Below are 288,358 nucleotides of genomic sequence, written 5' to 3' on the forward strand. Positions count from 1 at the left end.
TCAACCTAACTGTAACCCCATCCCTTATTGATGGAAGTTCTCTATGCTTAATGAGGTATGAGAACTCTGGTACAAGCCACATGCTTTCTTAACCAGGCAAAAGATATAGGAATTAAATACCAGTGGGCATTTTCCCTCATGCCACAAGAACAAACATCCTTCATTCTACCCTGAATTACATATATTAACTCTGAATGTGGTGAGCCTCTGCTGTAAAATCTGGGAACACAGTGCTCCTGAATACCTGGTAAGACATCTTCCATTTCTGTACTGGTGAGAAAAGGACCCCACAGGATGAGATGCATTTCACAGCTTTGCCTGTTGTATCTTCAGACTTAATTTATCACTCAAGGTATACATGAATGTGAAAGGAGAGCAAAATTGTAGAAGAAAGCTCTTGCATGCATAACTAATGCTTTTTAACAGATTTGATTGTGAAAGAGAAATGCAAATGACCTGTAGAGTATTATTTGGCAAATAAGATACCAAGAAGCAAAAGTAATGATTAGCTTTCAGTCTTCTAAGAAAGGTGAATGTTCCTTACTTTATTCTTGCTTTTCTTTGGCAAGCTATATGGGAAATTCAGATCAACAGTCATGAACTTGTACTAATAGCACATCACAGATGACTACTAACTTTCACTTTGATGACCACAAAATCAAAGCTCAGCATCCTGTGAAAGCCAAGCTGGGTGATTACAAAATCAGGCCCAAACCATTTTCAGTATTATATCCTTTAAAATGCTAATGCTTTAATCCATAGACACTGATCAAACAGCTCAAAAAACTCCACATTAAAGACCAAGGCTCTGGACTTTCAAGGGAACTTTCTCACTCAGAAAGTTTCAGAGGTGAGAAGCATAATTACATGCATATTTCAAAGGGAGGGAAAAGTTTGAAGGTATCTTTGAAAATTAGAAGTTTGCCTTGCCTCCTCCCACTTGGTAAGATTAGGTCTTTTATTTGTTTCTGGTAAGTTCCAGCAAACTGTGATACAAGAATTATAGACTAATTCTTTGTACTGTGTTATTTACACAAAAGTTAAATATGATTTCATTAAAAAATATTTATTTCTCTTCTGCCTTTTTTTTTTTCCACTTTATCCTATACATTCTTTCAGCTGAAATCCTTAAGAGCCAGCCATTGAATACTCTGAGATTACAGTATAGAATGTTAGAGCAAATAATCAAATTAGATAAGAAGAGTAAAGTACCATGAATCCCTACTATTCTCTACTATATATTTTTTTTTTTCTTGTAAACCCCCACTGCTTTCTGGTGCTTTTACATGATTTTGTTGGTGCTGCACATCTTTATTCTCACTTGAGCAATGGTTGTGCAGATGCTTACCATCCTGCAGCAGTGCCCTGTCACCAGCTGTAGTTACCTGTCTCACTCTGGATGTCTGCAGTGCAGGTATGCACATCTGAACTAGTCATCACAGGTCTTTTATTGTCAACAAACATCTGGTTAATGTTGCCAGTGGAGTGTTGATGAGATTCACATCTGCTGAGGCAGGCAGTAAAGTTTTCTTGAGTAGAACTTCGCTGTTAAAGGAAAGCAAGATGGTTTTCACTGTGTACAAACACAGTGGGCTAAGTTTAGGTGTCTGGTGTCATTTTAGGTGCTTTTATCTATCCCTTGGAGCCTCCTACATACAGTTTCTAGAGGAGCAGAACTCTGATAAGTCCTGTATTGCCAGCATTATGGAAGTGGTCATGACTGTACACAACACCTCCAAACAAACACAGATGCAACTGACCATATAACTGTATCTAGACCCTAAAGTCAGGTGAGATGAGTCCCACCTGTGGGAACAAGAGAAAAAATGAGGAAACACAACATTTCAGCTTATTCAGATTATTCAGCCATGCATGAGTGCTCACATCTCACACAATGTTGGTCAGATCTGGGCCAATGCCATGCTTCCTATTTCTGGGAATATCCATAAAAACAAAGGAAAAACATTTTTAATACGTTTCTATTCTTTCATGTGAGTTTTATTAGCAAAATACATACTGCTGGACCGCTGGAAAGACACTGTCATGACTGGATGTTTTTATCTTTGGTGGTGTGCGAACAGGAGCAGTACACAAGGGACTGCCACTGATTTCAGTGCTGTCTAATCAGGCAGGGTAGAATCACAGAATCTTAGAATAACCCAAGCTGTGAGGGACCCATAAACATCATCAAGTTCAATTCCTGAAACCACACAGGACAACCCGAAATCCAGACTTGATGTCTGAATGAACTGTCTCCTCAGCTCCATCACTCAGGCCATGCCCATTGCCCTGGGCAGGCTGTTCCATGCCCACCACCCTCTGGTGCAGACTCTTTCCCTCACACCCATGTGCCTCTTCTCTGACACAGCTCCATGCATTCCCTTGGGCCCTGTCGCTGTCCCTGTGTGGAGCTGCAGCTTCCACAAGGGAGCTATGGACAACCATGGGGTAGGCAAGAGAAAAAGAGAAACAGACTCACCCAGACCAGATAGATCCAGAAGTCAAGCGGCATGTCAGCAGTCAACACAAAGTCAGTGGCATGCCAGCAGTCAACACAAAGTCAGAATTTGGCTTTCCTGAAATTAAGCAGAAGACCAGGCTTTGGGCCACACAAGTCTGTTCCTACCTCTTTTCCACCAATTTCCTACCTTACCTTTTTTTGTCCACCTCCCCAGTGAAACAGCAACAAAATTTAAGCCCATTCTTTCCATTTTCCTAACTTTTTCTTGAGATGCTAACTAAGCACATGCACCCACTTCTTGTTTCCTAACTGGGACGCAATTCTTATGAAGCCATTCAGCTCTCTCTCAGGGCTGAGCCCATCCTGGCCTCCTGCTGCTGTGTTGTCTGTTAATCACACTCTTTCCCACTGAGAGTCCCAGCAGGATCACTGCTGGCACAGATTTTCACATATCCTATAATAGATAACTACATGGAAGGCCTCCACACAACCAAGATTGCCTTTCTGTGAAGCTGCTGTTTTTTATGAGGTGCTACATCTCATCACCCAGCACTTTGATATGGCACCCTCAGACACAGCCTGATACCTTCCTCCATGGAGCACTCTAAAAAACAGGGTTCTACTCCTAGATTTACCACATCTAATCTACACAAATCTACACAGGCACTTTTGTAGAAATGTTCATGGAAAAAAATCAAAATGTTAAGGTAGAGCTATTCTGCAGAACTGAGATACTAATGACCACAGTATGAAGAAGAACAAAAATGACTAGGATAGAGAGCTTTGTATGAACTATGCCTCTGCAAAGGCACAGAGCATCCAAAGGAAAGATGGACTATCCTTTTTATTTTCAGAATTAACCTCAGTTGCCACGTGCACTTTGGAAGTGCAAGGAGCAACAGAGGACGGTACAGAGAGCTCTATCTGAAAGCAGAAGGGGAATAAAAGCTTAAAAGATGTTGAAATATTTTGTGGCCACCTCAGCTTCACGTCTCACCCGAAACGTGACCTCTGGATGTACACAGCTTCCACTGTAATGCACTAAGTGGATCTGAGCCAGAAACATTCAGTTCCAGAGCCAGAAAACTAACTATCCGGTCACAGTGACACTAACACTTTTCATTTGAACCCAGAATTTTAAAGGCAGGCTCTGTTCTCCTCCAAAGTATGGTGCACTCCATTCTTAAATGCTCCCCATTATCCCAGTGCAGCATTTCCTAATCTTTATTGCCATTTTTAAAGTCTTCTCAGTTTTGATATTTGCAAGCATTTTAGTGTATTTCCAATAAAGAGTCTTGTCTAGCACAACAGAATACACAAACACACAACATAAGTTGTGGTCAGTGTTGTGTAAGGAAGGTCAGTAGGTCACTTGACTGATAGGTTTTAAATAAACTGTTGTTAAATAACCCTCTTTGGTGTTTTAATTAAGAGCACAGATTGAGACTTCAAATGTAAGATACAGAAACGATACTGAAAAGACAGGAATGTATGAGGAATACTCTAATATTTTGTAAAACTAAAAAAACATTTCTTGCTCTCCTCTTGAGATATCTCAGATATCTACCTTCAATGTGTCAACTGCTTAAAGCAATATGTATGGCCTGGGATTATTATCCAAGCATCCTGAGGTTTTCTTTCACTCTTCTCCCCTTCTATTTTCAGCAGTGAGCTTGTCCTGCCCATCATCAGATCAGTGAGCAGTGTGAGTACTGTGGCCATGACTGAGGGCATCAAAGCCGGAGCTCTTGTCTGGGGCTCCAGTATGTCAGTATTTCTTATTGTACACATTATGTAAACATCACACACACACACACACACACCAAAAAAAAAAAAAAAAAAAAAAAAAAAAAAAAAAAAAAAAAAAAGCACTAGGTTTGACAGCAGTAATGTCTGATATAATCTAAGATTAGGTACATTCAGAATCATGATCTGGTGTCTGTTTTCTCTGTATTACTCACTGTTCATTGTCTGGACCACCCTGCTCAATGACAACTGTAACACAAACAAGGTGCTCATCACCAGCATCTCAGTCTTGTGACAGTTGCATTTTCACTTTTTTAGATTTAGTGTCTGTGTATTTGTTAGTTCATTTATATGTTTTTTGCTGGTGTCTCAAGTGAGCTGTATTGATTAAGCTAAGCTGTTTTATTTCAATTTGAACAATTTATGAAAAATCCACTTTTTCCTCTTTGCTCCTGGGGAGGTTGGCAGTATTTGGTTCAGCCCATACTGCTTCCCATCCTCCTTCCATTTGTTTCTGATTTGCTGCGCAAAACCAGATATCCAGAAAAACAGACAAGTGGGCTTTTTTGCACAAATCCTGTCCTTAGTGAATTAAGCATATGAATTAACAAGCTTAAAATGCAACAGGGAGACTTCAGATGTGGGCAGAAATGAACCCAAAAGAATAGACAGTAAAGCTAAGGGAAACAGTACAAAATGCCAGTAAGATGCAAACTTATTTATGTTTGTAGCTGCATCTCCCCCAGCTATGCTTTTTTTTCATTCACCTGGACTTAATTACTACTCGCAGTTTATGTTCATGGCAAAACAAATTTCAATTTCATGCACCTAAAATTGCTTCTGTAACTATTTATTTGATAAGTGCTTACATACTTATCCAATCAGAGAACAAATAAAGCCTTTTATCATTTCCTTTTGGTCTATAAAATTGAAAGGCACAGCCTAAATATGATGAATGAATTTCAGATCCCTAGTCTTGATATATTTTGAGTTAGGTTCATAAAAGTGATGAATACAGTGAAATAAGATGTCCAGAGAAGTTGTAAGGAAAAGAGAATAAAAATTGAAGTTGGTTAATATATAAATTGAGAGCAAATAATTACTTGTTCCTTTTCCATAAAATCTACAGCTCAGCTATTTTCAGTCACCACACAAGCACTGTGATATCATACAGTCAAGGCTGAACTATCCAACAATCAATTCAGGATGTTTCAGCAACTATAGATAATAGTACAGTTGTCCTAAAATATTGTCTTCTTTATATAAGCTCATTTATGAATAAAGAACATGTATGAGGCTCATACCAACATGAGAAAAATAATTTAAAGGATTGGAATAATGTCATACTTTCATATCTTATAGATTTAACTATATGAAAATGTGGCTAACTACAGATAAAACAATGAAGTTTTTAATTATGCAACTGAAATCACAACCTTTTCTGAAAAGGCTGAAAACACAACGCACACACACAGACCGAAAAGAGATACAGAAAGGCATCCCTGAAGGATTATAATTTTCTTAGACAACAAACAAGGAATATTAGATGATCACAATTAAAACTATTGATTTTGAGAGTAGTAAAGGTGCTACTAATGACTAAGGATTTTCAGGGGAATTGATTAGATTTTTTCAAGATGTACCTATGCTTTGAAAGACCAAGCATTCTTCTGACTGCTTTATTCTTAGAAGAAGGTTTATCCAATGCTTTGGATTTTACAAAAGCCTGTATAGAGTATCCAGTTCTGTTACAGATTTCTTGAGTATCTGTGGATCCAAATGTACTAGGTACACCGAACACTTTAACGTAGAGGAGACCAAAATGCAAAAGAGACACTGAAATTTCATAGAAGAGGGGAAAACCAGATACAAGGTGACAGGAAAGGAAGTGCACCAAGAGACCTTGTCTATAAAGCAAGATTTTTCCATGTGGGATGCAACAATACCTACCCTGCTTGCAGAAAAAAACATATAAAGATGGAAGAGGGAAATTAAAGTTGGGGAATGTTTTACATTATATGAATCTATGATTCTATGAAGCGGGCATCATGATCCCCACAGTACATTATGCTTTGATTGATTTTTATACACAAACATTTTTTCTTGTGGTCTTCTTTCAATAAAAGGGATTGTAATCATTGATTCAGGGGGAGAACAAACAAACAAACAAAAACATTGTAGTGTATGAAATATTTAAGCCACTACCTGAGGTCCACATAAACACTTATTGTATATTGCTAAGGAAACTTTCTATAAGGAAAACATAGTTGTCATTAGTTCTTTTCCAGTTTCAGAGGCAACTTGGTTCTACATGAGCATAAAGTAAAAAACAGTGTAATAAAAAGACTGGAAACTTCCAACAAAGGTGTCAGAGAAAGAACCTAGAACATTACGTGTTCTCTGAACAAAGGTAAGGGCTAGAAAGGTAATATCTTTAATTAGACTAATAAATATACTCATGAAAAAGTGAAGGTATTTCATTTGGGGCACCTAAGTTGTTCTTCAAACCTAAAAAAACAACATGAAACATCAAAGCTACAGTGTAGCTGAGAACACCTGATCTGAATCAAAGCGAGTGTATCAGTCAATCAAGTGCTGAAATCAGCCAGATGCTGAAAAAAAACTTTAGGAAAGGAAAGCTGATACCTGCTCAACAAACAACAGACAGGGTGAGGAAAGCAGGAGGTCATTATGGTCACACCCATAAATGGATAAAGTTAAAAGCACTATATACACTATGAAGGACTGCTTAAGTATGAGAAAACAGGGTTCTTTTCTATGTAAGAGTGATTTTTAAAGGTAATAGCAAAGCAGGCTTTTCTATATCATCCAACAATGTTTGAAGCCTAGAAGAATTCAAATATTGTTGTCTTTCTTTTGTTCATGGACACTACCCATAAATTTTTGCACAAAAGCACTAGGTATGAAGTATCATCTGGAAGCCAAGCTGTGATTGAAGAGATTGGGACTGAACATCAAACATGCCTTTCTCTGTAATTTGCCAAGTGTAATCATACTGGAAATGAGAAAAATGCATCTTCCTTTAGATGTCCAATTGCATCTATATTAATTATGAGAACAATTAACTCAAGAATCTGCATTACAACAGTAGGCAAATTTCTCCTGGAAAAAGCATGCAAACTTAAAATTACTTTTTAAAATGTTGCACAAAATATTTTGTTTTAACTTGCCTGAGAAAGTGGTATATTTTATTTTCTTTCTGGCTTGCTCACAGTTGGAAATCAACTATTTTGTAAACATCAGTTTCCATAAACTATTATAACTATCACTATCACTATTGTCACCATCTCATAGCACAAGATCTTGTAGCTTCAAATGTACCTACAGAGTTTTTCCCCACTAGTACAATTCAACAATAAAAGTTACTAAGTCAGAGGAAATCACCCAAGTATATGACTGTAATGTTATGAGTCAGGTAACCAATTCTAAATGCTATAACAAAATATGAGTATGAGTACAAAGTATGAGTACATTTATATATCAAGGAATAAGACCTGAAGAAGGCAGAGCAATATTGTATGTGAATAGCTTTATATGTCTCAGGACTCTAAAGAAAATGTTATGAGGCAATGCCTATTGTGGAAAAGCATTACCAAGCATAGAGAATTCTATAAATTTACTAGATTATACACTTCTACATTCAAAAGCAACTTAAGTGAACAAAGGAAATTCAATATCTTTTAAGTATTTTTCCATGAGTTTTCTTAATACACCTAACTTTGTCCTGGCTGGTATGCTTTGACTGTACAAAAAGACTCAGAATTTGGGTTATAAACACTGGATGTTGATACTACCCAATACCTGCTAGTGTTCTGTATCACAGAATCACAGAATCACAGAATTATCAAAGTTGGAAAAGACCTAGAAGATCATCTAGTCCAACCATTACCAATACTTCCCAGCTAACTCATATTCCTCAGTGCAACATCCAAATGTTTCTTGAACACTCCCATGGTTGGTGGCTCTACCACCTCCCTGGGCAGTGCATTCCAATGCCTGACTACCCTTTCTGAGAAGTAATACTTCCTAATGTCCAGCCTGAACATCCCCTGTCGGAGCTTGAAACCATTACCTCTAGTTCTATCACTAATGACACAAGAGAAGAGGCCGAACCCCAGCTCACCACAACCTCCCTTCAGGAAGTTATAGAGAGCTATAAGGTCTCCCCTGAGCCTCCTCTTCTCCAGGCTGAACAATCCCAATTAATTCCCTCAGCTGCTCCTCATAAGGCCTGTGCTCCAGACCCCTCACCAGCTTTGTAGCCCTCCTCTGAACACGTTCCAGGGCCTCAATGTCTTTCTTGCAGTGAGGGACCCAAAACTGAGCACAGTACTCGAGGTGCGGCTGCACCAATGCTGACAATGCCAACAATGCTGTATGGTCTATGCTGGTTCACGACAAGGAAAATGAGAACTGTTCATCCTGAGAGAAAAGATTATTTACAGTCATCTTGTCTCCATTTTCCTTCACGTTTCCATGGGCTAGGTGAGATGTAACTAAATGGTGCTATCAAGTCAAACAGACTAAATAAGACTGTTCATGAACCAGACAATTGTTCTGTGAAAACTTCAATGATGTCTACGCTTAGCAGCTTTTAGTTTCCTTTTTATTTACCTATTCTCTGAGTAAAAGGAAATGCTGTACAGTGAAAGAAAGACTCATTAGAGTACTGTGACACAACACTTTTTTTCATGCAAAGATCATTGGAAGATAAAAGGCAACATGCAGTTTTACTGTAAGCCTTACATACTTAAGTCATCACCTCCATGAAGTCAGCAGATTACAAGTCAGGATGCAGTGCAACCCGGATGGGAAGAACTGAGGTTGAAATGCCCACAGGTCTGGCAGCTACTATGGCAGGATGAAAACTGGAAGAGAAGAAAACAGAAGCACCCTAAGCTTCACCATAAACCCATGCCTAGTCTAACGTCTGTGAAGAATGGGAGGGAGTAGGTCTATAAGAGAAGGAAGACACCACTCATCTCCATCCTGGTTTCTCCCATTCTCAGATATGGAAATGTCACTTGCCCATGCAAAGTCACAGTTCTTGGTATACCCAACTCCCACCCCCCACTCCCCTCCCCAAGTTCTGACTTCACTGATTGCTTTAGTCTGAAATGGTTACACTGTTCATCATCCCCCCATCACCATGCTATTTTATGTCTTCCTTAACTTCTTAAATCAAAACTGCTTTTAAGAAGTAGCAGCAAGGCATAAGGTACTTTACAAGATTTAGGTTCTTCTGTTCACTCTGACACAATGTAAGCAGAAGGAAACACATGGACATCTATGAGCAGATCATCTGTCCATTATATGACAATACATTCTACTCTGTGACCAAATCACCAAACCACTTTTTTTATTTTTATTTTTATTATTTTTTTAATTCACTATCTTAAATAGTTTTCCTTTTCTCAGGAATTCTACATTTTAAAAGTGAGCTATCATTCCCTAAGGACAGAAGAAGGAAGCTTTGGTAGCAGAGACAGCTGCAACATAGCTGATATACTACAGTCATTATGAGTTTGTTTTGGCCATGCATTAAAATTCTGTTGATTTAAGTATTCATGTGTGTCTAATTCTGCTGCATGAGAAGGAGAGCTTTCAGGCATGTGTGCAATATCAGTATAACTTTCTATTTATTTGCCATGTGAAAATGAGTGAACACTTTGTCAGTCTTGATACTTCTTTTTCCCTGCACCGTTCCGCTTTGCTTTTTGTCATGTGCTTATCAATCCTTCCCATTTTTCAATGTCACTACATTTTGGCATGGAGATTGCCTCAACTGTCATCCGTGGAAGCTAAGAAGACCATAGGCTCAGAACATTTTCAATTCACATCACGCAGGTCTCCAAGAAGCTTAATGATTTCAATTTAATTTGAATCACAATTCCTGAAGAGTGAGTAAAATTACATGTTAATTAAGAGGGGTTCCCAGGTCCTGCTAAGTCCATACAATTCAAAGTAGCTGCCTTAAATTCAAATCAGCTGAACTCTTGGCCTTTTCTTTTTTCCTTTTACAGAGCTAAGAAATGGGATACGACATGTAAGAGCAGATTTCTTGCAAAAACAGGTGGAATTCTTAACCTTTAAACTATCCAGACAAGGAGTAAATCCTCCTTAACTCTTACAATGTGCTTATTTCATTATGAGCAGTAACTGAAAGTAGCAGCACCAGTACAGCGATGTAAATTGGAGGATTCACCACATCATCCAGTTGTATCTTGAACAACTGCCCACTGAGAAAAAAAATGCACATTTCCAAGTATCTAAGATTTCATACTCGATTTCACTGTGTTCCCCATGAAATTAGCATAAATATTTGCATTGATGACAGCATACTTGGTTTTTATATGGGCCGTAATTGCAACTCTGCAGTATGCAGCACAGACATATGTACGTCACACACCTGTTGGCTCAGTGATGGCTGCTGGTATCCATATAATTACAATCTATTTAAACATATCCTACACAACAATAAGCCACTGATCCATAGGAAAGCCCTGAAAATTGGACTATGAGTTAAAGCAAAACATTAACATAGTAATGCTATATTTTCTGATAATGAAAATAACTATGAAAATGTGAAAAGAAAGATGTAGGTGATCACTAGTTTACTTAGGATTCCTTTGCATATCAGGAACTGAACAGGAAAAAAATCACACATGATATGAGAAGCCAATGGAGGAAGCACCCAAAGTGGTTATCAGACCAACACAGTGAACTGACATGGAACTGAATGGACAGAAAAAGTGCACGTGGCATTTGGTGCTTCCATCAACACACTGCAGTTGAGCTCTCCAAAGCCTAAATAGCATCATACCGTGGATGTTTGGTAACATTTTCAACTGACTTTGACTTTATATTGTCTAATACTTCTATTTTTCAAGTGATTATTTCTGAAAATGGGTGAGCAAAAAACAGCAGGTTGTGAGATTATGGCCTGTCCAGAATATTTATCACATAAAATGAACAGTGCATTTTTGGAAGATAGAGTCCCTCCAACAAGTACTTGGTTTTCATTTCTATTTTCCTAATTTCTAGAACAAAGGAGGTGATAAATCACCACTACCACACATACAGAATGTGAGAATTGGCTGCTTTAACAGTGTGAAATGGTGTATGACTTAAGCCAGGAGACATCTCCAATGCTCTGCTAAAGTAATGGGTTAGTACAGGGGTTGCGTTCATACAACACAACTATCTGTACAGTTTCTTGTTGTGCCATAATTGCCATAAAATTATTAATACCACGGTCAATGGGCATGCTTGGTGTATAAATTTTAATAATTCAAGAAAAAAATATAAATTGGAAGCTATATCTTAAGCAAAAACAAGAAGTAAAAAAAAAAAAAAAAAAAGTTATATGTATGAATTATATAAGCTATATTTATGTATTATAGATTGTGTATATATAATAATTATGTAAACTATATATATATAAATATAAAAATATGTAATGTATAGAAATGAACGTTAAACCCTGAACAAATAAAGGTAAATCTCTTTTAAAAGTACTGTAGGAATTTCCCTTATTAAAGACTAAGTGACACAAGCAGAGCATGAGTGAATGGTAGCTCAGTTCTGTCAGCACAGTCACATAAAAAGGATTGTTTTCCACATGCCATTTGAAAAGGGAATTACAGCTTCTGCCTTCATATTCTCTCAAGAACTACTGCGCTGGAAGATAAAGCCTCAGAACACATCTCCTTCCTTTAAATGAAGGCCCCTACTGAATCTAGCTCTTAAGCTGAGATTTCAAAAAACTTGAGGCTTCAATTCATTTCTTAAAAACATTGGCCATTTTCTGTCTGCTTGATTTTATGAATGCGAGACTGTACAGATATATATATAAGCAATCCAGTAACGTGTTATACTGAATTTACCTTTTATATTGTTCTTTCACAACTTCTCACTCTATGGGCTATTTCCAAAATGTATAACATTAATGCTTAAAACTTGGGCAAACCGTATTAATATATATATATATATATATTTTTTAGGGAAGTAAGTTGAAGGGTTTAAAGATAAGATGTATTTTAGTATGTAGATCTATTTGGTGGGTCCAGCAGAAATTTTATGCATCCATCCACAGAAGTTGGAAACTGATTTTCTACTTGAACTCCCAAGGTTGCTCAGTAATAGTAAACTACTGTAGAAAGATAATTTCCATTATATTTCCAAGGATCTCAGTAAAGAAGAAAATTGATTTTGACATCTTCTTGCTCCCACTCTCCCACTTTCTCAAAGAATGCTGTGAATATTCTCCCGTGTTTTAAAAAATGTGCATAATATGCACTCTAATTGGTATTTTTTGAGTGTTGACATATATGCATATGCAGCTATATGTTTAAGACCAAAAGATTTGGTTTACCTATGAAATTATTCACATGTGAATCATATACCTGGTTCCAACCTTTAGTCTAAAATTGTGGTCCCAGTACTCAGCTGACATTATTAACAACATGTCAATGCACATCTTCTTTTTCCAGTTCTCTTTCCTTTTCATAAATCTGCTGCATTTGAAATTAGATGAACTTTTTGAACAATCAATTTGTTTCTTTAGATGACGAAGCAGCAGAGACTGTTTTTCCAAACCTACTGCTAAAGGCTTTCAAAGGAACACGGAGAGTATGAGAAGTGATGCCAAGTCATTGTCTTTTAGGACAGAGAGGCTGCACAGATGCCAATACCAAACATGAAGGAAGGTCAGTAATCAAACAAGTTCCAGCATCACTGTCCTCTACATAATGCTTTTCACTTGCATTAGTCCATCTGGATGTAACCTTGGGCCATGGCTTTATTGATTTCAACTATCCAGACCAGGTACCATACATACAGACTATAACTGTGGTCTTATTCTCTAACTTTTCAAGGGAAAAGTTACACCTGGAGAAATCTGAAATTGCTTCTGTGTTGAAATTATGAACCTATTTCTAGGAAAAAAAAAAAAAAAAAAACCAAAAAAAAAAAACATAATTAGTCAACAGACTATTCCTTTTAATGATCATTTTGTCATTTAGATAACTCTAAGTTCATATCTAAATGTTTTCCCTCCCTGCTCTCATTTTTATATAATTATTCTGTCAAGACAATTTCCCTTAAAGTCTGGAATCCAACCTCATTTTTCGTTTGGAAGAATAAAGCAAATTAATTTCCACTCTGAGGAAAATTGTCCTCATAACATAGATTCTCAGCTAATGAAAGTCTCTATTTAAAACTGTTTTTTATGTTTATCATTATTTCCTTTTTTCTATACTGTTTTCTAATATAATTTTGTTCTTTATTCTAACTGGTTTAAAATACTGTTCTTTGTGCAGGCTTCTACATCTGTTATTTGAAGTCATCACTCTGCAAGTGACAGAATATCAATCACACATATACTCCCAAAGTCCTGGCCAGTTTGTCCACAATGTCAACCCATATAATAACTTGCAAAATTCTACTCTGGGAAAAGCTATTCAGCAATCTGTCTGTCTGTCCTCTCTATCTACCTACCTACTTACCTATCTGTCTTATCTATCTAATCTATCTATCTATCTATCTGTCTATCTATCTACCTACCTACCTACGTAACTACATATCTCTCCTAATTAATTTCAGGTTACAGCAGTACTCGGTAGGATTGCAATAGTTAAGTGTGTATCGTAGCTTCCTTTTTTAAATTCCAATCTTAATGGGATGAGATCTCAGATACAAAAATTCCCTCCAGGCTGGTCTGACATATGGTTTCTGACAATATTGCAAGTGCAGCATGGTGGAAGAAAGAACAGTTAAAATAACTTTCAGGCTGAATCTTGTACACACCTAATGCCACCTAGGAATCCAAATCCCTGTTGGTAATGACTAAAGTAATTAGTCTTGTTTAAGTACTGTTTTCTTTGCAGCGGATGTTCCTGCAGGACTCTCAGACCTAGGCCAGGATTTCACAGTGGGAAAATAGAAAAATGGTGCCAACCTGGGAAGAAGGAGAAGACCTCCTGCCCACTGGGCTTTGCAACTCAGTCCCTTGGGTTTTTCACTATAAAGAACTGATGACTTCATAAATACTTCCAAATCCCATTTGAGAGGGTTGGAGCGGGGAGGGAAAGACAGATATCATAGAATGGCTTAGATTGGAAGGGACCTTATGTCATAGGTTACCCTAAAATCTACCGGCACCCATGACAGGGGTATAGACGGCCTGCAGGGCCGCTATCCCAAAAGGAAAAGAAAACAGAGAAAGAGAAAATAAATACAGCGGCAACGATCTAAGGAGGCACACTCATTTACTAAATACTATATCGGAATACAGAATAACACAATATAATGCAATATAATTGGAATTAAAGCTAACGAATCAAGTAAAATAAGAGAGAGTGAGTCCCGAAACCGAGAGGCCTACTGTAACTCTAGGCGAAACGGCTGGAACGCTTCCACACACTCCCCCATGGCTGGCAGGATCCGAGAGCGCGAGTCCAGCACTGAAGTGAGATTATATAGTCCTGGTCATATGACTGACCGTGGTGCTCCCTGGGACATGTAGTCTTCTTTCTGTGAGCAGCAGATTCGTCAAAATTATCTATGCTTAACATGATGTTATGATGTGGAATACTGATAGCAAAATTACAAAATTGCAAAACCATGACACCTTAAAAATGACCTAGTTCCAACCCCCTTACAACAGGCGGGACTGCCACCCACTGGATCAGGCTGCCTAGGGACCCATCCAACATAGCCTTGAATTTTTTCAGTGACTGGGCACTCACGGCTTCTCTGGGCAGCCTGTTTCAGTGCCTCACTGCCGTCTGAGTAAAGAATTTCCACCTAACTGTGGAAACAGTGCTACTCTGACCCATAACCTAAAAGTACAGGAATGTGAGAGGTGTGAGAACCCTGACTGCTGGTGAAGACTGAGTCAAAGATCTTGTTGAGCACCTCAGCCACCTCCATGTCTGTTGAAACCAGTTCTCCCTTCTCTTTTAGCAGTGACACACTCCCTCGTACTTGTCTGTTCTCACCACTGTACCTATAGAATCCCTCCTTGTTATTTTTCACATCCCTTGCCAAGTTCAATTCCGTCTGTGCCTTGGCTTTTCTGATTCCACCCAGAGACATTCAAGGCAAGTGTCAGAAAGCAATCACCAACTGCAGCAGGACAGAGGAAACAAACAAAAGTGAGGAGCAGCTCTCTTAAAAATGATGTATTTTATGAAGTTGACAGAGGTGCATAGAATATGAACAGAATGGGGAAAAAAAAAAAAAAAAAAAAAAAAAGAAAGAAAAGAAAAAAAAAAAGAAAAGTATGATTTGACATTTTTCACCAAAACTTTTTTTTTTTTTTTTTTTTTTTGACATTAAGGGAAATAATTTCCCTTCTTCTCTAAAATATCTCTTACTTGACAGCCAGTGGATGAACTAGATAAAATTATAATACAACTTTTTTTTCCCATATTTAGTCATGCAAAAATTAATGCTGTTGTAGCTATAAGAAGTAATTCCACACAGCATAATTCGACTAAGATGCTCTCCACACATCAAAAACCAGTTTGAAACCACATGGGTCTGATTGCCATTTGCACAAACGTCACTAATCGCCACTTTGGAAGTATAAAGGAGCTTTGAAGTGGGTATAAGTTCTTGTTCTGCATTCTTATGAAGGCCCTTTCATCAGAAAGTCCAAAAAAAGACAATGACAATGCCTTACAAACTTTCTGTGCTGCTGTGAAGCACACTCAAACTCATATTGCAGAGCAATTCAGACTACTTACAACTCAAGAAACTGCACCAAAGTAACTGTGCCTTGTCATATTCAAGATTTAACACCAAAGTAGTTGTATATAAAAAACTGAAAATCTATTAACAGTGAAAATCTTGTTTTCATGTATGGACACAAAATCTTGAATCCTATTAATTTTATTGAATTTCAGTAGGGTTCCAAGTTGTTATCACTACGTCTAGCAGTAATGATTGCTTTACTACACAATGGCAGGCTTTTTAACAGTAAAGAACTCTTGGAATTCATGCTCGTTTTAATTCTGCAGGCCCCCTTCACAAAAACAGTTACATATCTTAAAGAGAAATGTGACTAAATCTTTCTGAAGCAGTCCTAGCTCAGAAACTTGAGTGAAAGGTATCTGTTTTATACCATGTGGAGGAAAGGAAGGAAGGAAGGAAGGAAGGAAGGAAGGAAGGAAGGAAGGAAGGAAGGAAGGAAGGAAGGAAGGAAGGAAGGAAGGAAGGAAGGAAGGAAGGAAGGAAGGAAGGAAGGAAGGAAGGAAGGAAGGAAGGAAGGAAGGAAGGAAGGAAGGAAGGAAGGAAGGAAGGAAGGAAGGAAGGAAGGAAGGAAGGAAGGAAGGAAGGAAGGAAGGAAGGAAGGAAGGAAGGAAGGAAGGAAGGAAGGAAGGAAGGAAGGAAGGAAGGAAGGAAGGAAGGAAGGAAGGAAGGAAGGAAGGAAGGAAGGAAGGAAGGAAGGAAGGAAGGAAGGAAGGAAGGAAGGAAGGAAGGAAGGAAGGAAGGAAGGAAGGAAGGAAGGAAGGAAGGAAGGAAGGAAGGAAGGAAGTTGTCATATTTCAATGAATGCTGATGGATATTTCTGGTGGATAACTCAGTTCATGACTGCTGTGCTTGAAAGAGAGCTCAGTCTTTATACAACTGCATGATGAATGGTTTGAAACAATCCTGTTTCAAACAGTGGAGTAGTGTTGGGGCAATATCATAGGCCAACAGAATCCAGAGAGAGCAATTCAGAATTTCTGCCTCCTACACTGATCTGTCTTCCTCCTCTCTTTGGCTAGAAATTGAGCTTCCTTAGGATTATATCAGCACTTGCTGATGACCCTTCTTAAGTGTTCATTGATTACTACTTTGGGAGTGACCTACTCATAGCTGGCTCCTTGGTACCTTTGTCTAGACACTTGCTGTTACCTCTGTCTCTGCAGTGGATGGTTTTGAAACCAAAGGCATTTAAGCAGATTTTTATCTGCTGCAAATGTATAGAGAGTATCTAGGCATGCAAATGTACTTTCTGTTTATAGGAAAATCTGATGTGAATATTTGATGAGCTTGCTTGTCAAGGAAATTGGTTTTGCATGAATCTTAATTTTAAGTGACTTAAAGGGATCTCAAATATCATCTCACTGATTGGTTTTGTATCACTCTTGCAGCTTTATTTCTAGTTATAGGTCTCCGGATAACAGCAAACAATTCATCTCCATCCCTGGAACATATGCTTCTCAAATAATACTCGTAGATTGTTATTAAAGGCAGAGTAATTGTAATTTAACCAAGCAATACATATAGAGTTATTTTAGTCTTTTCTCATAAATCATTTATTTTCACCATTTGATCAATTAGATAGCAGCTCACTGAAGACCTGCTAATTTGAGAAAAACTTGCTGGTAAAGGGACGCTGTGTTTCAAAGTGACCTCCAGATGTCTTCTGAGCAGCAGCAGATTGGAAATAAAAGCACTTCCCCAAAGGAAGTATGCTTCTCCCAACTACTTTTAAGAAAATATTGGCTGAAAAGCTCACAGCTACATTACAGGGGGGAAAAAAAAAAAAAAAAAAAAAAAAAAAAAAGTGAGGAGGAACTGTAGAAACACTGACAAACTTGCCATCTACCAACATTAGCCATTAACACAGACATTGTATCCCAACAGTAGCTCACCAGAGGTAAGCACTGTGAATTTTAATTCTTGATCTCAGTTGAGTTGAATGAACAAGACTGTGCTTACATTTCCTTCTGCTGATTAGCAAAAATGTAATCTTACTTTTGGAAAATATTTTCTCAAGATATACTGAAGAAAATTAAATGACTATTTATTCACTCATCTTTTCTGGGTTTGGACGGGCTGTTCTTTATTCAGAGATCTCTTTAATGCAACATGACATCTTTCATCATGGTGAGGGCAGCTTTCTTTTAACAGCAGTGCTGAGCTTCTCAGCAGAGAAAACTTTGGTTCATAATTAGGCGAAATAGAATTCTTCACTGTCATAGCTGTTCCAGAATGTTTCACACTTCAGTTTAAATGAATACATGCCATTTGTGTCATAGGGAATTTATCTTTCAGTATGATCCCTCTGGATGTTTGCCAGCACAGAACTTGAGGGCTTAAAAAGTGAATCTTTTAGTGGTACATAATCCTGGCACCTGGTACCTTTAAAACCATTGCCTGTCACACCAACACAAACAGATGTTCCTGTCTGTTTGGCAGTGCTGTTATAGCAGGTTAAACTGTCTGTATCTGTCTTTATAGAAAAGAAAAATCTTAATCTATTTTCTGATCATTATTTTTCCAAGAATCATTAATCTGCTTGGCAGTTTATGTAATGTAGACCAATATGTGATCTCTTCTCCCTGGCCACCCATGTCTTATAATGTAGATAAATGTGCAGAACATCACTTATCTTAATTACCCTTGCTTCTAATAAGGAGAACAGACTTCACTCTCCCCAATTTTCTCTTTTATTTTTATATATATTTTATGGGGTGGGGTTGGGTTTTCTACAGCTTGTTGTGTCAGCCTGGGTTCTCAGTCAAGATTCTTCCAAATTCCAACTCAAACAATCATTCTGGCAAAATCCATTAATTTCCACCTCTGATTTATTCAAAGCAGCTTTTCTAACAACATTATTAACTACAGCCTTGGTAACCCAAGCAGGCAAACCTATGCACTGTCTTATAACTGTCTTAATTATTACAGTTATCTACAGTGCCAACAGTAACCTTGTCCTCTTTCTGCCTCTATTAAGTTAAGTCCACCATTCCTCTGATTACACCAGTATCACTTTTGTGCACTTGCTGATCACAAATGAAGGGAAGTGAATAGGTAGCTTTGAGAGCACCCTCACTGGGATCATGGTTTAAACACCTTACTGTATTTTCAATAAGCAAGAGAACCAAACCTCTTCTACTTAGTTCTAGATGCACAACTGTATTTTTGTAGCATAATTGCTTAGAGATACACACTTGTCTTCAAAGATTCAGTGCACCTAACATCACTCAGCTTCTCTAAAATTATGTTTTAAATCCAGATTCATTGGATGTGATAAAATAGTTGTAATAAAATAGTACAGCTAAATAAATGGCTGAATCAGAGTTGTTGTTGACTATGACCTGTGGAGGGGAAAGGGGCAAATTGAAATGAGTTGAAGTGAAGATTGAAAGAAAGATTGAAAATGGCGCTGATTTTGAAATAAGGAAATAGTAAGAGACAAGGAAGTATACTAAGATCACTTTATCTAAAATTCCCTGGAAATTATATAACAAGTCATTAATCCAGATACCTGCAAATACCTAGAAAATAAGACAAAAATGGGCTATTTTCTATTTGTCAAGACCAGTTTGTTCTGAATGAATCTAATTTACTTCTACAAGCAAAAATACACAAATTTCAGATATTCAAGACATCTCTGGACATGCACTGCCTGTTGTTTATGAATTTTGACTCAAAGTAGCTCAAATGATATTTTCATATTCAAGTTATGTATGTATCATCCAGACTAAACTATCATAGGCTGTTTCTTGAACCATGTCTTGAAAATAGTTGCTAGTAATCAAATGTAAGGCTGTCTAGCATGAAATTTCACCTTTTTTCTGGGTCTGTTTTGTATTTTTCCTAGTGACTTACATTATGGAATAGAGCCTATACTTATTAAATTTTCAATAAATGTGAAAGCGGAGTTACTGCAAGCACGCTGGAGGACAGGATAAGGACTGAAAGCGGTTCTGACAAACTGAACAGACAATGTGGAAATAACAGATGAAATTCAAAGTTGGGCAAGAGCCAAGTATTACACTTGTACAGGAATAATCCACTTAAATACAGGACAGAGAACAACTGGTTAGGAAAAGCAACTTCAGAGAAGGGTCTGAGTTTATAGCAGATGGCAGCTGGACATGAGACAACAGTGCCACACTTGTGAAAAAAAGCAGCATACCCCTGGGTCATACAGAGAAGACAACAGACTACAAAAAGTGGAAAAATTCCTTTCAAACTGAGGCAGCTGCAAAACTGAACATGGTTTTGAGAAAAACATTTCAACTGAAGAAAATCCAAAGGAGGATGTCAGGAATGATGAGAGGACTATGAAACTCCACTAAGACAGAAAGACTGAAAAAATTAAATTGTTTGGTCTAAAGAGAAGACAGGAGGTATCTGATAGCAAAGGACTGCTGCAAAACAGAGAAGGAAATAACCTGTCTTTCATGATAATGACAGCCAGTACAAAAGATATGGGCTGAAATTGTACCAAGGAAAATTTAAAGAGGATTTAGAAGAAATTTTTGCCCTCGGTAAAGGCAGTGAAGCACTGAGATAGTCCACAAGAAGAAAAAGAAAATGTTTAATAATGAACTGAATAAGCCTATGTCAAGATCCATCTTTCTTAGAGGACACAGTGGAATACATCTTCTCCATACCTCCCAAAAAATACTTTTTAGTCCTATTTTTCTATATTTCTATTATTCTATAAGCCTCACTATCTTGTTGCATTGTTATATTTCTTTCCATTAGTCAAATCTTACACACATACACACAAAAACTGACGCATTCTTTTCCATTATGTTATTACTGTTCCGTTTTGAAGTGACCATGATTCCAATTATGTGATGAGTAGAAATTATCTCAATTTATTGGTACCAAGGCTGTGTACAGCACAATCAAGGTTTTATAGGATCAAGTTGTAAGACCAAGAACTCTCTATCAGACAGAGCCTATGAGTATAACAGAACTGTGAGTAGAACTGAAAGAATAAAACTCTGATGCTGTATGAACTGCTACAGGGATGCAGGTAGAGTCATTCAAGGTGCCATAAGGAAACACAGCCATTTGCATGGGGGTTGCAGATAAGCCACCAAAGCAAGAGGAGACCTGCACTACGATCAGCAGCTAAGTCTGCTTGCTGCGCTAGAGCATCTGAAAAATGATGAGGTGGCTGTATACGAGCTGAAAGGCTACTGGTAAAATCTCTGGTGAGTGAAGGGAATGAGAGAGGGTAAAGAACCTTCTAAGTATCAATTCATTCTCTGAAACACTGGCTGTAGTATAAGCTGTGTTCTTGAGGCATCACTCTGCTGCTCAGAAAAACATCATTGTGAAGCAGGTTAGGCAGAAACAACTGGTTTTCCAGTACCTAAAGATAAAAAAAGATTGTAAGGTAAGAAGTATTTATATGGTAGAGCTGGCCAGTGTTTTGAAAATGAAAATGGCAGGTTTTAACTTGATTAAAAAAAAAAAAAAAAAAAGTCAAAAAAGGATTTAAATCTCCATCCTTTGTGCTCAAGGGTTTTGAACTGAACAAGTTTTACTACCTCTGAATTTGTACCACTGAAATTCATCCTACGTCGGTGTAAAATGAAGCCTAACACCACTGCATGTGAATATTACAGAGGAGGAAACCATAAAAGAAGAAAGCTGATATAAAAAACAAAATGCTTCTGATTTTTAGTGCTTTCCTTCTCCTCAACCTTTCTTTCTTTTCTTCCTTTCTTTTTTTTTTTTTTTTTTTTTTTTTTCCTAGATATTGATTAGACTACTTTTTTTCATGTCCTGCAGAAAAGTTTGATGATATTAGCTTAATTCCATTAAATCATCCCTTAGGATGGGTTATTAATAATAGCATCAAATTCTGTAAAGTTAATAAAATGTCCATTTTCTTGCACTCCAACTTTGCACTTAACTGTCCTTCTGAGCAGTGGTAAGATATTTAACATTAAGCTTTCAGGATTTGCTAGTTTTTTATCAGACAGAAGCTGATTTATTTTTTCAGTGTCACTGGTATTCACTCAGACCTAATAATACTACAGATGTGAATTAAAATATCAATGCCTTACACAGCTGCGTGGATGCACTAATATTTTTTAGTGAAACAAATTCTAGATGTAAATAGAATAAATTAATAATATCAGTTCCAGGTTTCCTAATCATTTAAATACATATTCTGTTTTGTGGTTTATGGGGTGCAACTCCTGGAAGATTTCAATATCCTATAAGCATTATAAGTAAAAAAAAAAAAATAATAATAAAAAAAAAAAAAAAAAATGAACTACTAAATGTATTTGACTTTGCTTGAAATACCAAGATGGAAAAAAACCCACATTAAGCAAGACTTTTAAAAGCACTTCTCCCATTTATGCATGAGTTTGTGACCTGGAATAATTGCAGGTGCAGTTTTACTCGTAGTGCATATCACTGCTTTCAATATCAGTTTTCTATTCAACTGGTACAGTTGAGGCAGCAAGACAATGCCATCAGTTAATTACGCCCATAAACATATGGCTGCAATGGCTTTATAAAGGGCTAAGTATTGGTCTCCAAGGCAAACAGCGGGGCATGTAGTTCAGCATGTGGAATGCAGGCATGAGTAACATTTAGATATCTCCTTTCAAGAAAAACGAAACCCCAAAGCCTCCATGTTAGTGGAGGCATCACTTATCACACACGTTAAATTCCCTTCTGAAGGCTCTCTTAGAGTGAAAAGATCATTCTTAATTGTTTGGCAGACAAAGTTAAACTTAAAAAGGTGCCTGCATACTCCCTGAGGAAGGATAAGTTCTTAAACTCATCACATTTCACAGCCCAGATATTACACACAAATTCACAACACATATGTGCACCAACAAAAAAAGCTTTTAACTTTTAGATGGGTATATGTAACAGGGATTAATGCAGCCTATTGATGCAACCAGTCTCTATAAAAATTGGGTAGCTCAACAGAGGCACTGATCAAGATGCTACTGGTGATCAGTGTCAGGGATATAAGCTGCACCCAGACTGAACTTCTGAGTGGTCCAGTAGCTTACTGCCTGAGCATGATTCTCACATCATATGGCCAGAGAAAATGGGAAGACTTCCAGTGTGCAACCACAGCCCCAGGAACTCACCCATCTGGGTGAGCAGAAACCTGAGATGCTGAAACAACTGTCTCCTGAATGTCCTCTGTCTACATTAACTACTGAAAATTAGAAAATTCTAACCACACAGGTTTTAAATGACCACATCAGATTAAATTTATCAAAGTTTAAGCAAAGAAAGAAAGATATCACCACCCTAAGATCATGTTCCCCCTATTATCGCTATACAAACCTTGTCTGACATTCTTGACAAATACGCTACAGACTCAAAGGAATATGAAAAACAGAGAGTGAATCTGTTCTTCTCAATCACTGTGAAACATTAATGCCATGGTTCCAATTTTCCTCTGGAAAAGCTCTGATTTTGCTCAGTTGCTTTCAGCAGAGTTATACCTGATTTATTGCAGTGCTTAAGAGATGAAGCCCCATTTCTGAGCACAACCTAGTACATGTTCAGTACTACAACCCCTATATTTTGCAATCTAGTCTTGTCTCTCATACTGTTGAACATCACTTTTCATCACTCAACTACTAATGTTGCACAGAGTCCCCTACTATTAATTTGTTTTCAAAATGGAAATAAATGAGTTTTAAATTGTCCTTTATTTGTAAGCTTCCATTTTAGTCAAAGCTCATACGCAAATGGTATTAAAGCTTACTATGCTATCTTTCCAGATTGCACTACCTGTATTTACAAAGGAAAAGTACTTCAATGGGAAAAAATGAATGTGATACACGGTAAGAATGATCTCAGAATCTCAATTAATTCATCTTCTCAAGGACTACTTAGCAAAAATTGAATTTTATTTCCTATTTATTGCCTGAGGTTAGCAGGTGCTATTCCAAGATGCCCTGGAACTGCTGTCAGTAAGAAATGAAAAATCTATTTGTGTGTCCATAGGGCTTACATAAGCAAAAGTGTACATGTTGAGGCAGAATTTTTTTGCAAACAACATAGTCACAGGGTAAATCTATCTGTTAGTCTTCTTTGTGGTCTGATATCCCAGTCAACAGAAAAAAATACAGCACTGAAAAACTGAATATATCTATTTGCATTCTCTCCATCCCTGACACTGCTATAATCCCAGTTCCCACCTCAGACAGACTGTTAATCAGGGTGACTCATGATCACATTTGCAGAAATCACACAATTACTTAGGTGTAGATTTATTCAAGGAGTGAACCCCTTATTAAAAATGCATAAGGCTCTAAAAATACAACACATAACACTGGTAAAAATTTTACGCATGATGTCAATTTGCTATGGCACAAAACAGCCTTGTAAAGAAGATTCACTGATGAGTGACTTTAGATGCCTTTTTACCACCAGGTTTGCAAGTAGGCCTGGGTGGAGTACCAACACACTTGACGAAGTGCCAGAAGCTTTTCACTGTCATTCCTTGCTTGATGATGTTTAAAGATGACAGCAATAACTCTGAAATTCAGAGGGTGAGCAGTTATGTGAAAGCAATCTAAATTGTACGTGCAATATTTTTAGGAGGTCTGAATCTATTTTTTGGAAATTTTTGAAATACTGCTCAGAGTGAGAAGACTACATGATAGACAGTTGTTGCCTGGCTGATCCATTCCAGTTCTCAGTGTTAAGGCTTTTGACCCTTCAGCTGTCTTTCTGAATGCTTGTATTACTTCTTGTGAAGTTGAAGGTAAGAATTTTTCAGGCTCAATTTATCATGCAGTAGAGTATGAGAAATCAGATCTTTCCTACAAATTTACAACTTAGTGACTAACAGATTTTTGCTTTTCAATGATCAGCTTTAACTCAGGCAGTATAGGAACATCATCAGTAAACTATGACTTGAAAGATGGACACAACGTTTCAAAAATGAGTTGATGGTTTCAGCTCAATTCTTTGTAGACTGTTGTTCTCAGCAAACTCCACCAAAACAGGCACTAATAACTCAAAGATTAGACTGGACTTGAAACACATTTTCATGCATAAACCAAACAGCACGCTAGTTCTACCGATTTGACAGAATAAATTACTCAGGTTTCGTGGTAGTCCTCTGAAGATGTGGTCTTTGTTCGTCATACAAACACCAGGGTTATTCTTGAAGGCTATGAATCTAAAATAAGTGTTTTCTTAATGTTTTTAATGCTGATGCTAGTTTTCTGACTTTTTGAAGGGGGGATTATCAGGAGATTCTCATGGAGATGCCCGTGGTCAGCAATTTCCATGACCAACAAAGCCTGCAATACTCTGAATGAGTATACTGTGTGATATGTATAGTACTGCCTGTATTCTGAGGAGTAACTTTACATTTTTGTGCAGTATATGGTGCTTGTACAGTGCAATAAGTGCCAAAAATACATTACATTAACTACCTCTTGTTTAACTAGAACTGCTAACTGTGTTGTAATTAAGCATACGTTAACAATGGTGGGACATTTATTTTTTTACTTATTTTATGGGGAAAAAATAAATGGTCATACGCAACATACTGAAATTTGCCTCACACTATTTTAGTAAATGGTACTTAGGTCCAGGAAACTTCAGTTGTACACCTGACTTCCCTTACAATTCTGTGATTTTAGAGAATATTTATTAATGTCATATTTTCATGACTGAGCTATGATCACAGATAACCAGTTTTATATGATGAACTTAATTGTAAGTGCCAGTGGGTTCAACTGGCTGCAAGATCTTCCAGTTGTAGATGATCAGCACACTGCAAAATAAGGTCTAAGTTCTCCTGCACTGAAAATGTGCATGCATTCCCCCCACTGATAAGGCTGAGGTACTTAATGCCTTCTTTGCCTCAGTCTTTAATAGTAAGACTTGTTTCTCCCTGGGAACACAGCCCCCTGTGCTGGTAGATATGGATGGGGAACAGAATAGGCCCTGCATGATCCACAGTGAGATGGCTTTGGACCTCCTCCAAAAGCTGGAGGTAGCTGGAGGATGCAGTTGCCAAGCCACCCTCCATCATTCTTTGGCAGTCCTGGCTAACTGGAAATGACCCTGTGGACTGGAAACTGGCAAATGGGACAACCATCCTCAAAAAGGGCCATAAATATGATCCTGGTAGCTACAGGCCAATCAGTCTTACCTTGGTGCTGGAGAAGGTTATGGAACGGATAATCTGAGGAGACATCATGGACCAATTAAAGGTCAACCATGGGACCAGGCCCACTCAGCATGGGTTTATAAATGGCAGATCCTGTTTGACAAACTTAATATCATTCTATGACAAGGTGACCTGCTTAATGGATGAAGATAAGGCTGTTGATAGCATGAGTTGGAAATAAGAAACCTAAATTACCACATAGCAAACTGCAGGAAATTATTTTCAGGCACCTTGAGTCAAGACAGGTTTGGTTACTATATCCAGGGGGTGCAAGTTCCATTTGGCTCCTGTTTGTGAATTGTTCTATTCATCAGCAGAGAAGATTGCTCTTATTTTCACATGGAGCATCTTGTAAAGGTATCTTTTTGTAGTCTTTTATTAGTGCTGTAGTATTCTGAATTTCCATCTACACAGACTATGTTGTCTATGTGATGTGTGTTCAGAAACAGAAATAGAAGGTTTAGAACAGCAAACTTCAGTACTGATCTGGAGTTTGACAAATCTTCATGCACCAAAACAGATCCACAAATATTATATCACTGCCCCTTTTTAATGGAGCACTATTGCCACGTAAACTCTCACTGTATACCACTAGAAGTAAAATAGGAAAATGAAATGGGTAAAGGGGAATGAGAAACACACAAGACCTCACTGTTTACTGAGAAATCCAATCCAGGGGCTTTAGAAGTGATGCTTGCCCATATCTAATAACACAAAGAAGCTTATTTTGTCTCTGCATAAATCAGACGAAGATATAAAATTCTGGATGATTCTGAGAAATTGGAAACATCCAATTACTTCTGATGAGTGCTTGCAATGAGTTGCACTCCTGTAGCTGGGGGACTGGTGCAGCAGGTTTGCTCACCATCCACTCAAACTGTTTCATTGGAACACTCTTTGCTGGTCAGAGTAAATTACCAGGTGTGATTCAACACTAAACATGAAATAATTACTGCGCCACCGCAAAAACCACAATCTGCTCAAGGATAATGATTTAGCTGAAAGTTTATCAGAGATTGCTATATAGAACATATTGAAGCAATTTCCATAACTGCCCGAGTCCATTTTGCTAATGATGTGTGTTTTTTTACTCTGCCACAGTAATTCAGCCAGGCTAGGACAGCAAGAGCAGAAAACAAACAAGGCAGCTCTGTTCAGTGTGGGTCTGCATAAAGCACAGAACTTAATGTTACCTGTGGGCAGTGGGAAATCACTCTATCATTTTCAGTGTTTCCCCAGATGTTTCAGAAAAAAGGTTGTTAATGCTTTCCAGTCCCATTAGAGGATCAATCTCTGTGGTTCAGGTAGCTTCCCTTATACCTCAATAGGAATGCTGTTCTGTTGGGTCGCAGCATTGCACGGAGCAGACAGCATTGTGTTATCTCCTGCTGCTGTTTGCTGCAGAGAAGCAGTGCTGACAGGAGAGCAGAGTAGCTAGAAAACCCACTTGACATTCACTTTTCTTATACAGGGTGTGCCATGGCTGGGTATCCTGAATCCTTTTCCAAACTGTATATTGTTCAAGTGTCTATCACAAATGGACCAAAATGTGAAGGTCCAATCTCTGAGGCCAAAATGTAGCCAAAGCAGCAATAACCGTGACTGAGAAAGGTTCAGTGTGTGTGACTTGATGTGGGATCCTGTGACCTGGAGGTTGATTTGTCACTGGCTGTTGAAAAAATACTCCTGCAGAGGTCACCAAGGGCACAAACAAGTTTTCAAAGAGAAGGTAGTAAACCAAAACTCCTTTCCTCTGATGAAAGTAAGGGCGCAATCCACCTTTATCTCTGGAGAGGATTCAGTTTTCTCTCTGCACTCTTCAAGTGTAATTGCTGAGTGCACATGCATTTCCTCCACGGTACCACATGGCCTCTCTGAGTGCAGTAGCAAGATTTCCTCCCTGGTAGCTCAGACTGACATTACAGTACCTGAGCACAAGCCTCACCACATAAGAGTCCCAGGCATCACATATGACTCTGTCTTTCCTGATTCTTCCAGTGTGGGCCATGCTCCATGCAGGCCCATCACCTGCTGACACACAGCAGATGCCTCTTACAAGGTGCTGTGTGATGGGTCACAGCTATTAACGTTTGCTTCACTGACCCATCTTTGGACTTATGATGCTGTGCATTTTTTTAACCTGTAATCATGCCAAAAGCCTGATGCCATTTCAGGGCAAAACACTGGAAAAAATGGGGTCAGAGAGAAAGCTTTTATTCTAGTATAAATATCTGAAATAACAGCAGGCTCTCCCAAGACTTGACAAAGCACTTCTCTTTGCAAGCATGTTTCCTTTCCATTTTATTAAAACGTGCTCTGTTCCCAAATTCCCCCTTCTGTCATGGAAGTGTTAGAATTGGATGAGATACATATTAACCTCTTGAAAGATTAGTGATCCTCTAACACAGGTTTTAATAGCTCGTTAGTGTAAAAGGAAGGATTGCTGCACTGATGGGACATAAACGTGATTCATTTTCAAAAATAATATAACGCTTTGCATTCACTTACTAAATCCCTCTGGCTAAAAGGGCAAAGTGCAGCCATTAAAAAGAGGAAACCAGGAAAATACAGACAAGTGAGTCTGACCTGAGTGATGTGCAGGAAAACACACATCACCAAAGGAGGTCAGATTGCTTTACAGGTGTAAATGGGTACCCTTCCACGGTTTTTGCTACAGCTATTCAGTTTGAATAGTTTGTTGCAGAGTTGTGAGAATAAACACCGGCTGTTCATCATTTCATTGCACTGAGCTTTTGACATACCCATGTTTTTTGTTATCTCTAGCTCACATTGTGACCCCAAAGAAGAAAACTTGCAAGTAATCAAAACAACCAGATCTAGTCTAAAAATGAAATGTTGGCAGTACGTTTTAAATTGAGCTGCTTGCTCTGGCTGTTTCTACTGTGACCAGATCACCCCCTGAGTACATATGACTCAAAACTGCTTTTGGCAGCCTTACAGACATAGCTGCTTTGAACACTATGCCACAAATAACCACTGATAAGCCACCACTCACCATCCAGCAAGAGATGGTTGGTTTGGTATTGCTCTTTGGCTGAGTAAGCTAACTTGTCTTGCATTCTGTCTTTCTGATGTAATCCGCTGCTCACTCCAGAATGTGCCTAGTAACATTTGCTCTGGCACTTTGGAGGAGGTGTTCATACATATGGCACCACCCTGGCTGTTTTGAAGCAGATGGGGAAACAGGCTAAGCTCTAAGCGCCTCTGTCATGCAAATAGACTCGTTATCACTGTGGCATCAAGAGGCACTTGAGAATATTCCTGTCTTGTAGGTATTCAGCAGGATCCTTGAGAGGAGTAATTCATTTCGTTTTTGGCTAAGGGATAGAAATGGCTGATTTAGGTTTTTACTTGCATTTGCGCCAGTGGTCTCAGTTAAAGGCATGAGATTCTCTTTCTATACTTTTCAAAGCGAAGCTATATCTGTACTTTTGGTAGCTAAGGGAATATTTCTTTGTCTTGTCTATTCTATGTTAAAAAGAACATTCTTTAAAAAGTGATTTCTAATTGAACATACTGCCCTATTAGGTACTTCAGTTGTCTGTTTCTCTATCCTTTCCACTATTATCTCACTGCAAACTTAAAGTATCCTCTCTGTAGTTCTGTTTTATGTTTATAAACATATAGATATAAACAATCAGTTGGTGATGGATAAAGAATTTTAAATAATCTTTTGTCAATTCACTGGAAGCAGTTTTGAAAAACAAAATTAGTTTATCTGATTCTTCCTGAATTCCCAGCCAGCCTGAAATAACATTTCGGTGTCCTGTTTGTTTCAAGAGGCATTAATGAGAAGTTCTGGCAGAAGTGACAGTTATTTAACTGCCCCATTAATACAAAGAAATGGACATCAGTGGTCCTTAAAATATGGCATACATGTCTGTAGGACGTGAGATCTGACCCAGTGCTTTATGGAGAGGCCATCATATGACCCATGATGGTACTGGAACCATGGTGGTACTCCTCAGTCACATCTCAGGTAGCTGCCTGAAATTGACTGGAGTAAGCCCAAGTGCATGGTGGTATGCATGTCTGTTTCCCTCCTCAGATTTCATAAGAAATACTGAGAAGTCTTGCTCTTGTGCTCCGATATGAGCAAAAGAGTATTTGAGCGAGTCCTGTGAGCAACATGTGGGGAGAACTGGTTCCACAGGCAATCACAGAATCACAGAATGGCCTGGGTTGGAAGGGATCTCAAGGATCATGAAGTTCCAACTCCCCTGCCTGGCAGGGCTACCAAACTTCCACATTTACTAGATCAGGTTGCCCAGGGCCCCATCCAACCTGGCCTTGAAATGATATTAATCATAGGCAATTCCACTAGCCACTGAATGCATGTTTTGTTCCACACCTGTCAAGCATTCTTTCCTTTAAAGACTTTAATTTACCTAATTACTTTTTCTCTCTCCTTTTTGCTATTCTCCCCTTTGCTATTCCTTACATGTTTTTTCTTTGTTTAACTCCAAATGCATTTGTTTTAAAGTCTACAGATTGGTGTCTGACAACAAGATGATGCTGATGGAATTTTCATGAGCATTAACATAACAACAGTATTGTGCCTACATTTATTTCCCTAACAGTTTTGTTCCCTCCAGAAGGCAAATTACGTAGATAAACAGAGCTTATAGTAGGTAGATGAAATTAATTATTTCTCCAAGAAGTTCAGATAGAAAAACATAGTTCTAAGCAGAATGCTGGAGACACCGATGTTGTGCAGTTAGCATGGGAGATGCTGACTGACATAAGTAATTATAAATTGCAGTGAAAGCACCGGTTGTTGTCACTTGCTAGGAGGATCTTGTGTTAACCATCATTAAAAATACTACACGTGTTTTTCAATTTTAGAATGTGGTTAACTGATCTGACATTAAATTCCCCTTTACTTTTGCTCTGTACTGCAGAGATTAATTGTTCTTTGGACAGAGATCAACAGAATATTGATCTACAAGTCAAATCTGTCTACCCAACTTTTACATGCCTTTTTGCTTACTACACAGCAGAGTAAATTAAATCTGCTACTGTATGCTTCTATTTCAGTATAAATTTCCCTTTTTATCTTAAACTCTTTATCTATGTTTTTTCAACAAATTCTGCTCAACCAGTTACTTCATTCTATTCAGATTCACCAGTTCTAAGATTCCTTATGCCAGACAGTATCTGCTTCAGCAGGATCAGAATTATTTAGCAGCTTTGAAAATGCTTCTGTCATTTATTTTAGGAGTCAGCTGTCTTAGAAGAGCCAGGAAAGGCCAAAGTAGTTTGAATTTATTGGCAAACTATCATTTGTGTTAGTACTGACTTTTAATTTCACTGCAAATATGAGGAGGAAAACATTATTTTGGAAAGTTTAGTCAATAGTTGTTGTTCATAAAAGTTTTTCCTTATTTAGAAGAAATCAAGTATTAAAAGTACAATCCATATGTACATACACACAAAACAAACAAACAAACAAAAAAACCTCACACAAAAACAGCTAATACTTTATTTTAAGGGACTGGAATACATAAGTTGAAACAATGAAAGACTAAGTATCTCCAAAAATGCTTGGGATAAAAGATTCATAACTGTCTTCACGTATTTACATAATTAAAGTACTTGAAATAGATTGCTTCTCTAGATCAGGAAAAAGGTGATGGCATACAATCCATACAATCCAATAGTAAAAATCTCAGGAAAAATGCAAGATTTCTCTGTAAGACAGAGAGTAAAAGACTCAAGTATGAATCCAGACAGATTCAGCTTGTGTGGCTTGTGTTTTGCCATGGAAGCTTGGGAAAGTGGCCCTGCCTCTGCTTACACAACAATTTGTGATTGTCTCCATTGCAGGCTTTTGCTAATGACTAACAACATCAGGCCTAATCAATATCAATATGACTTTCAGATCTGTGCACTCATCTTCCTTTGCAATTACTGCAAGAATTGGGAAATAAAAGGGAGTGTGCTGATCTGATATTTAAGTCTAACAATTCAAATGAGAGGAAGTCCAGGTTTGGTGACTAAATGAACACACCTTTTGTATAGGAAGAGAAGAAGAAGTGAAGTGAAAACATTTTCTGCTGCACAGTGAACATACTAGTGAATGAAACACCAGTATTCATTATTTTTAATCTGACTGGCACTTCCATAAATAAGGATTTTCAGCCTTCACTTGTTCATAAAATGTAAAATAACTGCTACAAAGAGAATTTGCCTATTCAGACGTATTATATCAGTTGGAAATTTAAGAAGTTTTTAAACTTCAGTTTAAAAGTCTATGTTTCAGAGTTTAAAATGATCAGGTTGAGCTGTGATATGGTGGATAACCCACACTACTATTTCTGCTTTTTGATGGACATTATCTTAGGCAATAAACTGGTACACAGCAGTTTTTATGCAGAAGTTTAGTAGAGGGATATTTCTGTTATTGCTTTTTCTGTTTTGCTTATGAATGCTCAGGATGGGTATAAATCACCTCCAGTCTTTGTATATGATACCTTAATGAATATGCACTACAATGGTACACAGTAATTTTACATATGCATTTGGCTGCTGGGTTGATTATTAAATTTTAAATGGTTTTAGAAGTACAGATTGTAGGTGAAAATGCTGGATTCTGTAATTGCTTGGGCGATCATCATTGCTGCAATCCTTCATTAACGTTGAAAAGTGATTTTATTTATATGATTTCAGGCAAATTGGCCAAAACACTCAAAAATTCCATTGGTACAGATGAACTCCAGAATTAATAGAGAGGAAAATAGGGAAAAAAGACTTGACCAATGTTATAAATCAGTAACACGTTGATCAAAAGTTTCTGAATCTTGACCCGTGATTATTTTATTTTCTTTTTAGCAGTGACTGCTCCTTCAGGAGAAGGGAATAGAAAAATTGCTCTGCCTCATTTAAATTTCTCAAGCATCAGTAGCAATCTTTTCCCCCACCCTGTACCAAGGTTGTCTTGTGGGTGGAAGAGAGAGGTTTTTTTTTTTTTATCAAGAGAAGAAAAGCTGTTAAGTTTTTTAGTGCACACCTCTACTGGGAAAAATAAATAAATAAATAAAAGCAGCATTGATTTATTGCATCACATGATTTAATATTCTCTTTGGAGCCTGAGTTCTAGGAGTTAGAGATTTGTGTGAAAATCCTAGCTTGTATGAAGGGAGGTTTGGGGGATAGTTTCTCACAATATGATCTTTAACAGCTCCAAGGAGCTCTGAAAGCAAACTGAAGTAATTTCTAGTAAGTGTTGTTTCATAGAATCATAGAATTACTCAGGCTGGAAAAGACCTTGAAGATCATCAAGTCCAACTGCAGCCTAACCATAGTACCCTAACTCTAACAACCCTCTGCTAAATTATATCCCTGAGCACCACATCCAAACGGCTCTTAAACACATCCGGGATGGTGATTCAATCACCTCCCTGGGAAACCTATTCCAGTACTTAACTACCCTTTCTGTAAAGAAGTTCTTCCTAATATCCAACCTAAACTTGCCCTGGTGCAACTTGAGGACATTTCCCCTCGTCCTGTCACTGTCACCAGTGAAAAGAGACCTGCCCCACTCTTGCTATAAGCACCTTTCAGGTACTGGAAGAGCGTGATAAGGTCTCCCCTCAGCCTCCTTTTCCCCAGACTAAACAGCCCCAGCTTCCTTAGCCTCTCCTCGTAGGGCTGATTCTCCAAGCCCTTCATGAGCCTTGTTGCCTTTCTCTAGACCTGCTCCAGTATCTCCATGTCTTTCCTGTGCTTAGGTGCCCAAAACTGAACACAGTACTCGAGGTGAGGCCTCACCAATGCCAAGTTCAGGGGCAGGATGACTTCTTAGTCCTGCTCACCACACCATTCCTGATACAAGCCAGGATGCCATTGGCCCTCTTGGCCACCCGGGCACACTGCTAAGTTTCACTGAACTATAGAATTGTTAGAGTTGGAAGGAACTTTTAAAGATCATCTAGTCCAATCTCCTGCATTGAAGCAGGTCCAGACTGGCTGTGAATGCTTCTAAGGACAGGGGAACTTGTCCATCACATCTCTGGGCAACCTGTTCCAGTGCCTCATCACCCTTACTGTAAAATTATATCCAATCCCCCACTTTTAGTTTGAAACAATTTTCCCTTGTCCTGTAATAACATACCCTGCTAAAGTGTCTGTCCCCTTTTTACTTATAGCCCCTTTAGATACCCAAAGGCTACTCTCAGGTCTCTCCAGGGCCTTCATTTCTCCAGGCTGATCAGCCCCAGCTCTATCAGCCTGTTCTTACAGGGTGTTCTCCAACAGTTCCATGTCTCTCATCTCCACATCTGGATGCAGTAGTCCAGGTGAGGTCTTACCATCTCAGAGTAAAGGGAAAGGATTATAGTCCTCAGCCTGCTGGCCATGATGTCTCATGATATTCTATCACGAGAAAGGAGGAATGGAGAACAAAGCCAAAGTTGATCATTTAAGAATAATTTCTGACTTCCAACATGCTCATTTAGAAAACAGCGAACTTCTTTCCACTGTCTCAGCTTTCACTGTGGGAACTGGCTGGTGGACAACCAGTGTGGACAACAATGTGTGCCCCCAGTGGCGCAGTGGTTTAAGCTGCTGCCTGCGGCACTGGAGGGCCCGGGTTCGAATCCCCCCCCTGTGGCGCAGGGGTAGAAGTGCCGCTTCGCTACACAGGGGGCTCGAAACCCGGGAGTTGGACTCGATGATCTCTAAGGTCCCTTCCAACTCGCATGATACTATGATACTATGATACTATGATGACAACAAAGATGTCTTCACAAAGGAAGTGAAAATAACCCCACAAGAAAAGTTTAGTCTTGAGGTCTGAGAGTCTCACACATATAAGAGAAGCACACACTGGAAGAAAACTGGTAATGAGATCCTCCAACACCAGAGAGGCCATCCAACTTTCTGGCGTATGAGGAAAGAGGGCATTGACTAGAATAGGTCAATCTATGCAGACGATGGCCAGTAGCATTTAGAATAGCTTCTTCACTAAGTCAATTTATGGATGCAAAACTGTTTCAGAAATACAGTACTTCACCAGGATGAACAAGTGCTACTTGTAGTTACTTTGTTTTTCTGCAAATCTGTAGAAAGAAGAAAGGGGCATTATGTCATCTCAGTGACATTTTTATAATCATTAACGTTTCAACTTGAAATTCTCAATAGCTGCAGAGAGAGGTTCAGTCTCTGAGATAAATGTATCCACAATACTGATTAGAAACCTAAAAGATTAGCTTGATGTCTCTGATGTTATTGCATGACAAAATGAAAAGGAAAAAAAATGTTTTAAGTCCCAGACATAATGTACCTGAGTTCCCCAGACCTATCAAGAGGGTTAGCATCAATAACCAAGTAATGGCTGCTTTATAGTTTGAATTTTCTGACCTGATGTTTTCAAAGGGCTAATAAAAAGCCACACTGCTGAGAGGAAATTTAGGCTTGGAATGACTGTAAAAATAAAACAGTAATGATAAAGCAATTTGTGTCAGCCTGAGAGTGGAAGTTAAGCCTGTAACTATGCCACCGTTGAACAGCAAGAGAAGGGAAAAGAAACACCTAAATGTTTGTGTGAGCATAGCAAAGCGTGCTGTGAGGTGAGGTTTCTGTAGGAATGGAATTTTAAGAATGTATTGTAAAACAGCTGCTCTCTGTGGAAATTATTCCCTCTCCTGAAAAGGGCCTATCCAAGACTATGCTGCTAGAAACAGACATTTTACAAGTGTTGATCTGCAGCGTCATTTTAGGGTGCACATACCAACATTATGTTAAACTTATTCCAAGCTATATCTTAGGCATTATTCCTGCAAAATAAATTGATCACTGGTTTGACTATTTGTTTTTAATAAGACATCAGCCTTTATGGAGCTAGAATTTCTAACACACTCTTTGTGCAAAGGTGAGTGTTTGGGCCTGTACCAGTGTGATCTTTCACTCACTGGAATGACAGAAATCACTGGAGTTGCATCCCTTACACACCAGCCTTAAACCCTCATGAAAACAGGTGGTTACAACACACACTTTTCTCTGAAATGAAACTGCTGCATCTCTGTCAAGTAATACCATCAGCACTTCTGGAGCTGATATTCTTAATTTAGGCTTTCATACTATAAGAAACCCTACTGGGACTGCATTGCACCTCCCATGGCTGAGGAAAGCCATACCAAAAGATGAATGATTAGAACTAATTTCTTCAGCTGTAGCAATATGAGTTGAGCTGTAAGAATGTGGTGTTTCTGGGCTATCATCCCCTACTCTACACTCAGAAAACAGGTCACAAAATGTCATAACATTTCTCCCTTTTTATCTGGGATCACTATATCTGAAAGTCTGCTTTTCCCTTCACAAATGTAGTCCATGGGATATTAAAATGTTTCAAGTTGTTCAGATAATTGTTTTACAGAACAAATTATCTGCGGAAGAGTAATAGGAAGATAAATGCTTTAACCTTTGTACAAAGTACAGTATTTCCTTCCTTGTTGAATAATTTTCTTATACATACATGTTCTCTTGTGCTTATTAGGGTGGAGGTGAGAAGTGTAATCTGCCAGCAGTGCCAGTTGTGGCAGTGAAGCCAACTGCCTTCTGCTAGCCCAAGTTCTGTACCCTTGTAGATGATTTCTCTCATATATTGCCAAGTTACACTCTTCATTTTCCTAGTAGGCCTACATTTTAGTTTTCCATTATGTTGGTTGTCTGTTTTCTCCTTTTCTTCTGCCTTCTAAAATCTGTGCTTTAGGGAAATTTCATTTAGTTTTATGCACTTAAAAGAGACAGAAGTTTTATATCTTGGTTTTCCTGACCCCAGAGAAGAAATATACACCATCAGACACAATGAAAGATTAGAGTCCACAAGCGTTCATTCTTAAAGTTATGTTGTGTGTGGTTTAGTCATTGTTAATGTGTATTGTACACACCACAGTGTCTTTTGTTAGCTCTGTTAAGTAGACAAGGTCCCCTGTTACCCTGTAACCAAGGTCAGCCTGTGCTGAGTAACAAACCTCTGAAAACAACAGATAATTCAAGGTGAGAATTACAAGATTTGTTACAATATATTACAATCCTGGTTTGGTTTTCACTGAATTCAGTGTGGCACAGCTTACAAAATAACGGGTTAGATGGTCACTGTGTTAAGAAATATATCCTCCTGTCATTTACTATTCAGCCTAGAACTCTCTGAATAAAATCTCTTACTTTCACCCCCTCCTCTCTCTGGTGTCTAACTCAAAGCTTCAACATCCGCACACTACTCCATGAAGAGAATCTGAAAACAGATGTTAGGTGAGCTATGGACTTCTGACATTAAAAATTCAGGTCTGATATGTAAGTACAAACTAGCAACTACAGTTGAGCCAAAGGGCCAGTGGTATTTTCCAGTCACTCTGTGACACCCACAAGGAGATAATTCCTCTGTGAGTTCAGCTGAGCTCAGCTGATTCTCCCCTCCACAACTGTGTGCAGCCATCTTATTTGGAAATATGTGCCTTTCCAAGAAAAGATGAAAAAAATCATATTCAGCTGAGAAGCTGCCTTTTGCTCTCTGAGCAGTCTGTCAGCTTGGTTACTGTCAGCTCTTGACTGTCTTCAGTAGTTAAAGCATCTTCACAAAGCTCAGATTCCTGATAAGTCAAATACAAAGTAAGTGGTGTATGTAGGAGACATGGGAAAAGTTGTCAGGCTCTTTCGAACACAGACACTTTAAGTCTGCACTTTGAAGAACTCAGTGTTTTGTGAGATTTCATGCTAGCTTTCTGCAAAACATTTCACTTAGTGAATGAGAATGAAGGCAGAAAAACTATCCTTGCTCTCTTTGAAGACAAAAATTCTATCAGGCATATTTTCAGATGTCAGAAAAAGAAATGAATCTTTAATTCATCTACAAAAATGAACAGATTCTGACAGAAACATATTAGTTCTGGTTTGGATTTGTGGTGTTTTTTCTGGTCTTTTTTTTTTTTTTTTTTTTTTTTTTAATTTTACAATATTATAAAATGCACTAAAACAATTAAACTCACCAAAATTAGTCATATTTTAAGGGCACAAATGCTGATAAATCTCTGTAAGCCTGTAACTGGATCTGTGAATAAGGGAAAGCAAAACCGCAACAGAAAATGATTCCAAAGCCTCAGAAACTCATAAAGAAGAAAGGATGAAAAAGCTTCTCTCAGAAAGAGAGAAACAAGCTGGGTTTACAATAACATCTATTAAAAGTTGAGTCAAGGAGGGTGTATTGTGCCTTCTGGTCAGGAGAAAAGTGTCATCAAATCTATGGAGAGCACATATTTCTTATCATAGAGCCAAGATATCTCCAAGAGAAGACTTCAGCTGCAGAGGCCCCTTTCAGTGCATGTCCAGGGCATGGCAACAGCACACTGCTCTTCGCTTCCACCTCCAAGTCAAACCACAAGTCATTGCTCTTCAGATGTCCCAGCAAAGAGACAGTGAATGAATACACTTTAATATCAGGAACAAGTCCTTTCCAGTATCTGCCTAGTCGCTGTGGCTACATTCTATTGCTCTTAACAGCTCAAGTGAATCTTTGCCAAGTGCTTGAAACAATGAAAAGAATTCAGAAAAAGAGAACCACCAACAAAACAAAATAAATCCTCAACACATAGCAGGTGCCAAAGCATTTTTTTTCTCTTTTACAAGAGACAAACAGGGCTATTTTGCAAGCAGAACCACCTTCTGCTTCTCGGATTGTGCTGAAATTTTCCACAAAGCAAGCAGGAATTTCAGCCATTTCTTATCAGTAACTGGAGCTGGCTGAATCACTGGAATAACATCTGTTTTAAAGGGATCCTATATCATACTGTAGATTTCAGTGGAAGAAGTATTAAGAAATCAGTTACAGGAGGATGTCTAAAACATTATACAGCTAAGCAGAAGTGGAAACAACTGCTGCCTAACACTGTGGGTAGTTTAATCTAACCAGCTGGACATGATTTGATACACTGTCTGTAACATACTCTTGCAAGGCCTCACCACTATTCAAAAGCTGAATATAATTCTAATAAGTAACAAAGAATTGTTAAGTGTATTTCACTCCCATATGAATTGCTGTTGGAAGACTTTACATTCAGTGTGACAAGCAAACTAGACAAAGAGCTATTACACAAGTTAAAGGCAGAACAAATTACACTGACCACCTAAACCAGCCTTTTCTATAACACTTCCTGCAGTTTATCTCCCAGTTATTTACTTGAAAGTAATGCATGAAGCAGAAAAGATCCAGATTGTGCCTGAATATTCGAAAAGATGAAGATCTTGCCACCCCAACAGCTTATCTCAGGTGACTTCCTGGTCAGAAACAAAAAACTTAAAATGAATCTGGCTTTCTCTCCTATTCTCTGATTGTTGCCCTTCTCTGCACTACTAATACTGATCCTCCTCTGTGTTTCCTTCTCATTTTTTGTTCTTAAACAGTAAATAACATCTTGAATTACCTGCGTAACTACTGCAATATGTTTGAAATTGGAATTTAGCAGTGAGCACAAATGTTCAGTTTTACTCAAAAGCAAGCAGATGAAGCTAAATACAGAGACAGATTTCCAGAGCTATGGCCATGTGGGCTGTCAGGGCTCCCTGAGGGAAGGAGCTCAAATCCCCTCACACTGCAATCACTATCAATACCAGCAACCAAAAAAAAAAAAAGTGCTTTTCATCCTGGATTTTCCCTCCTGCAGGCACCTCTGGATTTTGTTGCTGTACAGGCACACAAGTTTCAAAGAGATATCACACAGCTGCTTGTTATTAGAGTCAGGATGTATGAGACAAATGTGGCTTTAGGCATGACTGCTAATTGAAAGTTTCTCATTTTGTCAAATTTTCCTGCTTCTTGTGGAACACTGACACAGACCTGTGCCGAACTACAGAAGAAACAACAACTAAAAGGGAGTCTAAAACAATCTGTCTTCAGATTCATTCTGTTTATAACTTCTTCACTGATACTCTTCTAATAGCTCTGCAATCCCCTGTCAAAACATAGAATCATCATAGGGTTGCACTTGTGTTTTATATTCCATTTTATATTCCATCACAGAATCATAGGATGGCCTGGGTTGGGGAAACAAGGCTGTTTCCCAGTGTTTGATTTTGTTTCTTTTCAATGTAAATATCTAGATCATATACTAATTTTATCTACTGGGTAATATTATGCACTAATGTGTGTCTAATTAGAGACATCTATCATCCAAAAATACTTGAAGACATTAATTTATAAATTTGAATGGACACAAAGAGAAGTGAAATTTTTAAAGATATATTTGATCTTCTAATGGTAACATAAAATAGTCCCTATGACTTGACTAAAAAATCTGCCAGCAACAAAGAAATGAAAACATGGATTATTGGTGCTAATGGCATCAAACACTCTGTCTTGAATTCATTTATTTTTTTCTGATGAATTATGAGTCTTTGTTTCACAGCAGGAGGGGAACAAGGGTGCAGTATCAACAAAGGCATATTATCAATCTTTCTCTGAATCATTTCAGCATTAAATGAAACTGTATTAAATGAGTGTATAGAAAAACAGAAAACACATGCATTGGTATGTTAACTCATGAAATAGGTGGCATAAAAATCTGAGCCTATTATTCAATGTAATTGTAGGATAAAACTCCATCAATGAGATCTTACTAAAAACACCTTAAATGGTTGTTAGACAGCTGAAACTTAACTTTCCACACGGCCTTTAAAAAATCAGAGCACCATGTTTAGACATATCTGAGTACAAAGGGCTGGATCAGAGAGTCTCTGTTATTTTGGGAAGTTTGTATTCTCTTAGTGAAAACTGACAGATTCCTACTCCAGATGGTTTTCAGTTTCATTATCAAAAATCCCCCAGCATGATAATGCTGTAACTTCTTTGTTTAAAATGTACCTTCTTGTCACCTTGCATTTTTGCATATCTATTAACCAAATGCCTTGTTTCACTTGAAAGAAGAAAATGGTAAATGCATAGATCACTCTGAAAGTAATGCCTCCTACTAATTTCCATGGAAACTACAACGTATACAAAGAGCACAATAACACCATTTGATTGAGCAAATCTGCTGCCATCTGTCCGACTGGAATGAAATGTGATGGAATTTTGGCAGGAAGGTTCCACCTCTATTGCCATACCACCAAGTTCCACTTCTGATGTCATGGGCCAACTTCATGAAATAGGAGGCATCACTTTTGGAGCAGCCTCAGGAAATCTTGGTTGAAAGTGTAAGAATGCAACACGCCTATATCTGCATGTGTATGGGAAAAGATTGAACATGGGTTTTGTTACTCTAAGACCTTTCCACTAGTGGGAAAAGGAAGGCTGTTAACCTGCTTCCTACTATGATAAATCCCTGTTTATATTTGAGATCCACCTGTGGACCAAAGGCTATTTGGTTCCTTCTCCCCTCATCTATTTCTGTACAGTGCTTCTCAGTCATCTTACCTTTTTTCTTTACTGGGTTAAAATACATACTGGTGTAGTCATTTGAGTATTTTTCTTTCTCTGCCAACATAGTTCTCCCAGTGACTCCTACTGCCATTTTACTCTTATTCATACCCTCTCTTGTGATCAGTTTACACCTGCTGGTTGTGTCACTACCTGCTGCCTCAGGAACCTGTGTGTGTAGGTATGCAAGACAAGTACATGATGCACCAACAAAAAACTCACTCCTTCTCTGCTTTTATGATTTGTGTCTTTGTCTCCCCACTAAAAGACCTTAGTCCTTAGGCTAAGAAAGCCCAAGGGATTTCTTACAATCTGCTGCCAGTCTTCATCAACTGCAGACTGAAAACATGCCCCGGATACCCTTTAAAGTTGAAGACACAGGACAGGGTTACCTGGAAACAACACACACTCAACACTTCTCAAACTCCACTTTTCTGACTAGAAATAAACAAAGAACCTCCCAGCAGAGTTGTAGCATACTGTGACTAAGGAAAATTTGTTTGCTTCAAATGGAAGAAATGATTTCCTGGGGTGGACACCAAGCACTCTCATTTGTGCTGTCCTCTGGACCAAAACAATGACTGTGCCTAGATTTGAACATTTTTGTAGGAATAACTGAGTTTCAGAACAACTCCTTCATTAAAATTGATCAGATCCTGAGAATAAGTTATTTTAAACTCTTTGGCTGGAGAAGCAAGACCATTTGAGACTAGATCATGCTTTTGAGAAATAGATGCCTGCTGCAACTGATTAAAGCTCCTTTATTTCTTCAGTTGGAGCCAGTTCAAAGCGAGCTAACACCTCCGTGCCACAAATGAAGAGAGGAAGGAAAGCACAGACTCATGCTTAGCTGAAGCCATCCTGCTATCTCAGCCTGGGACAAAACCAATCATTACACCTACCTTCTCCTGGTTGCAGACCATTACTGAGTGCCCAGCACCACACAGAGTAGTACATCCTCCTCAGCTCAAGAACTTCAGCTGTGTCACGTTAAAGGAAGGGATATTTGACAACAGCAGTAATTATCTAGAGCAATAAATGGTAAAATTAGTCATATACTTTCAGGCACACGGAGTGACTGGTACCTAATTCCCATTGAGACACCGAATTTTTGCTTTCTCTTGAAAAGTTAAATTAGTTTAGGAGAGATGCTTTAAACATAGCAAAGAACTCCCTAATTACCATCTGGGCTTTTCCGAGCTCAGCAGCTTCCAATTTGTGAGAACCAACAAAGTTGGGCATCTTCCAGACCCACAGAGAGCATATATTTCCTCCTGCCTCTTCTAAGGTCTGGCCTCACTTCAAGCTTTCAGCCATTGAATATTGCAACCCTCAGACGATAGAGAAGGAAAAGAGGAATGACAAGGAGGATGAGGACAGAAGGAGGTGCTCCAGGTGCCACGACAAATATTCTCCATAAGCCTGTGGAGAGCCCATGTTGGCATCAAGTCTTGAGAACTGCCTGTGTAGGAAGATCATAGCAAAATCTGAGCAGCCACCTCTTTTAATGGAGTTCAGTGTTTTGCATTAGTTTATGGCATTCATTGAGACCAGCTCTAGCTCAACATAAAACAATCAGAGTGTTAATCTGAATAATAACAGAAACATGGAAGAAATAAGAATGGCTAAAATGTGTGAGACAGAACTTCCTGCTTATTGCTCATAATCTACTAGCGTGGAATTTGTTTCACTGAACTACAGCATTCCATGACTATATCCAAATTACACCCAAAACTCCCTCTGTTATTGCTGACAAAAAACGTGTTGTATTCTAAGTTATTATTTATTCCATCCTGAATCAATGTCTGGAGCAGGTTAAATGAATGATCCCTAAAAGCACCTGTAACTCTCCACTGACTTAAAAGGAAGCCTACTTCAGAAGGTGTGGAATTTGCACAATGCATTTCCAAATGAGAAGAGATTGGTCTCATCTCTGATGACTATTGTCATGGTTTTGTAATGTTGCTGCCAATATTCCACATCATAACATGCAGTATGGATCATTAAAAGGTTCATACTCGTGGTCTAGTGGCTAGGATTCCTGGTTTTCCTGATCTCGCAGTGGTAAGTGTTATATGCTTACCATGGTGGAAGCAAACACTGAGTGGCTTGAAACATATGCAGTATCCCATGCTACCGCACAAAATCCAATGGGGTTTCCCCACACAGGTTCTTTTAATGATCCATACTGCACATGATGTTATGGTGTGGAATATTGACAGCAACATTACAAAACCATGACAACTATGCATGACAGTGGGCATTTATCTGTTAATAAATGAACACTCTCTGTACAGAATAGTTCACTTGCTTAAGTTTGAGTGTCCGGTGCACTTCAGGTATGCTGAAGTATCTGGTCTGCCAAACATACTGGCTTCTATATAGGTAGTTATTGCTCTGGAGAAATGCCATTCGGTCAACAAGCAAGGTCAGTTTTGTTGACATCAGTATGCAGCCCTACCAGATGTTTTTTGGACAGTGCTACCTTCTTGATCCCAACGTAGTATACAATTTTTCCTCTCTGGTATTTCTATGATAATTGTTATTATATAGTATTTATCATTCATCTGGTACTGACTTCTTAGCACCAAGAATCAACAAAGTCCTTAAGTATGTTAATTGTCTCCTTTCACCGCTGCTGATACATCTATAAAGATGTTTGTAGGAAACTGAGTGAGTGGAGAGTGATCAGTAGTTCTGCAGTGGAATATCCCTTCTATAAAGATGTATAGCACCATTAAATGTTCCTGTTTCTCTCCACCGACTGTAACAGAGTTTTAATGTAATCTACTCTAAAAGAGAAGGGATGCCTCTTTAGCATCACAGTCCAGAAGTTGGAGCAGCTTCTCAGAATGCTGATGGACTGAAATCAGTTTTGTTATTTCACTGAATGCAAATAGTAGTCTCAACACTCTATTTCTGTTGTTCTGGTTTTAGTTCAACATTTTCTATTCTACCCTACTCTAAACAGTAAAAACACATCATTATCATCTTTATAGCTTCCCTGAGTTCTTGTATCATGATGTAACAGTATTTTTCAAGACAAAATCAGAGCAGGAAGGGAACATGTCAGGACTTTAATATGAACAGATTTCCTCTTTGCTTCATTCTGAAATTCTTTGCTTTCTATGCCTTTACACGGCAGCAAGGTGAATCCAAAGGTCATGAAAAATAAGCAATGGACTGCTTCTCAGGCTTGCCAAATCTACTGTTCTTCCCTTATCAAGCCCTTGCTGTAAGAGAACTTTCCAAGAACCTGTTCCAGGTTTTTGATGCCAGATTCCACAAGCACAGATTTAACAGCAAATGTGAGATGTGTGTCAGTGCTAGCTATCTGGAATCTTTGATTGCATACAATTTCAGACATTTTTTTGTGTGATCATTTTTCAGACATCATTATCCAAATCCGAGTTTATTAGATTCTCTTATATGTCAAGCAAAGATTGTTTCCCCCCTGGAATTTACATTATGTTACTCACCAGGCACCAAGTACATTCAAGACTCTCTCTTCCATTTAGGTACACAAAGCATGTCATTGTACATGGTACAGATCTTACACGTTGTGACCTTTCCCACTCATGTTGGCAGAGTAGTCACTGCAGAGACTACTTCCCTGCTGTGTGGCATCTGTTCCCTTGCACACGAACATCAGGATTGTAGATATGGTGTGTAGCCTCTAGCAAAACATAGTCTTATCCCAAACAGATTTTAAACTAAATTCAAAAGACATTAAGGATAATGCATGGGAAACAATATCACTCCCAGTTTACTGAAATCTACATCTTACTTCAGCCTTTTTGGGTTTGCATGGTCACAAAAATGTCTTGCCTTCCCCTAGACACACAATTTGGGCACAAACTTTTTCTGCACATACTACGCTGGGACAAGTACCAAGCTCTTTTTCTTCTGTAGAAGCACCATTATGATAGGAGGTTGAAAAGGTTTGTGAAATCTAGATGGTACCTAATAGCCAGAGAGCCAACTGTATCATGGGCTGCATCAAAAGAAGTGTGGCCAGCAAGGCAAGGGAGATGATCCTGCTCTCCGCTCTGCACTGGTGAGCTCATTTGGAGTACTGGGTCCAGATGTGGTGTCTTCAGTACAGGAGAGAAATGGAGCTGTTAGAGTGCATCCCAAATGCCCACAAAATGACCCAAGGGATGGAACACCTTCCTACAAGGACAGGCTGAGAGAGTTGGGGCTCATTAGCCTGAGGGAGAGAAGACTGAGAGCAGCCTTTCAGTATCTAAAAGGAAGGAGTCACAGGTTTGGCCTGATTCCTGTGACAAGGAAGTGAAGGGACCCATAGATCCGTGCCCTGGGAGGAGGTTGGGAAGGGAAAAGGTAGGGAGGTGGGCCTAGATGAAGAAAACAGTGGCAGCTAGCTAAAGGAAAAAGATTTAGTTTACTAAATATAGTAGAGAGAATGAGAGAATGCAGTAAAATACAATATGATTGAAATTGAAGCTAATAAGTCAAATAAAACGTGAGTTTCCAAAACTGAAAGCCTCTTTCTAGTGCTATAGGAAAAGCTGCCAGCAAGCAAAAAGATTGAAGTCTTGTGATTCCCAGTCAGTTTTGCCTTTCCCTTCAAACAGAAAATGGAAATGAAAAAATTAATTCTTCTGGGAGCTGTAGTTCATTCTTTTCTTTTGAGACCAAGAGGGCAGAAATGTCAACAATCCACAAAAGGACAGCATTAGCTCCTTAACTACCAGTGCACTGCATTACATTGTGGTGTTGAATACCAATGAAAAACCAGAAGACCATGACAGGAGGTATAAGAAGGGAAGAGACAGATTCTTTAGGAAGGTCTGTTCTAATAGGATGAGGAGAAATGGTATCAAACTAAAAGAAGGGAGACTTGGATTGGATATAAGGAAAAGTTTTTTTTAAAATAAGGGTGGTGAGGCACTGCCACAGGTTGCCCAGAGAGGTGGTGGATGTTGCATTCCTGGAGACACTCAAGGTCAGACTGGAAAGGGCTCTGAGCACCAGATCTATCTGCAGATATCCCTGTTCATTGCAGAGAAGTTGTTCCAGATGACCTTTAAAGGTCCCTTCCAGCTATTCTATGATATTCTATGATTCCTTTCCAGGTTAAGCCATTTACCAACATTCTCAATTAAGATCTTATCATTTAATTACAATACAATACAACATTGGTAGCACAAAATAGCTAGCACAAAATAGCTCTTCACCTTGTGAAGACATGCAACTCATCTCATGCAGACTTATGAGAGGATGCTGGCAGATACATTTGCTAGTAGACCTTGAAATAGATGCTGAAGACACAAGAAATGACAGAGAGAAACAGATGAAAAGGAAACAGAGAAGTAAGCATCAAGAAATAAAGTGATGAAGATAGTAATGTGTAAACCAAAGGAAATTTTTCATACCCTTGCCTCCTCAAGATGCATTTCCTTCTTTGTAGGATAATATAAGACATTTCATGCTTCTAGCAGTAGATGTAATTAATAATTTCTATTTCCCTATTATCTAGCTCCCCATTATTCACTGTTCCACACAGTTCCCTAGTGTGCTGGCACAACTCTGCAGGCCAGAATTACATAGGCAATCAAAAAGACTTCATTCTCCCTCTATTCATTAAACTCTTTTGGGATACTTAAATTCTGTTTCATTTAGTTTCCTATTCATTCCTGACAAATTCTGAATTTTTAAGGGAAAACATAAACACAAGTGAGCACAATGTTAATTCATTGGATTAATAAGTGTCATCAAAATATCATTTATATTCTTCTAGCAATTAATGTGTTCCACTGAAGTCCTCATCCTGCAAGTTCTTCTCCTGGCTTTAATCTAATGCCCTTTTGGGAATCTTCCACATACCAAAAGAAATATCGGACTGACATCAACTGGTGTATTCCAGTTTCAAGTTTCCAGCGAGGAACAAATCCTCACATTGCCATTAGTTCTGTGTTCCCTGACACAGTGGATAACTCTGCTTCTGTGAAGTGACTGTAGTGTTCTGACAATCAGAATTCTGCAATCAACATTTCTTTGCTAAAATAAATCTGACCTCTCTCTTTTTTTTAATATATACTTAATGATTACAGCAGTTTGTCCATATTCATATGTCCTGTAGAAATCACCTTAACATTTACAAAGGCTAAAGGAGGAACAAAGACTCTCCTGTGATGCACATTTCTAGCTCTCCATAGCAAACTGTTTACTTAGTGGTACTGTAAAGAATGTAAGTGATGAAAGTCAGGTGGGAGGAAGGGCTGAGAAGGTCACCAAGTAGTTCTGCCATCAAATCTTCCAATGGAAAACTTAAAAAAAATTCAATTTTACTGTGGAGATTAGATGGTTTTGCCTTTTGATCTATATTATTGCCTAAGCATGCATGAGTGACCAAAGAGAATATGTATTTTATCTTGCTCTTTAATTTTTCATTTCTGAATGGATACAGTTCCATAAATCCTTGGGGAATGGTGTAGTATAAAACAAGTTTTCTTCATGGAATACCACATTCTGGTCAGTTTTCTGATAATAGATTTTGAAGATCCATTTATTTTCCAGTAGTCATATCTGAGTACTGATCTTTGATGGAGATATACGAAATACATAGGGGATAGCAACCTGGGTGCTATTCATAAGTACTGGAGATGCAGACTGAATAGACACTGGTTCACAGCCATTGACAGGTCTCCTCAGTCACTGTTCCTCTCTGCTCCATGGGTAACACACAACCTTTTCTTTCACACAGTTTGCTGTTTCTTTCACTAATGCAGAAATTTCATCCATATCAGTGGCTACAGGTCAGTGTTTACTGAACTATTTGCTGTTTCTCTCCTGGAGAAAGGCTTGTCCTTCTGAAAAGTTATCTGACTTGCACACATGTGTGCATGTGTGTGTATACAAGCTAGGCAAATAAAAACATTGAGCATTCCCACATATCTCTGTATTTATGGTAATGGGAGTACCATTAATTACCGCTGGGGAGTACCATTAATTACAGGCCTCCAAACAGACTCACAACCCTAATAAGCCCCATGATTTGATCTGATGGATGTTTTTTGTCTGCTTATTTGCTTGTTTTGCCAATGGCTATGCATAATCACTACTTTTTTTTCAAGGATCTGTCCTGAGTTGTGCATTGTAACTTCAGGTCTCATTCCTATAACAATAATGGTCACCTCAGAGCCTATCATTTTACACTAAATGTTGAGAGACTTTCTTCTCAAATGTATCACTTGTCATTTATCCACACTGAATTTTATCTTTCATTTTATTGCCCAGTCACTCAGTCTCATAAGATCTCTGCGTAGTTCTTCATGGTAAGCCTGTCTCTTTCACTTTGAATAACTTTGTATCATCAGAAGTCCTTTATCACCTCAGAGCTCACTCTCTACTCCAGTTCATTTATGAACATGCTGTTCAGAGAAGTGATGTGCACTGTCTAGAGAAGAGCTATTTTAGTGAAAGGCATTGTGTGCCCTCTGACACTTTGTCTTTAGTAGAAAAACATCCACCTGAGGCCTTTTTGGTAGAAGTGCCTGTTAAGTGCTACTATATGGAAGACTTTGCAAGCCTTCATTTGGGCGTTCCCTGTGCAGACAGCGGCAACAGGCTGCAGTGAGCTGGCAAAAGAAAGGATCTCCACACAGACACTTCCCAGAATGTAAAGAATCAGTAATTCCCAGATTAAGTGGAAAGGATTGCAGACAGATGTCTGCATATAGATTTCTTTAAATTCAGTGCCCATAGTTAATTTGGGGTAGGAAGAAGATCTGGCTGCTGCTGTAGAGGACAGAGTTATGTGCATTGACATCTTGTACCAGGTACTTGAAAATATATTTTTTCACTCTTTGAATGATATTCATTGGAGATTAGCTTAGATTTAGTTATCCTGCTATTGCATTGCTACAAATCAAATAATACAAATTAAGGAGCAAAGAGCATTTATTACACTAAAATGGAGTTGTTATTGGATGTAATTACTTTAAAAGGTCATCTTCCTTTTCATTAAAGTGATGAAATTACTCTGAAAAAAAAATAATAATCACTCATTAAAGTGATAAAGCAACTAAAAGTGTAATATCAACACAGTGCTGCAGCGGCAAACTGGGCAAATGGAAACTGTATTTGTGTTCTTGCTACTGCTCTGGCAGTAACAATTAGGGAGTGATCTTCCTACTGTCTGGAGATGATGGAACTACTTGTGAAAGACCATGAATATCCTCATTTAAAAACATAATACTGGTAAATTTGAAAGATATTAGAAGAAGGTTGTGAAAACCTGTGTTACTTTTACAGTCTAATCTTATGTAAAGAAGAAAAAAAGCAAGAAGTTATTTGAAAGTTTCAGTGTACAGAATCTGAGAGGAAGAAAATAAAAAACATTACAGAAACCCAAAGACTAGAAACTCATGGAAGACAAAAGTAAATGAAAACTAGACCTGATGCTTGAATTGAAGGAATTAACTATTGAACAAACATATTCATTTATCATTCAAAAACATTCTGGTTTTATCCAACAACACACCCAAGTCCTTCAGTGCATGTCTGAGCTCAGTCCATTCTCCACTCAGTCTATGTCCATGCTTGGGATTGCCCCAGCCCAAGTGCAAGACATTGCAGTTGGCCTTGTTAACTTCATGAGGTTCACACAGGCCCAGCTCTTCAGCCTGCTCAGGTCCCTCACAGGGGCATCTCTTCCTTCCAGCGTGCTGACTGCACCACTCAGCTTAGTGTCAACCGCAGACCTGCTGAGGGTGAACCTGAACCCACTGTCCATGTCACCAATACAGATGTTAAATGATATCTGTCCCAATACCAGCTCTTGAAGGACATCAGTCTTCTCTGATCTCCAGCTGGACATCAAGCTATGTACAGCAACTCTTTGAAAGTGACCATCCATTCCTTATCCACTGACAGGTTCATCAACTAATCCATGTATCTTTATTTTAAAGACGAGTATTTTGTGGAGGTAGTATCATCAAAATTTCATACACATCAGTTAGGAGTAGGTATTTTTCTAAAAGGATGATCAAACAAAGCAATAACTGCAACCCTTTTATGTGAGTTGGTATGTAGCTGACATTGCCTTTGTTGTGCTTAGGGCTTCAAAATATACAAATGTGAAAACTCAGCTTCAGGCATGGGAGTATCTGTGTCTGACTAATGTTTTTGGGAAGCAGTTCAATTGGTCAGAAAATATCCTGCATAAAATTAATGGTAGAAGCAAAAAGTTAATTATACTGCACTTAGAGGCACTCTGAAGTGGCAAGGTATTCACAGTCATTTAATTCTATGTCTCTGTGCTCAGCTGTAAAGTTTTCTTCTCACAGTAGCATAAAGATCTTTACTCATTTCAATCACCTGTTTGAGAAATGGTTTCACATTAGTATGGTCTTCATGCCATGAAGTTAATATCTAAGAATAATTTCCTGCACAGTGTTAACTGTCAGCTATACTCCGACTTAGAAAAGCCTTGGGCATAACAGGGAAGCAATCATTTTCATCTTCTGATCTGATGGTGAGATAAAGTAATTTCTGAAGTACTGGATTTGAAAGGCTGTAATTACTCTTTAGTGTAATGACTTCTCTAAACAGCAAATGAGATATTCATCTCCTATCTTCTGTATTTTTAAAGCTGGTCTAGATTGTATCCAGCAGCCCCAGAACTAACACTGCGCAATATCTTTCCCATCTAATCTGATGTGAAAGTCTTGACCCACATAGACATTTTACCACTGTAGTTCTAACTGTCTTTGGTACAATTTCACATTGTTGATTAGGCCATTACCTCTTGTACTGTATGATGCATATCACCTGAGTAAACTTCTGTCCTGAGGGATTTCAATACTTGTCTTAATAGAAGTATAATTTTGAGCACACATTTTTCTTTGATCTTTAGAATGCCACTGGAAAGTGTCATTAGAGAAAGCACTGACTGGTTTTAATCACAAGTACAGATAAACTAGTACTTAAGGCTTTGCAGATTTTATAGTAAAACAGATCCCATACAAGAATACATTCTCTAAGAGTTACCAAAACTGCAAGAAAAAGAACATTGGTAGACTTCAGCTGTTCAAAAAAACATTTTGTTACCATTTGACTATGTGTAATTTCCAAGTTTCATACATGTGCCTAATTCATTTTCTTCAGTGTTTGTAATAATCCAAAAGGAAATCCATTCAACCAGTTCCACACTAAATTTGAAGATGATGCAGCTTTCCTGGGAATATTTTACCATAAATAAAATATATATAAAATATATATATAAAATATATAAATATTTTACCATTACGTGATATTTTACCATTATTGTAGTTTAAGAATATTTTCCTGTGTTCAGTTTTTCATTTTCTAACTCTAAAGTGATACTGTGAACTTTTTACCTTTGGTTCTTCCCTGCACATCTTTTCTCTGTTTCTTTTGTTCACAAAGCCAAAGGTAGTAAAGAAGACCACTGCACTGTTAATTATACCTTGGTGTAGGCTGTCCACTCTTGGAGGCAATGATCAAATGCTTACATTTCAAATATTCTTTTTTCCACCTGCAGTATGTATTACAGTCTAGCCAGGATATGATTCAGTAATGGGTGTTGTTACAGTCACACAAAAACTTTTTTTCTTTCTTCTTTTGACTGCTTCTCAATTTTAAGTCTCTTTTCAGTGAATCCAACAGTTCAAATACATGTTCTTAAGGGTAGCTAAAACTATGACATCCTTCTCTTTACTCAGTTTGATTTTTGACTAAAGGAAAAGAAAGAGCATTTTTTCTATGAAATACATATCAAACTAACTAAAGGAGGCAGTTAGTTCAATGGATATAAAAAGTCTGGTTTACTTATCTCTTGTTTTTAAAAGACAGTGTACCCAAAGGACCCTAAAATCTCAGTTATTCCTAATTAAAGTAATAATGAAAACAAGATCCATAATAATGACAGTCCATGGAAAAAATACCGATATTTTAAAACAATCATCAAATTCAGCATGCATATACAAACAGAATATAAATCCCACATGATTGAGAGTCTCTGGGATTTGACAAGATGATGCTTAGTATTCAGTTCATGCTTTGTCTTTTTCCCTTTCTGTAGAAGTGACAATGGAGAAATGGTTCTATAAAACACTTTCCACTGTTCATAAAACCTTTTTGTGCCACCAGTTTGCACTTTACATGCTAACTTTTCCTTTCTCATGAAATCTTTACTCTCTTCCTTGTTAAGTACGATAATGCAAAAAGATTCAAGTAATTACAAAAAATGACTATTTTCTATGGTTTTTGTTTTTGTTTTGTTTTGTATTTTTGAGGGAATGGGTTTCTGATGGATTTTTAGTCTCTTGTACACTTAAGTTGCAATTTAAATACAAATAAGTAAATAGACAAAATTCTCTGTACCTACACTATGACCCACAAACTGTACATTCAAAGGGTTATTCCATATCATGGGTTGTACTCAGTGATAAATGTGAGTAAAAGGAGGGAGGGTTAAGAGTTATAGCATTTGTCCTCATAGCATTTGTGTGCCCCGGTGGCGCAGCGGTAGAATTCCCGTTTGCAACACCAGGGGGCCCGGGTTCGAATCCCCCCTGTGGAGCAGGGGGTAGAAGTGCCGCTCTGCTACACAGACGGCTCGAATCCCGGGAGTTGGACTCGATGATCTCTAAGGTCCCTTCCAACTCGCACAATACTATGATACTATGATAAGCATTATACATTATAAACCCTTTCCTGGAAATGGGTGAACATCTGCCAGCTGATAGGAAAAAATGAGTGAATTCCTGATCATAATTTGCTTGTGTGCAGCTTTTTTCTTCACCTATTAAACTCACTTTATCTCCAGCTTTCTCACTTTTACCTTTCCAGTTCTTTCTTACTTTCCTCAAAGATAGCAGTGAGTGAGTGGCTGTGTAGAGTTAAGCACAAGTTCAGGGAGAGGTCCTCCGAGGCCTGGAGGGAAAGATGGACCAAGGGCTGGTGACTGCACAACTCAAGGAGACAGGAGAGCTGGAATGGAGTATTGGTAAAGTGGTTGGAAAAGAGATTCTCACCCTACAGCTTCAAATCACTTCTAGTCTCTCCCGTTCTCTTGACTGTTGTACCTACATCTTATGGACATAGGAAAGAATGAAAAAATAAGTCCCAGTGTAGAGTCCAGATCCAGGCTTTTACTACCCTGTTGAATGCCCAAGCAATTTCAGCAGTGAATTAGGTTTCTACTTATTCCCTCAGAAGAGTCGTATCAAGCAGTAATTCACGTCCCTTCTCTAGATCAGACAATCTCCTGTTAGATCAGAGATGTGAGCTTGAGCTGTGTAGAACCCAAAACTCTCAGATACGCTCTGAAACATCTTACTGAACTCACTGTACTCACACTGCAGTTTGCAATGTGATCTACCAATGCCCAGTATCTAGTTTAGGTTGCAGAAGCAACCTAGACACAACCATACTAAACTCTGCACATGCTTTCCTGTCTCTGCTCTTCTGCAATCTTTACTACCCACATGCTCACAAGTTGAGATGTGTAGCTCAGTTTCCAAATTGTAAAGGAAGATGAAAGACAGCAGGGAGGAGTGCTGAGTTTCTGCTTTTGGCATAAATGATCCCTAAAGCACAGGTACATTTTCATGTATATGTTTCCCACTTTGTCTCCTTAATGATGCTGGCGAATGCTTTAACCACTATGCTGTTGCTTAAAAGGAAAAAATTGTGTTTCCTGTTCTCAAGTCTTCTTGCATGGGAACAATGATCAAGATGTTTGATGCTATGAATTCTGGATTTGCTCTTGAGATCTTGAGAAACCACTACAGAGCTGGGTTTAAAAGCCACTTAATAGCATGCATTGTGGCATCAATATTCCCATATATCAAGGTCTGAAAAATAAAGTAATCAAGGTTGTCTTCTCCTTCAGAACCTCAATAATCCATAAGAATTCCTCAAAACCAATGACCAAAAATTGTACAGGACATACAATGCTGACTTGATATGATTTGTAATCATAGGAGATGGATTTCTGACAGCAGCAAGACAGTCCAAAAGCTTGGATCTCTGCAATGGCACCAACCGTACTCTAAAAAAATGGGAGCAATCTACATTACAACAAATTTTATGAGAAATCTATAGAAATAGCAAAAGGTAAAAGAAAAGATACATTTAGAAAAGTTCTTGGTATGTACTGGAGAAATTGGGAGTTGGCTTAACTGCAAATAATCCAGTCTTAGTCACTGCAACAATTTTTAATATAACACTCTATATTTTCAAAATATTACTATTTCATCAGACAACCATATTACTTTTAAAATTTACTATTTTCTGTTCTTAAACAATTGCAGATAGCAAATCGCTAGTAAACCTATTGCCTGCCATTTCAGTTCAAGTTAGTGCTATTCGTTGATGCTCAGACAAGACTGGTAAAAAATATTCAGCCACCACCAGTCATGACTTTTAATGGTTCCCTTTTAATACTTGGCCTCTGAAACACAATGGGTAAGAAGCTGAATAAACTAAGGAAAGGACAAATCACCTGGTCCAATCTATAAGAATAAACAGTGACAAAATTTGAAAAATAAGATGAAAGTCCTCAGAAATATGGCTTTTTATATGCTATTGTGTAAATGGTTTTGCATTTTTATGGTAATACAGAATACTAATAGCTGGCAAAGTACCATAGAAAATGCTTGATGGCATTAGAGGTTGTGCCAGTGAATGGTAAAATTCATAGTATCTTTTCACATAACAGTAACATACATCTTAAGAAGAGCAGGTAACTATTCTATATATATATATATATTTTTTTTAATTTATTTATTTTTACAAGTTTTTTACTACTATAGGTTGCTCAAGAATCTTTATTCTTCGTTTATTTTTCACCTTTTAACCTTTACATTCAAACATTTTTCTACCTTAATTGTTTTCTTTAGTCTTTTTTTTAAAAAATGTTTGTTTACTCCACAGGTGTCCTTGTAGTACATTGAGAAGGTGGGACATAAGCAAAGCACTATTAAAATCTCTTAGCAAGTTTTCCCTCTCTTCTGCCACTGTGTTTCATTAACATTCCCACTCAGCAAAATAATTAACTTTGTGCCTAAATTTAGGCTTGAGAGGGGGCTCCATTTGAGGATGAATGCTTTAGGGTTTAAAATAAAGCTGAAGACACCTTCTAGATTCAGGGCTTCATTAGCTTTACCACATTCTATGTACGATGTATCAAAGTGCCAGAGAAGAGCTTCCAGCAGTAATGTAATCATGACTGCCTAAGAACGTAGGCTTGGCAAAGTCTGTAAGTAATGGCAATGCTTTTTATTAACCCAGATAGATAGTACAGCTGAAAAAGTAGGAAAGATGAACAAGGGTCTTTACATACAAACCTCAAAAACTGTATGGCTTGGTACTGTTACAGAATTTCTGCTTCCCTTGAATGGATATATAATGAAAAAAACTAAGGTGTGTTGGCTATCACTAATGAAATGCAAATCACTACTGCCCATGAGTTAATGTTTGCTCAGCAATATGTATTTTTACATATTCTTTTTACAAACTAAGTTTGGACTTTCTCTGCCTACCCAGCAAGTTATTTTCTTATGGAACTTGTAGAATTTATACTACTATAAATGCAGTTTAGTATTCAAAGATAGGCTACTTTTCAACTGAGGTAATCTGTCATATCTGTTATAAAGCTACACATAGAAACAGATTTTAGTATCTTTCTCATTACTATTTTTCTGCAAATAAAATGAATTTGGCCATTTTTAACTTTTATGATGTCTTCTTGCTGCCATCCATAAAGCAGAGCTAGCAACACAAGACACCTCTAAAATAGAAAAGGATAGAACAGTTCATTTGGAAAGAATCTTCAGAGATCACCCATTCACTAAATGAAAGCAATGAGAGGAAAACTGCAGTGTGCTGGTCATACCACTTCTCTGACAGCCCAGATGAGGAAAAAGATGCTGTTCTCTCTAAAAATAAAGATTATCAAATAACTGAGTGAAAAATAATCCTGAACAATTAGTAAGTTGCAATAAACTTTAATGTCAAAATAAAAACTGGAAAAAATCCCACTTGTGCTTTAGGAACTGGGTTTGTAACTCTACATCATTTTTCTTAACTTTTAGGAGACCATCATGGATTGAATCTCAGGGAAAGCACAAGAAGCATAGAAGCACAGAATCATAGAATCACCAAGGCTGGAAAAGACATACAAGATCATCCAGTCCGACCATCCACTTATCACCAATATTTCCCACTAAACCATGTTCCTCAATACAACATCTAAATGTTTCTTGAACACCTCCAGGATAAGTGACTCCACCACCTCCCTTGGCAGCCTGTGCCCCTGCCTGACCACTTGCTCAGAGAAGAAGTGTTTCCTAACATCCAACCTGAATCGTCCTGGTGCAACTTGAGGACATTCCCTCTTATCCTATTGCTTGTCACATGGGAGAAGAGGCCGACCCCCATTTCACGAGTCTTCACATTGTTGTAGAAAGCAACAAGACATCCCCCGAGCCTTCTTTTCTTGAGACTGAACAATTACAATTCCCTCAGCTGCTCCTCGTAAGACTTGTGCTCCAGACACTTCATAGCTTCATTGCCCTTCTCTGGACATACTCCAGGGCTTCAATGTCTTTACTGTAGTAAGGGGCCCAAAACTGAACACAGTACTTGAGGTGCAGCCTCACCAGAACTGAGTATATGGGAATGATCTCCTCCCTGCTCCTGCTGTCAGCACTACTTCTGATACAAGCCAGGATGCCATTGTCCTTCTTAGCCACCTGGGTACACTGCTGGCTCATGTTCAGCTGAGCATTGACCAAGAGCCCCCAGGCCTGTTTCCTCTACACAGTCTTCCAGCCTCACTGCCCCAGGCCTGTAGCATTGTCTGGGGTTGCTGTGGCCAAAGTGCAGGACCTGGCACTTGATCTTGTTGAACTTCATCCCACTGGCCTCAGCCCAGCTGTCCTGCCTGCCCAGATTCCTCTGTAGGGTCTTCCCACCCCATTCTATAGGAAAAGACTGAGATGACACTGTACATTAAACTTCGAAGAGTTCCTGGTGGATCATGCTGCTGCTCTATGAATTCATCAGTGAAGAACACAACAAGTGAAAATTTTGAAGAGATTATCGTGATGGGAAATGTTTCCACTTTGGTGATTATTGCAGGACTCTATTCTGAACATGGAAACGTATCTGCACATTAATATTCTTTGCTCCAATTAAGCTGTTTCAGTCTTTATTGAATTCAGAAATGAATAACAGCGGATGTAAATGTAATTCCAGAGTCTCTGAAATAAAGCATCAATTCACTGTAACTAAAACTGAAACACAGCAAAGAACTCATAACTTCCATTCTAATTCTTAGACTATTAGGCATCAGTTCCCACCTTGCTTCATTTTTCCCAGTCATTAAAAAGAGAATAAAAAATAATTTGACAAAGAGTATTTCACACTTACGCATACCAGAAATTACCACAGGAAAGAATCACACTAAGATTAGAATTAGTTTTTGTCTAACACTCCAGGCATAGCAGATAAAAGGTTGCAACTGTAATACATGCAGCTATGGAAGTATGAAAGTTTTATTTTACACTGCAGAAGTCTTTACCTCTCATTTACACAATGAGCTCCATCCTCAGCAAACTGCCTCCCCCATCTCCTAAGAGAAAATATAAGTAGGAAATAATTTAACACAGATATATTCCCTTGTTCCTATCATCATGTGGAAATATACTGAGTATTTCCAATTACTTCTTTTGGATTGGGTTTAGTTTCAATTCTGACTGTTTCAACACTGGGTACCCAAATACTCTTAAATCATCTAGAGCTCTCTGTTTGATCCTGAATTCTTAGCCTCATTAGATTTTGTGGCAATGATTTACAGAGGTAGCTCATTTTCCTATCTACTCGTTTTAGTATCATATTAATTATTTGCCTGTGTGCAGCTATGCTTACTCTGGCATCTTTGGAAGTTGAGAGAATCTGGAAACAAACTGAAAACTCTCCCTAGAGCATGAAAATAGGCATCTACAGATTGGGGACAGAATAATTTACACACAAGAGCGTTATACTCTTCTCTCATACATAATAATGCTACATGCCTGAAAGATTAAGTAGTTTATTAATGCCATCTGAGGTCTAAAGAGGTTCAAGAGATAGCCCAACCTGGTATCATATTCTGTTCCTCTTTTATGCTGAACAGACTGTCTTCTCTACGCAATGCTACTAATCTGCCCTTTCCATTTTCACTTATGCCCAGACTAATTTTTATGTATCCCATGCCCTCTGGGACTAAATCTGCTTAGTAGTACTGAGAGGCCGAGTTTTCAGGTACCTTTGAAATGCTACAGAAGAAAAAAACAGACAGATTGTCCAGATTCCTTGTATCCGTTTTAGAAGAACAATAAAGCCAAGATTTAAAAATCCCTGCTACTTACCACTTTCTGTTGCTAATTATAGGACAAGATGGTAAAGCAGCTTACTGAGTCATCTGGATAGACCTTGTGAAGATTTGATCTTCTATGATGCTACGTCCTGAATTCCAAGTTGAACAGAAGACTCAGACCTATAATCCGTATTACTTAAATGCTGCAGCCTTTGGGTTCAGGGTTAAGACCTGAATATTGAGAATAATCATCTCCTCCCTTTTAAGAACAGTGTGAACACTCACTAGTTAATCTTTATATTACTTTTTAAATATAGATAGTGCTATGTGACTGGCAAGTATAACTACTCCATAGCACAAAGGCATGAGATCTATGATACTATTCCAGGGCACAGAAATAGAGAATTCAATTTCCTATTTTATTTCACACTCTCTGTGTAATACAGAGGAAGTTACTGAGTCCCAGTGATGGTGTCCATCACTAAACCTAAGCTGCATGGTCAGCAGTGTTCTGACACACTCATAATTTTTGGGGACTTGCTTCCAGGTAAATACCTTATCCTTACAAGCAGCCACCTTCACATGCAAATGGTAAATTCATCCCTCCTAGGAAGAACTGTAGGTTCTCTTGCACACACTATGTTGGACCCATTATGTCACTGCAAATACAGGCAAGAAATATGAAGATGTCCTGGCACATGCTGCAGGGGTGGATCTGCTGTCATTGCAGATAAGGGAACCTTTGGGTGCACTTCATGGTGCAGCAGGTACTAGAAATTTTCCCACCATGTGCAGCAGCTGGCTTACCCAAAATCTGGCCCTAATGTCACTCCCTGTATTGAATTGCATGGTCAGATGGTGAATCTGGTTTCAAATCAGCACTTCTTTCAAATAAATGTGGTAAAAAGAACCTATAGTTTCCAATTCTGTAAAATGATGGCAAGTTATAATTAACAATGTCTAACAAGGTGTTATGGATTTGAACATACTTTGAAAATGATGAGCTACTCAGATACTACTTTAAATGTGGACTAAAAGTCTCTATTACTGATTGTAATTATATCAGTTCCACAAAGTATATTACATAAAATATACTAACAGCCTGAGAATTCATTATTATTTTAAAAGAAAAATAATAGCAGTCAGTTACTATGTGTTACTTGTAAACATAAATATTTGCATAATGATCCAAGAAAAATGTAATACTTCTAAATTACCTTCCTATGGTCTCACCTCCAAAGAGTCCATAGCATTTATCAGTTCTCCAACTTCTGTATATATGTTTTCTAGTACCTACAATCCTAAAAACATAGTCACCAAAATCATAATCTTGATTATGAAAGGAAGATAATAAACCATCTTTTTCCTTCCACTTGGACAGCTGGGGTCCAGCTGGGTTCATCCATGAGAGTTTCTCCATATGTGAAAAGATTAGGTCTTAACAGTCATAGAAGATGAATCACTGATGATTTCATGGATTGAAGACAGGAAAGAATAGCTACAAGGTCTTCATTAAGCTGCTGATGGGCATCTGGCTGATCAGATAATAAATCCATGGAAACAAAAATTCTGAGGCCTCTCTTTAGCAAATGCTTCATCTATCAATGCTAACCTTAGACAGGGTCTTGTTACTAATCGCATTAGTTCCACAGACTGAATTAGCTACACATTTTTGGCTAAGGGAATGTTAATGCACTTTGCTGGATATGGTTGCCATACTAATCCAAGGACTAACGGCCTGATATACCACTGAAATGAGAAAAATAAATAAATAAATAAATAATCTCTTTGGTTCAGAAGGGACTTGGATTAAAAGGATAACAAAATATGCTTTGAGGAAATTGATTATATATATGAGTCTGCGTTGGAATGTAACTGTAATTGAGTCTTATATTTTTTCCCCTGTAGGTTACTGTTGATATTTTATAGGAAGACACTGAAGAACAACCAGTTTTATTCCATGCTTTTTAGAGCAGAATCTATTTTTCAGCAGGCGATGAAAGACAGAGACCATACAAAGGCAATCAGATATAACCACAATACGAATTTTTCAGTTGTCTGTCTGTTCATTTGGGACAGCATTTAAACTTTACTCTAAAAGACGTGAAATGCATTATGAGCCTCGCAATGAAGATGGAAGCAAAACAATCCCCAGTATAAAACCAAGTTGAATTTCAATTACATTTAAGCTTGTTATAAATTGCCTCTTTTATAGCATGTTTTACAGAAATCAAAATCTTGATGAGAAAGCAGTGTTTGAGACACTTTCTCTTCCTCAATGAACTAAATATAGAATGCAAAACCAGGTAAAAGACCAAGAAGAAATGAAGACTAAAAATAAGTTCACCAAACCACTGATCTGTAGTAAATGCAGTAAGTCTTTAGATATAGTCTTATTAAGTGGATGACTGCCATGCAACAACTGCCTTAACCAAAAGTTAGAAAAAGTACCAGAGAGTCCAAGCAGGGAAATCTCAGTATTCGACAGGTTTGCCCTTTGTACCTTTTCCACTGCAAACATGAGGGATGAAGGAGCAACTCAAGGGCTAAGAATATTGTCTCAACACAAGAAGAGACAAAGAAAATGAGAAAGATGACAGCACTTGGATAAAAGCCAGTCATATAAAGATATCAGTGCAGAATAATAAGACACTGGCAGACATCCCAAATCAATTAAGGAAGATTACTACAGCATAGGCCAATATTCTTGTCTTCAGAAAACTTAAGACATGCATAACAAAGTTTAAGAACAGCTTCAAAAAATGGAAGAACATGAATGTGGGAAGATATGAGGAAAAGGAAGGCAATTTGAATTATAAATCAAAGGAAGGCAGAAATGCATTTTCTTTTTACTGTCTCTGTTTAACACTTCTGTACGACCTACACAAAGTCCCAAATCACTGAGTATACACTGAAACTGAGAGTAACTTGGCAGGTGTGAAAAATACTTTCTCCTGCAAGAAGGGAGACTACCATATGAGGGATAGTACTTACAAAAAGCTACCAGTGGTATAATTTTCCAGGAGCTTATTCTACACAACTGTGAAATATTCTTATCAAAGCAGCATGTGTAAAAATATAGACTTCCATTTTTAAAATGAATAATGTTTAATGGATACTAACCAAAAAATACAAATAAACTTCTGCCTGTAAATCCATTCTAGGTAAAAATAAGCTCAAAGACCTTTCCACCACTCCTTAATGGAGGGAAAAAAAAAGATCATTCAGAGCATCTTAAAACTTAGGATAAAAATAAAACAATCCATAAAAGCTGTGCATGATAGTTCAAAAATCATTAATAATCAGTTGCTTGCGCTACAGCTCATGGCTGGCAATCACATGGAAACTGCATCTGAAAACAGACAGAAGCTAAGATACTAAAATCACTTACTGTTTAACTTTTATGAATTACAAACCAGTATTTGAGATTTGGTTCTTTGAACCTTAGCTCTTCCCACTGCTGTTATGAACTGAATTCCAAACCAAGAAAGAAAATCTGCCTTGAATGTCATTTTTTCTTTGTGGTTCTCAAATACATAACATAAAAGCAACACTTCTCATTTTGTCTTCTAAATCTCTGTTTACACTATGGAAGGGTGACAGATTTAAAAGGGAATTGCCAAGCAAAGAGATATTGTCCCTTACACTTTGCTGTCTTTTTCTTCTGTGTCCTCTGCAAGAGAATTTAGAAGCATGCATTGTTACTCCTTCATTATCCTTACTTTATATATGAAAGCACTAAGTAAATATGATGCAAAAATGATCAGACTGTAAATTATAGATTAGCTACCTGATTCACTCACAGAGCTAAGTTACCAGAAGTGTTTTCCTCTTTAAATCTGTCTATATCTGATGACAAGCATGAAATAGGGCATCCTTCTGCAAATACATTAGAAGGCAGAGTGCAAGAACATAGAATGAATTACTCTAAGAAACAGTAAGTAATGAATACCATGTAGATAATAAGTAAAAATGTCAGCTGTGAGAATACAGTCAAGATAAGTGCATAATTTCCAGTATACAATCTTATACAAATAGCACTGTTTTCAGCTTCTTAACTTCCTTTTCTGTCCCTTTCTGCTAAAACTGGAAGGTTTGATCAGACAACATTGTTTGAATGTTTTCATAAAATCTGCAGGAAATCTCTTTTATCTCTTTTCATCCAAGCAAGAAACCTGACCATTTTGCCCTCTACAAATTGCTCTTTTCAGATTTCAGTGACTTGGCTGATTTTGTTCCAGATTGGTTTACGCTGACATCTGACTGAAGGCCATTGCAGCAGATTCTATCATCTTGAAATTTTAAGAGAGGATATTTCTTAGGTTTTTTTTATCAGAGTTTCTGCTTGGTGTCTAAGGTTTGCACCAAAAACTTAACATGCTCAGTCTAAAACAGCTGTAGGATGTCTGTGGAGGACTCTGATTTTATTTATTTTATTTTTATTTTTATTTTTTTTTTCTGCCATGCAGATTTTCACTGGGTTAATTCAGATGACATTGCTAAACACAACTTATTTCCATCTCTGCTGACTTCTGATATAGGGCAGCTGGCAGGATAGCCACACAAAAAGGAGATCTTTCTGAAACATCTTTCTAATACACTGAGCAGTCTCAGTGCCTGTATTTAACTGAGAATAGGGAATGGCAATAATGCAAATACGCCTAATTATGTGCTGAACTGATCAATGTTAATGGAAACACTAAAAAGTTCATGGTCTATTTCTCCTCTCCCTTCCAAGTAAATTTGCAATTGCAATGCATGTGCAATTGTAATGCCTGGATATCTACTGTGCCCGCAGCCACTGCTCTCTTCTGAAAATAATGTTTCCAAAATTAGTAGGCTTTTTTTGAAATATGGGTCCTAATCAGTTTCCTGGCTTCCCGCAGTAAACTGAATCAAGTCAGCCTTAGAATTCATGTCTCCAAAGCCCATTTCCAATATGTTAGATGCTAATGCCCTGCCTCGGAAGTTCACCAAATTTTCATACACCATTCAGTGGGTTCATAATGGCTCATAAGAAGCTCAAGATTCTCCCTTGCTTAATGCGAGTTTCCACTGTGATACAGCCCGGGTGAGTCTACAGTAGAGCCTCTAATGTCCAATCCTGCTGACTTCTGCCATGCAGAGCAGTGTGGAGGACTGGAAGCGAGGAAGGAAAGGCAACGGTAGCTAATGCTTAGTGAGCCTGTGAGATCTTCTGTTGCTCACATAACATTCCCTAAGATATTTACACCAGAAGGACACATAACATGTGCCTTGTAATTTAACCTGAACTACATGTGAGAAACCATTAATGGATAGGTAAAACCACCTCCTCCCAGAGCCTGTAATCCCTCTGTTGTGCTTGAAATTTTGTAAGTGACAGTATTGCACAAGCAGTTTCACCTAGCTAATGCCATTTCTTTTTCAGCAAGCCTGTAACATTGACATGCAAAGTCATTGCACTGTGTACAAGGGTGCAGTTCAGATTTATCAGGAAGAATCAGAGAAAAAATCTTGCCCAACATTTTAGACTAATGAGTTAAACACTGACTTGGGTTGCCATTTGTTAGCTGATAATTTTGTGTCACATGACAATGAACAAATAGTACCGAACAAATAACACAGCATGGATGTTAACAAGTACCCCACTGACTTCCGGCAAAAGGCTCCGATGACAGGGCTATTTCTATAAAAACTTTTGAAAATGCAATGTGTTATGAACTGCAGAAGAATGAAGAACAAGGGAGTGGAGCTTAGGTGGGCACAAGTGTACAGGCTACCTACTGTACAAGCTCCCTGCCTGCCACTGAACCCAGGGAAGCTGCAAGTTTCTCAGGCAGAGCCGCTAAAACCCCTTATTGATTTGCCCTCTTCTCCTACCAGAGGACTCTGTTTTCAGACTTTCCCTCACAGAATCACACAGAATCACAGAATGACCCGGGTTGGAAGGGACCTCAAGGATCATGTAGTTCCAACCCCCCTGCCTAGCAGGGCCACCAAACATACGCCTTTACTAGATCAGGTTGCCCAGAGCCCCGTCCAACCTGGTCTTGAACACCTCCAAGGACGGGGCATCCACAACCTCCCTGGGCAGCCTGTTCCAGGACCTAACCACTCTCCTAGTAAAGAACTTCCCCCTAACATCCAACCTAAATCTTCCCTCTTTTAACTTAAAACCATTTCCCCTAGTCCTGCTATTATCAGCCCTTTCGAAGAGTTTGCTCCCCTCCTGGGAGTAAGTTCCCTTCAGGTATTGAAAGGCTGCAATGAGGTTACCCCGCAACCTTCTCTTCTCCAGGCTGAACAAACCCAACTCCCTCAGCCTGTCCTCATAGGGGAGGTGCTCCAGCCCCCTGATCATCTTCGTGGCCCTCCTCTGGACCCTTTCCAAAATCTCCATATCTTTTTTGTACTGAGGGCTCCACACCTGGACACAGTACTCCAGATGGGGCCTCACAAGAGCAGAGTAGAGAGGGACAATCACCTCCCTATCCCTGCTGACCACCCCTCTCCTGATGGAGCCCAGGATCCCATTTGCCTTCCGGGCTGCCAGAGCGCACTGCTGGCTCATGTTAAGTTTCTCATCTATTAGGACCCCTAGGTCTTTCTCTGCCGAGCTGCTCTCAAGGACAACTCCTCCCAGCCTGTACAAGTGCCTGGGGTTCTTCCGGCCCAAGTGCAAAACCTTGCACTTTGCCGTGTTGAACCTCATTAGGTTCACCCGAGCCCAGCTTTCCAGCCTGTCAAGGTCCCTCTGAATGGCATCCGTTCCCTCCACCGTATCGACTGCACCACTCAGCTTGGTGTCATCAGCAAACTTGCTGAGGGTGCACTCCATTCCCTCATCGATGTCATTAATAAAGATGTTAAAGAGCACCGGTCCCAAGACAGACCCTTGAGGGACACCGCTCGTTACCGGCCTCCACCTGGACATAGAGCCATTGACCACCACCCTCTGTCTGCGGCCTTTCAACCAATTGCTTATCCATCTAGTTGTCCACCCATCAAATCCACTTCCCTCCAATTTGGAGATGAGGATGTGATGGGGGACCATGTCAAAGGCCTTGCTCAGGTCCAGGTAAATGACATCGGTCGCCTTCCCTTCGTCCACCGACGCCGTCACTCCATCATAGAAGGCCACAAGATTAGTTAAGCATGACCTTCCCCTGGTGAAGCCATGCTGGCTGTCTAGGATCACATGCTCGTTCCCTCCTTGAACTTAAATGCAACATTCCAAGTGTCTGCCTCAGCCTGACATCTTTTCACTCCTAGAAAATAACTGTTATACTACTATTAAGACTGCCATGCCAAAGGCATTTTGTGCAACCTTAATTTCATCCCTCATGCCTATCTATTATGAAGCCATCTAATAAAAACTTTGACCTGACTAATTGTCTTATGCAGTCTGTGCCTCATTCAGCACCCAAAATATGAGCACCACAGAAGGCAGGGTTCACCTGGCCCACCTTCAGGCATCTGCAGCCCCGATGTCTGCACCCAAATTCATTGTACTGTACTTCCCTTAGTGCCAGTAAAAAGAGAAAAAGGCTCTTGCAGGATTCAACTGGGCTTATTTTTGGATAGACATCTTACACACGACTGTCATTCAAAAATTCTTAGCTTTGTCTGCAACAAATGTGGCCGTGGTTATACACAGGATCTTATTTGGTAGAATACATACATTTAACTTGGGTGCTGCCGTGTGTAGTATATCATCCCCTTTCTCAGATGGGAACAGAGTGTTGAAAGACTAAGGTAAAGAATTTCTACTAGCTTTAGATACTAAGATTTATAAAGCTTAGCATTATGTAGCACTACACACATTCGAGAAACAACTGTTAACTTCCAGTACAGCTATGCATGGTCTGCACTTCTTCAAGTCAGACCCTACCGTCTCCAGCTGGGCTTCCAGAAAATGAGAAACACAGCATCAGAGGTCAGTTGTGAGAAATCTGGTTTACATCATCTGTGTAGCAACACAAACAGGCAGGCGAAGAAACCCACAACTGCCTTATGGACTTAGTTGTCTTTTCCATCCACCTTTTGCCTCCCTCACTTCATAACTTTCAACACTGAAATAGATGAAGTAAAATCCCTAAAGATATCTTAATATATATTATATCAATATATATTAATTTTATTGAAAAATCATGATTCATTTCCTCCTCTCCTGTGTACTGAATCCCCTGAAAAAAGAGGTTTGCACATAAATATTAGAGCAATATATCCTATATGTTCAAAAGGAGACTGAATTAAGATTCACAAACCTTTTTATTTCTGAATTTTTCTGATTGTTGTGATTGCTCAAGCTGGAATTCATCTGCCCTAACTTATGTTTCCTTAAGCTAGACCATTAAGTCTGCAATAAACACACATAGCCACCTTACAGTCAGTAGGAAAAGTGAAAGGCATTCAGGGTGGGATGGGGCAACACACACTGAGATAAGTATTAAAAAGCTCTGTTAGATGAGGCACCCTCTGGTGGCATGTCTTTCTCTCACAGGCTATAAAGGAAACCTGTGATGCCTGTAGCAAGTCTAAGCTCCCAGTTTTGTGCATCCTTTTAGGCTTTTCTCTAAACCTACGTTCAGAGCAAATTTTTCCTATATGGGTTAAAATACTACACCAGTACTTAAAAATGCTCACAATAATTGTAACTGTGTTCAAATCATTCTCTTGTTTGTCTCCCTTCAATGCATATATTTATCTGGTTCCTTCGTTCCTCTGGAGAGGCATCAGTATTTAATTTACAAAGTACTTCTGAAGGAAAACAGAGTTAGATAAATGACAAAATATATTTTACTGAACATGCTACTTCCTAGGAATGCATTGAATTAGTATGCTTTGTTGGGTTCTCTCCCAGGAGAATGATTTAGTCTAATGATAGTGCCAGGTCATTAGTGCAGTATCAGCATAAATTCTGCTTAACCAACGCCAGGTGGTTAACTAGTTTATGTTAATGTACTGTGTGCATAAAACTGTGAACTCACCATCTTTTATGGCAATGTGTTTTGAAGAAATATTTGGGCAGCGTGAATGTATTCTCACTAATTTGGAACCAGAGGTAAATCATTCTCACTGCTGCCCCTGAGATGTTGAGACATATACTCTTGTGCATTGTAATCTGAGGTTGATTGAAAGCAATTTTTTCTTAACCAGATGATTTTAAAACTGCATATATTTAAAAGCAACAAATTAAAATTTACTTAATATCCTTTCTTCAGTATTAACCAATCAATTCCATTAGAAAATCTTGTTTCTTATATGATAGAAACATACAGTCACAAAATCACAGAATGGCTTGGGCTGAAAAGGACCTTACAGATTGTCCAGTTCCAACCTTCTGGCATGGGCTACTTGCTATCCACAAGACCAGGCAGCTCAGAGCCCATCCAGCCTTATTGTGAACACCTCTAGGAATGAGTCACTCACAACTTTTTCAGGTAACTTGTTCCAGTACTTCACCACTCTCTGAGTAAAGAATTTCTGCCTAACATCTAACCTAAATCCTCCCTTTTTTGGTTTTAAACCATTCCACCTTCTACTATTACTATCATGCTGTGTAGAAAGTTGATCTCCATCCTGTCTGTGAGTATGAGAAGGCCTCAATGAAGTCTCCCTAGGCCCCTCTCTTCTCCATATTTTATACACGTACATATATTCTACATGCATTCTGGTTTTGGCATGATGCAAAATTCTTTTCCCTGAAACAAACAAACAAAAAACCCACGACCAATCTGTAAGTACAGACTACATTTTAGAAGTTTGGATCCTCAGTTTATCATTTCTAACCCTCAGGTCAGGATTTTTTCATTTAATGGTGTCTATTGATTGTGAAATGACAAAAAGTTCTCATCCTGCTATATCTGAAACACAAGCATCTCAAGAGTAAGTATGACAGATTTCCTTTCCAAGCACAAAACCATATACATGACTAAGATGTTTAGCAATGGAAAAGTGATTCTTTATTGTAAGCTGTACATTTCTTACTGCAAGCTAGAAATCTCCTCATTTGTAAGATGATGTTGAAAACCCCTCGAGTTAAAAAGAACGGTAAAAACAGAAACTGAAGTTTTTGACATTCAAGTCAGTAAGTACCTCCATTGTACAAGGACACGTAGACTATGAAGAGGAATGAAATTACCCATCAAGGAAAGAAAAAAAAAAGCAAGACAAATCCAGAGTCATGGATCAGTGGTTTCAAAACTGTTGACAAGATGAGTAAGTGTTTCATGAAGTTTTCCATAAAACTGCAAAGATTGAAAGACAATCTGTGACTAGGGGGACATAAAACAGGACATAGCTTAGAAGGATGAGAAAAAGTTTTATGTAACTAGAAGGTTTACCTCTTAGAAAATCCTGAAATTCTTATGATACAGGTGGCTGAATGGAGGGCCTCATCACACATGTCCTGTGATGGCTCCTCAGAACTCCAACTGTCAGGAAGCTGAGAAGGAATCTTTAATCAAAAAGGAAGACATTTGATCTCTGGCAAATCTTCTCAATCGAGCACATGCTGCAGAACAGTAGAAGACAAGAAGTTTGTGTTCCACCTTTGGGAATTCAAGGGGAGTCAATGCTATGAGGGTTCAGCAGTGAAACGCATTGTAGTATTTATAACACTGCCTAGGTGGTATGTTCTAATTACACACAAAACCACAATTTACAGAACGTTACAGTGTTCTTCCCAGCTATGCTGAAAATGTGCTGGGAAGGAAAATGCTCATGTCCCAGAGGAGAGAACACAAAAAAACTGAGTTAAATGTCTGGACAGAATGGCAGTCAGAGGTGCCTATAGCACACTCTTATCTGTATTACTAACACTGGATACTTTATATCTACAATGGTCAGATAGAAAACATAAATTCTCACAACAAACCTCTTCTCCTTGAGGTCTTAGGCTGCCAGTAATGAAACATTCTCGGAATTTCTCTAAAATTCTAGGCGATGATTTTCTAGCTCAAACTATATCCAAGAGAAACAAAATCTGTTTGACCTCAGTTTGACAGATGCAAATGAAATGATCACAGAAATAACAATGGAAACTACCGAAATAACAAGGATGGTTAGGTAGAAGTGACTGTGGCTTGAGGATAGCTGTTTTGCTAAGTCCAAAGCAATAGGTTCAAATTACTTCTATCCAAATATTTTAAGAGACCAAGATGAGGATCCTCATAAGTGCTTACTACTTATTGTACAAGATCCAGAGGAAAAAAAGACAGCATTTAAAAAAAAAATGAATCTCTTGAAATACCCATTAATGATATCACAGTATTCTCTGTTTCAAGATAGTGTAAAATTGCATTTTCTTCATTTTTTAAAACCAAGTTTTGATCTTTTTTTGTCTAAAAGATACCAAGGTAGCTTTTGGGAAATTGAAGCAGGACAACAGACAGCAAAACACTTTGTCTTGAGTGGAAGAAATCAGATTATATAACCTGATAAAGATCGTTTTATCCTTAAGGCCTATGAACCTGGGAATTAGGATATAGAAGGAATGTAGCCCTTTTGAAGGTATTATTTTTTTATTAAGAAAAAATTGAGTCATTGTTTTTGAACACAGGTTTAAATCTAAATAGTGACTCTGATGATATCAGTGGGGAAAAAAAGAAAATCCTATTTAACCTTGGGAGGGCAACATTTTTTCTTTGGTGTGGTTCATATTCATTTTCTGAAAGCATGACCCTGAGCGTTGCACACTGTGTGTCTGTTGGCTTTGTCACTACGAACCAGTGGCAGAGTCTGAGTGACATGGCAACTTCTCAAAATGTAATAAACATCTTTAACATCAGAGCTCCTTTTGCGTGTGTCAGTGGTGCACCATTTGCTTCTGGCAGTTGCAGTGAGGAACCAGAAGTTGCATATATCTAACAAAAGTCGTTTAAGAGTTGGGAAGGGAAGCAGGGATATAAAGAGAGGAGGGCACAGCATCCAGCAGCAGTTCAGGCATGGGGGAAGGCCAAAAGCCTGTTTAAACCAAAGCTGTATGCAGCTGTTACCAGGAGCAGGGAAGAGAAATGAGCAGCCGCCACAGCTGGCTGCTGGAGGAGGACAAACAGCAGCATCGGGTACAGGGCTGTGGCACAGATCGAATGTCAAGAGCATTTTAAGAAGTTGCCATCAATCAAAGCTAAGTTCCTAGTGTGTATGTAGCTGGTGGTACCAGGCAGCACTGCTTGAGCTTCTGCTTGATAAACTCCACACTTTTAAGTGCACAGTTTCACAGTATGCTTTGCTTATACGTTGTTGAAGTGCTGCCTATAGTTCAGATAGTAAATCTGGGCTGCTCATCACTGTGCTGCACTCCACCTGGTGTCCCAGTGCTTGTGTGGTGCTGTGATTATCTTATCAACACATCACCCTGCCCTCGCTGCTGTTTCCAAGCATATAACAGCTTTGGTCCACCTTTTTCCTTGCATTCTTTTGGTCTGCCATCATAGTTACTACATTCATTTGCTCAGATATGCTTTTAGCAGTCTTGAGATGTTTCCCCGTTCTACTCCCTGCACCTCTGCTCCTTCTCAAATCATTCACAGATTATAAACAGGGGGATGGGATCACTGTCACCACTTGCCTGCCCTCCTATAACAAATGTCACAGTGCTGCCCTGAAACAGCCCCTGGAGGTAAATATTTTCAGTTATCATTTTCCAGTAACTGCAGAACCAACTACAAATTAAATCTGTGGTTTGTAGGATGGGACACATGAACATGCTTTTCTCTGCCACTTTTGCAGACCTTTCAGAAGTGATCAATAGGTCCCACGAGTTCCTAAATACTCCTTGTAACCATTCATCCAGCTCTAGGAAAGCATTAAATCTTGACTTCTAAAATTTTCAGTGAAGAATACACGACAAATTTGATACTTCCATGGCTTGCCACACTTCAAAGTATGCCTTTTAATTTTAATCGTAATTGTCCAGACCCAACTTTCACCACGATATTTCCCTCTTTAAATAAACACCAGAGGATTCACATGGTAATGCACAAAGATCTTGGGGTTTGCTATTTATTTACCATATTGTCAGTGTTTCAAGGGGTGGGCATACAACACATCTGTGCTCTGTGAACAAACTGTGTGACACAGGAGCATCTGCCAGCCAGCGAATCAGTGAGGGCTGCAGCCCATTGACTTCCTTGACAATCCAGCCTACAAGATCTTTCCTGCACCAGTGCTTTCTAGAATTAACAACTTCACCCAGTAACCATAAATGTATTTACTCCCCATGCTCTCTCTGTAGCCAGCAAAAAGAAATAGGAAATGCCAGAAAACAATTAATCCCAGCACAGACACCTAAAATTAGTAGGTTAAACTGCCCTCTGATGACAACCCATCCTCTTTATGACAATCAGAACCTATGGGACCGGCTTACAGCAGGCATATAAAGAAGACTCAAAGTCAGATAGATGCCATGGGCACTGGGTAGATCTAACACTGTCTGTTTTAAAACATCAGCTATGCCAGCTTTCAGCTTTATATTTCTACCACATCTACACATCTATTTCCATATAACACCATCAGTGTAAATTATTCTATTGCTACCCCAAGATTTCTGTCATCTGCAAAAGTCATGAATAATGACTGTGTTTTCCTCAGGTCGCTGCTGAAAACACAAATCAATTCAGAACCAAAAATTAGCCAGAGTGGGGCCCTCCTGAAAATAACTGGTTTAATGGTGTTTCCCTTTTTATCAAACATTTTAAACCTTTCATTTAATGCATCTTGAAAACATTTAGTATGCAAGCCTTTCATTTCATGTCATCTGCATTGTGATACCAAGTAAAATGCTGTATGAAGGCTGTAATTTGATGCTATACTGTTTGTCAACCAGATTTCTAAGTTAGCATGACAAGGTTGATTAGCACTAATTATATATTTATCTGTATTAATTGAACCTCATATTAACTGTTACACTATTTTACCAGGATCTCAGTCATAATGACAGATTGGTAATCGCATAGGTCATCACACTTACACATCCATGTATCCTTTTATGCACTAAACATGATTTACTGTAGATCCTCCTAAAGAAATCTTTATAGAATACTTCAAATACTCCCAGACCTCTAGAACAGGGTTTAGCCAATGTACTGGGATGTTCTCCATGAAATGAAGCTTCAGTGATCTGCTCTTAAAACTGAACACAAGCCAAACTTCTTACTCTTTTACATGAGATTCTATGACATTTCCTTAAAAATACTTTTTTAGGTTTTAGTGGGTTTAGTGCTTTTCAAAGTGAACTGAAAAACTGCAGTATCCTCCAACAAAGCACAGTCTCATTTTACAAAGGCCCACCAGTGCCTGCCAGCCTTCCTGCTCCATTCCAAAATCCTTCTGATGTACACCTGTACATCAAATGGACTAATCGGGGATTTCTGACACTGGGACTGAAATAATTACCTGAGCAAGGCAAATAACACTGCCCAGATTTATTTATTTATTTATTTTCTGACCTGAGAAAAAGACTCAAATCCTTCAGCTGCAAAAGTATTTTCAGTTTTAGAGCAAAGACGGCAGCATCCCATGCTTTGCAAAAGGAGGAGGAGAAACGTTCTGTGAGAGTGTGATAGGAGTTATACACAGCTCCTCTTGAGATATATCAAAGCCATGGGTGCTGGAATCCACTTGGCTGTTTTCATCACTGTCTAATTTATGAGGCCCCATGCTGTTTTGCTTGAGAGTTCTCTAAGCAACAAGTACACTCAGCTACTCAGCTGCACAAATGGGAGCTTCATCTCAAGCACCACAGCAGTATCTGTTTCAAAAACAAAACAAAACAAAACAAAACCCCAAAAAACCAATGCTCTGGTCAGCCTGAGGAAATTCAGACTTGCCTGCATCAAGCCAGGGAGCACATCAAAGAACTGTGGGGTAATTTAGGCCAAAGCCTCCTCCTTGTGCATTGAAGCTGACCTGCATAGCCAAGGAGACTTGGGGACAGAATATGACCAGAAGGTATGAGTAATATGAATTTGTATGGATAAAGATCAATGCAGAAGGAACAGCCTTGGAAACAGTGCCCTTTTCTGACTGAGTTATATAGTGCTCAGATACTGACAAATGCCTTTTTGCCTCCTGGGTAAGGGTGATCTAACATTCCCCCTCTTCCTCCCTGGCCACCTCCCAAGGGCCGCCATAAGTCCCAGGGGAAGTAGCCAGAGACTCCAGAGAGACGAGTCAGAGCCTGAGAGCACTGGGAAGGACTCCTCAAAGTACTGTGCTCAGGGCAGTGGGCCCCCTCATCTTAGAAAGAGGCTGCAGTCAAAAGAGGAACAGGTAGCTGGGATCCAGCTGACAGTTTCTGCGAGCTCCTCGCATGATACTGAGAAATGAGCTGACACATTGACAGGATGAACAGAAGACATCTTCAGAGCTCCTCACCTTCACCTTCCTCTTACTCTACATCTACTGAACAGTCGGATTGGCCACCTTCCCACTGCCTGCCCACTTCTCCCAGACTGGGCACCTAAAGCACAGGCACACTGCGCACGAGCAAAGCACTGCTGGAGCCTTCCCACTGCCTTCCACATGGGAACTGGGGTAGATTTGCTGCCAGTCTGGGTGAACATGAAAGGGACAAGAACCGCAAATTATGCAGAACAGAATTGCACCCTGCTGGTTCCTTAAGACATGCAAGATGTTTCAGTTCCATTGTTATACTGGCACGCTTTTGGAGAAAATGTTTCATACAGCCAGAGGCACCCGCTGTGAGCAGCAGGCCTCGTCCTGTGCTCCATATACAGCTCTATGTCCGCTCTTTGCTGTCACTGAGGTGTTGTTTCATGTATAAGGGTCTGGCAGCATGCTGCCCATTGTCAGACTTGGTTGGGACAGTGTGAAGAGCCCTTACCTGAGTAGGTAAGGATTTATTAGGAAACAGTGAGAACCCAAAGTTTTCCTCTGTCTGCACTTCACTGTGTTGTAGTTAGTGTTTGAAGGAAAAGGAGCGCTAAAACAGGGATGTGATCATGGCCCGCTCACACACCTTTGGTTCAGGCGTACTCTCATCCAGGCCATGATACAATCAAAGGCAGACTCAGTTTACTCAGGGTCTAAATCAGCAGGAATTAACCTTTTATGAAAAGCTGCGGACAGTGGCATGACAGAGGAGTCCGTTCGTTTCTCCTATGTATCATGCTGCTCTCCTTCAGCTAACGTTACTCCTGAACACGCTTCCACTTTCCGGCTCCCTCGGTCTCCTGCCCAACTCCACAGCCCTCCCGAGGGTGCCGAGACACTCCCACACTTCCACCCGGCCCGGAGCCGCCGCATCCATCAGCGGGCCCGCGCCCGGTTCCCCGCCGCCTTTCTTCTACCCCCGGGCCACCCCCTCCCCCGGGGCCGCCTCTCCCCCCCAGCGGCGCTGGGCCCGCCGCCCGCTCCCGCGGCCCCACACCCCGGCGGCGGCTGCAGCCGAGCGGAGCGTTGCGCGGGGGCGGTGCGAGGCGCGGAGCTCCGCCGCGGCGGCCGCAGGGGAGCGCGGCTCCGCCTGGAGCCGGGTCACGGCGCGGCCGCCGGAGGGGAGGGGGCGGCGGTGCCCGCCGGGGGTTTCTCACCTTGCCGCTGCGGCCGGGCACAGACGCGCGGCGGAGAGTTGAGCGTGGAGGAAGTTTGGGGGAGTAACTCGGCGGCTGTGACTGCTGTTTCGGGTGGGATTTTTATGTGTTCTTTTTTATTTTACTTCATTTTCTTGCCCGGCTCACAACTCCCTCAGCCGCTCGGGCAGCCCGCAGGAGCAGCGCACGCAGTGCGGGTGGCAGAAGCAGCCGGGGAGGGCAGCAGCTCGGCGGGCAGAGCCGCGTTTCTTCGCAGAGCCGCCGTCCCGTGCACAGCGGATCCCAATGCAACTGCTCATCCTCCTCCTCCTCTACGCCGTCGTCTGCGCGAACTTTTGCAGCCGTCAGGGCACCACCGCCCCTGCCCAGAGCGGATCTATCAGAGCCCTGCGCTCCTCCAACGTCAGACGGGATGGTGAGTGTCCCTCTGCCTTCTTGATCCCCGAAGGGCTCGGTCTGCGGACGGAGTCCCGAGAGCGCCCCGAGGGCTGCCGGCCCGGAGCGCGGATGGCCAGGCGGGGGGAGGGAGGTGCAGGCGGAGAGGTGGCTCTGCCCGGCGGCCTCTCCCGAACTCCTGGGGGCAACTTGGAACGGACGTCCCGGCAGCCCGCCTCTCTCTGACAGCGCGCACACGGCGCGGGGTGCCCGGTCCGGTCCGAGGCGCCGTGGTGGCCGTCGGCTGTTGGCCCCGGGGCGGTGGGCACTGGTTGTGCGGGCAGCCCGTTCGTCAGCTCCCGGTGCGCGTTCCTCCTTCTGGAGTGTAGCCTTGACAGAGGGGCCTGGGCACGGGGTGGGCTGTTCGCTGGGGTCTGTGAGGGCAGTGCTCCCCGTTAGTGCCAACCACGCTGCTGGCAGAGTGATGCCCAGTGATGGTGGGTGCCAGGGAGGGTGGCTGGAGGCTGTCAGGCTGTGAGGGCATGGCACGAACGATGGTCCCAGTCTTCGTGTTTTAACACGGGCACGTTGCCTGTTGTGAGCCACCACGGCCTCAGCCGCTCAGGTGCTGCGGAACTGTGGCCCTGTGGTGGATGACTGCGGGGCTGCAAAGCACTGACACAACTCATTCACTTTCGGAAGCAACTTGCTCATGATCAAAGAATATGAACTCTTAGGATTTGGGAAGGGGAAGAGCCTCTGCTGTGGGATCTGCAGGCTGTGTTCCAGTGCCATGCAAGAGGATCTGCGCCTGCTTGTTGCAGCGTACCTCCTACGGAGGGAAATGCGAGATGTTCTCCTGAAAAGGAGCAGAGTTCGGTTCAAGTCTTCAAGTTAATGTGTTTCAGTTGCCAGCATTTATATCTTTTGTAAATCCTTTCTAAGAACCCACTTACTTGAGTCATGTCCAAGATTGTACTCTGCATTTGCCAGTGTTTATTTTTCAGCGTGTATACAGTGCATGTAATGGGTATACAGTTGACTTTGGAAGATGTTTTTGGTTCAGAGTTGGAGCCATATTGAACTTAGTAATCTTTTGTATACCTTCCCTTGTCAGTGCATGGTGGTGTAGATGAGGTGGAGAGACTTCTTAAAATTGAGATAACAAAACTGGAAATGAGACAAAATTGCAGTTGCTTGGATCTTGGAAACCAAATTTAATCCAGTACAAAATGTGTTTGCAATAAAAGCCCACATCCATTATTACTGTTTCATTCTTTAAAATGGCTGTGTGTTTTATCAAACCCCATGAGTTGTTAGCCTGCCATCTTAACCTTGAAAGAGCTGATCTCCTTCAGACTTAAAATGTGTTTTACAGTGATCTCCTCTGTTTAGTCAGTGGAGAAATCCGTAATGCTTAATGTGAGTAGAGTTTTCACGTTATTGGCAGTGTGATGGGTATTTTGCACAGAAGAAAACTTCTTGTAGGGAAATTTCTTTTTGGAGTGACTGAGGGAGCAAGGCTGTGTGAAATGCTTAGTTAATTACTCTTTTTCCCAGTTGTGGTCATGTATCTTTGCAATTAAGCTCTGTACCCTTAAAGGTCTCTTTTACACCTTGAGGTGACTGAACCTTCTCTGTGCCAGGTATGGCACCAGGCAGTGTGTTGTTGTCTGGAAAAGGCAGATCTCTATGAAGTTGTGTATCACTTCTGACTGACCCCTGTGTGCTGTATGGATGGTAGCCAGGCTGGCTGGTACCTATGGACAGGAAAGAAGTGAGCTGATGCAGAGATCAGACAGCTCTGCAGCCCTTTAATGGGGCATTATCCATGTAACAAGCAGGTAGCACAACTTGAGGAAGACTGCATACAGACCTCCACTTAGATCGTGCCTTGCCCTCTACTTACACTCAGGAGTTCTTTTTTTTCTCTGTAAAGGACAGAGTATTCTAGCATGGCCAATGGAGCTGGGCATCTGCTTATAGCATCTAAGGCACTTCAGCTGCGAACAGGCCTGAGCTTACTCCAGTGGACCAAACTGTTACTTGAGTTTGTTGACTAAAGACCTATATTTGTACCGCCAAAGGTTATGAGCTGTATTCCAAATATTGCGTGCATGAGACAAGCTCAGAAGCAAAGTGTTCAGACCATAGTTGGCTGTCCGCCACCAGAAGTATTTCTGTCTTTTACAGTTTTCAATGTTTTGTTTTGGTCTGGTATGGAATTGCATTAAAGACATGTGGACTGCACTGCTGAGTGAGGCAGACAGTATTTTTTGCATTGTAAGTATTTGCAGATATAGTGATATGGAATAGGATCTAAGAGCACACAATACGCTGGGAGAAATGTGTTCCAACAGTCTCTCTCAAAATGCATAGCAAGTATAAAAACTAATTTAATATTATGTCCAGGGTTTGATGATCATGATTATTACATTGTGGAATTAAGAGAGATACTGCAAAGGAAGCCAGATCTGTCTAGCTGTCTAAAAAAAAATACTCTATCTTGGCATGTCCAAGACCACCTGCACACTTTATTAAAAAAGAAAACAATCCTTTGGATTTCAGTTTTCTGTTAGCTCCAAGTAGGATAAACCAGAGGTGCCGAATACACAGAGCTATAATTCGGAGCCTTGGTCTTGCTTCTGGCCAAAACAAACTTCTTACTGTGCAAGATTCCAGATTGTCTTTTCTTCTTCTAGGTAAAAGAGGTTGGTCTGTTTGTAATTGCACTTAGTGCAGACTGAGATTGCTTTTGGAAGAAGTCTATAGATGAAGGGCAACACGTACAAAATCAGTCCCAATGATTGCCAAACCTGAACTATACTTCCTGCTGAAGGTATTAAAAATATAAATAATCTGCTTACAAGACATCATCTTGCCCTCATGAAAGGACAGGCGTTGATGATTCAGCTGTCCAGTGTAGCACTAATCAATATTTTAAAGCATTGTGGAGCTGCCAACAACATTTATAGCACATGAAATGGTATTTAATTAAAGTCTTTATTAATATTGTTATCTGTTAAGTCCTTTGAAATTTGTCATAATTACACACGGGGGGCTTCGAGATGATACCCTTATAATCTTTACCTCAGTTTACCAAGTTGTGGTATGCATATAATTCTACCTAATTGCAAGAAGTCTGATATTTTGGTTATGTGTACATGGAGATGAAAAGCAGAGATGAAAAGTGCTAAATAATATTTACTGTCTGGTTTCCAGCTGAAAGATCAGTTGTTCACTGTTATCTGTTGTGAGCAAACATCTGTATGAACACTCAGTCTAAGAAATCATGCCTAATCTGTATACTCATACTAAGCCCCATTATGTATATTTCCAACTTTAAAACTCAAAGTTTAGATGAAAGACATAGTGTCAGATCGTTCTTGTATGTGAACAACTGGAAGCCGTAGGTTCAGTATCTCCTGAAGTGGATTTGAAAATCCATAACATCAGACAACTTAAGTTTTTCTGAGTTCTTACGATTTTTATTTTGAATTAAAAAATTAGCAGCTTTCAAACCTTAGATTGCTTGTGTGCCAAAGAAATAGAAAGGAAAGTTATATTTTACCACCCTGGAGAAGTGGCAGCAGCTTTTGGCTGTTCAAAGGGGTATGTACCATTAATGTTACCCTCCACTTCCAAAAAGACTTTGGCAGTTTGGGCTGTGTTCTCTCACCAGATGGATGTTAAGTGTCTGCTATCATGAGTAGAAATGAATGGGTCTTCTTAAATACATTAGTATTTAATGTTCTTAGAATTAATGTATTTAATGTTCTTAGAATGGCTCTTGTGTCACTAGTGATCTAGGAACCACAGGTTTGGAATACACTTAAAGAGTTCTGTAGTATAAAGCACAAAAACATTGTATACATGCTCTTTTTTAGCAGAATCTGCTAACCTAAAGTTAAGTCTACTGCAAAATTACTAAAATACCTTTCAAGCTTCATCAGATTACCAAAAAATAAAGTAAAAATCACAATTTGCCCATAGTAATGCAACTTGTTCTTTGATTGTTTAACTTTGATGATGTCTCTTATCTGTATAATTAACTGTCTGGACTGAAGAGTAACAAAGGATATTACATGAGAACTGCAACCCCAACTCAGCAGCAAGCAGTTTAGAGGAGTTCTCCAGTTACGCACTGAAATGTATTTTGCTAGGTGGATGGCTATCACATAGTGGAAGTTGCCTTACTTAGAACTCTCCAGCCATTCTCCCAGCAGTTCTAGCTTCTCTTTAATGCATTTATTTGCATGAAATGTAGGCCAGATAATTATTAAAGGGTTTACAGAGAAAACCAGATAATTTGTTGCTTTGATTCCTAGAAATGAAATACTGCTGAAAATTGTGAAAATAATGTGTTGGTTTTTTTTAAACTGTGATCCCATTTTATAAAGTGCTTAGGAATAAGAATAAATAGGAAGTTCATAGGGAATCATTAGTGAAGTAACATTCTTTGTGTGGTTAACTTTGTGGATCTATATAATTCCATTAAGGACCAGAGGCTGCAGCCTACAGGATTCTATGATAGCGAAGCTTGAATAGCTTGTATGAGAATGTGGCCATGTGCAGTTAAACTAACTGTCTTATGAAGCAAGAGTACAACTACTGGCAGAATCTGTCAAACATTCTGTTGAAATAAGAACGTATACATACAGTACTTGTGTATCATAGGCGTACGATGTGTACGCATACACAAACACATCTTGCACCTTTTACATCCTGTATAGGTTATATGCATGTACACAATACATAGGTCAGATGACACGAGGAGGGAGCATGCAGTATAGCAGGTTTCGTGTGACTTTCCATGTCTCAGCTGAACAACAAACAGCTAGACAGAAATTCCAGCCAAACTGTTCCATGCAGTTGAGGTTCTTTTTACATGATGTCACCAGCCATATCATCTGTGGAATTTGAGCTGAAACCAACAGTTACTCTTAAAGGTGTTAATCAACTGCCCAGGCTGGATGTGGAAGTTCTGAAGTGCTCTGTGTACGGATAGTTTTTTTAATTAATTAAGGAGAAATGTGTAGGGAATTGGGTTGTCAAAAACAGAAGTTCTTTCAACAAAAATAGCGTGTAAATTCACTACATTACATTCCTGTCACTTTTTCCTTAGACAAGATATAGATATTGCATAAAAAGAACAGATCTACGAAATATGTATTATCCGTACAGCAAGAAGCCCATTTGGCAAATAGTGAATGAGCAGGGCAGGGAATAGATTTCATTTTGCAATTCTAATAATGGCATCTGTACCAAAGCTGCAGCAGAAATCTGAATGTTTCGTGATCCAGACTTTTCATGTGAATCATCTTCCTTATTTTAAAATGTAACTACATCAAATTGTAGGCTGATTTTTTGAGAGCAGATATCTCACAAATCTGGTTTAACACAGGAAAAGTAGGCACCTGCCTTAGGTACTGGAGTCCAAAACATCTGATAATGTCCAGCTCCCTGTTGTTCAGGAGGCAGCAATGGTGACCTCTACAGGTCCCTTCCAGCCTCAGCCACTCCTTAATTCGATAGAAGGCGGGTGCAATATGCCCTCCCCAAGAAGGAGCAGTTGTTTGGCCCATCCCTTCTGTCCCCTCTTCCCCACATTCATACAAATTCCCCTGTTCTTCATGCTCAGCAGCAGCAGGTGCTGTGACACCTTCTTCTCCCACACCCAGCTGTGTCCCTTCTCCTTGCCTTTCATTCCTCATGTAGCAATGTTCAGTTTTACCTACCCAGTTAAGAAACCTTGAGGTGCCCATCAGCTGTCAGTAGCGTGTTCCCAGCTCTCTTGGGAGGGGCTTTCTGTCTCTGCCTGCTCTGGAATCTGTGTGCCTAGAGATTAGCTGCTTAAAATAAATAAAATGAGTGCTAAGGAATATCATGAAGGTTCTGTGTTGGCATTCTTTGTAGTAAGAATTTGCCTTCTAATGCAGGAAATTTTAGTAGTATTCCTTTCAGTTTGTTGATTCAAATTGTATCTAAAAATCACCTGGAAAAAAGCTGATGATTATATTATATTTAAGAGGGTGATTACGTTATACCACATTTTGGATAAAATAGGCCACGTATATCACTGCTTCTGGTGAGGATCTCTCAGCTAACTGGACTGGGATGGGTTAGGTGCCTTGGCAGTTTATTTCAAATCAATCTCCTGTTTACAGAGCTAAGGAAGCGTCCTGTTTACAGTATCAAACTGGATGCATTTTCTTCTGGGAGTGTGGCTTTGGCTCCAGTATTTTTGGTAGTGAATAAATCCTACATGATCTCAAGCTTCCTATTGTACTTGAGTAATCTTCAGTTTCATGCTTCCTTTTTGATCTGTGTCCCACGCTGTGAAAGCCAACATCCCTAATTTCTGCTTTGGCAGTCAGAGCTGTGCGTATTTGGAGTTGGGACAGGAGGACACACTTCTACCTTCTGTGCGAACTTCCTGCCAATGTATTTTAGCCCCGCTGTGCATTGGGATTTGCTGTTGTTAAAAGTCTATAAAAATATTTATTAAACGGTGTGGTCCAGAAAGAAGTTGAAAAATAGCAGGCTTGACCTTCGTTGCACTGAAATCAATGGCAAAAACTTCTATCAGCTCTTACTGCAGTGGGGTCTGGCTCACACTTCATATGAATGAATGCAGGATAAAGGAAGAGGCTTAGGAATTCAGTTATCCTCTGGTATGTAGGCACATTTTACAATGGGTTCACCATGTCCGGATAGTTTTTCTCCTATACTCACGATCTCATGTGTCATCCACAGGATATCCTACAAGAGACTTGATCTGCAATACAATTCTAAACAAGACCTTAAGGAAACCTGTCGGTATTTTAAAGTGTCTTGTATTGTTTCTGTTTGTTTTCTTGCGGTGTTTTTTTTTCTTTCCTTTAGTTGAAAGAAGCTTATAGTGTAATATACGTGGGTTTTGTTATTGTTTACTTGGATCGGTTACAGATGATTTTTCTCATAGCTGCATGTGTTTCTAATCTGATGTGACTCACAATAAAAGTGTATGGAGGATGAAGAAGCAGTCCAGAGTAGTTAGAGAGGAATAAAAATAGGAATACAAATAGGTACGCAGAATGTTGATTGCCAGATGTACTGTGGAATTTGGAAGCTCTTTCTGTACCCTTGTGGTCTTAATTTTTCAGCCAGGAATTTGCTTGAACGTTAAATACTTTGCTTCAGCAAATGAGTGACAGCAGTGCTGCATGAGACCAGCGAGTAAGTGGTAATAATGCCTTTAGATTCTTTGTGGAAGTGAACCAGCACAGCTTCTTAATCACAGTGTCTCAGTAGGGACAAGCATTGATAGGAGTGATTTCACTAACTCATCAAAATGTCAGTAAAAGGCTTTAAGCCTCATCACAGAAGTCTACAGAGAATTTGCTGCTTTGAAATCAATAGAAAGCCTTGACGTTACTGCACTCTGGTTTCTTCTCAATCAGGTTGTGGGTCTGTGCTCTTGCTGCTTTGACTTTCACAGTGCTGTTTTGCTGTCGTGGATGGAGACTAAAGCACTGAAAACTTCACTCGTAAGAGGAAGTCAGAAAGTTATTTGTTGGTATAAAATAGATATAACGTGGTAATTTGAACATGGTGACAGTGACTTAACAGAATATGAAATGGCTGGGTACCCTTGATTTTTTGCTACACAGGGGCTGGGAGTGCATAATGAATATAAGATGAAGTCTTAGCAAAGCTAGTATGGCTTAAAACGGTAAATCACTTAGGATGGATCTATTGGCAAGGCGTCACCATGTCCCAGGTGAATCTTGAGAGGTGTTCTTACTTAAGGAGAGATTCTGGTGTGCAGCCAACTGCTTGCAAGAAGAGCTCTCAGAGGTATTCTTAGGCTGCTTGCTGTTTATAGGGTAAGATGATTGATTCATACAACTTAGATCTACTGAACTAGGTGCCTCTAAGCAAGAGGTAAAATTCTCACATCATGTAGTAACCATCTGTCTGCTCCTACTGTAGATGTGATCTCCTTTTGCATAAGTAAACACATGAACCTCCAGAGCCAGTTCCTTGATATCTGCTGTATAGTACCTTCAAAGTACATTACATGTTGCCACTGAGAAATGGATGCTACAAGGGAGCTTTGTGTCAACTACTTTTCGCAGCACAATTGAATGAGAGGTGTCCCATGTCTGTCCTTGGGCCCATAGAGCAGTCAGGCTGTGATGTTGCATTCCCACCTCCTTATGTACAGCCTGTCTCCTGGCAGAATTGAGGACACATGACAACATGGAAACAAACAACTATCCCCGGAAAGAAACTTGCTCTCACTGCAGGGGACCCTCATGTGACATCCAGTGCAGATCCTGCGGACCAGTCCCAAACACATGTCCTTCCCTTCGTGGCATGCTGAGGAGGATGCAGAGTGGACTGGCACATCTCTTCAGCCTGCTCTTTCCTCAGTCCCTTACCTGATCCTGGCACATGTGAAGTGAGAACCTATCAGTGGGCAGTCCTCATGCATTTGCCACCATTTTTGCCTCTGGCAGTAACACTATGGTTAACACGTGCTAACTGTAAGGACTGAACCGCTTGGAAAGGCAAAAGGATCAACCACAGCCCTCATCACACACAGGCAAAGATTGGAGATCATCACTGGGGTGTGTTAGTCCTTAAAATGCTACAGCTTTGCTGCCACTGCTCTCTTGTTCACTGTCATCGTTAGAGATGTTGCAGACTTAGAGCTGTGTGATGTGCTGAGGACACATGGATAGCTGTTTTGGAGAGCAGAGAAACATGTGAAGCAACCATCTTATGGCCTGCATAAAAGTCAGATACCTTATCTTGCATGCTTGCCTGAAAATAACTTCCGTGGAGTGGAAATAAAATGGCAGCCTCCCCTCCAAAGAAACAAAATGGGGAAATCCTGCTTTTTGTATCTTTGAGTGTTTCTTGGGTTTGATTTCACTTGGTGCCTAAGCAAAGAGGCAAAAGCCATAAGAAAGTAATAATAATATACATCATGGTATGTTGGCTTGGATCTGTGGATTGTTTTGGTGGTCTTCTTTTGGAATGTTAAAGGCTTTTTGTTTTTTTCTTTGTCATGCAGATGCAGAGAGGGTGCTTTTTAAAGCTTGCAGGTAGTGCCTTTTATTTCTGTATAAGGATCTTGTCTCAGGATTTCTCTCCACAGCCTTTGGAAAAGCTGTTTCCTGATGCTACCCTTATTTTTGTGCTATCACCAAGTGTGGCAGGACTTAAAGTCAAGTCTTGTCAAGTAGATTGCTTTTCAGCTTACCTTGGGCAAGCCATTAGTCAAAATATTGACTGAGTAGAAAAGTGTCACTTGTTTTTCTTATCAGAAGAGAGACAGAATATTTTTCCATATATGCTTCTGCAGCCAAGTAATTACAAATTAAGTACATGTCACTGTAGTTTTGACAGTGTATTTCTTGCACTTCATGTTCAAAAAGGCCTTCAAAATGATTGGCCGAACAGGAACAGAAATACCCAGAGCTGCCTTCCTCATTTCTTTCTAAAGATGACAGCCAACCTGGTAACCAGATGGGGCTTCTGTTTCTATTCTGCTCACATGGTTAGGAGAGAACCATTTCCTGTATTCATTTGTTGTATGTAAATATTATTTACATAATCACAGAATGGACTGGCAGAGACCTCTGTGTCCCTCAGGCCCAAGCCATGCTCCAGCAGGGACACCCAGGGCAGGGTGCCCAGGGCCATGTCCAGGCAGCTTTGGAATATCCCCAAGGAGGAAACCCCACATCCTCTGGGCAGCCTGTGCCAGTGCTCCATCATTTGCACGGCACAGCAGTGCTCCCCGTGGTCAGAGGGAGCCTCCTGTGTTTCACTTTGTGCCTGTTGCCTCTTTTCCTGGCACTGGGCACCACTGAGCAAAGTCTGGCTCTGCCTCCTTTCACCCTCCCATCAGATCCACAATTTTTCATTACTGACATCAAGAAAACAGCAAAAGAAAGCTGTGAATTTCTGCAGTTCTGGGAGTTGAAAATTTGTACTATCTATCCAGTCCCTGGATTTACTGTATTGAAAACAAAGCACTGTCCTCACTAGTCTTTATCTGAATGTTTGCACTTATAATAGTGCAAAGGAAAACAACCAGAAAAAAAGGAAGATCTTAGCAGCAGAGATGTTTTCATTTCAGTTATTAGCAAAATGAAAAAAAAAAAAAAAATAAAAAAAAAATCTCAGCATGACTAAACATGTAATAATGACCTCAAACATTTAAAATGTGGAATTTAAAGTCCCTTTAGATGAGAAGTGTAGTTGATTCTGCAACATTTTGAAGTGCATGGAACAAAGAAGGATTTGAATAGTGTGTTAAGGATCCTTTCTGCCCGTCCTTGAACTACCTCATCTGTGTCATGCTGTTGGACACAGAAGGTTATCCCCTTGTTCCAGCCTGTGTAGGTTAGCAGAACTGTGGCAGTGAGGAGTCTGGTGCCTCACCATGCCAGCCTTATTGCAGTTCCTCTGTGAGGTACTGCCATTTTTGTTAGGAGGAACAGATGATGATGTTTGGTCTCTTTATTTCCCACTGAGCATTGTGGGACCAGCAGTCTACTCCCACCTTGTGAGAGGCACATCTGTGTCATTTTGTGTCCCTGTGTATTGTTTTCAGTTCCCGTGAAAGATCTAGACCCTTCCCTTACCTTCCAAGATCTGGAATCATTCAGTTCTAGTTATTAGGTGATTGAGCTCCATTTGTGCAAAAGTAATTTACTGTAACTATGACCTTACTAGTGCAGTGTGATTTCAGCTGCTGTTCACCTCCCACTAATGATTAGTAAATAAAATGCTAATCTATTTTACAGCTTTTATCATGCATTATTCTGAGTCTTTCTCATAATTGGACAATTTTTAGGCATCTGCTGAGGGAGATCGAACTCTGTGATGAAACTGTTAATATAGTTTGAGTGAGATCCACACTTCTGATATGAACAGGTATTTCTAGATCCATACACTAGGGATTCATATTATACATTTACCAGTGAAGAGAAGGAACAGGACTGGCTAACCCATGTATAAAATAGTTATGGCTTTTCTCCCTTGAGGTTAGCAGAAGAGAAGGGAATATTACAGAAAACGTGACAAGCAAGGTCTTTGTTTGCCTTTCTCTAACTCTGGTAGCTGGAGACTGTTTCGGATGCAAAGAAACTCTGTTGAGGAATCTTGAGAGAAAACAGCTTCTGATATTGTGTCTCATAAATCTGTCGGGATCATTCAGTCAGCATGGAGGCAGCTGCTGATACCATCTGATTTGAAGCATGTGAATTAGTAATTATTCTTTTATAGGATTTATTACTGTCTGGTGATGAATGTCTCTCCCTCTGCTTGTTCTGGCACCCTCCAAACTAAAATATAATTAATACACTTCAGACAGCTTCAGTTGTCCTCCCCTTGGAGAAATTCAAGAAGTCCAATGTCTTCTTTGGAGAGATTTGGTGTCCGGGGCTTCCAAGGATCCAGTCTGGGGACCTTATCATATTTTGTCACCTTCTTCACCATCCTGTTTTTCTAGGAGAGAATGAATGGTGCTTCCTGACCTGTCACAGTGTGTGTTTCGCAGTTAGTCCATCTGTGGAAGGGTAATAAAATAGTGTGCAGAATTACTTGGTTCTTGTGTAAATATTCTGTGTTCCCACAGAACATTCTAAAGATAATATGTGGCCTATATGCTGTTTGATCGGTGTTTTGTTCCTAGAGCTCTTCCTGCCAGAATAATTTCAAAATAAAAATTCCACCCCATTCTGTTTTGAAAACAAACACACACCTTGCTATGGACTGAATGACATCATCAGCCAATAAGAAGGTTCCTGTGTCACCACAGTTAGGACTTCTCTCAAGCACGTGCAGAGCATTGCGCGTTCATTTATTTCCACTCTTTATGTCTGATATGCATGGGAAATAAGCAGATGTTTATCTCTGTGTAACTCCGGATTCAGGCATCCAAATGCTACATTTCTGTTGACAACTTTCAGCATAAACTTCGTGCAATATATTTCATTTTTCTGATAGACATGTGTAAGTCATTCTGAAAGCAGTACCTCCTGTCTCCATGGAGACTACAATAGATGCAAGGAGCACAATTACACTGCTTGATCTGTCAAACCCTCAGCTACAAAACACCAGTTTTGAGCAAAGTCACCATCATGAGCTGTGCATTTTCACCAGTGATGAACAAAAAAACCCAGCAGGCTGTGCTCATAAAAATCTGCACTGCTGGAGGTCACCACTGTCACTGTCACCACAACTGAAGTGCACCACCCACTGACTCCCTGTGCTGTCATCTGCTGTTTGGTCTCCATAAACATTCAGCAAGGGTCAGTGAATGTCATTAGTTGCCATTTTTTTTCTGCGTGGAGGAATTCCATTCCACACCTTTGCTTCATGTGCACTTCCATGTCAGACACCAGTCTGTCAGACTGCCCCTCTGCTGCCATCTGTCACACAGCAAGAAAATGTAATGGAGTAGTGGTGGGAAAATTCAGCCTCTACTGCTGTACCACCAACATCTGCCTCTGACATCGCTGGCCAACAACATAAAACAGGAGGCATTTCTTTTGGAGCAGCCCTCATAGAAAAGCAGGTTATACTTTTATGCTTCTAGAGTTTTAGAGCTGTCTGGACATAAAACTTTTGTATGACAACAGTAAATGTTGTTCTCAGCTATACTCAAGCTTTACGTGTCAGCAGACGTTTTTTAAAACCTGTGTTATTTGGAAGAATTGTTGTCATATGATCTTGATAACATTAATGGTACTGTAGAGGTCTGTTTACTTTTTGTATTATTTACATCTGTTCACTGAAAATGGAGGCTATTTGGTCTGCCGCATTCTGGAGACCATTCTGCACAAATTTTATGCAATCAGCATATTCTTCATGTTTGCTTTTCAAGGGAGTTTCTCTTTAAATGTAGGCCTTGATTATGTGGTAAAAGCCATTGTTGATTAAAAAAGTGTGCTTTCTGGTTTGAGGAAGAAATGCATTTGAAATCCTGACAGTGTATTTGAAGAAGTGAACAAACTGCAATGTATTGAAAGCTATAAAATATGTGGCATTAGATAATGAGAAATTCTACCACTGGAAGTATTGCTGTTTTCTTAATTACACATGGAATTGGAAAGCTGTTAATCTTTTGAGGTCATCTTAAGTTTTGTAACCATATCTCATAAACTAACGTTATCTTTTGTATTTACAATGGACTGAATACTGGTCTTGGTGCTTTTTCAATATCTGAGGCTTAAATTGTTGCTGTACAGACATTTCACTGGTGTTACTCATGGTTTCAGTTTTCCTGGCAAATGTAGAGCTAATATGTATATTTTTTTCATTTCTTATAATTCACTCAAAATTGAGAAATGAGTTCAGGCTTAAAAAAGAAGAAAAAACCCCCACCACAACAGAACTGAAATGAGAATGCTCATTTTCTCTTTCAGTCCATAAGTACTAAACAGGAACAACTGACTGTAAGAATTTTAAGCGCATGAAGTCAGCAATGCAGAGAAGAACAAAGAACATGTTAAGGTCATACATGTGCAGATGTTTTCAGAACTGTTTTCATTTTCAATTCATTTTATTTTGAGGTCTGGGAATCGTTTTGTAAATGTGGGTGCTGTTGTGTATGTAGGAGAAGTGATGCTTCGCTAATAGGCAGTATTTCCTTTATTTACTAAATCAGACTTGAATGAAAAACATGTTATGGTTGTTCTTTTTTGGATACTTTCAACACAATTAAGGTAATCTTATTTAACTAAGAGCTATTTAAAATGCTGGGATCTGCACATTTTAATTGAATTCTGATCTCTATCCAAATGCAGCTGGATGCAAACCACAGTCAAAACAGTCATTTTCATTATTGCCAATTTGTCATCCTAAAAATCACAAAATTCAGAGTATGTAACAAATATATGGTGAGGCAAAGTAGCTTTAAACAAACATTACTAGATATACCTCACCTTCCTAGGGGGCAGACACAAGACATTCAGATTCTTTCTGCTTTCCTGTGTATTTCCATGAGACAGGCATATAGCTGATAGAGAAAACAGTCTTAGCAAACTTTGATTGTCTAAAAACCTGGGTTTCTCTTAAGCTTCTCTTGTAATTGAGGGGGAGAGAAGAGCACCTGCTGAGAACAGTCCATCCTGAATGTTTTAGATGTCCATCTTCAGGCAAGATGAATTACCTTCTGCTTGCACGTTCTTTTATCACACAGCACAGAGCAAGTCCAAGCAAGTAGGTCACCAGCACAGCAAGCTCAGAGGAGAACCTGAAAATATGCCAGTCTTTATCACACCCTGAGATATGGAAGTGTTATTATAACTTTTCAAAATGTCGCATCTTAAGGATAAGATTAAAGATTTCTTGAGTGATGAACAATGGCTTTATCCTGGTTATTTCTGACTAGTAGGTGATGGCGATGCATCACTCTGAGAGTGTGAGCTTCAGGAAATACCTTCACTGCCACTGCATTTGTGATAAAATGGGGAGGGTTGGCACTGATGTTGGGATAAGAACTGATTTAAGAATAGATTTTCCTTCCCTGTTTTCAAAATCATGGGCATTTATTAAATGGACTTAAACAGCATGTATTTGTAGAAAGTCTTCTGTTAGCAATTTTTTATATGTACAGAAGTCAACTGAGATTGCCCAGAGAGGTTGTGGATGCCCTGTCCCTGGAGGTGTTCAAGGCCAGGTTGGATGGGGCCCTGGGCATCCTGGTCTAGTATTAAATGGGGAGGTTGGTGGCCCTGCCTGTGGCATGAGGGTTGGAGCTTGATGATCCTTGAGGTCCCTTTCAACCCAAGCCATTCTATGATTCTAGAATTAAGAGATCAGAATTTATTGCTGTTGATGGCTGGGCTAGACCTCGTAATGGTATTAGATTATGACTCATGAAAGATTTGTCACAGGCTTCTGGGATGAGCTGGAATCACAGCTCTTAGTGATGCCTGTTGATTGGAGCACCACCCCTACTGGGACAGGCAGAGAGTGTTGGGGCTCTTCAGCCTGAAGAAGAAAAAACTCTGGCGGGACCTTACACTGGCCTTCCCTGAAGGGGGTCTACAGGAAAGCTGGGGAGGGACTTTTTTTAAAGGCAGGTAGTGGGGGGCCAAAGGAAAATGGCCTTAAACTGGAAGAGGGAAGGTTTAGATTAGGTGTTAGGAAGAGATTCTTTACTCTGAGGGCAGTGAGACACTGGAACAGGTCACCCAGATGTTCCTGCCATGGAGGGTGCCAGGCTGGATGGGGCTATGAGCAACCTAGTGTAGTGGGAGGTGTCCCTGCCTATAACGAGGTTGCAACTGCATGACCTTAAAGATGTCTTCTAACCCAAACCATTCTATGATTCAGTGAGTTTGTGATTCTCTGAAGTACAGTTGTGAGAGTTGAGCCTGAGCTGTAAGTGCTGGAGGTGTGTGCGTGTCGATGGGGTGAATGCTGGCTCCCAGAATGCAGGGCATTGTTAATCTCTCTGTTGTAGCATCCCCATAAGCATAACTTTTGAGTATGGGCAGGTTGTATGAGCATTTAAGGGCAAATATGAATCTACACTTTATGGGCCCTTTACTTTCTTTACTACCTGAATATGTTTGTGCTCTATTTGTCTTATGTTATGTAACTGAAGCTTCTGCACCTTTCCCCTTTTTCCCTCATCCGGTCTGAACCCACTGGAACAGAGTCAGATACCTGTGCCTGCAGATTTCTTCCCTGGGCCTGCAACAGCTCACCTGGTAACAGCTCGGGATTTTTTCATAGTGCGAGATACTAAAGATGTTCAGAGGAGGACCTGGGCAGAATCAATCCCTCTGGCTTTTTTCAGTTGTTGACCTTTCAAAAATACAATCTTGGGCAGCAATTGTTCTTGGCCTCCTGCAAAAAGAAGATGTTCATGGGAAGCATGTACAGGGTTTATAAACCCTGTTCATCCTGGAAGAGAATTAGTATTTGTTCAGCATTTCCCTGGTGACACAGAATACAGGCAACACTGTGCAGTAACCTAGGAAAAGGCATGGAGAATAGTTGTAATAAGGATATGCTGCTATAGCTCATGTGGTCACCGACTTCCACGTGTGTTCCAGTACCTTGAACTGTGGGATGTCATACATTTGATGGCTTTTCACTGCTCGTGTGTTGTAAGGTATCATTTCCCCTTGTTGCCTGGCAGATCTAAAAGCAAGGAAGAAGTAGGTAATCCTGCACGTATTCATAATTTGTTTTAAAATACATTCTCTTGTTTAAAATAAACCCATCTAAATACAGATATAAAATGTCCAAATCTCGCTCTGTTAAGGCTTAAGCTTTATTTAGTATATTGAATTCAAATAGAATGTAATTCTTTGAACAGCAGAAGTAATGCAACCTGATCTCTTAGGGCTTTGTACCTTGCTGGTAGGCTGTACTGTGCAACGTGAGCTGCATTTAAAACTTCCCAGTGTTAAGGCATAGAGAAACCTTCTTCCTCTGAATTGCCTGCTGACCAGTAAGGATAATGCTCACGCTGCTTCTCTTTTCCCAGAGAGGCATTAATATCCCTCTTTTTTCTTCCCTGCCTTCAGCAAAGTAACAGAAATGTAATACCTTAGAGGCTTTTATCGTCAGTTTAGCCAACAGATTCAATAGTTATTAGGAATCCTCAGAAACAGGAATATGGGCATAGAGCAAATTCACACTGGTGATGTTATTGCATGTTTAAGTGTTAAAAAATAGATTTTGTTTATACCTAGAAGTCCATTTATGGAAGTACTGCAACATGAAGTCAGGCCTGAGCACCAGTCCCAGTGGAGGGCATGGTAAAGCTAGCAGTGATTTCAGTGGGAACAGAGTATTGAGAACTAGCAGAAATTGCCATTGAGTAATGTTTTTATTTCTCAGAGAGTTACAGGTTTTTCAGATAGAATGTAAACCCATAGAGAAAGAATGAAAGAGTCATAGGAAGAAGGGTAACCTTGCAAATGGTAGAGGCTGAGATAAATTAATGAGAGAAGGAGGCCAGAGTGATTCTGTGTCCCAATAAAAGAGATAGAGTATGTATATGTAAACTGTAATTAAATGTAGTAAATATGCAATCCCCATTTTAAAGTAGAACATATGCTTAACACCTATCTTAGACAGAAGACAGCCTGGGAGACAGAGAGAAATGACATTTTGGATCTTAGACTTAAAGGTTTAAATCTCTGTAGAAACACTGTGAGACTGTAAGGTTTGTTCAGCACTGTATTACAGAATCACAGACTCACAGGAGTTGGAAGGGACCTCAGGAGATCATTGAGTCCAACTGCACTGTTAAAGCAGGTAGCCTACAATAGGTAGCACAGGTGAGTGTCCAAACGAGTCCTGAATACCACTGTAGAAGGAGGTATGACAGGTGTAAATCCAAAACAGTTGCAAGCAGAAACTTTTATTTTCTGGATATCAAAATGTTATTTCTGTTCAAACATTTACAACTCAATTACTGTACTTTGGTATCCCTCTTCTCATCCTTTTTCAAGAAGAGATGCTAGCTAGCTCTTACTCAGCCCTTGACATTTCTTTCTATCTACCGGTGATAAAAACATGTTTACAAGGTTGGACTTCCATTCCCACAGATAGTTCATATTTAAACTGTATGGTTATTGATCAGTTGTCTTTTAAAAGTTACATCTGGAAGGCTTTAGAATTTGATGCACAAACAATACAGTTGTAAAGAAATGCAGACATACAATGGAAACTTTGTCTTGCTGCTTCGTTTTACACCGGTGAGACATCTTTTATTTGAATAAACAAGCTGTACAAAAAAAAAAAAAAAAAAAAAAAAAGGCATGGAAGAGATAGTGAATAGAAATGCAAAAGTGAAAGGATGTATAAATAACACTGTGCAGAAAACTGATATGGGGTTATTTCTTTGGTCCTCTTCGGGAATAGATGGTGGAACCTAATTTAGGTGGAAAGCAGTGTTTTTATAGAGGTCTTATAAGGATTTATTTACACAATAAATTCACTCGTGCAAGTTCAGTTGATAGAAGATTTGATTCAGAGAATTTCTGAAAGGTATTTGGTTGCATCTAATGTGAGACAAATGGTTTAATAAGTTTGAGCAATGCTGAGGCACTTCCACATTTGACCACGTGCCCTGTAAGATAATGACATTGCCACCATCGTTTCTGTTGTGCAGAACTTGGCCCTGAATGAAATTGGATAGAAATGATCATTAAACTGACTGAATTTTTCTAAGGCTATGAATCCAAATGGAGAAGATGAAAACTATTTTTGTTGTTGTTGTTGTTATCTAGTGTTATAAAATCTCTTATACAAACTAACTCAACACTCAACTGTTCTGTGTTAGTGCTAGTCCTTCTGGCTGTAACAAAGCTGCTTAACAGCCTTGTTATACTTTTGACTGTGGTATGACTGTGCCAGCTTTATGTCCCTTTGCTCCTAGATGGTCTCTGTCCTTGATTTTGGGTGGTTTAGAATTGATTTCTTGGTATATTCATAGAAAATGGTCATCTTACGTATCGATAAACTGACCCTTGCTAATAGGAAGTTGTTCCTAGTCATTTTGCATTTTGCTTCTTATTCCCTTCTGGAACACAAAACTAGCAGTCTTGCCTGCAGTTTTAGCACAGGAATATTATACTATTGTGCAAGCAAACAGCAGTGGTTGAAAACGAGCAGAGAGGACAGCTAAATATGGTATTCTTAAGCTATTAAAATACTTTTCACAGTGACACTGTGTTGTTTTGTGAGCAATGGACAAACAGAGCATGGTTTCTTAATTGTTTTTCGTATTTATGATGAGAACCAGCATGGATTCACAGAATCACAGAATCGTAGGTGTTGGAAGGGACCTTCAGAAATCATCGAGTCCAACCCCCCTGCCAAAGCAGGTTCCCTACACCAGGTCGCACAGATAGGCATCCAGACATTCCCCAGTGCCAGATCAGGGTGCTCCAGTTCTGCATCCTTTTTTTGAACGCTGTCAGAGTCTCTTCTTCCAGCTGTCCTCCTGTTTTTAATGTGTAGAAATGCAATATCTTAAAACCTCTCCCACTTTCTCACATTGGTTCCAATTAGCTAGAAGGCTAAAAATCCACTAGTGGGAATTGATAAACAGACGTGTAGATTTAATGCTTTCACATGGGAGCCAGCTTTAAAATTCTATTTGCTTGTAAATGTGCTGACTCGTTATCGGATCCCTTTGTATATTTATTGTTACAGTGTGTGCTTCAAGCATATTGTAGTTATAAAGTAACGGCTCACCAAGCAGAAGTCTCATTAAGAAAGTTTGACTGAAAATGAGGATAAATATTTGCACACAGTTTAAAAGCCAGTTTCATGTCTGTGGGGAGCCTGCCTTGGCAGGGGGGTTGGACTCGATCTCTAGAGGTCCCTTTCAACCCTTAAAATTCTGTGATTCTGTGATTAGAATCTTTCTTTACCTCATGGTCTTTTGCAGAAGGTGGAGGTGATGTCGGTATTCTTAAATATCAGGCATATACAACTCATTGATGTGGTTTAGTGTCAGAGCTAGAAAACATGAGCTCTATAGCTTTGCACCTCTTGGATTTTATGTTAGCTTAAGTGGAATAAAGTTGGCAAGAACACCAACTCCAATGATTTTACACAGAGTAAAATTCTCCATCAGAGTGCATCCTTCCTTCCAGCACCCATTTTTGAGCCTATTAAGAGACTTCCTTTTAGGCCTTGAATCAAGACAACACTTAAGCGTGTGCTTCCATCTCATTGACATCAGTGCCATTAAGCTCATGTTTAATTACTGTCCTAGAAACAGGTACTTTCTGAATTTGTTTTCTTCTTGCAAGCATTTATACAATATAATAAATGGCAGTGTTAAATAAACCATTTTATTTGACTTGTTTTAATTACCTAATTGAGCTATATTCAGTAGAGCATAATACATGGATTTTTATTCTTTGTGTCCATGCAGATACATTGTAAACAAGGGACTGATTCCAAAATTTGTCTGACCCAGTTGCCAAAAGGTGAATATCTGTTTCCAAGAAATGCTGTCTGATCTTCATGCTTAGGAGATCATAGAGTGTGCTGCTAGGTCCTGGCAGCTAGAGTTGAAAAGATGCTCAGCAAAAGTTGCTGTCATTGCAGAGTGAGCCATGGTCAGTATTTGCATTTCTTCAGAATAGCTGAATAGGTTTGGTATTACTAAACTTTATTTCCATTAACAATGTATTATGATCTAGGAATGAATAGGGCTGCAATAAAAACCTGAATATTTTTGTTAGGTTGGAAAGACTTACAGGAATCTTCCTTTTATGCTGAAGCCCATTTACATCATTATCATTATTTCCATTGTGTTGAGTGGAAAGACTTACCAGCACTCTTACCTCTAAACCAAGGGTCCATGTTTGCGTCATTGGGATCTTGCTGTTGCTTCACGTCACTCCAACTTGAGTGATTCCAGTAGAACTAGAATGCTATAAAAGACTGGCCTGATGGGTTGGCCAGTAATACTTACACTAGTAGTTCAATTGATGGTATTGTAGTGGACTTACAGTATTGTTATAAACACTGTTTTTTTATCTCACTGTAGGCAGTTGTTCCAACAAGAAAAGTTCCTGCAGAATGTGTAAGCACATTTTGGACCAGAAGAAACCACTAAAATTAGCCCATCATTCTTCATGCAGCAGACTATATTATTTCATCGAGCTAGGACTTTGTTGCAATGACACATTTCTGACTAAGTTTAGAGTTATGTTTTCTTTCATTACTTCATTTTCTCATTACTTCCTTTTTTTGGTCACTTAAAACCCCTGTTTTTATTTAAAGACCTTACATTGCTGAAATCCATTGTTAAATTATTCCACTGGTTCAGAATTTAATTTTATCTCATTTTCAGTCTGAATTTTTCTAGGCTTGTACTGTACTTGTACTAGGCTTGAACTGTAGTAACTTGTTGTGCCTTAAATATAAATATGTGCCATAAAGGCAGTGAGAGCAGAAAATGTGTACTAGCTAAGGAGTATGTGAATTTGCCCTTGTGTGAAAGACATCTCCCAGCTTTTAAAGGTAATAAGACAAATTACTTCCTTACATTGATTTTAGACAGGTTTTCTCTTATGTGGCTGACAAGAACTCAGCTTTTTCAAGAGAACTTTGCACTGAATTAGTAAGCTTTAGAACATGATGTAACATGAAATCAAATGCAGCTTGTGCGGTATATCCTAGGATGATTTCCAGACACAGAGCAGCTTATGATCTACCAGTGAGAAGCATGATCATAACACAGCTGCTCTGCCAGAAGTGCTTATTTTGCTTTTTATCTTGGACCCTCCAGTGAAGGCTGTCATTATACACAAAGTTTCTCCCCACCCACTTTGTCGAGTCTGATCCTTTAGAATCAGAACTACGGAATTAGTTCTTCTCCAAAAGGTAAAAAGGGACTCATTTCTTCTGCCTTCCACCTGATAAGGTCTGTTGTGTTCCCTCTAATTTCTGGTTCCCCCTGCTCTCATTACTAAAGAAAGCCTCATGTAAAACTTTGGAAGTGTATGACCTCAGGACTTATGTGTCAGTCCCCCAAAACCTGAATAGCTGTAGGACAGCAGTACATCTACCCTGTTAAGCCCTCTGGCTCTGGAGGACATGTATTTATGTGAAAAGAATGCAGATTTTTTTGTCCTACCATGTGTAGAGCCCTGTAAGTTTGATCTCGAATGTATGTGTATTCAACCTCTCTCTCTCCAGCATGATTATGCTTCAGATTTGGTGTGGCTTTGTGAGTCATCTTTAGCCTATGTTTAACCACTTTATGAATTGTGCACTCTTAATGTAAGCTCAGGGTTGGGGTAGAATATAGGAAATCATTTTGGAAAAAAAGCTCATTGTGAATTTAACTGGAGATGTTATTACTGTATCAATATATTGGGTTTTGTTTGTTTGTTTTAATAACATTTAGGTAGTACTCCTAAAAGGTTGAAGCTCATGCGGATTCTGGAAAAAAAAGTGAATATCAAACTTTTTTTTGTTAAAGAGTAGACAGGGGAGGTGACAAATCTTTCTTCTGGGAGAGTATTTGCAGTATTGCGTCAACTTGCTGGAGATACAAGGAAATTTTGACAGAGAAGTCTCTGTATAGAACATGAAGTATTATACTGGAAAATGCTAACATATGTTCTCAATTAGTGATTACAGGAGAAATGCTGATGCAACAGTGTGCCAGAATCTATGAAAAATTAAAAGTGAAAAGTGATACCATGTTGTTTACAGGGAGATTCAGTGAAATGCACACTTCCAAGGGATTCAAGGACACACGTTCTGATGTTCCCTGAGGCCACCCTACAGCTATTTTTTTTTTTACCCATCATTGAGGAATGTCTCACTGAAATGGACCATAGTTGGTGATGCCTTCAGGTTCATCTCGCTTCATGATTGTAATTTGGTCTTCCCTCCATCACCAATGAAACACTGGCTCATCCTGAGAAAACTGCCCCAAATAAGAATGATCTTAAGGCGATAGTAAGATCGGTTTAATGCAACAGAAGTCTGCATCTCCTAACTGCTCACATATTACAGTACGATAGTGTTTTCTTAATTTCATTTCAGTGAAAAACTTGATAATAAATACTTGTCCTGATTTATCAGCAACCAAAGGAACTGGGGCTGTTCAGTCTGGTGAAAAGCAGGCTGAGGGGAGACCTTATTGCTCTCTTCCAATATCTGAAAGGTGCTTATAGCAAGAGTGGGGCTGCTTTCTTCTCACTGGTGACAGGTGACAGGACGATGGGAAATGGCCTCAAGTTGTGCCAGGGTAAGTTTAGGTTGGATATCAGGAAGAACTTCTTTACAGAAAGGTTTGTTAATCACTGGAATAGGCTGCCCAGGGAGGTGGTTGAGTCACCGTCCCTGGATGTGTTTAAGAACCATCTAGATGTGGTGCTCGGGGACATGATTTTGTGGAGGTTTGTTTGTTAGGGTAGTATGGTTGGGTTGTGGTTGAACTCCATGATCTTTAAGGTCTTCTACAATATGAGCAATTCTATGATTCTATGATCATTAAACAGAATCATTTTCTTAGGAAAAAAAATGAAAAAAAAAAATTGTCATGACTCTAAAATTGTAAAGAAAGAACTGCAACATGACTCTAATATTTAGTCACTTAGTGGCTGTCCACTTCAGAATGGGTATGGGAAAGCAGCACATGTGTCCCTAAATCTCACATAAAAAATCAGATTCTTTGTAGCATTCAGGCTAATTTTTGGTAAGGGAATTTCCTTGATCCCCTGTGGTCTGTCATCTTTCTTCATTCCTACATTTTATTTCCCCTGCTCCCTGGGAAAAACAAAAAATTATTGTTTATATTACTTTTTCTGCTTTGTTTCTGTCTCTTTGTTAATTGGTATGGTGAAGTGTACATTGCTCTGAAGAGCTTGTAGAACATGTTAAATGTTGCACAACTGCATGCAAAAGTGTCTTAGATGGAGGACAGTGGAATAGGTGAATGCAGTGGGATATCATTTTCTGTGTTTCTGTCTTGTTGCTAGAGATAACCTAATATATGCAATATATGACAGAAGAGTCTTTGAAATGAGAAAGAGTTGAGGATGCATGAGAAATTAAAAAGAAATAGGAATCCAAACTATCTTTTGTGAACTTGCCTTTCTGCAGAAGTGGATTTGCCTTTCCTTATAGCTTATCAGGAGGGATTTTAACATCTTTCCAGTGCACAGTATGGGACAGAGAAAACAATGTAGTAAGAGTGGGTTAATGTGGTAGCACAGTCTGGCAACTTTATCAAACTGATGATAAATTTTGTATGGCTGTAGACAAGAGTATGAGATAGGAGGGTTGTAAAGGTTTGTTGTTATTTTTTCTCACTGGATTTGATGCACTTCTTGGTCAAGGTTAAATCAAAAGCAAATCTGTCCTGAAGAACTACTATTATTTCTTCCTTTGTGTTATAGATTACTATTAAAAATTCTGTGCATGTTAGTATGTAATACAGCAAAGATTTTAGAAATACACTGAGGGAGTCTGAAAAAGCTCAGTATAGTTTTTATGTCTTTCTTGCAGAAACAGCTGTGATTGAGTAATGGGGGAGAAGAGGAATGGAATGTCAGAATCACTTATCAATAATTTATTAATTTATTAATGTTATTTCATTAAATCAGATGCATCGGTTGAGAGATGCTAACTGGTCAGTTCTCTTGTGTTACAACATTGCCATGCAGTTCCTGAAATGAAAGACAGCAGTGAAGAAATAAACTGAACATCAATACAGTGTTCAGTTGTAGGCCTTTCAGAGAAATTGTGACAAAATGGAGAGTGGGGTGATCACCAGCTGCATGAGATTAAGAGCAAGTGCTGGGTCTTGCATGTGGGACAGGGCAGATCTTGAATAAGGGGATGAACGACTGGAGAACAGCCCTATAGAAAGACATCTGGGGATTCTGGCTGAAAGCAAACTGAATGTGAGTCAGCAGTGTGCCCTGGGGCAACCCATGCCCATCACTGCCACTGGGCTGGTGGAGGAGGTGTGCTCTGTTGTGTGGCTTCACCTCCAGCACTGGGTGCAGGTTTGGGTGCCTCGCTATAAGGAGGGCATAAAGCTATTTGTGTCCTAAGGACTACAAATGTGGTAGAGGGTCTAGAAGGAAGATGCATAAGGAGTGGCTGATGTGCCAGAGGACGGTGAGAGCAGGTGGCAGCATTCAGTGTGAGGTTCCAGAAATTGGGAGGCAATGATCTGGGGAGGAATAAGCAGTCACTGAAAGCAGTTTGGCTTTCACAACAGTGAAAAGCATCACTGGGTGCATGCATGTAAGCAGAGGTCCTGCATGTGTGGTTACACAAGAAATGTAAGGGGTGTAAGACCTGTCAACAGCTGGAGATGTATCGTGGTTGGTTGGTTTCCTTCTGAGTGGAGAATTTGCCCTTACAGCGCATTTACCTGAAGTCTGATATTTGTGGGGTAGGAAATTCAGTGAAGGTAGGTTTAGTTTAAAATATTCAAGTCTTAAATAGCTATTGCAGCACTACTTGTTTTGTGAATAATATACCTGCTTTTTTACATCATTCAGTGACACTGCAGCTATTTAATTCACTTTTTTCCTTTTGCATAAAAGAGGGGAGCTCTTCAGTGCCTCGGGGATAAATGCAAACATTTCTCTGTCTTATCCTTATTGATTTCCTGTTATAAGTTGTAGTGTAGTAGTGATAATAGCTGAAGCACGCTATTTTTCTCAGCAATAAACCATGTGATAAACTATGGGTCCTTTTGTCTCTTAATTTGTCCTGTCTCATTAAGGTGTTTTACATAGAACACTGATAGTTTTATTGCTTGATTCAATTAGAAGACCAGATGAATGAAGGATGGATACGCAAAAAAAGCTCACATCTGATGTGCAGAAAGACTAGTGCCCGGAACTAGATATTTATTTTCACATACACAGCATCACTGTGTAGATGTGGAATAGTGCTTGGTCATTCCAGCCCATGTGACTAGAGGAAGCTCAGGCATTTAATTTACACTGTGACTTACTCAATGCATTAAGTCCATTTCTCGACTACAGTTACTGTATTCACACATACCTAGTGTAGTGTTGGACTAGACTGGTCATCATGCTACTAGATGAAGCATAATGATCGGGACAGGCAAGGAAACTTGCCAAGGCAGCTTTGGTAGTTAATGCATCCTAAACTTTATGTTGCTGCACCTGTACTATTACAGCTATCCAAATACAGCTAATTCAAAGATAATGCAGCAGTTGCTATGAGCTGCCATTACTACAGACTGTAGTATATCTGTGTCTGTGTTCTTGAGCCTCAGAGATGAGATCCATCTGGTGGGTACTGTATATGTACTGTCCCATCCCTGAGAATGTGACACCTGGCTTGGATCCATATAAACTTACTACCATGTCTCTGAAGCTTGTGCAATGTAGAAGCAGAGTGGAATTGGCTGTATCATTTGTTAATCCATTTCACCCTCAAGGCTGTACTGTTTTAATATGTTATTTTAATAAAGATTCTTTTAACAGAAGGAAATGCGAAGTTGCTGTAACAGCTACAGCTTTGTACAGGTTCCTAAATAAATATGGTTTAGAGGAAATATTTTTCTTCTGGGCTTATTAAGGGAGAACAGTTGTTTACATCCAGTGTATTCGTTGTTTAAAACATTTATAACATTAGCTAATTAGTTGTCTTAAAGTGCTTGCAAGGTGGTCATTGCAGAAAGGCAACTGAGGCCAAATGACTTGTCCAGGATCATAAAAAGAGCCAGTGCTTGATGCAAAATAGTTCTTGGCTTTTGTGCTGCAGTCCCTTGCACGCACAGAAGTTATTTTCAGTAGTGCACAGATTGCAGTAACACAGGGGTCAACCAAAGGATATAATCATCAGAGTAAATCTAGAGACATTTACTCTGTTAAACTCTTCCAACTTTCAGTAATCAATACTGTAGAGAGTTCCTGATCCATGATTTGCATCTAAAACATGTTTTATAGTTTGTGATGAATCCATCATCTGCAAATACTTGTTTTTTTTGTTGTTTTTTTAACTCATTTAAACTGTTACCCCCTTCTGTATCCTGTAACAGTGAGCTCTGCAAAGTAATTACATGCTGTATGGAAACTATTTCATTTTGCTTGCTTTAAGTGTGTTCATAGATTCATAGTGTGCTACTCATATTCCACAGGATCTGCTTTCTGCACTGGAGGTTGACTTCATCCTTGTCCCTGTGCAGATAAAAAGCAGAGGGTATAAGGTGTGAGAGAGCAATGCTGTAGAGTTTGGCTATGCTTATACATGCAGATGGCATCCTTAGATCTGTTGTGAGCCAAGCAGCACATAGCTGGAGTGAGTGGCTTTCTTTTGGCATAGAAAGCTATCAGTAGCACATTTGCTGACTTTCTGGAGGAAGACTGCATTCAGAGAAGTGTCTGATCTTCCCCACTACCTCTTGGTTACAAACACATTGTAGTCTTTGTAGCCTAGGAGAATGAAAGCATTTAATCCTAAAACTATGAAACAGTTATTTCAGTTACTTTCAATTAAACATCCTAAACCTACTTACTCCTGCAATAATAAATAAATAAATAAATAAATAATAAAAAATTAAAGTCACGTGTAAACATTCTTTAATACCAAACCAATTGTACTTTTTCAGTGGGTGGTGATAGTACACAAAAGGATTAATATCCATTAAGATCTGAATGGTTTCTGTTGTTTCTTTTCAATGCCAGATCACAAGTGCGTGTATCTGGTGCTTTATTTTAATGCTAGAACGATTGCTTTCCTTAAGCATCTGTGAGAAATGATGTGGGGAAGAGGCTGCTCTGAGATGCTCTGTGGTCTTCTCCTTACTTCCTGTTCCCTTTTGTCTGAAGGTGACATTTTTCCTCATCCCTCTGGATTGTTCACTGGAAACTTTCATTGCCGCCTTCCCACAGCAGCCAGAACATACAAAACAGCAGGTCTGTGCAACTCAGTTAATACTTCTCAGGGTAGAAGATTTCCCTTCTTCCCTCTCCTTACGGTAATAGGAGGGGAGGTAGCAGGTCCATCTGCTTGCTCTTAACTTCCCTTTACTGCACCAGGCAGCTGGCCAACTATTCATGGCAAGTATGTTGCACCTTTTGAAAGAACCTAGCACTGGAGGGAAAAAAATGTCACCTTGAGACCTTTCAAGTCTTTTTGGATCACTACTACTTAGCAGATGAGAATCTCAAATAAATTCTATCTGGCATGGAGAACTCAAGTAACTTTAAATAGAAAACAAGAAAAAAGCACATGCTGAATTTGGAACATATTCTGCACTAAGAAGCTGCATACTTGCTGTAGCTTATAAATGGTAGGTCAAAATGCTAATAGAAAGTTTAGCACTGTCTAGTAAATCGTATGGCGTTTTAGAGTAATTCCTTTTGAACTCCTAACACTTCTATAAATCTTGAATGTAGGACACCTGTTCTGGAGTACTGCTGTTCAGTCTGGCTTACTTTGTAGTGTTTTTATCATGCTTTACTAATTTTCTACAGTGGTATCTCATTGCATCTCTCCCAGTAACTTTTCCCCACTCCACAGACTAAATCCTGACTTAAGACAACGATTCTAACTGAAAATAAGAGTTGATCTTATTCCAGAATGGAGCTTGACCTGAGGAGAGATGGATTTGTCCAGCTCCAGTCAGACAGAACTGCTTGGGTGTTCACCAGGAACGACTCACACCCACCAACATCAGTGGTGCAGGCCCAGGAATGCTGTTTGTGTCTGCAAAACTCTTTGTGCTTAAGATACACAGGGCCACCCTGGAAGAAGCAGACAAGATAAGCAGGACAGCTGATTGCTGCCTTCCCTGGGAAGCCAGGGTGCTTTAGCAACTCATGTTTCCCTGCAGAGGAGATTCACAAGGGTGGTAAGTGATGCATTGCTCAGTCTCCTGAACCACTTGGGCAAGGGCACCACAAGGGTTGGGACTGCCCTGAGATGCCCCATATGGGTTTTGTGACTGTGCAGGGGGATGGAAAGGCATCCTTGGAGGCCAATCCTTTTCCCACCCTAGAAACTGTAGTGGTGGCTGCTGAGGGAGCAGTGGTATATGCAGTCTCCTTCTCTGCCATCAGTCAGGAACAAGCGAGATCCTGCTGTAGGCATGTTTTGTGGAGTAAAGCCTCATGTTTTACTTTTTTTCTTGCATGAAACTGTGAAGCACAAAAGGTTTTCAGTCAGGTAAGGCCCTGAACAGTTTCTGTTTTAAAACGCAGCAGCCTCACTTAGAATCATAGAATCATCAAGTTTGGATAAGGCCTCTAGGACCATCTAGTCGAACTGCCAACCCTTCCCCACCATGCCCACCAACCATATTCCTCAGTGCCACTACTACACCTTTCTGTAACACTTCCAGGGATGGTGACTCCATTACCTCCCTGCGCAGTCTGTGCCACAGACTCACCTCAAAAGAGCATTTGTGTCCCACTACTGGTTGCAGCCTTTCTCGCTCCTACTGCTTTCCCTGTGGTACTGATGAGACCTGGGTTTTCTCTTGCAGAACCAGGCAAGGCAGACTTTCTGGCTGTCAAACAGTATTGTGACTGAAGATATTTAACATGACCAAATTTCATTTATGTCTTGAAGTTTTTATGAAATAGCATCTTTGAAGAAAATTGTTTTGGGTGACATTGAGTTGCTGCAGATAGTGGCCAGGTACTCCAGCAAGGAAGCCCTCCGGTCCTTCATTTCCAGCACAATGTGCTGAGAAACGTTGGTGTAGGGAGTGAAATGTGACCCTATTTGAGGATATGCCCCCCTGAGGCTGCTAGCTACATTGCCGCCTTCAAAGCTTCCCCAGTGATGGCACTTTATCTCTCTTGTGCAGTAACGCAGCGGAGCTAAGAAATGACTGCATCACTGAGTGTCTGGTGAATCTTTTTTCTTTTTCTCTTTCTTCTGGATACAAATTAAGCAGCATGGATTTGTCTTCTCAAACTAATAAAAGTCTTGTGATATTTTAAATTTACAGCTTGAAGAGTTTTAACAGAAAGCAAATATAGCAGTAGCCTCATCTCTGGAAGAGGAATCCTTGACACTGACTTTGCTCATTTTCTTCTTTTTTACTTAGGTGAATCTGCTTTTGCTCGAGCATAGCAACCATTCACTGACTTTAATCTGCTTCTAAGGGAGCAATGAAGCAGTCTGGAATGCCTCTTCCAGCCTCCTTTTTCTGTTGATTTTAATGCTGACTTTTCAGTCCATTTCATTTAAGTACATGCTGTTTTCTATAACCAAAAGCACCATCCGATTGTGAACTTTCTCACTATTCCTGCATGACTGCAAGGAAGACGGGGAAACGTTCCCATCATGTCAGAGTGGAAAATCAAGGTAAAAGCTCTACTGGATACAGAGCACACTGAAGAACGCTTGTGACTTTGTTAAGAGTTCAGACTGGGGGTCAGATAGGCCTTTGACATTTGAATCACTACATAGGTGTCTTGCGCATGAGATTTACACGGATACCTTTTGCGATTGCTAAACTTGCTCCTGATGTATGTGAAGTGCAGCTCAGTGTCCTCTGTCCCTTGCCAGGACTTGTTATGTCAAACGCAGCTCAATCTGTGGTCCCTTCACTAAGCCTTCCCTGCTTGAGGATGGAGGAGAGATGCTGCAGGATGACACCGCCATTGCCCTCTCTACGAAGGCACTGTCCTTAGCAGCAGTTTCGATCTGCTAGCAAATAATTCCCATGATCTGTCTCTCACAGTTAAAGTCTCTTGAGTGATCCAGAAATTCCACATTTGCTCAAATTCTGGATGTATGCATTTTCAGAAAACAAACAAGAACAGTGTAACTCTCCCTGGTGAACAGTTTTTTGTTCTTGTTATGTCCCAGCTTGCATGGCAACAAAACAGCAGATTAGCTTAAAAACGTTCAAAAGCACCGAAGTTTTGTTCAAGAGTCACAACTACCTCATATGTGTGGAATATGTTTTGCCTTTAGATATATTTTTTTTCTGCAAGCTTTATCATTTAAAACAAAGTGATTAATTGAACAACAAAAACAACAAAAAAACTTGTCTGTAATTAATGACTTGATCTGTTTATTTCTGATAACTGCCTTCAAGGCTTTAGAACTACAGTGCTCATCTTCTCACCCTGTGTTTTTTATTCACAAGATGAAATTAGAAAGCAAGCTGTCTGAGGATTTTTATGTTGTTGTTTTTTTCTTCTCAGCTCTTAGTTGTTTTCAGCTTGGAATGAATTATTCAGTGAACCAAAAATATTTAAATAAACTGTCAAGAAAGATACATTATCTGTGTATTTGCAGAAGAGAGTAGTGCTGTCAGAATCTTTTTTCACGCTTCTTACTGCAGGTGCTTAACCACTATCTTCCGTTTAACTTGTTACTAATAAACCACTTTGATTATATGACTTGTTTTAAAACTTTGACAAGTTTGTACTCTTTCAGTTATAAATAGGTATTGTTTTATATTTAATTTTAGATCGGTTTATTACTAACAGATGCATACAAGCGTGGTAGTCTAATTTAAGCAGTTAATTTTTGGACTCATTTCATCTTTTATTAATTGATTCTTACTCACCTACAGTTGATGAGGAGGCATCCTGGAGAGCTGAAGTCCATCATCATAGTGCTTAGACCACAGACAGTTGAAGCTCATCAAAAGGCATGAGATCTGTAAGCACCCATTTGGCTGCTCATGGTCTTCTACTCAGTGACTCCCTTTTATTTAGGGGTAATCTTCATTGGAGTCCTTCCTAAGAAGAGATTGCAGGCACAGTGGATAGAAGTCAGATGTTCTTGGTTGTCTGCCTTATGCATGTCCACAATACCATCTCCTTATTTCTTTACGGTATCCACAAATAACTCCAGCCAAACTCTGAGAGGCTTTTAAATTGTTATGTTTCAGGAATTCTGTAGCAACACCTTTTCACTTTTTCCTGTAGCACATGAAAACTACTATTCAAACTGTGGATAGTTCATAAAGGATTCAGCAGGGCAGTACCCTTTCAAGGTGGTTTCTTATCCTTTCTCCTTCATTTGTGGGTATGAAAGTGGGAGATCCTGTCTTGTGTCATAGTGTCTGGATGTCCCCATGCCTTCTGCCATTTCTTCCTCTTTCACTTCCCTTTGAACTGTGTTACATTCTTCTGCAGTGTATTGCTGAGGATCCCAGATGTCCACCAAGAATGGTTGTGTTGTCAGAGTCCCTGCAAAACAGCTGAGCTGGGAGAACAATAGTTGAATAAGTTTGATGAATTGAGCAAACATTTAATGAGGATCAAGGGAGCAGAGGAGGGGGGCTATAAGGAGCTCCTAAAGTACTGCAGTTCCCCTCTGGCTCTCGTCTCATCACTTTGCTTGCTACAGAAAAGCTGAAGCCAGCTGCCTTCTAGCATTTGAGCACAGCAAGTTATGGGAGCTGATTCTCATCCCTGGCACAGGCTGTGCATGCTCTCCAGTCAGAACAGAAGTGCTGTAAAGAAGCTGTACCGGGGCAAGGAGAGCCATCCCCTAGCATGAGAGTGACACAAGTCAAGAAGTCAGTAGTTTTGTCATATCCTCACCACAGATCCCACCATAAAACTGAGAATTCAGGCCTACATTTACTGTTGGGCTAATGGAGGAATTTCCAACTCCAGTTGAGGCCACAGGTTGCCCTAAACTGATGCAGACAATTTTTTGCTTAGCCTTATTTGCTCATTGCTGTTGTCTTGATTTGTGTAGGAAGGAAGCTACAAGAAAAATGACACACTTACATAGGAATTTATGTCATCCATCTTTGTCCATCTAAATGCAAGTGCATCCTGTCCTAAGGTGTGCAGAGGATGAACTCTTCTTCCAGGGTAGCCTGTCTTTGTTGGCAACAGAAATGGCCTTGGGGTGAAAAGTATAGACATGATACCTCTGGTTTAGATCATAATGCTTGAATAGATACTATCTTATGTAATTTAACATGTTTTGCTTCTTTGATGGAGAGTGTAAAGAAAATTTGCTATGCAGTTTTAACCTTGGACTCAAAATGGGAGGATAGAGCAGGAATGGTCCATTCCTCTCAGTAAACACATTGGGTCAAGGTAGTTACATGACCACCCACTTTCAGTCTTTCTGATAATAAAATTTCAGCAACCAAATAAGTGGCAGTTTCGTATTCTTTTTCTGGATTTTGCTACTTAAAAATCCTGCATCTTTGCACGAGCCTGCATTCCTCTCCGTCATTATGTTCATTTCATTGTGGTTTTTCTTGTTGAATTACTTTACTGCAGATCTTTCTGTTTCCAAGCCTATGAAGAATCAGTGGCCAAAATACATCCCCAGTCTGTTCAGCTACAGAACTGCTGGTTTCCTTCTCCCATTGTTTGGAAAGCACCAGCATTTCCACCTCTGTCCCAGCTGTCACGCCTGTTGTTGAGGTCTCTGATGAAACCTGTGCCAGACCCAAACCTCGCTGGGGGCCTGCAGCTTCTCCTGTAACATGTGGATCTCAGATCTGCCTCCATACTGAAGCCCAGTGAGGCCGAGAGTCAGGAGATCTCAGCTCAAAGACAGGGAGGGAATTTCCTTTGGCCTGCAGGAGGCCTTTCTGGATTTTTTTAATGCAGCGTATCACTTGCACATTTCAGTCCCTGGATAATCCTAGATCGCTGCATCAACTGAAACTGCGGAAGTGGCTGGACTTAACAGAAGCCAGTGAAAAGGAAAACAGTATCAAGTTGTACTTTGCCAAAGTGTGTTAGGCACAGATTTTATAAAACCTTCTTGCCTGCTAAATCAGTCTACAGGATGAAAATAGGGGTGATCACAAGGTCAAGCACCAACCTGGAGGTTCACTCCAACTGAGAGGCAGCAATTCCAGCCTGACCATAAGCAGAAAGGGCTGCCAAACCATATGAAGGCTTTATGAACAACTGTAATTTGTTCTCGTAATACATATGTTATAACTCTTGTTTATTTTTTATTATATTCATGAAGTGAGAGATTCTTTGCATCTCAGTTAATAGCTGAAGCAAAAAGAGCTTAACTGATTTTTCTTGTTTGAATATACTTAGCTAAATATGTATATGTTGAGACATACCAAAGTTGGCACTGGTGCAAGACCTTTTCCAGTCCTCTCATAACCTGATCACAAGGCTCTCACAGCCTGAGTTGGCTAGAGTAGCTGTCCCAGTCAAGCAAGCCTCTTCTTTCTCTCTTAGGGTCCAGTAAGTGACTGTTGTTTGTATGAGTGGCCTCTCTGATATCACATGAATTAAAGTTATTTGGAAACAGAGGAAGCTGCAGGATCATATCGTTACCATTTAGTTCCATTGCAATTACAGTACAAAAAGTCTGATATTGATAGCTGAGCAGTTCAGGTTGGGAACAGTTTATTGTGCATGTTTTGTTTTTTCACCTAAGTTTTCATATTTGAAGTTAGGAGAAATGCTGCATAGAGGAAACACAGTTAAGCTATTCTAGGTAAGCAGAAAGGGATGAAATCCACTCAGACAGTAAGAGTAGTTTTTTGTGGACTATGAATATCCTTAACTGAATGTCTGTTGTGTCCTGTTCTGTTCCTTGGCTTTTCTTACACAGCAGCTGTTGCTGAATCTTCTGTGTTCAACAAGTCAGAGTTCCCAGATAGTTGTTCTGTTTCCAAATGACTACAATGGAACACCCATCATCCAGCCTTCAGGGTTCCTATGCAGTAAGTGCCAGATGTCTCTCTCCATATCAGGCTGTGATTTTCAAGTTAAGCATCTAGCCTAGGCAGAGCTGCTGTAAACTTTCTTCACACTCAATGAAAAATCTCCTTGTTTCTGTAAGGCAGTTCTGAAGTCCTGGGTATCTCTGGTAGGTGGTACTGACCATCCATTGGGTGTTTTTCTTGCTCTGATGGCAGCATGGTATTGATACTAGATTTCATATGACTAAAGCTGGGCCATGGGGCTCTCCTGAATGGAAAGGATGAAGTTCTGTTCCTAGCAAGGTTGTGAGATAGTGGTTGTATGGTGGCTGCAGTGATTCTGATGCTGCTTTGTGCTGGAAGAGAACAAAGCAGCACTGTAATATCTCAAGAGCTACTGGTTCTGCAGGTAGATAAATGGGTTTCCATTGGGTTTCACAAAGTGCTAACCAAACTCCTGTTATAAATTAAATATTCAGTTTTCTTTCCTATTTTTGAACCTGGAAAGATTTTCATTTTAAAAATAATTAAATGTTCAAATGGTTTCCTTTGTAGCATGGTCTGTTTGTATGAAATAGTGAGAGATGTTACCTTTGGTTTGCTTCAAGCTTCTCCATATCACTTTTGCATAGGAAATATTTCGAAGTGCTAACTACTTTTTGTAGTAAAAGATAATGTTTCTCTAATGCTTAACTGTGCTTAAAAAGAATTTGCACTTGCTCTGCAAAACTGATATTCTGAAGCAAAATCCCAGTGTACATGGAATTTACACATTTAGAAAGCAGTTGATTTACATTATGCCCTACAAAAGCAAATATTTCTCACTAAATTGAAAAAAGGAAAGTACTGACTTCCTTTTATCATGAGGAAGAGACGAGTTACAGATTAACGGTGCACATTTATCTTCTTCTGAAGGCAAAACTGCATTAGACATAGGATAATAAAAATTGACTCTGTTATTGGAGTTTGAAATTGTATAGCTGCATGTAGCAATGTGTGCTGGATGATATCTGGCTAATACAGTGGATTTTCAAAGATACTGTGATTGTGCAGAAATTCTAAACTTGTGAAATACGTGAAATATCTGCATTATATTATTGTGTATCTAACTTGCATATTGTAACTCAGACTCTACCAATGTCTCCCCTGCAGGAGTGTTCTGTTTTACATTCTGTTTTACATATGCCGGACTTCAACCACGATATATTTTTCTTTTCTCTTTAACATGTATCTGTGCCATTTGAATATGTGACTAATTTTTAAAAATGAGCTACCTTTTGCCATAGCTTTTGACACTTCAAAGTATCCATTTCAGTCAGCATCATTTGAATAATACTTTTTTTCAGTGGTGAGCAGATGGGGCATTGGTGAGACAAAGGCAGGTTGAAGTAGTGGTCTCAGACCATGTTCCTATCCATCACTCGTCCTTGTAGAAAAACTTCAGGGACAAGGTTCTTAGGACTGAATTAGTATCAAATGGCAGCCATTTTGATTTGTAGGAAGCTTCAGATGAAATAAATAATTTTCAACCCTTTCCTACTTAGTTCCTGTCAAAATAGTTGCTAGTAACAACAAAAAAAAGATCAGCTCTTTAGTTGGCCTCTGTGGCCTGATACAAGACCTTCTAAAGAGCAAATTAAAATCTATTTTCTTGTAGTTCTATGTAATAACCTACCTAAAACAATCCTGTCCAGACAGTAAAAAAACAAAAAGTACTGTTTGTTGCCAAGAGGAGTCGTACGTTTTAGGTTGAGATGATCTCGGTCCATGACATATGCATTGCAAGAGGCTCAGACTGGTTTTATGCCATCAAAGTAACTTGACTGATATACTTATCTACAAGCCTTTGCTGCGGACTAAGCAAGTAGAAGTAGTAGAAGTTCATGAAATTCAGAAGCTCTAAGGCTTTTGTTTGAAGCTTGAAAGCAGAGAAAGCAGTTCAAGCAAGCAAAAGCATTCCAGTATTGCAGTTTGTCATGTCATTGATCTTAGTTCAGTTGGTAATTGTTTTTAATGCACTGCAGATTCCCTGATTTTCTTCCTCAGCCTCATATAATGTTCAGTATTACAGTGTTTATCACCCACAATTTCAGATATATTCTTGTGGGGCATTATAGTTGGGCATCATATTGAAGTAGTACATCATTTCCTCATTTATGGTACTTTTTAGAAGGTGAAGTTGTTATGAAAGAAGATAATTCAGTTTTCCCTTAACACAACCACAAAACATTTAGCAATTTTTAAAGTGTCTTGAAACCAACAGATATCATCACTTCTATTTCAGAAGAAGCTTTTGCAATCTTAAAGGTACAGTGCCAGTTTATGATTTAGGCGGTTCACTTTTTGCTCTTGGTAGCATTCTAATCCTAAAAGAATGTGATTTGGTTTTGGTCATGTTCAACAAGACCACTGAGATGGATCAGACTGAAAAAATTATAGAAAGGATCAGTCCCCTGTCAAAGGTCTGCTCTCAGGTCCCTGCCCAGGAGAATAATGCTGCTGTGCTCATGTTTCTGATACAGTAGAGGGGAGGTTAATAGGGTTCAAAATTTCTCTATAAGAAAAAGTGAAAGCTCTTTTGTTGATGTGTGTGAAACAGACTGACACGAAAATGTACCCAGGTTTCATTAGATCTCCTCAACTTCAAATGTACCTACAAATAAGCATTCTACTTTTATTATGGCAAGTGACTGCTTCTGGCCTCTGATTTGTATACTGCGTGACATGTCTGAAGGAGATACAAGCTCTTGAAACATGAATGGTTTGGTCTTTGTTATGTGTTATGTGTTGGGGGGTAGAGGTAATGAAATTGCAGGTTGACCTTTAGATATAGCAGCCTTAGCAATTGCTGCTATAATAATCACCCTCCTTTCAATTCCGTGAGGGAATGGAAATTACAGTTCTACAGATTGCTTCTAATTTTATGCACAAGCTTGTTTTGATCCATATATCACTGAATTACTTGTTGTCTCATGGTGTTTTTTACACAGGCAGTAGCATGCCCACTATATTTGGTGGTGTATAGTGCTGGATGCAGGCCTACCAGGTGAAGCCATCATCACATGTACATCCTTCCGTCTGCCAAAAAAAGCTGCTTCTGTCATCATGGTGCAAGGCAGTGGTGAATGCTGCTGCTTTTCCCAGAGGAAGTATGTGATAGCCTTGCCCTGAGCAGTGGCCAGATACTGTGCACAGCTCTGTGAGGACTGCTCCCTGCCACCTACTAAAACCACTGTGTGGCCTGAAATGAGCAATAGCTGTTGCTCAAAGGCAGGATGGCACCTTCATGGGCATCAGTGTTCTGACCTGTTAATTTTTTTGGTTGGGCTGTGTTTTGAGTAAGGATAGAATCATAGGATTGAGTAAGGATAGAATGTAAGTAAGGTTTGGGCTGGAGAGGACCTTTAGGGTCATCTAGATCAAACCCCCTGCTAAAGGCAGGGACACTTCCCACTAGACCAGGTTGCTCACAGCCCCATCCAGCCTGGCCTTGAGTGCCTTCAGGGATAGGGTGTCAACAACCTCTCTGGGTAACCTGTTCTAGTTTCTCACCACCCTCACAGTAAATTTCTTCTTAATATCTAGTCTAAACCTACCCTCTTCCAGTTTTAAGCCATTTCCCCTTGTCCTGTCTTTGCCTGCCCTTATAAAGACACCCTCCCCAGCTTTCCTGTGGGCTCCCTTTAGGTACTGGAAGGCCGCTATAGGGTCTCCTTGGAGCTGTCTCCAGTCTGAAGAGCCCCAGCTCCCTCAGCCTGTCCTTGTAGGGAAGGTGCTCCAGCCCTCTGATCATCTTCGTGGACCTTCTCTGGACCGCTCCAATAACTCCATGTCCTTTATAGAGCTCTTGCAGGTTGGTTACAATTGCAAGGGAAATCAGTGTTTCTCTTTGAAACTTATTCAAGTGATATCTTATTGTCAGACTATTTAAGTTTAGTGCCTCTGGGTCTTGGCTTCATCCATAAGCTGGTTTCCTCCTGGAGCTTGTAACCTCACTGAGGCAGATCTGGGGCTCTTACAAAGCCCTTATTCAATCAATAGTTTGTGGCCTTTCTGTGAACGTTTTGCCTGAGTGGAATTCTGTTAAAACAGTCTAATGATTCCAGGAAGGATGAAAGTGCCAATGGGCAGGCACTGAGATTCACAGACCTCAAGAAGGCAAAAGAGCCTGGAGCTGTGCCGTAGCCATGACTGAGCTGTATGGAAACGTGCAGGCAGCGTTGATAATGTGGGGACATGGAGCACAAAGCTGTGAGCAGATTTTGAGAGGGTAAGAGACAAGGTCAGTGTCAGACATGAGAGAGAGAACTTGCACGAGAAGTTAGTGTTGGGAGAGACAAAGGTAGTAAGTACTTTTTAGGATGGGAAAGATTGAAAATAACTTGAGTGGTACTGCATCATGCTCAGCTATCACGTGCCTCACCATTGAGGCTTCAGCTTCAATGATTATGGGCACAGAATTGTCTTTGTGCTCCCAGAATTGATCCAAGTGGATCCAGGAGATAGCACGTTAGGAGGGTAATATGAAGAAAGTTTGCATTGTTATCTGTGTACATTGACAGCTTAAATACAATCCAAAGCAGATAATCATTTGTTTTATAGTGTTGTTGTTTTTCATCTTGTGATATTCCACTCTTTCTGTAGTCCCAGCAGGACTCTTGAATTAAAAAATGTAGAAATGGCTTTTGTTTCCCTGGTATGTAGTGACCATGTTTGCAACAAAGAGCTGGGCACTGCTAAGAGGAATCTTCTTTCTGCATCCTATAAAAAGCCATATTCATGCTGTTCTCCCCCATAAAAACAAACAAACAAAAAACAGATTGAAAGGAATATACAGAGAAATATACATTGTCAGAAGACCTGAGTGGAATTTGGCTGCAGTCATGTTACTAGTAAAAACTTGATGGATTGCCATGGAGCCAAAACTGAAGCTCTGGATTTCATTTCCATCACTGCCATTGAACATGCTGCCAGTTCCCTACATGGAAAGTGGATACCATGATACTTATCATCGTTGTATGGTACTGCAGGGGTCAGTGGAAGGAAGGTTCACACTAATTCTGGGTACTTACTTGGTTTATCAAGTATTATTTTATTGCTGGCTTATCCTGGGATAGAGCGTGTAGGGAGGTTTCCCAGCTGTTTTCAGACACCTACTGAGCAGAGTCCCCTTTCTGACAGCTGAGGCCACATCACCCTTTCGGTCATTCTGTTTGTCCCACGAAACAAGATAGATAACCACAAAGTGTTCAACATCTTTAGTGTGTGGCATTAATTTGCCATCTGTCCAGCATCTTGCAGCTGCTAGATGTGTAATTTCCCTGCAGGGTAGAAAATATTCACTGCAGCTGTGGATCCGGGGGGATTAGTGATGCTATATGGGGATATTTACATCTCAGGCTGGCCTTTTGGTTTGATATCAGAAATGCATTTTAAAAAATGATTTTCTGACGTATAACTTGCCTTCATTTATACTGTTATAAGTTATTGTGCCTTAAAGCTTTTCAGGCAGCTTTTTATCATTGTGGAAACATGTCTCTAGTTGAGAAGATCAGATGGGCACCTCACTCCAGTCTCAGTAGAAAGTGGACTCTCAGAAAGCAGTTCAAACACTCCAGACTCAGGCAGGCTTTGTGAGCCTGTCTTATAAGCGTATATATAGGTATATATATATATATAGGTATATATATATATATATATAGGTATATATATATATAGGTATATATATATATAGGTATGTGTATATATATATATAAGGATTTAGAGTCTGTAGTTTGCCTTTGTTTTTGAAATTATATTACACATTGAAAATTTTTATTGCATGTAGGAGTGGCAAAGCTGTCACAGTAGTTTCTATACCTGTGTGCAGTAATGATGCAGTGAGCACATACAATCTGTACATCAGATAGGTTTTCCTCAGTTCCTGTCTCCAACATGTTATCTCTTAGGTCAGCCAAGCTACTAACTACACTTTAATATAAGTCCTGACACTGTGTCTCTTCTGTCTCATACTGCATTTATCTACGCATATAGATGTATCTTCTTATGTCTGTGAAAAACTGCATCGCAATTTAGCACTGAAAAACAACATGATAAAGTAAAATTAACTTGTAAAATCTAACTTGAGAGGACAGGAGACTGCCAGTAGAAATTACTAACAGACTGTTGGTAGACAGTGAGCTTATGTCTCTTCTTATGTGTAAAATTCTTCCTGTTTATAGGATGCATCTCAAACGTGCACTAGTGATGCCATGTGTCAAAGTACTTAATGGAAGAATGTGCAGGTTTGTAAGAGGTTCATCAGATGGATAGTTCTATCCCTGCAGTCTCCCCAGATGTGTGGTGGCTCCAGGGTGGCTGTAGCTGTGCAGACATATGGGCAGAGGGCAGTGTGCTCACACCCATAAGGAAGGTAGTGAGTTAGGTGCTGTGGGGCTGTGACATTAGGAACAGGAGGGGTTTGTGGATACACACCTGTGCAGTGTGGTCTTGGCAGCTAGATTCATTCTGCAAGATCTCAGAGAGGGATCCCCCTGGCCCTCCACCTTAAAGACCACCTGCTCTTCAATCAGCACCTGCCTGTCTTCACACTCATGCACAAGCAGCTGCTTTCCCCACCACCCCAGGGCAATGGCAGCCTGCTCCAACCTTTTCCCTGCTGAGGTAGGCACCTCACCCCTGGCAGCTGCAGCTCCTCCCCTCCTCCCCTGCCTCACACAGGAACAGCAACCTCCCATCTGCTCCCTTGGAGCCAGCACTGTCTGTAGACCTGCAGGCTACCCAGACAGTTATTCTTTGTGCTGCCTGGGGTGATCGTCCAGCTGAGCGAAGGCACTCAAGTTGCCTTGCAGGCTGCCAGTTGGGTCTTGCTGCTTTAGCACATTCCAGCCATGAACAGTGTAAAATGATATGCCAGCAATACAGATGTGGTTTGCTTACTGGCACTTTGCTTTCCAACATTCCTGATGCATGCAACATGCACATCACTCCTTTATTCTTTTCCTTTAATAATATAATAATTAAAAAAAAAAAAAAGGCATAAAGGATACATGGGTTTTATGGAGAGACATGGGTTAGTCCTCTTTGTTGGACAAAAACGGATTTTGGAACAACTTCTACGCAGTTCCACGCATTTCAATGTATGACTGCAAAGGCATCTTCTGCTCTGATGACTGCTTGTGTACAGGCAAGCATTGCTGTGCTTCAGAAATGCCGTGTACTTTCATATTGTAGGAAGCAAGGTATTTAGATAGGAGAAAAAAGAAAATCACAGATTCAAAGAATCACAGAACAGCTGAGCTTGGAAGGACACTTTTTCTAACCCCCCACTGCTCAAAGGATGGTTACTGACAGCAGATTACCAAGGGACATGTCCAATTGAATTTTAAATGTCTCTAAGTATGGAGACTTCACTATTACAGCCTTAGACCATCCTTTATGTTGAAAAAAAAATATAAGAAATTCCATGCATTTCAGTTTGTGCTCATTGCCTCTTCCTCTGCAGCTGGATACCACTGAGAATGTTTGTCTGCTTCACTCCTTGCAGCAATTATTTGTGCACACTAATCAGATCCTTCTGAGGGCGCACACTGCCCTGTCATTTCAGGTAACCGATGAAGGTTCTAAATGTTAATAGTCACCATATCAACCTTTGAGATACAACAATGGCCAGCCTTCTTGCTAGACTTTGTACCACTGACTACAACCTTCTGAGTGTGAATCCTCACTCTGTTTCACAATCCACTTATCTAGTCTGTACTTCACCATTTCTTCAATGAGGATGTCATGAGTGGAAGTATTTTCAGGTTGGGTATTTGGAAAAAATTCTTCTCAGAAAGAGTGGTTCCTAGAACTGCATTGTTTTCCAAGGACAAGTCAGTGTTTGGTTCATAGCTCTTACAGAAAATGCCAGCGGTGATATAATCAGTTCCTTACAGTCAGTATGTCAATTCTCAGTTGTCTAGCGCAGCAATAGATTAAAAATTTAAGTGGGTGGAAAAACAGCTTTAATTAATTAAGATGGTTCGTAATTATTTCTAATGTTACTGTTCTCTAAGGACATAGATAGTCACCCATGAATATGCTGCATTAGTTAAAATAAAATAAAAAAAGAAGACAATTTCTCCAAAAGGGAAAGATAATTTTATGTAAAAAGTTAACCGGTAACGGCCTAATTCGATTTTTCTGTCTATTTCTGTTATTACAAGTGGGAGTTGTTAACAAGGTTCTTAAATGATTGGCAACCGTACATGGCATAATTTTGCCCTTTTTTTTGCATTTTCATCAACTCATGCACCTCAGCTGAGTGGCCTTGGTATCTCTGGGGACAATATTTAACTGGTTAAGTGCATGTTGTGTTCAGGTATGTAACTTTTTTTTTATTGAGGAGTAGCTGTTCAAGCTTTGATGTACAACACCAAGTGTTTATGTTATTCAGTATCATCCCTTTTTCCCAAGAGCTTTTTTTTTTTATGTCAATTCAAGCTCTTGATCCGTCTTTTAACATGATCAAATTCACTTTCTGACTCCAGAGGCTACAAATACTAGAAAATCTGATATCTCTTGGAAAATTAACCTTCAGTGTTCATTTTTAGTATCTCTTTCTAGATCTGTGACACTCCCTCTGGTGAGTACTTGCCAGGAATGCTTTTCATGGATATTTATAGCACTGTTTCTTTTCTGAACTAAATCTTTTTGATAGACTTTGGTTTTTGGACTCATTTTTATTCCGTATCTCTACTTGGGTAGCTTAAGACCTCTGACATGCATTAATCCACAGGAATGAGCGAAGAGGGTTCAGTTTACCATAGGCTCACACAAGTTTTGGAGCTTTGTGCAAGTTTTGGGGTATAGTTCAAAAAAGTTTTTCTTTGTTCCCTGATTGTTCCATTCTTGTAGATCTTTCATCATGTACTCTGGTAATTCTTGGCTTTAGAACACATTGATCATATATGTGCCCTAATTAAGGAATGCAGTCTCAGTGAAAATGAAGATTAAGTGCATGAAATACTCAAAATGTGTCAGAGTGGATGTTTCTTTAAGCTGTGTATATACATCATAAATCTCAAAACAGGAGGACAAAGAAATGACTGGCTGCTCATCTGACTCCCTTGCATCAAGATCTCTGATCCAGAGCACCGAGTTGCTCAAATAATGGTTTAAGTCAAGCAAGGCTGACCACTAAGAGAGTTCAAAGTCGGTTTTGTAAGTTGTGTTGTTTTTTCTACTGTCTTTATTTATGGGTTTGCTGTGTTCATGATGCCTGATGTGACTTTCCAAATGTGGGTGATTTCCCAGTACTAATTACTCAGAAATTTCCTTATCTTGGAGAAAAAAGGAGGAATGTTAGGTATAGCTTCTGCATCATGCCTAAGGACTACGCCCTGTCCATCCATCCTGCTGACCAGGTCCACATCCTTCTCTCACCCACAAGTAATCATACACTTTTCATTCTTCTCTATGAGAAAATTTAAGCGAATGTGTGAGAGTCCATTACATAACTGTAAATTTAGATCCTTTCAGTGTACTGAGATTTGTCAAAGTAGTGGCTTTCCAAAATTCTTTTTGTCTGTCATTGCAGTTACATGCAGTTTTAAATCTGGGAAGTCTCTGCCACTGTAAGCCTCATCCCATTCATTTTAAATTTTATTATTGCTTGCCCTTGACTTCAACGTGAGCATATCTAGGCCAAAAAGATTGTTTTATATGGTAATTTGGCAAATAACACTACTTAATAACTTGAACAACCTAAGGGATGAAGGAATTGAGGCTGTACTTTCTTCCTTCAGTTTATTCATGTTGTTTTTCAGCCCTCTTTCTCTATTTCATTAACCTTTCTTCTTCATTTCTGAGCTTGTGATAGTTAAAATAAATATGCAAAGAAGCCCTTATTGCAAATGCTGCTGACATTGCTTCTCTCCCAGAAATACCTGTGGTAACTTTCAAGCAGCTGCAATATTCAGCATGCTGTGCTGTGCACTGTGTTATGATAGCTACCCTGCTATCAATACTGAGATAGCTAATTTAAAGATAGCTCAAATATGTTCCCTTGAGCTCTAGCAACTGAGTGTTGGCTGTGAATAAGTACTCTGATTACATGGTGAGTAAGTATTCTATATAATGTATGGGATATACCCAACAAGATAATGGAAAATGGAAAAGGAATACTGCTTTTCTTTGTTTGTAAGTATTCACGTTGACTGTGGGAAATGCAAAAGGTGAGGAAAATTATGGGAGAAGAGAGACAGGACACCATCATGATAAGGATCGTGGTGTTTTGTTTGTTTCTTCTTGTGATAAGGTAGCATTAAAATTCTGGGCAGCACAGCAGTATGCTCATGGTTGATGCATTCCAGGGGCAAGCAAATGCAAGTCAACAGTGCCTACATTTGTTAGCAGATCTTGCAGTTGGGAAGGGAGGGGGGAGCCCACATTAAAGCATTTGTACACTGACTGCAGATTCCAGAATAGCATATTGTCTTGCAATTATTTCCTTTAGAACTGATCCAGTGAACTTTCCTCCACTTTTGCAGTCCCACATCTGTGTTGTTAGACAGCTGTAACTGGTTTAGAGACATCATCATAAAAAAGAAACCTTTTTTTCTTTCAAAGTAATCTGTAGCTTGGCAGGGAATAAAATGGCTATTTCAGCACTGGTGACAGAAAAATCTGCCTTTAATTGGCAGAAATAGCTTTCTTCAGACTCTTGTTTAGACACAATATCTGGGAATATGTATTCCCTGAAATACCCAAGGGGTAGGCATGTAGCATAGAAATACAGTTTAATCTTTTATACTTTGTAGTTTTCCTTGCTGTGTTTCTCTCTGAATTCTCCTCCCTCATCTGCTGTAAACACTTCGTTCAGGGTCAAACAGTGCTGTGCTGCAGTGCTATATTGCACTGTCTCTCCCTCTCTTCTTTATCTTTTGCTATAAAGCACCTACATTCTTTAAAGATTTCGTGTTTGTTTGTTTCTCTGCTGTTATTATTACTTTTTTCCAGGACCTTTGGCTCCTTTTATGAACCCAGGAAATTCCAAAGGCTCAAATTTGACTTGAATGACTTCAGGTTTACTGAAATAACTGTGGAGCAAAATGCGACTTGATGAGCTAGAACATAGAAACACAGCACAGCCTCTGTATGTTCTCATTCTCAGTGCAGAAAACAGGCAAAGCACACTGCATAGAAATGCTTCTGTTATGCATAGAATTACTTCTCAAATCTGTAGGGTCTTCTGCAGCACCAGCCTTTAATGACACACAGCACGGAGTTGCCTGGGCAGTGAGGGTGTTCACTTACTGCATCAACTTCTACAACCATTCTGTCTCCTGTTTTCTATGAGTTCGCGTCAGACCCTTCAGTAGTGAATTTACAAGCCATAAAACTGCATTATTCGGCTATGAAGTAACAGCCTCATCACCATGACTTCAGCAAGTGCTCATAAAAGCCAGAGTCAGATTTATAAGCAGAGGACTTGCCAGCTATGTCTAACATATGGCTTGCCGTGACAGATTTGCCAGTATCCATCAACTGATAAAGTAAAATTCTGGTTAGGTATATTGTGAATGCACTTTCTTTATAAAAGATTAAACGGTTTGGAAACAGTCAAGCGATTTATATGGAGCACTTGTCTGATGCAGAAGGTATCGTTTCCCTGGATGTGGTTTTCTGCATTGCACATGGAATCTCAGGTTCTTTGTTGCTTCTCCTGAAAGCAATTGTGATGCAGAAAGCTGTTACTCTTTCCTGTCACAATGTAACTAAGTTTTGTTACCATCCTTTAGTAGTTTATCAGTTTTTTTTTTGTTTGTTTGTTTGTTTTTTAATGATAATTAAATTTTCCTGTGATCAAATTGCTTGTTTCTAGATTCAGGTGAATGTAAATATTGGACTTGACTTTGCACTCAGTTTCTAAGGAAAGGCAATTGCTTTTATTAGAGCAACTAATCTTCTAGAAAGAAAAAACATCTACGCATCAGGTGAAAAAGGAGTAGGGAAGCAATCCTGCCCCTGTACTCAGCTCTGGTGAGGCCTCACCTTGAGTACTGAGTTCAGTTTTGGGCACATCAGTACAAAAAGGAGATGGAGGTACTGGAACAGGTCCAAAGAAGGGCAACAAGGCTTGTGAAGGGCTTGGAGAATACGCCCAATAAGGAGAGCCTGAGGGAACTGGGGCTGCTTAGTCTGGGGAAAAAGAGGCTGGGGGTAAACACTGCTCTCTTCCAGTATCTGGAAGGTGCTTACAGCAAGAGTGGGGCCGCTCTCTTCTCACTGGTGACAGATGACAGGATGAAGAGAAATGGCCTCAAGTTGTGCCAAGGTAAGTTTAGGTTGGATATCAGGAAAAACTTTACAGAAATGTTTGTTAAGCACTGGAATAGGCTTCCCAGGGAGGTGGCTGAGTCACCATCCTTGTATGTGTTTGAAAACCATTTGGATGTGGTGCTCAGGGACGTGATTTAGCAGAGGGCTGTTAGTTAGGGTAGTATGGTTAGGTTGTGTTTGGACTCGATGGTCTTTAAGGTGTTTTCCAACCAGAGCAATTCTATGATTCTGTGAAAGGCAAGTCAGTTCAGGCAAATTTTCATGGGGAAAATAATGCCATCTCAGTTATTTGTTTATTCTTTCTGGAACAGACAGGGCTATTAATAAGAGAACACATCAGTTTGCTACCTCTGGTGGCAAAGCTTTCCTTGCCCACGTTGTGTGTGCACACTGTGAGCAAAGCAGAGAACTAAAGCCTAAGGTTGGCCTGGGGAAGCCCTGGTGGCAAGTGACTTTGCTTTTCTCTCTATTGTTCTCTTCATTTTTTTATATGCAGGGGCCACATTTTCCTATTACTGTTTCTTCAGGAGCTCACCATTTCTACATGACCTTTCAAAACTAATTAATTGCCAGTGGCTCAGAAAGCTCATTTATTCCCTTCACACTTCAGGCTGCATTTCATAGTGTGTATTAGTGACCTGCAAAATATTAATGAAGAAACTAAGCCATCCTTTTCCTTACAGGGATATGAAATAGGGTGAAAGCCACTGAGATCCCATATATCACACATGGAGATGTATAGCTAGAGAGTAGTCACTTTGATTATTTTGAATATTTTAAGAGTTGCTCTGAGGCAAAAAGTTGGTGGAGTCTGGGGGCTGTTATTATGAATGAACTGTAACATAGATGTCGAGTGGTCCCTCACATTATTTTGGAATAGCTATTGCCCATTAACCATAGTATTGCTCAAGCTTTCAAAAGGCATTTAAAGATCATTAAAAGATTAGGCCATTAAGATCATTTGGAAGGCACTGAAAGTCATCTGCACGACCCTGGAGATCTTGCTAAGCTCATGGCTGCCGGTGTGGACACTTTAGTGCTTTTACACATCAGTCCTGCACTGTTTTCAGTGGGCATGAAAATACAGTGTCTGTAATTTAAAACATAGACACTTTATTTTAATATTAGCAGAATTCCTGTCATTACATCTGGTCACATAAAATTCCGTAGCTCAAAAGACAGGGGAATGCTGATTTTTGCAAACATGGTGATCTAGTGACAGAAGTCAGCAGCAGTTTAACCAGAGTTCATAGCCACTTACTTTTGCTTGCTGTGACTGCCCATCTTTTTCTTACTGTAATCACATGCCCTCAAATTAAGAAAACTTAAATATGTCTACCCTGGTTTTCTAAAAATGCTGTTCAAAGCCTGATTCCAGATCATTATGAAAACCATATAATCTGGAGTATGAAATTATACCAGATGAGGTTACAGATGAGACCATTTCCAAGATAAACAGCAATACCTAATGAACTCAGCAAAGCTAATAATTCCTGACACTAATACTTGACTGAAGGTCACAGTGAAATGAGGCTGGTTTGAGAGATGAGTGTTGCAGGCATGTTGATGCTGCCAACACATTGGTGTGCTTCTAAGGATTTAATTGCATAAAGGGTTGCAGGAATACTGAATTATGTTTGAAAATTAGAATGGGGTGTGTAGAAAGGTGAACGGACGTTACTCTTAAAAAAGGCTTAAGAAGTTTACTCTGTGAGACAGGGCAGTGTGCTGTACTTCTCTCAAGTGTATGGAAGTAATCTGTGAGTTTTCTTCTGTACTTCACATGATGGATGTGGGAAAGAACTAGCAGCAGTCTCTTCTGGATACTTCAAGCCTTCCCTCACAGGAATGCCTTTTGAATTGTGATCTTGTAAAGGTGCTTTAACATATAAGAATAATAATGTGAAGAAGAAAAAAAATGACTGTGTGAAACATTTTGAAGCAGAAGTCAATGACATGTATTAAGTCAAAAACATTCTTACCAGTGCATCATGAAAATGTGCTTTCATTGGAAGGAACTAAAATATTACTTTGATGGTTATGAATGTCCCAGGAGTGCTATGATGGTTCTGAATAGATGGGAAGGCATTGCTGAGCTCTGAAGAGGAATGGTGAGTTGTACACATTGTACATTACGACTCAACAATTTTTGTTTAAGAAAGGTTGACAAAGTCATTTGTAGCCCTATTAGGTAGCATTATCATTCACTGATTCCGAGTTACTCCAGCAGTCCGTGTGGGTTCCGTGATCATTAGTCATCGGTTAGGATCCATTAGGGCCATACCATCCCACAGCTCTCACAGCACTCAGGTGAAGGACAGAACAAATAATGCAAGGAGCTTGTGGTGCAGAGCAGCTCTGTGGCAGGCACACAGCCCACATGTGCTGTGCTGGAAGCTAAAGGTTGTTGTGTTTTGTACAAATTGATAAATGTGGTGTGGGTGTGGGCACTGCCTGGTTGGAATACAATGAAGGATAATGATGCATGCTATTAAAAAATGAAGTTAATTAAACGGTGACAGACTCTCACGTCTGCCAGAACAGCCTGTTGTGGGCTTGGTGCATCCTGTCCTTTGGGATATTGTGATCTAAGAGCAGGGCAAGCCACAGAGACTGACAGGGACCTCATTAACTTTTCAAGAAGACTGGCACAACCATTGAAACTTGGAGCTCAAGTTCCAGTTTCCCCCCCCCCTCCAAAATTCCATGTGGAACACATACTGCACTGAATTTAAGCCCTTGGTTTTGTCATTCACTTTTCCACATGCTTCCTGCGTTTATCTTCATTAGCTTCTCGATACGTTTATCAAATCCAGAGGATGATATAAGTTTTCTATTGATTTTATCATAGTCTTCATTTCTAGTAAGACAGTTCCTACTTATCTCTTTCTGGTAAAATCACTTGTAAGTCAGTTTTATGCTGGCACATCAGAAAATGAGACCAGTTATACTTCAGAACAACACTTCAAAGCTTTTATTGATTTTTGTTGTGCCTTTTTTTTTTTTTTTTCAGAGGAGTGTTTCATCAAGGGCTTGCAGTGAAGTTCTTTCTTCAACACTTCTGATGATATATAGCGCTCTAAGGAGGCAGAATGTTGTCTTCTTAACTGACTTTCTAGGGCAAAGGCATCAGTGGCGGGAGGGTTTCAAATGCAGAGAACAAGTTGAGTTTTGAGTAGATTCATTAGTAATACAGATTTTTCTGCTTATAGCACATAGATTTATACTTTCAGGAAGCAACATATGCAGGTAGTCTTCACTTAGAGATAGATGGTGTTCACTTAAACATATCTCCTTTGAAACTGTCATGTAGTCACCTGTTTTCTACTTGTGCACGTGGGAATGTGTGTGCCTATTAATCAGAGGAATCCAACATGGTGTGGTCAGCATTTTGTTTTGATCTTGCTTTTAAATGACAGTTTATCAGGTAATACATTTTGTAAGATTATTTTTTTTTAAATACTGTTGGTAGTATGAACTAATGAATATTTGGGAACAGTCTTTAAGTCTTATGTGCATTTGGGCAGAGAACAGGGTGAGAAGGAGGGAGCGAGGGTGTCTGAAGGGAAGGCGTGGTGTTGGAGGAGATAAGAGTTTTATTGCAAGGCTTTCAGGATCTGGCTATATTACTAGAGATGAGCCATGGCACTATTATGCACTTTCCATATGCCTCTAAAGCTAGACTCAATTCTTTGCTGTGTCCTGGAGTTTACCCATGTAGTTCTATGCTTGAATGGAGCAACTGCCCACGAACACACACCAGCTGTTGCAGGAGTGCACCTTAGGAACCCCATGGGGGGACACATTATGGGAAGAATGCTTGACTCAGCTCAACACCACTCAGTCCCATTGAGCACTCTTGAGGAGTGACATCTCTTATTAAGAAAACAGTGATTTCTTTCTCTGTTTTTTGTTTGTTTGATTGATTTTTTTTTATTATTTTTTTTCTTTTAAGATTTATGAGCGTGTTACACTTTGACAGCTTGGGATGCATTTTTGCAAGATGAATATCTGCCCTAAGCCATGTTGTTGTAATTATTTGTTTGGGAAAATGGTGACCAGGAGAATTTGGGGCATTTCTGGGAATAAAGCTGGGGAAGAGGGTGTTTGTTTTTTGATCATGATAACTGTGGTGGCTTTGCGTGACAAGCTGTAGCTCCTCTGTGCTTCACTGGAGACCTTAAACTCATCAGGGGGTGGTTGGTGGTGAGGACAAGACGTTATATTTCCTTCTCAGTATGCCTCTCCTAACTTGTCTGCATGAAAAGCTGTGTGCTTGCAGCAGCACAAAGCTGAATGTAGCTGACCTGTGGCTGCACCAGACCAGCTGCAGTTCCACGAACCAGGGCAGGCAGCGTGGGGCAGTGTGTCCTTTCCCTGCTGAGTCAGTGGAGTAGGAAATCCTTGATATGCATAAGAGAGGCTCAGTTCTCAACAGTAGGAGCTGATCAGAAGAGGGCCCCATGCTCAGCTCTGCCTCAAAGCAGTGGGTGATGTGCAGCAACGTGCTGGTATCTTATCTCCAGCATGACACAAGGGCATGCACCCAACCTGTGCTGGTACTTCAGTGTGCAGGCTCCAGGATTCACTCCTCGAAAGTCTCTGATTCCTGAACTGTTGTTCTGAAGCATAAATGTGGTCTTTAAACCTCAGAATACCACAACTGGCAGCATTTAGTTTGGGATGAAACTCCTGCCATTTAACCCAGCAGAAGTGGTCACTCATGGCAGGGGTCCTCTTTTTGTATGTGCCCAGTTTGACTCTGATTCTGATCTGTGTGAGTGCTTAGTAACTTCATCTGCAGCTGCTCGCTGTGCTTTGAGTGCAGAAAATTCTGCTGCTGCAGAAACAAAATGCTGGATCCCTGCTTCATGCACGAACCCTGCCCGTTCTGCCCGCTGATCCATCATGTGCTCATGTAATTTATGGCACACTGGAGGAAGGGCAGCAGAAAGGAGGTTTGATGGCCATCTCCAGCCTGACAGTGCTTAGGTCTTCAGTACTTAGCAGCTCGTGCTGTTCTTTCCACCGATAAGAATGTCTGTAAGGTAGGTAGATGTACTTACATATATATGTATTTATATCCACGTGTCTGTGCATCAAGTGAGATGTGCTGTGATCTGCGTGGGGATGAGGGAGCTGTGGCTGCATGTGCTTCACATCCAGGAGTTGAAATCTCAGTGCTCACAGGAAGGAGGAAAACCCTTTCTTCCCCCCTTATCCCATAGCAGCCTCTATCAGCACCTAGCCTCAAAATGAGCATCCAGCACCTCACGAGGTACATCTCAGTGTGTCCTGCACTGCCCAGCACACAGACGGATGTTTGAGGGTGAGGGAACTCTGATAGGTATCCCCAGAGAGATGTTAGATGAACGAGGCGCTTTGTCTCCTGAAATTGAAATGTATGCAGATGGTGTTTCTTCTTACATAAAGGGTGGTCACGTGGTGTGGGGACTGGCAGTCACATTTATCCTTATTAAAAAGGGGACAAGGAGCCAATGTTTGTTGTGGTCCCATAGCAGCACCAAATGGTGGCAGGGGAAAAGAAAATCAAGTCTTAGTCGTTTTAACCTTTTTATCCTTCTCTAGCTGTGCTAATCTGAGGACACTTTGAATAAGGAATGAAGGAGAAAGAGTACCTGCAAAATGCGAGCGCGCACTAAGAGCTCAGAACAAGTAGTCACACTTTATGGTTGCTGAAAAGGAGGTAGAAACAGCGTATTCTGAGTAAATCTGTGAGCTGTCAGTGCTGTCAGTGCTTGCAGCCAGTAACAGCTAGTGTAAAGTCTGTTGGAGGCACAGGGGCTGATTCTGATTTAGGCTGGGGCGAAAAATGGGGTCTTGTTCAGAAGAAAAAGAATAGTGAATCTTCTAACACTTTTTTTATCCCCCACAAATAGGAGAGACTGAAGTACTCATGAACTAGCTTAGCTTACTGAGATTAGCTTCCTCACTAAAGCTTAATGCAAGTCATTCACTTCAAATCATGTGTGAGAAGCTATCCCTATTCCAGTGGGTAGAATACTGACCATGGGGCAGGCAAAGGCTGGTCTTTTTCTCCTCAATGTGACTTGCTCCCATTACTGAAGTGATGCTGAATTACAGAAGCTAGTTCAAACTGCTGACAGCAGTCTTCAGCCCCTTTAGCACTCGATGCCCCTGTCTTGGATGAGGTTTCTGGCACTACAGGAGGTCGCCATGAGTTTTTGGACCTTGCCCAGATCCTCAGTGGAACAGGGCAGGTCCCCACAGTCCCCTGAGAGGAGCTGGTGAAACCAACAGCCCTGTTCACTGCCCAGAGGCAGGCATGGCTGTATGGAGCAGAGGCCATCCCAGTGAAAGACAGTGGTTGTGTCAGCAGGTGGGCATGGCAGTTAATTGTGAAGCCACTGAATAAAGCCAGATGCAAATTGTTGCATGTGAGCTGGGTCTCAGATATGTGTTCAAACTGAGAAACAGACTCACTGAGAGCAGCTCTGCAGGGAAGGATTTGAGGGTCCTTATGGCCAAAAAGCTGGGCGTGAGCCAGCAGTGTGTGTTTGCTGCCTTGAAGGCCAACTGTATTCTGGGCTGCATCAACAGGGGGGTGGCCAGCAAGGAAAGGACAGATTATTTGTATTTGATACAACACTTTTCATGTGATTCCATATGTCAGTGATACATAGGGCGGCATGGTCCAAGTCACATATCTGAGAAATGCTATCTGCAGGAGGCTTCTGGATGGATGCAAATGTTGCACGAATGCTGATTTAGGCTTAATTTCTTGAAATCACTGGATCATTAGGGTTTGAAAAGACCTAAGATCATCTAGTCCAAACGTTGACCCATCACCACCATGCCCAGTAACCTTGTCCCTAAGTGCCACATCTACATGTTTCTTGAACACCTGCAGGGACAGTGACTCCACCACTTCTCTGGGCAGCCTGTGCAAGTCTATATCCCATTATCCGGAAAGAATCAATACAACTTATGTGGGGCACAGCAAATACAGGATCTAGAGTGAGAAAATACTTCTAATGCTAGAGGTCAGAAATATGGAAATAGGAGCATAGTAAGTAGAAGGGGCCTACTGGACTCTTTTCGTCCAAATCAGTAAGTCTGTCATAGATGTGTTTCTTACTGGACACAGTGATGTGCAGAATTTGTCAAATGTTAACTGAAATGAATTATCACAAGTATGGAGTGTTCAGTAATGCTTCGTTGTCCCACTGCCTGCTAGTGGCAGCAGGGCTGTTCCTGATGGCTTCTATCATGTTTCTTGGAGTTGTAACAAGGTCTGTGATTTGTTCTGCTTTCTTTCTGCTTAGTATTGTGTAATATCTGTTTTCAGTCCTCAGGAATATGACACTTTTACTAGGCTTGCGAATGTTGGCTAAGTAAGGAGCTCGGCATGTGTTTGCAGCCATGCTCCCCAGTTAGGTTGTACAGCAAACCTGGCTGCACAGCAACATAACTGTAGTTACCAACGATACTGTGCTCAAAGTAAATGCATATTTATGAGTAGCACCATGGCTCTGGACATAATTCAGTCCTCGCTCTAACAACGAAGTGTGCTACCACTGGAAACAAAGCTATAACTGAAAATACAGACAAGGCAGCATTTTGTTTTCTCCAGCCTAGAACTGTACAGAGAGCACGTTAGCCTTGTGTTTGTCTGGTAGGTCAGTGTGAGCTGCAGCAGAGGGTGGCTGGACCCGTGCTGTGCTTTGTGTTGGTGTGTACTGCTGGGTGCCTCATGCTCTCTGCAGAAGGTAATGTTCCTTTTTCTCTGTATGCATATGCATGCCCACAGGGACTTGCATGCATAAATATCAGGATATTACCAGCTTGCTGGAGCAGCAACTGGGGCTGAAACAGTTTTGCTTACTCTCTTGTACAAATTACTGGTGTTATCGCTGATGTGACAGGCGTATCAAGGGAGCCAGATGGATCTGGGACAGTTTGCCAATCTCATCCCATCCTAGAGAAAGGTGGGTTCCTGATCCTGATAGTCCTCATCCTTCAGTACCCCACATATATCTCAATTCAGGGTTTATGTCAACTCTGCAACTTGATCTTGAATAAGGAAAAGCATGCAAACAAGAAATTTCAGACTTTCGTCTGTTAAGCCATGAGCATGGCCCTTTAAAATAAATCACTGCCATATGTTTGGTTTTACTGCACCTCTAAAGAACTTACATGAGTGATAAAGACATTTTTATTAGAGCTTTACCTTTAAAACAAAAGGCTTCTAGAAAGGTCATTTTGTCCCTAAAGTCAGAAATCTGAGTCTCATTCTTTGGGGCATTTCTTGCCTTGGAAAAACTTCTTCTTGTGATTCCATCTGAAAAATATTCTAAAGGTTTTCTTCTGCTTACTATAGCACAGGTCTAGGACTTCCAGCCAAGATGCTTCTCAGTTCCTATTGAATCCTGTTTGATTTGTCTTTGTGTGAAGATAGATAGGTGTACAGGACCTCATACTTCTCTCAAGACAGTTTTGTCAGGCTACTGTCCTGACCTGGGCACTCAACTCCAGGATGCATAGCAAACCAAGTGAGTCATGAGTGAGAGCGCTGTCATCCCTTCATCCATCCCAGAACTGGCAGACCTACAAGCATCTTCTGCATGGAGCACATTCTGCAATTACAGCACAGCCCATTAATTTATTTTTTAACAACTGAAGGCACACAACCTTATCTCTGCTAGGGCAGATAGTTCTGGAAGGCAAAGGAGTGAATTTTGCATACATTATTCTTGCTTCTTAGAAAACAAAGAAAAAAACTCATGCTCTTCCAGGCATTTAGGTTCATAACTAACTTTGGAGACATCAGTGGAGGCTCCAAGTGCAACTGAGAAACTTCAAATCCCTTTTGGAAATGGCAAGGAGTGTCTTCAGTCTCTGTCTGAGGATAGATGAAGTTCTGTATTCACAGCTGCTTCTTGAGGTCGAAAATACTTTTTACTGAAAATGAACTTACAAAGACACCAATGCAAAATAAAAATCTGCTCCTAGCTTTATTCCAGACTAAGTGTGATCTGAATGATTTCAAAATGTCAAGAAGTAAGTGCTGGTTCCCATAGCAGCTTTCTGCAACTTTGTAAAGCCAAGGTACTGTGGCAAATGAAAAATCCTGTATGGTTTCTGGAATTCTTTCACAAGATTAGAGAAAACTCTTTCCCCTATGATCAAACTGTATGTGTTTGTCTTTTAAATAGAGAACTATAGATTTAATCTTAAAAAAAAAAAAAAAAAAAAAAAAAAAAAAAAAATCAAAATCAAAATCAAAATTGAAATTGAAAGATACAGAACAAATAACTTGTCCTTATGGCAGCTATGAGCATCTTTACTGCATGTCTGCTTTTACTACTGCTGTTTTAAGGCATTCTTTAGATTGCACAAACCTTGGCAACAAACTGGGAAGTAGGTTATTTGTTGTAACTCTCGTCTTTACCTAATAATGCAGTTGCCTTGTTATGTTGACTCTTATTTTTCTAAATGGATACCATTTGAAGGGCATATTAAAATTACCTATGACAGAAAGATTATATAATACCGCATTAGGAACTGTTTCTCGTACATACCTCGACCCTGTCCATCAACCAAATGAGCACTGACAAACATGCGCCTTCCTGTGTTTAGGATTAAGAGCAGAATGAATTGCTATAATTCCTTATCTGTTTTTCTGCTTTTTGGCTCTGGGTGTATTTTCAAAGCAGAGTACAGGAAATGTGGTTGGGATCCATAATGAATGGTGGCAGGTAATGATTGTGGTATCTGTCAAACGCATACGTGTACTGTCACCCTGAATAAAGTTGAAGGAAAGATGTTGACGGCTTTGCTATGTTACGATCTCTGGGAAAAGATGGGATTAGAAATTAATGCAACTGGGAACTCTTTTCTCTGCACTCCTTTTCCATTCAGTATTATCTTGGTCTAAAGAGATTTCCAGTTTAAATACCATGTATGGTCCCTGAGATCTGTTTATGTCCTATTCAACCAACAAGAGGTGAACAACCCCCAGCTAATCCTCCCCAGAACACCACAGTATTTGGAGAGTTAAATTAATGCCTGGATCTAGTGGGGAAAGCATGCCATCACTTTTTGACATCATTTTAATTACGTTTTGTTCATTATCCCTCAGGGCATCCAGAAAAAAATCTGATTTATAAATGTACACTTCATGTTGCTGCTAAGGTCAAGCTGGGAGAAATTCCTGTGTTTAGTTAATGCTGTCATCCTTTAAGAAAGCACAGTGCCATATTTCTTTCTCATGTATTACTATTGGCTACCACAATTGCATGGTCTACACATATGTACACATGTATACATAAAAACGTTTTATCAGTTATGTCGCAATCTTGACATTTAAGCTTTAATGAAGGCAGCTTCGGTATCATCTGGTTCCCACCTATCTCCCCAAACCCTCTTTATAAGATATTCAGTCTGAAACCAAAAGTGGGACTTGCCTTGGAATATGCATACCATGAGCCTGCCCTGGTAGAAGGTCAGGCCTTTGCTCTTCTCATTAGGTTTTTCTTCCCATTCTGCCACCATCTTGCTGCATCATCTTGAACACACCAGATAAACACTGCTGTAGAAAACTTTGGGTTCTGTTTGCTGGAGTTAAGGTTGAGCAAGCAAGGGAGAGACAGCAGGAAAGCAATCTTCATTTGTTCTGCTGCTCACAGAGCTGTTGTTTCTAACCTAATGCGTTTTGGCTTTGGGCTATAGTGATATCCTGCCGCAAGTTATAATGGATGTTCATGATGCTCCCTTCTGGTTTTATCATCTGTGAACTGTTTGTCTGACAATAACATACTTGTTGATTCTTGGATTCATAACACGATCTGTTGCTTGTCCCCATTTTTCATTTTATTATTTCCTTCTTTTTTATTATTATTTTTTTATTTTATTTATTTTTATGACATTGTGAGCATGACCTATTGATTGTGGATTTAGACAGTGATTTTGGTTTGCTTTGATTAGGTTATTGATTAAGTAGTTAAATGCTGTCTGCTAGCTAAAAACTACTCTGAAATTTCTTCTTTGAAGCTTTGATGTCCAGCTTCTTGTCTACCACGATCCCCAAGCCCTTCTCCGCGGGTCTACTCTGAAGGGGTTCTTCACCCTAAGGGAAGCTTTATCAGTTTTCTTCCTTCCCTTCCTGCAGCTACTCTTGTGCTCATTTTGCTGTAAATGCTATCCTTCAACCATTTTCTTTCAAAGGAATCAATTCAGTGTCTGAAGTGGATCCTATCTGTACTGATGCTACTTCTGGAGTATATTTTTTTCAACATCTGAATGCACACAGTTTATTGAACAATAGTAAGATAATGCAGAGCAATCTTCAATCTCATCTTAAACTTTCTACTTACTTAAAAGATGAATAGTTTTGCTGGGATGTGTTCGATTCCTTTGATGTTTAAATATTAGATGCTGTAGCTCTTTCAGACAGCATTAAACTGAAATGGTATTTCATCTCAAATCCTGATAGCTGAAAGCTTTCCCCCCTTGTATGTGTGTCAGCGGAAGGGATCTTGTGCACCTCTGCCTGATTCTCACACTGAAACATCAAGTACAGAGAGTATGAAGTGTGAGTTGCTTGCTGCTCAACCACCCTTCACAGTCAGGGACTTGATTTTGTGTTTTGCATTAATATCATTTTTGGATGTTACAAAAAAATCCAGTCTTTGCTTTGCCTTCCATAGCATTTGCACTGGGCACATCAGAGTCTGACAAACACAGTTACTTTGCCAAGGAGTTGTTTTCCCTGATTTGTTTAGCCAAATATTGATTTTTCTCCCTGTGTGCACTGAATCCAACTTGGAGTTAGTGTCTACTTTTATTAGAAGGCAGCGTTAAGATGGGGAACCGTGTCATATCTTTCCTAAGCAACTTTATAGAACAGCAGCATTGCAGCTGCTAGAAAAGCTTTACAATCTGTGTTTAATTACAGCTACAAAATGCTCAGAATAAAGTATCAGTGATTCTGTTTATGGCTTTCCTTAAAACGTGGGGTCTGGCCCTGATGTCTCATTTGCAGGCATGCAGGAAAACCTGTAGCTTTCCCAAGGTGTTCACTTCCAGGAGACCAGTTCTGACTTCAATAGTCATGAGCACATTTTGCCTGCAGTTCTTGCACTCCTGGGCCCCTCCTAAGGCATGAGGCCACTAAAAATCCACCTGAGAAATTCACTGGTGTGAGTCAGCCACAAAGAAGAGAGACCTGATGAAAATACTTCATGCACAAAGGCATTTTGATTTTTATGCCAATTCACCTCTTCTGAAAAAAATATCACGTTGCCTTGCACACTTCCTCTTTCACCCTCTGATGAGTGAAAGCTGTATCGTTTTTCTATTAGCATACAATGTACATAGAGTTAGTAATGAACGTTCAGAGACTGTTTTTTTTCCTGTTACTTTTCATTATTTTAGTGATCTGTTTTTCATGCTCCATCTTTGCTTCTTTTCTTACCCAATGTTCTCATGGCAACTTTAGCAAAAAAGCTTTCCATAAGGAGGAGGTGCCTTGTTTGGAAAAGATCTTGAATCCTCAGGACTGTAAGTTGCTGCTGTAATACATTTTAAGAGCCACAGTCATGATATAAAGAGATATCAAGTAACTGGAGGTGTTTCCTGACAGTTATAGCATGGTCCTTTGCCAGCCCTGGTGGAAGACTTCCAATAAGCTGTGGGCCAGTTTTTGTTGATTTTGTTCTTTGTTGGTTTCTTTTCCTGGGTATTGTGTATCTGTGGTTAAGTTAGGTGCAAAAATTTCATCTGGAATAATATAGGTACCAAGAGGAGTAACTGAGAAATGTGTTGTCTGTCGTCATGACCAATGATACACAAACAATCTGCTAGTTTTCTGTGGGTGTCTGTAGAAGGAGGGGAGGGAATGGAAGGAAGGCTCACACAGCAGATGATGTGATTGATCAACATGTTAACTGGTGTAGCAAAAGCCCATCTGTTTATATAGCACACATCTTTTCCAACCATGAAAATCAGATGGGGGAAATGCACAGAAAGAAAATCCAGCATTAATGAAAACTTGGAGCCCTATTGTATTAATGCTGAAACTAATACAACTTCAAGGAGGATAAGATTGTATTCTAAGAGAGAGGTGACATGAACATCCAAGGATACCATCCTCCCCTAATTCCTTCTGGCACGAACAACGGGGGCTTTTCTCTACAGATTTCTGGGTTTTGTTTGGAATGTATTTAAGCCTCTGGGTATCTTCTGTAATTATCAATTTCCTTTTTAATGACAAACAGGATCTGGAATAAAGGATTTTATGACGAGAGCCTTTCATAATTACTAATTGCATCTTGATTGTGGCTTGAGATTTTTTTTCAGTTTCTGTCTGCTTGGTTTCTGTTATATGTGCTGGCTGTATATGGCTACTCTAATCAATATTTACTCTCATTAAGAAAACTTTCTGAAGTAATAGGAGTAAAAAATAGGTGTAAATGCCTGAGTCTGTCAAAACTATTCTAATTTCATCATAGACATGCTTATTAAATATATATATATATCCATCACCATAGGTATACATGCACAAATGTATTATCTGTGTCCAGATTCTAAAAAACTATCTGTGAATGCATAGTACCCACAGGTGTAGAAATTAAAACTATCAATTTTTTTTCTTTTACCACTATACCAGTGCTCCACGTTATGCTTGATGAAGAGCTGTTGCCATCTGCCAGAAAATTCCCTTTCTAACCATGGGATCAAGAATAGTTTGGATTCATTCATTCTATGTTTGGTAACACTTGGATGAGGACTGTGACAAATTTGAAGGGGTAAAGCCCTGCAAAAAAATGACGCATTTTCAGGCTCTTGGACACCTAAGAGTAGAGGCAACATTTTAGTAAGAATATGATGCATAAGTGATACTACCGGATCTAGCCACAATCTGAGGGTCAAAGAGTATGGGTAAGAGTACATGTATTGATTGTCTCAATAAATCCAGTGTCCAGATCCTCTGAATTGTAAACTTTGTCTGAATTCCAAGATGACGTGGATTCCTTTTGTGATACCTGTGCATTACTTAGTCTCTTAGGACGACAGTCTGTCTTCTATGATGTTTGACAACACCTGCTGTAACAGATCCTTGGTCATAGTCTGCTGGAATTTACTGCTTATTAACACTACTGTTATTACTATCATGATGCTTTTAATTTATAACTGTAGCATGTTTCTTCTCTTTTCCAGAAGCGAAGAAATCTACCTTTGCTTATCTGGCACTATTGGATTTGGAAAGTAATGCTACTTTTAGTGTCCTTCCACTAACCTTAGATATGCATGGTAATTCTCAAATGCTCTGACAGCCTTTACCTCTTACTACTTTAGTTTCAGAGAGAATAACAATTTGCAGCCTTCCAGGCAATCAGCTGTGCATTATGTTCTCAAGAAGGTCATTCTTAGCAAACTTTTTTCTACTCTGATACTTGGTCCAGACTTTGAGTTCTTGTTTTTGTGGGGGGAGAAAATAATTAATCCCTATATCCATGCTGTACAGTCTCACAGTTTTGTTATTAAGGAAAGATTCCCCATTTTTTTTTATTTATTTTTATTTTTTTTTTAACTTAGCTTTTCCTTATATCTCATTTAAAACCTGCAATGGATTGACATCTTGTCCTTCTTAATACCCCTTTTAACAAAGTGTTATTACCAGTGTTCTTTTTTGGGACCAACTCATCCATTAAAGTGTTTTTTTTGAGCTGACCTCTTTGCCTTTTGAATGTCTTGACACATTGCAATGGGATATAAAAAGCCATAATTCTGCATCTTGACACAAACAACAACCAGTAGTTGGAAAATATGGGGAACTCAGCACATAGCTAGTTGTTTTATAGACTTTTCATAGTAGTTAGTATTTATTTCAGTACTTGCTTCATAAAAGTAACTTATATATGAAAATATGCTGTAAATGGCAAAAAAGATAAGCAAACTGGAATACCTTGTCCAAGCACCTGTTATCGACAAGATTTTCAGTGAATTTTGGATTAAGATCATTAAACTATCTGTGAGTTATGTCTATAAAAGGGATGGCATTCATTTAAAAAATTCACATGAGGTGCATCATCTCCATATTTCTATGTGGTAAACTGTGTTTTAACATGAAACACGTCGTTCAGCATCTGTCTTCTAGTTTAATATACAATAGCAAAAACTTTGGTCAAAACATTACCAAGATAACAAGAAACTTGGCAGGGATTAAACAGTATAGATCAGGGCATTGGTCACCACGTTTTGGTGAAGACAAAGGTGTCTATCATTGCTCTGTGGCAAGACATGGAGTTAAAGGTCCTGTTACTGCCCAGAGAGAAGCAGTTGACCTCATTATGCACTCAACCCCAGTCTCATAAATGAGACCAGTTCCTGTTTCATCTGTTGAACGGCCCCAGTTTGCACCATTTGATGACCTGATGTTTCCTCTGAGTCATCAAGAGTCCCCAGTGCAGGTGGGTGAGAGTTTCGAAGGCGCCTTACTGCCCGTTTTGCTTTCTTTTTTTGGAAATTTTAACTCTGTTAAAATTTGAGAAGTAGTGATTGAAACCTATAAACTGATCTGAATTCAGCTGTAATGGTTTGCTCAGAGAGGCACACTTTGAATTTTTTCCAGATATCAACATAGCTGATATGGCAGTTTATTATGAGTTCAATGTATGACTGTGCTGAGCACTTATTTCTCCTGCTCTTTCTTAGATTCTGCATCTGGCTCTTTCAGTTTTCTTTTCTCTCTTTCATTTCTTGTTGTGATTATATCCTCAGCTGGTGTAAATAGCAGCGACCATGATCAAGATGCTGCTAATTTACACAAGCAAGTGGTCTGGTTCCAGGTTGTCTTGCTGCTTTATGAAAATGCATTTGGCAAATGAGCTTTGTCTATAAATGTCTGATCTGAGTTTATTAGCAGCCTAGTATGTCTCAAACACGTATTTTTTAGGGTGTTTTCATTTTATTTCTTAGGGGAATTTTATGTTTATTCTTTCTTTATTGCTTAAATGCTGTGTTGAAGAAACAAATTGTCCATTGAGATGGGTTTAGTGGAACATTTATTTCTTTCTTGACAAAATGTTTCTCGGTGTCCATTAAAAAGTGGAAGTGAAAAAAGAAAAGGATTTTATTTGAAGCTTTATGTATGAAATAACCAAGGAAATGTGCATATAATTAGAGCTGAATTGGCAGGTGGGGGATTATCAATCCCCTAATTAAAGGGAACGAATCGTAAAGACTTGCTACCTTTACTGTGCAGCCATAGAAAAGAAAAACATCAAACCTGGTGCTACTCACCCTTGGCAGGCTGTGACCTGTGTGCTACCTGAAATTTCAGATGTTCCTGTTGCTTTTTGGGAATCACCTTCTAGTAGCGAGCGGCAGCCCTGACCCTCCTGTACCGAGGCACAAAGGGAGGGAAGAAGGGAGAGCTGATTTGTGCTTGCCAAATATTTGCTGCAAAAATCTTGATAATGTTTGTTCATGTCACTGTGGATTTGAAAAATACCTAAGGGAGGGAGAGTGGCTATGGGCAGCCCACACAGTAACGTGCTCCATCACATCAGTAGCCCACAAGGCCTTCAAGGGGCAAAGCAAGGGGTAATGGCTCTAATGCTTCCTCATGGCTTCTGCAGTGAAAAGATGAGGACTGAGTATGCAAATCTAGGGTGTGGGAAGTAAGTGGTGTCAAACATCTGGTTATGATTCCCCTGGTTCTGCTACAGCTTCCCTGAGCTGTTGTCCGTTCCCATCCCCTATGGCTGCAGCCAGTCCAGCAGCTTATCAGTCTCTGCAGCTTCAGCTGGAAGCGGGAACCAACCAACCATCAACCCACCAACCACCAACCAACCATCCAATAAACCACTTGAAAACAAGTCAATAAGTAGGTCAGAAAATGTAGGGCAGTGTTGCCAGGCTGTCTAAACCACTGCATACAATACTTAGAACTGATTTAGTAGCACACAGTGCAGCTATTATTCACCAAAGATGTCAGTTGTTTAATTATAGTTTGTGCTAGAAGATTCTCAAGGTCATAGCTGCAGTACTTCCTTAATTATAGCCTGAACTACAATGTAAACAAAAACATGGTGTTTCATCCTAGGGAATTAAAAAAATGATTGTTACCTTTTCATTTCGTTGAGTATTGTTGAGTGTTTGCTGTAAATTTGGAATTCCGAAGTATTTAGATCATGGTTGTCCGACATTTTGGCTTTCCTGAGTGAAGAGGAATTGTCTTGGGCAGCATACAGGCTGCTCAGTCTTATAGTAATGCCTTTTCAACAGTTACAACCATTAGCTACACATTTTCACCAGTGATGAACAAGAGCTTCTTGCCATGCATGTAAAAATCTGCACCAGTGGAGATGGCCCACAGTCACTGCCCCCACTGCTGAAACACACCACCCACCTCCTTAATATGCTGACATTCACTGTTTTGTCTCCATAAATACTCAGCAAGTATCGATGAATGTCAGTGGGTGCCATTTGTTCCGCATGGAGGAGCTCCATTCTACACCTTTGCTTTATAAGTACTTCCATGCCAGACGCCATTTTGTCAGTCTGCCCCTCTGATGCCATCTGTTGCTTGGGACAGAATGTTGATGGTACTGCCATACCACCAATATCCACCTCAGATGTTTTGAGCCAACATAATAGGACAGGAGGCATTATTGCTGGAGCAGCCCTTGTAAAATATATAATTTATGTATATAAGCAACAAACAGTTATTTTAACTTATTAACTATTTTTATTAAAACAATAGAAAAGAACATCAAAAGCATAAAACTAGTGGGATGTTCGACCTTCTTCTTTTGTTTGTTTGTATTTTGAAGCTAGTGCATCAGTCTGGTTCAGCGGTTGCAGCTCTTAGTGTGTCCTCAAGGTATTTGCCAGAGAGTTTTTAATTCAATGCCTGCTTGCAACTCTGTACATTCCTATTGAAAACCTGCAAATAATGTATTTGTGTAGACTGAAAATGGAGTTGCAGACATAAGTTGATGAATTTTTCAGCTATCTTGAAACCTTTTCTCAAATCCCTTTATCAAAATGGAAAGCACAGCTGTGTATCTTTTGCTGTTCACAGGTCTGTCCAGCCAACATATCAAAATGCATATAATTATTTGCCATAACTGCACTGCTCCCTCCCAGTGCCCTGGTTTCAGCCCGCACAGCACTGATAGGTCACCAGTGTTTGGTTGTTGCTGAGCAATGGATGCACACTTGGGGCAGAGCTGCCACCATGACAGCAGGGAATGGCTGCTGTGCTGAGCTGCGTGCTGCAGGCTGAAGGTTGGATGTGTCCAGTCTAGATCAAGAAAGGTTTAAAATTTTTTCCATTGACAGACAGTTCTTTTATGGTTTCCGTGAAAAAGATGGAGAGAAACTCATCAGGAATGACTGAAGCAGGTTGGAAGCTGAAACAGATAACAATAAAAAGTTGTCTAGAATTCTTGCCAGTAGATGGAGCCCGGAAAAATACAGTTTTGGCACCACATTTTCACGTTTTTATCTCTGTTCTTCCAGGCTCATTTTTTTGTTCGCTTTTCTTTCATGGATCACAGAATCATCACCATAGAATTCTCATAGAATGACCTGGGTTAAAAAGGACCTCAAATATCACCTAGCTGCAACCCCACTACCACAGGCTGGGTCTCCAACCACTAGACCAGGCTGCCCAAAGCCACATCCAGCCTGGAGATCAAACACAATTAACATTTTTTCCCCTTTGGGTAAAGTTCAACCTGGCAAGAGTAAAGTGGCTTGTAACTGTTATTTTCTTAGGAAAATTTTTTATGCCTCTTTTAGTTTTTAATCTGGAAACCTACTAGACTGTAGTTTTACAAAGTGGTACGATAAATTTTCTTTTCTTGGTTCAGTATTTGGTAATTTGGTAACCTTAAGGTTGCTAATAAAAAACCTGTGATTGCAGTGCGTTCTGTTCTTGTTCCGAGGTAGGTAGACTGATACAGAATTTTTGTCTCACTGGCCTGAGATCCCAGATGCCATGAAAATATGCAAAGCTAACTGGTTAAGTCACTTTTTTGGGTAGTCTGAGGTGTGTTAAGGTGAGCTTCTTCATTCAAAGCATCAGTGTGGATAAGTTTGCCTAGGAAATGGTGCGGTATGTCCCTGTCTCCATTCAATAGCTACGATAATGAAGTGATATGAGAATACAGTTTTTATTGGACTTTCTCACCCTTTTTATCTCAGTCACATAAGCCTCTTATCAGGCTTCTCTCTGGCCAAACAGCTGTTAAAGTCCATGTTAAGTAGTTAAGACATTAAGAAGCACAGCTGTGTTCTCCAATGGGCAGGACCTACTTGTATGATGTCCAACAGGATGTGCAATGTCAGTAGTAGCAGAGCTGGGGTGAGATAGCAGGGATGTAGAACCTTTGGCCCCCCAGACAGTGCAGATGGAGCGCAGACCTTCCCTCCATAGATCTGATGCAGAAGAGCCCGCAGGCTGCAATCCCTGATGGCTTAGTACTGTCTCCATGTGCAATGTCCCATGTACTCCTGGGAACCTGCTTGGGTCATGATTCTCTGATTTTTGGTATGTAGTGTAGGTCAAGAGGAGAAAGGGACAGCCTCAAATGTCTCTCTTAAATCTTCTCCTCCAACAACTAATGTCATTTATCCACAGAATTAGGCTTTCAGCACACAAGGGGCAAATTGAGTGTGTTTGATTCACTATTTTTCTCTGGAAGAGTCAGTGTGATTGGATGCTGATGTTTTCTTTCGGTTAATGTTATGTTGTCTCTTGTGTCTTCTGAGAGCTGGAGGAGTGAAATGCACTGCTTTGAGTTCCTGCTTTTGAGATCTGGAAACAAAGTTGGCTGAATTTATCATTGTAACTGCTCAATTCCTTTTCTGTCAAACGTCTCACTGAATCTGCAGTCAAAGTACAACTTTGAGGCTTGGTTTTACCTCAGATGTGATTACACTGAGGACTCCAGTTATCTGTTTAAAAGTGAGAGTTCATTGAAGACCTGTGAAAGTGAAGGATTATTTAATTACTTCTTGATTTGCCAACAGTATACTCAACTGTGTTCAGAACATAAAGATGTATGCTGTCTATTCCCCACAGAGCCTTAGCAGAGTTTTGAATATGGTTTTCTTCACGCAGATTTCAATGTGGTTTCATTTGCTCATGCAGTCTTCTGTCACTTTAGCTTCTTAGCAGCAAGCTTAAGAATATATAAACTCATTACAGTAAGTTTGAGAACAGATGCAATAAAAGGTCCAAGTTCTGCTCTGATAGCTGTTTTTTCAGCTGAAAATGTATTTATTGTTCCCTAATTTGCAAGAAAATTGAAAGTAACCTACTGATTTACATAAGAAAAATTATTATATGTGTTTTTCTATCCCATTTAAGAAACTTCTGGCTAAAGAACAGAACTTGGTTTTCTAAAGACATTGCCCAGTGTGGACTTTGCAGTAGAAATCCAGAAAGACATATGCAACTATTTGTCCCATCACTGGTTTGTTGAATATTAATTATGTATCTTTAGACTTTCTAGTTCTTTCTTTCTTTAACTGTAAAACTTTCAAAGGAGGGGTTCTCTCATGTTGTTTCTGTGGTATAAGAAGTGTTAATCAAAATCTCCACAAAATCAGCAGTGAAATTGTTAGGTTCACATATAGACAAAGAGCAAACCCAACAAGACACCCACTGTCAAACAGAACTGCAGCGTTCCTTTCAATATCTAGAAGGGGAGCTATAAGAAAGACAGACAGACTCTTTAGCAGAGTCTGCTGTGATGGGATAAGGGGAAATGATTTCAAACTAAAAGAGAGGAGATTTAGATCAGATATAGGGAAGAAGTCTTTTGCAATAGGAGTGGTGAGGCACTGAAGCAGATTGCCCTGAGAGGTGATGGATGACCTGACCCTTGAGACATTCAAGGTTAGGCTGGACCAGGATGAGCTGTAGATGTATTGTGAAACACAGCAATGGAGAAGTGAATTGGAAGGGACCTTTAAAGTTCATCTAGTCCAGTTCCCCAGTAAGGTCCTTTTAGTAAATTCCACAGCTGGAAATAAAAATGATATGATTCTCATGACTTGCCATCCTCACCCCAGTTCAGAGTTGAGACCTGGCTAGCATAGCATACACGAACCCCTGGAGTTGAGCTGGAATAGTGGCCTAACTCGACAGCTTCTCAGCAATTCTTTCTTGTTCAAATTCCTCCACACAGTCTAGAAAGAATATTTTGAATCACTTGTTCTTGGTAAACAGCCAAACAGCTGCTTTTCCAGAAAGTAGTTGGTAATCTGGAAGATGTAAATGGAAGTCTTAGAGCCAGCTCCATTTCTGAGTTTAGTTTCAGCTTATAGGTATTTGAATGTGGCTGTGCCAACAATAAGAGATTGTTCCTGCATGTGGCATAGCAGCACCTGAGCCTGTGGGCTATGCTGATGTTCACCAGCGTCACCTTCCCAGCCATGAGTCCCTAAATACCAGCAGTGAGTGATTTCTTCAACCAGGTATTTCCATTATACGTAGTTACAGTCTTTGGTACAGGACTAAAGAAACCTCTAGATGATCTTTCAATGCAAGACCATAGCAATGAAAGAAGGCCACAGCCAAGAATTTCATGAATGTGCCTGGAAACCTTGTTCAATTGCAGTATCTATTCACATTGCAGCTCTGCAGCATTTTGATGCCAAACCTTCTGAGAAAATCCAAAGCACTTACAGGAAAGTAAGCGCTCCACACTGAAAGTACTCACCACATAAGACTTAAATTGCTTTCCAGACTGGGGAAATGCTTCTCAGTACTTGGGGGTTTATCTTAATGATGGAAAGTCTTTGCCAGGACCCTACTGTGACCTACCTCCATGCTGGGAAAAGATCTCAGTGCCTCAGTGCTGTGCTTTCCATCATAAGAAGACTCAGGCATGTGAGCTGAAAAGGAGTCCTTTTGAACTCTGGGCTAAACTGCTAGAAATGCAGGACTGTGTGCCTTGGAGACAGAAAGTGGGAAAGTTGCTGGCTTTTTCTTTTGTGGCTGTGCCTTGGGTTCTGGTCCCTGCTCCAAGAACTGTTTGTGCATTTTACTTCTAACCATTTCTTGGAAAATGGACATCTTATCTTGGAAGCATCCTCCAGAACCCATCCATCCCTTGGGAGGAGACAGATGTGTTCTCAGCTCTTTCAAGTAAATAAAAGAAATGCAACACAGGCTCCCATTTCCCTGCTAAGCTACTATTTATAACAGAAACAAGCAAAACAAAACAAAAAAAGACGTAAAACGTAATCCTATCCTTAGCATTTACCAATGGACAGATTCACACTGAAGAAGCAACTTAGTCATAGAATTATAGAATGGTTTGGGTCAGAAGGGACCTTTAAGATCATCTATTTCCAGCCCTGCTGCTATAGGCAGGGACACTTCCCTTCGGACCAGGTTGCTCACAGCCCCATCCAGCCTGGCTTTGAATACTTCCAAGTAGGCGGCATCCACAGCCTCTCTGAGCCACCTGTTCCAATGTCCAGAGGGATAAGCTGTGGCAGTTATTTCTCTGTAGACTGGTCAATCCTGTTCTCCCTGGATGAACATTGCCTGTCACTGGACATAGCGCTCCAGGTCTTATTTCAGGTCAGACATAGGGCACTGAGCTTGTGAGGAATTAAAAGTTCTTATCTTTATGTAATTAGCTGATATACCAACCCTAAGAAACTAAAAGCAGGACCGTAGCAAAATTGGGATGCAGGAATGACGTCTGCCCAAACTCTATTGCCAGACTTTACAGTTTAAGAAGAAACATTTCACTCCCTTCCAGAGATTTTGGATCTTGTATTTCAGTGATGACATAGAGGGTAAAGAAACTCGCATTACAAGAGTAAATTGCCTTGATTTGTCTTTCAAATCTCCTCTTTACTGCGTAATGTTTTAACATATGACCTTCCACTCAGTAATTACTTGTCTATTTGCTATAAAATATTTAACATGAGAAACTTTTCCCCCTTTGACCAGATTTTCTCTCTCCTTTTATCTGTATTTTTCTTTAAGGTAGTTTGACATCTTATTGAATCTGAATTCATTTCAAAAACAGTATCTACAGAAAAATTCTCTGTTAAGACTTGAGTCACACCAGAATTCTGAAGAAAGTAGTCCTTGGTCATAAAAATATAAAAAAATAAGGAAAAATAAAAAAGGGGTCTGTTTTCATTGGACCAGGAGCACATGATAGAAGTTTCCTGTGAAGGCCTTCTTACTCGAAACTACTCTATAAACAGAAAGATTTGGTGTGCCTAAATCCCCATTCCCTAGTTCTTGACTTAAAAACGATATGAGCTGAAGGCCAGTCTTGATATTCATGCTCAAAGGCAATTGTGTGTATAACTGACCTCATCTTGTCTGTGGCACTGAACATCTTCTATTTAGCATTAGAACAAGTTTGTTATGTACCATCCTGGCATGGAGGTGTTACCACTCACTGCACACTTCTGCTTCAGTTACAGGGTTTCCCTTGTGTCCTCTGCTGCACCAGGAGAGTCGAGTCCTTAATTTTCATCTCAAGTTTTCCCAGGGTTTTCTGTATTTTTGCTCTCTTGCTGATGGCATAATTTGCATTAGTCTTATTCCATGTAATTACAGCTCCACAGTCTTGACAAAGGCATTTTCCCTTTTCCTACGTAATTATGCAATTCCAAGAGAGAAATGCATTCAGTTTGCTGTAGGTGTAAGAGTCCAGCAGGGAGATGCATTGCAACATTACAACCCATGAAAGAACTGGCAGTTAACAATTTCTTTATACATTGGCCTAGCATATGTTATTTTTCTGTAGACACTTCTGCTTTAATATATGGCATTCAGCATGTTCTCTTGTGTAGAACAAATCTCTATCAAGAGGTCAAGTAAAGACAAGTAATACAATTCACCACAAAAAGCAAATGTCACAGAGGTTGATAACTCCATTAAAGAAACAGTGAGGCTTTGCTTTTTCAGTGTTCAGCACAGTTGAAGTCTGAACAAGTTGCCTGCCAGAGGTGACACAGAACAGTAAGTCTTCATCTCAGAATTCCAGGCCAACCTGCACTTCATTTTGGGATTATTTCTTTGGGACTGCATTCATAACACTGTAATGAAGGTGACCATTCAATGATACAAATAAATATTGTTAAATTAGAATAAAATAGTGCTTATTATAGTGAGAAGCGTTGTAACAGACTATGAGTTAAGTTTCTTGACTTCATTACCAATTGTCCACTTAGTATTCTCTTGACTGGTCTTTGCTATCTAGTACTGTGCTATTCCAGTCTCATTTACAGCAACCCTTCCATTCCACCACCCTACAGACACCTATGAAGGCCTATTCTTCATTCCCCCAGGAATGACTCTTTAAGAGCAGAACTGATCTAGGTGTGTGAAGCTTCTATTTCAAAAGACAAACATGTCTAGGACAAGTGCTGCCATGGAATGCTATTTTCCTCATTCCAAGAGGGCTTGTAAAGTTGTGTTCACCAGCTAAGATTCATTTATTGTTTTCATTCACCAAAAGAATATTATATCATTTTTAACTAGGTAAATGACCTTACAGTTTCATATCTCCCCAACAACCTGTGACCAGCTATGAAATATAGTATTTCAACCATGAAGTCTGTCATTTTTTCTCTGATTTACACAGAACCTTATGGATAACAAGTAAAGTTTCTCCTTATTGCAGAAAGATGGAGAAGTAGAAAAAAAGGAAAAAAGCCAATGAATATCTGAACAGTCTGCCATAAATACAGCTTGTTTGGCATGCTTGTCCCCAGGATGAACTGATTTGTGGCCTGGATTCAAAAATGTTTTACTGTTCTTTGCTTCTCACTCAGTGGATTCAGCTATTTAGATCAGGCTAATTTTCAACTGGAGGAACTGAAGAGCTATTATTCTCTCTGAAGGTTGTCTCGTACGCTTAAAAACTGGTGACAAACCATTGACCGCTGTATTTGTTTCAAAGACTGCAGTGGGGGAGGAAAGTTATATCTGGAAAACTCCCACATGCAAACTCCCAAGGTTCCTTCCTAAAATAAAACAAATAGTTTCACAAGTGGTGAAATGAACTTTATGTGGTTTCCAACAGCTTTCTCCTGAGCTGTTAGAGAGGTTGAGCTCATCGGGTTATGTTTTCTGGGATTTAAGAGGGTATACTGACGAGGGCATATTTCTTGTTGTAAAACATGTCATAGTGTAGTATACTTGCAGCAGTGTATCGAGAGTTTATTGATGTTGGCCAACTTCTGTGAGTACAAAGGAAAGACAGAAGTAAACTTATATACAGAAAAACACCTTAGTGAAGGTAAAACTCCAGAAACCTGAGAAAAGTGGAATGAAATATTCCATGTTATTGGTTAGGTCCTTAGACAAGGACATTCTCTGAATTCTTATATGTGAAGTAATTGAAACCTACAGACCCTCTTTGCTCAGTGGATATCCAAGAACAGATTGCACATTAGCTGTTGTCAAGGAGTACTTGCATTTCAAGTTTGCCTACATTTTAGCTCAAGGAACTCATTGTTTGTCGGAGGATGATAGCAAAAGCAAACTTCTTTCTGTAGCAGACATGTCCTGACTGGGAGCACGTTTAAAAGGGATGTGTCGATACACTATGAAAGCTTGATAGGAAATGCAGGTATCCACAGCAAAAACAGTAAAACTGTAGTTTCCAGGTCTTGCTACTCATGCAGCATGACATTAAGAGAGCATGTCCATGCTGAGAAGGAGAAACCATGGAACATGCTGGGTGCACAAACTGGGGAGGGTCTTCAGACAAGCCCAATTTCCTGCGTACAGGGCTGAACTTCACCCCGTATTTCACTAGTCTCCATGCAAGGGGAGGGAGGCAAACACTTCTGAAAATACAGCTGCTCTTTTAACTTGAACAGCTGGATTATCATATAAACCAGTAAGTTTAAAATTAGTTGGACAAGGATTTGGGGGAAGAAAACAGAGTTCAGAAAAATGAAATATAAAGTTGAATTCCAGTCAGTTCAGCCTCAGCAGGGAATTGCTTCACTGTCTCCTAGCTTCCTTCCCACTCATCTTTCTTATGAAATAGTCTCCTTTTCCCATGTGTAAGGATGTCTTGCCATCTAGAGTATGTCCCTTGTGTGCACTGCTTAAATGGCCTCCGTTTTTCGGCTTGTGACTTAACGCTTTCTTTTATTCATTGTGAAATGATTTTATGTGCTTTTTAGTAAATGTGACAGGCAGTGTATTACCCACTGTCATCTTTTATTTAGTCCCATAAAGCATTATGGAATACAGTTTCTACATGGCATTCAGGACACTGTATAATGCTGCATTGTATTGCATCACAGCATGGGACAGTTCAGTGCCTTGGAAGAGGCACTGCCTTTTCCTTTTCCTCCATATTTACCAAGTGCTGTTTTCTTTGTTGTTGTTTTTCTGACTTTGCCCGTGGCCAGTATCTGATTTCCATTAGTTCCCCCAAGTGTACCCAATGATGACAATACTGGTCTGCTTGGAATGGTCTTGTTGTTTTCGTTGTATGCCTCAGTTGCTACAAGAAATACAGGATTTGCTTACACCTCTACAAGCTGTTGATTTATATATATATATATTATATACTAATATATATATATATATATATATATATACACTTGATTTTTGAGCGGCCAACATTCAGAAACCAAGTTTGGGATCGCTCTGTTTCTCTGTGTAAACTAAACCATTTAAATCTGCAAAATTGCACTGAAAATCCTGTTAGAAAATAGTACTTCCAGTCCTGGCTGCAAATCGTAGTTTAGCATATGAGGACAGAAGAAGGAATCAAACTGTTTAAAAGCTCTTGAAGAGCCTGCTCCAATGTCAAGTGAAGGCTCTGAATGGCTTTGTATCTTATCTCATGTGAGGAATTATAGAAACAGTATTTATGTCCTTTGTTGCCAGCCAAAGTTTCTTTCTGTCTGGAAAATCCATATCTTCATACTGTGATGCTTTTGTTCAGAATCCTCTCCCCAGGCTTCCCTCCAGCCTTTCCCTTATACTGAGTCACTCCATAATTACTGCATTTACTCTGATAGAGATAAGTCACAGTGCTTTGATTTTTTTTAACACGTACATCTTTCTTTCTCGGTTCACCTGTTCCAATTGGATACTGCAGAGCACCCCAATCTGTTGAATTCACAGTTTAAGTTGAATAAAAAACTGCGATAGAACGTGTCTGCTTGTGGTACAAGAGCAATGTTAGCATACCTTCTTCACTGCTGTGCCAAGTAATGTGCACAGATTTTTATACTGTGTGCTCATGTATAGTCACCTGCACCTGTATCTAAGCAGCTGATACCTCCAGGGTAAAAGCCTGTATTAGGTCTGACTGGGAAGGGGAACCTTTCCATCCATCAGAAGCGTGAACCACACAGAACTGTACAGTGAGATGTGTGTTGGTAGTGGAAATTGCAAGAGTATACTGCCCAAGAAAGAAAAGCAAAGCACTCTCAGGTTTAGAAGGAATTCTGCCATGTTTTAGTGCAGTAAACTTTGCTCTGATGTGGGGAATGATTGCTTCATTCAAAAGTGCAGAATATGATTTAATCAGAACTTTTTTTATTTTAATCTCTGTTCATGAGTGTTTTTGACATAGTCCTGTTAAATACTGTTGGGTGAGTTTTTCTGCATGTTTTCAGAGTCCAGATGTCCTCAGCATTTCAGAAGAAACTAAGTAGGGTTGGCTGGACATTTTGTTTCATCCCAAATTTAGGGAGCTAAAAACAGAGAGGGTTTTGTTGTTGTTGTTTTCTCTGGGAAGAATACATAAATAAAATAGAAGGCAGAGTTGAGTGTAGATGTTCCTGACGAAAGCTGCAACAAAACTCATTTGTGGGTGGTATTTATCTCCTCTGCATTTCCACTTTTCAAGTGCAGAATTACTTGGCCAAAACAGAACAAAACAGAACAAAACAAAACTTGCGAGTTCTGTGCTCTGTGAGCTATGAAGTCAAGGCTGTATTTCCTTGGGAAGGGTATCTCAGGATTTGAGAACATTTAATCTTGAATGGAAGCATTTTAAAAATAGATGTCACGAATAGATCTTTGGAGATTTTTACAGGAAACTGAGACTTTTCTAAGTTGAGGGTTGTTTGAAAGCTAGAATTATTACCCTGTAGGAAGGGTACAGTGAACTGTTGACACACATCCAGGCTGCTTACAGCTTTGTGCAGGGAGATATTTACAACTGGGAAGCAGCAAAAAGCAACCTGAAAAGTAATTTCACTTACCACGAAGTTTATAGAGTTTCTCTAGCTTCTTTTTTGAAAAAGATACTCAAGAAACAAATATATTTATTATTTTTAAAGAGTTTAGAAACATGGATGTCCAGTTTAAGATCAGGACACAAGGTTCTAGACGTCCTTCTGCAAAGTAGTGTACGTGTTCCTACCAGTTAACTGAAATTTGTTCAGTGCCGTTGGCTGAGTCAAGACCTGCCAGTCCCACTGGCAGTGCTGTGAAGGAGCTCAGCTCAAGATCTTCACTTATGGTACGGGGTGTGCAGATAAACCTTCACTCATGGTACAGGGTGTGCAGATAAACCTATTTCACACATGGAGGTTCAGTTTCAAATGTCTTCACTGGAAATTGTGTGATGCCTTGAGATGATCTGACCTTTGAAATTTCACCACACTGAAACTGACAATGGACAAAAGTCCATTTGTTTGCTAACTGGGTGCTGGGAACCCAGTCCTGCTGATCACAGCTGGATGGTGCAAGTACATGGTGCAGTTGAGAAGATGCTGTGACCTGAAGGAGGAACTTTTGACGCAGTTCCTGCTATCCTCAGAGCAAGGGATTTACAGCAGCTGAGGCTTTACGTCAGTATGAGTCAATATTAGGAACAATTGAGTACTTGCTCAGGCAAAAGTTTTGGAATTTGGCAAAAGTTTTGGAAAATAGCTTGGCTAATTGTCTAGAAGTTACTCAAGAACATGGTTGGTGGGTCAGATTCAGGTTTCAGTTTTGTTGGTGAATGCATGGAGTTGCTGTTTGTGTTGATGCTTCTGGGAGGAAATACTTAAGTCCAATAAACAAATTAGACTCCTTTTGTTGCTTTTGCTGCTTTGCTCAGAGAACATCTCTCCCCACAGCACCAGATTTGGGAAACAGCAATGTTTGCCTTTTTAACTGATTCTGTCTCACTTGATTGTTCTCATGTTTGCAACGTCTATTAAAGTTATAAATTCTGTTTTAAAATAAAAATGGTGGGACGTGAGTTATAAAATCAATATTGTTGTAAAAGCGACGATATATGTACCAATAAAGAATGTGTACTGTTGAGTACTGTTGTTCTTATTGTTTAACGGGGGTCGAATTAAAGGACTATACAGTGTACTTTCTATTTAATAATGAATGCTCTTAGACTTGACTTTTAAAAGACTTAAGAAGTCTTAGATTTTAAATGCGAATGATTTGTGCTGTTTTATAAACTGTTGTGTTTTTTGCCTTCCTGTAACTGGAACAACACACTAATTTCTACAAGTTGTGACTACTAACAGAGAGCAATCACCTCACAGACTTGTACCGAAAAGAAGAGACCATCAGTGTGGCAGGGAATGGCTGCATCCACAGTCCTCGCTTCCCGAGCAGTTACCCCAGGAACCTCCTGCTGACATGGCGGCTGCACTCCCCGGAGAGCACCAGGATCCAGCTGGCTTTTGATAATCAGTTTGGACTGGAGGAGCCTGAAAATGATATCTGCAGGTGAGTGGCAAAGCCTTCTGGTGTGGAAGTTGGCAAAGGGCTCCTCTGGATGACATTGTAGGTTAATGGCATGACCTTTGCCTTGAGATGGCAAACCAAACTCTGCATAACCCTGACTTGATCTGTGATGATCCTGTTTTAAGGGTCAGGCTTCCAGGAGCCTCTTCCAACCTGTCTTTGAGTTTATCATAAACTGAGCTATCCTGGAGTTGAAGCAGTTTGGGCAGGGTTTCGGTTCTTCTGTAACATTCTATACACAAGGCACTTACATGCTCAAATCCAGCTACCATACAGCTCAGGTACTACATTAATGGGATTTTGTCCTTTGTCACCTCTGTCATGTTTCATCCAGACAGAAACATCTTTTCCAGTAGGTGTATTTGTAGGTATGTCTGTATTGTGGTGTGAGGGACAGATAAAAATGCACTGAAAAATACGGTGATTTTCTTCAAATTATTGTTAATATTTAATACATTCTTTTTCACTGGCATATTTTCAGTTAAAAACATAAAATATAGGTCCACAAACATCAGTATACTCTGCATACTGGTTTATCTAATAGAGGATACTTTACTATATCGCAGTTCCTTCGATTTCCTCTTTTAAGCCAAAGTGACCATAAGCTCACTTGATCTGACTGATTAACCCAGATGGATAAACTGCTTTGTGACAGCAGAGCTCAGAGCTGAATCTTGCCAGTGTTCACTAAAACACTGTAAATAACGTACTGTTTTAATTCTTAAGTTTCTATTTCCTTTATTCAACTATCTGGTCCGTCAGAAGGCTTAAGATTGCCGTGCACTCCAAAAGCCAGATTGCTGCGATGCTGCTTACATCAAAAGCTCAAGTCTCAGCTTCCCGCTCTCTGCCTGATCATGCCGTCATTTACACCTTATCTATGTGGAGAACTCCGTTGTTAGGATTTCTGTACACCCAGCCCCTTCTTATCTTATCTTCTTTGGCAATTAATTTGCATTTATAGGGCTTGGTACCTCTGTAGGGTTTTACGGGGTGGATTTCTGTGTGTGTGTGTTTTTGCTTTGTTAATTTTGTGTGTTACCAGCAGAGAAAATCATTTCTGCAGGTTTGCTTTCCATTTAGCACTAAAGGAATGCAGACTGAAACTGGCTTTCCTCCCCTTGCACGTTTATTGTCTTGGCAGCTTCTGCTCTGCTCGGGTATTGCTGGTCTGAGATCAGCAGCAAAGTAATGAGTTACCTCCTAGCACCACAAATGCTTTCCCAGATTGAGAGTCTGATGCATACAGAAGCGGCCTGTTAATATTTACATAGTGAATAAACTGTGGCTGACCTTAAATCATTGCCTCTTTGAAACAGAGGGCTAATTTACTGTGGAAAAAGATGGAGTATTTTCTTTCAAGAGCCATTAAAGGGGGTGGCACAAAGAGGGGAAGTCAAGCCATTATCGGTGTTCTGGATTTTGACCTTCTTGGAAGACAGTCCAGCTGCTTTTCCCAAAGCAGCCAATTTAGGATGCAGAGAAGAGCAAAGATCTCCTATAATCCATATGTCTATAGAAGCTGGAGAAATACCACATTCTTTTCAGAAATTGAGCTTTCCCTGGAGTTACTGGAAAACTTTTATTTGCTTCCAGAGCAAGGAATTTCTCAGGGAGACAACTCCTGATGGCTCTATGCCTGTTCTTACTGTGTGCATAGTTAAATTTCTTTGTTAATGCTTGAAAACCAAGTGCTTTCTTCTGCTTTGGTACCTGACAGTCTCTCCAGTGCTGCTGTAAAGAGACAGCTAGGCATGTTTTTAATCAAATACTGAGAATACTAAGCATGTGCTTAATACTGTGCATGTTGGACGGGTAACTCAGGGCCTCTGCTTCCTTTTGTGTTTGCTTTTGATGTTTTTGTTTTTTTTTTCTTCCCAGAAAGTTCCTGGTGTTTTCATTTTTCACTAATGCAAATTATTGTAATTTGCATACTATTAGGCTGAACTGATTGAAGTTCTGAGTGAAAAGGTACCCTTTTGCAGAGCTGTTGCTGCAGGAGGGGAAATACTGAAGGCTTTGCAGATTTTTCTAGAAGCGTTGTTAGATTTCTGTGGGCACTTGATAAGAGATGATCTTGAAAAGCAATTAAGTTCCCCAGCCTCTGGAGCTCTAGATAGAAGCGTAGAAACAATTGAGATTGCACCAGCTTACTTCCATGTTTTTTGCAGCAAAGCCTCTGCTGTTGAAAGGAGAAATACGATCTACCTCAGAACTCTGTGGATTTGCCCCATTTTTTCTAGCAGTTCACGGAATCATAGAATTGTAGAATCATTAAGGTTAGAAAAGACCTCTAAGATCATCTAGTCCAACCATCCACCTACCACCAATGTTGGCCACTAAACCATGTCCCTCAGTGCCACATCTATGTGTTTTGTGAACTCCTCTGGGGACACTGACCCCACAAACATAAACATTCTCCGCAGCCCCCAGGCAGCACATCGATCCCTTTGCCAAGCAGGTGGGCTGCGCCTACCACATCCATGGCTGCCAGAGAGCGGGGCCTGGCCAACAACAGTGGAGAGAACCCAGAGACCACTTTACTTCTGTCTGGAACGTAACTTTCTAATATCATAAAAACCATTTGTTTGTTTCAGCAGGGTTTGGGCATATGTAGTTATTCAGTTACGGCAAATCTGTTATTTTCTGTTCTATGTAATTTGGTGGTTGTGGATGCAAAAGCAGCAGGGCTGATATTCTCAAATTGCAGTGTGCTTGGATTTTTTCACATGGGCACTCAGCAGAAAAAGGAAAGCAAGACTGTTATAACAGAACTATTCATCTCCCGTGAGATGGGACAGTGGCGGGCGCCTGGTCCTCATGCCCAGGGCATGGGGAGCTCTTCATCAGCATGCTTCTAGTAAGAGTTATTTACGAATCATTTAACAGTCTTAACTCCTCTTTGGAAGGAGCATGTGGCTGGGCAATAAAAGCCTTTCCTGAGTAGAGACCTCCAAGGTTTTAAAGCTTAGCACTGCTGTGGGGATGGCAGCTCTCTCCATCTCTCCTTGCCTGTACTCATCCTGCCCACCTTGTCATCACCTCTCCCTTGCTGGCTGCAATATGTGCAGCCTTACTGTTAGTTCCACAGATATCCGGGGACTATTATTTTCATAGATGTAATTAAATCAGGACTGTATTCTCTGGCTTGCTTTTTTATTTATTTTTTTCTCCAGTTCAATAAATGAACTCAGTAGATGACCCAAGCCTACAAACAAGCAGGCTGTGGTAGCAAATGCCATTTACCGTGCCCTCCCATCCCTGGGGTTTGGTGCTTCCTGCTCCTGTCAAAGCCAAGTTTAGGCTCAGGACCACCAGGGACATACCTGGCCAAGGCATGACCTTGTGCAGACAAGAGGAGCACTCAGGCAAACAGCAGAGTAGTCCCTATTTTCTGCTTGAAAGCCTGAAATGTCATTCCAATTGATGTAACAGGGAGCATCTTAGCGCCTACATAGAAGATCCTAACAGTCATCCTTCATCAGCATGTCCTGCCCCTTGTTCCCCTGGCATCTCCTGGCTCCTGCCCCAGCACAGCAGACTGGAGCTCGTGGATGCTGCTGCAGGGAGTTCAGGACCACCAGCAAGTGCACAAGTGCTTGCAGCTGCTCTGTTTGGGCAGCCTACATCAAATAATATCTTATCAGATCTCTAAATTATTTATCCACCACATGAAGTGCAATGCGTGTGTTTATTGTGCACCAAGCACATCTAAGTGCCTCACATCGCTAATACAACATGGCTGAAAATACTGCCTGTCATGCTTCAGGAGTACCAGAAGTAGCCATCTGGGCACTCAAGCAGTTGCTTGCAGCTTAGTATATTATGAGCTAAGCAAGCGTGTCTACTATGTATAACGTTTAGCCTGGAGTTTTGTAGCAGAGAAAAGGCCCAGTTGTCAGTTCATCTCCAGCTTTGCACCTGTCTGTTTACAGCCACCAACTGAACCAGAATCAGTGAAAATATATATATATATTTTTTTTCCATTGGTTCCCAGGTATGACTTTGTGGAAGTGGAAGATTTATCAGAGACCAGCACAGTTATACGAGGACGGTGGTGTGGGCACAAGGAAGTACCTCCAAGAATAACATCAAGAACGAATCAGATAAAGATAACCTTCAAATCCGATGACTATTTTGTGGCTAAACCAGGATTCAAGATTTGTTACTCCCTTGTGGTAAGTCACCTCTCCGTCTAAGAGATGAAAGACAAATTGTAGTGTAAGAGTGTCAATGCTTGAAGACTGAGTGATGTAGCTAACTGTATTAGATCAAACACTAATTGACTAGAAGCATTTTCTTTCCAGTGGCTACATTAATGCATCTCCAAGTAGTTTTGACATTATGTCATTAACTATAAAATAAAGTCAAGTCCAGGCCAAGGTTTACACTAATAATACATTTCAGAAGCACTAACACTTTCTGCAGTGAGGCTGCACTGCCAGTGCCTTGACAGATGCTGCAGAAATAGTGAAAGAAATGGCTGCTCTATAAATTCTTTTTTATGTTCATTTGAGGTCAAATAAAAATAACTCCAGGGGTTATTGCTGTGATTCGGAGTTAGATGCAGAGCAGTTTATCCTGCATGTGATAAAATTCTACATGCAAGGCAAAGGCTGCTACGGTTCAGGCTGTATTTTTAACCATGTATAAACATGCATTACCAGTGTATCGTGTACAGTTTCAGTTGAAAAAAATTATGTTTATTTAGTTTTTGCCTGTAGAGAGCAGGAATGTGTATTACTTCAAGTCATTTTTGATAGAAATATGTATTCCTTGCATTGTCCTGATTAACATTATAATGCTTTTGGTACAGTGTAGCTCAAAAGAGGCAGATTTTGCAAACACTCAGGAAATGGTAAGCAGTAATTTATTATACTGTCATCATTATATTTTCATATCCTTTCCAATTCTTACTCTCCTTTATTCAGTCCACTGTTTTTAACAAGAATAAGGAGGCTTAAAGTAGCAGTAATGTTAATGCTGTAACAGAAGAAGTCCACTGTTTGAGTCATTTCACTTCAACCTCTCAGCTTTGCATGCATGTATGCCTATGTATGCTAAACAGAGCCCATAAACAGTGCATTGTCAAGACAAGTCTAAAGCTATAAAGATTGTGCTCCCTTGCATCTAAATTGGTAGGCTTATAGTGGAGTAGGGCATTGCTCTCTAAATCCTGAGCTTTAATTCACTCTAATTTGAATGTAATCTTCACAGACTAAAATTTAAGCAGAACCCTGTGTGAAAGACCACTGGGCATAAAAAAGAGACAGTGAAGCTGATTCTTTACCCTGCTTGTATTTCAGTACAGCAATAAAAACTGATGCATTTAGCAACCTTGATTCCAGACCACGTACAGCTAGTCTGATAGCATTAGCCTTTCCAACAATGAATGTTATCGCTCAAAACACAGGATGCACTGCACTGGAAAGCCCAAAAAGCTACTCTAATTTCAAATCTATGAGTAAATAGAGAATTTTATACTCTAGCCAATGAATACACAAGAATATGATCCAAGTGCACCCTCCGAATGAAGTATTTTTAATCTTTTTTTCTCAAAAGAGAACTGTTCGGGCGGTCAGCAACGTTTGTACATCACAGCAAGATGGGGGATGATTTGTACCTAGCTGGTTTTCAGATTCTAAGCCGTCCTACCTAAAACTGCAGAATTAATATTCAGTCCATTCCGTTCTTTTCCGACAGTCCCCGCAGACTCTCCAAGCTCAGTTCACATAGATATGCTGAGCACTGCTGACCCCTGAAGGTTGAACTCATTGTGCATTTGTAGGCGGCAAAGAAGGGAGCATTAACGAAGCATGCAAAAACATATGGCATTTCGTATCAGACAAAATGAAAGATCTTTACGCTGCTTTTTTTTCTTTCCCTTGTAACCTTCTCCTTGACAAGGCTATTTCTGGGAGCTTTCTTGGAAGAACGTGCACAAGATACGTGCAAATCTTTACCTCCCTTTTTTTTTCTTGCTGTATGCAGAGTTTAGATGTGCGTGGCAGTTGATTTCTTTGTATACCTGAATCTAACTGAAATTTTTCCAAATATATATATATATATACATATGTATATGTATATATATATATATATATAAAGCAAGCAATTTGGAGTGTTCACTTGAGTTTATTGATCAGCTGCATCTTCTGAGCTTAGTGCCAGAATGGTTGGGTTCATATCTCCAGCTGTGCATGCAGTCTGACAACACTGCAGCATTGCTTCCTGGCCTACTCATTTATGCGTCTTGAAGGAAGTCAGTTAAGTTCACTTCATTTGATGCAGATCAAGTTTTTACTTAGTTCAGCACTCTGCATGAGGCACAAATGATGTTCCACCCAGCTTAGCAAATACGTCCTTCATTATCTTCACATACTTGTGTTTCTGCATTAACTTCACATTTCAGTACCATTTAGAGAAACAAAAAGGGATTATTTTTTATAGGAGGCATAAATTACACTCATATCCACGAAGATCACATTTGCCCTTGTAAAACAAGGCATGCAACATAAGCAGCTCTTGTGAGATGAAGAGGCTCAGTCAACTCAGGGTGCTGGGATTAGAATTCAAAGTAGCTCTGAAAAATTGGACTGAAGAAATGCAAACATGATCTTTAACAGGAGAAAGTCAAAAGCCATATGGATATATGGGAGCGATTAAATGCCCAAATATAAGATAAGGGGCAATGGGCAAGGGAGCTCATCTGTGAAAAAAAAAGAAACAAAAAATCCCCCACCAACCTCTGAGCATCTAAAAGCAGCATCCAGCAGTTTTTTGCTTGCTAACGCTGGTTCTCTTTGTGTTTTCCTTTTGCTCCTCCTCTCCCCATCTCCTCTACCCATCTCTGCCCCTGCCCTCTCTGCTCTGGGTCTGAGGGAATAAGAATTCTGGAGGATGAACAGGGTGGATGTTTTTGGAGGGAAGGGGGGAGATCCAACATGCAGCTGGTCTTCTTAGAACCACAGAATATTCTGAGTTAGAGAGACTCACAAGTATCATTGAGTCTAAATCTTCCCTTCACACAGGAGCACTCAAAATTCAAACCCTACATCTGAAAGAGTTATCCAAACACTTCTTGAACTCTAGCAGCTCGATGCCATGACCGCTGCCTCGGGAAGCTTGTTCTATGCCCACTGCCCTCTGGTGAAGAACCTTTTCCTAATACCTAATCCACTCCTTCCCAGTGAAGCCATTTTACTCCATGAGGGTGGAAGCTACAGGGTAGAGTGACTCCAGGATCTTATTAGTGAGTTTCTTGTGCCCAACCACTTATCCCAGTTTTAATAAATCAAGTGTCAAGTGTCCTCCTATGGCAAGAAGACAGTCATACTCTGTGATGGTCTGTGATGGTGCAGAAGTAGGTAAGTACGTGCAGCTGGTGGCTCATGTCTAGGGATGTTTTATGTCCAAGGCTCACTGCTGTATCTGTGCAGTTTGTTGGAATAACCTGAGTGTCCACATGAAGAAATGTCTCCCTTGAACATCTTTAAAAATTGTCTTTTCCTTCAAGCTTCACAGATTAAGAGCAAAAACGGTCTGGAGTAAACCCAGGATGGCTATTAGGCATGAGCCTCACTTAACTGCAGATTTGTTTGAAATTCTTCCCTGCCGTTATCAGTTTAAGTGCTTATTTCTCAAACAAATACATTTTACTCTTTTTCAGAGGGTTACCTTAGAAACATCCATTTATGATAAACAAAGCACTGAGATATACCCATCTCTTTTTTCCTCACACTTTATATAATTTCTCACTCTATGGACATAGTGTTACACAGCAAACACTTATGTGATACAGAAGAAAGTAAGTTATCTTTGGTTACTAACACAGCTGTTGAGGAGGAGGTAGGCATTGTTGGGAGAGAGGCCTCTGGCGCACTTCAAAGCAGGAGATGTGAATTTTTCCATATCTTTACAGGTGCAAAATTTTATCCTGCCTTTGCTTTTAGATCAGTTACCTCAGCTGAGGGTTCTTCTGTGTAGCTTAGCAAGTTGATATTCAGTAATCATTAAGAATACAGCGTCAACTGTTTTGAGATGTAGTAATTTAAATTAAATTGCACGTGGAAATAATCCTTGAGGTCATTGTGCACAGTCCTGTTTTTCTCTCTGAAATGAAATTCTTCCAATGACCTCATTCTGAAAGGGAAGGTTAACAAGACTGGACCCTACATTTTACAACTACGTTATAGGGACATTTACTAAAACAATCTAGGAACTAATTCAGGAACGTGCTCCAACAATGAAAGTGAATGTTTTGAATTAAAATTCCCTGCCCTGCATCTAATTTCATTTTAATGAGACATCTAGAAAATGCTGGATTCAATTTGCTAATTAAAACAATAATTTTAAGTTTATTGGGAAAGGCACGTATTTATTATATGTTTATCACAGTAAATTGTTATTACTTTGCTAATCCTTTCGTTAGTCTTAAATTAAATCCATATTTTGGAACCGTGACTAAAGCCATTGTTGTAAACAAGAGCTCCAAGAAAGCTTGGAATTAAAACGTGTATAAAGATGCAAAATAAAAAACGTTTACATATACATCTGTTTACAGATCTATACAAACTTAACTGCTTTTACTTTTCTTTTCTTTTTGGTATCATTTGTGACTAGGAAATATCACGTCGTATTAATAACAAGCTTTGACTATTTGTGAATTGTAAACCAAAAATGATGTACGTATGGATGTAAAAACAGAAGTTTTCCCATGATATGTTTATGTGTCAAAATGTGCATCAATGTGCTAGATCCTAAATAATTTTGATCTGTTTAAAATGATGTTCATTGCGTGAAGAAGCCTTACAAAAAAGCAATGGAATAATGATGAGCTTTAGGTTTTGATCCACTGTAGAATATTGGAAAAAAATCAACTTTATGCCAAACATTCAAGATGTAGTTCACTACTTGTGGTCAAAAAAAGAACATTGATCACAATGTGGGTTAAAGCAGCACAGGCAGACTAATAAAATTTAATTACTTTCACATGCAAAAAATGCTGACCAGTTCAAATACTAGATTTAAACTGTTTGGTACTTGGCTGTTAAGCTCACAAGAATACACCAAAAATTCAAAGCACAAACAGAAAATTTAAACGTACAGAATAAAAGCCGATCATGATACTCCTACTCACATTCATTCTGTATTAAGTGAGTGGCTCCCTCTGATTTAGAATATACTTTTGCATGAATAATGCAACATTAGGATGTAGATTTTTAAATAAATCAATAAGCAGACTTCCTTGTAAGAGTTAATAGGATAGTAAGAAGATTCAATCACCAGATTCATAAAGACCATAAGGGATGATTGATTCTTTATCACTGGCCCCAGGGCTGAATCCAGCCCAAAAGCTGCATGAACACTGCTGTCATTTTGTTTTAGACTGTCATTTCTTTCTCAGAACAGACACTTCCCGTCCGTCTCCAAGACAAAGTTTTCCATCTGAAAAGCCATATAATATATCACATGTAACAACAGTCATGATAATGGTGCATGAGCACCTTCCCCATTTTTACATAATGCACAGAAGGAATCACAGAAAATTTCTGTAGGTAGAAGAGAAAGGAAAAGGGTGGGGAAGGGGAATGTCTTGGTTAATTAAATTGTTGAACATGAGCTAGATCTCACAGCGAAGAAGCCAGAGCTCACACATATGGAAGCTTTATCAGTTGTCCTGCTTCTCTTTCTCTGATTTAGGTTTTGTTTTCTTGTCTATGCTAGGCATAAAATATATATAAATATATATATACATATTACTACCAAGTAATCCATGTGCAAAACTCGTATGTGAAAACAGATTTTGTTAAGTTCTTGCAAAAACCTAATTCTGTGCTTCTGCTCAAGGCATATAATCCTCATAAAATTAATGGCCACAGGTTCATCTTTCAGTAGATAAGTAGTTAATTACTTTCTCATTAGATAAAACTTGCCCAAAATCTTCAATGTTCTTTTCTTAACTTTACATAAACAGGCTAAGAGATTATCCATGCACATTGTTTTGACTTGCCAAGGTGCTACAGTGATTTAAAAAGCAACATAAAATAACATGGTAAAAGGAGAAATTGTGCCTCTGTGCATCTGGAGACATGGAGCATCTCAGGCTACCAAGATATGAAGAGGAGCATTGCATTCCTTTTATTATCAATTCATCTTACAGGCCAAACTTGTCCTTCAGCAGGGTTTTATGGAGAAAGGAAGATAGTTCAGTAAACAAGAGAAACTGTGATAGGCAGGAACGTTCCTGTGGTGCTCAGAGGAGAACAAAAGATAGTGAAGAAAGAAGGAAAACTGGAAGTCAAATTGCTCAGTGATAACAATGCTGGAATAACTGGGTTGAGAAGGCACATATAGATGGGCAGTTACACAGGCAGCATTATCTGCTCCTGAGGCAACCAAAGTTCCTAATTAAAAGACTCACTTTAACATTTGCATCTAAGAGGCACATACAGTCAAAGAGTATAGTTTTTAAAGAGAAGGGCAGCAGTCATGCCAAAAGGCAATGGTTAGAGAAACAGAAGACCCAAACAAGCAAAGATTCTTACCATTTGAAAGGATAAATAAAAAATCCAAAAAGCAGAGATAGATAGTGTGACAAACAACATCAAGCTACATCAGCAAGGATGAATAAGAAATCTTCCATCTTTTCCAGGAAGATGTCCAAGTATCATTTGCTCTTTACAGGGAGAATGGCAGATACTGGAATCGTTCAGAATTCAACTGATAAAATAATTGTTTTAATCAGAATGGAAAATAGCCCTTATTGTCTGTGTTTTCCCAGCTGCAGGCATGTGTACCTGGCAGTTTTGTTGTTAGAACAGCACGGTGGAGAGCTGGACATTTGTTCTCCTCCATCTCTGAACTGCTGACAGCTCAGTTAAAGCGTGACTGCCTCACAGAACATTGTCATCAATCTGTCTTAACATAACAGCAATCCTGTCTATGTTCAGTTCCTGCTGAAAATACTACATCTTTAATCAAATGGTGTGTTATGCACTGTGTGTGAATTCACCAAACTCATGGCAGGGGCCAAGGACAAGAAAATGTAGCACTTTACAACTTCAAAGGCTTACACAAATGCGAGCGTGTTATTTCCAAATCCAGCATCCTGTCCCAAATAATTGACTCTAACAAGACTTTAAAGACATGACTCCTTTAGAGCAGCCTTAGATTTTGAAATATTGCATTTCCTGCTGGCAGTACATGCCAGTTTTAAGAACGCCTTAGGAAGTCAGTGACCCAAAGAGGAAATTCCTACTTTTCCAAGGTAAGTTAAAGATACAAAGATGAAAGCAGAAAAAGACCAGTAGAAAGATGGTACTATGTTAAATAATAATAATAATAAAATATATATATATATAGTTTGTTTTTGTGGTAGTTCTTAAAAGCCCTGGTTAGCATCAACTAGACTTCTTGGACAATACAGTAGAAGCAAACTGAAAGATGCAAATTCAAGAAGCATGCAACCATATTAACAGTGAGATTTAAACAACTGCATAGTGTGTACAAATAGACAATAAGGGCAGCAGGTATGCTGAAGTTGTTGGCAGCTGTATTACATCAGCAAAATGATGGCTCCATTGTTTTTTAGTTAATGAAGTGGGCTTCATTAACTATAACTGTATCTGTGGAATGCGACCTTGCTAGGCTGCTTGGCCATGTTAGGGAATGTGTGAAGATTCATGGTGGTTTTTCTATCCCTTCAGCTTGCATGTCCATGCTGCTTCTCAGTTCAGTGTCAGTGGAAAAAATAAAAAATAAAAGAAAAAAAAAAAATTCTAATCTTCTCCCAGTTCTTCACATATCAAGCAATCCCCATTATAATATGGAGGAATACAATTCTAGTAGACTTCCAGTGTCTCAGAACATTGGAAAGATTATAAGTAACCATTGACAATGAGAGAAATAACTCCATGATTCCTAACTATTTGTAATCCTTGTGAATGAGTGACAGTTAAGAAAAAATAGACAGAGTGTATTCAAGATATTTTTGTCCTAAATCTGTTCTGGGGAAATTAATTAGTTTGCATAAGGATTTATGTTTCCTGGCTTGCCATTCTTAAATCAGTCACTTTATTTACACCATATGTTGTGAGGGTTTTTGAGGTTATCCATAAAGCAACATTCTTAATCAGCAATAGGCATTTATGGGTAGCAGAAAGTTAGGAATTTAAAACTTCAGTACCTGAAATGAAGAGGGATGTTTACTGTGCCATGGGATAGGGTAGAATCCAATCCTAATGCCTGCCACAGCTCTCTGTATCTGCATAATCAAGCAGAAAATGATAGCTTGGATGTGGTATTTTAGTATTGTAAAAGGGAAGGCCCCACTGCAATCTTAGTACCATTTCTATTGGAAGACACCACAAGGCTCCTAGGAAAGACCTTGTAGTTGAAATCTATTGTAAAGTTGACCAATAGGAGGACACCACAAGAACCACAAGTTGAGTAGCAAACTGAATGGTAGACATGTGGACCACTCTACACCTACACTAAAGAGGAAGATTAAATCCAATCATTATCAGTTATGTTTACCCCAAACGGTACCACAGTGCATATGAGAATAAGGTGATCTTACAGTAAGACTTCTTCAATAACACCCATTAAACTGTCCATCACATTAGCTGTTGGGGACTTTGACTTGAGGATATAATGCTGGCACTGTAAATCCTTATTCTGTCCTTTACTACCAACTTTAGAATGTTAGCATGTGGAATAATATATGAAGAATTTACCTTTTATTTGCTTTGTTAACACTGGATAGAGGTTTTTTTTTATAGAAATCTAACTCTAGATTACAAAATTGTAGAGAACAGAGATGCCATTTTTTGATTCTGCAAGAGATTAATTAGACATTAGGCTTGTTTATCAATGCTATGAAGAGTTGCTAAGTAACTCTGGTCTGGCTGCAAGGGAAGAGGAAATGATGTGTTCTTCCCAGGCTGTGTTTCCTGTTGATCAGTTTCTGTTCCACTTTTGCACAAAAGCTGAAGGTGCAGTTTAACTTCTGTGTGAGCTGATTGTGTTGGAGAGGAGTAGGAAGACAGTCTGCTTTCAGGTTTTCCTTCTGACAAAACTCCAGCAAAAGCGACTGGTGAATTGAAATGTGCTGGACCTCCAACCTACACTGAAGAACCTGTGAAAACACTGCACAGCAAGTGTTAATTGCAGTTTTCTTTTAATTCAGAACAAGACTTGCATGCCTTCGTGTTGCATGTCTATTAGAGATGGGCTCCTAGGCTCAACTTTATGTTTTCTATGACACCAATATTATTTATGCAGCAATGTGTCAACAGGATTTTACAAAGCCTGGCAGCACAATCTTGCTACTGGTCTAGCAAGTAGCACTGGTCTTGCCCAAGTTTGCACTGAAGGTCTGTTTTAGCCTTAGAAACACTCAGTTCAGTGTGTTTTTTGTCATTGTTGGCAAACCAGGGGAAACAAAGCATGGTGTGTGATGCGTATTTAATTGCTTGCAGAATAAATGCTTGCCTTGTTTGTTGCAACAGCTGTAATCACTGGAAAATACTTACAGTCCTGGATCAAATGATACTAATTCATTTTAAGGTTCCCATGTCTAAATTTAGAAGAGGTTGTAGGCTTCTTTTGTTATTACTCGGTAATATGTGATGCGGCCAAACATATAATCTGAGAATTTAGAGATATGAAGTCATTTGGCCTATTTTGCTCTGAGGACAAGAATTGTCTGCTTTGTAAGTGTACTGGTTGTTCATCTGTTACAATTTTTGAATATAACAAGCGTAGGAGCATTCCTCATGGGATATTTAACCAGAGATTTATAAATCACTGTCAGACATTTTTTATTTATAAATATATATTTTATAATCAGTTTTAATATCCTCTTTTCAAAAGCAATACCATTGCATACAATTACATTCCTTCCTAATTTATGATTAAGAAATCTGTTCTGTCTGTCATGGGTGTCTGTGTGTTTCAGATCTTTGTAGAGTGCTTTCACACTTCTTTGTTTATTGCTTAGTCAAGCAGTAACAACCGTCTTCAGCTTTTAATCTTTCAAAATAAAGAAATAAATCAGGCTATCCCATCCAAACAGAGGTTTTTTAATGTTCTTTTCAAAACTCCTCCACCATTTCTCAGCTTTTTACAGCATCTCTACGATATTAAAGGGAACTGAATCTGGTGGTTCAATTGTTTCATCACAGAGTCATAGAATTGTAGAATGGCCTGGGTTGAAAAGGACCACAGTGATCATCCAGTTTCAACCCCTCTGCTATGTGCAGGGTTGCCAACCACCAGAGCAGGCTGCTCACAGCCACATCCAGCCTGGCCTTGAATGCCTCCAGGGATGGGGCATCCACAGCCTCCTTGGGCAAAAGAAAAGTTACCAGGGCTGTCTGTGTACACAGTGTTACCTGAAACCATCTGTCTGACTGTGGCCATGTTGGTTGCTGTGACACTAGGAACTGTTAGCACCACCTGTCTTTGAGCTCCACAGTTTCCTAGGCTTATCTCCCTGCTCAGCTTTTAATTTAGAAAGACATTAGGCTGCATTTCTCTAGGGTGAACTTTCCTCTTGCTAGACTGTGATAGTATTTTTGAGACTTCCATGCCCTCATGAAGACAGATATGTTTTATGCTGGGTTATTTTTTTTGCTGCTGGCTGCAGCTCTCACGAGCCTTATGGTGGCGGCTCTGGGCCAGGCCCTACAGGCCCAGACACCTCACAGCTCCTATTTCCCCACCTGGAAGACAGGCACACAGGTCCTTTGTGGAGTGCCATGAACTTAACTTTGGCAAGACACTACAGAGGCATCCTGCGTTGTTCCTGTTTTCAGTCAGGGATTCTGTACCAGCAAGGTGGGCTGCATTGCCAGATTGTTAAACAAAGGGCTTTGTCAGCAGCACTGTTCTGTTTGGATGTCTGTTTATGTGCCAGACTTACCTGAGATACTCTCTAATTTAAGAAACCGTCTGACTACAAAATGGAGAACAGCATATCCAGGTTCCAAACCAAGAAGATGAAACAGCAAATCTTGGCATCAGAACACTCTGAACCATAGAGCTTTTTGCTTCTCGCACGAGTCTGGTGGCTGGGACAAGGCCAGTGGCTATTCTTACCATTCTTCCTCCTTGGGATGCACTGTAACTGGAGCTCTTGCAATCTCTACACTTCTTTTTAACAATTTTTAGTCTCAGTCTGACTCTGCAATTTCAGGCACAGGTCATCAGAAAAATTCCTTCCCCTGTGCTGAAGAAGCCCCTGTGCATGCAAGCCTGCACTGTTCTGTGCTCAGTACATTGCTTCTAGTGCAAACGACCTTCATACTATGCAATTTTTTTTGCAAAGACAGTCATAGCATTGCATAAATCTGATTTAGATCTTTTAATACATACTTCTCTGTAAAATTTGCAGCCTTCTGTTTTACTCCGAGCACTTTATAAAAGCCCATGTGTATCTTCGTAACAGTGTAGATGACAGATGTGTCACAGGCTGTTTCTGATTTTTCCTTATATATGCATATTCACACTCATCTGTTACTAGTTGCAGAGTTCCTGTTCACTTTAAACTTGATGAGACAGATCTTATTAAAAAAAAAAAAAAGTTACATAAAATGAACTGTCTTACAGTGAGCTCTGTGCTACTGTACTAAACATCTCCTCAGATCAATTGCTTATCATACTCTTTTGCTTACAATTCCCTGATTTCCAGACCATGTGTTTCTATCCATGCTGAACTGATATATACAGTATTAAAATATATACATGTATCACATTTCCTATATCTTGTAATACCACGAAGAATGCAGTTCTGTTTTCCTGTATTGTCAGTTTGATGACAAGCCAATGCCTAATTAGAAATGACCACTCTGTGGAGTTTTTCTTCAGCTGTAGAAATCAGACAGCATATTGTCTCATTACATGTTCTTGATACCAGATGCCACTGAAGTCCACCACCCCATTAGTCATAGAATGAGACTTAAGTACAAACTCCTGCAGTATCAGACCCTTTACTACTGAAGTCCTTGTATCCCAAATTGTCAGCAGGAACTATACAGTTGCCAGTCAAAGACGCTAGCCATGAGCCAAAGCATAAGGACAGGTTTTTTTTTTGCAATCTCACATTTTTAGCATGGTTAGTTTGGGAGCTAGCACAGATACTGCATGCAGACCATTTCTCATAGATCAGTACCTCATTTCATATACTAATGTAAATGCAGCCCAAAAGTTCTTATGAGGAGATTGGTCTTTTCTCTAATGAATTACAGTCAGTGGCATCCATGAGTTTATACAGGGGAAAAACAACAACAACAACAACAACAACAAAAAAACCAGCATTATTTAGTTCTAATAAAAAATTAAAAAAAAACAAAAAGAAAAAGAGAAAAAAAAAGAAAAAAGATGAGTGGTCAGAGCAGATAACACAAAGAAGAAGAAAACAGGATACTCCACTCACTTTATAGATAGTTTATCTCCATAATAAATGTGTGGAAGTAAATACCCTGCTTTGCTGTCTTAGCAGCAGCCTTGTCCACTGGCATTGCTAGCTCCATACTAGTTAGGGAACATCTTCCAGGTGCGTTACGAAAGAGATCAAAAGCAGAGAAAATGCTTGTAATGCCAGCACATGACATCTGGAGGTTTTCACAAATGCTGATCTGGTGGGATTGTGGCTTGTTCAGGAGGGTTTGTCATCCCAAAAAACAGCAGACAGAATGGATGAGAGAGCTGAATTAGGACCAGCAATAAAAGCTCAGGGTGTAGTTTGAGTCCAGTAAAAAATGCTGTCTGATATTCAGGAGAGACTCGGTTTTTTAAACCACAGATCAGAGTCCTTCTGGCAGAGACTGCAAGAGATCTCTCCTAGTGTTTTCTCCCTGTAAGTCTGCATTGCTGAAGGAGGTGAAGAACCTGAAAGCCTGGCCTGCTCAGACCCCAGCCACTTCAAGGCGGTGATGGCATGAGTCTGGAGTCAACTTGACATCCCCATAGATAAGACTACCAAGCAATTTCCAATTTTTTACACTAATACCAGGACTAAAGTGCTTAAAACTGATTGCTTGTGCCTGTTGGGTGGTGTGCCTATTGTGTGGAGAACATGTTTTCTAGCAAAGCCAACGGTGCCCACAGGCCTCATGGTCTTCTGAGCACAACCCTGCCCATGGCAAGAGGATATACAGATGCTCACCTGTACTCCATCAGTGAGGAAAGGACCCTACCTCTTCCCATGGACCCTCTTCCCATTAACTCTCCTGGGGAGTTTTGCTATCCCCTTGTAGTGGGGAAAGCCTGCTCCCCACACTCTTGGAGTATCACCTTGCGTGCCATGCTACCAAATTACTTGCAGATTGTTCCTCTTTTCTCTGCCCAGGATCTTGGCACTTGTTCCTTTCTGAATCTGTGACATCAAATATGATTTCTGGTTTAGACGTGTTTGGTTTTTTTTCCATTTACATTCTTCTAAATGAAAGCTTATTTTCCTTTCCTACCTCTGCTACTGACCTCTGGTAGTCCTGGAATATTTCTTTGTATTCAGTGGTCTTTAAAAGACCTAATTTATTTTTTTTCCAACTCCTAACGTTTTTTTTTCCAGCTTCAATTTCTGTGACATTTTCTAGGTCATTAGTGTTAAACTGAAGTAAACTGTTCCTCTAAATTTCCATTGCTTTAAGAATATTTAGCCTATTGTAACTCTACAGCCAGCCTTAGTCTACTTAGTTAACACTTGTATTCAGTCTGAACTTAAATAACAACGCGTCACGCAGTAATGCTGACCCAGTACACACCTTGCTGGTTCTGAGACTGTGATCTCAGTTCCATGTTTTAGATGGATTTCCCAAACTGGTAAACAAATTCCAGAACTGATACTTTGGTTAGGCTGCTTACAAAAAGGGGGCAAGATAAAGATGTTTTCATTTTTGTCTAGTCTTCATTCACAGTATTATTTGTAATTGATGTTCAGAAGAATGGTGCATAAAGGAAATGAGAAGCATGACTCTACTTAAGGTAACGATATTTAGCTTGAACAACAGTGTCACTTCGTGCGATAGACTTGAGCCTGAAAGCCCAGTCTGAAAAGTTTGCCTACTATTAGACCACAATTAAAGGCAATTCCAAACAAACAGTACCCCATTGTTACTTGAATTAATCACCTGCTTTTGATCCCATCAAAAGCCTGGAAAAACTAAGAGAAATTGGTTCTTGTATTCCTCAGAGATTATGTATTCTTGCTATTTTTATGATTGCTCTTATAATCTTAGAAACTTTATATAGAAGTCCTTTTATGTTGTCCTAAAAAACACAGTGCCTTCCAGTAAAGGCAGGAGGGTGAACAAATTGTTTTGCTTTGCATTATCTGTGAAACACAACACATGCTCCTGCTGCATGGTTACTGCAGAATTTAACAGCATCCTCTGGGAGAGAGCTCAAAAACAAATGGATCTTTCACAAAAAATCAATAGGCTGGGATTGCTGCGAGGACAGCTAAGGTCCCTTCTGGTACCTTTTTTACACCGTCTCCTCAGCTTTGGAATTAAATTTGCTTAGCTCCATTAGAGTTCTTCATTATCATTATTATTCTCCTTGCTTTTTCTCACACCCCTCATCTACAAATGTGACTGTGCATATCAGAGCACTTAGGAGATACACCTTATGGAAAAACAGGAAACTTGGAATATTAAATGAAATTAGGATGTTTTTCTTAATGATTATTTTCAAGTGACTATACAGTGTACATAAGTCTATAAAAACAGGTAGAAACCCAAGAGGAAAGGAAGAAAATGAATAGCTGTCCCCTTTCCTTCTAACCATGTACTGAGGCCCTGCAGCACATTCCCTTTTAGGATAAGTCATGCCAACAAGAATAACCTGAAATAACCAGCTGTCTCTGCCTTCTGTTAACTCTGGAGGACTTTTTTTGCCTACCTGGACACTGCAGGGCAAGCAGAGTGTCAGCTTTCTCAGTTTGGCTCGGGGCAGATTCCCCCATTCCCAGGGAGCTGATTCCAAGAACCCTGCCAGTCAGCATGACAGAAGTTCACCAAGGTCCTCCTCTCAAGGGCGCTGAACTCCAAGCTGGAAGTTTGCATCTCCTGGGGACAGTTCTGCCCAATCTCTTGCTCACCTTTCAGCTCCATGACATCATCCACTTCCCACAGCTGTACCCCCATAGGGCATCACAGAGGGACTAGAATGCTCTTAAATTGGGACAGTACTGTGGCCAGGTGCACTTGAACACCAGAGGTGTTTACTGCAGACTGCCTGCATGAGAATTGCTGGCAGCAGCCAATCTCTTTTTCTATACAATACAAAGATCACAGGGAGCAGCCACACTATTAACTTCACACACCTGGGTTGCATCCCTAGAGTGATATACAGTAAACATGGGGTCTTGTGGTTATAGCAAATGCAGAGAAATATATAGCATTAATGGGAAGAAGAGTGGCCAGGGCTACTGCGCGCTCATTAGACTGACCTAGATAGCTTACAGGGTGCTTGGCACTGGAGAATATAGTTAAGTACAGGAAAATAGAAAAAATCCACATCTGTTTATTAAAGGAGCTCCTGTGAGGCCTGAGGAATAGTCTGAGAGGAAGGAAGTTCTGCACAACAAAACTAATCAAACTTCAGAAGAGGATCTTACCTAGCACGATGCAGAAGACAGTCACTTATCTGGAGGAGGTGGCAATTAACAGGAGATGGCAATTAATAAAAGAGCCACATTGCAGTTGAAGAGGATACAGTTTGCTGTAATACAAGAGGGAGTATCCAACAAGGGAGAGTTTGCTAATGGGGATTTCTAAAGGACTAGTATTACGATCAGCTTTATTTTTGGCCAGAAGGACAAGACCACAACCTGCCACTGTAGCGTGTTAATGAATTTTTCAGCACACACACAGAGATAAGGTGCATTGCTCATGAACTGGAAAATCAGAATATCAGAGAGGAATACTGGGTGACCTGGAACACCAGAGAGATGGTTTGCAGTGAAATGGAACCATCCAGGAAAGATCAAGGAGGTCACTCAGAGATTAATAGTAAAAGCGTTAGTTGCTAAATGGCATCTCACTGGTTAGCATAGCTGGGGGAAGAATATCTTTGGGTGTGCTATGCATAGAAGTAGTAATGAGGCAGCAATTGCACTTTTCTGGGATACTTTCTGCAGTCCCCATAACACAGGGCAAACACATCTTTCTTGGACTGTGCTCAGGGAATGGCCACAGGACTTTCAGGGGAGGAGAAGACATTTCTCAGCAAGGGCCAAAACAACTTGGGCTTGCTTAGCGTAATAAAACGGATGCTGAGAGGAGATAAAACATCTCTTCAGAAGCACTGCAGGAGGAACACTCCAGAGAGGAAGAAAAGGACAAAGCTGGCACTTCTGTAAGTGCAGTAAAGATAAATTTAGCTTGGAGACAGCCATCCAATCTGAGGAGTTTGAAAGAGGAAGGAAAACCTAACTAGGTTCAAAATGAACAGAGCTACTGATGATGATGGATCTGCTTGAAATCATTAGAGTTTGGAAGAGGCAATGTGGAAGATCGTGTCAAGCTGTGCATCTTAATATCTAAATGCACTGGTAAAATGTACTATTCTGGTAAAAATGATGAAGGGGGAACTGCAGATATTTGCAGTGAATTTGGATTAATTCCTATTTTACTTAACTGCAGTATGCACTGGATTTGCTACTAACAGAATCCTGTGTACATAGACATCTAAAGATAGGCTTTGTGGTGAAAGGGAAGTCAAAGCTAATGCACGCTTTGTGCACCATGGCAAAGTCCCATGAGCTCCCTCATGGGTGTGGGCATCAGATGGGGAGTTCATGGGCAGCTTAATGCTGGGTGACATCTGATTTTTCAAAGGCACATTTATTGTCTCGTTTCAGCGTGTACTGACTGACCTTTTAGAAGGATCATTTAAATGTCAGGGTCTTGGCCACTGTCGTGCTATACCAGCAATGTTTAACTCCAAAATTAGGTGAAGGATGAAAAGAAGTATTGATCAGACATCTTTACATGTATTTTTCTGCTTCAGTCTTACTTTTACTTTAAATGTATCAAACCACAGTAACCTAAATCATTATTACAGACTTAAACTTTGAAATGTTGAGCATCTTATGCTTCGTGCTCAGTTATAAGCAATAAAGGTGTCAGAGCAAATCAAGACTGATTTTATATGTCATTTGGCACTAGTTAACTAGTCATAACTGATAAGGTTGTACCACTGATATGTAGTGGCAATTGGGCTTCAGAAACTAATTTATGCCTTCTTTTAAAGGGCAGGGATCATAGTATCATGCTTGGGATCAGACACTTGGTGGTAACTGTCTGACCTTTTGTTACTGACCTTAGGTGTTGTGGATGGCATGCCTTATAGAAACCAAGAAAGAGGAAGGAAAATTCTATGAGGTTAAATTCAGTTGTTCATTTCTTATCTGTTCCAGTAATAGTTTGCATCAGAGGTAACATATGATTGTACTTCCAGCTAGAATATGGCTGCCTTCAGATTAGAATCACAGAGTCACAGGATGGTTTGGGTTGGAAGGGACCTTTAAGATCATCCAGTTCCAAGCCCCAGCGATAGGCAGGGACACCTCTCTCTAGACAAGGTTGCTCACAGCCCCATCCAGCCTGGCATTGAATGCTAGGGAGGAGGTGTCAATAACCTCTCTGGGCAACCTGTTCCAATATCTCACCACCCTCACAGTAAAGAATTTCTTTCTGATATCGTCTGAATCCAACGTCCTCCAGTTTGGTGATTTGGCCATACACGTAGGTAAGAAAAGTGCGGCTTGCTGCAGGAAAAAGAGTTAGCGTTCAGCATCCTGAGGACAAGTAACAGTAAACATCATTCTGATTGAAATGTGATGGACAAAAAACATAATAAGGGTATTTCAAAGCGTACATCTTTATCTTTTTATTTATCATTTGGAATAGAAATCGGAGTATACTAAAACACTGCATGGGAAATTATAATGAATCAGTGGAGGTTTAGAAACCTGAGTATTTGTAACAGCATTATCTTTAATGGAACTATGACTTCTGTTTTGCCCGTTACTTGTCCTAACACTGCTGCTGTTACACAGTGTGTACTGAATTTGTGTTTATTTGCTAGAAACATCTGCTGCTTTCTATATAATATCAAATACCAGTGAATTTCAGTGTTCAGAGAAAACAATGGCATTAATGCTTCCTATAGAGGAAAAAAAGAAAGACCTTATTGCAGTTTGTTAGAGTAATTTGATATAAGTACAATTGCAAGCTTATCTGCATATCAGCTACCTGTCTGCTCACAGCTCTGAGTACAACAGATGCGTTCTGAGTATTGTTTTAAAATAGCTGCCATCTATTTTTCTATTATTAATTTTAATGTTTGGATAATTTCATCTCTTCTTAATTTGCTCTGTATTTTCTTACGTGGTTTCCAGTATCCCAGCCATTCAATTTTGTGCTTTAGTGAAAGATCCTTATTTCTTTCTGTTTCTGCGTTGGAACTCTTTGAACATACTCCATCTTGTTCTCATTTAGTTTTGCAGAACCTGCCTTGTTGCCGAGCATATCCCTTAGCACTCTGCAAACCTCTAGAAGCAGCTTCTCTATTATGTGGTTTGAAGCTAACATCTAAATACTATGAATGAACTGTGTGTAGTGCTGTAGAGCTCAGTACGTTCAGCTTCTCTATGCTTTTTTGTTTTGCTATTCTCATCATTCCCTAGTTTCATTATCTCCTTAATTTCCTTAAAGAAATAAACTTTTACTAAATCTAGTTAGCCCCAGAGACTGAAGATTGTGACAAGCAGTGAGTTTACAGAGATGTGGGGCTGCTTCCTTTATCTGGAGGGAGATCTGTCAGTGTTGTGCCTGTGCTGTTGCAGTTGTGGCCTGTCTCAGGCACCACACCTGGTAAGATCTCCAGCACCAGCATGATAAAATACTGGATTAGAGTGATAAAGCGTATAAAAAATCAAGGACTGCAGAAATACCAGAAAGTGCTTCTTGTTTGTAACTTGAGGACCGGACTGCAATTCAGCATGTCTCTGAGGACTCACGTTGCTGGATTTGTGGTACAGCAAAGGGAGTCATGGACAGCATGCTTTGCAGACTGGCAGGCTTCTGACAGGTTCAGCATCATCCCTGGCATCTTTCTTATGTCTCCCTGTTCCCACTGACCTTGTAAACCCCACGGCTTGAGCCTCACAGCTCCTTCACAGCCAGTGGTATCTATCTGCAGTCTCGTGCATCCTTGATTGCAGCCATTTGGCCTCACAATCTCCACTTGTGAAAGCCTCTAGAGAAGCAAAGTGTTGTCCATGTCTCCATCTCACTTACTGAGATCAGTGCTCAAATACAGAGCGCAAACAGTGTCGGTCTGTGAGGAAGAGAGTAGCTTATCTTTGTCTGAAACACATCTATGGACAATATGTCAGTGTCCATACATATTTAACTCTGAGGACATGTACAGGGTTTGGCTTCCTGAGGTGTAGTTTCTTTCACAAGTATCTTACAAGAAGATAAATGAAAGCCCTGTAGTTTTGCTGCTTGCAGAACAATAATTGCAGTGCTTTTGGTGAAGTCTTGTGTAGTGCTATGTTACCGTGATGCAGATTCACATAAACGAGGTAGTATGAACTGAATAGATAGCAGTGAAAATACACATGTCTTTACGTTCTTTTAGGTGAGAAGAAAAAGAGTTTTTGCAATGATGAGAACCGCATTGATATCATTCCTTGAAATAGCTGCAAGCAGAAGCCATAGATAATAATAATTTTCAAACTGTAGAAGTTGAAAGCTTTAAGAAGCCAAAAACGACTGCAGCTGCCTTAAGTGATGGTGGAACAAAGCCATCTAGTTGTGAATAGTTTATGCAGATGAAATATAATCACGGAATCAAAATATGCACTCATCAGGTTTGCGATCCAAGAGACGTGTGTACCACCTGCCTATCTCAGGGTGTTGGAGGGGCTCCATGTCATCAGCCATCTCAAAGAATCATAGACTAAAGAAAGAGCTTTGATGTCTACAATTAGATAGCACAAGGGAGCCGTCACTTCAAACACAAAATTATTCCTTGTCTGCAGACTTGTCTCCAAGCATTCAATGAGGCAGATTGTTCCTGTTTTAAAATAATGCTTCAGGACTCGATGCCACTTTTTTCTGGAAATGATAAATGGAAGTTAATGACAGATAGGAAATGATTTCCAAGTTTTGCAACTGGCAACTACAACCAGAGGATCCACGAGCTTTTTAAATCCATTTCTATGCACTTCAGAGCATTGCTTGTCAATAACTGGGCAATCACATTTATAGAAAATTTGGCCAAGGTAACCCACCACTCCTGAATTATTTATGACCTGATCATAGCATTTGTTGATCTGTTTACTCATTATAAAATGCCTGCATTAAATAATTTTCCAATAACCTTTTGCTTCTGTATTCACAGAAGAAAATGGCCACTGTAATTATTAACGTTTTAATAGCCCTGCAGTTTTGGTGATCATGTGGTGACTCTATAGTTTGATGGGGGTACTTAACTTCTACCAATCTTACGTACTAAATAAATCACTATAGTTCCGCTGTAGGAACAATATTAAGGAAGAGTAAGAGTAACAATACTGAGTAAACAATTTTGTGTCTTTTAAGACATTTTAATTTCTTTTTGCAGCAAACAAAAAATGGTTAAGTACCAGATATATGAAATTTGTATCTAAAAGCAACTCTTATTTCTTGACAAAGGAATCAATTTATTGATGAACTCACAGACTATGTTATGATTTTTCTCTTTTGAATTCATAAGAAATAACAAGTATGTGCATATATATATGGTCCCATGCAGTACTGAGTCTAGGACCAGGTGAATAGCATGTCTTCCATTTCTCCTTTCTAAGTTGTCAACTTAAATGCACAGCAGAGACTGAGTCTCTGTAAAATGAGATCAGACATTGATCCATCTTCTTTAAATTCATGATGAATTCCATTATTAGAAATGAAAATCTTGGTATACTGTCACTCCAGTCCATTTTCCTTACCTGTCTGTTCATGCCGATCATTTAAGTAATGATTGCCCATCACTAGTCAGATGAGTGAGCTGGGATTCAGCTACCCACAGATCAATGTCTATGTACAGTACTGACATCTGTATGTAAGCTAGTTACCTCAGGCTGCCTTTGTGGACAATGGAGAGGAAAAAGCATTTTTTTGGTATCTAATTCATGTCATCCCAGATTAGGTATCAGGAATAGATCAGATGATTTGCATCCTAAAAATGCTGGTTTTAGTTGACTGTGAATGGAAAGAAGACTGCCTTAGATGATCACTTTATTCAAAGTTAGATGATATAATCCCGTTCCCTTGCTCAGCTTAATCATAAATACCCAGATGAGCTGTGATATGATCCTCCTAATGTAAATGTATAGTGGCTGTGTTTCTTGGTCTAAATGGCATAGTGTCATTCAGTGCTCTGCACAGATGAACAAATCCTGTTCAGTACAAAGACCAAAAGGAGGACAGTCATACTGGGACTGCATTGCGAATGGATTAATTTACTTTGCTTTTCACCATAACTAAGTACCCAAGGTATGTCCACATTCTTTTCATAATGGCTCAGTTTGGGAAACAGCACTGCACTCTGACTGTATATGTACAGAAGTGGTTAATACTACTTAGAAGATATATGAAATGGTCTTGACTAGATTAGATCCTGTTATTTAGAGAAATGTGTATCGTATTACAAATAATAATAATACCTGGTCTTGCCTCAGCAAGCTTATAAAGGGCTTATTTACAGAGAGTGAGAAGGGAGAAACCTAAATGAAAGCAACATTATCCCATGGAAAAGTTAGAAGTTATATATGGCAATTCTTCTTTCATGGAATAGAATTCAAAGAGCTGATGTTGAATACTAAGACTTTTCATGTTCGGTAGTTAATTTTGAACAGTGCCTTAACAGTGATTTTTTCTGTGTTTTTTTTTTTCCCCTTTAGGATGATTTCCAGCATGCAGCCTCAGAAACCAACTGGGAATCAGTCACAAGCTCTGTCTCAGTAAGTAGTTTGCTTCTATTCTAGACTGATAGGCATGAATCCAAATCACTATTATAGTGCCTACAAAGAGGAACCATGTATTCACCTTTGGCAGAGGATGAAATAAGTGATTATCAAACTCCTGCTATTTAACTGATGTTATTTAAGGAGAAAAAAATTCAAAGTATGCCACAGCTGTTGTGACCAGCCATTGGGAAAGATTTCTTGCTTCCAAACTGACCCTGCCAAGATGAAAATAAAAGATACAAACTCTTTATTGTTTTCATTTATGAAATGTTCTTGATCTAAGTAGAAGACTAAAAACAGACTGACAGAAAAAAAGGATTTTGCTTTTCATTCTTCATACAAGATCTTTTTAAGATTTCGTAATAAAACACTTTATCTGAAGTCTCCGTATCCAGCAATGAAATTTGATTCAGGAAGAGGAAGAGGAAGGGAAAGGAAAACAAAAGGAAAAGGAAAACAAAAGGAAGAAAAGGGGAAGGGAAGTGTACAGTTATTTTTCTCTTCATTGCACTTTATTTGTGTCACTGGCTAAAAACCTGCCCCCTCCCACATTTCTCAAGTAAAATTAAATTGTGGGCCCATATTGTTAGAAGTAGCAATGTAGCATTAGACTTCTTTATCTGGGCTGCCCTCTTACACATGAGTGCTCAAAGCAGAATTTGAGACCAGTGAGATCCATGTTTGGAACATTTATGGAAGATAGTTTACGGACAGCACCTTTGTTTCAGAAGTTAAGAGAAGATGCCAGTGGAGGAGCAGAAAATAAAAGAAGAGTAAATCCTGCAGATTAGTGTCTAAGTCAGACACCGAGCAGAGAAAAAAACTGTAGTGCCAAAATTAAAAGAAGTTAATCCAATCTCATCTGCAGTTGCCCTTGAGTTTGCAGCTACTACTTGCTCTTTAAGATCAAATGCTATGATAACCTTGAACTAATTCTGTTGAAAGTCCTCAGTAGTATCTGAATTCTGCCTGTGCCAAGAGGAAGATACTAAGGGACTGTTTTATTGAAAGATATTAACTCAATTTTTATTCTAGTATGGGATTGAAGTAAAGAATTTATCTGATACGATATTGTTTAAAAATTTGGTAGGCTGAGGTTCCAAGATCATAACCCAGAAAGTGGTAGTCAGCAGCTCAGTGACGAGATGGAGATCAGTGACGTAGTGTCCCACAAGGGTCAGAGCTGGAACCAGTGGTCTTTAACATCTTCATCAGTGACAGATACAGTGGAATCAAATGCACCCTCAGGATGTCTGCAAATGACACCTATGTGTGTGGTGCAGTCAACATGCCCAAAGGACAGGATGCCATCCAGAGAGACCTAGGCAGGCTCTAGCAGTGAGCCCAGTTGAACCTTTTGAGGTTCAACAAATCCAAGTGCAAGGTCATGACAGCCCCCACTGTCAGTACAAAGTGAGGTATGTAAGGATAAATGACGGCACTGCTGAAAAGGATGTGGTGGATTGCAAGTTGGACATAAGCCAGCAATATGCTCTTGTAGCCCAAAATGCCAAATATATCCTGGGCTGAATCAAAAGAAGTGTTGCCAGCAAAGCAAGAGGTGATCCTGTCCCTCTTCTCTGTGCTAATGAGACCTCACCTGGAGTACTGCATTCAGATGAGTCCTTAGTACAGGAGAGACATGGGCCTGTCGGAATGCATCCAGAGGAGGGGCACAGAAGTGATCCAAGGGATGGAACACTTCCCTGTAAGGACAGGCTGAGAGACCTGGAGCTGATCAGTCTGGAGTAATGAAGGTTCCAGGGATACTGATAGTAGCCACCTCAAGGGTGGCTATAAGATAGAAGGGAACAAACATTTTAGTAGGGTGTGCTGTGATAGGACATGGGGAAATGGTTTCAAACTGAAAAAGGGAAGAAGTTTTCTACAGTAAGGGTGGTAAGGCACTGGCATTGTTGTCCAGAGAGCTGGTGGATGCCCCATCCCTAGAGACACTCAAGGTCAGTCTGGACAAGACTTTAAGCAACTTGATCGAGTTGTAGGTGTCCTAGTACATTGCAGGGGAGTTGGACTAGGTGACCTTTAAGTGTCCCTTCCAACTCAACGATTCTATGTTAGAAAACGTAAGGCAAGGGCTCCCTCATCAGGACACTATGAAAATGAGATTACATATAAGTTAAACATCATGTTAATTATCCTCCTTAACATCATAAAAATCAAACGCTAATCCAGGTGTTTGAGTTTTGTCCATATTGAAAAAGAAAAAATGTTTATACTGTATTCATTTGCTACATCTACTCATTTCTAAATATTTGTTAGTGTTTTAGAGACCAACATCACAGCTAAAATGCTGATAGCCACAGAAGCTTACAGCTAAACCAGTAGCAGAACCCAAGTTTCTTCATCCTCTCCAGTTTCACTGTTTTTCCTACACCAGCCTTTATCAAACCAAACATAACATCCTCCATTTGGTATTCAATGCACCCACTAGCCCTTTTTTTATCCTCAATGTAATGTGGAGAGTTTGAGTAATTTATCCCAAAAATTCCAAGGCAGAAAGTCCAAGGGCAGGCACGTTCTTCATGTGGGTAACATTCAGGTGTTCTGCAGTGGTCCTGAGGGTTCTGAAAGGCAAACCTGTCCCTGCCAGATGCTGACAAGATGACATTTTGTTCTGTTGTTAGTAAGTTAGCATGACTGATATGCTTTTTTTTTTCCCCGAAACCCACGGAAACATAAAGGACAATTCTAGGATATGGATTAATTACATTGCTTAGAATGAAAAGTTGAATTTGAGCAAGTGCGCTCATCTGAAGTTGTATAAAAAACACAACCATATTTCGTGTTTTCCCTCAGAATGCTAAAACCAGTACTTTTGTCCCTAACATGGAACAGCTAACGTGGATAAAGGAAAACCAGCAAACAAAATGCACTCCTTTTTAAGTTAGTTTCCTTAATTTGTGATGCAATGTCATGACCAACAAACAACTGTGATGCACAGTGACAAACCTGCCAGCTTCGCAATACAACTAGAAAATATAATAGAATGGGGGAAATGCAGTAGAAATTCCAAGTAATAGCACTGCCAGGAAAGATACTTTTGTATTCCGTGAAACTAAAAATGTGTTTTAAGAAATATAGAAAGATATATAATGTGCAAAGTCTTTGCTATTCACCTCTTCTTGTCCTCTTTGGATGCTATCTCAGAAGCCGGATTACAAGGAGCCAAGCTCTTCTGTAGCCTGTGTTTTGTTCTTGGCAGGACAAAAGAGAGGCAGTTGGGTTGGCAGCTTTGAAGTTACTTTTGGGCCTGTCACATGATAGAGCTGGCAGGAGGTTATCTGAGCTGTTGCAATAATTCCTCTCGATTTGGCTGTCACTGAGAAAAAAAGTTAAGCTTTCTTCTTTAAGCAAACTAGGTTGCACAAATCTCTTGAGTAGGGGCTTTTGTGTGAAAAGAAAATGGGGAATCCCTGCTGCTTAGTTTGAAATGCCCTGCAAATTCACACTCTGACCCACAGATCTGTTATGAAATGGCACCAGGGATGACGGTACATTTGGATTTCCTTGCTGTACTCCAGTGGGTCGCCAGAGCAAACCACTTTTTGTGGTTTGTGCTGATAATTCTTCAGCATCCTTGCATCTTCTCCCTCTGTCTCTTTTGAAAGGTAGTGGAAATGGCCAGGCTGTGATTACAGACCAGACATGCATCTTCTCAATAAGCTAGCTGCATTTTGATGCATTTTTCCTTGGTAACCTCAAAGACTTATCACACTGCATGATGCCCACCAACAGCACTGTAGATAGCAGTGCTGTGTTTCACTGGCAGGAGCTTCTCATTTCCCAGGGCTCCCATCTCTTTGGCAATCTCTATCAGGCCACTTAGGAGAGAAGCTTTAAGGTGTACCTACCCTGCAGAGGGCATGAATTTTTAGAGCCACCTGCACAGTGTCTTAGCACTGCAATGTAGGGGCACTACTGGGCCTTCTGAAACTTCTTGTCCTACTGACTATAAGCAGCAAGGTAGAGCCTGGCTTTCTTGACCACGCTATTGTAATGCTTTCAATTTATTCTTTTTTTTGTATATAATAATTAATTTGGACTGTCTATACTTTAAGAAAAAGAAAGCAATAAAAAGTTAAGGGTCATACGTTTTGTGATACAACTAACAATCAAAGACAAAACAAAGGATTATTTCAAAAACTATTCTAGTGACTGTTGAAGGATTCAGTCCTGCAAACATATGAGTAACATATGAGATGTGATGAGCCTTTCATTACTACTCAACTGAGGTAATCACAAAGATTAATGTTTTAACATATGTATTTTCTTGAGAGATCAGGCAAAAAATTATTTGGGAGGGACCATTAATTTTAAATGTCGTGTTTCTACTACATTGCTTCAGAGCTGAGTTTTCAGAAAAGAGTTTCTTCATTTCCAGAGCTTTGCCCCAATAATTCGACTTAAAAAACAAAAATCCAAACAAAACTCTGGTGTTCTATTATGTGATTTATTGGAGAAAAACAACTAGTTTTTCTCCTGCGTATTTTACAGAGATATCATAAGGTGCTGTCCTTAGACAAGGAGAAACGTGGTATCAGCGTTCTGAATACTGTGTTTGTAAATCACAGTTAAGAAAAAAGCTTAAAGCTAATTCCAGTAAAAAATGAAATAACTGCAGTCTTTCTGTAAAGTCAAATTTTGCCACAAATGTAATGGGAGACAGATATGCTCAGAAAGCGGTATTTTCTTACAAATAATATGCTATTCGGTATTATTACATTATTGTGAGGATAACACTATGCTGGTAATCCTAATATTCATTATTATATTACCGAGATCCAAATATCATGTTTTCATTTCTTTAAGCATGTTTTATTTTTATTTTTTATTTTTTGTATAAGAGTGGAAGAATTAGCATTCATCAGTATTTCATAGCATATAATTCTTGGGAACAAAAGCCATCTTTTCAAGTCTTAACTGAGCCATATTTGTAGTCTGAAGTGGACAGGGGGTGGGAGGCGGCAAATCTAGAGGAGTTGTTGACTTTGTCTTTTTCTGCTGCAGTTTCTAAACTGCCTCTTACAGATTTGCCAACAGAGCTGGCAGAACAGTGAAGGCATCACCCCAGCACTGTAAGGCACCTCCGTGCTGTGGTCATGGCCACCTCAGTGGTTTCAAAAGGCATTTGCCTTATTTCTTGGCACACATGCAAACCACCTTCCCCTTGGAGGACAGTGTAAGTGGTAGGTCCAGCAGTACTGTCCCTCTCCACATCTCCTCCTGGATTTCACTGGGAGTATGGTGTCTCTTCTCCTCGCAAAATAAAACACAGTCAATACACAGCCTGACCCAGTTAAGGACTTCAAAAGATGGCCCAAAGTAACTGTTTCAATCAGTAATGAAACAGGACTGTTGTTAATTGTTTTGTACGGTGGTGTAATTTTTCCAAGTACACTGAGATGTATGTCACTCTTAGGGGGTCTCCTATCCCTCTCCATCAGTGACCGACCCTACGCTCACAGCAGAAGCCCTGGATCAGACCATTGCTGCATTTGACACCGTGGAAGATCTGCTTAAACACTTTAATCCGGAATCCTGGAAAGAAGATCTCGAGAATCTGTACACAGAAAGTGGTCACCATTATCGAGGCAGGAGCTACCATGACAGGAAGTCCAAAGGTAGGAAGAAGCACAAAGTACAGCTTTTGTGGGAAAAAGAGGCTATTCCTTTGCTCCTCTTAGAAATGTTCTTTGTTCAAGTCCTGAAAAATCAGGTTGAAAACTGCCCACAACTGCTCTCAAACACAAACATAGACCCATGTGTAAAGTACAGATGGTTCTCAGCTTCACTCTCTTAAACATTACTTTATGTGTAAGGCATGGGGCTCCTAATTACCTACACTATCATCCTCCATTAAATACCCTGTTTGGGACTGTTCTTCGTTGAGTGAGAAATAATCACTTTTATCACATTGTGCTTAGGGAGGCATCTGCTGCAGACACCTGTACATGCAGCTGTTTTTTTAGGATGTGAGCATCTCGCTGTTTTTCATTATGTTGCCAGCAAACATTACGATGGCTTAACATCTTTGTCTGTAATTGAGCAAAGAACACATTTCTGGGTTATGTTCCTTGTTTCCTTCTGTTAGTTCAAATAATCCACCAAATGGTGAAGTAAAGAGAAGATAAGCTATCAAACCCATAACAGTAAAAAAGCACTATTGAGAATCACCTAAATTGTCAGCATGGTCTCTGCTTAGTTTTTGTCATCCTCCCACATCACTGCTGGGCATGAATCAGGAGCTGACAGAAGCCAAATGACATTCCTGATGGGCAGTTTACATGTGGCCACACTATCCTGAGTGTAAGTGGTGAAGCTGTTGGCTCTGTTGACCTTGGTGCAGCAGGATGACTGCAAACTCGTACAGGGTATTAGCTGTGCAGCTCTCAGGGTATTGGGCTGCAGCTCTTAAAATGTGGTGACCGTTTCTGTTTTTTGGCTCAGCATTTCAAAGAAATCTATGATAAAGCCCTGAGCATCCATCTATTGAAAGCTGGATCACTTTACTTAATTCCACATTAGCTCATCAAAAATTTCAGACAACCACAACACCCCGTGTTCTGTGATTATGTCACCTGACTGCAACTCCATCACTTCTGAGATCGTTTTGATCTCATTTAGGGGTCTTTGAAACAGGGAGGCTGGATTCAGCTCTGAAGACACACATCCAAAAGAAACTAAAGGTCTGTTTTAATTTTAATAGAAGATAAATAGAAAACTTGTTCTGCTCTCCAAATTTCATTTGATTCTTAGAGCATATGTGACTGTGTACCCCATATATATACACATGACCTCAAACATACAAAATAGCATTTGCTGCTTTATGTGGGCTGATCATGTTGGACACAGGCATCAATCTGATCTTCTGGTACTGCTCAGAAAATTCAGATCTATAAAGGTTTTTTCATTTGGTATAAATGTAATTCATCTTGTCCTACAAAATGTTGTAAAAATCTGAAGATTTTTCTAGTTGTTATTATTTTAATTCTTCTTGGTTTATTTTGTTAAGATTTATTTTGTCTTGGCTACAGAAATAAGCACCAAAAAAAAAGTTTCGTAACAGTTTTTCCTTCTTCCTTTTGTCTTCAAAGTAAAGGCCAAACTCCGTGAGTGTTAGCAGCCCTCTGCACAAAAGTGCCTCAGCACAACCAACTTCTTAAAAAAAATCAGTTAAGAATTTTTATTTAGTCATAAACTGTTGAGAAGATTAAAGGGTTGTTCTTGGATGATGTCAAGAGCAGGGAATAGTTTTAACAAGTCTTTAAATTGGAACTGCTTGGTATATTTTAAACACAAACACTGTAGATCTCTGGGGAATGTTTATAGATGCTGAGATAACCTTGCAGCAAAGAGAGCAATAGATTAAATCATCCTTTATTTCAGATATCTATCGTTTCTGTTTCTGCTTCCAGCTTGGGTTTTATTCCTTGTCCTTCATCAGAACAGCTACGGAGCAGATTAGAAAAATTTGATGTAATCTCTGCTTGTCTTTTACAGTATTTTCAGAACATGTATAAATTATATAAATGAATCTCTTATGATTTTACTCCTATCAAACTCTTTACTCATACCAAATTGTGCCTGAAAATTGAGTTAGTTTAAGAGCGGGCCTTGCTGAATGACAATTCTGATGACAGGAATATGTAATAAATGACATTTAAATGTCATATTTCAAGTATTTTTTCTTAATTTTCCATTCAGTAATCCATGGAGATAAGAATCAACATTAAGGAAATAAGAACAATATTTTAGCAAAGCTGAAACTAACAGAATCATAGATTAGATGAAGTGGGAAATGCATCAAGAGAATGCCTAATCCAACCTTCCCGCGGAAGGCAGGGTCATCTACAGCCTTAGGCTAATCCTAGACTCTTAAAAAATCAGGTCCTATCAAAGTACTTCCCTTAAATAATTCCTTTTGCTTTGCACCAATATGAATATGTTGTAGCTAACCTACTAAGTGTCAGTAATTTGGTAAGGGAAACTACTCAGTACCTCATCATAGAATTAGATCCAGATGTCTACATAAAGAAAGGAGTCATCTTTAGAAATGCACGCTTTTCATAAACAGACCTCATAACATATGTGGTTTCATTCTGGTAATGAGCAAGACTACACTTGCCTTAGATCATGTTCTTTTTGAGAAACAGGATGCAAGAAGCCTTTGGCTATCAGAAGAAATTAATCATGTGGGACGTTCTTGTAATAGCATCTGTCTACAGTGGCGACTTTCAGGTTAAATACATGAACGATTGCTAGCACTGCCAAACTGTTCTCTAGAAGGGGAGTAGCAAGATGAGACCACAAGTCTTAGTGGAATGTTTCTGCTATCCATTGCCAATCAGGTTCCCAATATCAAGGGAGTAGTGTCATGTTCTTAACAATACTTTGCAATTTTCACTGTTGCAATGCTCTAGCAAGAAGTTGAACAAAGTTTGAACTCAAGAATGTCATTTCTCAGGAGTTTACAAACAGTGGCCAATAAATTACTGCACACATCCATGCTTCCTTGAAAGGTTCTGGGATTGCAGCCAGCAAGTTTCAGTGCACCAGACCTCGCTCGTGGCACATGTGAATATCCTGAGTAGATGGAATGAGTAGATGGAATATCTCCTAGAGTAGCTGCTAATACAAAGTATTTCCTCCGCTAAAAAAATACAGTACAATTCTTTCGCTCTTCTTCAATTGGGAGCCAAGGTGTCTGTTGCATGCAAATAGCCCACATTCTTTCATCTCACAGCATAATTCAGATCTACATTCACATTCTTCCTCCTCTGTAACAAATGAGATTTTCCCTCATGCTTTACGTGGCGTTATTGTAAGTCATTGCAGTGAAAGCTTTTCTTATTAAACCCTTTTTAAAAGCTAGTGAAACTTGCAGCATATTATTTATCACTGGAATAAGCTGTTCAATTCCATTGATTTCAGTGAAGCTATGTCCATTTATGACAGTGATGGTTTGTCCTGCTTTTGCTACTTGACCCACACCACAGCTGATAATCAGTTTGCCAGTCTATAATAGGCCCATATATTGTGAACCTTGTTTCATGCAGACAATTACAGTCCCACTGAAATTCTGATCTCTCGTTCTTCTGAAATAATAGTTTCCATATTGAGGAGGTTCATCTTGGCATCGTGATTCTGAATTAAATCCAAATCACAGCATCTTTTCCCAGCTCCCAAGAGAAAGATTTGGGCAGCTCCCAGAGTTTTCAGGTATATTTAACAAACTGCTTATTGCAGTATCATTAAGCAATGCAGGGGAATGCTGATTACCCTTGACCATATTTTGAAGACTAAAAGCCCCAGGGTTTGATCAACACTCTGTATGAAAAAGAATTATTTCGTCAATGTTAGTGTATTCTGGTAATTAAACAAGTGGGAGATGTAACTGCTTGCTATGTGTTGGGGACTGATTTTTCCATTTCAAGTTCAGTCTCATCATAGCTGTAGGCAGCTATATCTGCTCTGAATTTCTCTGACCATTCATACAGTGATTCTGCACTACCTAACACAGCTCAGGCACACAGGGGAGTACAAATGCTGGACATAAGGGGTACAAGACATTCATGGATCTGGAAGTGAGCTCTCGGCCGCTGCATTGCACATTGATCACAACACTGCAGTTCCACCACGTTCTGATGCACAAAATATGAGCAGGAGCAAGTTAATGAATGCAGGCCTCTTGCATATGCACATCTCTTTAGCTGACAAAAAGAGAACGGGAGCTAGGAATTTTAGAAGAACTGGCAGTGGTTTGCTTACCTCTTGGCAGAAGACCCAGGAAAATGCAGATTTCTGCACGGGGAGGACAGTGAGGGGATGGGCAATCCCTTCTCTGTTTTCCATTGCAACGTGGGTACATCTCTCAATGAAAGTTAGGCAGACTGATGTCTTCAAAATCCTAAGCATTGTATTCTGTATATATGAACAGATGATGCTTAAGGTGGTCTGTTGACAGCATGGTATAGTGCTGATTGTCATCACAAAGTTTAGTTAGTTCCACACGTCCATATTGCCTTTATAACAGAGAAAAGTCAGACTTGCTACAACTTTTGATATTTGCCCTTTGTCTTTTTGCTGTGCACTGTGAAGAAGAGTATGGTTCCATCCTCCTTGTAGCCTCTTTTAGATAGCTAGAGATATGAGAACCCCTATTAGTAGTCTCCAGTCTCCAGACTAAACAAACCCAGTTCCCCTGCTTCACTGTGGCTGCTGTGGACCATCCTGTTCACTATACTCCAAGTTTGTTGATCCTTCTCTTTCATTGAAGAAGCTCAAAACCGAACACAGTACTCTAACTGCAGCTTCACAATAGCTTAATGAAGGGGAGCATTCACTTTCTGCAAGGGCAAACAGCTTATTCATGTTCATCCTGCTGCCTACTAGGATGCCAAATCTTTTTCTGCAATGCTGCTGCTTAGCCGGGGTGTTACTGGTCTGGACTGATGCATGAGGTTATTCCAAGTCAGGTGCAGGAATTTCCATTTGCTGTCCCTGAACCTCATAGGGTTCTTGCCTGCATATTTCTTTAGCCTGCTGAGATCCCTCTGAAAGACAACTCTGCTGTGTAAGGACAATTTTAATATAACTGAATAACACTGGCAAACATGCTGAGGATGAATAGTGAAGATCTTTAGCAGTATGGACCCCAGCCTGGGGAACTTGGGGAACACCTGTAATAACCAGGCAACAGCTTTACTTGGCAATTGCTGATTCCTTGGTCAGGCTACCTTGTATTTCTGATTCTCTACCCAATTTGTATTCCACCTAACTTCTTATATCTCAGCAGTTTGGCTTCAAGGATGCTGTAGATTACTGTGTCAAAAATGTTGCTAAGATCAAGGTAGGCAACACCAGCTGCTTTCCCCTCCTCCAACAAGACAGTCATCTCACCAGAGCAGGTTTTCAGGTTGGTTGGTCACAGTTTGCCCTTGGCAAACCTATGCTGGCTGTTTCCAGTCACCCTCTTGTCTTTCGAGTGCCTTAACATGGTTTTCAGTTAGAATCACTCTTTCATTTTACCATAGTTAGCCTGACTTGCCTGCAGCTGCTTAGCTTGGAGATGGCCTTGACAAATGGAATAGGAACACTGTGATGAGGGACCTGCCATCCCTTTACACGTCAGCTCCAGTCTGTGGCTGATGCATGAAAAAAGAGTTAAAATGTTGAGATAGGAGTATGTTAGGGCCATTAGTTTGGAACCCTTACTGAGTTAACAGAAACCTTAACAGACTGCCTGTCTTTTTAGAATTAATCAGTGACCAGCAGCACAGGGTTTCTCTCCTCTACAGTCTTTTAAAGCTGTCCGTTCTAAATAAGACATGGTATTAGCTCTCTGTGGTCTCTGATTTCAGTGTTTAACTCTCATTAGGATCAATGTTTCAATGCAAGCACATACTTTAGTGCTGCCAGAAATGAGAATGGGGTTAAGTGTAAGTCTGAAGGGAAAGGAAGGAGGAAACACTGCACCCCAAGTATCCATCTTACTGTTCCAGTGCATCTTTTATGCCTGACTTGCCTTCAAATTGAATCTCTGATGCAGACATTCTGTAATAACACTTTGAAGTTATTTGCATCCAGTCTACAGAACCTTTTTGTTGTAGTTTTAAATTAAGGACACTAGTGGTTTCAATTCTTGATAAGTAAAGCAGCAGGATTTCACACCAGTCATGCCAAGGCTCGGTTATGTTTTAGTCACAGCAGTGAAGAGATGCATGAAACTGACTGTACTGTAAAATCTCATTGTTATATGGATGAGGAAATAGAAAAGCTCCAGACAGTAGAACAATCCCAAGTCAGGAAAAAAAAAAGCCTATCAAAGCTTCCAGCAGAGAGAGCGGTTCAGAGGAAAATGTGAGTCTTTTTTTTTCTTTTTCATTTTTTATTTTTATTTTTATTTTTGTAAAGGGGGTTACAAACCACGGTCTAAAGCTAATCAGGCAGTGGGATCTGCTGGTGGGTGTCAGCGTGATTCAACCACTACATGCTGTTCACAGATGTTGCGCAGTCACCTTGTCCCACCAAGCATATAATTTTGGTAGATTAAAGCCAAAAAGATGGGGTTTACCTCCAGGCAACTTTCTGTATGTATTTCTTCAACCCATTATTTAACCTTTCCTCCTCTGCTTGCAGTTATTTGTATAATTTCAGCACCACTGCAGTAGGACCTTTCCACTGTGGACTTTGTGCATTTCAGTCTGAGCCTGAGATGTGATACACCAAAGGGACTTCACATCTTAAATGAAAACTGTCCGTTTTGGGGTCTTGAGGACTACAGAGAAGTGTCATTTCCAGAATGCTGGGAATATTAAATCAGGGAGAATTCATGCAGTTGTACTGGAAATTTTTCACCTGGAAAAATACATTAAAAATCATGTATTTTTCCACTGGTTGATTTTGGAATTCCTGAAAAATGCATCTGTTGAAAGCTTTGAGCTCTCATCAAAAATAGCTGATCTTTTCATGTTGCATACAGCAAAAGTTATCCTAATTATCTGGTTATTCCCTCCTATGCTTCAAGCAAGTCAACAGCTCTCCACAGTACTGACTCAGCTGCAGCCTAAGAGACTGCAAAGACTTCTGAAAGTCATCAAAACTGGGCTTTTGCACACTACCAAGCAAAGCCTTTCCTCCAGTTTGCCTGGTCACCCCTTGCCATTTGAATTGAGCAGCTTAAGTACTGAGGCTAATATGTGTGCCACTGCAATAGATATAATGCTCTCTGCAGGAAGGACCCTCACCCTGGTCCTTTAAATGCTTTCCCTCTCTGCCAGTCTCATTACAAAGACTCATTCCTGTGCTGATTATAACAGCTGTGACAATAGGTATCAGCTCAGTGTAGGGTTAAGAACAGTTGAGCCTGAGGGGAAATTCTGCCTGTGATAGAGCACATTTTGTTCAGTCCTCTGGACATCTCCACCTGCACAGATGTGCCACTTGATGCCACCTGGGACTGGGCCCTCCCTAATGACCTGGCTCTTGCCAGAAGCCTAGCTTGTTTTACTACCTCAACAGAGGGCATGGTGATCAATGCTGAATTAAGGTTCTGAGTGTTTGTGCTAAAGCAGTCTAGAGTTGCACCATCCACTAATGCCATCTGCATCCACAGGCAGCCTCCCCCAGCAGGATCCTGCTTGTATCGGCATCTCTGCCTCTGGTTTGCTGCAGTGCAGATTGTGGAGGCTGTGGGCTTTCCTCTCAAGAAATCCAGTTAATCTTGAAGGCAGAATATTTTCTGCTCTCTTTTTTTCCTTTGGTTACCTTCTCTGTGTCAGTCAGCTGACAAATATGACAAATCAGCTGAAACAAATATGAGGCAGATAGATACCACCTTGCTTTATCAGTAAGCAAAGCTGAGCTGGCAGAGGTCCTGATGAGAACGTTTAGATGAGTGGGAAACACTTCCCTATGAGGATTACCCTTGGAAGCTGCAGTGAGAAGGGGTGTCTTTGAAGAATGACAGTGGAGAACAAAATATCAGCCGTTAAAACAAAAAAATCAATATTCTCTGGTCTTCTAAGTCCTGGCTTTAGACATTTGGGATGTATTTTTCTTCCATTGCAGGCATGTACCAGCAGCCCCATTGATTTTGTGCTTGTATCAGGAGGATGATCTATACCTCTTCTGGAGAGATGCAAGATCTCTGGACATAACCACTGAGATTTCACAGCGAGATGCATCGCAATTGCTATAAAATCACAATTTATCTGCAAAATTCCCTTTGAGTGAGATAACATATTGGAAAGTGGAGCTGCTATGATTTTGTATAGCAGTGCTTATGACATTTATGCACCTTTGCCTCTTGCATATCTGCTATGAACCAATGAGTACCTCAAGGCCAGAATGTGAAGGTGTATGATATTTACAAATCACGGCTTTTTCCACAATTAACTCTGTGCCAAGGACTGAGTCATAGATGGAATGAAGAGTTACAGTGCTTCTGTCTTTTTCTGGAGGTTTTCATGTTCATAGCACAGCACAGGTGTGCTCAGTACCAAAGGGGATGCTGAGCTATTCAACATGCCTGTGAAAATCTGTATGATAGCTCAGTTCTCATCTGAGCAATTCCTGCTTCATGTCAATGTGACTATTAGCAAAAATGGAGAGGGGATTTTTTTTTGTCTTCTGTGCCCTCCAATCATGTTACGTTATTAATCTTTGTCCAGCTTAATTTATCTTTTCAGTGCAACCTGTCTCATTTTTTTTTAAAGTTTATAAATTTAAAGATTTGGTATTGAGAAACGATGTTTACGATGTCCATTTTTCCTGAAATTTGAGGATTTTAATTAAAAAAAGATGAATTTTCCAGATTTCAAGCTTCATGAGTTCAAAATGAGTTTTTATTTTCTTTCTAGTTCTTAGTTTCAATCTGGAGGATTTCACTTTTTAGCACAGGTTCCCATATCCTCCAATCTTGAAATAGTTAGTAAGGTCTTAAGCACTTTTTTGGTGAACAGGATCCCACAGAAAAGAAGAAAGTAGAAAAGGACAGAAAGATAAATCAGGAAACTTATGGAAATGAAATTAATTGAGTGTGTTACTTTTAACTGTGTCACAGTTATGGAAAATGGATTTATAGAAGTTGTTTTTTACATTTTATTTTAGCTTTGCAAGATAAAGTTTAGAAACAGCCCTTAAACTCACAGTGGATACTCTATAAGTTATTTTTATGGTTGGCTTTACTGCTTGTTTGCATGACACATCTCACGGAAATAACAGGCATTTAAACATCAACCAACCACTGACATTCAGGGAAGCTCATTAGTTTTAATTGTATTTATTTGTATGCCTGTTATAGTAGCACTTAAAAGCTAAAATTAATATTGCTTAGATTGATTTAGGCATCTAAAAGTGAAGTATTTAGACTCAATCCACAACCAACACAGACAGGCAATTGAGATAGCGAGGAGTGCCACCTGTCTTAGCGGTCCTTCTGAGGAAGGGATGGATCACTCTACAAAGGTGTTTTTCTGCAGGCCACAGGAAGAGCCTCCTGTAAAGTGTTTGCCCTTTGTATGCCTGCCATTAGGCAAAATATTGTGCCCAGAATAAAACTAACTTCAGCCAAATAGGGTATAATCGGGGAAGAGAGCGGCAGAGGGGGAATCTGTCACCCAGCAGGTCAGTGACACAGCAAATAAAATAACTAGCCTTGAGCTTTCAGGCCCATGTTTTACTACAAGCTCTCTTATCGCCTTTATAGTCTGTGTGAGCCCTGTGTGCGGGAGTCACTGTGGGCAGGATGAGAACCAGAATGGCCACCTGTAATGATTTAAAATGGGTGGGTTTATGCTTGCCTGTTCAAAAATCACTGCTATACTTCATGTATTTCCCAACCAGGAGCACATCGCTGTGTTACTGGCTGCCCAGGGAGCAGTATGAACTGGGACAACGTCTCATTTAGACCTTATTAATGAAACCCCTTTTGCATTACAGTTGACCTGGACAGGCTGAATGATGATGTGAAGCGCTATAGCTGCACTCCGAGAAACTACTCTGTCAATTTAAGGGAAGAACTGAAGCTGACAAATGCGGTTTTCTTCCCTCGCTGCCTCCTTGTCCAACGCTGTGGAGGAAATTGTGGCTGTGGGACTTCAAATTGGAAATCCTGCACATGTGTGTCCGGGAAAACAGTGAAAAAATATCATGAGGTACTTCTGTTTTCTTCCCTTTAGTACTTGTTTTGTTTATTGATTTGCTTATGTGAATTCCGAAGGCTTTTCTCAGACCTGTGTGTGGTGCTGTTAATTGCCAGGTTGTGTCTGCACTGTGAAGCTGGCCAAAACTTCACTGACAGGCCGAAATGCTGTTGTCTGGGAGAGGCCATGATGTTTCTGTGAATACCCACCATGATCACTGTTCTTCCTGAGGAGAGAGATCTGCCTGGGCTTCCAGACAGGTTCATGTAACACAGAGATGGGGCCTAGATTTAGTCTTAACATTGTTTTTGCTGTCTATGTTGGAGCCCTATTCGATACCTCATGGAGCACATTCACATCTGCTGCTGCAACAGGCGATGCGACTACAACAAATGCAGACAATCCCACGGGGATTTACATTTGGAGGTGCTGGCAGAGCAGGGTGAGAGGAGGTTTATATGTGCTAGGAAGAGATGTTAACACACATTTACAGATAAGTTAATTTAGAAGTTGGAGATAACTTCTGCCATCTCTTTACATGGATGCTACCACATAAACTCAGTGAGTTAGGCTTATGTTGGACTGATTTTCTCGATGAAGGACCGATTCAGTCACATACCAGTGAAAATACTTCTTAGTAACAGAGATATCTGTTCCTTGAGGCATTTGACTGTGCCTCCTTTTGGCTTGTGCTGTGTCTCTTAAACTTATGGTCACAGTAGGAAATGAAAATTAAGTTGTTTGTAAACTCTCCTCCCTAGCAGATTTATTGCCTGTAGGAAAGTTGAATCTTTCAGCCTTAGTTTTGCTGGGTTTTTTTTTTGCCCACTCAGCATTTTTTTAATGCAAAATTCTGGATGAGAAAAAAAGTCCACAATATTTATTTGTAGCAAAACAAGAAAAAACAAGTTCCCTTTGTTGGGGAGAACAAGGACATTTTTATTTTTTTTTCCCTCTGAATCAACATTTTCAAAACCAGACATAAACAATGTTCACCAAAGTGAACATATCTAGGAAGGTTAGTTGGTATGAGACTGCCAGTGTCTGAAAGCAAGCATCCCTATGCCATGCTGACTTAGTTTTAAACACATACTTCTTTTAAGAGCCCAAGTTGCTACTTAAGTCTCATGTTAAGGGGAATTTTATGGATGTGGGCATGGGCAACCCTGCCCATGGCAGAGAGTTGAAACTAGATGATCATTAAGTTTCTCTCCAACCTAACTCATTCATTCTATGATTCTATGACATTTAATCTGGAGGTGATGTGTTCTCATAAGGCTTTAACTTGGGAGAAACGGGCTGAACTATCCGGAGGCTGTTTAGGGTCAGACCTTTTACCTCGCCGTGAACAGTGTGGTTATTTTCCAAGAGATTTTTTTCTCACCAATAGCTGCAGTGTATGGCTTACTTCATATCAGATGGGTCTAGAGAATCATTAATATTTTATCTAATTTTAAGTAAGATGAGGGGGATGACCCTGGTAATTACAGAGCAAAATGCCTTATCTCAATGGTAGAAAAGTGAATTGGAAAAAAAAAAATTAGAAGGATAAGACACCTAGATGACTGCAAGCTAATAAAATGAAGCTAGAATGTTTTACACATGAATGAATATCCATACAGCACCACAGCATTATATAGTAATGCTGAAAGGCCTGGCACCTCCTTCAGAGGGCTGACAGTCTATCAGACACGATCAGTCATGGATTAGCTAAAGAGCCAAGAGGTGGAAGAGATGAGCCGTTTGCTACATGGGAAGTGAATATCTGTGGGTATCCCGGCACGGGGATTAAACATTACTTCATGTATGATTAGTCTGGAAGGGGGTGAACAGAGAGTGACAAGAATGACAGATAATGCAGCAGATAAAGTACGTTCACAGCATGGAAGGCTGCAAGGGTTTACAGCAGACCTGTGAAACTACTTATAAATGCAATTTATAAAAACAGCAAGCATTGGGAGAAGCAGTCTTGACTATTTATTTATATACCACTGTTTGTGAGAGGAGCGGAGGGGAAAATGGGGAATGGATGCTGGACTAAAGGTCGAGCGGTGAATCACTGTGAAGAGGTTCAGGAAAATGTTTGTTGCAGAGACGGTGAGAAGAAAAGCAAGTGACTGTATTCTGCAGAAACAGATGTGAACAGAATAGCACAGCAAGCATTTACTGTGGCTCAGATAAACAGGTGGGCTACTTGTATGGATTCTGACTGTTGGTGCTTAGAAATATGCAAGCAGGTGCAGAAAAGATAAATAGAAGCACAAACCATACATCAGTGGAGACACAGCAGATGATACAAAACAATTTTTAAAGAAAATGGCTCAAAAGTTTTGGATCCTTTAATTTAGGAAAAAACAGTCAATAAGAGAAGGCACAGAGAAAGATACAAAGTGGTGAATTCTGCCTACGGGACATTCAGGTCTTCTGCAACAAATAATTGTTTCCTTAGGAAAAAAAACAAACAAAAACAGATAGAGTCTGAGGAGTACTGAAAGTGAATTAATTTAAATTATAGAAAGGATTTTGATTTTTTATTTTATTTTATTTTATTTGCACAGTAAATCTATGTGGAATTTCAGGACTTATAAATATGAGTGCACAATTCAAATTCAGAGTAATTCTAAGAGAACTGGAAGAGAAGTATAAACTGAGAATCTCGTGTCACGTTTGTGTCAGAGCTTAAGCCAACTACTGAATCACAGAATCACAGAATCTCTGGGGTTGGAAGGGAGCTCAGGAAAGCATCCAGTCCAACTCACTGCTAAAGCAGGTTCCCTACAGTAGGTCACACAGGAAAGTATTCAGATGGGTCTTGAATATCTCCAGAGGAGATCCACAGCCTCTCTGTGCAGGTTGTTCCAGTGCTCCATCACTCTGACAGGAAAAAAGTTCTTCCTTTTGCTGGAATAGAACTTCCTGCAGCAATGTTGTGTGTAAATGTGTGGTCCAATAGTTATTTTTCATTGCCGCTTTGGGAACATTGGTACTGGCACACTGGAATACCACCCTAACCAGGTATTCGTCAGAATCAGAATGTCACATATAAAATTAATCACTACATTCTGGAAACTCAATATTCAGATTAACACATTAACTGCTTATTTATTATGCTGCTCCTTTGTGCTCTGAAAACTGTATGAATTTAAGGCAAAGTTTCAGCTTTAGCATTACATGGCTTTTAAAATTTTGAATTTAAACTTAAACCCTTAGGGATGAATTAACAGCTCATTGAGCAGATATTTAGCCAAGCAGCTGCCATTAATGTAAGTGGAAGTCATGCAGTAAAATTCACGTATTACATGCAAAAGATGTGTCCATTAATTTTATTTCAAAATACTTTGCCTTTTATTATTATTATTGTTGTTATTATTATTATTATTGTTATTATTGTTATTATTGGCTTCACACAAGTAGTTTTATTCTTTATTTCCCTCAAACATAATTCTAATTCCACATAATTGTCTAGCAGTAATTGTAAAGAGGAGAAGCTTCTTGACATGCCTGCTTTAGAACCATGTGCCTCCCCCTCTACTCAGCTCTTGTGAGGCCCCATCTGCAGTACTGCATCCATACTTGCTTCCAGTGCAGGAAGGACATGGAGCTCTTAGAGCAGGTCCAGAGGAGGGCCACTAAGATTATCAGTGAGCTGGAGAGCCTCTTCTATGAGGAAAGGTTGAGGGAACTGGGCTTGTTTATCTTGGAGAAGGCTCCAGGGAGACCTCATTGCGGCCTTCCAGAACTTGAAGGGAGTGTATAAACAGGAGGGGGAATGGCTGATTACGAGGGTGGATAGTGACAGGATAAGGCAGAATGGTTCTAAACTGAGACAAGGGAGGTTTAGGTTAGATGTTAGGAGGGAGTTTTTCCACACAGGGGTTGGTTTCACACTGGACCAGGATGCCCAAGGAGGTTGTGGATGCCCCATCCTTGGAGGCATTCAAGGCCAGGCTGGATGTGGCTCTGAGCATCCTGGTCTGGTGGTTGGTGACCCTGCACGTAGCAGGGGGTTAAAACCAGATGATCATTGTGCTCCTTTTTAACCCAGACCATTCTATGATTCTGTGATTCTATGATTCTATGCTTTATTCTTTATGAAGCCAATTTGAAACCCACTAACCTTAATCAAAAAGCCTTTTACTGCATGACAAAGGATGGAGTTTCATGCATTATGAACTCCCCAGAGTCAGTAGTTTTGTTTAAACCTTTGCCTTCTGCTCCAGGACAAGGTCAACCAGGTTCAAATGCAAGTCTCAAATTACTTGGATTCAGTTGCGAAAGAAGTACAAGACAGCAAGGCAAAGGACATGTTTGTAATAACTGAACCCAAATCATGCAGACTCCAGGGTTTTTTTTTCTTGCCAGATGAAACTTACCTAAATGTTATGCTAGGGCTTCATCTGCCAAGCTCCTGGACCCGCCATAGCTACATATCCTACACATGGATGTATCTGACCTCAAGAGTAAAAACTGGGCAACATGTTTAAGTTGTCTAACATTTCTGAGCTACCCCATACTCTGCAGCCAGCATCCTGTCGTACCACAGCAGCGGTATGCTGGCACCTCTAGATGCACCAATGCTATGTGCTTGTTCAGAGAGAGTCTTACAGTCCAGAGAGATTACAAGGTTGCCTTCATACACTCTTGATGTTTTTCTGTTCCTGTTCAAAGCCTTAGAGCTGTGCTCATCACCAAAGTCTCCCAGCATCCCCTCCTTGCCTCTCAGGAGCAATAGCAATCACTTTTCCCCAGGCTGCTACTGGGTTCTGGCTACTCCAGTTCCACACAGCTCTTTCCTATCAATTGTAAGAAATAATGCAATGGCAGGGAGAAACTGAGAATGCCCCAGTAAGGGGCAATTTAGTTGATTTGAGAAATGCTAATAATAAGACATTGTTGGTTTTTTGTTTTGTTTTTTTTCTCTTTATAACTTGGAAGTCTGCCATAACTTAACCAGAGTACTCAGCAATTTCCAGAAATAAAAAGGTTCCAAACTTGAGTAAACAGCCAGTTTCATGGGTGTGTTTTCTTTTGCAGGAGTCTTGTGATATACTTTGTGGTTTTCCACTGCTTCTGGGTTTGCTTGAGACCAGAGCTCGTGGATGCTCACAGCTTACCACATGGTGTCACGAACCCTGCAAACTAAACAGGCCCAGTACTGGCAGTGCCTCAAAATGCCTCTCCCTGACAGCCTGCCAGCAGTGATGCTGAGTTATGGTGCAGGGCTCTGTGCAAAGACAGAGTGATTAATGGAAATGAATGTGTCTCCCTTTAATCAAATGCTCACATCTAACTTACTAAAGGGAAGCTGAAATGAAGGGATGATTCCCCTTGCAGTGCATTTCTTTGGAAGTGCCTGGAGTTGCCTTTTAGAGAGGGAATTCGAACCTGGTGGTAACCCCACCCAGAGAGGCCAGGACTCTGTGCAGTGAGATCTGCAGCTGTGCCATCCAGCCAGCGTGTTCATCCCTTGGAGAAACAAGAAATCGGTTTCCCCATCTCATTGCTGTAACTGATGAGATGTGAAATGAGTTTCCATGAGGAATAAACGCTCTTAAGGTAGCAACCAGTATTTGTCACAGTGCGTAAACCTCCACCAACAATATACTCTGCAGCACAGCTAAGAGGCACATAAGGAAAAATAAAGTGGTGAAAGCTGATTGCATGTCCCTTACCTACTTACTTTCTCAGAAGTAAAGACTGATGCATTTTTCACTATGTATAAGTAGCTTTGTTTGTTTTTCTGCTTTTTTTTTTTTTCATCATTATACCTCTATTCAAGCCTCATGTTAACTGGAGCTTGCCTTCAAAGGGCATACATGCAATTAATTCTTAACCACAAGGTTTAAATTTGTACTTGTGTTGCAACTTCATAACATCTTGCTGCCCTGCAGAGGGATACCAGGCACTGCAGAGAGGAAATAAGTCTGTACAGAGTGTTGCTGGGTAGGAAAGAACAGGGGAGAAAGTAAAGAGGTGGTATGGGACTTGACTAAGGCAGAGAAGACGCTTCAATGGTGTTAAGATGTGCAACAATTACAATTCGGTGTTGTCTGTGCTTTTGTCTTTTTGTCTTGTTTTTCTTTTTTCCTTTTCCACAGGGAAATAAACCTTAAGCAAATCTTAAGGAGGCACTTGAGAGAGCAGAAAATAATTCTCATTCTGTCTTTACAGAGGGAAACATAAGATAACTGTACAAAAATGACTCAACAAAGAAAACTGAGTGATTGAAAAGAGCTAGCATCATCAGACCAATGTGCAAGGAATGCAGTTTGATTGTAGCATGTCCCAGAGTTGATTGTACACATACAAAGAAGACAAAAAGGTTGTTACAGCAATAAAAGCACATAATTAACCTGGCAAGAGATAATGCTTAGAAATATTATACAAGAAACTGCAAGTACAAGGAAACAGAATGCGCCAGAAGTGACTGCTAGATTACAGGATGAACAGCGAGATCAAAGAGGTGCAGAGAGAGAATAGATATTCATTTTTTACTAGATTAAAATGAAAGTTCATAAGATGATATCTGGAAGTTAAGCTAATGAGACAGCTGTGATACAGGTCGGGACAGAGAGGCAGTGGGGGAACAGGGAACATCTGTATCTGGTCAGTGACAAGGGCCAGAGCCATAATGCTTGACCAAATGACCCAAAGTGAGGCTCCTGATGCTATCTAATATGTCAAAAATATTGTAGCTTTGGTAAGCATTTCAAATTCTTGACTTTTAAGCCAAATAATTTTTAAAAGCAGTGATTCCACAGTAATAATCCCTTAATTTGAATGCTACCACTGATGATCAAATGAACCCTTTTTATTTTCTTCCTCATATCCTGCAATTATGGCTGGTAAGAGAGAACACAGCTTTAGGCCTGTGTTGTTATTTTAGGCTACAGTCCTACTGGAATAAAGGTCCTTATGCTAAATTATGTACCACATTCCCATGATGCTTGGTTTCTTATGCTAACGGCACAGCTCAACTATTTGTGACCTTTGGATGAGATAACTTTGAAAAATTGCTGAGTAAGGTCTTTCATCTGTATCAGAACTTGGATCTGTGTTGAATGTTTAGCGCTTTTGATGTGTCCTCTTTCATGAACCTCAGAGAAATATGATTTGGTTTGCATGCTAGGATGATGGTATTTTTAGATGAGCAAAAGGAGATTAGATCATGCTGAATAGCTGTAAGTTAAAATAAGCTCTGCAAAGTACAAATTTCACTAAAATATTCATCTCAAATAGGTTCCAGAGTTGCTCTCCATCATTTTTCTATGAAATAAGCAGCCAACCAAGTATCTGGTAAACTATAGTCATAGTTTTGATTATTTCTGGTCTTCTTAGCCTCACCAGGGAAAAAATAGTTTTGAATGAGATTTTTATTGGCTTTGAAACTACTGATCAAGAATTTAACAAAGGATATTACTGGATTTGGTATTAATGAATACATAGGTCGCTCTGAAAAGAATGCCTCCTATTTATTTCCATGCAAACCACAACTGACACAAAGAGCACAATAACGGTATTTGATAGAGCAAATTCTCATCTACAAAACACTTTCTCAGTATAGTCACCACCATTAGGTATGCATTTTAGCCAGCGATGAACAACAGCCTGCATATTGCGCTCATAAAAATCTACACCAGTGGAGGTGGTCAAAAGGTGGTCAAGAGCCATGCAGTGGTCAAGAGCTGATAGTTTGTATGGGTTCCAGGAAATCCAGAAGGATTGCCACTTTCCTATCCTAAAAGACAGTGGACATCACTTTACCTACCAAGGGCTGTGTCTTAAACCTTTTCTTCAGTATGGAATTCATATATCACCACTCTACACACTCTGCCCTTTTGACTCCTGCTCATAGCCAAGACAGCACATCTTGTTACTGGTAACAATGTGATCCAGGAAGTTTTCACCTGAAGCCTCATATTGGTTCAGTAAGTACTGACAAATATGCATACAGTGTTCTTCCTGTTCTTGCGTGAGCATCTGTGGGACTCAGGTGGCACAAACTTTGTGATATTCCAACTTTGCCACAATTGTTTCCAGTGCACTGAAGCCAATTTGCAGCTCTGTAACAGTTCCCTGATTTGTGAGGATGAACTGACTGAGATGCTCTTCACTTCATGGCTGCCCTGAGCATGGTTTGTCTTTCACATCACTGTCACCACTGCTGAAAAACACCACCACCCACCACCTCACTGTGCTTACATCCACCGTTCAGTCCCCATAAACATTCAGCAAGCATCAGTGAATGTCAATGGGTGGCATTTTTTTCTGCATGGAGGAATCCCATTCCACACCTTTGCCTCATGTGCACTTCCATGTCAGACACCGTTCTGTCAGACACCAGTCTGCCCTTCTGCTGCTATCTGTCACACAGCAATAGCATGTAATGGAGCACTGGTGGGAAGGTTCAGCCTCTACTGCCATACCACCAACATCCACCTCTGACATCACTGGCCAACATAATAAAATAGGAGGCATTACTTTTGGAGCCGCCCAAATACAAATACATAAAGGAAATGATAGTAAGTTAAAAAGAGCATCTACACACGTTTTTCTTCTTCTTGTTAGAACTATTCTGTGAATTCTCTATTACTCCTTGCTTTTTATGAGGATAGAAATCACCCAGAATGGACTGCCATAGCTAAATGTTATTTGACTTCAAAGGTAAATGATACGCAGCAAGGAGGGAGTGGTTTTCCCCATATAGCTCTGCCTACCTAAAGCTGAGAGTCAACTGTTGGGCTCCTTTCCAGGCTACCAAATCAAGCCTAACACCCACTTCCAGAAGTGAGTGGTACAGGTAAATCATCTTCTGAAGTCACCTCTGTTGATGCCTCTACTGAAGAAGTGCTGGGTGTGGATCTGTGTGAACATATTATCTCCACATGGGCCTTTCCTTAGCAGTCATCACTACCCTGCTTTTCTCAGACCATGAACTGATCCTAAAATCAGGTCATGAAGTGCTTTTATAGATCTGCTCTGTGGTTAGAGGGTGGAACTGCCTTTGTTCCACAGGCTGCTGGAGAGCACTCTGCTGTCCCCAGAGCAAGCCCTGATCTTGTATTGTATGCTTATAAAACACGGCTGTTTTTTTATGTCCTCAAACTGAGACTGTAAATCCCTCAGGTTCTTGGTGGGCTTTCCAAGTGATGAGTCAGCCTGACTTAAACAGGTGTTTTCTAATTCCAGACTGAGGTTACCTGGCTTCAGCCTCTAGAAGCTGTATTGGGCGATGGCTTTGCTCTTTAGTTAAAAGAATCCAAATTCAGTGCACTATCAGCAGGCAAGACTCCTGTCATGGAAAACTGTTTAAACATTTTATTTTTGTATTTCCTTCTCCACCGGTCCCAATGAAGCTGCCACGGTCACCTGGCCTCAAAACCTCTCCAATGTTCAGGCCCATTTACAAAAAGCACTGTCCACTATGTTTGCACGCTCCTATGGATTTATCTGCATGAGAAATGCTACAAGGCCCTGATGCTTTTCATTGTATTACACATAAACACCAAATCCATCTCAGACGTTAAGTCCTATGTCTTGCTTTTATTTTTCTTTTTTAATATGTTACAGAGCTTTATGTCCACAATTAACTCAGTGTTTGAAGAGCGCTGTGTGTCTGTAGTTATGTGTTCTTTGTGAGGAACAGCTGGGCCACAGCAGCTTGGTTAGCAATCGCAGACATTGCTCCTTTAATTTGAAAACTGTAAAATTATTCCTCTTTTCAGCCACACAAAACAAATCTTTAGAATGTTCCACTCTTTCTCCATCTCCTTATTTTCTTACAGCAGAAATTCTACCGACCCCATCAAAAAGGGAGCGATAAACTGTCCTAAACAAAATTTCTTTGAACTGATTTCATTAACTCTGTAGTTCCTCACCTTGAAGGAACTGACCATGGAATGAATAAACAGCAGCTATTTTCAGAAGAAAGGGTTTTCTTTCAACTACTGTGGTCACAAGAAATGGCCTTACTTCCTGATCCTTTTCAATTCTCTGTATTTAGCTGAAACTAAAACTATTAGATGGAAGCTAGACTGAAAGCTTTGAACATCAGTTCTGTGATCAGCTATTAAAGCAGTCCAATTTCAGCTGTGTTCAAACACTGCTTTCCTGTCTTGTCTGAGGAAGTGCCTGCCAATTCATTTTTCTACTCTTATCAGCAAAGCCCATATACTGCGCTCATGTTTCTTAATATAAAACACAGGGAAAATCCCCAAGCTGCCAGGAGGTGTGATGGCTTAAATACAGACCAAATCTTTGTTCTCATCCCGTTGCGTACTTCCATTTGCTCTCAGTTGATAAAAGCAGGTCTACCTACCCATGATCTTGCAAAGTGCCAATCACCAAAATTTTTCAGATTTTGATGAAAGGCTTCCTTAAGTAAAGAATTTTATCATGGATTGAGCTTCAGTAGCTGTACTTCATTTTAAAAGTATGTTTTCTTAAACAAGAATTACAAAAAAGTATGTTTGAAGACGCAGTCTATTTTCAGCCCTTTCATAATCTTGTAAGCCTGACTGAGATATTTTCCCTTCTATTTGAATGACATTGTGGTGCAGTGGGTTGTTCTGGTGTCCATTGGGCTTCACCGCCTATTTTGAGGCAGTCAAAGTTCAAAATCAATTCATATCCACTACCATTCTGCTGCTTTCTTCTCTCTGCCCTTCCCCCTCCCCCACTCCTGTTTTTTTAATGGCATGACTCCGCATTTACATCTTCCAAACAGGTTAAAATACCATCTGTGTACCTGTCTTAGGCACAGTCCTTCTTCTCGGTATTACATAGATGAAATGTGAATTTTGTCGCACAAGGGAGGATGAAATAATACTGTGTTCAGTGCTTATCTCCTTTGTTGCATCCCATGGCCTTCCTGTCCTCCAGGCATTAACAGTGAAGAACAAATAGTCTTATCTTGAAGGCTTCTCACCTGCATCTCCCTTTCCCACCAATTCTGCCAGGCATTCGTGGTTAACCATAGGCATGCCATTCATATTTAGTTTTTGGGAAATCCTAATTCTGCTGAAGCTGCCAATGCTTTATAAATCTGCTACTCAGATACTAATACTAATCTTAATCCCTCTCCCTCCCCAGAGCACCTCAACTCTTGCATGACTTTTTAAGGTCAAAGAACAGAATGTACTTTGTAATAAAAGGAGGTTAATACCTGAGTGACAATATGAGGCCTGTTATTGAGTACAGGGTGTTTCTGTGGTTGTGACACTCGAGTGACGTGAGTGGTCCCACTCCCCACGTGCCTGGTGGCTTTGGTGGGTCAGAAACAAGACAGACTTCTCTCCACCTTGTGAAGAGGCAAAACTAATCTGGATGATCAATCCCTTTGCCAAGCACATCCTCACAACAGTCTGCCAAGGGTGAGGTGTGTTGGTTCCAATAGCTGACTATGTGTGGTTTCTGAGGTGACAAATGCTTGAGGCCCAAGAGAATAGAACCAGCCCACCTTCCTGCAGACACCTCTCCTCATCCTGCTTCCCATCAGTAAGTGATTTCTAAAAGAAGAGGGCTGGTATTGCCTCTGGTAGTTCTACTGATCTGTCACAGAGCCTTAAGAAAATAGTTTCACCATCTCTGCCTGCAGAAGTTTGACAGTGATGCATATCTTGTGGTGCAGTTTGTTGTGAGTTTTAGGAAGATAAATACTATGGGAGAGTTAAAGTGTTCTTATTCTGAACTCAGCTTGGGTACTTAATCAAAATGAATACTTAAGTTTGAGAACTGTAATTTGAAATTATTACCTCTTCTATTAAATTACTATAAGCATTTCAACAGCAAACTAATGAAACAAAACAGAGAATTCCTTCCCCTGGCTTGCACCACCATGGCAGGGGGGATGTAAGCTCTTACTAAGATACCCTGAATCCAACAGCAGGCTCACTTAAGCATGCCCTTGCCAAATTCCATGCTGCCTTTACCAGTCTGTTCACATACATATACTATCACAGAAGATGAGATAGGACTCAACATTGTAGCTGTTTTACACATACCCACACCACTTTCATCTAGTAACATGAAAATATAGTTTCGTATAGTAATTTGGGTTGGAAGACATCTCAAGGGGTCATCTAGCCCCATCTCCCATTCAAAGCAGGGAATTTCAAAGTTAGATGAGGCTGCTCAAGGTTTTGTGCTATCAACTTTGACAATCCTCAGGGTTTCCACAACCTCTCAGGGCAACCTGCTTCACTGTTTAACCACTCTCACATTATTTCTTTTCCTACACCCAAATATCATTTCCTTTCTTGCATCTTGTGTTTGTTGCCCCTTTTCTTCATAACCTTTGACTCTCTTTGTGAGTCTTGCAGTTATCTTGCCCTTATGGTTTGGTGAGGTGGGTTTTTTTAAGAAGTCTTTTTTACTACGTACATTTCCCTAGGACATTGTTCTTGCTTTGTTTGGTTTGTTGTTTCCTTTCACATTACTCACAGGGAATTCTTAAGAGACTTTTCCAAGTAAGGCATGTATTTTTAAGAGAAGCAAATAATGGTCAGGTCCCAGAGAAACTCGGTGGAATCTAGGTACAAATTTTGTGCAAGCTCCATCTTTGTCTGCCTCTTAACAGGCATTTCAGTTTTGGACCAATTCTAAAGATGCACTTCAGACATTTCAAATTGCATTCAGAAAAACTCTGCTTGGTCTTTAGAGCAGAAATATGCATGAAAGACGAGTCAGAACAATTCAAGTATTTGTGGGACTGGAAATACAAGCCAAAAAAGACATGCCTGATAATCAGCATGCAAAGAAGCAGCTCTGGACATGGTCAGGGAACTGCATAATACAGAGATACCTGGGAGAGGAAATAATCCAGTCTGTGAAAGTTCTAGGAGCAACAATGCAGCAGGGTGTCACAGAGAGAAAAGACGGAAGTGTAACAAAAAATGTGTTTTGATGGGCAGAAAGTAAAATCAAAGATAGAATCCAAGCACCGTCCCTTCCAAAAGGGGAAATAAAGAACACAACACCATGGTACAGATGTATTGCCAGGACAGGCTGCCTAAAGGTTGTCTTGTGAACCTGCAGGTGGGTGTGGGTCCATGGGCAAAAGTGTGTGTGCAAGTTGCAGATGAGGTTGGAGCTTCCCCAGCACTCTCCTTTTCAGATCTCTTAACAGTGTTTTTTTAATTGATGCATTTCTCTTCTTTCTTCCAGGTGCTGAAATTTGTCCCTGAGGCTGAGCATCCCCGAAAGAAAGGCAAAGCAAGAAAGAACATGGCTTTAGTAGATATACAGTTGGATCATCATGATCGTTGTGATTGTATCTGCAGTTCAAGACCACCCCGATAAAAAAAAGAAAGAAAAAAAGAAAAAAACACAAGACCCACTAATTGCAGCTTACCAGACATTTACTTTGCAGCAGGATTGCTCTGAGGACCTTAAGTCACTAATCATTTGAACTTTGCTACTCGCCTGCCTTTGCAATTAGAAGAAATGATTGCTGTGTTTCAGCATAGCTGGGCTGATTAGTGTCATGGCAGCTAAACAGGTATACCATGCATTTATATATCAGCATCCAAGAATTATGGTTGTTACAGCTAGAGTCCAAGGGTTGAGATTTTCAAAGGTCATTTACAGTGTTTAGGCACACAAGGCCCACCGAAGTTGTCTAAGCTGGCAGTGAAAGAGCATTTGTTGTGTTTCTGCTGATCTCTCACTCACCATTTCCTACACTCAAATTCTGCTGTCATTTCTGCCTGTTGAACTCTCCTGTCAGTAGGGTTTTGTGGGTATAAATGAGGGGAGAATTTGAGCCCATGCAATTGTAAAATGGATAATCCAGCTCTGAAAATGAACTTGACAGCATCCCCTCCCAGGAGAGTTCTGTACAGTGAGGAAAACCCTTTATTACATGAAATAAAACACCAGTGGAGTCATATCTCACTATCTGTCCTCAAGCAAATCTTGTGCCAAAATTAGTAAATGCTTTGCATAAGCTGGGACACCGGTGGTGGTTGGGGGTATAGAGGCACCTTTGCCACAGTGACTCTACAGGAGCCATCATCAATGCAAACACAGTGAGATGGGGCCCTCCAGATCCCCAGGTAAATCCCTCTGTGCTGGAGCTGGTTCTGATCTCTAACCGGTCCCCTCCTTGCCATAGCTGGAGAATTGCCATGTCTCCCTAAGCAGATGATGAAGATAGGGCACTTGTTTGTTGAAAATACTGATTCGTGTTCTAGTTGTGTTACTGGGAAACTAAACTGTGCTTGGGATTTAATTATCGTTACTTTGGTTTGGGGTTTGTTTGTTTGTTTGTTTGTTTTAAATATGGATTATTATAACTTTGTCATGTATACATTAATCTTAGTTATCTGAGGCTTGTTGTTTCACTTCAGCTATGTCTATTGCCATGGTTAAACTGTTGACAGTGAATTTCTTTTAGACTGCATTTTGCTGAGGCGTATTAACTCATTAAGCAATGTCTGTCTGCCATGGAAAGCATGCATCATTTATTAACGAGCACAAGAATATTATAAACACCACCTCAGAATAAAATAAGCACTGTAAAAGCTACAACAGCTTCCTATGCCTTTTTAAATATTATGAAAGTGCTCTCCATGAGAAAGGAAAAACCATCCTTCAAGCTAGCTTTAAGGCTATAAAATGATGCTCCAGAAGCTGTTCAGAGTAAAACACAGGCAGATTGAAGGTTATGGAAGAACTGGAGGTTTTATCATGAGTGTAGCAGAAAGAATGGAGTGGCATGTTTAACAGTTGATGTTTTACATTAAGCAGCAGATACAGACTGCAGTGGTTCATCTTGTTCATGTTGCCTCTTGGGTTTCTGCCTCTCTGAAAGAGCCAGGTAGTTTTGACATTAGTGGAAACTGGCATGTGCTATAGGATAATACTGAGATTCCTTAAGCCAGTATGTTTTAGTAATATGCAGTTTTGTTGTAGAAGTGCAGTAATGTTCTGACAGCCTCTTTATCAGCTCAAGTATTTTATAAGTGCTTTTTTTATAATTTTTACAAAACTTTACTGAAACGTCCCCTAGAAATGCTGTGTTGCTTTTCCTTCTTGTATTTTAACATTTAAGATTCAAAACGTGTGGATTTATTTTTTTTTTTTTATTATTATTTATATTAATTTTTCCTCTCTGGCTCCCAGATGTCTATTTAAAAACGTTCCCAAATGCTGAGCTGGGAAGTGATTCATCATTTTTCAAAGCAATTCACTTTAAAAGAACAACACTGTAACCAAAGATTGCCAGCTTCATTTCTTATTTCAGAACTGCTTAAAAAAGACTTCATTCTTTTTCTGACTAGCTTTATAATTGACCCAGCCCTTCCATAATTTTCAGCTAATTTGGGAAGAAGATTGCATGTGAGATCTTGACAGCACTGACTGTTATTGAGACAGCGCGTTCTCTCCAGTGTATATTCCTGACTGCGCTGTACTGCAAGTATGCCTAAGCACTCCAGCCTGACATCATCAGTGGTAGGAAGCATCTGTCTCATGACTTTGTGCTCTGAGGGGTCCTGTAATTCCCATCCCATTTCCTCAAGGGAAGATGTGAATCAGGCATCCACTGTGCATGGCGTTCCCCAAGCATCTCTGCTTGTTTGCCCAGTCTGCATCCCAAACAGCCCTGTCCTGGGGGGTATTCACACTGCTTGACATGGGGCTGCCAGCCTCATATGGAGGCCTAAGTCATCCTCAATGGGCAGCAGGGAGAGAGATTCTCCTTCCTGAGTGTGTCTTAGTTTGGAATCACCCAATGTGGGAGTTTACTCTCTTTTCACCATGTAAGAAAGAGACAAGAGATTTGATTTGGGCATCTTAAGGGAGACAGACCAAGGCAAATGGTGTGAAACCTGGTAAATGCTGCACAGCCAATAGTTTGGCTAACTGAGTTTGATGCAGGCAGCAGTAGATGCTACAATCCGGTAGGAAAAATCAGCTGTAAAAGAGATTGCAATAATAAGGATTACCCTTTTAGTGCTTAGTTTCTTAAAAGTACACTCAACTGGTCAGAAAATGTGGAGCGTTTCCAAACTCCTCAGCCTCATGCTGTGCTGACCCTGCTGACATCAAGCACCAGCCAAACTTTTCCCTTTTATTTATTAGCAGAAATTGTAGAGATGTTTTTCCACACCTTTATTTCTTTTGTGTAATAATTGCTCTGTTGTTTACATATTGTTTTAACTTAAAAAAAACAGTGCTATTAAAATATATATATATCATTTCTATTGGCGGAATTGGAACCCTCTAAAATAAATACTTTTTCTAAAGAAACTCAAATAATTTCAACGCCACTCGCTAGCTTTTTATTTAGTGTATTCTTCTGGGATAGAGCCTACTTTCTCAAGTGCAATCTCTCTCTCTATATTTTTTGTTGTTATCTCAGTTAAATGCAGCTCTTGTAGCATTATTTTTTACCTTATGCAGTATGTAATGTGTCTTATCTTGATGAACAAAAAATAAATACTGCTTTTGAAATAAGATGCTTTGAGTGTTCATTCAGAGTTATGATTATTTAAGACCACGCAATTTACTGGAGGACATTTCCGTAACAGAGCACCATCCAGATGAGGTATCAGAGAGACTTTTAGCAGTCAGATCCAGGAGTACCATCAGGGGAAAAAACAGAGTGTGATTTTGATATTATGATATTATGATAACTGAGTTTAAACCCCAATGGTAGAAAAGCTTCCTTGTGTAGCAGCAGAAGCTCAGCAGTCCAGTCCTTGCTCAGGCATTCCCTAACAAAAGGAACAGTTATCTTGTGCACAGTGAAGAAGGACATATTTAATGGCTGGAGAATATTTTTGCCCATCAGAAGTGCACTGAGTATTCTACATAGACACTGACAGCCTGCACAGCAGGAATAGCAAAGTGTGCAAGAATGGCATAAAGCTCCTTCAGTCTGGCATTGCTTTGTATCTATAGAACTAACTGCTGGCTAACATTATCACATTATCAGATTGACCTTGTGTTCATATGAGTGACAGCTTTTATAGATGTGTAACACAAAAAGCAGCTCTCCATCTTATCAGCTGAAAATGCACCAGGATTCTAAGGTCATCAGAAACGCCTTTTCCTATTTGTTTAAAATAATATATGTTTTCTTCTCATTTGAGGAGTCTATAGAATCTTTTGTAGTTAATCTTAAGTTTTGTAACAGCTGTGAAAACACCTTTCTGCAAATCCATTTATGATCCCCCTTGCTCTTTTGTGGAGCTCAGTCACTCTGCTGAGAAGTGAATTCAACAGATGTCCAGTTTGTTCTTATCCTCCCGGGGACTCCAGTGCAGCAGCAAATGAAATGAAGAGATCAGTATTCGAGTCTCTCATTCTAAGAACTATAACTTTGTTTATTGACTGCCTTGATCAAATGTGCTGAAATACATAACACTCATAGTTTATTTGATCATTCACTGACTGACCTTGAATATCTGCCTTAAGTGTTTAAAGTGCAAATTCGATTTTGCATTTCTTCTCCAAGACTTCTTCAATAAAGAGAATTTCCAAACCAACAAATACTCTGCCGTGTGTACAAAGAAGGAAGTATTCCAGGTTTTAGATCGTCTTCTAAAGCTGATGTGACTTCAGTCTTGGTCTGAAAATCGCTTATAGATAGAGAAAATGATGCTTCAAAGCCAAATTTATAAAACCTTATTTTTCAAACTGGGTTTCAAAACCTCATTTATGTATTGCTTACAGAAAGCTGCAGTCACACAGACATGCTTTAATAAAAATGGAATGAGTTACACAACAACAGTGACTGTATGTGATGCTCAATTTCCAAGCCGATGAAGGATTTCTGCCTGAGTTGAAAGAATTTCAGTTTCAGAACCACTATGAAGAGAACAGGATAAAGGAGAGCTGGGTACCTTTCAGATATTTTGATGGAAAGTGTGGTGACATAACAAAAAGCCCTCAACTTTGATTCATGGCATTTCTGTTAGATAAGTAATAAGAGTAGACATCTTAACCTTTCTGGCCTGTGAGATGGGAGAGTATCATCTTAAGCAGCCGATGCACTCAGATGAGCTCTCCCACATCTCCAGTTTACCCTCACTGAGCTGAAGGTGACCTTGGAAAAAATCCTACCTATCAGTGCAGTTCTGTCAAATCTTTCTGTCCACCGCCATAGTCACAGATTGTTGCCACTTGAGCACAAGAAAACAGAAAAAGCAAACACCAACCTGTCTTGGGATTTCCATTCACAAGTCATATAAGAAGAAAGAGGAGTTCCTCTCCCAAAGTGGAGAATCACAGGCAGACATATCTGGGAGAGGGCTTTGTCCAACTTCAGTTCAAAGCAGGGCTACCTACAGGGGGCTGCTCGGCACTGTTTCCTGTCAGATGTTGGATATCTCCAAGGACGGAGACTCCACTCTGCTATTAGGCTTCATCTAGAGCAAGAAGGAGGGAGTAGTTTGCTTTACGAAGTGCGTCCTGAAAACAAGAGACAAGAAATTTCTGACAAGGCCTTGGACTTCCACTGAGGGCTGTGGCTCAGGGCAGTCCCTCCAGGCATGAGTGTCCCAACTTCTGCCTTGCCTGAGCCACACTGAGTAAAGAGGAATTGTTTGTGGACAATGTTTGGGCTGTAGGCTAGACATGTCTGTTTGAGTCCATGGTGAGAACATCCTTCTGCCTGGATCTGGTCGAATTTTGAGCTCCTAGCCCCAAACCTATGCAATAGTAGTAGTGGTACAAAAATTCAAGGACTTTGTCAGGTGTGGGGAGGAGGATCAGGCATCCCTGCAGCACAGTTTTCCCCCCAGAGTGTAGTAAATTTGTGAATCATTAACAACAAAGAGCATGTTAGATTGTAGAACTAAAGGCCCATCCCCACTTACATGAAGCAACAGAGGGGCACGCTGGCATGGGGAGGATTCCCCAGTCACCTCAGTGAGATGGGGTTTCAGTGACAGCCCTCGGGCTGGGAAACAGTGGCCAGAAGCCTATGTGCCAGTGAATGGAGAGACTCAAGTGTGTGCACATTGTGTGTCTTGTCTGTGCAAGCAGTAATGAAGATCCAGCCTTATGAGCTGGTGAACAGGGTAAGAAGGGTAAGAATCATGCATGGGGTGCCTGTAAGTTTGGCCAAATGGGAGTCTTTGGCTTGGGTGTCATAAAGACCAAGGGGTTGCAACTAGACATCGGGGAGCTGGTGGGTTCTGGGGGATGGTTAGTAGTGAGGACACTGCTCTGGACCAGAGACATCCATTTGTGTGTGTCTGTGTGGGCAAGTGGGAGAACAGAAAATCCACATGCTGGTGGACAGGATGTCTGATCCCAGCGGCTGGAGGGATCTGCCTTGCACACATGTACATACATTTTCCAACAGCAGGCTTTCATCTTGATCACAGAGTCACAGAACCACAGTCAGTGCTCCGTCACCGACAATGTAATTAATTTTTTCATGATGTTCTGAAGGAACTCACAGTGTGCCAGTTTGTGTCCACTGCTTCTTGTCTTGGCACTGGGTATCACTGGAAAGAGCCTGGCTCTGCCCTTATTGCTCCCTTCCTTCAGATATTTATAGACATTGATGAGATCCCCCTGATCCTCCCCTTCTCCAGTCCCAGCTTCCTCAGACTCTCCTCACATGAGATGTGCTCCAGTTTTTTTATCATCCTGGACTCTCTCTGCCATGTCTCTCTTGTACTGGGGAGAAAAGAGATGGGAACTAGATGAGGTCACCAGTGCTGTTGGTGACTGACTGCTGTTTATCCACATGCTCAGCTGCACATACAGGAGTATCCATGTGCGGTGTGTAGGGGAGGATGTTCCTAAAGGAACACATGCTCAGAACATCTGCTGTGAACCTCAGCACACAGAGATGAGCTCAGCAAGCCATCACAAGGAAATCTTCCATAAAATGGGAAAGGATTGGATATTGTATTATTCCATACCCTCTAGACAGGCTTTCTTCTTAGGCCATGGAAAAGCAAATTGCCTGCCTTTTCACTGGAATACTTAGTCTGGCCTGCAGTGCAGCTCCCAGAGCATCCCACGAACTCAGAGAGACCTGACAGATGACATTCATTGCAACCTTTACATCAAAATACCAACCCTTGGACTCTGTTGCTAATTTATTTCAAAAGGTCAAGCAAGGATTTGTATGCCCTAAAGGAACTGACTGTTATATCTATGGTAAGGAAGCTTCACTTTCACTATTCAAATAACTCCTCATAAGCAAAATGCTGCAATTTTCCCCTGTAAGCTATATCTGAACACCAACTACACAATTGATTATCAAGTGAAGATAAGCCATGTAGACCTTCATGAAAAACTAATTGGTTTTTTGTGTGTGTTTTTGTTTTGTTTTGTTTTGTTTTTTTCAATTAAAATGAAGGCACTTTGGTCCAAATTAAGACCCTGGCAAGAAAACATAGGCAAATGAGCTTCACTGAGAAATGCAGCAAGTGCATACCTGAAATGTTCTGTATTGAACAATGCAGGCTAAGTCAGCAATTTCAATAATTGAAATGGAAGTATCCCTTAAAAAGTTCTTAAACACAAAGCTAATTCAAGGAGCAAATGAAAATCAGTCTTTGCATTTTAATATCATCAGCTGATACTCTGCACAGACCAGAATCAAGTTCCTTGTAATTTATCTGAGTACTTTTGTCTGGCAAGCATTTTAACAAGCTATGTAAATTTTACTAAGTAGTAAAACTGCTAACTTTTGCCCTTCAGAGCACTGCTTCTGAAAAGTGGAGACCAAAGTGAGGATGGATCTGTCTGCAATATAGAAGAGCTCACTTGACAAACAAATGTCTGCATTAACAAAACAAAAAAAAAAACAAAAACACAAAAACAAAGCAAAACAAAAAAGGCTCATACTTAGAGTAGCTTGCACAGATGCTACAGAAGTTATTCTGATGCTATCATGTGTTTTCAGACAATTTGCCTTTAGATTTCAAACTACCGTTTTGCATGTTCACGTAGGGCTCTCCTGAGTGGTTAAAAATAGCTGCACATTTGCAAAGTGACAATCCATCAATGAACTACATTTGTGAGGCATTTGCTAAGTGAACTGTTATTCACATTGACACTCCCTGCTTCTTCCATGGAATTATGATTCTCAAAACTAGATGATATATGATGCTCAGTGACAACAGCCTTCAGCATTATATACACAGCAAGTCTATAGCCAGTTTGGTCAAAAAAGCAACCTGACATAGAATCACAAAATCACAGAATCAGAATCATAGAATCATAGAATCAAAGAATGGCTTGGGTTGGAAGGGACCACAAGAATCATCAACCCCAGTGCCACAGGCAGGGCCACCAACCTCCATATCTAATACTAGACCAGGCAGCCCAGGGCCTCATCCAACCTGGCCTTGAACACCTCCGGGGATGGGGCATCCACAACCTCTCTGGGCAGCCTGTTCCAACACCTCACCACTCTCTTGGTAAAGAACTTCCCCCTGATATCCAACCTAAATAGACATGGCACCATGTCTATCAAAGTAAAAGCTGGCACACAATATAGATATTTGCTCTGTGTAAGCAAAAAGGGCTACATGAGCACAGGATAAAACGGACAAAAAGGTGGTTATAGACAAACACAGAACTGGACATTTAGAAGGAAGAGAAAAACAAAAAACTTCAACGTTTGAGCCATTTTATTAAGCTCCCCGCCCATCAGAAGTCTTCAGAAGCAAGGTTTCACTTCACATTCATCTCTACTTTCTTATTGTTGGTGGTGTTCTGCTGAAAACTTTGGCAGCTTGTACTGACTATTTATTTACAGACATCAATGCAACATCCCCACCTGCTAGAAAAGCACTCAAAATCCCTGCATCCAAAAATGAATACAAATCAAGATTCCACTTTTTCCCATTTTGTTAATAATGTTATGTTAGCTGGAAAAATAATGGAACTTAGAAACTGCTGTGATACTCTGTCCTCAATTGTTGTCATTCTGCAAAGGCTTTCCTGAAACGCTGAAGATGAAATTTCATCCCAGAACCATTTGTGTGGGAAGAAGAGTTGAATTTCACACAGGATCACACCTGCTGATCACACCTAACATCCCGGCACTGAGCTTGCTCTGTCAGACCTCACTGGCATTGGTCAGTGCTCACTCATGTGCAAAGGGTGCCAATAAACACCGCTGGGAATTGGAGAACTGAGGAGCACTCAAGATAAACTGCAGATATTGCAGATGGAACTACTGGAAATGAACGTGGAAGATTTTGCTGCTTTTTGTTCTTTAAGGGCCTGATTCTGGGTTCAGAAAATCTTTTATTAAAAACACAACACGGTAAAATATTTATCCCTAAGCTGTCCAGACTAGCTGATTCCAAGTTGTCAGTCATTCCAATGGGCAAAATGGCTATTCAAAATCACCTTTTAAAAACTGCAGTTCTGTAGACTGCTGTTGTGTTAATTTACTCAGTGTTGGGCCCACTGCCGTGTGTGATGCAGTAGTACCACACCTAAGGAAACAGTCGAGCAGTGTAACTGATAGGGAACAGGCAATACAAGTTTGAGAAAGGATTTTAGTTTGAAGGAACCTGTTGTGCAGTAAGCTTGATGGGAACTGTGTAAAGACCAGAAGTGATGCTGATTTAACTCTCCATGACATTCAGGTAACACAGAAAGTAGGACTGATCTTACTAGTCAAGGAATGGGCCAAGTAGCATGCTAGAAATTATCCCTTGCCCTCTCTCCATGTGCTCTCTGCTTCTTGCTGTGCTAAAGAAATACTGGATTACAGAGAAACAAATGCTAGAAACCATGCAGAAATTAAAGTACAAGGCAGCTACTGTGGTTTCCTGTTTGTAATACTGTATTTCTTAGCAGAACCACCAACATGATAGAGAAGATAGCATTTAATTTACTGCTGCTTTCAAACTGTAAAGAAACTCTGGATTGATTTTGTTTCCACCCTGTAAACAAAGATAGTTTCCAGAGTCTAAAAACAGTTTTTACTACAGTTTATTTCTCAAAACTTTTTTGTGTTGTTTTTTTGTTTGTTTGTTTTGTTTTTTTTTAATTATGCACATTAAATATCTGAAGTGATCTTAAAACTCTTGTTTCTGAGACAGAAATGAACATAAGCCACAAAGATCACTTGCATGAACTGTTCCACAGTGAGGAAGAAACAGCATTATACTATTCATATACAGAACACAAAAACCTCAAGATTCAGAGCTTAGTAAGATTTTGAATTTAAGGTACCAATTTCAAGAAGCTTCATTCTTGCTTAGGAACTTCACCCAGGACAAGAACTGTGGTGGCACTTCAGCATAGTCCTGCAAGATGTTGCTAAGAGGAGACAGATCTTGCTTGCTTGCTCCCCCATAGGTTCTCCTCTTGCTACACTATGGGCCTGGCACTTCCAATTTGTGGCAGCTCCATGCACATGAGGGAGACTTTGCTCTAAGACTTGCACTCCTGGGTGAGGCATGAGACCAGCGTTGTCTGACTTGAAGATTGCCTACAGCATCAAGTCCCTGTGACAACAGCCCATCCAAAACACGCCCCATGGAAAAGATGGGGGCTGTTCAGTTTTGAGGGTGGGGAAGATTCTTGGGGTATCTTTGCATTGACACAGTGCTAAGATGTGTGAAAACAAATCTAAGGACAAACTCTGAGGAAACCGAGGAGGTGAAGAGGCAGGCAAAATGCATGAAATTGGCTCCTGATTTAGGAACAGAGTTCTCAGACACCAGATTAGAAATGAAGTCTCACGGTAGCAGCAGGGAGCGGAAGATATGGAATATATGAGAAGTAATTATTCTTTGTGCTTCTAAAAAGGGATAGAGACTGCAAAGCTGTAGGACAGGAAATCCTGTAATGGCTGGTGCCACAGTCGGGGCAGGGTGTGCTGTGGTCCGGGCTGGGATAGAATGGTTTTCTAACCTGGTAAATTAGATGATCCATAGGCAGGGCCTCAACAGCAGGGGCCTGACCCACCCAACTGGGTCATGTTGGTATTGTTACCATCATACCAGTACAGCAAATGTGGGAACAGTGGGAAGTGTTAGAGGAGCTCCCTGGTAATAAGAGGCTGTTTTCCAAGACCTCCTAGGCAGGAGGAAATCAGGAGGAAAAAAAACCAACATTAAATAAAACCTTGTCAAGATGTGTACAAACTCTGTGAAGACTCTTTCAATTTCTGTGCTACAAGGCCTCATTCCCCTTCCTTCTCATCACCACATATCTGGATTGAGGTGGATGTGTGTCAGTTGATGAAAGACTCAACATGAACTGGCAGTGTGCTCTTACAGCCCAGAAGGCCAACCGTATCCTGAGCTGCATTGAGAAGCGTGACCAGAAGTGTGAGGGAGGTGATTCTGCTCCCCTACTCTGCTTTCCTGAGACTCTACCTGGACTACTGTGCCCACTCCTGGGGACCCCAACATAAGAAGGACAGGGAGCTGTTAGAGCAGGTCCAGAGAAGGGCCACAAAGATGCAGTGGGCTGAAATGCCTCCCCTACGTAGTCAGGCTGAGAAACTTGGAGCTCTTCAGCCTGGATAAGAGAAAATTCTGGGGTACCTTAAAGTGGCCTTCCAGTATGTGAAGGGGCCTACAGGAAAGCTGGGGAGGGACTTTCTAGAAGAGCAGGTAGCAACAGGATGAAGAGCAATGGCTTTAAACTGTAGGAGGGTAGATTTACACTAGATATTAGGAAGACATTTTTTACTGTGAGGGTGGTGAGACACTGGAACAGGTTGTCCAATGAGGTTGTAGATACACCCACTTTGGAAGTATTCAAGACCAGGTTGGACAGAGCTTTAAGTAACCTGGTCTAGAGGGAGGTGTCCTTGCCTATAGCAGAGGGGTTGGAACTAGATGATCTTAAAAGTCTCTTCCAACCCTAACCATTCTATGATTCTGACCTGTGATAAGAATTACTGATCATGATGTTTGTGTTGAGATGGCCTAAGTTCAATGAGGCCCTAATGGGTGAATCGCTGATTTCTTTATTACTTAGCAGAGTCATGCAGGGGAGGGCAGGAAAGGGAACCAAGACAGGAGACTGCTCCTTGTTCATTATTCTGTGCCCTGAAGGTTGGCATCTGGGCATAGAAGGAACCAGACCACCAAACATGCCCAGCCTCTGTCCCCCAGGCAGTTCTTCACCCTCTATGGGACAGATATGTCAGTCCCAAACTGTACTCCTTCAGCCTACAGGATCCTGGAAGGTCAACAGTTCCTCCCTACACCAACTCCACAATTATCTGTGCTATGCTGAGACAAGGCCCCAGAGAAAGGTGCTGACATCAGCACTAGTGAATACAGTGGCCATAGCTACATGGGGCTTGTGACACAGGATGTTCCAGAAGGCAAGGGAAAAGGAGGGCGACTGAGAATCCTGGTGAGGAGAGCCATGCAGAGCTGGGTAAGACTGGAAAGCTGGGTGTATGGCTTCTCCTTGTCACTTCTCCTGCTTTTTGTAGCTGGACATCTCAACAAGGATAAAGCCAGACTGCTGAAAATGCCCTGAGACCTGTCCACACTCTACAGGACAGATAAACTGGCCTTGGACTAGACCTCTTCTGGGTCCTACAGATCCCGGGAGCTTCCTAAAATGCCCCTTCACCTCCTCCCACTTTTTTTCTTAGTTTCCATGACCTGGCCCCACAAAAGGTGCAGGCAACAGCGTTAGTGATTGCACTGGCCATCCCAGCATGAATGTTGATGACAAAGGCAGAACCAGACTACTGCAAAGCAGACTGTCAAATGAGCAAACTGGTGAGCAGGGCTGTGCAAGGGAGGGCTGGATAGACAAGCAAGGCAGGTGGCTCCTACTTGTTGCTTCTGTGTCTTTCAGCTGAATATGGAAGGAACCATATCACCAAACACGTCTGTCTTCTGTCCTCCAGACACCTGCCAATGCTCTACAAAACAGCTAACTGAGCCTCAAACTGTACTCCTGGGATTTACAGGACCCTGGAAGCTATGTAACATCCAGCTGACTCTATACCAACATTTTAGCCTGCTATGCCAAGTCCTGACCCCAGAGAAAGGGGCTGGCATCAGCCCCAGAGAGTGCAGTGGTCAATGTCAGTGTGAGGTTGGTTACACAGTAAATATCCAGTAGATAGAAAGGCTGGAAGACAAGCTACCCAGTAATCTGGGTCATGCAGAGGTAGACAGGACTGGGAAGCACTGTGTACAGCTACTCCTTGTTACTGCTCTGGTCTTTTGTAGCTGCGCATCCAGAGAAGGATGGAACCAGACAACTAAAAATGCCCAGAGAGCTCTCCACACTCTACAAAACAGGTAAGTCAGCCTCAAACTGAAGTCAGCCTACTCCCTCTGGGTCCAACAGGACTATGGAACCTTCCTAGTCTCTCCCCAGCCCTACTCCAAAGTTCTGCCTGGTGTGCTGAGACCAGGTCCCAAAGAAATGTGCAGGCAGCAGCCTTTGTAATTTCAGCAGCCATGCCAGTGTGGGATTGACACAGTCTGCCACAGACTGCTACAAACCAGGCTGGCAGAAAACAACCTGGTGAGTAGAGCCATGCAGTGGAGGGCAGGACAAGCAATCAGACAGATGGCTGCTTCTTTGTTGCTTCTCCTGTGTCTTGTAGTTGGATATCTGGACACCAGAGTAACCAGAGCGCCAAACACGTCTGTCTCTTCAGCCCTAGACAGCTGTCCACAATCCACAGGACTGGTAAATCAGCCTCAAACTGTACACCTTGTGAGTCCTACAGGAACCTGGAAGATCACTAAGTTCTCCCTGTCCCTCCTCCTATATTTTACATGACATGCTGAGACCATGGCCAGAACAAAGGCGCTGGTACCACCCCTGGTGATTACACTGGCAAAATGAATGTGAAGTTAGTGACGTAGGAAGTTCCAGATGATGGCAACAAGAAATGCTGGGCATAAGGTGATTTGGGTCACGAAGAGGAGAGAAAGACTGGGAAGGAGAGCAGACAGCTGCTCTTTGTGGTTATTCCTGTTTGCTTGTTTTTGTTGTTGTTGTTGTTGTTTGTTTTTGCCTCTGGACATCTGAAAAAGGATGGAGCCAGATCACTGAAAATGCCCTGAGAGTTTGAAACACTCTACATGACAGATAAGTCGGACACAGTCTATATTCCTTCACAGTCCTAAAGGCCTCTGGAAGCCCCTTAAGATGTCTTTTAACCTATTCCCATGTTTTTTAATGGTTTCCAAGACCTGACCCCACAGGAGATGCAAGTGCCAGCTCCAGTGATTGCACTGACCATGCCAACCTCTGCTTGGTTACAAAGAAAAGCCTCAGATGGCAACAAAAAATTCTGGAAGATGTGCTGTCTGGTGAGTTTGGCCTTGCAGAAGAGGGAAGGACTGGGAAGGAGAGAGAGCAGGCAGCTGCTCCTTGTTGCTTCTCTTTTTTTTTTTTTTTTTTTTTTCCCTTTCTTTTTTTTCCCCTTTTTTAATTTTATTTATTTATTTATTTATTGTTCTTTTTGCAGCTGAACATCTGGATAAGGATGGAAGTAGGCCGCTGAAAACAGCCTGAGAGCAGTCTTCACTCTACAGGTCAGTTAAATCAGCCTCAAACTGCTTCCCTTCTGGGTCCTATAGAACCTTGGAAAGTCCCTATGGTGTTCCTGCTCCTACCATCAATTTCTTGCCTAGTTCACCAAGACATGTACCTTGAAGGAGATGATGAAGGAGAGTGAGACACACATTACTGACACATTAAGAGCCTAACAAAATACCTACATCTGCATGAAAATATTACATTGTGTGTAATTGCGTGAAATTGCAATGTCACAAAATGTGACTTTATTTTTTTTTTTTAACAATTTTAAAAATCCAGGAAGTGCTACAAATTAAATGAATCCTTCAGAAAATGATCGGTTTGGCCTCAACACCCTTTTTATCATAGCTTTGTGTCCCAAGCAATACGACCTGTAATGAGGAATAATAGCCAGACAGTACATTAGTGTTATTAATGAAAAGTGATATTTTTTCTTGAGTGTTCATAGCAAAACTTGTAAGCATTTAAATCTGTCATCAAACATTACCTGCCACCCCTGCTGTCTGAAACATAAAGAGTACTAATTTCTTAACAAATTTTCTTTGAGAAATACTGTGCTGCAGTCAGCAAAAGATTCTTAAAGCTTTTTGGTCGGGAGGAATGTACTGTGAGTTTTAAATAGCTTTCCAAAGAGGAAGAAACATCAACCACCTTACAGGTTTCCACAAATATATATTATCATTTTGGGGTTCTGAGGCAGGGCTCTGCAGAATTCACCAGAGGATAAATACCATCTGAGCATCCCACACTCTCTCTAGAACTACACATCCTTACCACATGCAGGAGGGGTCTGTATTATTACCAGTAAAACTACTAATTAATTAAGGAGCTTCATCATACATAACATTGAAAAACATCTTTTTGTCAATGCACAAATTCCCATTGAGATCAGCTGGGCAGTTCCTAAACTAGGGATTCTCTATAATAAATGTAATATGTGACAACAGAAAAGACTTGTATGCCAAACAAATGTTGAAATTATGGTTCTATAGATGATGAAGGTCTCTGAGTGCTTTTGTGGGTGTCTGAGGGCTCTTACAAGCAGCTCTGCCTCAAGCAGAAGGGAGGTTTCTCAAGAAGCTGACCCCAAGTTAGAGGTGACAACTTTTCTCCTCATACTTCTGAGGAAAAAAAGTAAGATACTGCAGTTATTTAATGCTACTCATGGATCGTGCAACATCATTTTCATGTGCAGCCAACTCCACTGTTCTTAAAAGGTGTGTTTGAGGCATCATCATTAGAAATGTACATAGATCTGTTAAAATCAGTGATTTAGACTCTACTGAGTTTGGTGAAACTGTGAGAAATAAGAATATCAAACATACGCTGTAATAATAAAATGGCATCGATGTAAGTTCTAGAACTAGGTTCATTAACTCCATGCAGCCATGATCTAGGGTCAAGAGCAGTCTTACTTTGAGAGTGAGGTTGGAACAAGAAGCCTCAGTACTTCCTCCCAACGATTTAAGTGGCTCTCTGGGACTTCCACTTCATATTGATTCACAGGAAAAACAGCAGTGACTGAAGACTTCACTTTCAAAATTTCTCAGTGGGGTACTTTCAGAACCATTAAAAAAAAATACACAAAAACCTTAAAAATACCAGTTATGAAAATGACAACTGAATTGTATCCTCTTCCTCTCTGTATTCCTTTCTTCCTCTAGGGTAAATACATCGATAAGTAACACACCGTCTATCATCTGTGATTAGACAACAGCAGGTGGAATACCTGAAGCTGCCTAAAGGCTGGTGTTTGGACCACAGTTCTCAGACATTCTGCAGTCATCCAAATGGGACTGGTACATGTGAAATAAGACCTAAAGAGATCTGTGCCCTTCTGGGGGAAACAGTGCCTCACTGGGAGTCAGCTTGAAGTCTGTATTTAGGAGAATTTGAGAGAGGAATCAAATGGTCACAAGAGAAGAACAGAAGGTAAATATGCCTTTTGTTTTTCATAAGTTGTGCTGACATTATGTTTCAGCAGATCTCAGTGCTGAAAAACCTGGAGTTGCAACAGTTGAAGACATGAGGAAAATATTTATCAAGAAAGCCCCGATTCTCTATGAATTAGATAAATAGTTGTTATTAAGCTCAAATTCTAGAGGGAAAAGGGATTTGAGATTTTCCCAAGGCATTGAGGAACTGTAGCAATTTCGCTAAGACATGGTGACTGATGAAATTTTTCATTATTAATTCCATGTTTAAACACCTGTACTGTCTATACCTGTTTTGTGTGTTTTGTTGTTTGTTGTTTTTTTTTCTAAAATATGAATCATTCAGAGACCCACAAAGATATGAAGATTTAATTTGATTACTGTTTATTATATCCATCAGGAAGCACAAACACGGATACAGATGCACATATGCATTGCCTAGATGTCAGTTGTGCTAATTTATCCTTGCTTATTTCCCAAGCTGATGTTCTGGTTCATATAAATAAAGGAAGATATTCTCACTGACTTCAAGTCTTTGCTTCAAACAGGTCTTGAGAGAACAATTTATTGGAAAAAAATAATGCAAGCTTCATCCCTTCCAAGTTTCATTGCCTGTACTCTGGAATGAGAACACATATATCGCAAAGCCCCATGGATGACTTCCAAAGACCACACAAAGTTTGGGAGATGTGAACAAGACCACACAAAGTTTGGGAGATGTGAACAAGAAAATGTACACAGAGAAGAGAGGTCTTCAGATGGGGACACCAGAAACAAAAGATGACACTTCAAACAGCAACACCAGCTCTTGAACCTGCACACCATCACCAGAACAGTGTTTGCTTTTTAAAACTTCTCTTCAGAATTCCAGCAGTGAAAAGCAGCTGCTAATTTTCAGAGACTTCAGTGACCAAATAGCAACAGCATTCCTGCTTTTTTGGGAACTGAGATCAATTTCCCCCAGCTAGCAGCATGAAGACCTTCCGCCTGAGAGTTTACACTGATGCCAAAGGCAGAAGATTGGAAGGCAGCAGCTTTTACAGGGTTAGGCTTCTCCTGCGCAGTGTTCACAGCTCCCAATAAATACTTGTCATTTTACACCCCAAAGTCACTTGCAGTTTAAAAACAGATTAAGCAAAGTGGTCCCTTTATTCTCATAGGAATAGTTCTCTAAAGTGAAGTCTCAGACTCAAAGGAGTCTGGCAGGAGGCAATACATAAATCAAAGCTGGTAATGAATTACAATGCATTTACTGTGGGATCCAAAGTCTTTGCAGGGTACAGCCAAAGGATATGCTGTTCTCTTGGTTCCAAATATTCACACTTCTTTGTAGGAAGTAAGTTTACACAAAGGAAGAATGATGCTGGATTGACTGATATGATGGGTTTTCTCGAAGCAGTTCAGATGCATTTTCTTGCTTAAGAATAATTTAGGGTCCCATTTCTCTCTTTTTTTCTTCTTCAGGGTCCCACACTGTCTGAAGAAATTATAGTTCTTACATAGACAGCTTGAAACCTATCCCATACCTCCTTACTACCCCCGTCTTACCTTCATATCTACATTATAAGCCTGTTCTGCTGTGAAACTAAACTATCATTCATCCAGACAAGAAGAAGATAACAGAAAAAGTCTCTCACTGTACAGATCAATGAAGAAGGAATGAGTTCACACTGAAAAAAATGAAACACCCAAGAACACACAGAAATGGTTTACTCTAGGGACATCCCAGTCTTGAAGTGTAACCCTGTGGGTCTGATACAAAACAGAGAACATGACTACTGTCATACTCTCTGGAAATTCAGTTTCATCTTTCCTCCACCTGCTTTCCACCTGTGGCAGTATACCAAGCCATCTGAAGATGTATAGTGCCTCACAGCTGATAACAAACACCACGATCTTTCTAAATAATTGCAGTTGCTGAAGTCAGGGTAGGGGTAAATACCTTTAGGCTCTCACTGTCATCAGTGGAAAGAAATTCTCTTGAAAGAGAATTGCAAAGTATGTTTTTGTATTTGTGTTGCCATACAGTGTAAAATACACTAGGTGCAGTGATGATATAATGGAAAATAAAAGAATAAATGAATTTACATATGAAACTTGACTTCTGTAATTTTATGAAGTGTCCCTAACTTTAATATTCTTCTGAAGACATTGTAGTTCATACCAAGAGATCAAATGCCCAGTAGTAGCCTTTGAATTCTGAAGTATTGAAAAGGCACACAAATCCATGTAGATATATTTCTGAAAATGGGCCTACCAGCTGGAAAAAATGTAAATGGAGAGACTGAGTACTACTAATTATTGGAACCACTTAAACAGTTGAAGTACTGGGCTGCTTATTTAACCATTTTGCATTGCACTAATCTCTGCTGGCGGTAGAGTCAATAAGAGCTCTACAGGGAGTCTGAACGCAATGCGATTTTCCTAGTCAGATAAATCTTCCCCTTCCCCACTATCCTTATTATCCTCCTGACAATGCATCTAACAATTGGAATAAATGTGTAATCGACATCTATGCTGCAGAATGTATTTGCTCTGAAAACGTTTTGTGGGAAACAGACACAAAAGAAGGCTCAAGTTTTGTATGAGTTGCATGTGGTTCTCATTGCTCTGGGGGAGGGGAGTGTTGTCTAGAAAACAGGAACGTGCACCAGTCAGGAAACTGACTTCCAAAAACTGTTTGACTTCCAAATGCATCCCTGATTCAAATTCAAAAGCTGTAAGCGCTTTCCCGAAGGAAAAGAAGAAATCCAGTCTCTAACAGCTGTGGGATTATCTCAGGTGTCTGTTGCCTGTGTTCATCCTGATTGAAAACGTGGATAACAAAACCTGATCATAGGCATCATTTTGGATGAGAGGTGGAAATGAAATGGCAGAAGAGTTAAGACAGACTGGATGAAAAACTGCAATTTCCTCATAATCTGTCTATGTAGGCTGCCAAATCTTGCCCCAGAGGCACTCCCAAAGATGATTGTAAGAATATAAACCGAGAAACACCCTCCTGAATCACTCATCCCAGTCTCTTGATATTACATTCAGTCATCTTACAAATTTCTTCTCATGTCTATGACAAACTCTGCCTTAAAAGCAGTCGTGTTTCTCTTCCCCATTGGAAAAACTTTGGAAAGCTTTAGTCATTAAATGTTTAGAAGAACTTTTGCAAATTCTGGAGTATTTTTGTTTATAGCTCATTTATACATTCCTTTTTCCAGTAAAGTTTTATATTTCAAATGACTTTCACACATCTTCGAGAAGTATCAAATCATGAATTTAAAATGGGCCATCACCAGTCCTGTTTGTTTGCAAATCTACCTTCAAACTATTATTTAAACCACAGTTTAAACAAAAATTTAAAAAAATATTGTCTTTTCTGCAAATTGTGCATACCAGTGAATATCCTGCAATGAAGAAGCATCTTCTGGATCTGTTATTTTAAGTTGTTATCAAACTCATTTCCAAATAAGCCAACTGCCCCTTTTTCTTACTTCATCCAAGGTTTTAGTTATGATAATCTATGCTCAGGAAGGAGGGACATAAGAAAAAACTTCAGTGACTCTGAGGCTCATCAACAGTGGAAAAGATATTTATTGTTCTCCTTATCTACCCCTCCAAAGCGCTCAGCGTGGCTGAAACAGGATACAGTGAGAGGAGATGATAGTATTCCTTTAAGGTAAGATAGCTCCTAATGGATATCCAAAGTCATCAGAGCTTGTTAATTTCTTGAAGTAAACACTGAATTAGTGATGAAATAGCATATTAGACTGATAATACATCATAGATATTGGAATACGACTTAGCACCGTCCATCCTTCATCATGTACAATCAACAATGTGCTTGAATAAAAAGAACTCATGAATGATGACATCTGTACAAAAAAGCCCACAATGCAGGTGGGGAACAGGTGAAGCTTTGAATCAACCAAGCTGATAACTGCTCTTTGACTTCTGATTACATGTAAATTCATACACCATTGCACCCACAATGTTATCCATCTTCATTTCATTAACAGATTTGGTTCAATTGAGATGATCAGTGAGTTTATTTTTATTTATTCCCATTTTACCTCCTTGATGTTCAGTAGCAAAATGCTGATGTGAGCTTTGAGCATGTAGAAAATTCTAGCTACTATAATACTACTAAGAGGTGCTGTGCTTGGCCACACACCACAGCACAGCTCCATCAGTTTGTCTCTGTGACCTACATTCTGTTCAATGTCAAATCACATTAAAGGTCTCTTCTTATTTCAAAGACATTTCCTAGCCTGAGCTGACAAAGTGTGCTCAAAACAATCAATCAGTCAAACAATAATCGATGTATAAGCTTTGTAATAAAAGTCAGGATAAAACATTTGTGATAATTATGTTCTGATACTACAGGACTCTTAAATCAGACATGCCTGAACCAGAACTGTTTTGAAATCTTTTCTGAGACTTTAAATAATTTAGATGCTCTTTTAACATATGTAAATAAACAGGAACCTGCCCACTAAAAATGTGAACAAAGAGGAAGTATTCATAATTACTCAAAAAGAAACACAAAATATTTATTTCCATAAGAGATACCACAGAAATATCAAAGGTTAATAGTGCAACTTGGACGAAGAGTGATGTGTTATTCTACAGGACAAATCACAGCTCCTTCCTGCTGTCTGGCCCTCATCTGGATTTAATCTAATAAGCCCATGCCTTTATTGAGTTAGAAGCCACAGATCTGAATGCAGTACTGCAGGTGGAGTCTTACAAAAGTGGAGTAGAGGGACAGAATCACTTCCATGGTCCTCCTAGGTAGACTTCTTTTGATGCAAACCAGAATACTCTTGGCTTTCAGGCTTGTAAATTAATACTGCCATCTCACGTTGAATTTTTCACCCACCAGTACTCCCAAGTCCTTCTCTACAAGACTGCTCTCAGTCTGCTCATCATTCAGCCTCTCCAGAAAATCTGTGTCCAAGTGGTCAGCTGACTCTGGGAAGCACAACAGCACCTCCGACAATTCAAAATCCCTTCAGATGATGTCTGCTTTGTTAGACTACTCATTAGAGAAGTTTCACCTAGAAAAAAAATGCGAGCTTTTTTTTTGTTTTCCTTCTTCTCAGCCTTGGGGACTTAACTCTGTAAAGAAGAGTAGAGAACAAGAGTAAAGGATCAGGTTTGGTCTGCACATTCCCCCTTTCTAGCAGTCTGGCTCCCACACAAATTCCACGGTTTATGTAAGAGGATCCTGTCAAAAGTACACGTCTCCATAAGGGGCCAAAATATTTTAATGCACAAGCTGTAATGCTGCACTGCAAGCTATCTCATTTGGTAAAATCAGAGTACAATTAATTGCTACATTAAAATAGAATTTGCATAGGGCTACTTATGACATTCCCATTAAAATCACATTAGTTCATCATGATTAGCACTCTCTCACTGAGCACTGAACAAATTAATCTGTGGATCCTTTGCTAAACCTGTGCCCAGAAACACAACTTGTAGGAAAAGATATGGGACATGCATTGTTTCCATTGTAAGATGACTATTCAGTATCTGTTTCAAACCAAGGCAGACTCGAAGTGTACCATGTCAAGGCTCTGTGTAAACAAGAATGCAAGGAATTAGTAATTTGTAAGAATGGCCAAAAGATTCAAAACCACACTTCTCTGCAAAAAACAAAACAAAACAAAACAAAAAAACAAAACAAAAAAAAAAAAAAAAACAACAAACTTTTTCCAGAAATAGTTGGGTGATTTTTATTTTATTTATTTATTTTTTTTAACCAGTGATACTAATTATGTTGAATTTGCTGAAAATCTTACTATTTAGTCCACTGACGGCAATCAGTGCTAAACACGCAGATCCTTCAGTTCTTTAGCTGATGCTTGGAAGTGATTTGTTGGCATGATAAATTTTGTTGAGCTCTGCAAAGTGCAGCTCTTGAAGGTGGGGGGAGATGCATAAATCTGTGCTTATTTTCTTTTGCCCAGGTCAAAAGTAGACTCAGATGGGAAATGAGGGGAAGGGAAGGGAAGGGAAGGGAAGGGAAGGGAAGGGAAGGGAAGGGAAGGGAAGGGAAGGGAAGGGAAGGGAAGGGAAGGGAAGGGAAGGGAAGGGAAGGGAAGGGAAGGGAAGGGAAGGGAAGGGAAGGGAAGGGAAGGGAAGGGAAGGGAAGGGAAGGGAAGGGAAGGGAACACAGGGCTATAGTAAGCAGAAGGGTGCTGTGATGTTTAGCAATACTTGTACAAAGAATTTCTCCAGTATGAGAGAGACACAGATACACAGGAGTGAGCCCAGCAAAGGGAGACAAAGTTTGTTAGCAGCTTGGAGCATCTATCATACAAGGAGAGGCTGAAGCATCTAGGACTGTTCAGCCTTGAGAAGAAGATGAGAGAGCAGAAGATCTTGTTGCTCTCCACAGTTACCTGGTAGATTCAGAGATTGTAGAATGGTTTGGGTTGGAGTGGATCCTCAAGATCATCCAGTTCCAACTCCCCTGCCATGGGCAGAGACCCTTCCCACTAGATCAGGTTACCCCCATGCCCTACTCTTCCTCATCTTGAACACCTCCAGGGGTGATACATCCACAGCTTCTCTGCACATCATGTTCCAGTGCCTCACAGCCCTCACAGCAGATTTTATTCCTAATAAACTAATTGATTATAAATCTACCTTATTTCAGATTAAAACCAGTATGCTTTATTCTGTCACTCCACTCTCTGATAAAGATTCCCTCACCATCTTTCCTGTAGGCCCAGTTTAGGTACTATCACACAGAATCACAGAATGACCCGGGTTGGAAGGGACCTCAAGGATCATGTAGTTCCAACCCCCCTGCCTAGCAGGGCCACCAAACATACGCCTTTACTAGATCAGGTTGCCCAGAGCCCCGTCCAACCTGGTCTTGAACACCTCCAAGGACGGGGCATCCACAACCTCCCTGGGCAGCCTGTTCCAGGACCTAACCACTCTCCTAGTAAAGAACTTCCCCCTAACATCCAACCTAAATCTTCCCTCTTTTAACTTAAAACCATTTCCCCTAGTCCTGCTATTATCAGCCCTTTCGAAGAGTTTGCTCCCCTCCTGGGAGTAAGTTCCCTTCAGGTATTGAAAGGCTGCAATGAGGTCACCCCGCAACCTTCTCTTCTCCAGGCTGAACAAACCCAACTCCCTCAGCCTGTCCTCATAGGGGAGGTGCTCCAGCCCACTGATCATCTTCGTGGCCCTCCTCTGGACCCTTTCCAAAATCTCCGTATCTTTTTTGTACTGAGGGCTCCACACCTGGACACAGTACTCCAGATGGGGCCTCACAAGAGCAGAGTAGAGAGGGACAATCACCTCCCTATCCCTGCTGACCACCCCTCTCCTGATGGAGCCCAGGATCCCATTTGCCTTCCGGGCTGCCAGAGCACACTGCTGGCTCATGTTAAGTTTCTCATCTATTAGGACCCCTAGGTCTTTCTCTGCCGAGCTGCTCTCAAGGACAACTCCTCCCAGCCTGTTCAAGTGCCTGGGGTTCTTCCGGCCCAAGTGCAAAACCTTGCACTTTGCCGTGTTGAACCTCATTAGGTTCACCCGAGCCCAGCTTTCCAGCCTGTCAAGGTCCCTCTGAATGGCATCCGTTCCCTCCACCGTATCGACTGCACCACTCAGCTTGGTGTCATCAGCAAACTTGCTGAGGGTGCACTCCATTCCCTCATCGATGTCATTAATAAAGATGTTAAAGAGCACCGGTCCCAAGACAGACCCTTGAGGGACACCGCTCGTTACCGGCCTCCACCTGGACATAGAGCCATTGACCACCACCCTCTGTCTGCGGCCTTTCAACCAATTGCTTATCCATCTAGTTGTCCACCCATCAAATCCACTTCCCTCCAATTTGGAGATGAGGATGTGATGGGGGACCATGTCAAAGGCCTTGCTCAGGTCCAGGTAAATGACATCGGTCGCCTTCCCTTCGTCCACCGACGCCGTCACTCCATCATAGAAGGCCACAAGATTAGTTAAGCATGACCTTCCCCTGGTGAAGCCATGCTGGCTGTCTAGGATCACATGCTCGTTCTTTATGTGATCAAGCATGTTGTCCAGAAGGATCTGTTCCATAATCTTCCCAGGCACAGAGGTGAGACTCACCGGCCTGTAGGTCTTCACTGAGTCTTCTATTCTCTGGCTTAAGCAATACAAACTTTCTCAGCATTTCTTCAACAAGAGAGGTGCTTCTGCCCTTTGATCATCTTCATGGCCCTCCTCTAGATTTTGTCTAACAAGTCCATGCCTTTATTGTGTTAGAAGCCACAGATCTGAATGCAGTACTGCAGGTGGAGTCTTACAAGAGTGGAGTAGAGGGACAGAATCACTTCCATGGTTCTTCTAGGTAGACTTCTTTTGATGCAAACCAGAATACTCTTGGCTTTCAGGCTTGTAAATTAATATTGCCATCTCACGTTGAATTTTTCACCCACCAGTACTCCCAAGTCCTTCTCTACAAGACTGCTCTCAGTCTGCTCATCATTCAGCCTGTATTTGTGTTTTAGATTGCCCCAGCCTATGTGCAGGACTTTGCACTTGGCTTTGTTGAACTGAATGACATTAATACAGGCCAGTCTCTTGAGCCTGCTAAGGTCCCTCCCTCCAGCACGTAAGTCATACCACTTAGCTAGTCCCAACCTCAAACTTGCTGTGACTGTACTCATCCATGTCACTAATAGAGATGTCTAGTCAAAATAAATCCCTGGGGCACATCTGTTATCACTGGTCTCCACTTTTGAGCGTGACTAGCCAGTCAATTCTTTATCCATCCAGCAGTCTATCCATCAACTCCATGTCTCTCCAATTTACACACAAGGATGTTGTAAAAGACAGCATCAGAAGCTTTGCACAAATCCAGGTAGGTTATGTAAGGTATCTCTAGCAACCAGCCAGACCAAAAACCCATTCCTTTCACCAAAAATACTTCTTTAATGCTGTTCCTTTGTCCAAACATTTTTGAAGAAAAACAGCATTGTCTCAGTATTCTTCATTTTTTTACCTACTTGTTAAAAAAAGTAGTCAAGGAAAAATGGTGTTTCCCAGCTGAACTGCATTATTTTCTCTCCTAAGCAAATTCTCTAGATTTTTAACTGATCTCTTTAGATTAGTTAAAAGAAAAACAAAAACAACAAAAACAACAACAACAACAACAACAACAACAACAAACTAACTCTCAAGCTAAACTAAGAAGTAGTGTAGATCTGTACAGATCAACACTACAGAAAATCAATATTGTTAAATACAGTGTAGTTTGCTCACCTCTGTATTTTTTTAGTTAACTCTGTATTTCCTCACACACATACCAGGCAGCTGATCTTTGAACTTATAAGTACTTGGGATCCTGAAGATTAATCTCCTGAATGTGGAGCGGAAAATATTTTAATTAATGTGTTGATATGTTCATGGAATTAAGTAATATGAGACAAGTATTCATAGATGCTATAGAAGTCCATTGTAAAGAAGCCAAAGATGAAGAAGAATGAAAAGCAAGTTGAAACTTCTCCCTGATTATAATTTTAAGACTCCCGGGGAAACAGTGCCCAATTGGGCACTGCTCATGGCAAGTAATTCCAAATGGCTCTTTGTATTGAATGAATTTCACTTTTGGACTTCTTCGCTAGGGAAATAGGCATGACATGGACTTATAAGTACACAGTCGAATACATAGTGAAGAGAACAGCTGCCATAATCCATAACCTAAAATCTACTTGAAGAAAAAACAATGTGTTATCCTGTAATAACAGCATCATTATGTTCATAGAAGCTATAGACACAAAGTTGGATCTGTATTGCCAAAATAAATAATTCACAATTTCTTGAGGGAAAAAAAGCAGCATTGTATTTAAGTTATGAACCCAAGCAAGTGACAATCGTTACCCCTTGTTTCTCAGAAACCTTCATAACTTTGAACCTGGATTTTCCTATATTCATCTCAAACAAGAGGAGAATCTGGGGAGAACTTGATCTACATCTATTCAAAGTGATTAGAAATTAAACAAGACCTTTGTGGCATGTTGTTGCTATATCCTGTTGTTCTTAAAAGTGAACATTTTCCTTCCACATAAAACTTTTTTTTTAAAAAAAAAAGACTACATTTACTCTGCACAATGTTTCTGTTGTTTCATGGCTAAGTTTAAAAGTGAAAGACCAATTAAATTCCTCCTTCTGAATCAGCAGTAAACTCAGAGGTCTGCTGGCCAGATATTACCTCTTTTCTACATTTCCACTGAAGCTAAGTATATAATTTTTTTTATGCATGAAATGTAACAATATAATGGAACATATGATTCAGAATGGTGCTTGGTTTTTTTGACCTGTTGTTCTTGTGTATTGTAAATCATGTTGGTTTTGGTATCCATGTTCTTGTGCATTTGCTGAACCTCAGTGGCATTCCTGATTCTCTTCTTTTGAATCACTGTGTGGTTGGTGAGAGCTCTTTAAAAGCAGCTTCAAAACTTCAGTTCAAACTCTGAAAGCTGTTTTGGTTATTCACTATAATGGAAAGCAAATCTGCAAATATTGACAAACTCATTCAATTCCCATTTAAAAATGGCATCCCTACTAATATTTCTGATTGCACTTTATGCATTTTATCTCATGTATTCATACAGAATGAAATTATTTCTTCCTCAAATCAAACCAAGCATGAGTACTGTATGGACAGAGTCAAGCAATATTCAGACCTTATTTAATCTTACCTAGCAGTACATTCCTGATTGATGTGGATGGACCATATCTTCTGTGTAGAAACAGTAAGAACAATTGTCCAGAACAGATTTTAAGGTCAGCTTAGGGGTATTTTTGGTTGAGAGCAACTCACTGTCCAGTCTTTCTGTACTAGCTGCTACCAGGTAGCAGCCACATGCTGTAGAGAAAAAAGGCCTCCCCTTCTTGGAGTGGCACACATTGCTGGGTTAGTAAATGATGCAAAGCAAAAGCTGGAGGCACAAGCTCAGGTAGAGGGTCCTTCAAGCTGTGATTACTGTGCACAGATATACTTATGCATCTATCAGGCTTATCTCACCTTTCTTCTCACCCTTATTATACACTGACAAGTAGATTTTCTAGTAGGAAAGTCCTGGACAGCTCAAGTGAAGGCGAATTAAGGGGGAAAGTGACTGGTCTGCAGGGAGGCAGGGAAGTGTAGCATCCTCTTTGGTTTCTTACCTACAGGAGCAGCTTGAACTCTGATGCTTCCTATAGTGCCTGCATGCTCATTTATGAGGCATAACAGTGGCAATTATTACAACAATGACTAGTATTCAGTGAAATTACTACTTATTTCAAAGGTGCAGTTCTGACATTTAAATGCCAAACTTCTCCTGAAATTCACTGAGAAAACAAATGTCCAAATGCTGCTTATGTGAATGAAAATATCCTCACAAAAAGGTATCATCACCCTAACATATTGTGGTTGTATAACTATTGCTGTTGGTTCTTGTTTTAAAGCAGGGTACAGTCCCTGCAGCAGGCTCATCCCATTATTCCCAGTCCCCTATGGGATGTGTCATCAGACAAACTGCACTCAGAGCTCTCCCACCAACAGCTGCAAATAGCAAAAGTGATATTTTGTGAATAACCAGAGTGAAGGAAATTCATTTGGTGTTAATATATTGGTATTCCTGTTAGAAATATGCTGCAGCTCCTAAAAAATCCCCCATGTACTCATGATTACAAAATATGTCATGGTATCAGTCTATTCTCCACAGCACAGTGTACTGTCTGACAGCTAATGTGCTTTGCTGCACTGTTATCAACTGCCTTGCTGCAATGCAGTATGTTACACAGAGTTACTCTGGTGTGCATGGCTATGCCCTTCTCAGCTTCTGCATTTGCAGAGAAAATGTTGATTACCTTGAAATGGTAATAATATGATTTTCCACTGTAAGCCACAGCAGAGATCATACAGTTACCAAAAGCTGTGACTGTCAGCCAAATTGCATACTGAGCACAATTATTTGAGCTATTAATTGAAGTATAACATTTCCTTATGAGATAGCAATGATGAAAATTTGCACTGAAAGATAACTTGAGGGCAGGATTGAAAACAGCGATTTTAAATGCATATGCAAGTCACACTTCAGAGGAGAACTTGCTGATAAGCTTGACAATTTATCATTGCCGTAATAAGGAGGAACGAAGGCAGTGTCCATGTAAAATAGCAGTTTCCTGTGGACTGAAGCTCAGCCCTGCTTTTTCTAACCAGCTCCTGTAGGAGTCTACCTGCAGATGGTCTGAGCACTTTTTATGTAAAATCAGCAGGGATAATGAGGTGTTATTAGACTCTCAGCAGGAGTCTCTGTCCTTGGTTTTCAGGGGAAAATCTTCACTTGCTGAGCTAAGGTAGCATTAGAGTACATTGACCCAGACCTTCAGAGGTGCCCTGATCACTAACAGGCATTGGTTTCAAATAGTACTATGCATCTGGGCACACAGACACTATATCACTGTCACTATATAGTCTCTCTGTTTTTAAGGGTCACATACCAAAATCTAATGCTGCATCTCATTGTGATGCACATGGAAGTGCCAGTAGCACGAGCTAAGGTTTTGTGACTACATAAGCATCAGCCCCACCAGCTGCCAGTGCAGAGCAGTCACTGCCTCAGTGATGATGAACAAAACCTGAAAGCGGCATAATTTGCATTAGCTCAGCTTTCTCTGCTCTTCACACCTTAGTGAGTTCAATGCAAGATCAGCATCTGCATCTCATCCAGGTGTGGGGGCTGGGTACAGGCAGCCAAGCCAGGGGATAGAGGTAGCACATGTGGGTCTGGGGGACATGAAGTGGGATCCTCTAAGCCTGAAATACTGCCATTATCATGGAAGCAGCCCTAGCGAACAAAGCTGAAGAATTAACAAATTATCATATTATTGCTAAGCTGCGCATGAATGCATAAAAACATGCAAACGCGAACACAGAACCATGCAAGCAGTTAGCAGTGTTCAGCTCAGTTAGTTACTCTTTATTTCTGCTGTAGGATGAGGACTGTGAAATTAACCTTGTGTGACTTTTTCTACCCCATTTTAACCTTTTAAAATCTCAAAAATTTGGCAGACACAAATTGACATCGTGGGGAAAGAAGCTGCTGAAATTCAGCTCAAATCCCCCTCATAAAAACAAAAACACTGTCTTTGAGACGGATGGATTCTACTGCATTTTGTACTCAGCTCTTAACCTGTAACACAGATCTGTGTGTATGCAATTACTCAAGGCCATTACTTTAGATACTGTAAGCTATATCTTGAGGTCAAGTAGCAGATGCCAACAGAGAAGATGTCCTGCCAGAGCAGAGGAAAAGTCAATGACCCATGCGCACGGGATGTGCAGATGCTGTGACAATGACTGCCAGCAGGACTGTTCTCTGCGGCAATGTTCCCTCTTAAAGACATTGCATTAAATGTGCAGGTTGGTAAAATATACCTAACTTGTAAACTTTAGAGTCCATTTTAAAGCGCGTCGTGACTGTATAAGGATATTGGACACTTAGGTATTCCCATGTCTATGCACATAACTGTCAGAGCACTGCAGTATTATAAAACTATATGATAAGGTCACAACGTGCAAAAAATACATTTATCCCTCACACACTTTTCCTTTGTTAATCCGAGTGGCATCTTCCTGAAGCTGGAAAGGCAGTGATGGTTTTGTTGTTGTTTTCTTTTCTGTGCTGCACAGAAACTGGAGTGCCTCTCCTGGAGGCCAATAAGCTGAATACATTACTCACTTGCCCCTTGCTGCATTTGTCTTCAGGAGATCTATCAATCAGATCCTTCAGCTTGCTTTGGTTCGTGGCTTAGATTGAAGAAGTAAAGTCTCAAGACATGGATCTGGATTTCCCCAGGCTCTATAATTAAATAGGGCAAACCACAACAGAGTAATAAAAAAATATGTCTGAGGGTATTGTTTCAAGTTTGAAAAATACTACCTGGGAGAGATACCAAGCAACAGTGGTGGATATGGAATGTCAAAGAGGTGTCTGTGGGCCAGAATCTTCTTCTGGGTGACCAAAATTAACATTGCTGACTGTATTCTTTCTATGGGATAGCTGAGGAATGCAAAGATAGTAAAGTACTCCCAGCATTGTGAGATGGCAGAGAAATAAGAAACCGCCTCACCTTTAATACTTATTCTTACATGACCAAATGCCCACTGCTCACTGAACACCAATTTTCACATCCCATGGATAACTGCTAGCTAGCTTTTCCTGCAATCTAGCCTCACTATTAAAGAGGCACGGTATTTTAAGAAACATCAAACAATAAACAAAACGTGTTCGTGATGACTCTCTAGTTTCTTCTTGTGCTTCACAAAAGTTTGTTGCAATATGCATCCTGGCTGTCCTCTGGTTCCTGTTCTAGTTGTTTCCTCTCCATATTCTCTCTGCATGGGCTCTGCTGCTGAAGCAATCCATCACAGATCTCCATCTTGAATGGCATGAGTGTTGCTGCCATTCAGGCAGCAGGAATCTGAAATACAGAATGACCCTCTTCTCTCGAGGAAAAAGAAACTGAAAATTGGACATTGTGTATGTCTAATGATTTCAGTCCAAAGAACAGTTGGTTCCCAATTGTTTGGTGAAGAGGAAGTGGTCATATCCGTACAGCAAGGGTACAGGGCAGAAAAAAGATCTTTGTTAAGTGTCACAGCTGCATAGAGGGCTTGACCCTCTAGCATTAGAGCTTTGTTTCCCGTAATTACTGTCATTCTCCAGACAATTATTTGCATTGACTCATGTAACAAAAGCAGAAGCAAATAAGGAAACTGCCATGACTTGGGGTTTTTGGTTTGTATACAAAAGGCTAGACTTAAATAGCAATACCGTTCTCATCTTTCAGTGCCAGCCCAGCTCCTGCAGAGACAGCTCCTCTAATGCCACTGATTTTGCCGAGAAGGGCTCTGTGCTCCTCTCCTGACATCCTGACAGTCTCCTTAATTACATGCAAGCCCCGGCTCAGAGTACTCTGAATATCGCATTTCTGCTCTCAGTAAAGATAGTTTAACGAACTCTCAGTAAAAATAGTTTAACGAAGGGCTACAAAAATGGTGAAGGGTTCACAGAGCAAGGGGTGTGAGGAGCAGCTGAGGCCCCTGGCTGTGCTCAGCCCAGAGCAGGGCAGACTGAGGGGAGGCCTGATGGCGGCTGCAGCTCCTCACAGGGAGCGGAGGGGCAGCGCTGAGCCCTGCTCTGTGTGACAGCGACAGGGCCCGAGGGAACGGCATGGAGCTGTCAGGGGAGGGCAGCTGGGGGTCAGGGAAAGGGGCTGCACCGGAGGGCGGTGGGCAGGGAACAGCCTGCACAGGGCTGTGGGCTGAAGATGTGTTCCCAGTGGGTGAGCACGCACACGGCACATGTACACACCACATACCCACATAACAGACACGGCTGGCCCCACAGGTTAGCACACCCTAATCACATCCTATCCGTGTCAGAGAAAAATAAAACTTGTCTTAACCCCGCAAAGAAGTATGTGTAAATCGGTTGTATGAAAAGCAAGAGGCTCTCAAAGTCTGAGGAGCTTAATTTACCTTGCTGAACAACCGGGCTAGTTTTAGAAACTGAGATACGTTATTTATAATGTCAAGATTAATACTAAAAAGTTACTGATCTGAGAAATATCTAAGTCACAGATGAGAAATCACAATTTGATAAGCAATATGACTTAAAAAACAGTCTTAGGATCCTGTATAGCAAATCAAACACTGATAGCTCAGGTATAAAAAATTGTGTTAATTTCCTACACTTTTTTTTTCCACCTTTCTTACCAGGTCTGAAATTTTCCATGCAGCTTAAAAGATCAGACTTGTACCTTCTGTTATATTCAGAGTTTTGCTATGGGCAAATAAGGGAAAGCAACTTGCATGTGAAGACAAGAATTTCATTGGTAGGAGAGTTAATGCTATAAAAGCATGATAGGCCCCATTTATTAGTTTAGTAATAAAACTGTATGCAAACAATTGAAAGTAATACAGATGAACTTCAATAATGGTTATACTTTTTCAGATCTCACCTTGTCTGCCCTTTTCCCTTGTCTTGTTCCACCTCAGTTTTCTTAATTAAATTAAGAATAAATCTAATCATAATGTCATAAAACTATTGGATGTACTGGCATTGAAGTAAATTATTAACATGTTGCTCGATGTTCTGAATAAAGCACCTGAGCAAAGCAATGTTCCAGTGCTAGGAACTTTCATTGCACTGTACAATCTGTTATTGGCAACCATACTTCTCTCAAGCAAGATATTGGGCTTGGGCCAGCGTGGATGGAAGTCATTACTGCTTTTTACTTAATTTTTAATATTACTTTTAAAATTATTTTTAAATTTAAAGCTGCAGTTGATTTTAAATCAAAACCAACTGCTATTCCTTGTTTAGGATTATCATAACATCCATACAGCATGGTACCCTCATTATCTCCAATTCAAGTAGAAGCTGTTACCCAGACTTTTCATTTGCATTCCTATATGTATATATGTATATATAGGTATATATTTCCCTTCATGCTAGAGCATTTAAACAGATTTACATAGGAATAAAATAAGTAGCTCAGAAATCCATCACATATGGTCACCAGGCCCTACAGTCTTGCCTAAACTGGAAAGTGTCTAGGGTAGGGATTGTTGTATATAACATCTATTCAGTCAAAAATTGATAGCTGGCAACTAACCTAACATAGCTGTAATGTACAAGCATCATATGGTATTGTCTCATAGCATGAATTATGAAAATGCAAAGAAAGTGGTAGAAATTTATCCAATCAAATTTTAAGGTCATTCAAAACAATTGTTGGGACTTACCTTCTTGTCCTTTTGGTTCTAAAGTCGTATGTCCTCATCACAAGTTCAATGAAGCAGGACTCAGTGGAAGGCATAAAACTTCCTGTAAGTGATATGAAATACCATTTAGTTCTCCAGCATGTCATCTCTCAGTGCCCTCATTCTTAGCCTAGAAATGAAGAATGTGTGTATTTCACAGACACACATACAAAAAAAGGTGGGAATCAATAAAAATGGGAACTTTATGACCTTTACATTACCATTTTTTATACACTGGTAAATGGTTGTTACTGTACGACTGAAATCTGTCTATCTTGTAACTCGGGCAGGAATATGATCAAGGAGATAACAGCATGAAGGAGGAAAACACCTACCATTTTTCTTATTATTTTACACCAAGGTAAAGATCTGTCACTACAGGTGTGGACAGCAACATCTTTAGATAAGGCATGGCACAAAACAGAGCAGAGCAGCCACCTCTACTGACTTCCTATCTGAGATTTTATTCTAACAGAATAAATAGGTAGAGACCTAAGAAGGCTCTGTGACCAGCTAGGGACTGGTCACAAGCATGTTCCCTGAAATGGCTTTGGCTTTGTCTCACATCCACTAGCCCTCTCCACTAGTCCACCTTGGTCAGGCACAGTTTGGTACAGCAATAGATGGTGGGGTGTGCGAATGAGTAGGTGGATGGATGGGTGGATGGATGGATGTGGCCACTTTTTTTTGGCAGAGAGGGCTGTCATGCGGAGGTGCACTACACCATGTACTCATCCTCTGGCCAAAGCTTTTAGAAATGTGTAGCAGCCCCTCACCACCTGGCATAGTTGAAGAGCTTATTTCATTACTCTGCAGCCCAAATGTATAAATGCATTGCTAGTAATTAGTCAGGTTAGGCTCATACATGTGTCTGACTTTTCATGCTACCATGTCCATTTTCTGTCTCTCACATCCAGTATAGTAACATCACCTCTATTATCCTTCATGCAAAATATACCTGTACATGGAGCAGGGAAGCAATGGGACCAGGAGAAGCCTGTGCCCAGTGCTGTGGGACAGCTGCCCTAGACAGCAGCTTGCTCCTGTTCATCCCTGCCCAGCCACATGGTCAGGCTTCAGCTTCCCAGAAAGCTGCCAACCTGGGGAGGCATTGGGCTTGCTCACTTTTTGCCACTGAGTAATAACTGAGATCATTCAGGCAGAATATCCTGAATTGTTTGTCAAGTGTACAAGAGTGATTCCTGTAAAGGGTGGACACAACATTTGTATTTGTGAGGTGCAAAGTATCAGATTGATTATAGGATAATTCATTAGCAAACCACTGTCTTTATTTAGATATTCCCCTTTCATTTTCATCAAGGCTATTTCCAGGCCACATCTATCCATGCACCTGCTTTCAATCACTATCACATCTGTGGTGCCTCATAATCGCTAACAGGCCTTTTCTGAAGCAGAGAGGTGCTGCTATCCATATTTGATAAGTGAGGAAATGAGGTGCAGGAGCTGACAGAGCCCACTTGGGGTGACCATGAAACTGCAAAGTGGTCCAGTCTCAATCCCCAGTCACTTCCCCTGCCCTGGGAACACTCAATCTGTTGTCACTACCTGGGACACTAAAGGACGCGATCCAGAATGAAAAACACTGCTATCAACAATAAAGGACACAATCCAGAATGAAAAACACTGCTATCAACATTTTAATTTATTTTTAAGCAATGAGCAGAAGTGAGGGAAACTTTTGAGCAATGCTCTTCTGGAAAAGCTTGCATATGGCAGTATTTTAATCAAGATATACATCCACTCACAATTTGCTTTTGAGAAATTTCTGTTTGATTGCTCTTGTTAAAGAACAAAACTCTTACCGTTGTCTTTTGAGCTGTCATTGCTCTGTTGCCACATCGGTTCTGGAGCACATTCTTTGTTTAAATACTCCAAGAAAGGATTTAAATACATGCCTGAAGTAAAAAAAAGCTTGAGGTATAAATCTGAGCAAAGTGAGCAGTTACAGCAAAGTATGGCAGACTTGGGGCTGCAGGCCTGTATCCACTGAAATCAGCAGGGGTCTGTTCACAAACTGCAACAGGATACTGTTCAAGTTCATTTTCACTTTATCTTGAAAAATGAAGTATAGGCAGTAATAAAAAAGGGAAATAACTCATCCCTATTGACCCAAACCATCCAGCTGAGAAGCCTGGTGCATGCATCTGTGAGCTGAGGGCAAGGCCTGCACTTTCTGAGGAGCAGTGCAAAGCCACAGGCCAGCCATGAAACTGAGAGGTAAATTTGGTGTAATTTTGTGTTCCTGTTTTTTTCTGCCAGCTGTAGGGGCGGTGGGTGCAGCTCCAGAGCTGTGCAGCAGAGGTTTGTACCCTTGGTTTGGTGGTGAGGAGAGTTAACAGGCCTGGAATGATGAAGAGAGCTTTCTTTTAAGAAGATGTATCATATCAATTATATCAGAGCAAAAAGCATGACCCAGACTGACAAAATATAAGACAAAGCAAAAGAAGGAAAATGCTGATCTGGTTCAAAGGACTGAAGGATGAAACGACTGCAGCTGCCACTTTGTATCAGTCAGCTGTACTCATCCGTCAGAAACAAATTCAGGTAACATAATTAACAAGATCTCTTTCTCATACGGTCCTCTTTCTTTGCACATAGAAGTGTGAGAGAAATCTTCAGTTGAACTAAATCTGAAGGTCTGCTGCTTGCACAGCGGGAATAGGCTGCCTTTCCATCATGTTAACCTGCTGCCCATGAAGTAAGGAACAGGGCAGAGCAGAGTACTGTGTCAACATGGCCATAGCAGAGGAAGGAGGGAAAGCCATGGAGACCAGGAAATGGTGCAGACAAGTTTCATCAGCTGGAGGAGATAGAGGAAATGCAAGGGGAAAAGAAAACACAGCAGGAATGGAAACAAACAAGGCTGCTCCAAGAACAAAGCCCTGATATGAAACAATTGAGACCACTGCAAACAAGGAGGGAAAAAAACTTCTGCACATGAAATGAGAAAAACAGCTGTGTTCATTATAGTATCCTCACACCCTCCCAGCCAGCAACGTCCCCTCAATGCTGCTTCACAGGTGTGCACTCAGTTCTCCTTGGTGAGAGGCAGTGGCCATTGGGAAAGGCTGTGTTACCTCCAAGTCCTGTGCAACTATGCAAGACGTGCAAAATTTGGCACGGGTTGGCATGCATTGATGCATTTAACATAGCTCCAGATCCTTTGTATTTCCCATCACAGTTCACGTTTTAAAATAGTGAAGATAAAGGAGTAAACATCATAACACTGTATATCCTAGGGGACTCAGAGATGACTCATTGGGGTTTGGAAGGAAAAGATTGTTTAGAGAATGTACATAACAAAACTCTGGTCTGGACCATGACAAAATGCTCTCCCTTCTAAAAAAGTGTAATCTGGATTCCAGGGAGAAGGAATCTGAAATGTCAAATCATTTTGTCTCTAGCTCTGAGGATCTGGGTATTCCACATCTGAAGAATCCATGTAATATCTCAGATAATAAGAAAAACATATCAAAAGAATATAAACCTCAGTTAAGGACAAAAGGCAATCACTTAATCTCCTGGCTACAAGATTGGAACTGCATATTTTACATTTAGCATATTCTTCCAAAGTATCTGTCCCAGCAGAAATTCAGAAGGAGACAGAAGAGCTATCAGACATGACCTCACTTACAGGTTCCCACATTCAAGATTGCTCAACTTCTGGGGCCATCTGGTGTTTTCTTGCTTCATGGTAGCCTGGTGTCACCACAGAGTCCCAGTTTGGCTGCGAGACAGAGAGCAATTTTATTGTGAAAACTACCTCAGATGGAAGAATAAACATGCAAAATCATGTGTGCTACCAACAAAGTTTTTGGTAACTTACCTAACGGTTGCATTTCAGTGCTTTTGGGAAAAAAAAAAAAAAAAAAAAAAAAAAAAGATTAAATGAGGTCTTGTTTCCATTCCTTGCATCATTGTAAATTCCCCTTCCCCCTCAAATGACATTTAATCTTTCTGCATCAGTCCTTGGAAACCATGTGCTTCTTCAATGGCAGGTAGAAATTTTAGATTTCAGGAGATACATTAGATTGTCTAAGCACCATTGTAGTCCTACAGCACTCTGTCTATCCTAACCTTATGGGAATCTGAACTCACAGCAACATCCATTAGCTACTTAAGTTTGTGCAGTTGTTCAAACCTACCAACACAGTGGCACTGCTGTGTTACTCAGAGCTCACATCACACACTCAGTGCTTCCCATCACAATGCCATTTGGAATTAAATACTGTCCTTCTTGCCTTAGCAAAACACAGCCAAGACAAACCTCTTGAAGCAGGCTGACCATATCTCCTTCAACTAAAAGAGCTCAGTAGCTTGGGATTATATTTAGTGGGTCTGAAGGAAACATGGGGACAGTAAGCAGAGGGAAAGCCATGGATTATTCAGATATATCCCAGCAGGGATGATGAGAAAGGAGGGAGGGCACAGAACACACAAGTGCCACATTGACAATAGCCTTTGAGGTTGAACCTAGTAAAGGGCTGACCTATCTCAAACTCCAGCAACCAAATAGGATGTTTTGACAGGGAATGCCAACCAGAGATGGATATCTACAGCTGTGGTATGGATTGTTGAGGTGTTGTGACCTATCAGACATATTATTATTCTCTTAGCATTTTTTCTAAAAAATCCTTCCTTACATTTCTGTGTATTCCTTGCATTCTCCTGCTGTATTAAATGTAGAGGCATTAATAGCTTATCACTACAGCAGCAAGGGTCCAAATCAATTTTGTCATAGGAAATGCACTAAGAAATTATTATTTTACCCATTATTTTAACCCAAAAGTTTCAAAATAAAGGAAGGGACAGCTAAGTTTCAGAAACAGAAAAGCCTGTACTTCAGTGATGATGGTTGTAATACTTTTTTACAATCATTTGGTGGGCATGAAGAAAGTAGACTGAAGTATAGAGTGGCATTTTAGGCTGATTTTCCATATAGTGAATTCTACCATACTCTAAAAAAGGCTCCCAAGGGAAGTGATGGCAGAACCTCTGATAGAGTAGTGTAATTTCTGCATTTTATGCCTTTGGTAAAGCCTTAGAACCCATCCCTGAACTGAGTCCAAGACAGGATATATCTTTCTGGTGAAAACAGAATCCTTAATAAAGCTACTGGAATATTTTTTGCTTTTTTGTAGATTAGATGCCTCTGAGTACAACAAGCGTGCCATATGCTTGTAAGCCAAAGCATTCTTTTTATGTTTGGAAATAGAGCAATTCCCTGGAGTATAAGCAAACTTGTAAAAGCTCTTTCTTTATTTTTACTTTTATCCTTCCTCCCTCATTTTATCAGGCACTGGAGTCCTAACGAAGTCTTTGCTATATTCACATTTCCCACATTTGGAATCGATTGCATCTAGGCCTCACCACTCAGCTTCTGATTTATAAATTTTAGTGGGGCACCGGACAAATAATTAGCAGTGATTTCTTGTTTTGATCATACAAATATTGCAGTCAACATTTGGCGCCTGCCTGTTCACATGTGCACACAGGAAAACAAACTCTCAAGAATTCAGAAATAATCTGCAGAGTCAACAGAGTCATTTCAGCACAGCTCTTGTTGAATTCAGTAATAACAGCGTCAATCATACCCAAGTCTTACATAGTATATTTCATATGTAGAGACTAAAGTTTTTACAAAGTGGGTATTAGAAGCTCAAATTTAAATATAGAGAAATAAATGTATAGATCGTGGGTGTCTCACTTTTTGGCTTACCTTGGTCATAGTGAGTGAATTGTCTAGGGTTTCATCACTGAAGGACACTCCATAAGTAATGCTTCCTATTATGTCCATGGAAATTACAAAGGATACAAAGAACACAATGACACTACTTAATAGAGCAAATTCTCAGCTACAAAACACTCTTCTTCAGCATAGTCACCACTATTTTCACAAGCCATAAACAAGAGCCTGGATACTGCACTTAGAACAGTCTGCACTAGTGGAGGTGTACCACTGTCTCTGTCGCTACTGCTAAAACTTACTGCTCACCACCTCACTGTGCTGATATCCACTGTCAGGTCTCCTTAAATGTTTTGCAAACGTTGATGAATGTCAATGGATGTCATTTTTTCCTCACGGAAAAATTCAGTTTCACACCTTTGCTTCATTCACACTTCCATGTCAGATGCCATTCTTTCATATCGCCCCTCTGCTGCCATCTGTCACACAGAAACCAAACGGAACAGAATATTTGTAGGAAGGTTTAACCTCTACAGCCATACACCAGCATCTGTCTATGATGTCGTGAGCCAATGGAAGCAGTGGAAATGAAGATTATCTGAAACAAGCTGCTTTGGACACCTGGCATGGAGAGAGCTGAATCCCACCTAACTGGTTGGCTGTCAGCAATGTATGTTCATACTTGCCCAATTCTCTGTGTTATCAGATCTGTGCTGAGGAAGGTCTTTACATTTCTAGATTATATTGATGTTTCAGAACAAAACCTTAAACCTTCAAATTTTATTTCCTCCACTGTTACAGCTTTGAATCATGATCTTTTCACTATCAATTCTTGTTACAATAAGTTGTGGAAGAAAATAGTTGATCAATGATGCAAAGAACACAGCTCCTCACAGCTGAGGTCCAGTTTCACCTTGGGAAAGTCAAAAAAATCTTACATCATAGAATCATAGAATGGTCTGGATTGAAAAGAGCTACAGGGATCATGTAGTTTCAACTCCCTGCTATGTGCAGGGTCGCCAACCCTGCGCCACATCCAGCCTGGCCTTGAGTGCCTCCAGGGATGGAGCATCCACAGCCTCCTCAGGCAACCTGTTCCAGTGTGTCACCACCCTCATAGTGAAAAATGTACTCCTAATATCTAACCTAAACCTCCCCTGTCTCAGTTTAGAACCATTCTCCCTTGTCTATCCACCTTCATAATCAGCCATTCCCCCTCCTGTTTATACGCTCCCTTCAAATTTTGGAAGGCCTCAATGATGTCTCCCTGGAGTCTTCTCTAAGAACTGGGCTAAATAAGCCCAGTTCCCTCAACCTTTCCTCACAGGAGAAGTGCTTCAGCCCTCTGATCATCTTAGTGGCCCTCCTCTGGACCTGTTTTAGGAGCTCCATATCGTTCCTGCTCTGGGGGCCCAGGCCTGGAAGCAGTACTGCAGATGGGGCCTCACAAGAGCTGAGTACAGGGGGACAATAATCTCCCAAGTCATCTGCAGGGCTGCTCTTAAGTAGAGGTCCAGATTCTGCCCACAAATATGGAGCTAGGTCATGATTGGCTGTGGCCTGTGGAGACTATCTTTGCTTTTTTCTCTTTTTTATATATAAACATGAACATGACCCAAAATTGCATAGATAGGGAAAACAAACTGAGAAATCAGATATGTTTTCCTTTGGCATCCTTCAGTACTTAGGAAAATTTTGTCATCCTTTTTTTTTCTAATTAATGCTGTTGCTTCAGGTTACAATTTTATTGTATCAAGGCTTCTTTGCCTACCATTCCATTGCATTTTGTTGTCTCTAGTCTGAAGTCTCTCACAAAAATGATAAATTATTTTTTCTCTGAGAACATCAGCAACTCAGGACTGTCAGTTTAATGACAAGTCTGTTTCTGACTGTTTTACTCTGCCTTAACACCAGCACTCTTGTGCTTCTGGCTTAGACACAAGCTTTCTAGGCCCCCAGCTTATTTGCAGTGTTTGTTTTTTTTTTTTAAGTAAATTTGAGACGCTATGATAAATATATGGCTCTGCTTGTTGTCAGCTGTATCTGCACTATGCTATTAATTCAAAACATTCCAATTTGCACACACAAACTATTTCATTTACCTCTTTTTTTTTTTATTATTATTATTATTTATTTATTTATTTTAGTGTCACTTTGGCCCTTAACCAAACACAGAACGTTTGTCCCCGTATTTTGCAACACTGGTATTTCATGTCTTACTACACATCTCTTCTTTTCCAGAGTATTTAAATTCTGTGCTCATATGTTTCTATTCCAGTGGAAGCAGAAGTCTTGCTTGTGTACTTGTTTTGACTGCCCAACCTCAGCTCCATAAAACATTGCCCAAGTAACTTCATGAATGATAAATTTCCTCAACACTGATTATCATGAAAAAGAAAAGGCCTTCAGAAATGTCAGTCCTTTATAATTTGAGAGACAACTGCATGATATTTTTTTTTGCTTTCATTTTTTTTCAAATAGGGCTTTGGACTCCTAATCTGGAGCCAAGTGCCCCTGAGCATGACAGGGAGTTAAAATTAGAGCATTTTTAAGGTTCCTTCCATCCCAAACCATTCTGTGATTCTGTCATTCCAGATGCCAGAAACATCCAGATGTTGGACAAACTGTTTCAAATGAGACAAGGAAATTCATCTAGGCAGAATGGGAAGTGATTTAGGATGGCACATTACAAAAAACAATCAAAGTGGAAGAAAGCATAGATTGCAGAGAAGGGCTAGGTCCAGCAGCAGAATATATAAATGGCCTTTGCAATTCACTGGCATCCACATGACCAGAGCAGTGGAAAAAGGTAAATGAAAAATTCAGATTCAGCAAATACTCATATAGCGGAAGAGATTGGCTTGTCCTCACTGCAATCAAATATTACATTTCAGATTAGCACAGATCAGCAAGTTTTAGCAAAAGGAATACTTTGTTCTGCCTTTGAAGGGTACAGCTTTATTGGAAGGATCATCCTTTGGCTTGTGTTAGTACAGAGCCAGTACCATGGGGTGTTGATGTGTGTCAGCTGTGCTTTGAAGTTACTGCAGTAACAGCAATTATGACAGCAGTGGTATGTCAGACTTCATGGACTTTCTCAGTGTCCACCTTTGGCAGTAGACTACCACCAGTCCCTTCTGCTGGCACTGTATAAATAATACCTTTTATTACACACTGTTGCCTGGCCTTGCTGCAGGTAGTTGGGAAAAACTTCTGTTTTTCTTCCTGCTTACAGTAAAAAACAGCAATACGTCTTATAGCTCTTTGTACTTTTCACTAGAAAGAGTTTCTCTGTTTTGTTATTTTTTAATACATCTGCTGAGACTTTATTCATTATTTATTTTTAGACATGTCTGAATTTAGAATTTAACATAATTTAATTGTTTTGTGATTATCTCTCTGATCACTGCAGAATACTAAGTGCTGTTCCCTTGTAGATCTCAAACTTTATATATCCCTGCTTTTACACATCTGGAAACTGGAGGTACAAGCACTTTGTCTATGCACTGGGGCCCTGAGGAAACCATAAACTGAATTTGATTCTCCTTCCATGGGCTGCAACTTGCACCCACAGCTAGCTCTGCCAGAGAGAACTATAGTAGCTGCAGCATTGTCTACCTACAGTAAAAATACCAGAAGCAATTTCATTGCTACCCATCCCCTCTCAGAGTCTTCAGAGTTAAATCACACACATAGTATCTGAGTTAAGTCTGAATCACAGCCAGTAGTCAGTTTGTGGAGAATGGCACAAACCTATGAACAGGATGCATGACATTCTCAGTATCAGAAAGCTCTGGTGATGCAAGTCTGTCTGAGCCTAGCACCAGGTCAGATAATATTGATTTCAGGGCACCTGCCTTCCCCTGACTCATATCAAAACATGTGCCACTAAAATTCATGTTGAAAGGAAGAGTTATAAGCATGCAATAGTCCTTATGAAGTAGAACTTTCCCTATCCCTATTTTACTTCCATTAGGCAGACTTTTCTTGTGAACCAGTGTCAATCCCACCTTTCTGACGCCTGTTTTAGTCAGAAGGGTGTAGTGCTGACCTTTACTGCTGGAAGGAAATTTAAGTAGGAAATATTTAACATTATGCAGTCATAATAGATTTTCCCTTTATTGTTTAGTTTCTGTGAATAAATCTGGTAGGACTTGAAGATCTACCTCCCCAAAACACTTGCGACACAATAGAGGTGAATCATAGTTTCCCGGCTCCAGGAGCTAATGTCTGTGCAGACTGATCACTGAGACTGTGTGCTGCTCACAGGGGGAAAAATAAAACAGCACAGAAAACCAACACTTTTTCCCCTCTTTTTTACCCTATGTCTGAGAGCTCTTGAATCAGGTGTCTACATAGGAAAAGCTTTTCTGATTCCTGTAATTCACATGTGGTGGATTCAGTGGGATTATCTTTTTCCTGTCTTTAGTTAGTTCCACATCAGGCCAGTTCAGTGTGCTCAAAAAACAAAGCAGCAGTATTCCTCAGCATTTTATTTCACCTTCCTATTGAAAGATGATCTTCCCGATACCTGAAAAGAATGGTGGTTTGTTTTACTACCACAGCATGACAACATATGAATATGGAGACTTATTAAATAGTATTTACACATGAACAAGCAACAGCAAGTGTTGACACTGTCAAAGGAAAGCTGCCAGAGGAAGATCACATCATAAGCTGGGAGAAGCAAATAAATCAAAGTAGACACTGATCACACTGAACACAACCAAAATCTGAAGGGTTTCTCCTTTTTAAGAAACCCGAAATCTCTATTTTTCATATGCTTAAAAAGACATATCTTTCAAGTATTACATTTATAAGTGATGTAAAGTGATTAAGAGATGCCAGCTTCTACAGATCTAAGCTGTGCATTTTCCAGACGGATATAACTACGTCAGGAGCAAGTAATAAACCATGATAATTGGCAAGCTATTTACTTGATGAAGTCTATAGGAATTTATTATTTATTGAAATATCAATTAGTCATACATTAAACACTTATACATTAATTTATACATGAAGATTTAATCACAAGCTTGAAAAATTCTTCTTTTTCTACTCCTGTAGTAATGACTTCAAGCATAGCTTGGAATGCTACTCTTTAATGACTTTTAGAGTGGAACAGCGTTACACATGTTATAAGGTGATCTGAAGAGGATGGCATTAAGTACTAGTTTTGAAAAACTGAAAGAGAAAATACAGTGTGGTGGTATTTATGTTGGTTTTTCATAATTAAGGATTACAGTAAGAGACTGTAGGAAAAAATGAGAAGAAATTTTCTCCTTTATTGGTAATTCAGCTACCAACAGAAATAACACAAGATCTGTTCACCCCATTATCCCTCAACTCAATGCAAGAAACTTTAAAGTAATACAGTTATCTCCTGGAAAAAACACCAAAAAATGTACATTTTGAGGCACTTCACAAACTCCAGCAAGCCACTTTCCATGTTTTGATATACTGTTCGACTCTAGAGCCATCATAATGTTTTGTTTTTACTGGGCAACATTAATTCCAGCAGCTCAAAGCCCACTGCAAGCAAAACGACCCTTTCCCTGCACGCTGGATAATAGCACTGCTGTTTCACAAAGGCAAAGGAAAGCAGCACTCAGCTCTGTCACACAGATGGCTGAGATGGAAGGACAACACTATAACACCACCTTTGCTCAGATGTGATGCCAAGATCAGAAGAAAGCATTTCATCTTTCAGCCACTGTTCCTGCAACGTATTATTCCCCTTATTGACATGTCAGCCACAGTTGCATCCTGATGTTCCCAGACAGCACTGTGCCACGCTCAGCCACACGAGAGGGAACACTGTTACATGTCTGCAGATAGACAGGCAGTTAGCTAGTGTAATTTATGTTTAATTCCTACACCCAATACACAATATAATGCAATTTAAAAATTTGCTTGCATGACTTAAGCAAGAGAAAACACACAGGATCTGTCTCATTAGACAGCTAGGGCTGTGCAGATGTTTTCATCCATTTTCGTGCCATCAGCAGATACTGAACAGTCTCATAATGGAAATTGGGAGGTCATTTTTTAGTGTTCTTTATAATTATATAACAGACAGCTCTTTGAAAAACAGCCCTTATTAATGAACCACAAATAGACACCTCCCTCAGGGCATGTTAAAACACATTGTGCTCACTGTGGATAGGACACTTGGTCAGATGGGATTCAAAAATTTTCATATAAGCTCATAAAAAAGCTCATAAAGTGCATGCTTATGATTCAGTCTTTATTATAGCAATGCTTATGAAGGATTTATTGAGATACTCGTAAACTATTCAGTTTCACCTCTATTCTAGAGCTCCTCTGTGTGAGAAATTAGGTCTGCAGAATGCAGATGAAAGACAGATGTAAATAATTTGGATTTTGGGGGGAAGTTTTGCATATTAGAGGGAAGCTTTTGAGTAATTTTTATAAAAGTTCAGATTATTTTTATTATTTCTTGGATTTTGTTAATGAAAGTATGCTACAGTAAGACACTGTAGGCACAGTTTCCTTTGCAGCCCTATGGGTACAACTCTTGCAGATTTTCACTTTTGCTCTCGGATACGTACGAAATAGCTGCATAATATTTTCTATAATGGAAAGGACTGTAAGGCTCCTTAACCACATGAAAATCCTGGATTTCTGCACTGGTTCTGATTAGTTACCTAATATCTCCCTTCTCATATGTGCTTAAAAATGTTACAGATTTTTAGTGTCCAAACCTTCTCTTCAGTGCTTTCAGTGTTCCTAAGCCTTCCCTTTGCCTGACTTAGAGACTGGCTAACAAATTCCATTGAATTGTAAAAGACATTTATTTGTTTGGCGTATCAAGAAGTCAAGCTGCTTTTAGCTGAATTCTAATTAGACATTTCAGATCAAGAAACTGAAACTCAGAGCACTCTGAAAAAAATACAGTTGTCCTTATTTTGGGGTACTGAAGAATACCCAAAGCCAAGGTGAAGTATGAGTAGCTGCCAACTTTCTTATACAGGCAGCTAAAAAAACCCATTTGCATCTTTTCCTTAATCCCATTCCCAATCTAAATATTTCTTATGCCCTTCTTTATCAGTCAAACCTGACCCATGTTTCACTTTGAAAAACCAGCATTAGATGCTGTATAGGCTTGCCTGTCTCCTTAAGCAGTAGAATGGATTCTCCACATAATAAACGGAGGAACTAGTAAATCCTCTAAGTAATGTCAATTTCTTCAAAGCAGATATGTAGTGAATTTAGATTTTCTTCTAAAAAGTAAACATTAGCCCTTCTCATATTTCTATGATGGGTTTTATATCCTGAATAGATGTCTAGAATGGACCAACGGATATGTACCACACACTAGAAAGACCAGCCCAGCTTTTAATAGTAGGGATGTCTACAGCTAGGTGAGATGAATTACCTCTTGTGATTCTGATGAAGTAGAAAAGACCAAGCAGCTCCTCCACACTGAATCAAAACCTGAGGAAGGTCAGTTTTCTAAGATGGAGCTTCCAGGCACCAAAGAGATTGTTTATATTATGCTCAATGTATGAGCAAGCTCCTTTGATCTAATATCGTTTAAAATATAGCAATGAATATTCAGACAAAAGAAGGCAAAGAAGGACCAGTGTCACAACCCATTCTGGGTAGCAATGCAAATTTTATAGGAAATTTTTTGTGATTATCACAAACAAACGCACATGTCTAAGTAACCTTATCACACAGTACCATCACCCTTGATCACAAAATATATACAAAAAGCTCATGCATTGAACAGTCTGAGAAATGCAAGTTGGGCGAAATGTTTCTTATGATCCCCCCTTAACTATTTCAAACACCCAGGCATTTAAAAATCATGACTTGAGTCTACATATTCTGAGGGGTCTCCATGAAGAAATAAATATGTCTGTTGACTTTTTAAGACTAGCTCTTAATATTTTTACAATAACAAAGCTAAACAAAGCTTAATTCATATGCAGACATTTAATTCCATCAGCCAGTTTGCCACAGCACAGATCCTTAGGCCTCAACAGTTGAACAAGTTTTTCGTCTTGGAATCAGAAAGAGCATAAACTGAGGCATTTTGGAAGGCATCTAACATGTTTTGGGGTGCTAATAGAGCATAAATAGAACAAGTAAAACCTTGTGAGAGCAGCAATTCATGAAGGGTAAAATATGTTTTCTAAACAAATCTTTTAACATAGTAATTTAAACACTATGTTTTTTGATGGCCACAACCTCTCTGTGAAACGTAAAGAGCTTGTTTTATTTATTTTGTAGCTGTCAGGATTTTTTGTTGATAAAGTAACAGCCAGTGGCAATATGAGAACTTTCTGCAGACCTTGAGGACATCTCAAAAACCAGCCTTTACCTCGATAAGACTGCAGAGGTATCTGAAGATATTTAACAGTGTGGTACAAATAAACATAATGCAAATATGTGCTTGCAAATTCAATTTTGATTATATAATAAACTGGTTAGATCTTGCCAATATTTATGCTGGAGGGAATGTTTGCGAGTATGCTATCCAGTCAACATGTATGAAGCTTACACAATTAATTCCTGACCATATAATCTAGGTGCATTCTAAGTAGGTCTTTCTCAAAACATTTCTGGACAAATATAGATTATTATTTTATTTTTTTTTTTTTACTGGTAATCACTGGAACAAGAGCAATAAAAAGATTTCAAAGTTGACTGTAGTTTATAGGGCACCTTAAAATGCCTGACATAGCTTGCTGATATAATCAAAGCTGTTTACTGAACTGGAATTTCAAAAAGCATTGACAGTGTTGTATAAGGGCTTATGTAGACATAAAACAGTTTTCATGAAAACTGAGAAAATATAGAAAGGATATTTAACCTTTTCAAACTTTAATTTAGTACTAGAAAGTAATGCTCAGTAATTTTCCTATATTTACATAATACACAATTTTTTTATTTTCATCACTGTTGGCTTATTATTATACTGGAATGGACCGTTATATATATACCACTAGCTTTCTGTCTGAAGACTAACCAAAATTTTTTGGCAAGGGGAATTTTACCATCATACTTCAAAGTCCAGGCTGGCTCACTGTCTCAAATATTTCCATTAAATCCATAAAAAATGCTCAGATCTACAGATAATGCCTCTGATATTCCTCTAGGTGTTTTCAAGATGTAAAAATCATTGCCAGTTTTTCTACCCTTTAGTCAATGCAACATTATGATTAAAGAAGTTGTTGGTTTTTTTCTACAAGACACAGCAACACCTCTTAGCCCTGCAACTCCAAGAGAAACAAAGATTGTTGCTGTCAGGCTCTCCTCTCCCTTAAGTCTTTAAAGTGAATTTCAACTCATAAAATCCAAGGAGACAACATCCATCAACATTAACTGGAAATAAAATTTAGTGCAGTCTTGTAGTTGGGAGTTTGTTTGGATCAAATATCTATCTGTCTTTCTAGGTAATCAAAAAGAAGTTTAATCTTACTTGTTCTAGCTTGTCTAAAACAACAATGAACCCATGATGTCATGCACCTGCATGAAGACATATGTCAGTGCTTAGATCTAAATGGTTGGTATTTTTGTATTGGTGTGATTATCGCAGATTTGAACTGTTGTCTTAACTACTTCCCAATAAGCAGAGATTTTTCAAAAAAAGCACATATGGGGATTGTTAGGATATGCATGCAATTCATCACCCTTAGCACAAAAGTGGGGGACTTTTCATACAAAGTAACCTGGTCTGGTCTCAAGAATAAAATTCTATAAAAGCCATCCTGCCAGCAATTAAGTCTAGGATATCTAACACATGTATGCATCTTATTTAAGCAACTGTTGAACTAAAGCAACTTCTGTACACTTAAGCTAATTTGATCAAGGCAAGAACAGAACATCATATCAAGTTTATTGTTCTTCCTAATATTACTGTTCTTGCAAAGAGTTTCAGAAGCAGATGCAGTGGCAGTGAGCGTCAGCCCAGCTCTTTATCATTTCCTGCAATTTTATAAATTTTCCAAGATTAGCTTCAGCATTTGCTTTGCAGTTGTTAATCGGTATTTAAGATAACAATTGGGTGCAGTTTTGTATCAAGTGTTGCAGTCATTTATCAAACTGTAATAATTACATATGCCAAAGGTTGTTTAAGCATGACTCACGTTGCTAAGGTGCCTTTGAAAAAGCCTAAGCTGTATGTAAAGCTCTTTATGTTTTTCAGCTGTTGTATAACATAGCCAAATACACAGAGAATAGTGTTGCTGTTGGTACTGTCCATCCCATAGGGTCAAGAAATTGTGTCTTGACTTATGTATAGTTCAAAAAGTCAAGCAAGCTTTCAGGATACAGCTAATAAGGTCACTGAGCTAGGGTTGGTACCTTTCCATTTCCTCTGTGGAGTTCATCATAAATAAAACAAAAATGCTTAGGACGGTTGCACAATATTTTTGTAATAAGAAGGAAATGTATGCATCAGGTAATTACTCCTGCTCACATTAGGACACCCAGTTGAGTAGGAATTTCAACACATTTGACAGCTGACACCAACAGGATGCCATTTCTCAACAGAACATGAGTTGTAGTGTGCTATGCTGCACTAGGCCATAATGTACTCTACTTTCCCCCTTTTGAGCATATACAGTCCATCATTCTATAGTCCTTTTACACTTTTTACTCTCAATTATATTCCGTCTTTATGATTTATTTTAAGTTATTCCTCATTTTCGTAAGTATAAGAAATATACTTTTATTACTTAAGGTCTGAAAGCAAGGAAGCTTTTCCAGAGAAGTAGGACATACATAAATTGATGATGAATTAAAAGACTTTTGGAATGAATATGGCTTAATGCACTCCAAGAGAGATTTCATACATATGAAATGCATGTTAAAATCTTTGCAAGTAATAGTTCATGAAATAAACATAGGAAAAGAAAAGGAAAATAGCCAAGGTGTGTAAAAGTCACAGAAGAAAAATGGAAAGCAGAGGAATGAGAAATAAGCATCTGGTAATTCAGAGCAGCACCAGCTAATAGTGGTAAACTAATTGAAGAGAAGAGCAATAAAACCCTTTACTGCAGTTTTAAACAATAAAGGTTCCTAATGAAGATTCACCAAGAGCTCTGAGTCCAACTTAAAATCAATAATGAAACTGGAAAAGAATTGGATTGGTAGAGGCAAAGGGTCAGTAGCTGACCTTCAGCGACATTTTTGGTTGGTTTATTTTACAAGGTCCAATACTATGCTCAAATGTTAAGGATTTAGAGTCTATACACAGGTACAGAAAATTATATTCTTACATGAGAGAGAGAATGAATTAGACAGTTAACAGAAGATTTTGGGCTATATGTGGCAAAGGCTCATATCCCATCAAATCCCATTTGTAAAATATATACATATTTTGAAAGGAAAGGTTCTGTGCTGGAATACAAGTGTTACTGTTGATGTTTAAAATTTTCTATCCACAGCCTCCTTTAAAACCATCACTGCAGCTATTAGCCAGTCAACAGTTTCCATTTGCATTGATCAGTTGACAGAGCCTGTTCTTATGAGAATTAATCATTAAATTACATCCTAAGAGATATGGAAACAGCAAGCTCTGTGTTAATTTTATGCCATTCTTAATTTTCCATATCTCCTATGTGCTGCAGAGTATGCATATGAGAGTATTCATGCATCACCTGGTAATGAGACCTATTTGAGCTGCAGAAACCTCTCTCTTTTCTGTATTCATTGGGTATGAGAGCTGTAAAATGCCAGATGATTGCTGCACAGCCAATTCTGCCTATGAATGCACAAGCACAGCTCACTAAAATCAAGTAAAAACTCTTTGGCTCATGAAAACTTTTGGCTCATTCTGATCTCTTTTTCATCAGTTTAAATTGTGAGTAACTCAAGTGAAATCCACACCAGGAAATCAGAATCCATGCCCCAAAAGACCATGTCAAACTATATCACAAATCCTTCACTGTTAGATTAGATCTCTGCAGTGAAAATGATTTAAATAGATCAGAAAATAGGCTAGCTATTTGGGCTCTTTAAAAATAAACATTTCTGAAATGTTACAATCAAATATAGTTCATTAATGTCATAAAAAGCTTAGTCCCTTTTCTATGAAGGTTTAAAACAACAACAACAAAAAGGAAACAGAAAGACTTAGCAAGGCATGATCATACCCTCTCTTAATCCTGTATTGTTGACTTGCGCTACACACACTGTGAAACTTGGAGGGAGAGGCTCACAAACACAGAGTGGCTAGTCATCAACTGAGTTTCTTGTAATAACAGAAGAGCACTCATGAATCTCGTTTGAAACATCATTGCTTTAGCTGAGGAGTTGTACAGGTGGAGAGAATTTACTTGTAAGTAAAGCTATAGAGAAAAGTTGGGTGTTGTTGCTTAAAAATGAATATCATACAGTTGTGTAATTGTGGTATAGGTGCCCAAACCTTTCATTGCTGTTAATCATAAAAAGGCTTTTTACATCAGGTTGACTAATCTCTTTGTAACAAGATGACCAGATACTTCAACCCATCACATAACAGGTTGAGTGTTTGTCACATAGTCAAACACAAGAGTCCACATGCTGCCTGTATCTGAAGCTTCTGTAGGAAAGAGGCAGGGAGGAAAAGACTTTGGGCAGATGAAATCTAATGGAAAGATGGATTAAATATCCTGAACACAAGTTGGCAGACCCTGCCCCCTCTAAGTGTTTAAATAATGGCTTCTACAGTTTTGTGGGTGCTTTGTATGATAATATTTGAAATTATTTGAGATAACTGAATAACATTTATTTATTTACTTATTTATATCTTTACAGAAAGGGTAGTTAGGTACTGGAATAGGCTCCCCAGGGAGGTGGTTGAACCGCCATCCCTGGATGTGTTTAAGAGCCATTTGGACGTGGTACTCAGGGATATGATTTAGTGGAGGGTTTTTAGAGTTAGGGTACTGGTTAGGCTGCGGTTGGACTTGATGATCTTCAAAGTCTTTTCCAACCTGGGTAATTCTATGATTCTATGATATGATATCCATAAATGTCAAAAAGTAGCTTGGGCATTCTTGTCTTTGCTTCCTTGGCCCAGTGATAAGTTACGAATTTCTTTGTAAGCAGCAAACACTAGGATCAGAGGGAGAGAAAAGCAAATGATGTGAGTCTTTGAAGTAATGTTCTTTCATGAAAAAAAATTCCATGGTTACAAATGTATTTTTAAAAAAGAAACTGAAGATGAGGAAGGTGTTTTGAAAGCACACACCTAAAGCAAAGCCTGACCTGCTCACCTTCCCTTTTTTGCCAGCTCCACTTTTGCACATTCATGGCTTCCTGCAGTTCGTTCCAAAGTTCTGTTGGTAACTATGATTTGGCTGGGCAAAGGAATAACCTTGGCATTTCTTAATAGACTTTGTTTCTCTTTGATATGTTCCTATGAAGCATATGGCTGCAACTTTTGCCCTTCTTAGCTTTCCTTTCTTTGAATAACTCTGCATAATCTTAGCATGCTCAAACAGAGTTTAAAGTGGGTTAGCGGTGTTGTGTAAATCCTGGAGGTATATATGACAGTTGAAGAGTATTCAATTGTAGCTAGCTTGGTTATTAATTAAAATTCAATTAAGAGTTTCCATGGTATCCAAATGAAACAAAAGAATAATAATTATGTTCTGAAGCAGGAGGGGAAAGCTACAATAATTGTTTCTGCCAATAGGTCTCTTTCATATTTCAGTAAAGATGACAATACAAAATTAGCAGAGAAAAAAATTAGGCTGTGCAGTCTGCAAGGTACATGAGGTGAATATCTTGGCAGAATGGATAAGAAAAAACGTTTTAAATTGTTGCCTGCAATAACTACTTTGGAAAAGGCTTGTTAACTCCTTGCACACAAAGGCTTGTTAACTCCTTGCACACAAAGGCTTGTTAACTCCTTGCACATAAAGGCTTGTTAACTCCAGCGCACAATATGGAGAAAATCATAGTTGATGCAACTCCAGTTAGTTAAGATGCATTTTTCCTGTCTCAGATTTAATTTTACCAACAGATTTTCTAGTAACAAGAGCTGTTCAAAACCTCTGATTTTCCACATAGGAAGCCTTTGTTCAGTCGCCCTGAAAGATCTACAGAAACAGTGAGGCAGGCATCAACTCATGTCAGATCTTCAGGCTTTCTGACTTCAGCTGTCAGGCTGAAGTAAAGCCATCATATGAATGGAAGAAAAAAGCAACAGACTGTCTACAGGGAACACATCTAATTAGCTTAACTAATTTTTTTAATTGTTTAGAGCTTTAGAGGAAGTATTGATTCTGTCATAATTCTATCCATCATTATTCACCTTCCATAGAAGAGGGAACACTCTTTCTTGTCTCTGCATCACTTCACTTGATTTGGGAAAAGAAATAGACTTCAGAGAAAGTTTGAGTGTGGAATTACTTGTCTTTAAGTTAACCGATATAGTGCTAATATTTTAGATGACTAAACTCAGTAGGGAACCCAAAGGTTAGTGTTATCACAGAGAGAATACTTCATAAAAATAATCTGCAAAACCCAGATTCTCAACAAAAAGCTGCATACTAAGCAATAGGAATTGCTCTGCACAGAAATCTCTCATTTCTCTGTTTAGAGCTACAAGAGAGAATCTTGTCATATAAGGTTGGTTCAAAATTCACCCGTAACTCATTCCTACACGAAACTCTTGCAGATTGTATTTCAATGTTTTAATATCTATTACAGGTTCTAAACACAGTCAGAAGGAAGTAGAACTTATGATGGCTGCAATTAGGTGATTGTGCAATGATCAGGAAGGTTAGGAAGTAGCTTCAAAGGAAGAAATCCAACAAGCTTAGATTCAACAGGGGAAGAGTTTTTTGGAACCTAATTCTATATTTCAGCAACTCATGTCCACCCCAGTCTCAGTTTGCTCATCTACCTGGTCTTTTACCCTTTCAAATGAGACACAGAATCCAGCATTCGGTCCTAGAAAGGGAAGCTTCACCTAGAGTGGCCAGCAGTCAATTTGTTTCAGTCCTCACTGGTTCCCATCAGTGTCTCAACAGATTTCACTATTATCCCTGCAGAACCATTTTTCAGTGATTCATTGCAGACTGAATGGAATGTAACATTAAGAGTGTCTGAAAGCATATTTGGTAATGATTTTGACTGGCAGTAAGTTTGGTCATTGCAGGTGTTGTTTCCTATTTACAGTGATGGAACTGAAAAGATGGGTAAAAACTGTTCATGGGCAGTGAGTCTTCATCTTACAGAAGCTACCACTACAATTTGTTTTCAATGGTAAACTTGCTACTAGTCTTAATATAGAGAACCAGAGTCAAGAAGCTTCTCAGAAAGGCTCACAGCAGTGTGCAGATTTCTACCAGTGCTACTCAGGCTATGTTATAGCCAGAAGGGTGCCTTTGTCTTCCTACTGCTGCCAATCAAGCAATTCCTACTGATTTTTAATTCATGTGTTGCCGGAACAGTACTGAACATTCAAGTGTGAGTTTGGAAATGTGGATTTGCCACTTTCTTGCAGCTCCTCAGGGTCTAAGAATCAAACAAAAAGACCATCTCTGTTTAGTACCCTCTTATCTTATGTTGGCATCAGTTTCTTCTTTCAGACTTCAGGCTGTCCCTTTCTTTTTCTCTTTCACATTTCTGATGTATTTTAACATGGAAGGAATTTTATAGATAGTTTCAGCAGAAGTCAAGCAAGCTACACACTAATCCAAAATTGTAGTCAAAGTTTAAGACTAAATTAAAGACAAAAGGCCTCTACTCCCCACATCAAGTGCCAACTAGAGCTCCTACAACACGGACTATCTTTCTGTGACTCACAGAGAAACAAAAATAACAGATTAGAAGAACAAAATCAGCACAAAGATCTGGGAAGGGAACAAATTGTCAGCTAATATTTATTCACTGAAAGAGATATCTCTTAGAGTAAAAACCTTGTTTTGTGTTTTGCTAAATGAAACATTGCTGAAAGCAATGTTTAAGCATTACTTCTCCTAAAAAAAAAAAAAAAAAAAGACAAAAAGACTGTCAATCTTCCTCAGACTTCTGTAGGGGCAAAGGAGGTAGTCAGGATGTATCTCATCCAAGGAATCCAAAGGAGTTGGTGAAGTCACGTTTTGCCTTTACAAGCCGGTCTGAACTAAAGCCTTGATTATCTTTCAGGGAGACCTTGAGAAGCACCTTGTCATAACAAAATCTACCTGCATGTAAACATTCAGAACAAATATTGAACAAATACACTGGAATAAAAGAGGCTCTGTAGACTAAAGCCAAATAGACTGATGACGATATTTTGCATTCTTTGGCTCATTTGCATGTTGCCCAGTTTATAGTGACAAAGAACGTGACTGCTTAGCAGGGCTGTTCTTGACTCATGGGAACTTTGTTCAAATATGTGTTTCACAGAAGAAATGTGCTACTGAATGGATGTCGTGGGTTAGCCTAAAATCTACCTGCACCCATGACAGGGGGCAGTCGGCCCGCAGGCCGCTGGCCCAGAAGGAAAAGAAAAAACAGGGAAAAAGAAATAAATACAGCGGCAGCTATCTAAGGAGGCACACTTATTTACTAAATACTATATCGGAATACAGAATAACACAATATAATACAATATAATTGGAATTAAAGCTAACGAATCAAGTAAAATAAGAGAGAGAGTGAGTCCCGAAACCGAGAGGCCTACTGTAATTCTAGGCGAAATGGCTGGAACGCTCCCACACGGCTCTCCCCCTGGCTGGCAGGATCCAAGAGAGCGAGTCCAGCACTGAAGTGAGATTATATAGTCCTGGTCATATGACTGACCGTGGTGCTCCCTGGGACATGTAGTCTTCTTTCTGTGAGCAGCAGATTCATCAAAATTATCTATGCTTAACATGATTTTATGATGTGGAATACTGATAGCAAAATTACAACATTGCAAAACCATGACAATGGAGGAAATACATTGATCGGAATACTCAATTTAAATCTTAAAAAAGCACACAGAAATCTCTCACCAAGTAAGCCAGACCATAATTAACTTTCGTCTGTTGTTCCTTTTATTTTCCTTTTTTAAGCTTACTTATCTGCACATGAGAAATTAAAATTAACTCCGCTTAGTAAACTGAGTCATTATAATGCCAGGCACTGATGTCTGTTTGTTTTGTGCTAATGTGAAATGCTTTGTGCATAAGGCCTAAGGAACATGTAGTTTAATGTTGTTCAGATTTTTAAAGACAGGAGTCTTCAGTCTTTCCCCGTCAGACTCTGAAAGCAAGGACTCAAGAAACAGGGAAAGTGGGTGAGAGTGGAGAGAAATCTCCTTTATTTAATCCTTTCTTAGGCATATGAAAGATAGAAACAGAGGATTTTATATTGATTGACATGCCTATTCATGACCAGAAAGCTAGGAAACAAAGGAGTGAATTTACAGTTTCAGATATTTTTTGAGATTCAGTTTAAATAGGAGGAAACACTGGTAAAACAGAGGTAGCCTGTGATTACTTTCCATATTCAAAAACAAGAAACAACTCATGACAATCTTGTCTTTGTGAAGAATTTACCTTTTTATACTCATGCATTTTGAACTAGGGAGTGCAATAACCAGGATCAAGAGGGATAAGTATTCATGAAACTCTTCCCCAACCATTGTTTAGAACCACTTAACTCCTGTGGCAGACCCCATATCTTCTGTGTAAGTTTCTCAACCTCAGTTGTTTCCATGAAATCCTTGAGCATCTCAGGTGGGAGGATGTAAGACAGATCCTATACATCAGGAAATGCTTCACTAGCTAATGTTATTTTACAATGCACATGCCTAAGGCACCCACGGGAACAGAAATAAAGATCTTATGAGTTCTATCAGAAAGTCTCAATGTCTGGGTGGAGGTCACTGACAACTGGTGTCCCCCAGTGGTTGGTGCTGGGACAGATACTCTTTAATAGCTACAACAATGGCATCAGCAGCAGGGTCCAGTGCACCCTCAGCAAGTTTACAGATGACACCAATGCATGTGGTACAGTTGACACATTTGAGGGACAGGATGGCATCCAGAGGGACATAGACAGACTTGAGCAGTGGGTCCAGAAGAACAACATGAGGTTCAAGAAATCCAAGTGCAAGGTCTTGCACCTGGGTTGCAGTAACTCCCACTACCACTACAAGCTGGAAGATGAAAGGATTGAGCACAGCCCTGCTGAAAAGGACCTGGGGGTGCTGGCAGATGGCAAGCTGGACATGAGTCAGCATTGTTCCCTCAGAGCCCAGAAAACCAACTGTATCATGTCTAAAGCGACAAAACATATATATTTAATTCTGGCTTCATCCTCCTGCTCTATTTTCAGCCAAGAATATAGGTTGTGAATGGCAGTCAAATGATTGCCATTGGACCCTGAATAGACCTTGAAACCCAGGGAAACCTTCTGTGGGCAGTGATCAACAAAAATGTAGACAAAAAGTTCCAGTATTGATATCTGTAGTCCTGCTGCAGAAAAAGTGGGAGCATCGTATATGTTTCTACTCTCTCCCAAATACTTAGAAGAAGAAATAATAGCCCTCACATTTGTGAATGACAGCTGTGAATATTACTAACTATTCAGTATTATCATTACACATAAGCTTCACACAGTCCCAAAAAGCAGAGCTTTAGCTCCATGATTGCACTTTACTTCATTTCTCTTGTGCAGTCCACAACAGGACTTTTTGGGAACATTTTTGTGTGTATGTGCAGGCAGCATTACAAGGACCAAGAGTTGAATCTCTGGCTTGAATTTACAACTATGTTATTGAGGGTCTTGTGAGTCACCATTTCCTTATTTATTCTCTCCAACTATAGATAAATAAAAAGGCAAAGCACAGAAGAAGATTCTCAGCAGGCAAGAATTAGTAAGAAGATGATGAATCCAAGGTAAACCCAAAGGAATTAGGGTGATATCAATCAGCAAAGTCAACCTGGTTCTTCACAGGTGGTTACTGGGTTGAGACAGTGCAATCATCTACAATACTGAGAATGCACTGCAGTTTTCTTCTGGAATACTTGTAACTGACACCTGAAATGAAAAGGGTTCATACAATGATTGCCATTTTGGTTGGGTGGAATGTCATGAGGCCACCTGTTTCAGTGTTTCCCTCAAAGTAGTTCTGTTGCCAGTATGAGATCAAGTCAACCATGGCTATGTCTAGCCTAATTCTGAAAACCTTGAGGGATGGAAAATGTACAGACTCTCTGGGTAATTTCTTGCAGTTTTATGGAATCTTTCTAATGGAAACATTTTCCTAATGTCTCCACAAAGTGGAAGATTTAATTTTTTCTAATTATTTAATTTTAACAAGCGAGGTCCAGAAAAGAATAGCAGTACTTCAACTGGGATGTGGATGAAATTTATCTGCCTAAATCCAAAACCGTACTTACTCTCATGAGAGAGCTAGCACTGAAAAGGATAGCAATATAGTGCCTACATTTAAAAGAGTATTTCAAGTATACTTCAAGTATTTCAAATATTTTCAAGGACAATTCCAGAAGTATGAATCCCAAATGGATACATTCAGTGACTATGAAAAAGGAGCTTAAGAAACAAGAGTCAATCTTTCCCTCAGTATTCTCTAGAATTTTCAGGTCATTCCATGTTCAGTACATATTTTCTCATTTCTAGCACAGAGTTTGGGATTTGATATCAAGGGCCACTGCACCTAACATGGTTATCAGCTTTTGTGGATTTTGTCATGTAATTACTTCACTGAGGTACAATCAGGAAAACATAACTTTAAACCAACTCAGAATTTTCCACAGGAAAGGAATGCTAAATGTCTATGCCAAATGTTAATGAATATAATAAAAGTTTAAATGATTTGTTCTACAGGGACAGGTCATGAAATTTAATTAGTAGTCATATGCTTTGAGATCCTTTGATATCAAGAACAGTGTAACTGTAAATTATAATGATTCCTTTGTAAAGTGGAATTGGTGAAATTCATTCCTAGACTAATTTCTGCAGTGGTATTCAGGGAATAAAATCTGCTGAATGGAAACATGAATGTTTATTTAATTGGTATTAGAAGATAAATAAACTTTCACATGAATCAGCAAACTTCAAACAATAATTCTGTCAAAGTACTTTTGAGAAAGACTGTACAATAATATTACCAATAACTTTCATGTTATGCACAGATTTTTGTACTTAAAACACGTGATAAATAAATTATCATTTCATGCTAAAAGTAGACTTCATTTTGTTTTACTTTTTACTTGGTAACAGAGTGTTTAAACAACTGAAAAGGAATGTAGTCACATGAATACATGTAAAGTACAATGGACATCACTTTGTAATCTTCAGTCGTCCTCTTAAAAGATTAATTATGACTTCCTTATTGTCTTAAATAGATGCTTAAGAATATTGTTTATACTATGTTATCTGGGAAGGAGGGAGTAGATTTGTTAAGAATTATTGCATGTAATTTTCAAATTTAGTTTTGCATGTTCTTACAGTTTTGCTTAAAGTTTTCTTGAATCTCACTTTTCTGAAATCTACTAAGAAAAGCAGAACTACTTTTTCCCCCTTTCCACTTCTCCCATCTCTGCTCTTGTTTCAGTTACTCATCTAATGCATATCTCTGTAAACAAAGGGCATTCATTGTCATCTTATGCAGAGTTCATATCTGACTAATCAAGAAGTAGTATCAAATCACCTTGTTTACTAAATGAGTTTTTAAAACATCTAGAATGCAAGTCAGAGAATTGTAAATACACGGTTATGCTCATGAAAATTATCTTAGTTAAATGTTAAATATTAAATGGATGTTATAATTTAGCCAGTGTAATTAAAGAGAAATGATAACCTTCATATAGCATTTTATCCAACACTATAAAAGCTATTTAATATGGGCATGGGTGTCCCTTCTAACCTGAGGTTACCTTTGCCTCCATTAGCTGCCAAAGCAGGCCAACTGATGAGCTCAGACTGGGCACTTGACTCTTTTTACAGAAGCTGTGTAAAGTGGAGTCCATGTCTAATACATATAATTCCCTAACATTTCTAAGCTTTGTGTATTTATGAAAATTGGTTTGAAATCTTAAAAAAGCAGTCTCTCAGAAATTTTCCCTGTTTCTGTTTTCAACCTACTTAAGCAATGAAACTGCAAATCCATTTCTACTCATATATTGAAAAAATACAGTACAATACAATGCAATACAATAAAGAAAAAAGAAGCACAACAGGGCCATCACATAGAAGCATGAGAAACCTTCCAGTAACAACTCAAATGGAATTAAGACTTGACTAAAAGCAGCAAAACCTCATCCTTCATCTGAACTGACAAAGACAACTGTTACATGTATGTGGTACTAACACTTTCTGCTGTGTGTGTTAGTACTTCACATTGCACAACAATCAATAAATGGAATTAACCACACTTTGCTGTGGCTGATTTGGGACATAGTAAATAAAAGGACTCCCTCAGGTTTCAGTAGTAGCAGTGGTGCACTGAAGATCTGTGCACAAATAGCAAAAGAACAACTGAAACAACAACAAAAATTGGATTTTTCTTTAATCTTTAGGTAGTTTCATCTGTACTGCTTTATCTGCATGTAAATGAAGAGTGGTTACTAGTTAGATTGGTTTTGATATTCTGTGTCTCTTGTTCAGAGTCAGCTTCCATGAAGGAACTTACACTAATTCTTTGAAGAAAATTTTATTTGTTTCCTAGTAAGAAAACATCTTCACAACCAAAAATCCTTAGCAGAACTTCTGCCGTGATCAAATAGAAAGGAATACTGACTTTCATTTACAGTCATTCTTGAAGGATCAAGGTCGCCTATTGAAGTCGTGGTAAGGGAAAGCTAAAGTGCAAATTGGATTACTTCACTGAAACTTCTGTAATATATACAGAGCAAACAAAGCTGCAGTTTGTGTTCATTACAAGGAATACTCACCTTTTTTTGTGTTGGCAGAAACGTAGCTAATGTTAACTTACAAGTGAGAATACAAATTCATGGTAATTGTGATTGCAGTTACTGGCAACCACAGAGCAATATTTCACTATGTGTCAGCTTCTGCAAATATTTACTTTGGTTTTAAATGCTGTTGCTGCTTCTCTGCCTGTTTCTCCCACCCTGCCAGGATGCAGGTAATCCTTCCTTGCAAGCAGTAGTGATGATAAAAGCTAGGGCTTGCTGGTCATTGCTAGCCATGGGCGCACACGGCGACAGGCCATGTCAAGAAAGCTCTTCCCAATGGCATCTCAGCTATTGAACTGAGATGCTCTGACTAGCATAGGAGAGTTCATAATGCTCTGACTACAAAGCTGTATTTGGTGCAATAGGTCAATACTAGGAAAATAGCAGGGCCAAAAGCTAGACAAAAGCAAGTAGCAGAAAGTGCTAAGATAAGAAATGATGAGGCACACAGCAACTGTGGGCTGAGGGTAGTCCAGCAGACACATTGGATGCTCTCTCTTCATCTTTTTGGTCTACATGTGCTATGAAACTTAGTTTGAGCCTCCACAGGAGATGTTATACAACTCTGTTGCTGAAAACCTGCAGCCTGTGATAGTACTGGAGAAATTATCAAGGCTTAAAAGTCAATGAACACAGCTATTCTGAGATTTTCAACAAGAATCCCAAGAAATTTGGTATAATACATTCAATGGAAAAAATTTAAAGACAGTGGATTTGCTCTGAGTTCCTTGTAGGCTTATGCACAGATAGAACTGAAAGTGTTTTAAAGAAAACAGCACCAGAAGAGTCCAAAATAAGCTATAGACTAATTACACAAGAAATAACAAATAAATATGTGTATCTTCTTGTGTTCAAAACAAATAGAAATTAAAAATACAGGGAGGAATTAGCACATAACCCATGAAGATAATGGCAGTATGTATCATGACCTGGATGTGTGGATTGTCAGGTCTTTGGTGAATGGGACGGTGTGTGCAACTGAGGACATAATTTGTCCCTGAGGGTAAGAGATGCTGTATGAAGACAGAATCAGGCAGTGATCTGGTTAGACACATTTCAAGTTGGCTGTTTGCGCCCATTAGCAGCTGGAGGAAGATGAGAGTCCTAATTAGTGACAGTGTTGGAGGTTTTTAAAAATAAAGGTCAAAAAACTTAGTGGCTGACTGAATAAATTGGAATTTAAAATCACGTTGTGTTCTGCTGCTGTCTAGTTGTAATCATGTCATGGGAAAGACATTATAAAAAAGCCCTGTAGAATGAGCATGATTAAGTATAAACTGGAGCAGATGGTTTTTCATCTCCCTGTTCCCCTCTCCATTTCCCTTGCCATTTGATCCCATATACTGGGCTTACCACAGAAGCAGACAAAACTATCAGATGAACATTGTTTTGAATGTCAGGAGCCTTTAAGATCTGAAATTTGGAAAACTGCCTCTCCCAGGAACTGAGTTCTTGTGAGAGCATCCAAGCTGTGGTCCTTCAACCTGCTTGGAATTCAGCTCAGAATTCAGTGTCTGAGGAGTTGGATCAGCAGACAAAAACACGATTTCCTTTCCCTTCCTTGGAGGTTCAGGTCCAAAACTCACCATCTTCAAACAGTAGTAAACAAAAGCAAAAACAAAGCAAATAACAACAACAACAAATGCAGGAGTTTAAAAGACAGAAGATGAACCATAAAAAAAAATGTATAAAGTTTTCATGGTTTTGCTGTTACTCGCTTCTCTAATAATTTTTTTTTTCCTAATTACATTCTAAAAAAAGAGAGATCTAGAACTTTTTATTGATGAGATCTAGAACTTTTTTATTGATGACATCAATAAAGATGTGTTAGAACATTTCCATAATTCTAGTCTAATTACTTCTTTGCAACCTGTGAGTTCTCAAGGAGATATTCATGTTTGACCAGTGATCTAAACAATATGGCTTTCCATCCCCACATATTCAGAGCAAAAGCAAATTGTCTTTTCTACTGTTAGAATGATCATTCTATAAAAAATCTCATGTTTCACAGAATCACACGGAACCACAGATCTGTGGGGGTTGGAAGGGATCATAAAGTCCAACCCCCTTACTGAAGCAGGTTCCCCACAATAGTTTGCACAGGTAGGCAGACAGATGGGTCTTGAATATCACTGTAGAAGGAGACTCCATGACTTCCTTGGTCAACGTGTTCCAGTGCTTGGTAATCCTTACCATAAACAAGTTCTTCTGCATGTTTATATAGAACTTTGTATGCTTATTTCAATACATTGCATAGCAGATAGGGGGTTAAATCTTTACTGAAAGCAGAAACAAGAAGCTTAGTCAAAGATTTAAAACAGACTAAGAGGCCATAGCAATGTGTATGTTCAGGGCTTCCGGGGATCAACAGTGTCTTTGGTGTCAGTAAGTTAATTTGGAGCAATAAACTAGGAGCTGGCAATCACTCATAATAAAACCGGCTATTTTCCATTAATTTTGCTAGGAACAAGAAACTATGAAAGATTGGTCATATTTTCTATGGATCAAGTGTGATGTATGACAAAGGAAGGACAATTTAGCTTACACAGGAGTTGCCCTTACTGCCCTTCATGTCTGTCCAAAACTGGGATGGATGCAGCCTTTGTGTTGATACAGGACTGAGACTTTGATGTGTATTATCTGATTTTCTGTGTAACTTTAGAAAGTGCTGGGTTCTACATTCCAGTTCCTACTACAGGTTTGGGGCAGAGTGGAGGGCAAGCTGCACAGAGGAAAAGAATTTGGGGGTTTTAGTTGGCAGCTGGCAAAATGTGAGCCAGCAGTGTGTCCATGGGGCCAAGAAGGGCGTCTGGGCTTCTACCAGCAGTAGTGCAGCCGGTAGGAGCAGGGAGGTGATAGTCTGTTCTCAGCCCTTTTGAGGTGGCACACTGAGTTCTGTGTTCAGTTTTGGGCTTCTTGGAACAAGAAAGACATTGGGGCTCTGGAGTGAGTCCAGAGAAGGGCAATGAAGCTGTGAGGGGTCTGGAGCACAAGTCTTATGGCAAACAGCTGAGGGATCTGGGATTGTTCAGTCTGGGAAGGAGGGGGCTCTGAGGAGACTTTATAGTTCTCAACGACTGCCTGAAAAGAGATTATGGCAAGATGGGGGTCAGCCTCTTCTAGGTAACAGCAATAGGATGAGAAGGAATTGCCTCAAGTTGTGCCAGTGGAGGGTCATGTTGGATATTAGGACAAATTTCTTCTCAGAAAGAGTAGTGAGGAATGGGCACAGGCTGCTCAGGGAGGTGGTGGGGTTACCGTCCCTGGAGGTGATCAAGAAAATGGTAGATGATGTCTCGCTGAATGACATGGTCTAGGGTAGTCACAGGGATGGGTTGGAATTGATGCTAATGATCATCCCAACCTTTATGATTCTATGATTCAGAAAAAGCAAGGGCCCAGTTTTGTATTTAGTGCTCTGTATTATTTTTTGTATTTGGTGTTAGGTGGCATTCATTTATGCAAGTCAGCCAGTGAGGAATTATCCAAAAAGAGTACCATGAATTTTTAAGTTTCACCTGTACATTCACAATTAAAAGAGGGACATCATAAATCTACTGAATATTTCAGAATTTAGCATCAAACCTAGGGCATCTCCATTAAATATGGTTACTAACTTGTTGAATTTATTACTGTGTCTTCCCCTGTTTTTTTTAAAGCTACATATTGTGCTGGTATCTGTCTTGGATTTATTTCAGAGGTTCTGTAGCTGGGTGTTTTTAGAACCGAGCTGCAAGACTTATACAATTGTAACAGGAGTTCAGATAAAAAGACATAAAGCCAGCTTCACCCCTCAAGCCTAAAAATAGTAATGTACAAGTTATAGAAATAAAATAAATAAATAAATAAAAAGAAAGGACAGAACTAAGGATATTTATTACCTTCTGAAATGTTGCAATTTTGTGGTCATTCATGAGCTTAGCACACTTGGGACTGGTGGTCCTGGATCTATCTCTTCATTTTAACTGTCAGCCTTGTTCTGAGCACCTGGTCATTTTTTCCCCGTAAATTGCCAGGAGCCAGTAACAGCTGTCCTCCTGAGAATTGATTCTTCAGTGAATATCTCCAGTTCTACATAAAGAAAATAGGACAAAACACTGGCATCCATAGAGTGAGAATGCAAGCTTTGTAAACCTATTATTTGTGACTGCTATTCTTTGTGATTGATAGTCTACCTATCTACTAAATTTAATAGTAGTCTACCTATCTACTAAATTTAATAGCTCTGCAGTCTTTAGCTTACTTAACTTTTCTCTGACATGCTCTTGGGTCAAGTTCCACTGTTTCCCCACAGCAATAACCTCACTGGGTCTGTTATTCAGACTTGCTTGGTTTTACATGGGTTTTCATTAGGGATGCATTCTTGCTTTTGAGGCTGTAGAAGGCAGCTAATGGAAGGAGCTCACTGGATCGGTGTGCCGTTCAAATATCTGCATTTAAGGTATTGTAGGGAAAGCATCTCTGGGATAACTGGAACTGTTCCTTCATGGCAGGCACTGCACAGGGCAAAGTAAAGAGAGATTTCCAAAGGCACTAATGAAGCCATTAGCATAACACTCTCCCAGAGAAAGACCACTGATATATCAACAACTGAAAATCCTTTTCAATGCTATCTTAATTTATCTTCAGATTTTCCATTTTAAAATTTTAAAACACTGCAAAGAAAAAAAAAATAAAAAATCTGTTTCCTTGTGAGTCAAACTTTGGGTTCAACAGAAGGAGCTTCTTCTTATCCTCCAGATGGAAATATTTGTCTCTCTGTTTATACCTACTACAGAGTCTCTGCAAACAAGTACACAGAACAAATATGCAGCATTGTAATGAATTGTAGCATTGAAGGACATGTGTCCTGCTCCTGACTGCTTGAACTCCAAGACAAATGTACAAGTGGGAGAAACTAAGAGTTTGGAATAAAGTGGGAATTGAAATGTTACAAAACTTATCTTTCAGGTACGATAAAAAGGGATAGGTGAGTTTTCCTCTTTGGTGTTTGACAGAAAGACAAGCACAAACTGGGCTCAGAAAAGTTCCCTGACGCTGAGAATTAGACCTAAAAATTAAGTTAGATATGTTGTAGTTTAGATTTTAAAGACTATTTCCTTTTGTGCACCCATGTACCTTTCAGAAAATAAAAAATAAAAAAAGGACCTCCAGCATGAAAAAAGAGTCCTTTGGCAAAGTTCTGTCATAAAGACATGAGTTTATTATGGGCATATATCACTAAGTACTCAAGTCTGGCATGTCCTAAAGTCTGAAGGATAATCTAAAATCCATTAAATTTTCAAAGCTGAAGCACACAGACCAAAGCTAAACTGTATTTCCACTGTATCTCACCTAGGGATGGTAGTCTTACATTACAGACCTGCTGCTTTCCTGTTATTTTCAGTGCACAATGCCTCTCTTAGTCTAGTCTTCTTTCCCCAGAGCAGGATCTACATTATTTATAACAACTGTTGGTGTCAGAATTATACTACTGTCCAGAGGCACTGGAAGATGAGAAAGGAAGAAGGAAATATGGCATTTGACAAAAAAGAATGAAAGAACTCGGTCTCTAACTGTGTAAAAATTCTGAATAGAATGTAGAAGTGGACTGTAGGAGCTGCAGCTGGGACTTCAACGGCAGCTGCTGGAATGTCACATGCTTAAGTGAAACAGAAACTGAATTCTATTAAAAACTGAACCTAAAAGAGAGCAAACTTTAGTGCCCCACTGCTTTAAATTGGATGGGATAAGGCTTCTTGCAAAAACAACTTAATAAGCTTCACCCCAAGCAAGGCAGATATACCATTTCTGCATGTCAGAGTAAGCGTGGTATAGACAAGTTCTGATATTTTCCCTCCATTTATTACTTATGGAATGTTGGGAACCGCTGTTTTAATTATGTGACCTCTCTGACTGAGCTATCAGGTAACTCAGACTTTCCTTGGTTATATTATTTTAAAAAATCACAGGGTTACTCTATAACTATCACTGACTTGAGCACAAAAAGATGCATTTGGCTGTTCTTACCCTCAAAAGTTGAGTTCAAGTCTATATGTGTAAGTATGTTTTAATTCCTGCTCCCTCTTATGCATCAAGAGACACCCTACCACTGGAAGCTAATTAACCTGTTTCTCATACCCGCAGTACTAATGGCAGAGGATTTTGCAGAAAGTGTGGTCTGAGGTGCTGGGGTTTGGTCCCCATCACCAGAAGGAGAGAGCTGAGCTGAGCTGTGTTTGAGTGGTTTTCAGGAAAAAATCCTTAGCCTGAACACACTGAAAATAAAATTCAGAAACAGGAATGTTGAGACTCAATGCAAAATATAGATGTCAAGATTAGGTATGTGTATGGGACACAGCTCCAAGTCTTTCCACTGCATGGAGAGCTTGGACATGAGTTCACATGCAGACACCTATATGCAAACACCTGTAATGAAGTTTCTTAGCCTGTCTACTTCTTGAAAGCAAAACAGCCATTCCAGCTTTGCACTGCTGGAAAAATCTAGGCTTTGGGATTGTTTTTTTAACTGTGACAGTGATGCCAGAAAGAACAATGTCTTTCTCTGGCGACATACTGAGCTCCCACATTCTGAAGCATCTTTAGCATACTTCGGCGTACTTTAGAGAAGAGCTGACCAATCCATTTCTCTGACAGAATTTATTTGGACAGAAGTATGAAGTGTAACCAAGAACAGCATGTTTGTGGGAGCTTTGCTGGCACAATCTGCTGACATCTACCAGAGCTCAGCTATTGCCATGCAGTATAAGCACACAGGGCTCTCTACACAGCCCATTTCAGGGAGGAATTAGTGGACCTGGTGGAGGAGCTCTGGTCAAGAAGGGTGTCTGACAGAGAGGCAAACAACTCATTCACCAGACAGGCAGCCAACTCCAAAATACAGACCAGCACATACACAATGAAGGGCTACTCTCACCTTTGACATAATCAAGGAAGTAATTCCCATGCTAACAAATTGCCTCATTTGCAGAGCCACCAGTCAGCTTATTACTCTGCATGCTCTGAAGAAGATGTAAACCCGAATGATATTTAAACTGCTTGTTCTTGTTCTCTGAAGGTGTCAATTAAAAATCCAGCAGGGTATTAAGATGTTTTTAGGCTGGTAGCCATGAGAATTTGCTATTAGTGATTAAAGATTTCCAAATCACTGCTGGAAGTGATTCCCTAAGAAAATACCAGGAGCTTCTAAATACATCACCAAGGACCAGCAGCATTTCAGCAGTGCACACAGATGCATTTTTGTAACTAAGCCTTTTTAGGTTTCCTCTGTGTTTATGCATAAAATGTAATGCCATCATAAACATTTTAATGGCTGTGTAGTTTTAGCAACAGCTTTCTCAGACATGCAAGCCAGAGGTTAAATACGCAAATTTGCTTCAAAAAACATATTGTGGTAGAACATGGAGGTGAATAATAATAATAATATATAAAAAAAAAAGATCAGATCTCCTACTTTACTTTCTTGGTGAATACAAAATTGTTCCCTAAAGTGTATTTTGCAATGCTTTTGTCCAGAGTGCTTTCAGCTGACGGAAGAGCTGAGGAGCTGACCACTGCTGCTCTTGGGACGTTTTACCACAGCTTAATGGACTTCACAGTTAGGAAGTGTTTTTCCAGATATTCAGTCCTGTAGATTTTATTTCTGTTTTATGATGTCTGTTTATAACACACCTCCCATAAATAATTGAAATGTTTACCCAAATTATACTGCTGTGAAATGGGAAATACATTCCAAACTGGATAAACAGCATGCCTCTTCCTGCCACAAACTTGTCAGAAGTTGTATTCTCCCTTTTGGTGTCTGGTCTGTATAAAAGATAAGAATCTAATGTTACCAGCAATATATTTTTTGGCTCAATGAAAGACACATACATTTTTCCAATGGATCTGATAGCCAGAAACTCAAAAAAAACCCTCTGGTACATAGAGTAATGCTTAGGGAGAATGTACTCAGGAAAGTCCTAAAAGGAAATCTTGAATGCTTCTGGCTCAGCTGCTGTGTATCTGAAGCCAGAATCTTCGCAGCTTAACTGTTCAAGCCTCCAATGTCTCTTTCTGCCAGAGAAAATCTTAAAGTAGATCTATCAGTTTTAGGTCTCACTAAGGACATATCTGTATTTCTTCAACTACAGTTACAATGTCACTTCAAACCTGGCATGCTAGAAATGGCAAATTAGGGCAGGGGTTTTGCCAGTGAGCACTGAGAATCCCTGCCACTTTGGCAAAATTCATTGTACATATTCTCCAGTAGAGTACATCTTAAGATAAGAATACAGGAAAAAGAATATATGTGTATACAATAATACATATATATATACAGGGGTGTTTTTCTACTGCAGCATTGTTTGCGAACAGGTATCATAAGGCACGACAGCATCACATTTTTCATATGTACCAAATGCTCCCACACCAGTGTTTAGCTTTTTTTTTGTTTGTTTGTTTGTTTGTTTGTTTTTTCCTTTTTTTTTTTTTTTTAATTATTATTTTTTCCTTTCAGTAGAGAGAGGATTGAAGCATGGCATTATCTCTTTCATGATTTCCACACAAGATCACACCTGAGTCTTAAGGAAGAGCCACAGACCTGGCATTCAAGACCAGGTTGGATGGGGCCCTAAGCCTGATACGGTAGGGGGCAACCAGCCCATGGCAGGGAGTTGGAGCTCGATGATTTTTAAGGTCCCTTCTCACTGAAGCCTTTCTATGCTTCTATGCTTCTATGACAAGCTGATGACAACTCTGCTGCAGAAGTATCAGCTGTGAGTATGCCTTTGAACCTGACCCCATAGGACTGCACAGTACAAGGGCTGTGTTCCAAGATGTCTCTTTCCACCACAGCCTTTATGTACACATACAACACATTCATATGCAAGAACTATTTTCTCTAGCTTGCTGTTTGTCTGAATCAAACTGCAGTCTGCTTAAGAACCATTAAACTCTCACAGAAAGGAGAAAGGTTACACAGTGAGCCCTCCATTTCTATTTTTACTGGGCTTCCTCTCACATTGAGAAAACAGATATCTGTGTGCATTATTGAAGTTTGCATTCCTGAAAGCTTATCTATATTTTTATCTGCATCAAGTAGGCCTATTACAAGCCATAGCCACCCTCCACGGGCCTTGCACTGTTTACATCTTCAGACCTTCACAACCGTAACTCTGCTGATTCATTCACAGTATTATTGTTGTCATTGCCTGATGACAGCTGAGGTAGCTGCAAAATAAGTCCACAGATATCACAAGCACCATGACATCTATCACCACTATTAATCACGTTATATGTGGAACAACCGAAAAAAGCAAGAAGTTATACTAATCTCATGGCTCACGTGCCACCTTTCATTACTGAATGTGTCATTAAAAGTGGACCAGGTAGGTAGGTGAACACAGTGCTAAAGAGATTATCTCTTCTGCTTCTCCTGACAAGGAGAAGCATGTGACAGAAATACCCAGATTGCTCAGTGCCCCCACATGTTGTTTCTGAATACTGCTGGGTACAGGGGTTCACTTTTGGTGGTGTGGGGAGGGCTTGCTGGCCACTGTGTGCTCTGCTCCCACTGGCACTTCCTACCCTGCACTTACACAGCTGATAGAAGCCCAGTGGGGTTCCTGTGATCCACTCCTTCCAGCGGTTGGTATCAAAGGCTAGGTGAAGTCAGAATAGGAGTTGTAGCCCCTCTGACTCCACCCTGAAAGGTGGGTGCCTGAAGATTTCTTTGCCATCAGGGCTTGTTTTGAAGAAGTCTTTCTCACTGAAAAATGTTGCTCCATTCATCCCTTTGAAATGGAAAAGTATATTGAGAAAAGCTGAAATACAATAAAAAGCATGTATGCATGGGAACTATCTATTTTGATTGCTTGTTTCAGTTGTCTTCAGTTCAGCTTAACTCTTCCTCTGAGCATGTCAGCAGAAATGTAGTGCTCTACATTCAGGGGAAGTCCAAGCTGAGCTGACTTACACAGCAGGCAGAGCAGGGGTTTCTTCATATAGGCGAACCATGGCCTCTTTAGCAATCCCCGGAGTGAGAGAAAGGAGAGGATGTGTCATGATATGAAGAGCCATCTCACAGTCTGGCCTGGAGGCATTGGGCAAGGGTGGAGGAGGGCTGCAAGAGCTGCACTACCTCTGTGTCTCTCTCTTTTGCCTTTTAGGTAATGCCTTTGATGGGAGTTTTTGCACTTCTTGTGCATCCTTATACCTCACTGTTTTTGATCAGTCAGGCAATCAGTCAAGCTGACCTCATGCATTTTGTGTGCTCTGTAGTTATATCACCCATTTTAGGGATCAAATGCAAGGGGTGGTACTTCCAATATTCTTCTTTGCATAGAGCACTGACGTCTCCAGAGGCAAAACACTACATGTTTATTAAAAACATTATTTTTCCAGATTTCTTTCTTATTAAGTATCCATAAAATATGCTTAACTTAAACTCAGTGAAAAGTGAACTTTTCAGTAGAACAGAAGCCCCTCTGTCCAAGCAAATCTAAATCTGCTCCTTTAAAACAAATCTACATTGTGTTGTTATGAGTCTCCATCCTGTAAGCCCTCTGTTGCCCTCTGAGAAAACAGAGTGAAAAAGAATTTGCTTAACTAAACTGGAACAGTTTCTGTAAACAACTGTTTTCCTTGTTTAAATTAAAACAACTTGTTTTTTGATATACAAGATGGGAAATGAATCTGGAACTCGGGAAATGCCCCCACTCACTTGTATTCATATACAAATTATTTGAAACTACCCAGTCTGGCTGTTTCTTAGGAAAAAATGTGAATACAAAATTAATGCACTATGTTACAATTGCTAGTGAGGCTTTACAACTGAAAACAGAAATTTGTAATGGAAATCGCAACTCATTCTTAACTATGCAAGTGCACGCATGCTGTTCTAAAATGTATTGTAAAAAGTTATAAAATAACACGACTGCAGAGTTTACTGCAGCAACTGTGCACTAACAGGCAATAAAGCACACATCATTTACAGCAAATTCAGTCAGTTATAAACTTCAACACTTACTGCTATTTTATTGCACCTATAATGATCATGAAGCTGTGATTTGCATTCAGATTATGCACGTAAGAAGCAATTCAGGAAGCCATGCTGTGCTTTCACGAACACAAAACATGGTCCTCTGTTGATGACAGTATAGAAATTGTATAAAGGTATGAGGCAGTGTTCCTTGAGCTCTTCCAGTAAAACGTGATTCTGCTAATGGGATGCATTGTACACCTTCACGTTCATAACTGTTATACCATAGCTACAGCAGAAACAGCTCAACTTTCTTGAAAGGAAATTCAGCATACCTGAATACAAATCTGCAGAACTTTTAATGAAAGGTGCAGAGAAGATATTAAATAAGTTCTAAGCACGTTTGGTTGGCTCTTCAAGTCTGTGGATCTCCTATTTCCCTGCTTAGAAAAGTGGACTTACTCTGTTTCAAGTAGTGACTAGTGTTAATAGCTGGCTTTAGGTCCAAAGAAGTATGTGGCTAATTAAATGTCTCATGGATATAGGCAGCCCATTGTTCAGCTGGGACTGGGACTGTGCTCCAGCTCTGGCCCTGAGTCCACCATAGGATGGCAGTTCACTGACAATATTAATGAAAAGAAAGCAGGTTTGGGACTAGATCTTTGTGACAAAAATGATAAATGCTGTTTAGAAACTGGAAACACGTTAACAAAACAGCTCTTTCCTATCTTCACCACATGCAGAGACTTGGCAAAAGGCAGATTCTATTACTTCTCTCCTGCTCCCTAGTACACACATATTAGAGACAAATCAACTACAGGGTGCAAAGCACTTTGTGCAGGTGTTGGTCTAAATAATTAGCAAAAAAACCCTTAAGCCATTCTCATGGCCTCCAAGAAATGTTCTTCACTTCTTTTTGTAACATTAATTTCTGTAGACCATTCACTAGCTGAAATTTGTACAACCATGGAATATCCTGAGTTGGAAATGACCCTCGGGGATCACTGAATCCAACTCCTGGCCTTCACTCATTGGTGTGTTTCCATCTTGACTAAACAAATTTTCTCACTTTTGCTCTTCTTGTTCTCTCCTCTATCCCATGCCAGGGTTGAGCAGTGAGGGAGTGCCTGTGTGAATGCTTAACTGCAGGACAGGATCGGCTTACTGCACTGCTATATCCTGCGTGTCAATAAAGCAAACTCTAGTTTGCTAGGCAGTGCTAGACATACAGCTAATCATTAATTACAGAATTTTAATGCATATTGTCATCATTCTGGCGCTGGCTCGTTTGAAAAAGTTTGCAGCATAGCCCCCTTCTGTGCTAACTTGCATTAGCAAAAATTATCAACAGAAACTTCGAGAGCAGACAAAGGATGAATCCAGCTGGAAAGTGATTATTAACAACCATTGCACAGAGCAAACAAATATGTTATATCATCCCTGGTTTCATATGCACCCTGGAGTCTGTTTGCCTTATGGCTCAATGGCATTAGTTGGTGCGAAGTTATTATAAAGAACCAACAGGATTCCTTTACAGATAGTTAGAATGATTATCTACACACTGAAACAGATAATCTTGAACTTTACCTGTTCATAATAAATGTTAATTTGTTTTCCAAATGACATACACAAAAATAAGTTACACTGATATATAATTGTGCTAGTTTTCCAAAATTGTGAGAAGTCTTAGCAAATAGTCTAGATAGAATAGGACCAATGACAAGCACAAAGACATATTCTTAACACCACTGTTTTAGAAATAGTGCAGAAAAAACGTGTTGCCTAATCATGAAAGGTTTCTGGCCAGCTCACAAACACTGATTTTTTTCATAGCCTATCTAATAGTCATTCAAAGCTTTTGGACCCTGACACATCACAAATAGTTGAATGATGTATAAGTTAAAGACCTAATTTTTGGCCATCTGTCAGGTGAATTTCTGCAATAGAGCATTTGCATGCCATCCCAGCAGCAAGGTTAAATGTACTGTCTTAAATTCTATGCAAAAAAGAACATGCAATTTGTGTCAGAAATGTATGTTTCCAGAAATATTTTCATCAATTCTCATTTCAGCATCAGAATTTAATCATCTCACAAGCTCTTATGCATCTAGATAGATATGAGTTTGTGGAAGGACAGAGAGAGAAAGTTTCATGGAAATTTGAATCAGCTGAAACTTCTGCATGCCCAGAAGAAATTGATGGTAATACCTGAATTCAAGTAAAGTAAATTTACTTCATTAAAAAAGTGTATTTGCATAAGGCTCTCTACCTGTGTCACTAAAAACTGTATAAGCAGACTTCTCACATTAAACAAATGTTCACAGGGACAACAGCAAGTATTAACGATGCATGAACTAGTGGAGAAAAATACTCCTAAAATTATCTTTCATTTTGATGTCATCAGAATTAAAGTAATGAATTTATGGATATGAATGGGGAAAACAGTTGCAGATAATGAATACTTAGCTGCAAATATTTTCCCTTTAAAACTGCCTAACAGTTAGCCTGTATGACCCACTGCAGTCCTGTAAATAGACACACCTCTCGTTGCTAGAATTAGGTTGATTTCCCAGATGATTTCATGTTTTTCCTCCAGATCAAGGTCACTGAGACATCACACATCAGTGTCTGGCTGTGATCTATCATCATTTGCAACTATTTCAACATTTTAAATAAACATTACCAACTGTTCAGTTTCTTGGGTTTGAAATTACATGTAACTAATCCCTGGCTGTGAATGTGATTAAATGCCAGCACTGGTCCCTCAGCCATGTGCATGATGTACACTGGAGTGCTTAGTGCTGTCTGCTGTTGCCCCATGTAATTTAACCTTGGCAGTGAGGTAGGAATCACAGTGACCCCATTCTTCTCTGGTTGGATGCTAGGCCTAGCTGAAATGCAAAAGTGCCTGCTAAACTGTTAACATCCAGAGGCTGTATTCATTGCTGTTGTTGAGTTTAAAAGGCAGTTTGACTCACCATCAGGGATCTGACTCCTCAGCCACTCGTAGGCAGTAGGTTTGCTGTTTGCAATCTGCCTGTCTCTCTTCACTTCATGGAGATTGGAAGCAGTTTTTCATGAGTTCTTCATTGCAATTTTTGGCTCCCTGAGCTTATTAGAAAAGCAGCTCTATTTCCAAATCTGGAAAGGAAACTAGCTTGCCATATAATCCCAAGGAGTATTGCTGCACACTGAAGATGAGAAAATGTTTTGGCCCTATTAGATGGACAGTGCTATCTGTAAGTACAAGTTAAAGTTGTTGTTAGCAAGCTACCATTAATTCAGGTTGATGTGATGCTTAGCAAACAAGACTGATGTGGAAGCACTACTTGCAAGCACAGACACATATATGACTTTGGTAGATGGTACCTAGTGGTCATGGGCCTTCACATATTTTATTGATTATGGGTTTTAGTTTATTCTGGAACCTTTTGCTGTTTCGGTCTATGTTAAAAAGGCAATAGACATGGGACAAAACCAGACTAAGCACCTGCTAGTAGGACTCATCACATATATATATATACACACACACATATATATAATACCATGCACAGATACAAAAAGCAAGGGCAGTTATTGCATGCAGGTCAGCTTTGGGTACACACTGATTCTAGCTCTGATTAGTCTCAGTGGTTTACTACAGAACTAAGCATGTAGGGTGGTTACAGTGATGTCAGGTAATGCTCAGTGGTAAAGATCTTCAGCCATGGTTTTTCTACAGAAATAGTTACAAGATATTCAGCAAATTGCCCATTTTTATTTATTTATTTATTTATTTATTGAGAGAGTAACTCTTTCTTCATATGCAATGTCCAGCACGCTATTGCAACTCAGTGAAACTGTAACAGATTAATGGGATCTGGAAATAATCTTGAATTCTTATGTGTTTTTCAACATATTGAGATGTGTCTCTGCATATTGTACTAGCATATGGCATTGTCATTTTCCATCAAGTGAAGAGCAAGAAGCAAGAGTGGGGGACATACTTTCCTCCCATGAGCACTGTAGTAACAACAGTTAAAATTAGAATGAGAAACATTAATTGCATGGAGATTTGCCCCCTCTGTCATGGTGTGATTTCCTGCAAAATCATACAACCCATCTCCCTAAAAAACAAATGCCTATCCTGAAATCCAATTTGAAATCTTGCCATGTATTAGGCTCCATCAGAGCTTTAGGTTCATTATAAGTAAGAACTGTACTGAAGTATTCAGTGCAGCTTCTTCCTACATGTTACTAAGTGCCTTGTTTTGACATTTTTTTCCCATACACAAAAGCCTGAGACATCAGGTCATGTTTAATACTTGTATATAACTACAAAAAGCTTGTTTCTGTCTACAAGGAAGACTGATTCTTTTCAGCTGATCTAAAACCAAGAGTTTCCGTCTTCATCACAGTGTTTAAGATGTATTTATTTGCCATCAAGTATAAACTTAATGCCATATTTGACAATTTTTGCAGTGAAAATATATTATTGTCATATATATTTCTTTGAGTGAGTGTAGAAGTTGTCATCTATTGTTAAAGATTGGATCTTTCTATTGATTTGATATGTTGGAGTCTGAAGTATGACTTTTTCACGATTGGATTTGAGAGTTGTCTCAGAGTACGTTAGTCAGAAAACCACAACTGGACTGAAAAGAACTGAGGCAGAATTGTTGCATTTTTTAAAATACATTTATATTTTATTTTCTTTCCTGTCATACCAATAATGAATGTGAAAACCTGCTTAGAACACCATATACATCTCTCCTTGGGAAAAATCTACAGAATTTAATAACTTTTTGGCCAAAGTTGTCCTTGGCCAAAATTTCATAATAGATTCTCAGGTATGTAGATAGATCACACTGTGCAGATACCCAGAGAAGTCTGAAAATACAGCTCTATGACCTTTCCTACTTTGTACCTGGAACTTCACAGCCCTTCTAACTGCTATTTACCCCCACGAGGCAGGAAACAAAAAAGCCTTCACATTTCTCAGTTACAATTTTGTATTTTTACTTCAAATTGACAGCTCTAAATAAGTGAGAAACTTTCATTATAGGGACAGCTAGACTGGAGGAATAATTAACAGTGCAAATGTGATAATAATGTGCATTTGAAAAAAAAAAAATGCAATAAGGTTGATGCTCTGAATTTTAGAAGATTAAGAAGTTTCCTTGTTCTTCAGCAAAATAGAAGCAAGAACACCCTTGAAGTTATTAAATTTGAGAATGCTATCACAGAACATTAAATAAATAAATAAATAAAAGCTCTATTCAGTTTAGCAAGAAAACACAAATTTTACTGTAGTTTCTTTTTAGGGAACCACATTTTTGCAAATTATTAAATAATAAAATGATTTTGTATTCTCAATTGAAAATGGATCTGAAAACTTCAAAGGAAAAATTCTGGCATTGCCCTAATGCATTTTCAAACTCTTCTAAGAATGGGATTAAAACCATGGAATTTCCTCAAATTACTCTATTTAACAGCAAAATACATGTTGATGTGATAATCTGATCTGAAAACAGACCTCACCCTAAGTACTGCTTGTCATACTTCTGGACATGTATGAGCAAGAGGGCAAAATAACACAGATAAATTAAGCATCTGCTGGACGATTTAATAATCAAACTATTTTGAAGTGTTTAATTTGTCTGCTAACAGGAAGATTTTCATTATGTTAATCTGAACTGACCGATTACTCCAACTGCCATCAAGAGAAAGTGTCATTCTGCCTTGTTTCTTTCTCAGAGCTCCTATGGTGTCATGTATATGGCTGACATTCTTTGGTAGTTAACTGGATTTACTACTAACCAAAGTACAAGACTAAGGTACTGCATCGTATGCTAAATCAGATCATTTGTTGTTTTTACCATGTTTGTAAATAACTTGGCATTTTCTCAGGCATGAGGTAAGCTGAAGCACTTACTATGATGTGCAATGCAAAAACCAGCTTTTAAGCAGTTTTTATTTTGTTTTGTTTTTCTTGAAGGCAGGAAAGGTAACATGTAGAGGTAAGACATAGGGGGAGAAAGAAAATGAATAACAACGAAACTGTTCTAAATTAAGACATAAGTTCATTTTGTTAATGAAGTTCAGAAGAATGTCTCTCCCATAAGCCAATCTCTGAATTATTACAAAATTAACATATTCCTATCCCAGTCTGCAAACTTCCATTCCCCTTATTTATCAGCACAGCACCTCAGCATCTTAAGACTGTTATTTTCTTACATTTGTCAGCCTCTCCTCTGGCAAAAAGTACTTGTAATTCTGTTTGATCAGCAATTTGGTTGCTGCTGGATGATTATCAGGATGGAACTTCTATGCATTTGCGTATAAGAATATAAATCAAAAGATATATATCTTTATTCTAAAGCAAGAGGCCAAAAGATATCTCACAGATCCTTATTCTTGCAAAATCCCACATAGTACCACTGTCCACTTCCCTCATGGGATGGTATTTCCCATTATTTTCCAACATGGCAGAGTCATTTATCTATTGGCCCCAGATAACATCACTGGTTTTGAACTCCTTCTTACTTTACACCAGAGACAGACCATTAGCTTTACCAGAAGGAAGAGCTGAGAGAACGGAAAAGACTGGATATATTATATACCCAATCTAGTTCTGGCAAGTCTTTCTTCAAGTGAGAGGTCGAACTAAATGACCTCCAATTGTCCCTTCCAGCTATAATTCTATTATTATATATATATATTGTATAAAAGGAAATAAAATATCATGGAGAGATGGGCTGAAGTGCTAGGTGCTGGATCATCATGGAGTGAAATGTAATGGAGCTCTTTATCTAGTTAAATGAAAGATATAGAAAGTTATTCCCAGATCCTGCTTTGAGAGAACTTAAGATTAAGAAGAAAATCAAGAATGCTTCTTAACTACTTGACTATTTGGTCAATAGCAGGCACCTCTCTTCAGACAACTACAGTGCATTTAAACTGCACTCTTTCTTTTCAGATCCATTTCTCACAAATCATTTTTCATCTATAAATGTAGATTGCCTTGATAGTGGCAATGGAAATAAAATCATATGTGATGGACAAGTTCAAATGAAAGATGGGCCTAGATAGTGAAGGCAGTGTAATTGTGTAGAGAATTCTGAAAACTGAGAGACATCAGGGACTACTGCTTAAATGCAGAAAGTGCTGTGTATGTATAAGTTGGCTGAGGACAAAAAAAAAAAGTCAATTCCATTGATTTTGTATCAAAGCATTAGTGTCCTAACCAGAAACAGTAAGTAACATGCATGAGCCTAGTATCTGTAGCTCTGCAGGCTGCTAAATATGAAGTGCTAATTATTCATTCAGATTTATCCCACCAGTGCAACACATGTGACATCAAAATTTACACGCAGAAGCAGTAATGCATCATTTTACCTATGCTAAGTACAGCCTTATTTATGAGACTTTTTACCTTCATATTTCTCCCGTTTTAAACATTTTCAAGAATTTGCTTGGTCCTACCTCATGAAATTGAGATGATATATCAAAACATTAAAACTTTTTTTTTCTTTTTCTTTTTCTTTTTTTTTTCTTTCATTTTTTTTTTTTTTTTCCTGAAATCAAGTAGCATCAGGAATCTCCTTTTCATCCATATCTTCTTCCTACCAAAGATTAGTCAATCAATTATTCCTAGAGTTAACAGCCAACCAGTCTCATCAGAATTTTTTACAAGCACAAGCAACATGATCAGTATAGGGCTATGTTGTGTAAAAGTGTTGATTCTGGTTATTTGATACTATATACATCAACTGCAAAAAGGAAGGTCCAAGAGAACATGCCCTTCCTAGGAAGCAACACAGGCAGGCTGATAACAAACAAGGAGAATGCTTAGGTATTCAACAATGTTTTTACCTCAGTCTTCACTAGCAACTGCTCTACACACAGACCTTGAGCAGATGGTTTGGAAAGCAGGTACTGGGGACCTCCTGCTGTAAGCAAAAAATGTGGTTTACAACCACCTGAGGAACCTGAACATCCATAAGTCTATAGATCTTGTTGAGATGCATCCCAGAATTCTGTGGGAATTGGCTGATACAGTTGCCAAGACATTCTTGATATTTGAAAACTTATGGCAGTCGAGTGAAGTCCCTGTTGACTGGATAAAAGGTGATTTTAGCACCCATTTCTAAGAAGGGTTAGAAGGGATGATCCAGGGAACTACCACCATCATCTCAATACCAGGGAGGATCAAGGAGCAGATCCTCTTGAAAGCTATGCTAAAGCACATGGGAGAGAGAGAGGTGATATGGGATAACCAGGGCAGATCATCAAGGGCAGATCCTGCCTGACCAACCTTGTCATTTTTTAGGATGGTGTAACTGCAACAGTAAACAAGGGAACAGCCACTGATGGCATCTATCTGGACTTCAGTAGGGCCTTTGTCATGGTCCCCCATAACATCTTTCTCTCCAAATTATAAAGAAATGAATTTGGTGGGTGGACCATTTGATGGAAGAGGAATTGGTTGCAAGGTCATACCCAGAGACTGGTGGACAATGGCTTTATGTGCAGGTGGAGATCTGGGTAAGATGCCAGGTGGAAATTTTTTACTGAGAGAGTGATGAGACCTTGGCACAAGCCACCCAGAGATGCTGAGGATACCCCATCCCTGGAGGCATTGAAAGTCAGGCTGTACTGCGCTCTGGGGCAGCCTGATCTTGTGGATGCCTACCCTGCCCATGGCAGGGGAGTTAGAAACGAATGATCTTTAAGGTTCCTTCCAACCCAACCCATTCTATGATTCCATGATTTTAGGATAAATTTTAGGGTAAAGATTAAATTTATTTTGTCAAGAAACATATTACAAGTACATTCACTTATCTCATCTGTAATAATGATATCTTCTGTCAATAGACTGTAAGAATTCCAGTCTGCATTTATAATACGATAATCACTTATGGCTTAAGATCTGAAGCTTGGTCAAGATTAAGCTTTCATAAATAGACTACCCATAAGAGTCTCTTAGAAATTAGAAATTAGAAATTCTTCAAATGTATCTGTGTTCATCCTTGACTTTCAGAAAACTTTCACATTAATTTCCTAACCTATAGCCATGTAAAAATTACTTTGTCTTTGCTACTAAGAGGTCACAAGCTTTGTATTAACCATTTACACAGCTATATATGTTATCCAAACTCATCCACAGTTCTATTAGCTTGAGATAATTTTAGCATGCTAAAGCCATGACAGCAATTGTCTAGTGGGCAGGTAGCTCTACTCTAAATTGTTTTAACTTCAGCTTAGCCATGTGCAATTTTGTGGTGCAGTGCCTACTGCTAACTAATAGGCAATGATAATAAGTAATTTTTCTGTGCGGTGAACTGCCTGTGATCCTAGAAAAAAAGTTTAGTGTAGCATAGCGGAAGACAGGTACCAAAAAACACGAGGACTGTAAACACAATTGGAAGTGATCAGTTACTGGTCAATTACCGTAACAATGCATGTCTTGTAAAACAATTTTTAGGGATAGTAAAAATGTATAGAAAAACAAATAAAATATAGAATTAGGAATCAGTGGAAATCATATTATGTTAGAGTATAAAAAAATGCAGAATATCAACACCATGGACTTCTTGAAAACTGCCTGAACCATTCTCTCAGAGGCTGGGGACAGAGGGTAACAGAGAATGGCTGAGCAGAACAGCTGGGAAAAGGGGCATATACTGGAATATCTGAATACATCAGCCCTCACTGTATTCTTCTCTGTAAGTATTAGTCTAAGGATTGTTACCGTAAGTTACAATACTCATTGTTGTAACTAAACTAAGAATAACTTTCTATTTTAGATACTTTTCACATTTTAGACTAATGATGTATTTCAGGCTTTTTTGGACAGTCCAGTCTTCATCAAGATTCTCAGTGTAACAGG

The 288,358-nt window shown here is 39.8% G+C and overlaps 1 protein-coding gene across 2 annotated transcripts; it reads left to right on the plus strand.

Annotated features, from left to right (window-relative positions):
- The first annotated feature begins 75,329 nt into the window (after window positions 1–75,329).
- Window positions 75,330–210,158, plus strand: PDGFD (platelet derived growth factor D). 2 transcript variants are annotated; one of them, XM_072326705.1, is made up of 7 exons: window positions 75,330–75,889; window positions 151,811–151,997; window positions 156,013–156,193; window positions 177,976–178,035; window positions 183,482–183,683; window positions 193,504–193,718; window positions 206,871–210,158. In XM_072326705.1, the coding sequence occupies exons 1-7, from the start codon at window positions 75,760–75,762 to the stop codon at window positions 207,003–207,005; spliced, it is 1,110 nt and encodes a 369-aa protein (XP_072182806.1). In that variant the 5' UTR covers window positions 75,330–75,759; the 3' UTR covers window positions 207,006–210,158. The 2 variants fall into 2 exon arrangements, with proteins under 2 accessions (XP_072182806.1, XP_072182805.1); XM_072326704.1 differs by having other exon boundaries at window positions 75,331–75,889; window positions 151,793–151,997.
- The last annotated feature ends 78,200 nt before the right edge of the window (window positions 210,159–288,358 follow it).

Source organism: Excalfactoria chinensis, chromosome 1 (genome assembly GCF_039878825.1).
Source record: "Excalfactoria chinensis isolate bCotChi1 chromosome 1, bCotChi1.hap2, whole genome shotgun sequence".
Taxonomy (NCBI): domain Eukaryota; kingdom Metazoa; phylum Chordata; class Aves; order Galliformes; family Phasianidae; genus Excalfactoria; species Excalfactoria chinensis.

Coding starts and splice junctions, on each gene's coding strand:
- PDGFD (XM_072326704.1), top strand. CDS start 75,760: ATGCAACTGCTCATCCTCCTCCTCCTCTACGCCGTCGTCTGCGCGAAC. Junction 75,890..151,792: donor CTCCAACGTCAGACGGGATG/GTGAGTGTCCCT, acceptor GACTACTAACAG/AGAGCAATCACCTCACAGAC. Junction 193,719..206,870: donor CAGTGAAAAAATATCATGAG/GTACTTCTGTTT, acceptor TCTTTCTTCCAG/GTGCTGAAATTTGTCCCTGA.